This window comes from Telmatherina bonti (assembly GCF_933228915.1).
Source record: "Telmatherina bonti genome assembly, chromosome: 15".
NCBI lineage: Eukaryota > Metazoa > Chordata > Actinopteri > Atheriniformes > Telmatherinidae > Telmatherina > Telmatherina bonti.
The window spans coordinates 21,835,461-22,090,460 of NC_136613.1; the positions used below are offsets into that span (position 1 = coordinate 21,835,461).

The 255,000-nt window shown below is 38.2% G+C and overlaps 11 protein-coding genes across 20 annotated transcripts; 6 read left to right on the top strand and 5 right to left on the bottom strand.

The window, feature by feature from the left end:
- Positions 1 to 9,045: 9,045 nt before the first annotated feature.
- Positions 9,046 to 13,067, bottom strand: sumo3b (small ubiquitin like modifier 3b). The gene is made up of 4 exons (XM_079254544.1): positions 12,947 to 13,067; positions 12,312 to 12,440; positions 12,105 to 12,176; positions 9,046 to 10,094 (listed from the first exon to the last, which is right to left on the bottom strand). The coding sequence occupies exons 1-4, from the start codon at positions 12,965 to 12,967 to the stop codon at positions 10,035 to 10,037; spliced, it is 282 nt and encodes a 93-aa protein (XP_079110670.1). The 5' UTR covers positions 12,968 to 13,067; the 3' UTR covers positions 9,046 to 10,034.
- Positions 13,068 to 13,868: 801 nt separating this feature from the next.
- On the bottom strand, positions 13,869 to 16,795 carry pttg1ipb (PTTG1 interacting protein b). Of its 2 annotated transcripts, XM_079254857.1 has the most exons (8): positions 16,658 to 16,795; positions 16,303 to 16,358; positions 16,108 to 16,216; positions 15,589 to 15,691; positions 15,051 to 15,116; positions 14,738 to 14,790; positions 14,457 to 14,511; positions 13,869 to 14,179 (listed from the first exon to the last, which is right to left on the bottom strand). In XM_079254857.1, exons 1-7 carry the CDS (start codon positions 16,752 to 16,754, stop codon positions 14,465 to 14,467), a joined length of 531 nt encoding a protein of 176 aa, XP_079110983.1. In that variant the 5' UTR covers positions 16,755 to 16,795; the 3' UTR covers positions 13,869 to 14,179; positions 14,457 to 14,464. The 2 variants fall into 2 exon arrangements, with proteins under 2 accessions (XP_079110983.1, XP_079110984.1); XM_079254858.1 differs by lacking the exon at positions 14,457 to 14,511.
- A 1,936-nt stretch (positions 16,796 to 18,731) lies between these two features.
- On the bottom strand, positions 18,732 to 75,361 carry myo10l3 (myosin X, like 3). Its single transcript, XM_079254558.1, has 41 exons — positions 75,273 to 75,361; positions 62,698 to 62,796; positions 53,157 to 53,315; positions 52,089 to 52,276; positions 51,763 to 51,897; positions 50,655 to 50,779; positions 50,526 to 50,539; positions 50,339 to 50,423; positions 49,009 to 49,115; positions 48,558 to 48,687; positions 47,119 to 47,237; positions 43,545 to 43,691; positions 42,661 to 42,761; positions 42,318 to 42,384; positions 41,646 to 41,738; positions 40,437 to 40,505; positions 38,984 to 39,066; positions 38,786 to 38,894; positions 35,209 to 35,289; positions 33,285 to 33,409; positions 32,219 to 32,333; positions 29,621 to 29,727; positions 27,918 to 28,334; positions 27,804 to 27,834; positions 26,942 to 27,697; positions 26,173 to 26,296; positions 25,638 to 25,881; positions 25,455 to 25,550; positions 25,169 to 25,262; positions 24,831 to 24,886; positions 24,582 to 24,724; positions 24,274 to 24,468; positions 23,918 to 24,075; positions 23,388 to 23,511; positions 22,635 to 22,932; positions 22,338 to 22,545; positions 22,085 to 22,221; positions 21,833 to 21,956; positions 21,284 to 21,739; positions 20,592 to 20,783; positions 18,732 to 20,338 (listed from the first exon to the last, which is right to left on the bottom strand). Exons 1-41 carry the CDS (start codon positions 75,291 to 75,293, stop codon positions 20,234 to 20,236), a joined length of 6,237 nt encoding a protein of 2,078 aa, XP_079110684.1. The 5' UTR covers positions 75,294 to 75,361; the 3' UTR covers positions 18,732 to 20,233.
- Positions 75,362 to 85,324: 9,963 nt separating this feature from the next.
- Positions 85,325 to 90,108, top strand: glb1l (galactosidase, beta 1-like). The gene is made up of 16 exons (XM_079253766.1): positions 85,325 to 85,478; positions 85,718 to 85,887; positions 85,967 to 86,117; positions 87,052 to 87,112; positions 87,195 to 87,289; positions 87,361 to 87,541; positions 87,632 to 87,690; positions 87,777 to 87,898; positions 88,229 to 88,269; positions 88,390 to 88,508; positions 88,589 to 88,663; positions 88,738 to 88,827; positions 88,927 to 89,040; positions 89,213 to 89,344; positions 89,562 to 89,789; positions 89,900 to 90,108. Exons 1-16 carry the CDS (start codon positions 85,407 to 85,409, stop codon positions 90,101 to 90,103), a joined length of 1,914 nt encoding a protein of 637 aa, XP_079109892.1. The 5' UTR covers positions 85,325 to 85,406; the 3' UTR covers positions 90,104 to 90,108.
- Positions 90,109 to 90,571: 463 nt separating this feature from the next.
- On the bottom strand, positions 90,572 to 94,754 carry ankzf1 (ankyrin repeat and zinc finger peptidyl tRNA hydrolase 1). Its single transcript, XM_079253767.1, has 16 exons — positions 94,683 to 94,754; positions 94,176 to 94,311; positions 93,980 to 94,098; positions 93,780 to 93,882; positions 93,479 to 93,690; positions 93,282 to 93,391; positions 93,040 to 93,193; positions 92,573 to 92,795; positions 92,376 to 92,474; positions 92,127 to 92,291; positions 91,872 to 92,006; positions 91,478 to 91,748; positions 91,268 to 91,379; positions 91,024 to 91,191; positions 90,874 to 90,944; positions 90,572 to 90,729 (listed from the first exon to the last, which is right to left on the bottom strand). The coding sequence occupies exons 1-16, from the start codon at positions 94,683 to 94,685 to the stop codon at positions 90,603 to 90,605; spliced, it is 2,208 nt and encodes a 735-aa protein (XP_079109893.1). The 5' UTR covers positions 94,686 to 94,754; the 3' UTR covers positions 90,572 to 90,602.
- Positions 94,755 to 100,357: 5,603 nt separating this feature from the next.
- Positions 100,358 to 104,976, top strand: LOC306766863 (uncharacterized protein; the record flags this gene model as incomplete). The annotated part of the gene is made up of 18 exons (XM_079254714.1): positions 100,358 to 100,417; positions 100,496 to 100,538; positions 100,621 to 100,683; positions 100,790 to 100,945; positions 101,074 to 101,191; positions 101,330 to 101,508; positions 101,685 to 101,766; positions 101,846 to 101,970; positions 103,245 to 103,285; positions 103,417 to 103,437; positions 103,528 to 103,579; positions 103,676 to 103,735; positions 103,826 to 103,978; positions 104,073 to 104,190; positions 104,277 to 104,455; positions 104,566 to 104,647; positions 104,745 to 104,869; positions 104,963 to 104,976. 18 exons carry the CDS (start codon positions 100,358 to 100,360, stop codon positions 104,974 to 104,976), a joined length of 1,671 nt encoding a protein of 556 aa, XP_079110840.1.
- A 1,471-nt stretch (positions 104,977 to 106,447) lies between these two features.
- Positions 106,448 to 112,441, top strand: tra2b (transformer 2 beta homolog). 4 transcript variants are annotated; one of them, XM_079253781.1, is made up of 8 exons: positions 106,448 to 106,575; positions 108,935 to 109,080; positions 109,215 to 109,371; positions 109,582 to 109,770; positions 109,888 to 110,003; positions 110,256 to 110,405; positions 110,556 to 110,626; positions 110,726 to 112,441. In XM_079253781.1, exons 1-8 carry the CDS (start codon positions 106,552 to 106,554, stop codon positions 110,734 to 110,736), a joined length of 864 nt encoding a protein of 287 aa, XP_079109907.1. In that variant the 5' UTR covers positions 106,448 to 106,551; the 3' UTR covers positions 110,737 to 112,441. The 4 variants fall into 4 exon arrangements, with proteins under 4 accessions (XP_079109907.1, XP_079109908.1, XP_079109909.1 ...); XM_079253782.1 differs by having other exon boundaries at positions 106,463 to 108,605; XM_079253783.1 differs by having other exon boundaries at positions 106,463 to 108,581.
- A 2,273-nt stretch (positions 112,442 to 114,714) lies between these two features.
- On the top strand, positions 114,715 to 159,818 carry igf2bp2a (insulin-like growth factor 2 mRNA binding protein 2a; the record flags this gene model as incomplete). 6 transcript variants are annotated; one of them, XM_079254886.1, is made up of 16 exons in its annotated part: positions 114,715 to 114,889; positions 115,986 to 116,079; positions 141,458 to 141,506; positions 144,141 to 144,192; positions 146,308 to 146,371; positions 146,905 to 147,195; positions 147,329 to 147,463; positions 150,320 to 150,442; positions 151,862 to 151,997; positions 153,613 to 153,750; positions 154,105 to 154,173; positions 154,876 to 154,995; positions 155,096 to 155,170; positions 155,336 to 155,467; positions 155,916 to 156,029; positions 158,635 to 159,818. In XM_079254886.1, the coding sequence occupies 16 exons, from the start codon at positions 114,715 to 114,717 to the stop codon at positions 158,731 to 158,733; spliced, it is 1,866 nt and encodes a 621-aa protein (XP_079111012.1). In that variant the 3' UTR covers positions 158,734 to 159,818. The 6 variants fall into 6 exon arrangements, with proteins under 6 accessions (XP_079111012.1, XP_079111010.1, XP_079111009.1 ...); XM_079254884.1 differs by having other exon boundaries at positions 116,019 to 116,079; positions 151,862 to 152,021; positions 154,873 to 154,995; XM_079254883.1 differs by having other exon boundaries at positions 116,019 to 116,079; positions 154,081 to 154,173; positions 154,873 to 154,995.
- A 3,681-nt stretch (positions 159,819 to 163,499) lies between these two features.
- On the bottom strand, positions 163,500 to 169,268 carry tmem41aa (transmembrane protein 41aa). The gene is made up of 5 exons (XM_079254026.1): positions 169,060 to 169,268; positions 168,035 to 168,185; positions 167,773 to 167,934; positions 167,058 to 167,196; positions 163,500 to 166,017 (listed from the first exon to the last, which is right to left on the bottom strand). The coding sequence occupies exons 1-5, from the start codon at positions 169,224 to 169,226 to the stop codon at positions 165,797 to 165,799; spliced, it is 840 nt and encodes a 279-aa protein (XP_079110152.1). The 5' UTR covers positions 169,227 to 169,268; the 3' UTR covers positions 163,500 to 165,796.
- A 413-nt stretch (positions 169,269 to 169,681) lies between these two features.
- On the top strand, positions 169,682 to 179,088 carry ehhadh (enoyl-CoA, hydratase/3-hydroxyacyl CoA dehydrogenase; the record flags this gene model as incomplete). Its single annotated transcript, XM_079254812.1, has 7 exons — positions 169,682 to 169,755; positions 171,542 to 171,645; positions 171,993 to 172,162; positions 172,588 to 172,699; positions 173,634 to 173,738; positions 176,141 to 176,482; positions 176,820 to 179,088. The coding sequence occupies 7 exons, from the start codon at positions 169,682 to 169,684 to the stop codon at positions 178,070 to 178,072; spliced, it is 2,160 nt and encodes a 719-aa protein (XP_079110938.1). The 3' UTR covers positions 178,073 to 179,088.
- Positions 179,089 to 180,011: 923 nt separating this feature from the next.
- On the top strand, positions 180,012 to 195,869 carry LOC306766178 (UPF0524 protein C3orf70 homolog B). The gene is made up of 2 exons (XM_079253808.1): positions 180,012 to 180,418; positions 193,430 to 195,869. Exons 1-2 carry the CDS (start codon positions 180,235 to 180,237, stop codon positions 194,119 to 194,121), a joined length of 876 nt encoding a protein of 291 aa, XP_079109934.1. The 5' UTR covers positions 180,012 to 180,234; the 3' UTR covers positions 194,122 to 195,869.
- The last annotated feature ends 59,131 nt before the right edge of the window (positions 195,870 to 255,000 follow it).

The window sequence follows — 255,000 nt, forward strand, 5'->3', positions numbered from 1 at the left end:
TTGAAAAAGAACATTACAGCTTTAAGACACTTCTGTCATGTTTGTGTACAGTCATTTGGATGCTTATTATCATATAACTCAAATTCAGTGACAGCTTTTGTCAGACAGATAACCTCCCATTTGGCACCACAATAGTTTGGTATAGAGAAGAATTCTTAGTCTTGTGGCTGCCAAAAAATAAATAATTAATATCAGCCCCTCATCATCACCATGCTTGACAGTGTTTGATTTTCACCGTGCATATTGCTGTGCATTATGGCCAAGCATCTCCATTTTGGTCCGCTCTGTTCAGAGATCATTCCAGAGGTCTTATGGTTTGTTCAGATGCATCTTCACAAACCAAATCACTAATCATATTGTTGAAATTACATTTTGCAGTTTTATTTTCAGAGCTGTAATATTGTGCATGCTGCTTCAGTGACGCAATTTCGTCACGGTTACTATCACTCTAGGAATTTTCAGCTAAAAATCTAAATGTCTGAAAAAAAGTTGTTGTTGGTGATTCTGTCTTTTTGTCTCTTGCCATCTCAAAAATCTTCCTAAATACAAAGGTTTCTGGGAAAAAATTATTGAGTTGTGCAATTTTCTATTCCAAGCAGCATCTGCAGCTATCTGGAATTTTTTCAGAGGATTTGCATAACTCTAAAGATATTAATCTCTTTTTTTTCCCACTTTGGGATATTCAGAAAACATTTAGAAGAAATCTGATCTCTTCAGGGTGCAGGCTCCATCATACACAAGAGAGTGACATCACCAAGCTGAGCTCTGGAGATTATCCATAGGTTCTCCCCTTGCACAGTGGTTCATTCAGGCTGCTGGACCCGTTCCACAAGGGAGGATGCCACATCTGAGGTTAGCTGGCTGGACACACTGAGAATGCAAGTAACAGCTGACTGACCTCATTGGATCATTACGTGTACTCAGTTAACTTGATTTGTCCTGTTTGTGGACCCCTCCCCTTGTATATATTATGTGCTATATAACACATGTTTGTGCTCTTAATAAGTGTTATTTACTTAGGTTATGCTGCTTGTGGTTTTCTTAAGAACCTAAATAAACACCAAGGATCCATTAATCTATTTAAAGACACATGAGGTCAAAATATTTAGATTAAAAACATACACATAAAGCTTGAAACCAGAGAACGTTTTTACATTCACTTCCTCATTATTAGTAATAACGGGAAAAAAAGCAGATATTCATATCCTTATGAGTTCCTTATCAAATCCCTTTTTACCACAGTGACATAATTGAAATCCCACTCTAAAACTGTGCAGTATTCCTCTTCATTGCTCCAGGTTTGTTCATTCATTTTCTACACTGTTAGTCCAATTTAGGGTCATAGGGAAACTGGAGTGTATCCCAGCAATCATCAGCCGTAAGGCAGGGTTGCTTCATGTTTGTTGTGTGATAATCTGATTAACCAAAAACCAATGCAGAAACATGCCATTTTCCTCCCAGTATGACTCTCTTTAACCCGATTTTGGCACAAGTTCAGTGCAACACCCTTAGATAATATTGTAGATCATATTTCAGTTCACTCTTCTTTGTTCAATAATGTGAGGATATGTGTATTATTAAAACACATAAACCAAAGGGGTCCAGCTTCGGTCCTTGAGGAACATAATCCTGCAAGTTTTGTATCCCTGCTCCAACACACCTGGCTCAAATTTTTGAGTCATTGTGTTATGTAAGAAACATATTGTACATATAGAAGCTTAGTCTACCTATCATTTTTATAAATAAGTCATATGACTGCAGACTAATGGATGAGCCCAGCTAAACAATAACTGAACTTGAAAAAATTCAAGATAGATTGTTTTCATTTCATTTCATTTACTCTTTGTGAAACAAATAGGGTTGTGTGCTGAATCCTAAGTGTCCTCGATACAACTAACAGTGACACAGCAACAAAATAAAATACACGAATGACTAAGCTGACAGGATTCTTGTCTGTCTGTGTGTACTTATTGTCCAATTTAGCCCCATAGTGTCATTAGTCTATCTACATATATCTTTTTGGCTCAAAATGATGTATATGTTGACCCATGTATGCAAAGTGCCCTGTGACAACATTGTTGTGAAGTGGTGCTATAGAAATAAAGTTGAATTGAATTTAATTGAATTTTTCATCCCATCTAGCTACCCCAATCAAGTTATAACTAGAAGATAAAGCAAAAAAGGCCATTAAATGGTTTTTCTTCTAAATGACAGTAAGAAGCATATTAAAAAAGTTATAAAAATCCCTTAACACTAGCTATAAATGAATATAAGGGAAGTCAACAGGGGGATGTTCCAACAGTGGCCTTTCTACAAGGTGGTTTGTGGCAAAATGGGGCATCTCAAAGTACTATTTCTGACCAAAAGGGGAAATACGACTGACTTCTTTTACTGTAACGCTCATGTCTCCATGGGGACAGATTACAATGCAAATAGAAGCCATGAGTAAAAACAGCACAATCAGAGTATTGTGAGAGCCTCGCAGGGACTTCACTTGGCTGTTCTCTTCACTAACATCTGTAAAATCAAGTGCGCTTCAATAAGAATAAAAGGGGGCTTGTGAATGTTTAGCCCTCGCAGGGCTGGGACTGTAGCAACAAATGTGTGTTTCAATTCTAATTTCAGGACATGAGAATTCAGTCTCTGAGTTGGCGATTAAACACGTGCATAAACGCAGGGATTGAGTCTTTTATCTTTAGAGAAATAGGACCCTCTAGCGTTTGTAAAATACACTGCACCCTGAATTGCACCAAAAAATGAAATGGAAAAATACTTTATCCCAGAGGGAAATAACACTGTTGTAATAAGGTTTTTCTTTTCCTGAAAACAAAACAACAATAATTAAAGTAAGCTAAATGATTAGAATATTTCAGTACTTTTCTTCAGAGGGTGATGGCTGCTGGCAGGAATGATCTCCGGTGTCTTTCTGTCTTGTGCTGGACTTAAAGCCTCACACTGAACGCGCTGTTGTTTCTTCACTGTGTTGGGTAGATTATGTGAAAGATCACCCACTATTCTCAGCAGCTTCTCTCTTGGACAATCACCTTCAGCGGCTCCAGTTATGTCTATTTATTTATTTATTTTTTATCTCCGTCTCTGATCCAGTTGTGCCAACAGATGGCTGCAAAGGTGATTGCACTTCCCACAACAGACTCTTAAGAGATTTGCAACGTCTTGGTGCAGACATTGATCTAAGCATTCTTAAGTAGCAGTCCATATATATATATATGTGTATGTATGTATGTATATATATGTATGTATATGTTTGGATGAGTGCCACACTTTAAATGCCATTTTTTATTTTTTATTTTATTTTATTTTTTTAGACTATTGAGTGCTTCTTTGAAGTGGCATTGAAAAAACAAGGACCTGGACACAGTATTTATGTATTAAACCACTATAGCGCAGGGGTGATAATGAATGGGATACGAACTGAGATGCGTCGACAGAGCCTTCCAAAGGTACATTTAAATTACATTTGGATTATAGGTAGCAAATGGTTTACCGTGATGTATTGTTTATAGGCTAATGTCAGATGCTATATTATAGGTCAACTTTGAGGAATACACTTCAGTTATTAGTTTTCTAAACATCAACAACAACCACTGGAAGTTTCTGGTCAGTATTGTTACATAAATTGTAAAGATCATTGATCCAAGCATTTAAGGCAATTTTTTGTTAAGCTTAACATTTTTTCACAGTTTCTGCATGCACCAACCAGCCAGGTATTTGTTGTGGATCCTACTGGACAAAATGAAAAACTTGATTCATGCTGCAACCAGATTCAGGTAAAATTAAATATCTCTATGGTGTGGTGTAAATGAGTTTCATTAGTTTTTTAAGTAATACACCCATACATCATTTGTACTAACTGCTATGAGCTCTTGATTTTATTTAAGGCATAAATACATTTAAGACATGTCAATAACATGCAACACCAACACAATGGTCATTGTTTACAATGACAAGCTCAACATAAAAACATATGATTTATTAGGCAACATTATGTAAAAGGAAAGATTTCAAGTCAGAAAATAAACAACATGTATACAATTGTAGTTAAGGTTTAGATTTTATTTTGTATATATTTTCACATAGCAATTCTAATTGATACAGATGGTTGTACAAGCACACTATGTGACAGCTTACCATCACTTGTGTGTGAATAGGTGAAAGAATGCAAAATTGTTAACTATTTGGATAAAAGTGCTATACAAGTGTGTTCCATGTACTTTTTACCATTACGCTCATACAAACAAAAACCAATTTGTGAAAAACATATCTTGTTTATGAGGGAATACTTCAAGATGCGAAGAACCTGCCACAGCAAAAGTGACTGGGTGGATAAAAAGTGGATAGGTGGGGTCATTAACCATACCATACAACAGGACACATTCAGCTGTGGTGTATTGGTGATGCAGGTGAGTTCATACAGTAAGATGTTTATTGCATGTATAAAAATAGTCAGAAAACACATGCTCTTTCACTTCAGTCCATAATACATTTTTAATGAAAATCACAATATGTTTTGTATGTCTGAGCAGATGGCCATGAAGGTCGTGGAACACCACCCCCATATCCCCAAAGACATTAACATTGACACATCAAAACAATCAATGTCAGCCAAGCGGCAGGAGATGGCAGCTGATATTCTGGAAAGCTCAGGTGTGTAGATAAAAGAAAAAGTAAAATAGGATATTAAAATCAATGTAATTACACTGCAACCTTTGCAGTGAAAGATAATATACAGGCTTTTTGTTGCAGTTTTTGATGAAGACAGAGATTGTTCAATGTGTGCAACAGACAAGCCCCCTGGAGGTGGCTCAAAGACAATGTGGGTTAGTTATTTTGTTTTATACAACAAGGTGATTATCACCACATCTCTTTCTAAAATAGTTGTGTATATATAATGCAATGCGCATTGATCTAAATAACGCTAGACATGAACAGTATTTTGTATTTTTTGTAATATGTCGACAGTTGGCACATTAGTAAAACTGTCTGCAAGGTTTAATCTGACCTTGATCTTCAATGAACAATGCAAATCCTGCATTATCAGAGAATAGCTAAGATTTTGGATGATATTAGATTATCAGGACTGGGCCAAGTTAGTGTATGAGTAAGACTTTGTTATTCTTATTGTTTGTCAATTACCTTATAGATCCAGTGTGACTCATGCAAAAGATGGTTCCACCAACTGTGCCTTGGGATGACCACAACACTCCTCAAAAAGTTAAAGAAAGGCATTTGGAGGTGTTGTCTCTGTTGCTGATGACGTGTAAGTCTCAAAAATATATTTTATTTTAAAAGAAAAATTTGAGATTGTATTTTACTTTTCACAACTGACACATATACTTGAAATGGTCCATATGAAAATCTGAAATGTTGATCAATCCTTTTTCCTCAGAAAACCAAAGGAGTTGCAAAGCATGTGATGTTCTTGTTCCTCTTTTTGTTGTTCCATATGCTGTTTGCTGTTTTGTTTTTTTTGTTTTTTTATAATTTGTTGTTTTTTCATACGGTTGTATTTTGGTTTGTATGTTCGGAAATGCATGTACATGCTCATCAATAAAAAACTTAAACAATTTTTTTAAATAAAAAGCTATTCTCTTGTTCAATATAAAAATTCATATGAAATGACATAAGATGATAATGGAAAAAGTAATGGCTGTGCAACATGTGGAAGAACTGGATGAGAAATTAGGCAGTGTTTTGAGGTGTTTAGGTCACATGACTAAAAAGCTATTGAACTTTGAAATCTTAAAAAATTCATATAAAATACCACAGGATGAAAACAAGGAAAATAAAGGCTGTGCAACATGTGGCAGGACTAGCTGAACCATTAGGCAGTGTTTGAAGTGTGTAGGTCACATGACTAAAAGTCTATTGAACTTTGAAATCTTCAAAAAATTAACATAAAATAACCCGAGATGAAAATGGAGAAAATAAAGGCTGTGCAACATGTGGCAGGACTACCTGAACCATTAGGCAGTGTTTGAAGTGTGTAGGTCACATGACTAAAAAGCTATTGAACTTTGAAATCTTAAAAAATTCATATAAAATAACCCGAGATGAAAATGGAGAAAATAAAGGCTGTGCAACATGTAGCAGGACTACCTGAACCATTAGGCAGTGTTTGAAGTGTGTAGGTCACATGACTAAAAAGCTATTGAACTTTGAAATCTTAAAAAATTCATATAAAATAACCCGAGATGAAAATGGAGAAAATAAAGGCTGTGCAACATGTAGCAGGAATAGCTGCTCCATTAGACATTGCTTGAAGTGTGTAGGTCACATGACTAAAAAGCTATTGAACTTTGAAATCTTAAAAAATTCATATAAAATACCACAGGATGAAAACAAGGAAAATAAAGGCTGTGCAACATGTGGCAGGACTAGCTGAACCATTAGGCAGTGTTTGAAGTGTGTAGGTCACATGACTAAAAAGCTATTGAACTTTGAAATCTTAAAAAATTCATATAAAATAACCCGAGATGAAAATGGAGAAAATAAAGGCTGTGCAACATGTGGCAGGACTAGCTGAACCATTAGGCAGTGTTTGAAGTGTGTAGGTCACATGACTAAAAAGCTATTGAACTTTGAAATCTTAAAAAATTCATATAAAATACCACAGGATGAAAACAAGGAAAATAAAGGCTGTGCAAAATGTGGCAGGACTAGCTGAACCATTAGGCAGTGTTTGAAGTGTGTAGGTCACATGACTAAAAAGCTATTGAACTTTGAAATCTTAAAAAATTTATATAAAATAACCCAAGATGAAAATGGAAAAAATAAAAGCTGTGCAACATGTGGCAGGAATAGCTGCTCCATTAGACATTGCTTGAAGTGTGTAGGTCACATGACTAAAAAGCTATTGAACTTTGAAATCTTAAAAAATTCATATAAAATACCACAGGATGAAAACAAGGAAAATAAAGGCTGTGCAACATGTGGCAGGACTAGCTGAACCATTAGGCTGTGTTTGAAGTGTGTAGGTCACATGACTAAAAAGCTATTGAACTTTGAAATCTTAAAAAATTTATATAAAATAACCCAAGATGAAAATGGAAAAAATAAAAGCTGTGCAACATGTAGCAGGAATAGCTGCTCCATTAGACATTGCTTGAAGTGTGTAGGTCACATGACTAAAAAGCTATTGAACTTTGAAATCTTAAAAAATTTATATAAAATAACCCAAGATGAAAATGGAAAAAATAAAAGCTGTGCAACATGTAGCAGGAATAGCTGCTCCATTAGACATTGCTTGAAGTGTGTAGGTCACATGACTAAAAAGCTATTGAACTTTGAAATCTTAAAAAATTCATATAAAATCCCACAAGATGAAAATGAGGAAAATAAAAGGCTGTGCAATGTGTGGCAGGACTGGACTAGTAATTAGGCAGTGATTTTAGGTGTGTAAGTCACGTGAGTAAAAACCTATTGATGTTTGAATTGATTAAAAATTAATATAAAATAGGACTAGATGAAAATGGAGAAAATAAAGGCAGTGTAGCACTCACAGATAAATCGTAAACTGTTTAAAATTGTTTTGACATTCATAGCCCCAGTGGTTGCGGAGATAGTTATGTTTAAATTCTGCCATGGTTAATTTGTTGACGGTCCCTAACTATCCGCCGGTGGTGAAGACCGCTGCGGTGAAATTTGCTGTCACAACCCCACGACAAAGCAGCTTAGGGTCGGCAATTCATTACGAGGAGACTGGGTGTTCATATATAGATGGAAGGTATGAAGTTAAGAAGACCGTTGCATCGTGCATCTTAACCCCACGACGAGGTGGCTTCGGGTCGGGAGACTGGGTGTCCGAATATCTGTTGAATATCAAACATCAAACTAACTTTACCTCCACCTCTTCCCCCAGGACTGCTTTGTTTTCCCATGTTCCTCTTGCACAAAAGTAGGATTCAGACACCCAGGCCAGGATAAATAATTTAGCCGGGCTAATCCAAGCCAAGCTTAATTGGCTGCGCAAAGACCAAAGCCAGGATGAGTAGACGCGGATTCATCGAGCCAGGTGAAACTTATCCTGGATAAGTGCGCGGCCGCATCTTCCATGGCAACGAGAATAGCCGTACTTTTCTCAGTGGGAGCAAGAATTCCTATTAGAAGCGTATTAACTTGTCAAGGAGCTCATTTTAAAAGAGGGACAAATACCACAGTTATAAAACAAAAGGAGAAAGCGTAAAGTATTAAAATAGCCTGAAATGCGTTAAGTAGGGCACAAATAGACACTCGGCACTCCGCTATTAAAGCATTATCTGAGGTTGTTCACATCCATCCCTGGACAGAGGACTGCGAAATTAGAGGATTTAATAGAATTGCTGATACGAGAAATCACACATTTACAGTGTAAAACTGTGAAGTCATTGTGAGAAATTATGTTACAGGTTTCTCCAATGTCATTAGTACATTGGACTGCACCAGGGTGTTTAATGGTTTTAAGAAAACTTATGGAGATACTTGACATCAATGATGGTCGTACCTCTGATCCATCTTTCTCAACTTTTTAGAGACCCCCTTGTAATCTTATTTCCTCTTTAAATGTCAAATTAGGTCAATCATCCTTCCTAGTAGGTCTTTATGGTTTTAACCACTTCCTTATGGCTTTTCCACAAGCAGCAGTTCGTATCTGAGATAAATATAATTAAGTAAATATAATTAATATAAATAAGTAAAATTTATTGTTGGGAGAACTTCTTAGAATAAAGATAGATACATAAATGTCCATCTGGTGCTGAACGCAGACAAAGCTCCAGAAGCCTTCAAGAAAGACCTGAGCCATCTGAATACTTTCTAGAATCTCACATAATTAAATAAATTCCATTAATAACAAATGAGTAATCACAATGTTTATTTGCACATCTGTTAGACAAGATTTTTTTTTTTTTTTTTTGAGCACTGGTTGTCCTTTTAGCAGTTTCACAACCGAATGTTTACACAAGAACTGAGCATTTGAATACATCCACTCTGCTTTGTGTGAATATTCACTTCGCAGCACTCAGACAAAAATGGAAACAAACACATAACTCAAGAGGTATCAAACTATATTTATTGTATACAGAATAGAGACAAGATAATGTACAAATGAAAAAAGGGGAGAAAAAAAAAACCCAACGACACTGAAATTCTAAAAGATTACATTTTTACAATGCTGGGACATTTTTATTAAACAAAATATCTACCAAGACACAAGCAACTAATAAAAATACGTACATAATGTTTTGATAGACTTTTTACAAACTTATTCAAAATTGGCAAGACAGGAAGCACGGGGTATGTATACAGTGACTGAAATATTTTACTTCATAATGACAATGAATCAGTAAAATGATGCTTTCTTTTCTGAGATCAAGGTAAGATATGAAGTAAGTTTACACATGAAGGAAGGTCTTCTCCTTTGTGTGACAGTATGAACCGCAAATATACACAAACTTAAATCTACACTTCTATAAAAAGAACCCTTTTTGGTCCAGAAACCAGTCACTGTTTACTGTTCTGTAAAAGCTGCTTTCTGGGCAACAGCATTAATTATTTAATCTTTCCATGCACATTTTCTTCGCTTGTGGTAAATGCTCGTTTATATGAAATGGACTTCGATCTTATTTTAAAGGTTCCTAAAAAAACTCCTCCTCCTCCCCCCCAAAAAATAAAATTACGTTTTTTATTGAGGAATATTGAGCAGGGACATCGCATTGCTCAACCCCTTCCCATCTTCTAATTTTAAATGATTACAGAACATGTGATATGCGATGTGCCCCTGCCTTGGACAATTTAAAATTATCCACTTCTGTGAATAAAACTTTTTTTTTGTTTTAAAAGGACTACCCTGCATCTCAAAACCAAGATTTGGCCCTTAAGTGAGGAAAGCTGTTGTTGTCATGAACAGCTTGACATCGAATCTAGTTTAAAATAAAAAATAAAAAAATTTAAAAAAGAAAAACGTGGAGGAGGGAGAGGGAGAGAAAAAAAAAAAAAAAAAAAAAGGAGGGGCACTCTACCAAAAGTCTCCATGACACTTAGAGCCCTCCTGTTTGTTGCTGAAAAACATCAATAGTGTCCTCATCCTCCATCTCCAGCTGAAAAGAAAAGAAAAAAAAGTGCAGTAAAATGTCTTGTACATAGTTTACAATAAAGATCTACATAGGTCAGGGGTGGGGAAACTGGTCCTCAAGGGCCAGAATCCTGCAGGTTTTCCATACTTACCTGGTCCTGCAAACCCGATTCAAATCAAATGGATCAAAAAGCTTATCAATATCTGCATAGGGCATCATTCATTTAAATCTGGTGTGTTGGAACAGGGAGACATGAAAAACTTTCAGGATGAGGGCCAAGGTTCCCCAGCCATTGTATTGATCCTTACTAAAGTGTTGGTAGCAACACTTTTCCCTCCATCTGGCTAAACCAAAGAAAACCAAGACGTTTCTGGATGAACCATTTTCTCATTTCTTAAAGAAATGTAGTCAAAACTTATTGATGTGTAAAAACCATTTTACTAGTGTAAAAAATATCTTCAATCTGATCATTTAAATGAAAATGTAAAGAAAAGAAAAAAAGAAAAAAAAAATCAATCGCTGATGTCATTTTGACAGGCTAAATAGACACCACTGCTTCATATATGTGTGGAAAATTGTTTAAAATGTATGTCTTATCTGAACAGTTGTAGATGAGGATCTACTTATCCTAAACTTACTAACAGCATTTCTTTATATCAGTACTTCTCAGTCAAGGTCCCGAGGCATTCATACTGCAGCACACTCGATTCAGAATAATGAACTCTTTTAAAGTCCTTTTCAAGCCTGTTAATGAGCCAGTTTCGCTCAGGTGTGCTAAAATACAGTTACCTCTAAAACATGCAGGACATGCCAAGGATCAAAACTGAGAAACAATGCTTTATATACATCATTTCAGCATACAGTAAATGATTCTGACTATGCTAGACAGGACAGAAGTTGTAGGAAGTGCATGTTTAATTTCATTCTTGGAATCTTAATGTCAAATTGAGTGAAACTTGACAAAGAACAAGACATTTGTATATGGATGACCATTATGCATAATTGGATACATCAGTAAGGGGTACCCACATCTGGTTCTTGAGATCTATTATCCAGCAACTTTTAGACGCTACACTCCTCCAACATACCAAAATCAAATGGCTGAATTCCCTTATCTATATGTCATCAAGTTTCAGAGGCCTGATAACAAGCTATTCATTTGATTCAGGTGTGTTAAAGAGTTGCATTTTAAAGTTGCAGGACAGTAGATCGAGAGGACCAGACTTGGACACCCCCAAAATTAGGTGGCTATCAAAGATATTTTTAGTTAAAACTGTAAACATATCAGTCTCACACTCACAACAAGTTCATATAATCTTTTCACAATTCAGATATTAAGTTTCACATTGTTGGAACCATCCACTACACCTGTGTTTCTCATTCCAGACCCTAAGGACCCACTGCAGGTTTTGGATATGTTCCAACACACCAGATTCAGACTAATGAACCTCCTCATCATATTATAAGACTGTTATTGAGCAATTCATTTATTCAGGTGTGTTACAGATGAGTTACCTCTAAGAACATGCAGGACAGTTGGTCCCGACAACTATGATTGAAAAAACAGTGCTCTACACAAAGACTGCATGACTTCCCTGAGAACCAAGATTCAGAACCACAAGACCAAAGACAAAGAGCCTGAGATATTACAGCCCCCCCCCAAAAAAACAGGATTTCTAAACCACCACAGATTTGTTCTTTTTAAAATGTAAATAATCACTTTTTGTAGCATTTCTTTTTCTCATTGTTTTATCTTAAGCATTTTAATTATTTAAGGCTCTATTGTATTATTAGTTTTAGTGGACAATCATGTTTGTATAAGCCATGCATTAGGGACAATGACAAAGAACTTAACCTTGACAGATATGGCACTTAAATGTAGCCATAATACATCATTACACTTATTTAATCCAAGTTTGTTCAAGTGAAATTAAACATGACTGTCATGTCATAATTCATACTATGCAGCTCTACAAAATATTCCCATATAAGTAAACTACACTTCAGAAAGGGATGATGCATTGTTTAACCAACCTGTGCAGGTGTGTCCGTTTCATTGATTGGCTGTCCATCAAACCTAAACCTTATCTGACGAATCGACAAACCCTATACAAAACAAAAAAGTAGTGAGTGCTTAATATCACCATTAACTTTTTCATACAATAAAAAATGTTACTGACATATACATTATCACCGCTAGAAGTCAAGGCTTTGATTTTCAGTGTGTCAACATGAACTTGCCTGTCTTTCGCAGTATGCCTTCATTAGTTTGCTGAGCGGAGTGTGCCTTTTGATTTTGAACTGAACCACAGATCCATCCTGACCGGCTACCTTCAGGTTAATGTGGTCGTTCTCAGTCTTCACTCCTTCCTGCAACAAAGCCATCAGTGGCAGAAGTAACATACTGACCATCAGAAAAACATTAATCAGTCAAAAACAGCTGCTGACTTAGTTAGCTAACGATGTGCACGGCGTGGCTTCATTATGTTCCTGCAGCGGTTAGCACAGCAAGCTAATCCATTTCCAAACTGGCGCAGAGAGCCACAATGGCGCAAAGGACCGAGAAAAACACAAATCATTCATTACAATAAGTCTCCAAAATGAACGTTTCCGAATAAAGTTAGCCCAACTGGTAGCCTATAATTCACCACAAATGGGTATAAATTATGTAGGAAGACTAAATGTACCGAGCCCTGCGCCTAAAGCCAAAATATCCGCAAACCTTTGTTTTCCTCTTCTACCCGCTCAAACGGGTCGACTACAGCCTGGAAGCAGGGCTAGCTTAGCACTAAATGCTAATGTTAACATCCAGCTGACAGAAGAAGCGTTTGTTGACATCCATGAACAAGAAGCTGTTATTGAACACCAGTACTGACCTTTGGCTTTTCATCAGACATTATGGCACTTTCTCAGATATCAATCAGTAACGTGGAGTCAGGCTCTTGGTGGTAAAGCGGGTTAACTGCTCCTCCGATTCTTTCGTTTGGAGCAGGAACGCGCACCGCCCTGAAATTTAAAATGTAATTGGACCAAAAGGGTCACGTGTTGCTTAATTTCTCGGGGACGCGGATACGTAAGCGCGTATAAGCGTTTGCGCACTCCCGTCAAATAGGTGAAAACTGGAGCAAAAAAGGCACCTTTGTGTAAACCAAATCATTAGTAGAACTCTCTCTCTCTCCCTCTCTCTCTCTCTCACACACACACACACACACATACACGTTTTATTTGACAGATTTATGAACATTTGTTTCTAATGAATTAGTTTTGTGATGTAATAAATTTATTTTATTCTGATTGCCTGGTGAGATTAAAAAAAAATACAGGAATAGCAGTTAATTTTAAAATTATGGTTATGTAGTTGCTTTTGGTTTTACAAAATAAAATACAGTGTATTAAATCCTAATTTTAAAAAAATTACGATGTCCATTTATTGATCAAATTTGAGATCACAACTTCTTTTCAATGGTTGGAGGGGAGAAAGAAAAAAAAGAAGAATAACTTACAATTCAAGTGTCATTCAGCTGTTCATTCCTTTCATTTATTTCTTTCACCCAATCAAGTTTGTTAATTTACCAAAACTAAAAAAATTAAAATTACTTCAGTTACATTTTAAAATAAAACAAAAGTTGGAAAAAAAAACTTATGTGAAAAAGTAAAACAGTAATGCCAACACAGACTAAAACTGAGATTGCTTATTACAAAAGAAGCCCTGCAAATAAAATCAGCTCTGAACTTTGTTACATTCTACAATGCTGCATTTTGTGCAAAATACAACATGAATGTGTCTTCATTGTTGGTGATGACATGCTTGACATGCTTTTAAATGTTTTCAGAAAACCATGTTAGCTTAACAATAATTCAAATCCAGTCAAGTTATTAGCAGTATCACTCTTTCATCACATATAGAGCATCATGTCCTTATGAAATTTAAACATTGGGTAAATAAAGTTTTTTTTTCAAATATCGCCAAACTCAAATCAGTCCATCACAGTTGATCATGAGATACTTGTGTGCTGTTACTGGCACCAATAAGATCATCTTAAAGAGTCATCTGTAAGATTCTTCTTAATGATCATCCATACAAGAGTATGGATTCTCCTTTGCCAGACCTGAAAAGAGCAATTGAGAATTTTTTATCAAGATTGACAATGAGGAATTATTGAAATGAGTGTGCTTTGACTGTTAAATACCAGGATATGTGGGTTAAAAGCAAGAAAATGTTATAATCCAATTTTATTTATTGTGGTTTTAGCATTTGTTCAGTAGATGGCACCACTTCATCAGTTTTAGGATTTCAATCTTCTTATTCTTCTCTTTTGCTCTATGAATTTTTTTACATTGTTAGTTGTTCTGTTGTTTTACATGTTCAGATTTCATTCTCTTTACCTCATCTATCATGTCTTTGTCCTACTTTGATTTTCATTTTGTTTCTGTTTGACCACTGCATGAGTAAAAAAAAAAAGAAAAAAAGCACGATAAAATGACCCACTGATAATTTCATACACACACACACACACACACATATGTGTGTGTGTATATATATATATATATATATATATATATATATATATATATATATATAGATATATAGATATATATATATATAGACACATATACATATTTATTAACTTGCTCATTCACAAACGTCTACAAGACACAGATCTTACCATATTTCTGACGGATTTCATCATGCCTTAGCTGCATCTCTTTTCCTATTTTCCTAAGGAAAAGAAACAAAGACAAATATATGACAAACAACACTCGCAACACTCACGCCTACTAAGTTTGAATTATTGCTATAGAATCAGCACAAAGGGCTGCTTTGATATGATTTTGTATCCATGAAATCACAATTTTACATTTGAACAGAAAAAAAGGATTTGTTCTCTGTTTATTAGAATAATGTCTAACGAAGGTTGTTATGATTACAGGAACCCACTGAAAGAAGAAATGGTTAGATTTTGCCACTCAGTCATTCACCTTGCTTTCTGACGAGCTTTCCTCGCTCTTGTTTGTCGCTCCACTTGTGCATCTTCTCTCTTGTTCCTATGATATAACACTATGTATTTATATCCACATCAATCCCTTTTACACATAAATATCACATTGATATATATAGAAACAAACTGGACAATGCTCACATAGTAATCCATTTAAACCATATGTGGCATATACATAGAAGAATATATATATATATATATATATATATATATATATACATATGTATAAGCTACATCCAAACTTAAGGAATATGGCAGCTTAAAAGCACTTTGCTTACTAAAAATGTGACAAAAAATAAATAAATAAATAAAAACCATAAGAAGCAGACACATAGGAAAAAGGAAGAAAAAGTTCTTGTCAAACTGCAACTCTGGCAGGCCTTTGGGGATAGCGGTATCAGGCTAGCTCTACATAATAACAACCCATTGTGTCCTCCTGCCTCCCCCTCCATCTCCCCCTCTTGTCTCCGTGTTAAACCAGATTTCACTGTCAGTACTTCATGTGACTCAAAGCTTACCCAATTCTTTCACACTTGCAGCAGCAGATGCAACAAACAAGAACAGCAATGATGATGATACCAGCCAGAACTGACATGGTGATGATCAATACCTGGAAGTTGACTGTATATCAAATAGAGAAATGATTAAAATTCTCTAAATTATGACCAGCTTTCAGAAAAGAATTAATGAATAAGTGAATAAATTAAGAAATAAATAAACAAAGTGAGGTTTGAATGTTGGTGGACTGCTGATCTTATTTGTACATGAACAGTATGCAACACGATGAATGACTGAATTAATATTTAGTCTGCAAATCAATATATTCTTTTCTTGAAAATCTGACATTGGAGTACACATATTTTCCATTTATCCACACCCAATTGTCTGTTTTGTTTTTATTTTGTTGTTTTACAGATATCCCTGCATTATACTTTGGTCAAAGCATGTCTATACACCAACCCTTTAATATCTGAAAACACATACTGTAGAAGGTATACCTTGGTTTGTTATCAGTGATCATACTTTGGCAGTCTTACCCCAACAAACACCCCAGCGTGCATCATTCAGGGGACAAACACTGCGGGGGGGAAGGATGTTCTTCACTGGATAGTCAATGCATTGTTTAGTTGGGATGCACCACAAGCACTGAAAAGAACAGAGAACCAAAGGGTCAACTTTGATACTTATGATTCAGTAGGTAGAAACATCTGGATGAATTATGGTACACTTACAGAGACATTCTGCAGGCAGTCAGCACAGCTGGTGTTGGATTTCAGCTCACACAGAACTAAAACACATGTACAAATGCACATGAAAGTGAAATGAAATCTTTAAAAAAAAAGTTTTAATTTTATGGCAAACAATAAGGCATAGTCTACTTTAAGTAGTCTCTAAGTTTAAAGACAATATTGGAGGGGGGCGGTGAAAGTTGATTTACTGTGGAACATGAGGAATTTAAGACACAAATAAGCGAAGCGCAAATCGAGATTGATTGTCTAGGCTTCTTTGGTTGCTGCTGATGTCATGTGACAGCCTCCTGACCAGACTGTGGTCAAGAAACAAAGCAGAACAGCAAAGAAAACTTACCCAGTGATGGAGACGGACTCTGAGTCTGCGCTTGGGTTGTAATTATAAAAGAAAAGTAAAAAAATATAGCAAAAACAGTTGTGAAAAACCTTGACATGATGTTACCAACGATAACCCTCGACTGCGCTAAGAAAAGATTTGCGAGGACTCTAGTGAAGGCTGGACCTCTGCTTTACGGGGGTGACGTCATTAACTCCTGACTCTGGTGTCAGGAAAGTAGTGCGGTGTGATACATCTTACTGATAATGAAGCTTTGTGGTTAAAGAAAAATGCCTACACTCACGCAATAACAGCCTCGGATATTTTGTTCTTAGCACTAAAATCAGACATAAAATTATGACTTAGTAAACAAAAACACATTTGGATAAAAAATGAGGATTGAAACAGGGCAAAATAAAAGTTAAGTTATTTCAAGCATTATCATTGAAGTAAGTTTTAAGATCATCATAAAAACAAAAAGATTGTCAGAATTTCAGGCCAAGGTTGAATCCACAGGACTTACAATGTCTTGGTACAACTAATGTTACCACCCACTCGGCTCTGCTGAACTGCACTCTACTCAGTCAAAGTAACATCTGTCAGGATTGAACATGATGATTATACAATAAATACACAAAGGCAATATAAGTGGCACCAAGCATAGCAAATTTTTAATATTTAAAGAATAGATAAACATAAAGGTGGCCAGGTTGGGAAAAATCTAGATTTACATGAAACTTTCTTTACTTATTATTCAGACCACAAACCACTAAACTATGTGTTCATCTGGGAAATTGTGAAAAATCTGGGTTAAATTAAATGATTAATTTTTTTTAAAGTCAAAGCAGTTGAGCTTAGTTTTGGACAGGGGGCTTTCAAAGTAAGTGAGTAAGGCTAAAATCAGATAAAGCTGGGGGAAAAAAACAAACCACATTCACATTACCTTTTTTGCTAAGTTTAGCTAAATTCCTTTACACCTGTAAGATCCTTATAACATTGTTTAATTCCATTCACACCTGGAAAGTATAAGATGCCAGCTAAAACATCCAGACTCTAAAAATACACACTCCTCCATATAGTATTAGGTTCTCACTGAGGGAAAACAGTCAGAACCAATGTATAATATTTCAGCTATTCATTTTCTTCCTCTCTGAGACTCCTCTGAAACCCACCTGTCACAAATCAAGCCTCTCTTCAAGCTAATACTTTAGGAAATCTAAAAGAAAATGACCTTTTATCATATATTTAATGTTTTGCTAATTAATAATGATTATAGTTCCAAGTTATCAATGATATCTAAACAAAAGAGCATATTTATTCAACGACTTATTTGCTAGAACCTAAACAGATCAAATTTTGCATAAAGATGTAAACGGTTTTCATGCATACTGCTCTTTACAAAGTCTTACAAAGACAGGAGTGAAACGTAACTGTGGATGTATTTCTTGACATTTAAAACCAATAACCAGCAGTGAAATTGAGAAGGTAAATCCCGGATTTACTCTTAATTCATGTATGTATTTTTCTTTAAAAAATATTGCAGTTGCAGCTTTTTTGGTCTTTAGACATCATAAAACCAAAAAAGTAATAGTCACCAATGAGATGCATATTTTGCAATGAATGGTTTCTCGCAGACAAAAATAAAAGATTATACCAAGCGCCCTTTAAGACCCCTGCTACAGCACATAACCCTTGAGTGTGAAATAATTGTCTCAAGTAAAGTAATACTAAGAATTCAGACACACTTAAGCCTTCTACAAGTCTTGAGTAAGCTGAGTCAAAGCAAAGAAAATCATTGAATCAATTCCCTAATTTTTTCCCTAGAAAAAAGATGTACATATGGACACTTCGTCAAATTCCAACTTGGGTGTTTCAACAAACACTAATATAATTGCTTTATAATACATTGTGTGCCAATGTCTAACTCATCAACTGTCCCCAAATTTTTTTGTTAACAGTAGATATAATAAAGATGAGATCACAACAATGAGATTTTGAAATACAATAATTTATTAAAGCATTTTTAAATTCTGATATAAAACATTTTCAGATTTTTTTTTGTCTTCAAAACAATCAGAAATCTCATAAAGACAGTCATCATAAGTGGCAAGATCAGTCTCTGGTGTGGCCGCCGGCAGCTGACCAGAGTGACTAAATGAGAATGATTGGAGAGCGATGGAAGACAGTGTTGTAATATGAGGTAAATACTAAGCTCATTATGTTGAGATCTTATTCTAATTGTGAACTCTACTGGAAGTTGGTTGACATAGGCTCCATGTCTTCGTGTTTGTACTGACTTCATAGGAGGGAAACAATCTCCAGTCAGTGAGATGTTAACAGGAACTAAGGGCAACACACTTCAGTTGTTTTCTAACAGTCACAGAAGCTCAGAAGCACAGCACAAAATGGAGATAATCAAAAGCAAGTTATGGACATCCTGTCAATCTTTGAATCATGTTACTTTCTGTGTCACTAAATGCACAAACAAGTGAAAAAACTAACAAATCTGCATTCATGCATTTTAAGCAAAACATTCATTTCTCTGCAGTTACTCTCTCAAATCCTTTTTAAAAATAAATACCCCACCCTCACCTGGCTGCTCAGGTCACTATAAAACAACACACACATACACAAACTAAAGTCACAGATGCAGTGAAATGTTTTTGACATGCATTTTAAAACACACCAATAAACATTAGTTTTGGCTATTTCAAAAGAAACTCAGCTCAAAGTATTAGTTCTGGGACAGAAGCTCAAATATACTGATGGATTTTAATTATCAATACCTTAATGGAAACATTTAAATATGTTGAGGATTATCACATCAATTCTGCTTATTTGCTGCATTTTGTTGGTTTAGAAGAAATACTGGTATATGTCAGAGATGTGCTTTTGTGGCACATATCAAAGTAATCACATGTTAGTTATACTGTACTCCTGCAAGGCCACAGTCACTCTCCAAGTGACAATGTTTAAATAAGGCAAGATAAGGGACATTTTTATCCAATAAACCTGAGGGAATCTCCATCCAGGAGAACATTCATTACATTGGGCCACAATTTTTTTACAGACAAAAAGGAATAATAATTAAATAAAGGTGCCAACTCAGTCAGTGTGCATTTACCACTGCAAAACATTCATAAAAGTTATGTGAGATTTGAAGGGAATTTGTCAACTTTGGAAATTTAGGTGAATCCCATTTTAAATTGTGGTGACATAAAAGTTGCGCAAGTCCTCTCAGCTTTGTGCGAACATTAAAAGGAAGCGGTACCTGAATTTCTTTTCAAGTAACATGTTTGAAGCTGGTAGTTTAAGTCGGGTGAGCAAGGAGTATGTCTGGATACTGCATGGAGGGAAGCAAAACTCAGGATTCAGCTTCTTAAATGCTACCACATTTGCCAAAAGTAGTGAGGAATACACATTTCTGGCTCTGCCGAAAGTTTTCTTTCTGGATGGAGGTCATCTGAGTTGCCACATAGCTTGAGTCAAAATTTCTGTCTCACAGTCTCAGTTAAAGGAACTTGCATCTTTTCTCTCCGTGCGACTTATGGGTCAGGTGCCGAATGGCTGAGTAGATATTGTGTCCTCCCCAGTAAATCACCTGATCCAGTTGGTTCCGTAACTGGACACAGACTTCACACTGCAGCGTTTCTTCACAATCATGTTAATGTAGGCTTTCATAATCTTTGTGATCTCTCCAACCTGCCAAGATACAAATGAAAATTGCATTCAGCTGAGTTGCAGGTGTAAAAAACGAAGAAAGAAAAACGGACAGTTCTCCTTTAAAAGAAGTATTTACTCCTGTCGAGTGTCTATGACAAAAGGTTCACAACTAATTTTGTGGGTAATGTTATTACTCGGCACGAAGTAACTATTTTTTTCTATCTTATATAAAATATTACAAATGTAAAAAATATCTAAAAAACTATATATAAGACCAAAAAAACATAAGTACCTGTGGTGTCTCAAAGAACATCTCTCTCTCATCCACAGTTATCTTGTAGGTGCAAGGCTGTGGAGCACCAAAGAAGATGATGTGCTCATAAGGGAAGGTCTCCAAAGGCTTCGGCTCGCCTCTTTTGTAGACAGACACATTCTCAGCACTCACACTCAACCAAAGATCATGTGGGAATCCCCCCTCTTTGCACTGTAAACACACACATGACTTATCACAGGGTGATTCTCTACTTTTTATATGAAAACTGAAGTAGGTTGTTATTTTTGGATTCAAAACATCTTTAATAAACTGAGCATTGCCATTAAGGTAGTTTGAGAGACATGATTCTTCCAGCTGTGTTTTTTTTTTTTACTCTAAATTCAGTCTTTAGAAAAAATTAGGCTTTGACCAAATATCCTACTTTTAAGACCTGGTATGTGCTGTGGTATAAAGAGTAAAAACATGTATTTAGATCATGTATAACAGGGTTTACCAACTCTGATCCTGAAGGGTTACTGTAACTTTCATCTCATGTTCAAAATGTAGCAACATGTTTTTTAAAGTCACATTCATGAATTCAACAGTCAGAAAAAAAGGCAGGGCTTCTACTGGATTAGTGCTGGGATGAATAAATTAGTAATATATAAAAATAAGTTAGTATTGGTGACAATGAAAGCTGATTGAAATCCTGATTAAATGTGTAAATGTACCTCAACATCAAACAATGTGGATCCGTATCCAGGCCATTCCTTGATGATGGTCATGTATTTGAGCATGGCCTGGTGCTGGTCCAGACCTTTGAGGTGAGACCACTTCCCCATGATGCTTGCCCGGGTGGCAGACATCTCCTCCTTTATCCACATCTCCAGCATCTGCTCTTCCTCCATGCGCTGCTTCTTCATTGAGCCTGTCTTCAGCCCCCTGCGTAGCGTATTGTCCAAAAAGCTGGTTCGCCGACGCTCGAGGGTTTGACCTGATGCCGAGGCCCCGCCCACCTTGGTAAACTGTAGGATGCGACTGCGCAAACGGCCCACAGGATAAACGCTTTCTAGGCTCCATGTGATGCGCACTTTGTCTCCATACAGGAACTGCAGACGCAGAGCTGCAAGGTGCTGCAGGGTCTCTTCACGTGCAGGGAAGTGGCCCTGGGTCAAACTCTCATGGGCCTGACGAAAAAACAAGAAAAAAATCAAACATTAAAGCTAACTGTATTTGTGACCATAGGGTCAGTAAAACAGAACATGATCATGGAAATATACCTGCTCAAACATGAATGCAAACTCCACCCCTTCCTTTGGCATGCTTTCCACATCCAAGAAACAGTAGAGTTTAAAGTAGAGTTTCCATTGGCCTTCATCCTGAGCTTCTTCACTGCCAACCAGTCTGGTAAGGAAAGCCATAAATCTGTCATTTACATGTCTTGTTTTTGTGTTGAAATCATAACCGAGGTCAGACTTTAGAAAAATCCGACAGATAAAAATGCTATTCAGATAAGTACAATTCAAAGATACCTTTCAAACTTTGCCAGAACATCAGCCACAAGCACCCTGCTTTCCACAGCTTTGTCAACGGTATTGTTGTGCTCAAAGAGCGCAAACATGTTCCTGCTGTCCTCCATAGCCAAACCTCTGATCAATTTCTCTACCACCTGAACAAAATGAGACAGAGTTCAAACCAAATAGCTTTTACTTATTTAATAGACTTTTTGTTTTACAATACAAAAAAACTGAAAACAGATCATACATGGGAGAACAGCTCACTTACCTCTCCGGCAGTTGTGTGAGAGTTAATGGAGATCTTGCAGGAGCCCCCTCCATGGCAGTAGACTGTAGTGGTCATTTCCTGTCTGGTAAGCAGTGCCACGATTTCTTCTTGGGAAGGAACAAACTCCCTGCTTTTGGTCTTCTTAAGAGACTCTCCAATGAAATGAGCAAACATTTCAATTTCTGTTCCAGGAAATAGCTCCTTAATCCTGACAGAAACCCAGAGACGCAGCAACAGAAAATGTCAGTTTTTCAAGACTCCATTGCTGTGATGTGATGTGTCAAAACACGTACATACCTTTTCAGGTGAAACTTGAGGTAGCGCAGGATGCCTCGGCTGGGCAGGAAGGTGCAGCTCATGCAGGTCAGGAGATGCCAGTGGGCGCGATTAGCAGGACTATTCGGGCGTGGCACATGATTGGTTTGTTTGATTAGCTGACAGTACACTTCATCTCTCAGTGGCCTCAGGTCTTGACACGTCTGCAGGATTCCCTGGATTATTGGCACGGGGTCTGAGAGAGCCTCCATCTCCTGCAGTGAGTTGAAAATCTTCACAGCCTCATCCTGCAAGCTGGTATAACCCTTTTCCTTTTGCACTGAGAGACATAGACAGGGGTAAAATTCATATTAACACCATATACTCACTTGCCCCAAGAAAGTAGTTGAATTAAACTAAAGTGCTTTCCACTGATACAACTCATACAATCATGATAGAGCCACACAGCTTGTAATCACATACAGCTAGAAAGCAAGTATCTAGGATAGTAATGCATTCATCTGCATGTCTGAAGAGTTCAGATGTTAAATTTGACCGCCTGCAATCCAGACCTCTCATGCATTATCTAACACAATGTATGAAAAATAAGTTCCCTGAGTGTAGTTTTCAAAAGAAAACAACAAACTGTTCTAGCGTTGGCATTTGATGTATGCCATTAGAGTATTTCAATTAAATAGAAGAAATTAAACACTTGATTTTATCATTTTGTGCCTGCAATCAGCAAACGGATTATTAGCAATGCTTGATATGGTAGATTTATGCCAGAGTACTCACAAGGTACGCTGACATCTCCATAAGGCAGAGGTAGAAGAGGGGAGTGCAAAGGATGCTGGGTATATCGCAGAATGGGGTTCCTCCAGTATGTCTGCTCCACAGCCTCCACATTTAAACTACTTTCCTGGACACATGAGCACACACACAAAAGACAGAATTAGTATCAGAGTCTTTATTTATAGTTTGTTTCTTAAGCAAGAATATCAGGAAAGAAGAAGCAGCACAACAGCAATATTATAAAAACACTGTCTCAATGTAGTAAATCCAAAGAAATGGCTGAATGCACAGTGAAAGAAAAGAAAAAAAAAGCAATTAAGATCACAGCACGCAGTGCAAGTACCTCACTTCACTACAGTGTGTGTCCCTGCCAAAGGTTTGCATGACAAGTAAATAGTAATAATAATACAAATCAATGCCTTTATGTTAATAAAATGTTTAGTGTAATTATTTATTACACGCAGGCTTAATTAAGCTTAACAACAAACTGATGACACAAAACATTTGCAATAATAATAAATGAATATCCATACCTTGATGTCCCTGATGAGTTGCTGTGTTGGTGTCTCAATGGGAACCTTGCTGTCTATTGCTCCCTGTATGGCATTGGCCCAACGCATGGCTTCATTCAGCATTTTGGTATAAAGTCGGTAGGAATGTTTACGCCCATGCACTATGATATTCCAGTAACCTGGGCAAAAAGCAAAGAAGGCAGAAGATAAATCCCATAAACCTGAATATTCATTGAGAAATACTTCTCTCTGCAGATGTCACAGCGGATACTGCAAAGTGTGAACACATCCTACACATTAACAAGCATGTATAGATCAAGTTGACTGTGAATATTGTTAAACTTTTTTTCATGCATTTTTTTTTTTTTTAAACTGACCAGTGTCCTTGAAGATTTTCTCATCAGGCTGCACCACAGAGCAGAGGCTGTTGAGGACCAGTGTTCCCAGTTTAGTTGCGCTACGCTCTGATGACTTATAATAATCGAGGGAGTTGGTGGTGAGAACAAACCAGCGCTTCTTCAGCTTTAGAGAAGTGCTCTTGGATCCTGACTTCATCTCTTTATGTAGCCAGCCTGTGGATAAAAAGCTTGTCCTACTTAATTCATATTCAGATGTAAAAATGACACACATGCTAGTAAAATAATATATTTATAATCAACTATGCAGAGCTGAGATTGCGTGTGACCTCTGACTAGAAACTCCTGTCCATCAACCCTTGTGTCTCCCTTCGATTTTTGCAACAGGCCTATCCAGTGGTGCATCTCCTCTGGTGTGTCTGTGTTGCAGTGGATAACTCGGTTGGCCGTGATGATCACAAATGAGTTTGGTCTGGAAAAAAACAAACTATCACCTTGCTTCTTTGCTCATATGCATCATGTTAGATAACAGTGTATGTAAAAATGACAGTGCTTTGGTTTAAGGGACATTTCCTTACCTGTCTGGGTTGTCTGATGCACAAACAGAATCAATCAAGCCAACATCTAGTGTGCCCTAAGCAGTAAAGGAAAAAAAGTTAGGAATAACTGCAAGATGTGTTTAGCAGATGGTTGATGCAATTATGTGTGTTTGGTATTACGAGCTGACAGTGAGCCATAAAAGAAAAAAATGCAGTCAAGAGAGATAAAAGTCTGCACAGTTAAAAGAAGCTGGAGATTCTTAAGGTTAAATTACTTAAATTACTATAACATCCAAAACTGGACCACTTCTTCACTACTGCAGTAAAATGGAGCCGAGGCTGGGGCCAAGGCAGCAGAGAGGTAGAACCACACTAACCACTGCATTCTTTGGGTTGGCCTGTTCGTGGTGCATCTCCATGAGCTGCTCCGGGCTGGCGCTGTGGACCCGACTCAGCACATTGAACCAACCACTGAATGGGTCAGAGGCAGTTCAGAAAGTCCAAGTCAGCAAACATGTAATTGAAAATTACACCATGAAGTTCCTCTGACAACCACAAGGGGGAACTTCATTCCTACACATCACCCTTTCAGTGAGACGATGACCAAGTAAAACACTACTTGCAGGACGGGTAAATGGTACAGAATATGTGGGTATAATGTACCTGGCATCTTCGGGGGACTCGGCATAGATGTGGTAGGTCCTTTCATCTGTGACAATGTTCAGGGCATTTTCCTTCTCGTGGTTGTCCACAATCTCCCTGCAAAAAGACCCACCACAACACTGTAAATGGACCATTCAATTAAAACTTAGTTTAGTTTAATGAACAGAAGGTAAGTTGACTTACTTGGCGGCGCGAATATCGATGGTTCCTTTCAGCTTCTCTTCGCTGTCGTTCTCAAAGTACATGAGCTTTGATTCGCGTAGAACAAACCAGCGCATTTTCCAGTTGCGTCGAGACAAAGTGGACATTCCTCCTCCTTTCTTGTAAAGCCAGCCAGATTTCAGGGAATCTTGTTTTGCCCGGAACCACATGAAGGTTTCATCTTTGAGCACACACCAGCGGCGACGCCACGGGATCATCAGGCCACCTGAGATAAGTAGAGGTGTGCAGAACGAAAATAGGAAAAATGTAATTTACTTTATTTTAAAAGGGAAATTTTAAATAGGAGTGAGATATTAAAAATGGAACACCATTAAAGCCATTAATAAAGACTGCAAAATCATACATTCTCTGGTAAGAAAACAATCAAACATATGCTGTACAAAATAAGCTCAAGAACAGCAACAGAGTTTAAAAAAAGCTGAAGGTAGAAGCTGTACTCAGTTGTGCATTAATCATTTGCATGCCCGCTGGGCAGTGATTTAGTACAGCTACTCACTCTTCATGTAGAGGTAGCCATGGAAATATGGAGGCCCGCTCCCATTGAGCAGAGTCACTCTGCCATTAGAAACTTCCTCATCTGTGTCCACGTAGCAGTCATTCTCCTCGTCACTGTCAATAAACTAAAAAAAAAAAAAAAAAAAAAAAAAAAACGGCATTAAGATGATCTTAAGTTGGAAATTTTTGGTGGTGGTTTGGTTGAACAACCAGTGTAACATACCCTTACTAAAATCTGTACAATTTTGCATTTACGGTGGCCAAATCCTGTCGGATCCCATGACAAACGTCTTTAGAAGTATTCCATGCACAATAACATCAACTCATTTGCACATCTTTCCTAATATGCAGCATGAGGATTCAGAAGCTCACACGCAGAGCCAAATTAAATAAACAGCGAGTGCGACATGAAGTAAGACTTGTGATAATGCTTATTGTAACCGACTATGCAGTCGAGCACTTTCTTGAGGCAAAGTGTGGAAAGGTGGGACAGTATACAGAGGAAATTTAGTAAAGTTGTGTTTGAACAATAGATTCTTAATGTTTCTAGTGTTGATGTAGGTTGAATATTAAGAAGACAGTTTTCTAAAAGTTTTGTAAACTTTACAAAAATTTTTAGTAAACATGACTACAATTCTTCAAGGAAATTTCCTCTCGTGATAACTTCTGCTTTTCCTGGACATCAGATGCAACTCTAAAAAAAAATCCTCATTTGGACTGTATTATCAGATCAGCTTAATGAAACGACAGCATTATTTGTTATTTCTCACCGAATCTGAGCTGCCTCTGAAGGAGTCCAGGCTGTTCTGGGTGCAGGAGGATCTCCCAAGCACCTCTTCATCTGTGACATGGCCGTCATTTGTGCTAGCACCAGAGCTCCCATGAGCCTCCTCAAATTCTTCCTGGTCATAGTCAGATTCTGCATCTGGCAGGTTTGTGTGGGATGACTCCTCTGTCAAAGGCTCAAAGTCTGATGCTCTGCTGGTTCCCAGGCATGGTTGCCTTTCTCCATTAGTTACTATCGAATGAGGAGGATGATTGAGTCCATTCGGACAAGCACCTGAGGAGGAAGAGACCACAAGTCCTTCTGCAAAGGGAGGTGGAGGAGGGGGCATACTTTGAAACACTTCCTTGTCTAGAGGAACTGCTGCCGGGGGAGGTAAGTCAGGTAAAGGAATGCACTCATCATCTGCGTGGAAGCCCTCATCCACTTCCTCCTCAGCTAGCGGAGCTGTAGATTCTGATGGATCATGGAGGTTCTCCTCACTTGAAAGTGAGGGCTCTAAACCACCAAAGTCCAGCAGCTCCAGGAACTCTGTAGCCATGCGGGAAGCTTCCTTCTCCAGTCTGTAGATCTCAGCATCCCTCATCTGCCGGAGCTCTTCATGGGAGAAGTCTCCGAGGAGGGACACACCATCCTCCTGCTGCTTCTGCAGACGCTCAATCTCTCTCTCGAGCCGCAAGATCTCCTCCATCTGACGGCTCTCCTCCTCCGAAGTGTGGCTTTTTGACCGAGTGTGTGCATTCTGTTGACAGGAGAAAAAGCTAAACTTAAAGCTGCTATATTCATAGATTACGTTTTATTTAATATGAACGGCTTCTTATAGACAGCAGAAAAGTCAGGTGGGTTACCTGCTGGCAAGCGCCATTCACCAGTGAGTTCCTGAAGAAAAAGATATTGAACCATTAGAAAAGAAAGTGGGAAAAGTCATGTGACATGCAGCAAATCCCACAAGCTTAGTATACCTCATTTTGTCCCCTTCAGCAACCAGTTTCTTCTCTTCCTCTCTGTTTCTAATCAGTCTCTGCTCCTCCTCTTTTGCTCTCTTTCTCAACTCCTCATCCATTAATCTTCGTTTCTCCTCCTCCTCCTCTTCTTCCTTCTTTCTCATCTCCTCCTGTTGCTTCCTCTCCTCCATCCTCCTCCTCTCCTCCTCTACTCGCTTCCTTTCCTCCTCCTCTCTCTTCTTCCTCTCCTCTTCTTCTCGCTTCTGCTTCTCCTCCTTGAGCTGGAGGTAGAGGGATCGGGCAAGCTGGCCTCTGCGATGCTTCTGCAGGATGATGGTGGCCGAGCGCAGACGCAGGAAGACGCGTCTCCAAAAGTGAGCGCGATAGTTCTTCTGGATGGTGACAACGCTGGACAAAACCCTCCTGTATTGCTTCCTGATGGGGAAAGAATTAAACATTTACTGTCAGAGCATTTGGTGACATCAAACATATTTGTTGAGCTGCACAGCTTCATGTGGGCTCCTCATTACGAAGCCTGGCATTCTATTTAACTTAACATTGGTTTAAAAAGAAAAGTGTAGACTGTAAACTGTGCGGTGTTTAGAGTCTGATGCCGTTTCATTGTGGCGGTGTGGGCTGCAGTGTTTAGCCTTGTGACTAAGCCCCAACACCCACACACAGCAAATGCATTGAATACACACGCATATACACATGCACGGGTGCAAACACACGTGACTTTCAAGAGACCACACACATTGCTCTGACTCTCTGACCCTTCGCCCAACCTAGTCTCCACAATAATCACCGAATGGGCTTTGACTGGTCTCAGGACAGGCTCTGAACAGAGATAATGTTACATGTAATAATACAAAGGCTTTACTTGTGTCTTCAGGGAACTTCCCAAGGCTCTGTCTTCAGTATGAATGACTAGGAAGGGAAGGACACCCACAACCTGAACACTGTCATCAGGTCCATTATGGTATCCCAATGGAGCTTTACAGAGAACTGTATGTAATCTTATATACGACTGCATGCAGGTGGAGTACAGTTAGATTAAATGCCTGTGGGTGTCTCCATGTGCAGATGCTTATGGCACCACTGTGATGAATATCCTGTCTGGCAGGCAGAGGGGAGACAGAAAACTTTTTGCTTAGGCTGAAAAGACAGATTTATTCACTATGAAGCAATAAATAAAAGCCTTGTTTAAGATCTCAGATAACTGGCTCTAAAAGTACAGTAAGAACTCTAGTAGTCTCAACTACTATTTAGGTCCAAGATATTTTGAACTTGCACGAATAAACCAGAAAAATAAAATCCAACAGGAGAGTCCAAAGAGTGAAAAGTCATCTATAAAATAGTCATCAGTGACTGAATGTACCCCTTTTTGTATTCTGCTTCAGTATTTATAATTTATCACATTTGTCTACGATATTCTAGTGCGCAAGAACTTCATGATGAGGGGGACATATTTTATGTTCTCTAATTGAAAAGAATTTATGATTTGAAAAAGACTTTGCTGCACAGTATTTAAAGACTGACCCACGTGCAACTCATCCAGTCTAATGCACAAACGGGGGGAAAAGATAAACAAATGCGCGAAGGCATGCACAAATGCAGATAATCCACCGTCCTGTGTACATGCAAGCTCTTCCACAAAACAAACACTGACAACTGTCACTGCCACTCAACCAACCACCCCTCCTCCACACTCCCCCACTCACCTTGCCACATAGCTGAGGATGTGGGCGCGGATCACCATACCGGCCCTGCGCCGCACCTCTTCCCTCTCTTTCTCCAGCCTTTGCTCCAAGGCCTCCTTTAGGAACACCTGCGGGTTGAACAGCGCCACGGCCAACAAGGAGTTACACAGAAAGCACAGAGAAGGAGGTTGGGGGGGGTGGGGGGGAGACGACAGACAGGATGGGTTAGTTCCTCCTCTTGGTTTGGCTGTAAAAAAAAAGGGCCCACAGAAATGTGAAGGGTCCCTGTTGTCTGCTGGCAGCACTCTGTGCCCACTGCAGAGGAAGCAGCTGAGGCTAGCAGGCTAGTTGTTCTCCCTGACTGCAGAGCAGAAGTAAGGGGACAACTGGCACCGAAACTGCTGTGTTGCTGCTAATGCTGCTGCTGCAGAGCCTCATTGTGTCCAGGCGTTCTTCCTGAGCCTTTCCTTTCTGCTGCTGCTGCTGCTGCTGCTGCAGCATTGATAGCGCAACTAACATGCACAGGCAGAAAGGCACAGAGAGAGTGAAGGGGAAAGGCAAAGAGAGGAGTGATGAAGGGTTGAGGGGGAGGGATGGTGGCTGGTGTCCAGATAGAAAGCCACACCCCTCCTTGCTTTTATGAAGGAAAGAGAAAGAGTTTAGTTAACCCTTCCCTCGCTCCTGGAAAATTATTTCAACACTGGCAGCGTTTAAGTAGCGAACGTAACAGTCTGCAACTTCTTGTGAATTTAAATGCCTATACCAATAAATATTAAATAAAATCTAATTTAGCTTGTTTGGCAGCCAGATAGTGCACAAATCTGTTGCTCTAGCTCTTATGAAGGGTAACACCCTTGAGTATAAGAAGTGTGTGTGTTTGTGTCCCAGATGTTTCACTTATCAAAGGATCCCACAGCTGCAGCCCTGCCTGTGTCTGTAAAGTCTGTGAGAGGAGGAAGCTTCCTCTTCGTCCACATCCTTCCCTGGTCTGTAAAACAAATGGCTCAAAAACACACACAATCCATGAAACATCACCCAAGCCCATAATTCTAGGCACACACTTCCCGTGCACACAATCAGCGCGTATATAATTACACACAGATTGTTTCACCAAAGGAAATGTAGCCCCTTCTCTGAGTCTCAGCCCCCTTCCCACAACCCACACTACATTACCCAAAACCCAAAAATAATGTGCTGCCATCAAAAACATAAGTTTGTCCACAGAACAGGACATTTATGGCCTTGATGTGTGTGAAAAACTAGCCCTTCTCTTTCAGTGAACACACCAAAGATCAGGGTGCTGATCCTGGAAGCAGGTTTTACTCAAACCGTAATTCCAGATATGATTACATGTGTAAGAAATTTAATACACAATGCCATGTGCACATTAGTGGTTGTGCACCAGTTAAGCATTCGAAGTGAACTGTTAATGTCGCTCACATTAAACATTTTTGTCTTAATGTACATGTCGGCATACCATGTGTGCAGCTGACAGTGTTCACAGCATGGCAGCCAAATATATAACAACAAAACAGTGTCCAAAAGGGAACCAGTAAGTCTGAAAAGTCTCAGCCACACAGGAACCACAATTAAGAGCAGGAAGGAATAGGAAGTCAAATGTGGACTTGGCATACTTCAAAAGAACTCCTTAAAACTTATTTTATTCATATTGTCTACATCGGCTTCATAAAGGGTAAAATTATTAAAAGTTTATCATGTAGTTTAAAGGGGCCGATGATTGTAGATCATTATGAACTCGTACCTTTACATTTTCTCACAAGAGATGCGAACCTTCTCTAACTTCTACCCCACACAGACATGTCAGACGCCGCTCTCCAGGAGAGTAGTTTGTTAACTGAATAGCAAAGTGAGTGTGGAGACCCCAACACTTTTCCAGCTAAGATAAGACTGGATTACTGTAAACTCCCAACACTGTGTCACAATTACAGTAACAGTCAGGATTTTTGGAAGCCAGGCGGTTGTCAACAAGAGACCGGTAGTTTGACCGCAACCAGTCAGACCATACTTTGGGACATGACTCACAGCAACTGTGGTACACATTAACAACTTCAGGATGATGGCAGCTCAACTTCTCAAGAAATCTTTGGTCACAGAAGATTTCACATTAATTTAACTCTTTTGATGGGCCATATTTGTGAAACTGGATAAAAATTTTTTTTTTTAAAAATTAGTATTAATATTGTTACTATTATTCTTATACTTACTGTGTTTGTGGAGATTGTTGTCAAAAGCATGATAGTGACTTGCTGCTTTGCTGCTGTGTTAGTTTAAATTATAGGCATTCCCACCAATAGCTTTCAATTTTATCCTACCTAAGTGTGTGTGCTGTTCATGTAGTCACATTATGGCTACTCAGCTTTCATTCATGGCACCTAAAAGGCTAAAAATGTTAAGGTTTAGAATAATTTTCTTTGCTAAAGCAAAGGATAAGACAAAACTTTTAGCTAAAAGTTATTGCGGTACTGGGGCAGTGTTTATGGTTACTGAAAGAACCCAGGGCATGAATCAACTGCAAGTCACTCCAAAGTGACAATAACAAGCCTGGGCATGTGCATGAGAGACTTGGTGGATTTATGTATATGTGTGTGTGTGTTGCACCTTTGTCTTCCCCAGCTGCCACTCTGTCTTGGCTTTGTCGTGAAGCATAAGCAGCTCTAAACAACACTGTTTCTCATCTTCAAAGTGGATTTTGTTTTTCAGAATCATCTGGTACCTGTGAACACACGGCACAAACTGTCAGGACCACTTGGTGATTGGTTTGTTTAGATTTCTGCCACAAAAACCAACCACTCCTTGAAGTATAGGCGTGTTTATCGTAGCTGCTCAATTAGAGTAAAAAAAGCAGTATCACGTTTTATTTTAGTTAATATTAATTTAAGAATTATTTAACTAGGTTACTCACTGACAATAACACAGATAAACTTAACTTATTTTTCATTAGTTAACCATCTTGAAATAGTCCCTTTTTTGTAACTTTAAATATAATTTGATGGGGGAAAAAAAAGAAATAAAAAATTATTTAAATCTGCTACAACCTCGCAGAGGATTATTTTGACACCATTTCAGGGACAAGGTGTCCTGGATTTATAATACAAGTCAAATGAGGACCTCAATACAAAAAGGAATGCAGTAAATAATCAGTTTATATTGATTATCTTGTTTTCATTACAAATGGAGGCCAAAACAGTAACTGTTAGCACAATCTAATTTATCTATTAGGCTCCTGGCCTTTAATCCTTTTCTACCCTTCCTCTACAAGCTTCTACCTGAAAGGAAATTCATCCAGCAAACGCTCTGTCACTGTAGGACCAAACAAGAAAACTGTTGGGCTCTTTATAGAAGGTAGGTATCATCAGTCTATCGCCATGCAAGAATGAGAGTAGAAAGTCTCCCTGAAAATTTTTAAAACTCAATCTAACTAAAAAGTGAAATATAACTGGTTAAACTAAAACTAAAACTCAGCTTTTTGTCACAGAAAGTAAAGAGGAAAAGAAAACACAACCTCATGTAGAGTCACAGTTACCTTCTGCAGCCTATTCAGTGATTCAGTGTCACATAAAAACCTTAAAAAACAGCATTGTTTGAATTCTAAATTCAACAGGACATAAACAGAGAGGGGAAAATGTTATCCCCGCAGCTTTCACGTGTGGATGTATTTTCTGACCGGCCATGGAAGTCCTTGAAGGTTCTGCGTACGGGGAATCCAGCCTTGCGAATCTTCACAGTTTCCAGCATCCCAGAATATCTGAGCTGGTTCAGGACAACATCAGGATCAAACTGATTGGCCTTCTGTTGACAAATAAAAAAAACAAGCAGACATTTTTATTCCTCCCAAATAATAGCAACAATAAAAACTTAGCTTTCCTAACACCTGATAATGTCATTGTTCTTGCAGCAGCTGTGCTCTAAAGTAGCACAACTGGCATCTACAATGTGCAAGTAGGCAATATAATCATCCGTACCGCACTTAGTGGAACACAGTTAAGTACCGAAACAGTCTCAGTGCCGAGTTGAGTTAACTTAAAGTAAAAAGTAAATTACTACAGCGAGCTATATCATTTTACTCTAATAATCAGTTTGCTAAAAGGAAAACAAACACCATCGGTGAAACTTGAACAGTGTTAAGCAAGACCTTGCCAGCCTGGGCAGCCTTCATTCCAGAAAGACTCAGCTGCATTGTTCAAAGCTCTGCGTTACCAATAATCCTAAGGCCTTCTTATTGGAGACGAATTTTGTGTCTGCCGCCTCACTACACGGCGGGCTGCCTCACACAGGTCCACATGAAAGCCATTTGTCACACAGACGACACACAGAGCTGGATAAGCCTTGCACAAGACCACTGCATTCCTCTATGTGTCAATGTAATTACAGGCTAATGCTACTATGCATGGAAACTTGCACGCTTGCATGTGCTCATGTTCATGATTAAACACACACATAAATGTGCAGCGCTCTGAGCTCTGAACTCTGCTCTTTAGCAGAGGATTTAGGCAGCTAAAAAAGCAATGACATGCTGATTTGTTTGAGTGAAAAACAGGCTGACCCATCCCTCAGTGACATTCATTCCAAGAAAAGTAGGCACATGTAAATCAAACAGAATCGCTGTCTGTGTGTATTTGCATACATGTCAGATGACTGTGCATGCCATCCTGTCATACTGCAGGATTAACAGATGCACGGCCTGTTCAATCTCGACCAGCTGAAACCAGGTGAGTAAATGTGAAACAGGGCCAATGAGGGACAGATGAGAGAAGAAGGCAGAGTAGAAGGAGGTAGGTGGAGATAAAGGAAGCAATAGGACAGCAGTGAACGATAGCAAGTAAGGCAGAAGGTGTGGAATGATGCAGGGAGGTAAGGAGCTTAGAGAAAAGGACAGTTATCACGCTGTGTATGATAAATACATAACTAATGGGAATGCTGCTGCAGCCATTCACAGAAAATAAAGTAACCCTTGAACTATCATACCCTTAGCTGCTGTTGTTTATTTTTAAGGATTTGCACCGCTGTGAAAAACAGTAATAGATACCTTGTAAATAAATGTCCGCTAAATGCACCACAGCCAAAGCATGGCGGTCTCATCTCAGCATTCCACTGATGCAGCAAGATCAGTGGAGCATCGGCTGAGCCACCGCAGCTGGAGAAGCCAGCAGTGACCTTTGGCTTCTGGTAAAGCAGCCAAAGTAGTAGGAATGTGCTGGTACGCAACTTTTTCTTTTGAGAAATTACAACAGGAGCCACAGCGCTGAAGTAGGAGGTGAAGACGGGTTTATTAGTGATGCATGTTTACATTAAAACCAAACAATAGTTACTTTTCAGTGTGGGTCTTTTATATGACATTGGGGTAATGAATGTCACTCCACTGTAACTTCTAGTTGGAATCATAAGAACATGGAAATGGTACAACTAAATATTAGCTCTGAGCAGTGAGAGCCGTGAATAGCACCAAGGAGGCTTAACTTTGCAGGCGCTGACCTTGACAAGACCTGGCAGGATTTCAGACTTTTTAAAAATTTTTTTATCAGTGTGTGTGTGGGTGGGTGCGTGCGCATGCGTGTGTATGTGTGTGCAATGAAATTTGCATGACTTACCTTGTCCATGTTTGGCTTGATGCAGCGTACAAAAAAGGGGTTTGAGGCACTTAGTGTGGCCATCAGGGAATGGAGAGAATCCTAAAACACATTATCCACAAGAGGGTAAAGAACCAAACACCAGGGCAGCCAAACACATTCATTTATTTCCATGTGTTTTATCTTACTGTAATGTTTACTCTTTTTTAAGGAGCTTTGTATACATTGTGTTTCAGATTAATCTTAAGGGTTTTTTTTTCCCCAATCTACACACAGTGCTTTATTATTGTAAAGCAAAACACATTTCTTAGAGTTTTTACAACTTTGTTAAAAATAAAAGACTGAAATGTCCATTTACATAATTACTCAGACCCTTCGTGTTTTACATAATTCCTCAGCAGAAAAAAACCCCTGAACTTTTCTTGGGCAGACTCTACATGCTTGGCACACCTTTCGTTGGAACAGTCTCTCATTCTTCTTGGCAGAAAGAGCAAAGCTCAACCAGGTTGATGAGGATTATCTGTATACAGCCATCTTTTGAATGATGTTTTGGGTTCTGCATGAGTTTGGGTTTAGTCTCTTTTTAAACAAAGCTACTTCAAATGTTTTCAGGGTGGTGTGTTTCAGATGGGGTTGAAATTTAACCCTTTAAGTGTTCAACCAGAATTCCTCTATCTCATCCTGAGACACAGCAATGCATTTTTGTGCACTGTAGTACATATTTACTTCTTGCTCATATGTTTCATTCTACACATGTCACTGTGCCAAGTCCTAGTGCGTCTTAGAGAGGGGAACCATAGCTTTAAAATGACATCACACGTATGAGGTTATGGCCATGCCACCTTTCTGTTTCATGATTGGCTAGCATCTCAACAAGCCCATTTTATGGCATAAAGAAAGCATGAAATTTATAGTTAAAATGTTTTTTCAGTTTGTTATTCTGATTTTTTTTTTAAATTAACAATCAATAGGTAATGTAAGTAAGTTTTCAGTGCCAAACTTTTTTAGTTCAACAATGAAAATTGCTTAGTTATCAACGTATACTGTAGTACACATCAGGACTTTGTTCTTGTGTTTATTACACTTTATTCTAAAGGAAAGCTCGCTAACAAAGGCAAAAAGAAGTCTTAACAGAATTATTGAGGGAGATTCAGATTTAGATCTGTCAGAAGATTAAAGTCCACTGACAGGAGCGGGTGAGAACTGATGAGGAACCAGATGAGGAGGACTAAGGTGCTGAGCCAGATGTAGTGGACAAAGACACTTGGCAAGCAGAAGTGCTGTCGTCCAATCTGGGCCAAAACAGACTTGCAGGGATTTGGAATCTTTTATTTTGAACAACAAACAAAAACAAAAGAAACAAAAAACGGGTCTTCAGAAATTATTGTATTGAGACCTGATGAAATAGCACTAACCAAGTGGATTGACCACCAAAGGGGGCGCCGTACTAGTACTTAGCAAAAAGAGAGGACAAGACCTGCGTGAAGAAGAAAACTCTTCCTATTTTTTCTTATACAAGTATGCTGCAGAAATACATGGCAACAATGGACGCAGTATGAACAACAAATGAGGCAGAGGACCCGTAACGCCATCACTATGTATTTACCCACAATGCAATGCTACGCCAAATGCAGGAAGTGACTTTTCTCTAGTCTGCATCCTGTATTTGGTCCCCTTGAAACAGACCAAGACATGCGTTTGTAGGCGGACAGTCAGCTTCTTTGATCCAAATCAGAATTTGTTTGGCATATTCACATTTTCACACATGAAGCGGACTTTCCAAGCAAACGGACCAGGATGATGTGAATGTGCCCTCAGTGAGTTCTAAGTTCAGGGATCCCCCTTTATTATGTTAATCTTTTTGTGTGAATGTGTTCAATATGAATTGATATCCTGTTAACAGTCATTTTTGTGGAACTTTTACTGGTAAATATTCTAAATCAGCTCTTAAACTTTGTTAATGTTTCTTGTCTACATTAAATGAAGTCCCACTGTGCACTACAGTACACATGTTCTAAAATTTAAATAAAATGTAAAAACAAAATACTTTTTAGAATGTTTTTTTCAAATCTCAATGCTTGATTTATGTGAAAAAATTCCAAATCAAAATACCCTTTTCCTTCTGGGTCTCAGGAGGATATTGCTCTGCATCCATCTATCACACTATACTGACTAGCTTCCTAGCTCCTAATGATGATGTTGCCATTTTGGACTGCAGAGATGGTAAAATGGGGATTGTCAGTGCTGAATTTGTAAAGTAGTTCAGCTATTGTTTCAGGGTCCTTTTGAAAAGCTCAAATGAGGCGATCATGTGCCTTTTGCTGAGGAATAACTTATGTTTGGAGACTCTACCATGAAGACCCAGTTGGTTGTACTGATAGTTGTCCTCTGTACGCTTCTGCACTCTCTCCAAAGAAACTCTCTATCTCTTATGTATGTCCATGGTTATCAGTTTGCCCGTGGCCCTTAGTCCCTAATTAATTAGTTTTCCTGAACAGCCAGCTCTAACAAGTCTGTCGGTGGTTCCAAATCTTATTTTAATTAAGAGTGTTGATGGTTGCCGTGCTTTTGGGCCCCATAATTGCAAAAGAAACTTTCTTGCATGAGATTTGTACAACTGTGAAAAACCCCATGGATGGTTTTTCCCGGCAAACACCTTCAGCTTTCAGCTACGAGTCCTTGTAGAGGCATGTTTGTCCCCTCTTAATTATGTTCATTGAATTGAAAGAATTATATGATTCTGAGCATAATAAGATGGACTGCAGTGAAGTAACAGATGCATCACAAAGACCACCAAAAGAAGTAGGATGCACCACAAATCTGTCACTGTTTTGTTGCCATTATTGTTTGCAGATTAATGAAAACAATCACAAGGAGTTTGAAACACATGCAAGTTAAAACCCTGCATCTGCACAGTGTGTACTCTCATATTTTTAACAAGAAATGATCCCAACCTTTATTATTTCCAGCACAATGTCCATGTAGCTTTTCTAACTTTTACAGAATTACTCATTCCATATTTACCATATGTGATACATGTGAACCAAAGCACGCACCAGAGGACCCTTGAACTTCCCAGACATTTTCAGCCTTTCTTTCTTTCCTGTTTCAGACAGTCTGTCTCCAGCAAGACCCGGCCTGGCAGAGCTAAGCGTGATTGGCCCCTGGTTGGCCCCTCTCTGCCCAGGAATCAACCCTAATCCCCTGGCTTTTTGGAACTGTAGGCCAGGGCAGCCTGCCAAATCCTCTCCTGCTCCTTCTTTCCACACTACAGTTAGGACATGCTAAGTTCCTCCACTGCACCCCCACCTCCACCCACAGCTGAGCTTAAACCACATATCATAATGCATAGCCCATCATCCTCTACAGATCTAAAACACAGAAAGCCCTCTCCTTTCCTTCTGTGTCACCATGATTTATATCTAATAGCTCCTATTGGTGTCTCTGGCTCTCACACTCATCAATTCTAATAACAAGATTTTAAACTAAGTGATCACCATACACAAGAACACATGGGAACAATTAGCTTGTCAGTGCAGACACACAATCACACAGTCATGAGCTGAAAATGATGTTTCGCATGATGCTTCAGTTTTACCCTGAACTGAGAGCTGACAGTGGGCTTGCGCCGTGCTGTGCCCATCTTTAGAGTCTCATCTCCATTTCTGCTGCCAACACGCTCAAAGAGGTCGTAGATGAAGTCAAGCCTATAGACAACCAGTGTAGAGGAGGGCCGATGATTAAAGACATTTTACCTAAAAGATTTGCCATACTGGTGTACGAGTACACAACACACCTGCTGTCTTTCAGAATAAACAGTATGTCATCTCTGAAGGTATCTCTGTTCTTCTCCAGGATTCCACGGACGTCATAAAGCACCTAAGCAGGCCAAAACACAAAGGACACAAAGGACAGGTTACACAGATCCAGTCATGCAACTCATCCAGAAGATGAATGACGGAAGATTGAGAGTATGCTCACACACTCTAATCTTACACATATCTGCTCAGATTGTGATGTGTAACTTACAGAAGTGTGAGTGCTTGGCTGACGCTTTGATTGACTTTTGAGGGCCTTGTCGAGCAAACCTAATTTAACACGTGACTGCTTTAACATAGTCAAGTATTGATTTATGTTAGGCCTTCGTTTAAGGAACCCTGATCCATGGTTACGCATGTTTAATGTGTGTTCGCTAAAGTGTGCATCTGTGCTGAAAATATAGGTTGGCTTAGAATACTTAATTTTCCCTTTAAGAAAAATTTTACTACAACCTGGTTGTGTGCAAACACAAGCACATTTGTGTGCTCATCACCCTTCCTCGCCTCAGGCTCCATCAGATCTAAACTTGACAGCACGTGTCTCTATGAATCACAGAATAGTACTTTTGCTCTATTGCACTTTCAATGGAATATGCTAATAAATGGCTGGGATCTGTCTCTAAGTAGGTTTGAAGATTAATTAGACAGTCTAATGCGGTTTCGATACATGCAGCAGCTGATAAATCCTATGAAGCAAATAAGTCACTGTTATTGCTCTGAGACGTATATGTCACACATGAGTTATTAAGCTAAACGGATTTTGATTTCCGTTCATGTCTGACAAACGACGTGCTTATCTTGAGCTAACTGTGCTTGTCTGACATCACACTGTTAATCAAATATGTGGAAGAGGCTCTACGATTTTCCCTAATTAAAGGACAATTTCAAGTAAAAGAGAAGCTTTCATAGAAAACTACTTACAACACAGAGGCATGCTAGAAAAAGGGAACAACTGTCTAGTCTGCCTGTCCTCTCTGAACTAGGTCATTACCAGAGCTGTCCATGCCAGGCTTGTGACAAAGCTGCTGCATTCACACTAAGGAGACCTTGTCAGAGAGGAATCGTGAAACCATTCTTTATCAAGTCAAATCCTGCTAGACTTGCCCCCCCCCCCCCCCCCCCCCCTCCCCCTTGTCTCTAAACAGTCCCCCACCTCCTGCTCTAAGAGTCTTTTTGACCTTTCCTTAACCTCCACCAGGAGTGATCCCTGTCAACTCATAAGCAAAGGAAGAAGGAGATGACGGTGAATGTTTTTTCTGACTCAAGGAAAAAGGTAGAGGAGGAGGAGGGGTGAGACATCAACATCCTGCAGAAGATTCTGGCAAAGAAGACTCCTCGGCTTAACCAGCAACTACCTCACTTCCCTCAAGCTACAAATTCAAGAAGCAAAAGGATTTGTGTCTATGTGTGAGTAAAAGTGTTGTTAATCACCTCTCCTGCATAGTGCTTGATGCCAAACTGGTGGTCCGTCACTCTTGGCTTCACATAATATGGGTTATTCTGCAGGGAAAAGACAAGGAGACCATCAAATTTTTTTTTTTTTAATTTTTAAATCAGATGTCCACGTCCACCTAATTATCTGATTAACGCAGACAGTGCTCTGAGTTCTCCAAGAGTTCAGCAGACACATTAATGACATTTAGTGCCCCAGCAAATAATTACTTACAATAACTTAATCAGTTTTTCCTCCTACAAACTGATCCAAAATCAAACCAATGTTAATAAAGCAAGCAGACTGAAAAATGAATCAACATTTATAACAGCAGCAGTGCTAAAGAGCCTAAGGTTGATGACAGAAACTGGTTTGTGTAATGCATTTTTTGTACCCTTAATAAACAAATCCTTTTCTTTTTTTTTTATTTCCTTGTTTGTAATTTTCTGTTAAAAAAAGCTTAAACTTAGTATAAAAGTTTTTCTTTTTACATTTGTAGCACTTTTTCTTAAAATCAGAACAATTAATCCAAAAATAATCTACCGAACCGAATAAGAGGAGTGCCATCAGACTTTTCCACAGCAGTGAAATACAGTTAAAATCATCAGATCCTCAAATTGTGAGAACAATTTAGATGGGTCCTTTAAAAGACCCATCCTATATCAAATCATCTTTCTTTTTTTTTTTACATCAATCATCATACTGTTTCAGCAATCTTGCATGATGTGAGACAAATATTCTCTAATCCCTTCAGAACACCCTTTACATAAAACACAGATCAGCAGCGAAGGCAAACAGCTCAGGGGGAGGTCACAGTTCTTACTGTACAGTCGATATCACTCCTTTTTTTTTTTTTTTTCAGTCAGCCACAGAAAACCTTCTTAGAACCTTCTTTTTTGCTCCACACAAAGCCTATCAGACCAGAAGAATAGCTGATCACATTTCAGCATTGTTTGTGCTTGGAGGGTGCGTACAAGGTGCTGCAAATACATACACTGCAGCAGGCGATTCAGCTGGCGGTTTAACTTTTTGAGGCAGTCTGAGCTGCTGAGGGATGAAAGTATATCCTCAGCTGGGTTGAAGGAGCTTTGGTAGATAGACACAGGTCTTTTTTTCGTTTTGTTTTTACTTTGCAAGTGCCTTTCTGTCTGGGAGGGTTATGTGCTGATGCATGTGTGAGTTACTGAGGTTTTCATGTTTGGACTCACAGCATGTCGGCTGTGCAGTTTCTCCAAAAGGGTGTAGTCGGTGCCTTTGGGGAAGCGACTCTCCTCGTTGATAAGAGCCAACATGCCCAGCTTCTAAACGGGATACAGAGGACCATAGAGAGTGAAACACACCACAATCATGATGGAACTAGTTATAATCCCACATGGATACAACTAGCAGCTTGTATTATAAAAATACATCCAGGAAACTGCAAAGTTATTCATTCACTTTCTTCTGTATTTAAAAAGAGAGTTCAGGGAGAGGCACGTGGTTTGCAGATGGTTTGATTCACATTCCTACAGTAATACACTACCATAATACCAGTAATAAGAGGGATGATATAACGATGAGGCTAAAAGACGGTCGATGTCCAGGAATAACTCACTTCCACCAAAAATCTTTCTGACACAATCCCACCTTTGTGACAACTCAAAGTTATTTATAACTCTGGTGGTAAAATAACAAAATGTCATCATACTTTATCTCAACCATACCTCTAACACTGACTGGTGTACATTTCTATGAAAACAACATGAACTGAGACTATATAATGATAGACCCAGAGATGGGAGTCAGGCACAGTATGGCATCTGGGTCAGACTGCTCTGACTGGTGGTTAGCGGCCGATCATAGTGATGACTTCACTCTTTCAAGGTCTGACTGTCTGTTACCTTCTCTATAAGATCCAAACACTCTGCATTATCCATCCAGTCTATGGCTTCCCACTGGATCCCCTCCCTATGAGGACACACAAAGACAGGCATGCCATGTACAAACATAAGCAACCAGTAAGACATAATGGTTGTATTATTCAGACTGACATATGATGAGATGAACCATGTGCAGGCTGCTGGTCTATTATACTAGAAAACAACTGGCTGTGGGAAAAACTGAACCAGTATTAAATGCCTGGAAGTTTGCCTGTGTTGTCACGAGGAGCTCCCTCCACTGACATCCATATGTGACAGCGGGACAGCATAGTCTACTTTAAATGGGATGCATCTATGCGTTTACCTGTTGTACTCCAACTGCTCCAGTGAGAAGATGTGCTTGTTGAAATATTCCTGGAGTTTCTCGTTGGCATAGTTTATATTAAACTGCTCAAATCGGTTCACCTACAGAACGGAAAAAATGTGCCAAAGGCATAAGTTCAGCAACTTAAAGAAATCTCCCAGAGACAGAAAATATAATGTAAAGCTGAACTGTTTTTTTATATATGTGATGCTTTAAAAAAAATGATTTCCTTTCCACTTGGCACACAGTAATACCATAAACACAGTTGCTGTATATGATCTTTTCACTAAACAAAATATTTCTCTCCATTTGTAGTATTTAAGACAATGTTGGACACTGGGCAATGTAGTCTCATCAATCTCCATAACAGTTTCTGTCTATAGCTTTGGCAAACCAATCAGTGCTGGATGATACAGCTTGTTTATGTGGGAATATCACCACAGATAACACAGATTTTTAAATTGTGATACACTTTAAAATATATAAACACAAAGATTTAGCTGATGCTAATTGGTTTAATCATGTTTAGTTTCATTGTGCATTTGTATTTCACACATTAAAAGTATAATGTTAAAGTGAAAAAAAAAAGTGTCAAAATCAAGTAAAATTGTAATCCAATTTTTAATCATCCATTAAAAACACTTGCCAACCAAATCCATCTCATATTTTAGTTAAGAACATGATGATGAAATATTCCACTGATCAGATCCCAATTGGCACACAGGATCATAGTATATCATAAGCACAGATCAAGAGAAGAATTTTTTAAATCAATCAAAGCTATTTGGAAGGAAATCTTTGCATTGATGTAGGGCCTTTTAATTCTTAGTAAGATGCTTTTGGAACAAAGAAAAAAGAAAGAAGTGTCATGAGACTTCTTTCACCTTAAAGTTCTCAAAGCCAAAGATGTCCAGAATGCCGATGGACTTGAAGTTATCCTTTCCTTTGATCTTCTGGTTGATCCTCATTATAATCCAGGAAAAACACTGTGAATATAACGCCATTGCAACAGAGTCCCGCGAGTCAACTGCCTGCAGATGACACAGAGATCCAGGTCACCATGGATACGTAGTGATTCACAATTACAGGGAGAGAGGATATGCTGAAAAATGTATCCAAAACAACATATATGAGCCTGAGTGCTTAGACTGATTTTCTGTGTGTGTGAGGGCTCAGCGGTGCGTCCATAAAGCAAAAAGTGGTTAGTAGACAGAGGAGTGTTGTGTCAGCGTCTGTCTGCTGGCTGTTGTCATAACAGACAACGTTTTGCATCACCTACATTTCTGAAGGGTGATATACTGAAGACTCCATTTGTTATTTAAATAGAAAGAAAATCTAGAGAAAACAAAGTCATAACATAGCAATGTACATAATGCTTTCATGGTTGTATCTTGTTTTATAGCCTACAGTTTTTTTGACACCTAGCACAGACAACTTCAAAAGTAGTTCTACATGCCTATCCATGTAAAAACGGCTATATTCTTGAACACAGTGCATGATTCAAACAGCACCACTTCACCATGTATTTGAGGACGTAAGGTCATAAAACCACCAGATATAATGACTGAACAGAGTTAGATGGCAAAAAATGCTGAAAAACAATGACTAAACTTATTTGGCTCAATTTTTTTTCTTGTTATCGGTAAAGTATAAGTGTTTGTGCAACAATGACTAAAAGCTACAATGTTGGATCATCGATTGTTGCTTTTGCATTTTCTTTAATTAAATGACCACTTTAGTTGTAATAACTAATTCTTTTTTTTTGTTAGAAAAAATCCTAATCCTCTTTTTTTACTTTTTAATTTTTTTAATGTCCCTTTTGACCTGTGTCATCTAGTCTGTGAAACAACCTAGCCATTGCTTTAAAAAATCTTGTAGACTTACTCCTGACTGTCTGCAGCTGGATATCAGCTAATTCTTTTGTTCCATCCACATCTGGCACAGAATTTTGCAGTAAAACTTGTTATGGGTGATAGAAAAGACAACACAACTTCTGATGTTGCAGAACTGATTAAAAAAATTACACAGAACATTTCTGAACTTCTGTGACTGCAACTATAACTTCAGAGCATTCAGATCCTCTAACTGCTACTCCTGCCTTTCCTATTATTGAGATAAGTTGGGAAGGGAAACTGAGGTCCAAACCCTGTGAACATCTGTATAGCCTTTAAAACATGGCTGAAACCAAATTTATTCAGCTTGTCTTTTATCTGCATTTAATTCTTCTCGCATGAATGTTTATTTTAAAAAAAAACCCAAAAACACCATTCACTTGTTGATTAATCGATTAAATGACGAGCTTTGATTTGATAAACTTCTCTCTTTTTACAAGTACTTTTTAATCTCACCCTGATTTTTTTTTGTTTAGCTTTGTTATTGTTATCGCATGTTAATGTTGTGTGAACCCCTTTGGTTAACTATGTTTTCTACTGATCTGCTCTACAGATAAACTTGATCAGCTAATCTCCAAATAGCATAAAAGTAGAGAAACATTCACCTGAATATTTTTAGCACAGCAGCTCCAGAGTCTGATAAATCTTAAGAACTGTTACAGAGACCTGTCTTTGTTTTTATCACTGTAGCAGATCTTTTCCTTTTTTTCTCCCTGAACTTGCCTAAAACTGTTTTGTGCTATTTTTTTCCATTATATTATTAAATTAAATTTCTCCTGCTATGAGGATATCTGTTACTTTAGTTCTCAGTGATGAGCAGCTGGTTAGATGAGCTTATAGCTGCTGATTGCTGACATGATATGATGAGTCAGAGTATGCACAAAGCTTTAAAATCTGGATCACTTTACTCTTACTAAGATTGAGAGTGAACAAGCCCTAATACTGAATAATATTATGGTCTTAGATCTTTATAAAAATCACCAGAAAATCCCAACCTTTACAGTTATCTGAGTGCTCTACTGTACCTCACAGAGATCTGCTGAACTTTCCACAAAACTACATTCACAATACAGTTAAAGAATTAGCTAATATCATACACATTAGAAAGCCAAATATTTAGGACTTTATCATACAAAATACACATGTTTAACAGTAAAGCAAAAAAAATTTAGATCTGATGATAATAAGTCAAAAATGTAAGACAGAGTAACACACTGAAGATAAGTATTGAAGGTCTTTTCAGCAACAGCCCCAGGGGAACTGAGCGAAACCAGTTGGCTGAGGAAAACAAAGTAAAACAAAAGTTCAAAAGCAAGGTTACAACAGCATGTTAGGGCTGATGTTAGTAAAAGAAAATAAATAGAATTCAAGACATTATGGAGCCAGAGGGAGAAAGATAAACACAGGGTAAAAACTCAATGAAAAGTTTTTCCTGCAAATTTGCCCCCAATTTAAATCAAATTTGACTTTTCAGTAGACTTAAAATCACGCTTTCACAGCCAGACATCCTCCATGCAGAAATATAAAACGCTTGAACCTGCCAGCTTCACATCCTCCTCAGGTATTGTGCTTGAACTGAAATCATAACAAACGTGTGACAGTTTGTACTGTACTTTGAGCAACAATGCCCCCTTGACTTTTGAGTAATCCATCATGCCTCTTGCAGCTAGCGGGTGTGAACGAAGGGCTGGTGGCTCCAGGATCTTCGTCACAGGGTTGAGAAGAATGGCTGTTTGTCCGGGATGGGGAAGGGGGGGGGGGGGGGGGGGACTGCTGCAGGCGATGGCGAGGGGGAGTGACCCCTGCTCGTTGTGAGAAGAAGGCATTCTTGTAGACTCCAGGACTGGAATAATGAACTCTTTTAAGAGACAAGCTGCTTCAAAGGCCAGGCACAACAAGCAGCAGCAGCGTGACAGTACAAGTTCTTTGTCTGATGGTGAAAAGCTTTCTTGTGAATTTTGTGTCCCTGTGATAATAGTAAAGGTCCATGCTGCATATTTGCTGACATTTGTGAATATGAGTAGGCTAAAGAGGCTGAACTCAGCCAAGAAAGAGTGTCATGAGTCAGAATGTTCTTGTGGCATATGGCGAAAAGGATATCACTTGCAGATGAATGCTTCTGAAATATTTACATTCATTACAGACAACAGAGTGGACTTTTCAAGCAGAAATGAATTGTTACGCCAGTGTCTTGGTGCCTGGCTGGACTGCCTCCAGAAGAGAGAAGACTCACTTCACCCCCCCAGTCATTGGTTCTATTGTGCTTTTGACTCAGATCACTATCATGATGGCTTTATTGTGCCTGGAATCTGGCAGACAAAAAGCAGGAAATGGCTGGGAGTCACGCAAGGGATCTGGAGAGGCATGTGGAGCAGGGCAGCGAGGAAAGGCTGTGTGTGAGTGTGTGTCACCAAGGACAGGCAAGGAGGGAGAGGAGTGGGAATAGCAAATATGCAAAATCCCTATCAACTGCATGCTGAAATCCGGCTGTTATGGGAAGACAAATGTTAAAGGACGGTTCTTGTGATAGCTGCGGGTGAGGAAGTTGGGTTGGATGTGTTATTACCTGCTCCACTGTGAGCGGGGAGCAGATCTCTTCTCCTCTGAGGATCATAGAGCGCTGGGTCAACACCTCTGACAACTGGAAGGAGTCCAAACCAAGCAGCTCGCTGACATTATTGACCACTGAAACACATACACAGACATATTGCATTGGACTGGATGTATAAGTAGTCAAGAATGTACACAGTTTGGGTGACTTTTACTGATGTCAAACAACACATTCAATGCACAGACAGTGATCCTTTACAGTCCATAGGCAACTTTACTTTTGTCTGAGCTGCAGAGCTCTGCAGCCGCTGCAGTTTACAGGTTCTTAGGAAAAGAGGTCAGACACAGTGAACAAAAGAGCCTTGAGCTCATGTTACAGCCTGTTCAGGTCTCCGTCTGCATGTGCAATGTCAATCAAGCTCACGGGAATACTGGAAGAAATACCACAGAGTAGTTCAACATCTCTGAATGTAGGAACTTAACCGCTGAAAGATTTTATCTCAAATTTTTTCCTCTTTCATAAAATACTTTTTCACATAAATACAGCCCAGTTGTTCTGAGCAACATGTTCTCACTCACAACTTCTCCTGGTGTTTTATAAGCTTTCTTGAACATTTATCTAATTATTTGGACTTAATTGACTATGCTATTGTAAATTAACATAGTTTTCCAAGAGAAAAAAAGCATTTTTGTGACAATTTGATCCAAAAGGTTGGCAATTTGCCATGTTCAAAGTTGCCAAGTTGTTATTATAATAATAATAATAATAATAATAATAATATTGTATTGTCTTTTATCACTATTGCCTGTGTTTTTTTTAAATATTTTTGGTCTTTTTTATGGTAAAGCACTGTGGTTTATCAGAGAGAAGTGCTATATAAATAGAAGTTGCTTACTTATATTTCCTGATTTTGGAATAAATTAGTACTTGGTATACAGTAAACTGGAATTTTCCTCCAAGAACAGCTTTTTGGGAGTTTTTTTTAGTTTTAGTTTTCTTTTTAAACTTGTTTTTTGAAGAACAAGTTGAAGAAAAAACATTTGAATTAAATTATTGTTGTTTCTGTAGCTCAGGAGGAAGAGCAGTTGTCCTTCAACTGGTAAGTTGGGGGATCGATTCCAGGCTTCCCCTGAAATGCCGAAGTGTCCTAGGGCAAGACACTGCCCCGATGTGCCTATCGGGGTATGAGTGTGTTGAGTGAGTGAGTGTGTGAATGGGTGAATGTGACAAGTAGTGTAAAGCGCTTTGAGTGGTCTGTATGACTAGAAAAGCGCTATAGAAGTAAAAGTCCATTTACCATTTACCATTTATGGGTAATGCATTCATTAATCTCCATTCAGGAAACATTCATGGTAAATCATAAAATGCATGTAATGTCAGTCTGAATGAAATGCATGTAATGTCAGTCTGAATGTCGATCTGTCGTGTATTCCTGACTCAGTTGTTTCCTTTACCTCCTTTTGAAGTGATCTGAGCTCCGCCAGCTGTCATGAATTCGATGTTGCCCATCTGGAGGACGGCAGACAGCAACTTGAACACGTCCCTGATCTCTTCCTCACTAAATTCCATCACTTTTAGTGCTTCCTGTGAAAAAAAAACAAAGTTACACAAAATGCCACTGTTAGTAATTTTGAGACATTTCATTTGTTCAAGTCATGAAATTAATAGAACATGATATTATTTTTATTCACAGCTTTAACATACTTAATCTTGATCGTATTTCTAAATATTTCTGAAAAACCAACAAAACATATTCAGATAACCTGCTTTTTATAAAGTCTGTGTTCTCTAGAAATGAAGTCTGGGTCTGGTAGGCTTTTAATTAATCAAGTTGTCTTCAAAGGTTATGATGCCCTCTGGGGGTGAAACAATAAAGTACAGTAAAATAAAATCCAGTCTACTTACCATCACACTGTCAAAGAGCTGCTTATCATCAAGACTACTGTCCTGCACACAACCTGACTGACTTAGGTAGTGATATGACTCAGGACCATCAGACAAGAGGTACATGTCTGTAACACAGAGAAGGAAGGAAATAAAATGTAAGTATAAGTAATTGCAACAATTAGTTTGGTCACTCATTCATTTTTTCTACCACTCAGACCAAACAAAACTCAGTTAAAGCAATAAACTACTAAGATTTTTTTTTTTTATTAAAGAGATACTGTATAACTTTTGACCCAAACATTAGCCTAATGCAAGTAATAATGGATGCTTTCTGGGGTGAATATACAGAGCTTCACTAGTGTTGGCGCTCCAAGGGGGGCTGTCCTCTTCAGAAACCAGATATTGTAACTTTGCAGGAGTGGATCCATCTCTCATGTAACGTGGAGGGCTTTGCTTTATGGCTCCCCCCTTTAAACACAGAGGGTTCTGTTTTGTGCTACTTACTAATGAAAGTTTGTCATGGCTGAACAAAGTCAAAAGGTGAAAACGGTGTCAGAAAAAAGCCAGGAAGAGAAAGGGGATCACTCCAGAAGAAAGCAACAAGTTGACTTTGGCAAAGGTAAATTAGCTCTTTGCCTGTTGTACAAAAGTACCAAAATGTGATGTCCTTTTCCACATCTTTTAGCCAGTGTTTATTCAAAACAATGTCAGATGGTGCCTGATGAGATGCAAGCTTTAGTATAAATCATCTGTGTCTTTGTTTTGCAGTTTAGTATACTAAATGCAGCTTGTTGAAGCTAATCAGCTAAAGACCAAGCTAAGGTGACTCCCTAAACATTTTGCACAAGATGGGCTGGTTTACCTGCCATAAATAAATTTCCTGTAATTAATGTAAATATCAAAGAAGTAAGAGACTGATTATCAACTGGCCTAGTTTAGTCTTACAGTTTTTATGCCCTGTTCAACAGGAAGCATTACTTCTGTAATGTCCCAAAAGCTAAGGCCTAATGCTGACGTTTTCATAATATATTGACATGAATTGTATTAAAATGACTGTTTCATTTGATACTCAAAACAATACTTTATTGTAATGTTTTTGGGGCAGCCTTTTCTTTGTGTGAGTGTTTTACTGTTTAATTTTGCAACAGTGGCCTGTGGGAAGTTACTGGTTTATAGCTCAGAATGGCCAATAATTACACTGTATCCTTTGAAAAATTAATTAATTGGTGACTAAATGAAGAACAACAACTGAAAAATGTTATGAGTTGCTTAAAGAGCCAAGATAAAAAAAAAAACAAAAAACCCCAGCTAGCTATTTGGTCATAAGCTAAACTCCAGCAGAACAAACCTCTGTGGTCTTTATCTGCTCCTGCTAGCAGTGCATAGAAGATGTGGTAGTTTCTCTCACCAGGGTTCTGACGAACCACGCGGTTCTTTGAAAGAGAACATGGTTAGAAAGCGGATTCATATCTGAATGGGTTGTGTTGATCCTTAAAAATAACAAACTTGGTCAACAATGAATGTTTTAAAATCACCTTTTCCAGCAAATCTGTTAATTCAAAGTCAAGGAAAATATTGGAAAATATAATGGAATGAATCATTTTCACTAAACACTTCCATCATTTCTTCACACTATGAGTATTGAGTAGATTTATAAAGGATACAGTCAATGATGCAGCCTCCTTGAATGTTTCCATTCTGCGAAAAATGGAGTTGTATGAACTTCCCAAAACGACTGGAGTTATTGTTGTATACAGTCTTTGCATTCCCAAAAGCTTCCATGATGGGACTGCAAACAAAAGAAAAACACTCAGATTTAACATATATAAATGTCTTCTTCAGCCTTGATGCCATAATACACTTTGCATAATGCTAACTTAGTTAGTGATCTAGATAGTTTTGACATTAATAAAAAATTCATTCAATCAGTGCTTTCATACCACTGAAAAGTACTGTGGGATACCATAAAGATCCAATTTAAATCACATCATTCATTCCTTAAATTCAGTGGTCTTGAAAGAAGGATTATGTGGTTTAAAGGGTTATTTAGAAAATTTTATTCCTCACCAACAAATCCAATTTCACCGAAGACAGTTAATAATTGCAAAGAAATCTATTTCAATATCAATATATGACATAAGATGCTGAATTGAGATCATGATTTGATAAACAGTGTAAGAGAGATTCAAAAATCAAAATAAGATCTGGATGATGCCTTTACATTGTAATGATGAACACAAAATATTGAGAACTCAATATAAATACAAAAAGTTAAGAACAAAATACCACAAAAGAATCAAATTTAATATAAAAAAAAAGTTGGTGGGTGTCAAATATTTTTACAACCTTCCCATCATTTGCTTTGGCCATCTGTTTTCCTCATGGTTAAGTTACTGATCACACATGGAAAATTCCAAGACACACTAAGTGCATCACAACAAGCCACACCACCAGAATGTTAAAAATGTCCAACTTTGATGTGTTTGGGTTTAGAGCAAGAACGTGTTGGAGACTGATGCATGCATGTGTGAGTGGAAAACCAATGAAATGTAGCTCACTGCAATGATATTGCCATAATGTGGCTTGCAACTAAAGACACACTTTGAAACTACTACAACACTGCATATCTTGGAAAGAAGACACAGTGCTTAAGGATTTTTATGCGGTTGATTTTGTTCACACAAGACTGAAATTTCATTCAAGCATACTAAATCCTGTAGGTGTGAACACATACTTCAGAGGACTGGAGGGAGTTTGGGTATCATTCATTACCTGCTCTGAATGAGGGCCTGCTCCACCCTGGTGGTCCTTTCTGATAGAGGAGTACCAGCTGAGTTTTGACTCATCACTGAGAGAAACTTCAGGAGCAGCTTGGTGCTCTCAGTCTTGCCAGCACCACTCTCACCACTGAAGATGCAAAGACAAAAGAGAGAAGTGAATGCTTAAACCATGTGTAGATATTCCGCCTCAGGCTTAAATGATGCTAATAAATTAAACAACTGGATTCTGATGTGAATTAATGCCGTTTCCAATGGCTGTATGTGCTGTGAGGCTCGTTAAAAATTAATCCTGCATTTAATAGTGAAGACTTCACAGACCTGATGAGAACACACTGACTGTCATGTCTCTTCCACAGGCAGCGGTAGCACTCGTTGGCCACAGCGAAGATATGAGGAGGCAGCTCCCCCATCTGGTGCTTGCTGTACAGCCCGACTGCAGCGCCGTCATACAGGCCCACTATCTGCTTATAGGGATTTACGGCTGCCAGAATCGAGCCTATGTTGGTCTGAGACACATGAAAATGATTTAGTAAAAAGGAACAAATAGATAAGAAAGCACAAAAGGAATTTGAAGAGTATTATTCATAAAACAACGTAACACTCGTGGTTTGACAAAAAAAAAAAAAAAAATTCAATTAAAAAAATTTCAATATTTAGATTTTACAATTGCAATTTCAATATATTCATTAATTTTAATTTATAGCTCATAACAGTTGGCCAAGCAGAGCACTCAAGTGCAGCTAATTAGCACTATCAGTTCTGTAGATTCTCCCTTCTTTTACACCTGAAGCCAGTAAAACTTGCACTACTGCAAGGTGGCCTAGTTTGCAATAAGGCTGCTAATATTTTAGGACCACTGGTTCTCCTAGGGTAATGCGCTTTAGGGAAAAGTAAATCTCAAAAGTGTGTTTGTGGGTCATCATGCCACAATGAAACCATTCTGCGCGCTGTGCAAATATACCAGACAAACCCTCTGAGATGAGATTAGAAGATAGGATTTCTAAAAACATTGTTACCACATGATTATTTTATTAAAGCCTGGATAGATTTACAGAAGAACTCTAGGTCTCTAATCCTGAGAGGCAGAGTGGACAAAACAAATATCAAAGGAGTCCACTTCTTAATACACTCAGATATTTGCTTTGTTCAAGGTTTTAGCTGTATATAAAAGTGTTATTTTGCACGAGCACAGCACAACATTTTGCAATGTACATTGTTTCTGTTCAAGTTTTAGATAGTTTTCTAGCAAATTGCCTCTCGTTTTGTATTTGCTTTATATTTCTGCATTGCTGATGTTGGAGATTTACCCCACTTTGCTGTCAAACTTGTCACTTTTGTCCCACAGTGTGTACTATCCCATGAAAAGGGGGTGATAAAAAGACTCACATAGATGTTGTCTTTCTGGTAGCGCTGAAAGAGGTTGTGCATGATGGCAGCTTCATGGAGTTCTGCCAGTGTAGACATGTCTTCTACTCCATGGATGCTGCTGGGGTGCATTAGGTTCACTGTCTCTCTGTTTAGTTCCTCCCTCTGTAGACAGATCACCTACGCACACGTTCAAAAGCAGTGAAGGTTAATTTCAACAATCACAAATCTACATTCTTATCAAGAAATAGCCCATATACTGTGCTGATCTTGGCTTGTTTGAACAACATAGGAACACAAAACTGCTGCATATCACAACTCTGCAGAATCTTATGTGAAAATACTCCATGCCATTCCATTCAAGTAGATTTGTATGTTTATTGTTGAATGTACACTCCTACTGCAACATCTGAAGTTTTACGTTTACTGTCATCTATTTGAACTCACAGAACAAAAATAACTAAATTAAAAAAAAAAAAAAATAGATAAAACACTAATACATACATAGATACAGATTTGTTGTCAAATGCACCATGCATTGTTTGGATTTTCACTCAAGTTATCATGTTTGGCCAAGTGAAACACAAAAGAAAAAACTTTAAATACAAAAAGAAACCAAGAGGTTGTACTGTCTTTCCAGAACACACATGACATGAACAGGATTGAAACTAAGTGGTATGGTGTTTAGATTGGGATCCTATTATGAGCACTTGTATTCCTGATAATCAACGTATTGTAATGACAACAAGGTTCAAGCAAAGAAAAAATTGTCGTTTGATATGTGAAGTCTTCATTGTCTCACATTATGCCTTGAGTTTTGATTAACAAGCACAGTTTCTTCTACAATGGTGCTTCAAAGTTCATTCATCATTTCACTTCTTCTATTCCAGGATTCCAGGAAGGTTAAAACCTATCCCGTATCCTATCCCAGATATTATCATGTGAGAGGCAGGGTAGACCCTAGACAGGTTGCTCGACCTCCACCGGGCCAACCCTTCCAAATGTTAGATTTTCTACGTTGGCGAATTGCTTTGGGACATTTATGATCTATTTAAATGCTGAAACACAGTAAACACACATACTAACAACCGCCTTTCGGTATCTCCAGTCTTTAATGCAAGGATCAATGAGCAGATAAGTTCCTTCAATTCAATTCAGCTTTATTTGTATAGCACAATTTCACAACAATGTCATCTCAGGGCACTTTACAAAGTTAGATCTGAATCCCTGGCACAGCTTCAGGAGTTTGTTTCATGCACTGATGGCAGGCAGATCCACAAAATCATACGGGATTAACTGAAGTAAAAAATTATACTTATGATGCATGTCTGTGCCTGCTGCCTTTCTTCCTGGCAGTAATAAGTCTGTTTAAGTCATCTCTCAATAACTGCTTCTTTCTCATATATTAATTTTTTTTTTGTCTCAGTTCAAGTAAATAAAACTTTAATGGCCACCTTTTATCAAAATAACAGTTAATTCTTCAAACTGTAACTTTTATTTGATGTTTTTTCCCTTCAGTTTTATTTATTTTCCTTTCTATTTAAAAAGTCTTTGAAAATGCTCTCTGCACCCCGCTTTAATGTCTTTATGTAAAGCACTTTGAATTGTCTTTTACAAGAAATGTGCTACACAAAGAAACTTGCCTTGCTTAACCTTTCACCGTGCAACATTGATGCAGCATTGCAAATCAGACAGAAGAGCAATTTCCTTTGGTCTTGTCAGTGAAAGCTGATAGTAAGATGTGACAAGCGAAGGAAAGGATCATATCTAACAGCATTGTTACAGGATAACAAGCATAGAGCAAAGAAACATTTGCATTAGACTAAAGACATTCAGACTTTTTGTGGCTATCAGAGCCTTATGGCCTTAATGCACCAGAGATGAGATAAGAAAACAGACAGGCTACTGTTGTGTTGGTCTCTTGGATTGCAGATCAATACAAATGGAGGATGGGAATTGTGGCCTCCCAGTGCATTACTACTGGTTCTACAGGCAGATACAAATACGTCCCAGTTGTGGGTAGACACAAAGATTTCAGGGAACTGCTGAGTCAGCACAGGCTACCGAGGGTAGAGTGGGGATGGATGAGGGAGACCACGAGGGACAAATCTAAAGGACTAAGTTGTACCTTCACAGACCCAGTCAACAAGACTGTGCCATAAAATCCTGTCTGTAATAAGCAAATGTTAGAAACTGATTTTTTTAAAGTGCCACTTTTAAAGCTTTACCCAAAATCAAATGATTAGTAAAAAAGATTATGCCACATGGTGGCAGCATAACAAGGTTTTCAAATAAAATTTATTTAATTATTCTTTGTTTTTAGTTTTTTTTCACAAAAGAAGAAGAAAAAAAAGGAGCAAAAACAATATGGTTCAGCAGACTTAGAGCAACATGCTGTGTCTCAACACCCAATAAATGGCCAATACATGCTCTATGTGCTCTATTGTTATTCATTAGCTTGCACAGGTTAGTAAGTAACTAGCTGTCATTATGGTGTGTGCTGCCAAAACACACAATGTTTTGTTGAGTATTATTTCTTTGTCTGAGAACATTTACAGGAAAAGCAAAACAATAAGTTAAACATGCTAAAACAATACTCTGATTATATAAAACCTTCAAAGCTCTCATTAAATTTCTGCTGTACTATAATAACTGTACTCTGAGTGATATCTACTTTTCTTATGTTGTGTTCCTCACATAATACAGTATTTGTTGAAAAGCTGCATAACAAAAAAAATTTAACTGTGGAGCATATTTTATCATAAATTTTGACCATGTCAACTGAACACTCATGCATGATTTTTTCATCTTTGGCATTTTTAGGTCATTCATTTAAACATGTCTGCATAAAAAATACCTCTAAGAGAAAATGAAAAAAAATTCAAATGCTTTTTCTCTTATCCATCATGGGCGTAAGCTGAAAGAATAGCACAATAACAATGCAGTCATCATTGGGTTCTCAATATTGTTGTGGTAATAAGGTTTGTAAAAGGCAAAAGACCTGGGGGGAAAGCAGCATGTGCTGCATGTGATGTCATTCTTCCAGCAGAAGCTTAGAGATTTGCAGCCAGATGTCTCAACATTTGGTTTAACTCCACCCCCTCTTGCAGCAAATTGGTCCAAATTCATTGAAGTTCTGAGTGATGAATAAACTGAACAAGTATTTCACCCATGCATTTGATGTACCTGATTCAACTCTACGCAGTGAAATCATTGTTATACAAAAACCTTTTTTGTGTGATATTTTCCAAGATTTGACAAAAAGCATCAGGAGCAGTTCTTAAAAAAATGTGATCAAAACCTGCAAGATTTTGAATGATAAAATGAAAAGATATATCAGTTTCTCCCTGATCCAAGTTCATTTTTACTGAGTAGGTTTTGTGTGGAGCGCCAGCTCAAGCAAACTACACACCCATTGTACATTCACTGTCTGTTAAGCATTCTTTAAATTCCAGAAGTACTAATTCAAAGTGGCACAAAGGTATTTGAAAGCTAAATTAATCCAGGTTAAAAAAAAAACAACAACTACAAGTAGGAACAGGACAAGATTACACTATTTCATTTCAGATTTGAAGAGGAAAACAAATATGGCCATAGCCAAATACACAATGAACCTCATGCTTGGAAAACACCTTTAGTTTGAAGACATGAAAACATGACATAATGGAGATGGATAACCTATTTATACCTTTATGTTTGCAGCTGTAAATGTGTGTTTGTGTGTCTGTGTGTGTGTGTGTGTGTGTGTGTACATATTCTATGCATCTGCCAGCATCTATATCATCTTGTAAAACCCTTGTTTTTGATTGTCTTTAAAATGAGTCACTGTTCAGATTTCACAGGGGGAACCCTCAGGGACTTTTTCATGCATGAAACATCAGAGACGCTCATGGGAAAATTAGCCGTTTTCAGCACCTGAAAAGGTTTCATATTCTTGTTTTACCCCACTGTGATCTTATTTTCACTGCGAGTGACATTCCTCTGAGATGGGTCACTGAACTCCATGCTTGTAGCCCCAGCATTCCTCCTAATCATTTCTTCATAGCACTATAAAGTTGTTTGTAAATAATTTATTGACTCAACAGCATCCTGTTGATGAAACTAAACAGAACGTTGCATAAAGCAGATACAGACATATCTTCTGCAAGTAATACTTATGAATACACATGAGGAGCAGTAATGTCTTTCAGTCATTATTGCTATCAGTAATACATGCTAGAACCATCTTGTCCTACATGCTTAAAACATACATATGACAAACGATCAGTTAGGTTAGGAGTCAACCTAACTGTCTATAACTTCAGAAATCACATATATTTGTGACATTTTAAACTAAAAGTAAATATAATTCATAACTTTTAAAAATTCAACAGGCCTTGGATGATTACTGTAATACTTTATTCCACAGGGGGTAGCACAGCTTCATCAATGTTAATGATTGGAGTGGCGTAATGACACTGGGACTGTCTCACACCACTTACAACATGTGATTTATGATTGATTAGCGAAGTTGTTTGCTATACTAATCAATCCCCTACAAATGAAGCCCTGTGCTAACCCTGGAAAACTACGCCACTGGACACATGTCTGGACATGTGTCTGGACATGTGGCACTACTATAAAACAAACGAAAAGATTCAGGGAAAAGTTTTTATGATTTTGCAATTAAAAAATGAAAATGCTTAAGGTTTAAGCTGAAAGTGTTAATGTATTGTCTAATAAAAATAAGTACGAAATTAACTGTTCTACACTCATTTATTTTCACTATTCAGACAGACAGACAGACAGACAGACATACAGACATACAGACATACATACACAACAATTCTCTGCTTTGTTTTCTTACAAAGGCTGTATGGTGTTTCTGATTTGTTCTGCACATTCTGCTGGCCATGACGGTGAATGGGACAAAGTCAAATGACTAAATATTTCGATAGTAAATACACTTTAGATCAAACTTTTTTGCTTTAGTAATGAATGAAAAACATTTCGGTGCTGTACTACTATTGAACAATTTTCTGAAAGATATTTTTATTCCATTTTTAATTCTCAAGATAAACCAAATTAATTCCAACTGAGCAAAATAATTAAGTCTCAACAAAATGATCCAGGTTAAATGATAGAAAGGGCTCTTCCTAATAATGAAGCTACAGCAAGCAATTGAAGCAGAAACTTTTTTGTGGCTGAGACGCTCTTTCCTTTTGTTCTCTCCTCAATGAAACCACACCCTACTGCTGCGCTTTGTTCAACCAGCTCTAGTGAATATTCACATCAACTGTAGATGCAGTTAGGCTCTGCCACACAGTTTTCACTGTCAGATCTATTCAGGCCTTAAAAGATACACATGGTAAGAGACAAAACAACAGACTTTGTGGCTATAAACTGAGTTCCTCTTTGTTTACCACTGGCTGTTTTTGCCTTCACCACTTGTGTCTGGCTCCCTCTGTCTTACAGTGAATCCATCTGCTGCAGGGGGATCCCACCCAGACCCAGGAGGAAAAAAAGGAGGGGGTTGAAAGGGGAAAGGCGCATAAATGATGAAAACTGAAAACAAAAAACCTAGTGGTAGTTTTACACAGCAACCAAAAATCTGACACAATATTCACACAAAATCTCTCTAAAATGACAAATCCACACCTGACTAAATTTTTTTACTAGAACACACGTAGACAAACAGATGCCATCAGTAAGGTTTGTGAGTGTGTTGTGTCTGAGCTTACTCATGAATGCACATAAAGGACCACATAATGGCTCCATTGACTGATCGTCCAGAAAAGACTGAGGGGCCATCAATGACCTATTTTAAACCACAGAGACTTCTTGTCTACAGACTAAACAACTTTGGCATTAACATGCTAAGGGTAAAATTTAAGCACTTTGATTTTCAGAAAAAGATCATTTACATTGATAGTGAAGCAAAGCATAAGAACACATGCTTTTGATTGAAACACATCTTTTTATTTCTAAGCAAATATGAATCTCTCTGCAGTTCATCTGTGCTCAGCAGGTTTGATGCTTATCAGTGATGACTGGATGTAGTCGACTGACATAACTTATTGAAGCTGACATCAGCAGCAGGTATTTAGTTCAGGTGACAAATCAGCTTCCTATTTTCCGAACAAGCACTCCCATCTGGACATAACTCACACACTGTTAATCCAGCTGGTGCCATCTGGCCACACAAATACACACACACAATCACAGGGATACAGCTCAATAAACAAAAACCCACAAGACATGAAACTGTTTCAATGTGTCTGTATCTTACGTGTCCACTCTGGTCTACATATATGTTGTACCGCAGATGAGACAGTGATGAAGGTTGATAGTTAGTTAGTTAGTTAGTTGACAGGAGTCAGGTGAGCTGATTAACACAGGCATTGTGGATAAAAACACTATCTGGAGTCAAACACTCGGGCAGCAAGATTCAACTGAGTGCTGAAGCAATGGATGATGGCATTTCCTACCTCCCAAAAGTGGAAAATGCTGCCATGAATCATTTACCAAACTCCCAATGAAATGGGAGTTTCACCAGCTGACAAACAAGCCACACATTCATACACACACAGAATATACTGGTCTTTATCTGGAAGTTGGATTAAATACAAGATAGAGCTTTGCCAATAAACCTCAGATCAACATCCTGTGAGGAACAGAGGATCACACAAGGTCAGGCAGGGAACTAAAGGAGGAGACGGCCTGTTTCAGTCTTACATTCTTGTCATTCCAGTTGCAGAATTATAGGAATTTAAAATAGATGAGAAACCCATATATGTGTCCAGATAACCAACATCTTGAGCTCACATGTTGAGTTTATAATGTGACAGTCCAGCATCAGGTCAGGTTCAACACTTAGGTCCCACTTCCTGTCATAAAAATGCAGACACATTAATCCCATGTTATCTATATGAATCGGCAACGGAGAGAGGTGAAACACATTTAGACTGAAAGTATGACTGCACATTCTACAGTCACAATCCATTGGTCAGTCTCATCGCAACTTATTTGGCAACACATGGTTGACTTCTACCACTGAAAACATCCCGACCACTATTCTATTCTATTCTATTCTATTGTATAGTCATTTAGCAGATGCCTTTATCCAAAGTGATTTACATATGACTGAGAACACCACAAACATGAAATCCAACAGTAGACGACATCATAGGAAGGTGCTCATGGACTCTCCAGATGGACGCGTGTCCTTACCAAGGAGCAACCTCCGGTGGTTAAAAGTGAAGTCTATGCGGAAGTGCATAAAACTGCAGTTCCCCCTTCATCCACTAGGGGCTGCAAAACAGAGCAAATCCCCATAGACTCCCATGTTAAAAAGCCCAACTTCACGGCAGAAATAAACATCTTTACAGCCTGGTTCAAAAATCCATTTTTGGTTTAATAGGTCAGGTTTACAACTGACAACTGTGGGGGGAGTGAATTTTTTTCTAAAAAAGTTTAAAAGTAATTTAATCTCGAAGTTCAGCATATTTAGGGGCATGTCCTTTTGATTGACAGGTACCAATCTCCGGCTTCAAGTAAAAAGAATGTATAACAACCGCGGTTTTTAGCTGGTTAACAACGTGACTTAGTTTTAGCCCGCTTACCTCCGTTAGCTGGTTAGTTCCCGTTATCTCGGGGTTAGCTCGGTTAGCTCTTAGCTACAGAAAGCTCGGAGTTCGCCCGATGTCAATCATCCGGCATGACGCTCATGGCTCCCCTCTCAGCTCCACCTCTTTGCCCATATTTGTATTTTCCGGACGAGACGATGCGCATGACGCTGCCAAGATGGCGATGGTAGGAACTGCCCACTGAGCTTCAATTCAGCTCTTCAGAAATCTATGGGTGATGTCACAGAGGCTCCATCCATCTCTATATATACAGTCTATGGTCCTTACATGAAGTGCTACAGGCTACAGTCATAACCTCAGAGACATTATTAAACATCTTAAAAGGGCTCATGGAGGAGTGGATATTCTACATCTTAATGATGTTTTCCAACACAACAGCCTACATTCAACACACGACCCTGATCTGAGTCTCCAGGTTGCTCCACAGACACCCTCAGCTCATGCAACAGTTACAGCTACTCTAAAATTTCTTATTTCTGCCCTGCATGTGCACAGTCCCGGAGTGATATGCAGAGGTAACTGTATCTATATGCAGGCAAATGACAAATTACAGAAAGAAAAAATCTTGGAAAGGAGGGGATCAGTGGGCAAAATTTGCCAGGAAGCAGGTCTGGAGCATCAGTAATTCAACATGTTGAATTGGCATCAGATGTGGTCATTACACAAAAACATAAAGTACATGGTAAGTACTGGTAAGTGTATAATATGTAATGTAATAACACCCTGTTCACTGGTGAGTTGACCTCACAGATTATATGTCCTGGATGGCATTTAGAAGTCATCTTTGACATGTGTCCAAGTGCTAATTTGTTAGCTCAGATGATATCAGTGTGAGTAGACAGAGCCGGTGGCCTTCCGTCATCACTGCTGCATCTTGCTAGTTTGGCTTAAAAGAGCTGTCTGTAGTTGTGGGAGAGTCTTTGATTATGGTGCTTTGTTAAGGCCGGCAGGTAACCAAGTGCACAGTATGGATTTTCAACAACATGTTGTGTTTGAGCAATTGCCAAGAGAGACTCCTATGAAGTTCTTTGTTTTCAGGCTTGAATTATTGCTACTGCCAATGTGTGAAGCACTACACTTCCTTCTTATAGGCTGATTAATTATGTTGCTTATCAAATCAACCACCAGAATGCCATCTATAGATCAGTGAATGTTTAAAAGCCATCAACAAGTTTGTGTGTCTCACTTAAAACAGTGGTTTCCCTTGTTCAGTAAACAGTTGTAGAGAGAGACGATGTTGCTACGGTCCTGAAACATGATGATACTTTTAAACCGGATGAAAGAGAAGAATAGTAAATTAAAATCTATTAGCAAAGATCCTAATTTCTTGCATTTGGTGAAGTTAAGTTTGGATTGTCATTGATTTCATGAACGTATTAGACTTTATATGCACTTTCCAGTGGGTTTGCTCCATACAAAGGCTTTCCCCAACTCTACAATCTGAGGCTTTTGATCTACAATCTCTAATGCACAGCCATATGAGTGAGAAATGATTTTTTTTTCCACTGTTCACCTCCTCTTCTCCCTTTCTCCACCTCTCCGCCACTTTGACAGGATTTCCTCCAGACACAAAGACCACCATGCGCTGCCAAAATGATAAGCTCAACCCAGTGAGTTGTCACTGGGGCTCCATTCCTGTCATTCTTATTTTATTACAAAAGGTGTTGATCTCTCTGCAGAAGCCTCAAATGCAACATATGTGTGTAAAAAATTAACTTTCCCACCTATACACAATGGATCCCACTTATGCCATAAGATCGCAGATAGATTTTTCATGGACACTCAACTTTGATTTCACGAAGCAATTTGTTGGTTTTGGTGTGAATGAACAAATATCATCATTTACGTAATGAAAAGTTTGATATCCTGCATAGGTGAGAGTTTGAAACAGATTAAAATTAATCAGTGGCAACACAATGGGAACAAAATCTTCTCACCTTGCCATAGTCGGTGGTCAGAACCAGAGAAAAGTCATCACAAGAGCTGACAGTGGAGGGGAGGAGCTGCTCTTTGTGTCTCAGCCAGACACGGGCCCCCTGCAACACAATAACAGCACAACAACCTTATCATCTGGACATAAGGCACCAACTAAACTCCAGTTTGAATAAAAGTGGTGCATTGATGTTATGCTATTCCACTGTCTTTTCCCCTTTAGCCCAACATTACCTACCTCTACGTGCCTAATTCTCCTAATAAAATGTGAATAGAAAAGTTCATTTTTCTTCTTTATGTATGTATTATATGTAAGTATTTTGAAAATTTTGCAAGTATAAGGAATGCCAAAGACTCATATTCAGGAAAAATGTAAAATTGCAATCAGTCTTTGGGTGGCGGGTTTACCCCATAAAAGAGTACAAACCCTGCATGGACTTTTCTCACAAATAGCAAATCACTCAAGATGAATGCATCGCACCAAAAGACCTTTTTCTTTCTCTGTTTTACATTTCAGTCAGGTAAACTGCAGCACACTTTCTGCCAATAGTTGGATCAGATCCTGCTTCTGCTTTCAGACAGACAATAACACCCACTCATGCAACTGGTCTGGATGTCCCGTGTCCTGTGTTTGTGTATCCATGTAAAGTCACTGACCTTCTGAGACAATATATGTTAGCAGCTCAGTAATCAGACTCAAAAACAGGAATCTGAGGTTGATTGCTCAGATGAGCTGTCATTTCCTCACAGTGGTGCTATATATTTAGAATGAGTCTGAATGACTGTAGCAGACCAAAACAAATGCTTGAGCTGTCCAAAGACAAAGAGGCTGAAAAGCCATTCTGTTTTAAATAACTACAATCAAGACATTTCTCTGGCCTTAAAAAGGACTTTTTTTTATCTTGTTGCAAAAAGATAGATTAGACTGCCAATGCCAATTGTATCTGTCTGAGTGCACTTAGCATAGCATGGGCTAAAGTTATACTGGTTTTCTTTGGCTATATTCCCTGCCAAAATCCTAGGTGCATATTTTATCCAAGATGTAAAAGTAAATATTTTTCATTTTACAAGGGGTGAGAGCAAAACAATCTTCCTACCTGCAGAGGTACCAGTGTATATCCAAAATGTAACTCTTCCCCAGTCTCAAGTAAATATTTTTACATATAGGATTTTGAGAAAAAACCTAAGTCATACCATCTAACAGAGAGCTGGCATCAGAGCAACCATTCATCAACATAAGTGCCACCAATGAAGTGGTCAGGGAAGCATGGAGCATAAGCAAATTGTGTGACCAACAGAGCATAAAACTCAATAGATCGATATGCATGGATTCCACTAGGAAACCTTATACAAGGTCACCACTTCCAGACATCAATCCTCATTAACTATTAACAACAGGCTGCCACGTGTGGACACACTCTCATCCATGGAGCACAAAGGATGAGAAGAAAGAAAGGTCAGTAAAATCATCACGATGCTTCAGTTTAGTCATTTCTGCCAAAACAGAGACAGAAAGAGAGTGGTTTAATATTATTATTACATTAATTCATTAAATCAATTAGTTCCACAGCACAAAGTAAGGATTTACTCCAGATCTACTCTTTATTTTGTATAAAGCTTCTGTCATGGACAAAGTGGTACTCAGTCTATCCAGCCAGTCTAAAAAAAACACTTCCATCATCGAGGATTTTTTTTCCCCCAGCAGGCTAATGGAGCAGAGCTAAATGTGGCTCTCAAGCCGCAGGGAATGATGGGGAGTCGGATAAAGGGGGTCGTGTAAATTAGGAGATGGCTGATGGGGAGAAACCGGGGGAAAGAGGAAGGGTGTAGGCAGCTGATATTGTCCCGCCTCCTATTGTGTAGAGAGAGAGGCATGTAAACAGAAACATCAAGACACATACAGTATAACTTAAATTATCTGCAACACATGGCCACACAATAACAGTTTTCATTTCATATGAGACTATTTTACTTCTATACCAGTAAGCGGCTGTGCCTGCCTGGTACCAGCTTGGCATACATGCCTGATTTGGGGAAAAGCTGCTTCACGTGAGTTCAGTGTGGAGATTAATAGTGTTTACTCTCAAGAATTTAAGGTCAGCTGCTGTTACGTAACAGAAAATTCTGTAAAATGGACCTGAATTCAGCGGCAAAACTGCTTGTACTCTTCATCTTAAAACAGGGTTTTTGTACACATCACCTCAAATAAGAAGTTAACAAAGAGAAGAAACACTATTGTGTTGTAAGGCAAGCCATAACAGGGAAAGCACTTGGATGGCTCGTAAATGTATAATTTCCGACACCCTATCTAGTATTGCATCAATCGAAAAAAATTCAGCTAAACAGAGGAAAATTTTGCAAGACTTGAATAGTTTACTTGCTGAGTCAGAATCCCCGAGGTTTCTAAATCACATGAACAATGACCTTTCTGTAAAGAATGTCCCCTCCATCATCTACACAAAAGTCTCCACATAACATGGCTGATGCAAAAAAAACTTTAAAAGAAAATTTGAGAAAGGTCCATAGTCAAGAGCTCTCGTAACCTTCGCTTATTTAGCTGACATATTTTTAAGATTTAATATCTTTAAGATTTCAATACCAGCTTAGTTGCAGCATCCGTGACAGTGCAGCGATTTTCCATTCGACAGAAATACCTCTTCTTTTCGGACCTACACAAGACTAAATCATTCAAACTCATATTTAATCTTCTTTTTTCTGTGTAACTTTCAAAGGCACAAAAAACAGAAGCTACCAAAATCTGTTTTAGGAGGTTGAACAAAGGGGAAGCACTAAATTTTAGGATGTAGCAGCAGGGGACTCAGGCTCGAGATCACTGTGGGACCTCCTGCTTGAATCTTGTTAAAACAGAATAGAAAACAGTCACAAGGTTTCTTTTAGATAACCAGGAAAGCTACGTAAGAGGCGCCTTGGTTTCTTGATTTATGTCACAATTGATTAAGTGAGGAATGATTAATGTCTTGTGCACCCATTTCCTTACATAAACTAAGTGAAAATAATGCACAAAAAAATAAAAAAACACTCTTAGGCTTTGACCATTATAAATCCTTTACATTACAGCTCAGTTCAATATTAGCATTAATGTTGTTATTTTGTATATCCAAAATGTACTTTTTTTGCTTTTGTAACAAACTTTTTTTTAATTTTATCCAATAACATAAATAAGTACAAAAAAAAAAAAATAATAAAAAAATAAAAATAATAATCTTGTCATGGACAAAAAGATCATTAAGTAATCAGCGGTGAAACCAATGTAGTTATGGGGGAATTTTTCCAATGCTGAATAAATCTAAATAATACTTTATTAATCCTTTAAGGAAAATTATATTCTGCATAAAGAACAAATAGTTCCAGGTTTATTGTGGTGGTACCGATGTACCGATCTGTCGCTGAGCTGAAGAAGACCACAACTGAAGACACTTTTTTAAACCAGTGTTGCGTACAGGATGTGCAGTCGTTTGTCCATTTATTGATGTCTTTGTATGCAAGTGTGTGTATGTCTAAAGAGTCTGAGGCAGGAGGGTGTAAAGTCAAGATGAATGCTATCAGCAACAGCAACAGATGGTCTAAACAAAACTCCCCCCCTTCTCCTCCATCCACAGAAGTTCTGTCATCAAAGTCAGGACAAAAGCAGTCACCTCTTGACTGAAGACTCAGAAGTTAACCAGGCGGAAATATCCCAAACAAAGGCCAGCTGGGGCACAAAGGGGCACGGGTATCAGCTCGTGTTGAGTGCCCCAAGACTGGAATTACCTACTAAAGCAGAACTAACCATTCTAAACCAATGAAATGGCCACTTCTTGCATAATAATCATTGGAAAGTGCAGTGCACATTTGCTAATGAAGCACAGTCATCTCTGGGATTAATTACTTGGTATCAGTTGACTCCACTTCCAAGCTTGCAGTAACCAGATGTTTTATTAGATTCATCAAAAAGCAGAACGGACTGCTGCCATGACATTACCAGCTAAAATAAATGTCATATTCTTAATAATGCATTTCTCTGAGCATGTGTAGTACTACTGAGGTAGAACCAGCTGATAAAAGAAATTCGACCCCACAAAACCAGGCCTTATGCCGACGTCCCATCATGCTCTCTGACACAGAAACCCCTCTGGCTGAATGATGCGATCCCAGAGCTAGAGGCTCAAGTTTCGGCAACTTGTATAATGACATCCAGCTCAGAGATTTTCTAATGAATTCCACTTAAATATTTAAGGGCAAACACAGCACAAGGTGCCAGAGCTCATTCTCTGCCGCCTGCCATGGCATGAGTTCAGGCCGTATCAGGTGATCGCATAAGCCACAACTAATGAAAGCTAATTAACTCAACCTAACTTGGACATGGTCGAACAATGAGCTAAAGCTAATTTCTTGGCTGGCTCACCAAGAGTTGTTTCAGGAAGCACTTCAATGGTGCCCAGCAGATATCAGTGAAGGGCTGTTGGTGCTGCCTGATCCAAATCATTGTACCATTTCCTTATAATAATGTGTAAATTCTGGTAATGTCTCCTCAAGTCCTAAATTTGATAATATGGCTCTTCTGACCTTAAATCCCGCATATTTCCAATCTGACTGAAAGTTTTAAATCAATTAAGTAAGTTGTTTCTATTCAGCGTATTTACCTGAAAACAGTGTAGCAGGTCCTCGCTTTGTTTGGTAAAGAGAGCACATTAAAACTGTGGAATGATAATGGCATCTCTTGACTGCTGAAAGTGGAATAGGGAGGAATCTGCCAAGTAGCTACTGAGATTAACAAAACTGGCTGGATGCAATTGGGATGGAAATTTAGGCAAATGTTCCATATTGACTACAAGTTGTGCAGTAGGTCAAAAGCTGTGTCTTCTATAAAAAGAAAAACCTCAGCTGGATATAATTTAACATCAAAACAGGATGACAAATATTTATCATTACCTGCAATTCATATTGACATTAGTGAGTTTTGTGATGATTAAGACTTTTTACCTGTGGGTTATTTTATAGATTTTCTGAAGCCTTTGAATAGGTGTGTTGCTTTTGATGTCTGACATGTTCTTACTTCTTGGCTACTGTACCATCTGCCTATTGCAGACAGCACAATGAGTCCCTGCAAGCCAGCATGGGACGAGGGCAAGCAGGGTGGTGACCGAAGAGAGACATCAGATGATTAAAGGCAACCTCTTGCATCTGTGCTGGAAGTCGTATGAATTAATGATGGAGAGAGCAGCTGATCAGATATTTGCTAATGGAGGAGGAGGAGTCCCGTGGGGAACAGGGCTTCCCCTTGTCTGCAGCTGAGGAGGGAGCGGAGGGGTGGGGGGGTGTCATGAATTGTTCTTAACTCCACAGAACAGCTAACACCCCCCTCCTTTTTGCAGTGGAAGCTGAAAACATACTCAAAGGAAGGCTGCCCGGAGGCAGCGGCCTTTTTGCTTCACAGTTGATATGTGCCTCATCATTTCTATTAAAATGTTTGTTTTTTTTGTTTTTTTTTTGGGGGGGGGGGAGGCAAGGAAGTGTAAAGGATGATTAGCAGTTGTGTCACCCAGTTTATATGGAGATCAAATTCAGTGTTGTTGCAATTTTCCATCATCACTATCATTCAATGAATTTAATGCAACTGAATTGAATGAGTTAGGACATTAATCAGCTACACAGCCTGTGTTAGTGGTTCATCACACTGTGTGTTTATGACTGACGGTGCATCTGCATAAGAGTGATTGTCAGTCAACTAACATACATCGTCTGGGGAGGATGAATGAGGTTAAGGAGCTCCTCCTCATCCAACAGAGCTAATCTACTGTGTTGTTAACGAGTGTATTGAATGAAATTTGCATAACAAATTATGTCTTCCATAGCGTGACAGAAAGAAGAGGAACACTTGACTGTCTGCCACAGACCCTTGGCACTGTGTCTTGTCTACCATTCTTATCCTGTGTGAACATATTTCTATCCTGCCGTGGTTCCACACTGATCAGATAAGACTTCACCCTGAGCTTCAGGTTCTACCCTTTTTTAACAACAGAGGTTTGCAACATGGGGCCAAAAGGCCACAAATGATGTGATTACTGTGAAATTGTATTTTCAGTTAAGCTTCGTGACTTAGTGTATCTACAAAGCCATCTGGCAGACCCCCTCTAAAACGGCATCTACATATCCGACCCCGCAATACTATCCTGACTGTCAAGGGGTCACTCAGCAGGAATCCAGGAGTAATTCCAAGAATGCTGCTCAGTCAGGATTGTCAGAGACTTGGGGTGTGTTTATGTGACTGTGGGAGGCATGTGGGGGGCATAGTGGAAGGTGGAGGGATGGGGGGGGTGAACCTATCTCAAGATAACCACATGATGTTTATGTTGTCTTTGACCTTCACCAATTACTAACACATTTATTGTTTTTATTGTTACTAACTGTTAATTGTTGATTAAACGGCTGATATTGGACCACACTGGTAATGAATTAGTTATTTTGTTAGCTAGATCTTCTTAAAGTCCTTCCTAAAGAGGAGCAGCCTTCCCTCTTTTTTTTCCTTACAGGAAACATTAGAATTATGTTGAAGTGCATGCACTGCACCTATTGTTTTATGTAAATCTTAAATACAAATATCATTGTGGAGGTATACACAACTGGACATAACAATGTTTAGCTGATATGTTCACATTTCCCAAATAAACATGTGTATGTAACTGCACACATGGTATTTTCAACTAATGCAATCACAAAAGATTTGACTGAAGAATAAAAAAGAATTATGGTTCAAAGAAATTTAGTCTACTTTTGCTCATTTTCAGCAGATGGAGTAACATAAAGATCACACTGGGATTAGATGATATATATATATATATATATATATATATATATATATATATATATATATATGTATATATATAAATAAAATTTTTTTATTGAGTTATTTATTTTATTTTATTTTTTTTAAACCAAAACTTTATCACATTAGGCTGTAATTGCTGCACATAACCTACACTCATTGGACAACACAACTTAGAGACAGAGATGCTTAGTCCCATAATAAGCTGCCTCTGTACCGGGTAATCATAGCAGGTTAAAAAAAAAAAAGGAAAGTCAACATCTGGGTTGGCAGCAGTCATCACAGGCCGGCTACTATTAAGCTGCTAGACAATACCTCTGAATTTAGAGGATTTAAGCGGCACTCATAGCCAACTCCTGCTATCTGGCCAGCCAAGGTGAAGGCCAACAGATATCATTTTTCTGCTTTTGGAGCGGGTAAGAGGAAGTAAAGTTTAATTTCCCCTGAAATGAATCCCAGACAAATAGACTGCAAACCAATCTGCCAGGATATGAGTCTGCATGGGGATTAAAGTTCTTCTATACCTGCTGAAGAAACAGAACGGGATTACTGAAAATCTTTCTGAGATATGACAGCAAACCTGACACTTTAAACTGAACACAAATTCCAGTAACATGATCAGCACAAACAACCTCAGAAACATCTCTGGTGATAGAGCAGCAGCATTATGTAATAACGATGATGAGATGGAATCGGGATTGAAAACTCATCTTGCTTCGTTTCAGATGGGAGGATCATTTCCACACCCATGTATCTTAAATTTAAAACTGTAAGTATACATAAGATCATGACTTCAACATTAAATTATTGTTCTTTTAATTAAATAAGCTAAATGACAACTTTTAGAGGTACTGATGGACAATCTCGGGTATTGTCAGGTATTAAACTGTTGACCCAGTTTTGTCCTGAATGGTTTCTTTCCAGCTGGACACCCTCCCACCTGATCAAGATAAAAAAGCAAATAAATGTACTACTGTCACAGTTTTCCCAAAATTAATACAAAACTGAATGTAAAATATAAAACATTTATTCATAAAAGACCAAAAGCAAGCTGCTGTATGTCTCAGACTGATGAGGAGTTGAATGGAAGCATTTCCAAAAGGCACAATGTCGGGTCGTGATAGTTCGGGGTTAAGTGTACCACTTCACGGATATTGTTCGGTTTCTCTCCTTTTAATCTGACAGAAAATTTATGTTGGGTCAAATTTGATTAGCCACAATGTTTAGAATTGGTATTTTTATGCCGCTAGTGCTCATATTCAGATTTCATTAAGAATATAAAATGTCAATGCGTCATTTGTGATTCTTTCAAATGACCCACCCAAAAGGGCCCTGATAGACACACACAAACACAGGGCGGGAAGGAAGGATGGGTGTCGGAGAGACGGAAATGTGTTGGGGTTTTTTTTCAATGGCATCTTATAATCACTTTGTCATAAGTATTGCAAGGTTTTTTTGTTTTATTATTATTATTTTATGATTATTATTTAAAAAGTAAAGAGTCATAGCTGTACAGCTAAAAAGACTTGATAGTATTATAAATTTCCACTTATCCAGGTGGTTAAGCAGATCCAACACATTTGTCATTGATAGCTTACAGACAGGAAGACACACTTCTGCGATCCAACATTTGCTGTTTGTGAGGGATCTATTGAAAGATGAGTATATCGTTTCTTTTATGAAAAAAAGAACACAGATGGCTTTGACTGGAGAGCTTAGTGATGCAGCAGATAATACTAAAGTCAACAGCTTGGTGTCAGCAGGAGGTTATCACAGAACCAAGATGCCGTTAGCTGATAGACAGACAGGTTTCAGGTTACTGATACAGTTACATTAAATCCAAACACAACCTTGGGAGTCAAGAAGGGAAGTGTCACAATATTATCCAAAAGTTGGTGAAAGCTTCAAACTAGTTAAAATGCTAAAGAAATATTTTTCCCTGTTGAGATCGGATAAACTCCAAATCATTTCTTTAACAAGCTACTGTACATAAATCTCATGTAAGCTTCCAATCTGTGTCTTTATGAGTTGGGATAATCTGTGTTTTCAGGTGCTTGGTTAGACAATGTTGGTAATTAGCCGAGCACTCTTGTGACAGATTAAACCTCCAGACTGCACCAAAGCTGCTGGGCTTTTGCTGACGCATACACAAACCACAGTCTTAGTAATACCCTGCACTGTTTAATCATAAACAACAAGTGCTTTTAATTAAACTCAACGTTGAGACTCCAGCCCCCCACCCCCAACTCCACCCGCTTAAAAAAAAAAAAAAACAAAAAAAAAAAAACAAGAGGAATGCAAGACCCTTTGCCAATTTAAAAAAAAAAAAAAAAAAAAAAAAAAAAAAAAAAAACTTCCTTCCTTCCTCTATTCATTGCATCCTATATTCACTTCCTGGCAGTTTTCCTCACTTTAACAGCCATCTGCATGAAGTTGGGATCAGTGATCTCGGATTCCAACAGCTGTTGGAAGTGACAAAAGACCCCTGCTCTGCAGGAGAAAAATAACCCACTGACTTCAGCAGGTTTCTCATGTGATCCATTTCACCACTGAATTTTTACCAAGCGTGCCAACCCATGGCTCCAGCTCAACACGGCCTAACATAAATGGCCCATGGGGCTGTGAGGGATGTTTTAGGATGGGGATGATATGTCTGTGCATGCATGTGGGGATTCATGGGGTGATGGCGTGAAACCTAAAGCCTTGCCACTGTAGCTCTACGAAACTAGATGACAGGCGGCCATGACAGGGAATTTAAAGGGTCAGGCCCAGGAATTTGGGATTCACTTTGTTGGAGTAGGCTATATTTAAGAATAAGGAATTTGGTGTGTAATGTAAGGAAGAAGTTGTCGGGTGTGTAGCAGCTGCTGCTATAAAGACACTGATCACCAATTTTAGAAAATAACTGAGATTCTAGTTGGTCAACAGGATGTTTCACATAATATCCAAGGAGGTTTGTGTGTGTGAATGTGAGTGTGTGTGATCTTATCTTTAAAAAGAATTTAAAAAATGAGAGGAAGAGATGCATAAACAGAAACAGAAACAAAGTCCCATTAACCAATAGGCGGGGATTAGCATGTTTCCTGATATATGAAAGCAGATCCAGCAGCTTGGCAGTCATAAAATAAATCTCTGACACTCTGGTGGGTCACACCGATTCAGAGGATGGACTGGGTGTGGGGTAAAGGTGCTGAGGGTTTTATGGACTGGGGTCATCCTAAGAGGCTCCACTGATGGACAGGATGGACACTTACTGACTTGTTGAGCATGTTGCCACTCCTATCACACAGCCAAGATTTCCACCCTGTCACCATCTTCAAATGCGAGGGGGAGGTGGATTTAGATCAGCAGGGGGCAAAGTCATTGCTACACTTGACAAATTCAGTTTGAAGTAACTCAATCCACAAAACAAATCCACTTCTCAAATACAAAAGATGGGAGTCTGAGGTTGCTTAATATATCAAAGAGCCAACATAATACAAATATACTCCTGGTTGTTAGACAAAAGAGTTAGTTCATCACAAATTATACTGGCACATTCGCTTTCAGAAAGTTGTGTTTAATCCTGCTCTTAATTCAACTCCAGAACTCCTGATTAATTAAATCCACACTGTTTTGCTGTGACGTTCGAGAAGCTGGCTCCTTTCCATCGCACCAAAAAGCCCTTAAAGAACCAGAACCAGGGTAGTGCAGTGTTTTTATCGCTTACACAGTTTTAAAGGGTTGGAAACAGACTAGGAAAAACACATCTGCTCAACTTTATTTTTTTTTTATGTTTGTTGTTCGCATATTGATACATAACAGACTTTTCTACAATTACTATGAATCTAAAAGCACAACAATATCAAAAATGCACCTTAATGACCCACAACATGTTTATTAAAATCAATAATATAACAAACAGAACAACATCAAACATCACTTGTTGGGTTGTCCATTTAATTTATATTTATAAATGTGATCTGGAACATTGTTAGTATGCTTTGGTGTATTATCCTTTTTTATGTATTGGTAAATATTGTAAGATTTTGCTAGAAAGTTGTGTTGTCTTAAACAATAGTGAGTGCAGTTTTCGCTAAAATACCCTAATGGCAAAATAAGTAACTTAAAAGGATATTATTAGTTACGCTTATTAAATCAAACACAGTTGGCAATACCATATTTCAATTTAACTGTCAATAAAGTCAAAATAGGTCATCCAAGATCTTTAAAAAATGAATGGGACAGATGAACAACACACTACATCACAGTCCTGTAAAGAGAAAACAAACTGAACCAGGTTGGAGTGAATATTTGAATATTTCTCACACAAATGTGGAAAAAAAACAAAAAAACATGGGACAAATCCTGTATTAAAGTTGAGTCTAAATGATAACCTCTCCCTGCAAAGCATATCACTCTAATAAAATCAGATTATGTGCCAGAACCCAGTTCAACTCCATCTGTTCACTACACGAAAGGTTTAGAGCAATATTAAAAGCTGCAGTTTAAAAGAAAAAAAAAAGATGCAGGGGATTTTAACGCTTATGCAATATAATTTTTTCCTTTACTGAAGTAATCAAGTATTTTTCAGATAAACCTTTATCTCATAGTTTTTGTTTATTTTTTATTTTTTGGTGGTGGTGGTGGTGGTGGTGAGGGTGGGGGTGTCTTGACAAAAATTACAATAACTGTCATTTTGACAGCTTTGCACCACTGATTCGTGACACTAATTATTAATTCCGTCATAATTGTCATTTTGAACATGAATAAATGTTCGTAAAAAATGTTTAAAATGTAAGGGTACAAATAACGATAGAAATCTTTAACAAGTGACAAATGCAATTCTTCCGTAAATGTTTTGTCACATATTCTGATCAGGTGAATCTGCAGCTTTTTTTAAATGATAAATTATTTCTCTTCTACCCATTTTAATAATCAGTTCTGCATTGTCTCATTGAGCAAAAATAAATATTTGTTCAAGTAAGCAAAGAATACCTGAGCCAGTGATAGCAAGACATGTGTTAGAAACCCGGACACTAAAACCATAGGAACTGAAAGATCCTATCCTAAAGACTGAAAGATTCAAAGTATGATCCAGGATTCACTTCCCAAACCCTCAAACCCTGCAGTGAGTCACATCACTACAGGGCAACCAGAGGGGATGCTGCCATTAGAGGGTTTTAGGAGGTAAGTAAGGTGAGGAGGAGATTCTCACGAATGCACACTGGCTCTCTTTCTATTAGCTGCCCTCCTCTGAGTCACTGAGGGATGACAAATAGACCTACAGCCAGTCTTTACATAGCCTGATAGTGTCTGGGCTGCTTGGCGGATGACACATCCATGACATGTGGATACATGGTCAGCTTTTACAGTTAGAGTTGGGCTGTCTGTGACAGGCAAAATAAACAAATAAAACTATTTCATATGAGACACACATAATGGTAGTGTCTAAATATGGTCTTAAATGCGGTCCCATGTGCAGGCATCCTGCAGACAAGCCCGGTAGTCACACATACCGCAAGAAATGAGTTAGGAGAAAAACAAAAAACAAAACCAGGGAACTTAAAGTGGGGGAAAAATGTTCTTTGTGTGGCAATATTTAGCACGTTAAATAGAAGAACCAACCTGATACCAGTCTGAAGAACGGGACACGAGCGGCGTGGTGAAACAAAACAAAGACCATGAAGGTCTCGAAACCATTTAGGACTCAAACTAAAAAGTATAGTGCAAATTACTAAATTTTTAATGTGTGAAAAAGCGGAGCTATCTCACCTCTGCAAAGAAAGAATCCATCCCTAAACAGAGCCCGACCTGTCGTCTCTTTGTAGTCTGACCTCAGGGTACCACAGTTCAGCTGTATTCCCAAATAATGTCCATCCGCTTCTTTAAGATTGACGAAAAGTTCTTAATGTTTGCCCGCTTGTTCGAGACTCAGCCGGTCAGCAACAAGGCATTTTGTAGTCTTACTTTCGGACACTTCAGACTAGTTATTTTCTTAACCACGTCTTCAGTGTCCCGACTAGCGGCAGTGCTGCTGTGCTATTGCTGCTAAGTCATTTCAATGAAGCCGGCATATTATGCAGAGAGGTGGAGTCTGCAAGCGACAGACCACCCCTCAGCATACGCCCTCTTTGTTTCTACCCCACACTGCAAACGATGCGAATATTCACTCCATTTTATTCAATGTAACCCGCTTTTTACTTCAATATATAAATAAGGAAGTTTAAGTCAAGAACCCCATCTATATTAAATGTAATTGTATGTGTAGAAGAAGATACAGAATCATCTCATGACTTTATCTTATGAGAAACCAGGAGAAGACCTTTATTTGTGACTGTAGCCTAAAAGCTAACCAAAGTGTCAACGAACTGTATGTAGGTAACGTAAGTTTGGTCTAATACATACCTGGTTATCAGCTTAGTTAGCACTTTAGCTCTTTAAAACCTTTTTCTGACTTGACTAAAACATTTTGTAATTCACAACCAACATCATCTGAATGATCTTTCTTTTTAAAAATAAAGATAGAACCATGTTTTTCATTTGTATGTTAAAGAAGGCTGTGTAGCAGTTAATCAACTCATAAACAAGAGTTAAACTTGACTAATGAAAGAATGATCCCTGATCTTGTTAATATTTTCACTACACCCTGGATGGGTATTTTCTGAGTGCTTTGAGGTCTACTCCTGCATTCTCTAGAATACACACACACATGTAATATGTAAACAAATTACATTTCATATTTGTTTATATGAGTATGTGAGTATATGGACAAGCTTGTTGTGGTGACTCAGTAATTCCTGATTATGAGTTCAAAGTGGATCAGCTTTTCTAAGAACAGTTACTGTTTTGTGTTCCCGTAAAGACTTTAGGAGAATAATACCAGAACAATACTTGCAGTGCCTCAGCTAGTTTACCACTAAGAGATATTGTGACTGTCAACAATAACATATAACATCTTTTCAGAACTACTTGGTTCCCCATTTATAAAAACAATCTTGCTGCTCTGATTTTCTGTTCTGCTGTACAGGAGAATGAAATATGTGTGCGAAAAGTAATTACCAAGGAGATTCTTTCTCTCTCAATATGATTTCACTTGCAATACATTTAGCAAAGAGACAACAAAGTGGGATTTTGAATAAACACAGAATATGGTGAAACAAAATAGCAAAATTCTTAGATGTAACTATATTTTAGACATTGAACATAGTGTTCATGTTTAGAATTTAAAAACAACAACAAAAATAAAACAAAAACAAAAAAGCTTACAGTCACAGTATTTTTTCGGTTTAATCCCAACTCAGACGAGAATCTAAATGCCACCTGTGTGCTTGGAGATGCTTGTGTGATATGGGACAGTATGAGCTTTGACGAGGAAACATTCCACACCACGTTCCAGACAGGATTGACCCAAATCATATGATCAGAAAAGAAAGTGACAAAAAAGTGGCAAACATTACTTGGAGGATATTTGGTTTGGGGTTTTTGTTTGTTTATGACCAACAACACATTTGTCAAAACTAAACAGCAAAAATGACAAATAAAAATTATCTCTTTATGAGGTGATAGCTAAGTTTGGCGACACAAATCTTTCGGAAATCTGTATTTACATGTCACAAAAATATTGCAGTGACTTCAAAACAAATTACACAGTAATCCATGTCTATGAACATAGATAACAGCAGTTCTGTTTAATATAACCTTTAAAATCCAAACTTCTATGTGGCAAGAAATGGTTTATATGTTATGTGCAATAGCATCAATATAGTTTCCAGAAGCAATAGACATGAATCTTCTGCCCAACATCACGCAGTGTGATGACCCCCACCCTTCTCAATTGGTAGACCTGCAGGCAAAGTCATTGAAGTCTAGCAAAGGACCCAACTGAATGTCAAAAAACGAATAAGTCAGGACTGAGCAGATGTCATGTTCCCATTGACTGGGAGTGACTGATTATTCTTCCCATAACCTCAGTCACAACATCATGGTGATATCAATTAACTGGCAGTGGTTTGATTACATAAAAAGCCTTCATCCATGTATTGCTGTCTAAACAGAGGATGTTATTGATCCAGACTGGGTTATATCATGGTAGAAACTGCCTATTATAATTTATTCTTTAGGTCTCTTAAAAAATCTTAAATAAACCCAAATTTAGTTCAACAGCAGACAAAGCTGAAGCTACTAAAGAGTTGATAATCAGAAAAATGTATTCTCATAATGAAGAGATTTTTAATTATTAGAATATAAAATATACATGAAATATTAATGAAAAGTTGAATTTAAAAGTACAGTGTAAAACTGTGATAAATATAGGTCATACAGAAATTATGTTGAAATGTCACATTAAAAAATAAATTTATTCACTCAAATAAATGTGATCAATGTATTGATTGCTACTGAAATGAACTAATTGAATTAATTTGGTCATTGCTTATTCATGTCTCAGAATGCAGACTGCCGTGTCAGGGTAAAATGGTCTTATATATAGATGGATAATATTGTATATGGTGCAGAATTGACACATTACATGATTAGTTTATTCACTTAAATAAATGGAAGCAACAATACAGTGATCCTTATTGGAAAATTTAACTAATGAAATTGATGTGGTCATTGCTTATTCATGGCTCAGTATGCATACTGCTGTGTGAGGGGAGCAGTGGATTAGACTACTGGATACACCCAGGGAACAAAGCAAACAGCAGAAGGTGGTGAGGAGGTTAAAATTGATTGAACCTGATATAGTTCAGCTAAGATTGATGAAAAAATGAGCAGACACACAGAAATATAAATGGAATATCTAACAATATCATCAAACAAGTGATTCAATATTTATCACATCACTCCGTCGGCAGCATCACATTAAAGTGTAAATATGGTCGATAACAAATCCTGGTTCAGCATTTATTGAATTAAGTGGAGCATCACAGAGCCAACTTGTCTCCAATTGAAGGCATTATTCACACCTATGTCAACAATCCCTGTTGTTATACTAGAAAGGCTTGGCTACCATGAAGGGACATAAATAATCTGTAGGTATTAAAAAATTGATTATAGTTATCTGAAAATCCTTCATTCTACTTCATGAGGAAACTTAAGTAAGCAGAAACTCACATATCCAAGAAACCTAATTTAAACAACCCAACAAAGCCGTACAACTTTTTAGATCAAATACTGTACATCTTATGATCTTAAATATTAGAATGTACTTAAAGTCCTGATCATAACCATTGTTAATTTGTGGCCTTTAATTACATGAGCATTTCAAATGTATTATAATATGTAGCAACAGCAAATATCATGAAGTATTTATTTTAAAAAAACACAGTTTTAGGAAGACAGTTGAGTGACAGGCGAAGATACTCAAGTTTAGAACCCCAAGAACTGCAGTCTTGTTACTTTCTATTTTCTATCTTCAATTTTATTAACTTTTTCTCTCAGTTTGACCCATTGCTTCATTACCTTTTTCGCTTTAGGCCTCACTACTACTAAAATTAGGCAATCAAGTTTTCTGCTTTTTTTCCTGTCTTTTCAGCTTCCTAAAAAATAAAATCAACAGAAAAAGATGAAACAGCAACATAAACTGAGAAAAAAGATGGTGTTCTCATCAAAAACTTTCATGGTTCCAAAGTTATCATCAGTCAACAGTACATATGTAAGATTTAAAAATTTAATATTAATCAATATAATATTTCCATTTTTCAGTAGAAATCAAAGTAAATTGACTAACAGGTTTGTATAGTAAAGCTCTGGTGCTATTCCAGTAATACATCTTTTGGGATGACAATCAACATTCTTCTTGAAAAGTAGGACATTTCCATTGGATTACTTCAACATAAATGTCTTTTCTATCAGAGATGATTCATCTTTGAGTTCAGTGTAATAGTGGAAGAGGACATCCAGCTGCCAGAATGTCACAAAAAATCTCAGATATGCTTACATGCCAAATACATACCATACCATCTTAAATATGGAAGGATGAGAACTAGCTTTTACTTTTCCCATGCTCCCCCACGCGGTCAGCTTCCTGTTTGTTTATAGAGTTTCATATTTCATTACTCCCACAGAATGGATTGGTTCTCAGTTTGTTCATATGTATGATTTAGCTACTTTGATAGACCTGGAAAATTATGCGAAGGATGCAAAAAACAAGCAAGTTTTATCAGCCATACACTGCTAACATTGCAGTAGACTTTTGTCATGGAACCGGTATGTTTTTTTGTTTATTGTTTAGCTTCTCAGAACTAATTTCTCTGAGATTCCAGAGTATTAGCAAGTGAGCCTATCAATGACTCACTGGTCATTCAGAGGCTGAGAAAACATCGGAGGTACATTCCTTGCTGGATCTTGAGCTCAGCCATTATTCTAGGACTTCTGGAACCTTAAGCAGTTCTGTCTCACATTGTATGATTCAACCATGTAAATGGACATTCAGCATTTAGTTTCCTCCATCGTAGTTACATGGTATTATTTTAATCTGTGGTGGAAAAGGTAGATTTCTTTTAAGTAGTGATAAGATGTCAAGACATAAAAGTTGCTAATCATATAAGACAATCAGCATCATGATCAAAATAATAGGTTTTAAATAAGATTTAACAGGAAATACCGAAGCCAGCTAACATGAGATCATCCTGTGAACTATTTCACTGTTATAGAGCAAAGGTCAAAACTTTTATCTGTGCTTACAAAATTAATTTTGGGAATAAAATGCTGCATTACAGACGAGTTCAAGTCAGGGACATATATGGTTAAAATGATGATGTAAGACCATAGTCTCTTTTTGTGTAGAAAAGAAAATTTAAAAAAAAAATCTAAGAACTCAATCCAATCGCAAAAGGAAAACATAAAACTAAACAACAAAAACAACGGCAACAAACCCCCCAAAACATTTAGAAAAAGTAGACAGAGTCTGAAATGCAGCTCTGTTCACTTTCAGGGGGTGTGGGCTTTTTAATCAGCCCAATTTGATCAGACCAACAGCTGGCAGAAAAGTACTACATTTTAAATGTTTTAGCTTTAAAAATGAGTAATGTTTTTTTCATAATACAATTAAATCATAGAAAAATACTTTGAACAGTGGCCCTCCAGTCTGTGTCATGACTCATTCAAGTCAAGCAGGTCAAGAAAGGAGCCCGCCCATCCATCCATCCATCCATCCATCCATCCATCCATCCATTTTATGATGCTTATTCAGGGTCTGTTTGTGGGGGGAGCAGAATAAGCATCCCCTCGATGAGGAGGAGCAGCGGCTCTAATCTGAGTCCTCCTTGACGACTAAGCTTCTCACCCTGTCTCTAAGGGAGAACTCAACCACCCTCCTGAGGAAAGTCATTTCATCCAAAGTTTGTGACCATAGGTGAGGGTAGGAAGGTTGATCAACCAATAAAGCAAGAGCTTCGCCTTCTGACTCAGGTCCTTCTTCACCATGACAGACTGATGCCACGTCTGCATCACTGCAGACACATCACCAACCTGTCTGTTGATCTCACGCTCAATCCTTTCCTCAGTCGTGAACAAGACCCTGAGAACTCCACTTCAGACAGGACCCAATTCCTGATCCAGGGAGGACCCTCAATCTTTTAGGAGAGTAACATGGTCTCGGATTTGGAGGTGCTGATCTTCATCCGAACCACTACACACTCAGCTGCTAATCACTTGAGCGAGAGCTGGAGATCACGATCACATGAAGACAACAGGACAACATCATCTGCAAAAAGCAGAGACCCAGTCCTGAGGCCACCAAACTGGATCCCCTCAACACTTCAGCTGGGCCTTCTATCTATAAAAGTTATGAACAGAAGAAGTGATAAAGGGCAGCCTTGGCGGAATCCAACTCAGACTGTAACAAATCGGACTTACTGCCAGCAATGCAGATCAAACCCTGTATGGTCATACAAGGACCAGAAAGCCTGTAGAAGGGCATCCAGTACTCCATGCTCCCAGATCATCCCCCACAGGAGTGCCCACAGGATGATCGAATGCCTTCTCCAAGTCCACAAAACAAACGTAGACTGTTTGGGCAAACTTCAGTGGCCTCTCCAGGATCCTGAAGAGGGCATAGAGCTGGTCCACTGTTCAACAACCGGGACAAAAACTGCACTGCTCCTCTTCCGAGGTTTGAGTATTCGACGAACGCTCCTCTCTAGAAGCACTGAATAGACTTTACCAGGGAGGTTGAGCAATGTTATCTCCCTGTAGCTAAAGCACATCCTCAGTTTTTTGCCCCCTGGGAGGAATGCCTGGGGGTGCTTTCCTCCTAATCACACCCCTCCAGGTTTCACTGTCATTGTCCAAGTGAGCATTGAAGTCCCTCAGCAGATCGAGGGGGTCCCCAGTGGGAATGACCTCCAACACTCTCTCTGTTGACTGCAGTATGGGTGGGTACTTTGAGCTGCTGTTCAGTGCATAAGCACAAACAACAGTCAGGACCCATCCCATTGCCTGAGGGCAAAGGTAAGCTACCCTCTCGTCCAACGGAGTGAACCCCAACGTACAGGCACCAAGTTGGGGGTCAATAAGTATGGTGACATCTGCTCGGCGCCTCTCACCAAGAGCAACTCTAGACTGGTAGAAGGTCTAGCACTTCTCAAGGACACTGGTTCCATAGCCAAAACTATGTGTCAAGGTGAGTCCAACTATATCTAGCTGGAACAGCTCAACCTCACGCACCAGTTCAGGCTCCTACTCCACCAGAGAGGTGACGTTACACGTCCCTAACTAGTTTCTACAGCCGAGGATTAAACTACCAGGGTTGCTGCCTTCAGCTGCCGCTCAGCTTACACTGCGTCCGCCCCCTACAGCCCCTTCTACATGTGGTGAGCCCATAGGAGGGGAAAAAAGAGCCTAAATAATCTGAGGCTTCTGCTTTTAGAGTGAGAGGTAAAACTGACTGTAAGTAGAATGAGAGTATAACATACATTTTGAAAGTAGTGTTTTTAAGAGACTCATCTGGGACTCCATAACTAGAACCAATGATGCAGAACAGGCAATGGCAACATTTTTCTTTTATAACTTAAACAAAGAGGATTAAGATGCATACCTCTGAGACAATACACACTTCCCCAATATCCAAGAAAATGCCAAGGGCTTATCTGTAAAGTTCCCTCATTTCAATGTTAAAATACGATCAACCAATAATTATTATTACTGATGATAATAATAATAATAATAATAATAATAATAATAATAATAATAATAATAATAATAATAAACTTTTACCCCTTACAACTAAAATTAGTTTCTACTGTAAATTTAATGGAGGTCTTTAACATCAATATACAGTATTAACTGTATTTGTGGTAGGTGTGGTGTGTGGGGGCAGGGCTTGTTTGAATACACCTGCCTCCACCAGAGACAACAAAGAGAGCTAACACTGGGGGTGGTTTGATAGAAGGGAGGGTTCAATTTAATTACAGACTCTCGGGAGATGACTTCATTGAGGTGACGTCCAACCCTAGGGTGAGTGTTTCTCTGCATTTCCAGCAGAGACGGTTTTTCAGGCACCGTGGGCAGGTTGGGTTTGCCCTTATAACTCTGATAGTATTTTAAACTTAAGTGTTTACGTCAAATAAAGGCTTGTACACATGTTAGTCAGACTGCAGTATAAGAAAATTAAGCAGTCTCCAAGATGTTTGTTTCATTTTAAATCCAGTCCATTAGACTTCCACTTTTGCAATAGTGCCTCAATTCTTTTCCATGCCTTCAATGCATTAGTCACTGAAACTGTTCATTTGTTGTTTGAACACCCAGTTACCATAAATTCAGGAGGTTCAAAGATCAGACTAATCTCTATAGGCACCATCAAGCTCATAACAGCAAAATGTAGGCTGTTCCTCCTGTCATTCCTAGGACAATTAACTGTCTGTCAGTAGGCAAATGACCCACAAAGAGCATTTGTCCTAGCTCAAGATTTCTTATCATTAGCTACAGTGAAAAACCCTTCTGATTCTTTTAAGATTGAGACTAATGACCAAAGTTGCAGGAAATTGGTTTTAGAACTAAGAATCATTACTGTAAAGGGGATGGAGCTGAAAAAAAGAGTAAAAGGCATCTGTAAAAGTGCATCTGTGTGCTGCAATATGAGTGCAGTGGTGAGGAAGCAGCCATTATTAATCTTTATTACCAGGCTAAATTGTTTTCTGTTGCGTCAGATGGAGATAAAATGTTGTTCCCACTTCACATTACAGAATCAGCCACTTTGCACCCACTTAAAAGCTCTTCCTAACCCAGAATGCACCAGCAGCAAATTTGTCCTGGAAAAAGCTTTGATCTTTCTTTGATTGTCAAGACTTGAAATCAAGCTGCTTTTGAGTTAGTGACTAAAAGATAAAGAAAAAACTTCAATCTTTATCAAGAAAATTTAACTAAAGCTGTAAAACCAATCATTACTACAACTATGAAAACAAATGTAAGTGCAGATCAGAACAAAATGTACTAAAGCGCCATCTAGTGTCCTTATTAGAGTACAAAAAATTCCTTTTACACCAATTTGGGCTCTGATTGAATTTTTCAAACATAGAAAATAGTGTTATTATAATATTATTATTATAATATATGAACAATTTTATCTAAAATAACAAAGATATACGTAACAACATTTTTTTTCCTCAAATGTCATGCTCAAGACAGATCTTGATGTAGCTGGGATTTAACCTGACTGTTGTAGAGAATTCAGGGTGGTTCTATGATTTCATGGACTAGCATACAAAGGTATTTGACAGTTTCAGGGGCCTCTTTGCACAGTCTGGGCACAACAGTCCTACCTGGTGGGGTAGATCTGGGCCACCATGACCACAATACTCAAGGCTTGCCCCTGAGATGTTATTCAGTCCAGCCTCTCAAGCCATACGTACTATGTGTTTATGTACACATACATTTTATATATATATATATATATATATATATATATATATATATATATATATATATATATATATATATATATATATATATATATATATATATATATATATATATATATATATATATATACAAATACAAAACAGGTGTTCTATATATAAAGGGTTTATACTGTAGCATATGTCGACATAAAATAACAAAACATGTCAGGGTTTAGGTAACATGTAATTATCAAGTCCCATCAAAAGATGCTCAGAAAAACAAAGCGAGCCCAGTCCCAAAGCTATGTTAAAGCAAACCCTTCGTGAACTGGCTGCTTTGTTACCTTACCATACCAAACACAATGGCAATTGTTCACAGCTTACATAATACATAACATGACTGCATGTTGTGAGACCATTATATCATATGGGGACCAGGGTGAGTTGATTATCCTCTAATTTATATTTTTTTATATACATACATAAACTTATTTTAGGTTTTCTTCATTGTTATTCTGGTTTACTTTGTATGTTTACAGAATTTAGATACAGTCTACTTTGGTACAACAAAAACAGAAAGACGGAGCTTTATTTTTGTCATTTTTGCATAATTAGCTTTGACCTATCTCTTTTGTCCTTGGAAAAAAAGATACCCACACTCTACACACACATACTGATTAACTCAGATATTATTCTACCTAGAGGGAACACATTTAAATGTGCTTATTTATTTATTGCCTTTTTTCTGATTAAAAACAAACAAACAAAGAGGGGGAAAAACTATCAGAAGATAGTACTTTTAGAATGGAAATTAAATATCCCATGTCCGTACTCATCTTGCAGCAGGCCGACTTGAGATGAATTTGTCAGACTTTAGGACCCCGCTGACAACCAGTGAAAATCACATGACATTGTTTCTGAAGCGGGCAGGACGCTGACTGCAGCGCTGCTTCTTCAGTTCACACACACGCAGGAGCTAAGGGGAGTATCAAGGCTACAATAACACGTTAATAAAAGTTAGTGATGCACGTGTTTTAGATTAAGCTGTTACAGGGAGGCAGCTAACATGGCTACTGCCGCTGCTATTTTATTCCTCGTTGCAGTGTGTGTTTCCTGCTCTGCTGTCTGTGGAAATTTGGTAAGAAGGAAGTCAACTACTCTTAAAAGTCAACTTACTCATTAGTTGCCTGTTTGTACTTTTGAAAAAAAAAATTCCAGTTTCTTTCTGTCAGCTGAGAAATACACCAAGTGGCACCTTCAAATGGATATTTCACAAGCACTGATTATCATTTATCCCCACGGGTGCCAAATAGTAGACTCTTAAGAAGTGCTACATTGCTGATTTTCCTCAAAATAGTTGTCATGATTTTCTTGTAGGGCTCTACAAAAAGGACCTTCTCCATAGACTACAAGAACAACTGTTTCCTCAAAGATGAGAAGCCTTTTCAGTACATCTCAGGTAGTATTCACTACTCCAGAATTCCACGCTACTACTGGAAGGACCGTCTTGTGAAGATGTACATGACTGGACTCAATACTATCCAGGTGTAAGCTACTAAACACACTGAGCCAGATCTTTCCAGAAGAAAGCTTCCTGCATTCACATACTCCTTTCTGCTTAAATAGATATGTGCCTTGGAACTTCCATGAGGCAGTTCAGGGAGTCTACAGCTTCACAGGAGACAGAGATCTGGAGCACTTTTTGGATTTGGCCAATCAGACAGGCCTTCTGGTCATCCTGCGTCCAGGACCATACATCTGTGCAGAATGGGAAATGGTGAAAAAAATATATATGTGTATATATATTTATATATATATATATATATATATATATATATATATATATATATATATATATATATATATATATATATATATGTATATATATATATATATATATATATATATATATATATTTTTTTTTTTTTTTTTTTTTTTTTTTTTTTTACATCGTTGCTTCGTCACTGTCAGTCTATTACAAAATCACAGCCTACTGAGGAATGCAGTGACACACTTTGTAAAGAAACATAAATTTGGCTTTGCAAACACAATATTATATCCATCCTACAGTCATTAATGACAAAATTATACTTTTATAAGATGTCTTTCGAATTCAAACATGTTAATAAACATGATATATCATTGTTCCTGAAAGAACTTAAGGGATAAAGGTACATTTTAATCTTAACATTAAAGATAAAACCATTTGGTCTGTTAGCGCAGTGAAGTCCTCACCTGGAAAAGAAGTCTCTTTCTCTCTCTGTGTTACAATCAGATCTTTTTGAAACGTTATGGTAGACAGTTCACCCAAGCGTTCATAACTCCAGTCAGAGCCCATATCATGAATGTAACCATGAACTTAATCATTTTTATCAAAGAGAAGGAAAATCTTGATTTTTTTTTTAACCAAAATGTTTTAAAAGGGGCTGGGGTGTATGAGTCAGCTTTGCTCAGACTTCCTCCAAAGACTCCAGGTTTAGGATTTTGGTCCTGGATGTTGTTTTTTTCCCCATTCTGCTACTCAACTGTGACACCCAGTGGTGTCTTACATTCATATGCTGCGCCAAGAAGGGAATTGTTTATTATTACTTTTAATATTATATTATACAGTGTTATGTGTTATGCCTTTGTGTCCTTTATATCATATATTTTAAAACTTATGTTAAATCCAAACCATATTCATGTGACAACCTTCTCTGACTCTGCTCTAGGGTGGATTACCAGCATGGCTACTTCAAAAACCAAACATCATACTTCGCTCTGCAGACACAGGTAGCATATGCACCTATGTTTGTGTTTTTTTGTTTGTTTTGTTTTGTTTTTTTTCAAAAATGTCATTGTTTCTCTGCACCAGATTACTTGCAGGCGGTCAGCAACTGGCTTGCTGTCCTCCTCCCTAAAATGAAACGTTGGCTCTACAAGAATGGGGGTAACATCATCACTGTCCAGGTAGAGAGCTAAAAGGGTACATATAATGTTTTTGTGTCATTATTGGTTTTAATTAATCGTCTTAACTGCAGGTAGAGAATGAATATGGTAGTTACTACGCTTGCGATTACAACTACCTGCGTCACTTGCGAACAATGTTTCGCTTCTTTCTGGGTGAGGACGTCGTTCTGTTTACTACTGACGGAAACACAGACAAGGAACTGGCATGTGGGACCCTTGAAGGTTTATATGCAACAGTAGACTTTGGTACAGGTTGGTATTATGTTTGTGTTTAGTCTTGTGTATATATATGTGTGTGTGTGTGTGTGTGTGTGTGTTTAACCTTTTATTGTCTTTCCTCAGACACAAACATAACCGCAGCCTTCAACCGGCAGAGACGATTTGAGCCTCGAGGACCTCTGGTTTATTGCAGACCAATTTACTAATCATTATTTTAACATTCAGTAATGGTAAATGTAGCTAAAACTTGCTTTGTTTTATGTTCCAGGTAAACTCGGAGTTCTACACAGGCTGGTTGGATCACTGGGGAGATCGCCACGCCGTGGTTAACACTCAGAAGGTCAGCAGAGTGCTTGAAGAAATGCTAACCATGGGGGCCAACGTCAACATGTATGTCTCCCCACACCCTCAGTCCTCTCAAATCATCCTTGTCTTTGAAAAAATCTGGCTGGTCTGCAGCTCAAGTACAAGGATAAGTCTCACAAATGGCTTAAGTGCTTTGAAACGTGATAGGCTTTTCTGTGCCATTTAGCAGAAAGCCCAAATGGATCCTACTTTTCAGCTTGCAACATCTAGTTTGGATCACCTTTTATTTGTTGATAGTAATTTGGCAAGTAGTTTAATTCGAGTATAACACTGTGAGCTTAATCTGCCACCAATATATGAATAAAAAATTAATTCTTACTTTTATGATTGGTAAAATACCGTGCCTTCTCTTAGGTACATGTTTGAAGGAGGAACTAACTTTGGCTACTGGAATGGTAAAGTAATTACTTTCTGTTATTAGTATCTTCGTATGAGATTATTTCTCTTGAACATGATTTTGATGGAGATAAAATCTAAGTGATGTACTGCTCTTGCGTAATTTTGCTTTTCTGCAGGTGCTGATCATGACTCAAGGTTCCGCTCAGTAGTCACAAGTTATGATTATGATGCCCCGCTGACTGAGGCTGGAGACCCCACAGAGAAGCTGTTGGCCATCAGAGATGTAATAAAGCAGGTACAACTGATTTGAACACCCACCCGCTTAGAATAAGATTCTAATTAAGGTTTGATTAATTTATAAGCCTCTCTCATTAGTTTAGAGAGGTCCCCTCTGGCCCCATGCCGCCACCAACTCCTAAGTTTGCCTATGGCTTTGTCACTCTGGAAAAGGTAGCATAATGCATTTCAGGAAATTATTGCTGAGAATCATGTTTTAAGTGTCTAATATTGATGGACTTTTACAGGTTGGCAATATGAACAAACTGTTGGACATAATTTCTCCTCTGGGTCCAGTCAAATCTGAGTATCCTCTGACATTTGAAGAGTTGAAACAGGTATGGCAGGGAACAGTATTCTAGTGACGGTAAACCTCTTGAAACATGGAGAACTTCTAGACTGTTGTGTCTGCAACCTGTTATGTCTATTGTGTGCAGTACTATGGATACATGCTGTATCGTACCACACTGCCCCAGGACCTCTCAGAGCCCACACCTCTTATCTCTCCACTGAATGGGGTTCATGACCGTGCATATGTGTCCGTCAATGGGGTAAGGGCTTACGGTGAACTTTTTTTTGTCTGGCCAATCAGATCACTGGGTTAGGAAAAACATGACAGGTTAAGGCCAAGCTTGCCTGTTTGTCAGGTACTCTTATTTTTTCCCTTTTCTTTTTGCCCCCATTCCACCTATAGTGACTAAATGTGTAAATTTGTGTGAACAGGTCTTTCAGGGTTTGCTGGAGAGAGACACAGCGCTGGTGATGAATGTCACAGGAAAGCAAGGGGACACATTGGACATCCTTATTGAAAACATGGGCAGAGTTAATTTTGGCAGCAAGATCAATGACTACAAGGCAAGGAAACAATGTCAAAAATCAGAGAATCCTTTCCTGGTGTTTTAAGTCCCAAGAATAAGAAGACAAAACTAATCTATCACAATTTTATAAGGAAGTTGTAAAACTCTTTGGAAATGATCAAAGTTAATCCAACTGCTTTTTTTATAGTGTATGTGAGTGATGCAAACTTATACACAATACAAATGCTAACTGGTAAACAATATGTGCTTTCTAGGGCCTGTTGAGCAACTTAATTTTGGGTAAAGACGTACTGACTAACTGGAATATATACCCTTTGGACATTGATGGAGCTATTGCTAGAGGGTGGCCTCATTCAGGCAATACAAAGTCTGTCCCAGTCTCTAGGAGAGAACATTATGCTGGACCAGCCTTCTACATGGGGACTTTACAATCAAACGGTCTTGCATGGGACACCTTTCTCAAACTCAATGGATGGACAAAGGTAATGCAGATATATTAAGCAGCCTACTTGGCTTTAAAATATGTTTCAAAAGAATGAATTCATGTAAATTTACTGCATCTTTACTGGTGTCTATTTTTTTTATCAATCAGGGTCAGGTTTGGATTAATGGTGTGAACCTGGGACGATACTGGCCAGCCAGGGGCCCCCAGCAAACTCTGTATATCCCTGGACCCTTGCTCAGCACCACCCGTGGCAACAACATCACAATGCTGGAGCTGGAGAGTGCCCCAGCCTACCTCCGGGTTCTTTTCATGGATCGACCTCAGCTCAACGCCACAGCTGGAAAGTCATGACAGATTCACCAGTAACTTTCTAAAGCCTCTGTATCAGAATTAATTCAGGTTAAAGCAAAGCAGCTGCAACCGATGAGCAACTGACCCGACATTAAGAAACAAAGGAACAATATTTGGTTTTCCAGGATTTCTGTGCTATTGTCATCCTAAATCCCTTCACGTGTCAGTGTTACACGTTACAGACTTTCCATTCACACCCAGTGTCAGCTCCTTTAAGCACAGCAGTTAATAAATTATTTTGTCAAATAATTTGTTTTATTATTCAGTCAGCCTGTGGAAAAATATACATTGATATTTTTTAAATTGCATTTTTACTATACTGTACATTGGTTATACATTTATTTAATTAAATCAAGTATATTTGTCTAGTTTTATGCTTATTTCACATTAAAATTATGTTTGAAATGTATTTTTTTACAGTGCCGAAATCACAGGCAAGATGGAGCTTTAATCAGTCAAATTCTAAAGTCATTTTAATAAGAGAGCTTCTGCATAAGCACTAGGTTTTGCCTGGTGCAACATTTGCTTTACGATGAGCCTGAACACAACGTGGAGTACAGAATGAATACTCCAAGTAGTGAAATGGGACCTTCCCGAGCAGAGATTCTCCACACGACCAGCACCTCCTGTTGACAACAAACACATGCCGAGGGTAGAAAATTGCATAAAATTCCAGCACATGCTTTCAAAAACTAATAATTTACATTGTCTTAATGTAAATCAACACGACAATGAAGCCCAATGTGGGGATGGCTGTTTAGGAAACTTACGTGACATTAGAGAAGTTGACTTCTGTTGCACCTACTTGTTGTGCAAACCTCCTTTCTGCTGCCAGAGCTCTCTATGATCACAAAGCAAAGAATTAACATCATCATATACCCTCCCCCCAACTATAACCAATAAAATATAGATTCATCTACCTTTTCACGATCTGTTAGAGCTGTAAACTTCCTCCTTTCTTCTTCCTCTAACTCTTGTTTCCTCTTCTCCTCCTTCTGATCCTTTTCTCTTTGCTTTTTCTGAGCTCTTTGGGCCTTTTTCTTTTCCATTTTTTTGGATTCAATCGCTGCTGTCAATGGCCCGGGTACCTTGTGTTGCAAAACAGAAAACCATAAGTTCTCTACCAGCACGTTATGTCAGTCATGTCAGACAGTTAATTCTTACCTGTGCCTTACTGTAGTCATATTTTTCTGGATTCTCACCCATGTATTTACGAAAGACGTTTCTGGTGTCTTTGTCAGGAGCGACAATATATGGAGTCTGGCCTTTGCTATCCCTGTAAAGGAAGATTGCAAAAATAATGTTTAAGTCAAACTTCGATTGCTGTAAATGATCACAATAAAAATGTTGCTTATGTAACTCCTTATACTGTACCTGCAGGCTGGGTCGGCTCCTGCATCCAGGAGAAGTCTGATCACTTCCTTTTGTGCAGCTGCTGCAGCAACATGCAGCAAACTAAAACCTGATGCGTCTATCGGCTTATTCAGGAGAGTCAGTGGACTTGGAACAGAGGAAGAGTTGCTCTCTGACTGTTCACAGCTCTCAGGTGGCTGGAGAAGGCTACAGAGGGCATCCACATCTCCAACCTTGCAGGCTGTAAAAATTGCATCCCTCATGCCATACTCCAAAGATTCATCATCACCATCTTTGAGACAAGAACAGAGTAAGTGTCTTGAAAAATTTGCGTATTGGATCTTTGCAGTAAAAAAAAAATTTTTTTTTAAATTAAAACGCTGCAACAACCAGAATTATACACATCTGTACTTACCGTCCACTTTTTTCTTGCTCTGATATTTCCTCTTATTTTCCATAGACTGTATATTTTGAGTGGTCTCTTCTTCATCTGTTGGTTTAGCCCCAGGCAACTCTTCTTTTTTATCATCTGCTACTTTGTTACTTGTTTCTGCTCCACATGGATAAGGGGATTTGTTAATTTTGCAAAGCTTCTTTGTTATAAATAAGAATTTTTGGATGTGGTGGGACTTATAGCCACCAGCATCCAAATAAGCAGATCCAGACATACCCTCGTTTTGGTTTTTGGCTTCTTTCTTTTTCCTCCTCCTTCTCTTGTGTCTGGAAGGATGAATTTCAAATTCCCTGAGGTCTAGGGTTCCTAAAGTGAGCTCTACTGTCTCCAGCTGAATCTCCTCCCCCTCTTCTTCGTCTGTCCTGTCATGGTTTTCCTCTTCTGATGGTAGCAACAGATTTGCTTCCAAGTTAATTAGACCTAATATGTATGCAGTTTAAAAGGCATTTATGTCTTCAAACATACCTTTTTCCTGACCAGTGTTTGTTTCCACTGAAGGTTTGACAGATTTCTTCCACGCTGTCTTAGATGGACTAAAGACTGCAGACACGTCTGTGTCTTTCCCTGCATTGTGATAGTTCTGATTACTTCATCTTTATATATTTCATGTACAAAAAGAAGCAAACAACATGCTGTTCCTACAAACACGAACTTCAGCTTACCATACACTTGAACAGTAGAGAGCATGTTGTGCACCCTCTGTACCTCTCGAAATGTTGCTCTGCGTGTGGCGAAGGGGAGTGTGCGGATTCGAGGGTCTTTTTTGTCAAGAGAAGCTGAACGGCCACTGAAAAAGATGGTCCTGTTGTAGCTGGGGGCTCTTACAAATATTGCAGAAGCCTTGCTCAAAAGTTCAGCCCAGGTTGCCAGAAGGTCTTGAATGTCCTTCAAAAAGTTAAAAAAAAAAAAATACAAAAAAAAAACAACTTTGTGGTGTAATGTGCTGTACCTTTAGTATGATAAACTAAGACACAAACTCTCTAAAAACATAACCATAATAGTCTGAAATTATCATAAAGTTGAATTGTATGGATTATTTTCAGATTTGTTTTCAGTCTTGGCATGGCAAGTGCACTTGGCTTCAGTACTCAGTTAAAATGATGAGCTGCTAAATAGAAAGTAATCTTGCCTTAACAAGTGCTGCCTCATTGTATCTCCTCAGAGCAGCTCCTGCAGACTTTGGCGTGTGGCTGCAATTCTGCGAATCTCTGAGTCCTTGGGCAGTGCCTCTCTTTGCTCGCACTGTATACCGATGGAAGGTTTTGTGCTGAAGGACCTCTTTTCTAAAACACAAATATATTGTGAAGACTTGAATATTCCACTTTTAATTACAGCTATGAAATGTGACATGGGAAAAAAAAACCCACTTACCCTTCAAAGACTGCACCAGCAAAATGGCCTCCACCTGTCATGAGGATGACCCATATTGTCTTTTTGTTTATGACCTTCAGAGATGATACTGCATCGGGGTTGTCATCTGACTGCAATTTTTTTAAAAAATGGAATAAAAATGAAAATTTAGTGATTATGAACAAATCTCAATCTGTACTTGTCCTGCTGAACCTCACCTTTCCTTGCAGCACACAGGGGTAGACAGATAGAAATTCTCCTGCAGAGTTCTGGAAAACCACCTTGCTGGAGAACCGAGCAGTCGTTGAATGGGATTCGACTGAGTTTTCTTTATCAGTGCCAGTGACATTACTGCTTGTTCCCCTGTTTTCACTATCCAAGTCCTCCTCCTCTGAATCCGACTCGGAACCAGAGATACTTGACAAGTCTCCTGTAAAGTGACAATAGAAACTGTGACAGTGTTCCTTTCTTTTTTTTGTTAAACTTGCTGCAAGATGTGCGAAGCTCTGGTTGCCTCACCAGCTCCAGTTTTCCTCTCAAACTCTTCTGCTGTGAGGGGAGGCAATCCTGCCATCTTTTTTCTCAGGTTAAACCGATGCCAGTCAAGCTTGTAGTGCTCCCTCTGCAAAACACAATGTATATTTGTATAGCAATATTTAATCCAAAAACAACAACACATCTTTGAATGGATGCAAAAGTGTATGATGTCATGTGGTCACCTGCTCCTCACGGTTACTAAATGGACATTTGCAGGCTGAACAGACCATCTTGTCTGACACCTCTCTCAGTAAGACGCTCTCTGCCAGGCTGTCATCTTCTGGACTTTTATCTTCGAAACCTGTGTGTAAAGCATCAGAGACTAGTTATTCCGCTTAAAAACGACAACATAACATATAAACTGCAGTTCATACATACAGTGTGCAACTGGGCCAGTGTTCATAGCCTCCTGAAGGACGGACTTCACCTCTCTCAATTCAAAATCCTCTTCATTTGAGCCCAGATCAAAAATAGAGCGGCAGACGGCACAAGTCGTCATTGTTTCCCTGTTGTTCTGCCAGAAGAAGAAACGAAGAAGAACAAATGCATATTATTGCATGGGCAATCCAATCATTACCCCCGGACATATGCGCAATAATTAACTGCTCTTATTATCATCCACTGTGTCGCTCTCAGTCTGTATAGAGCATAAAAACACTACAGTAAAAAGCTGTCAACGAAGCCTGCAAACGTTAGCTTCATGATGTAAACCGTGATGATCTGTACTTTTGATGATCTGTACTTTGAACGACACGTGTAACACTGACTGATGGTGACAATATTTACTTGAAAAACACGACTTTGTTTATCTTTCAACTAGTTTTAAAGGGTAATTTAGTCATTAAAAGTAACAAAAAGGTGGATTAAAAACAAAAAACCACATACCATAAAAGGACGTACGATGAGGTAGCTAAAAATGTTGCATTTCCTAACGCAAACTACGGAAGCCCCATCGTGACAATAATACAAAGACCGAAGTGAGTGTAGTACACAACTTCTTTAAAATAAAACTTCCCTTTAACTTGTAAACATTTGTTTGAAAGAGGACTATGTTTAATTAATCACAGTCATTTTTTAAATCTCTTTTTTAATTTAGACCTTTGCGGATGTTTCTAACAATTTGTATTTTAGATTAACCTACCTTTATATTTTATATACAGTCTATGATCTATAACACTCATAAAAAATGTATACAGACACACAGTTACCCTAAACTTCCCTCCCCCCAAGAACTCAGGAATTTTTAATTAACTGACATCCACACAAAAGTATTATAAAGTCTCTGGCTGACTTAGTTATTTTAGATATTAAAATAGTTGTATTAGAGCAAAGTGCAACCCCCAAACACCCTTATTCACCTTGCATAAACCAATGTAAACCAAATAAGTGCCCATTCCTGCATTTTTATCTCACCATGTCGATGGGTGTCTTCAGATCACACCACATATCACATAATCCACTCCCAGTCTAGGTTTGTACCATAGCTACATTAACAGAAAATTATTTTTTGTTTCTTACAAACAATATCTACAGAGCATCATAAAAACTAATGGAAATCTCTCAAACACAGAGTACTTTTATCACAAAGTAAAATAAAATACTTTATTTTAGACGGTGTAGAATATATAAAATACTTGAATGTCATTTGTATTTCTAAAAGAAAACATATATCTAATTTATCTAGAAAACAGACAGTAAATTATTATTTTCTTTTGATTCGTTTTGGATTTGATGGTTAGTACATAAAGCTTCTGTTGTTGACACAGAAAGCATGCCAAATCCTGTTTCAGATAAATCTGGGATTTATTAGGAAGTACTTCATCAGACTTAATCAAAATCTATAAAGAAGTCTTTTTTAAGATATAAATACCTTGAAGGTTTTCACCTCCAGGTTTTAATCAGTAAGACTGTTCACTTTATTTGTTTTTATTTCAATCCTTTCTTGTAAATAACTGCTTTGATTTCTGAATATGCACCACAGATTTGCTTGTTCGTTAGCTTTTTCATGATGAATGCAGCTCTCCACTCAACCCATCTGTGGCAGCCTTACCATTCAGTTCTTCACAAGGATGCATTTAAGTTTGCAGAGGAATCGAATATTTGCAAACCTTTTCCTTTTTTGTTAGTAGGCTTGAACAATGACTTGGTTACTTGACTTTAGAGGCCGCAGATTACACAGGCACAAATGGTGTGGCCTTTACTACAGAAAATATTTGAATAGAATGTCCTCCAACAGAAGAAACCAATTTTACAGGTTGGTGTACACGCGATGTGTCCCTGAACAGAATGATATGAAATCTATAACCTTCCAATGCTGGTATAACAATCTGAAAGCCATAGCTCAGACAACAATTCAGTATATGCTAAATAACATCACCGCATATATAAATTGACAGAAAATGTTAAGGAGGTGATGTCTGGTGGCGTCATTGATTTGACGTTCTTACGTCATACACAAATTCAGAGCCCGGATAGCTCAGTCGGTAGAGCATCAGACTTTTAATCTGAGGGTCCAGGGTTCAAGTCCCTGTTCGGGCGTACATTTATATCTTTTTATTCCTATTTCTTTTTATGTCTTTTCAAACCATCACCTCACGAGCTCTAAAGGTTTAGCACACATTTATATATGAGAAAGGGATAAAACTTATAAACTTGTATCACCGCTAAGTAAGAGTTACTCAAACGGTCCCGGTTTATTAAGTACATAGTGTTAAACATGTCTGAAAACTATCACGATTGATTTATGAACAATTACAATGTGATCTTATGAATGATAAAAAATAAACAATAATAATATATGTGATAAAATTGCATAGAAACTCTGAGGTAAATCTTTGAAAGTGGCGATAACAAAAATTCTAGTATATAATTCGATCTCATTAAAGAATTATCTATTGTTGAATCCTGTCCAAGGATTCACGTTTTTGGTTTTTTTTTGTTTGTTTGTTTGTTTGTTTTTTTACTGCAAATAATGAAGAGAATGCTAGTGTAAAATTAAAAGATTTATTATTACAATTAGGTTACAAAAATAATTTAGTGTGCAATTGCAGACCTGTGGTCCAATACAGCGACAACATGGCGACAGTGGATGGTGGTTAACGGTGAGTTCCGGAACTATTCGTTCCACCATGTCAAAAGAAAGACGAAAAACCCTTAAATGTAACATCCTGGTCTATGTTAGAGTAAAGAGACATACAAGTATCTTTCTTCACTTGTCTTTGTAAAATATCACAGGATAAAAAAAAGACTGAAAAATACAACATGCCAAAAAGAGATGCTAAAATGAATGCCAATTACCAGTACAGGGGTGCCCAAGTTCGAACCAGTTTTAGATGCATCCAGTGTCCAACACACCTGAATCAAATGAATGTCTTTCGGTCTCTGCGGAGCTGGATGGCATGCAGAAGAGGGAGTTCAGCTATTTGAATCATGTGTGCTGGAGAAGGAATTCATCTTGTTGCAGGATGGTAGACTTTGAGGTCTGGACTTGGGCTCCCCTACACTGTACTGACAAAGAGTCCAGACCCCAAAAAGTAACGCTCAAAAAATGCAGAACAGAAGACATTTCCAATACAAATATTTTGACAGCTGTAGTTGCTGGAGCAAAACATAAAAAAAAAAACAACAACACAGAATCCATTGCCATAGGTGAGCATGTAAAAAAAAAAAAGGAATTTGAAATTAAAAATAACAGGGAGTATGTGAAAATGTTTTTGAAAAAATTGCCAGAACTGCAACAGAAAAGCAGAGATGCTGAGCGTTATTGCAGGAAATGGAATCTGAGGCTTTATGGAATGAAAGAAACAACTTCAGAAGATTTTAAAACTGAAGTACTTCCTCTGTTTGCAGCACTGGTATCCGAAGACGGGCAAAGGCTTGAATTCTTTGTTGACACAGTCACAGACTAGGTCCACTCCATGAAAGGGACACAGATCTATCATCATCCCATTCACCCAACAATCAGGAGCAAAATCTGGAGACTAAGCCGACAAGCAATGGCCACTGGTCGCAGTGAACAGGAAAGAGGGAAAAGAGTTGGCTTCGGAGGACCAGATGCTTATACTGAAGGGAAGAAGGTTTTCCAATGCATCAGGCCTTAAACTGAATATTTAAACATGTGAAATCTTGTGCTTAAATAGGGCTACAGAATCAGCTATTTTGACATTCCTCTGAAGCATTGTGTTATATATTTAGGTATTAATATTACAGATAACCAGCTTCTGAGACAGCAAACAAAAAAAATCAAGAAAACCAAATCAATATTTATTTTATGTCTTTAAATAGACCTCTCCATCTTTGGAAGTGTTGTTAAGCTGAAGCTGAAGGTTTTTCAAGGTTTCTCTACCATGCCTTATCACTCTTTGTCAGTGATAATCTCTGCAAAGAAACGAATAACTTATTTCTTAAAAAGGCTTTGCCAAAACTAGAAAGAAGTGAAGGAAGGCTTGAAACTTTAGACATCTTCTATCTCAACTGTACATTTAAAATTAGATGGCTGATAAATGTCTTTATAAACCCAGAATTGTTGTGGAATTTTATCTCAAATCACCTATTTAATAAATTAGGAGGGTTAAAGTTTCTGATGGGATCAAATTACACAGTCTCCAAGCTACTAATGAAACTATCCATATTTCATCAGCAAGCCCTAATGGCCTGGAAATTGTGCTATGTTCACAACTTTTCACCCCACAGATACAATTTGGAACAACGATGATATTCTTATGAAGAACAAAAGAAAAATTGGACTGATTGAGATATAATCACAATCAAAGATGTATTAAATGATAATAGATGCATTTATACATATGAACATTTCTTTGAAGAAAAATTCCTCTGAAATGCAAAGAAGAAAAGTAAACTTCAAAATTCTATACAACAACATTTATCCCTCTTATTCAAACATCTCCAAAATAATAAATATTAACCTTTTCATTTTGCTTATTGAGCCAGAAAATATCTTACATTTGTTTTGCTGCCGCCCTCTAAAGTTTTTTGGAAGGATGTTAAAAAATTAATCTCAAATAAAAGTGGTCACTCTATCTATCCCCCCCAAATATATTGTTTGCACATATCATTTCAGTGAAAAACTTTTAAATCACATTGGAGACATATTAATTCCAAATCAATATACAGAGGTCCGAATAAAAGAAATCCCTCCTAACATTCAAATATTTCTTACTGAACTAAATGCTTATTTATGTATCTTAGATTCTTCAACAAATTAGAAAAGCATTCATACATTTCCACCATTATCTTTAGGTGCTGTTTAATTAACCTAAACATTTCCCTTATACTTGATAATAAAATTTAACTGACAATTTTTGTTTTTATGTATTTATTCTCTCAGTTCCATGTAAGTATCTTTTATTTTATATAAGTATGTTTGTAAAAATTGTTTACCCGACTTGCTGTCATCCATGTTTACATATGTTTGTAATTTTGTTTAAAAAGAGAGAGATAAACTCAGAGAAGATGTTATACAGCAAGCTGGACATTTGGTTACATAGATAAATTAGGTGTACTTTAGGCTGATAACTATCCAGTTGTTTGAGATTTGGTTGCACCCAATGTGCAGCTGTGAAATAGCACTGTGTCTTTTAGCTAAAGTAATATGCAGCCACATAAAAGCTCTCAAACTATAATAACCATGATATTAACCCTTTAAAGTCCTGGCCTACCATTTGGTAGAGATATATTTGAAGTGACTTTGATTAATTTCTTTCAAAATTGTAGAAATAAACCTGCTTGAGCCATTTCAACCAATTGATTTGGTTATGTAAAACCCAAATTAAGTGTTTTTTTTATAACACTACTGTATCAAATTTCCATCATTTCACTGTTGTAAAATTATTATTAACTTCTTCTTTTTAACATCTCAACCATTTGCTAAAAAGCATTAATTCTGTTTATTCCTGTCCAAAACAAAATGCAAAAAACATTTTTCTCTGGCCTCTTTATTTGTGTGAAAATTAAAGGGTTAAACATAATGGATATAATCTTCAGTTCTTTACAGTATGTACCAATTATTTATGTATCAATCAGCAATCAAGTGAATACTTGTGTGCACAATTCATAACAACACTAAGTTTGGGTTTCTAAAGATTTAGAGCATGTTTATAAGCATGTGTTATAATATGAAGCTAGCTGAGCAACAGTGTGTGAACTATAGATAATCTTAGTTTTACCTAAAAGAAAACAGCACTCTTGCTAAATTTACAGCTCATCTAAAGCCTTCAATTGTAACAATCTTGTGGCAGAAATTATAACATTTAATTTAAGGCTTGTCACTGAAGTAGTGCTGTTATTATATAGACAGTGGGACCTTACATTATGTTGCTGTTTTGAAACACTGTTTTTGAAAAAAAAGGAAAGAAGGAAAAAAAATTTAACTAATTTGTGGATTAAGCTCACTCACAAATAGATAACTGCACCCCTGCAATTTAGCTGACATAATTATGGCTATTATCTCAGGACAGTGACTGGCAACACCTATAAAGCTGAGAGTTAGTGTATGTCAAATGGCAACACTGAAGCCATACAGACATACTTGGCTGGCAAAGATGGAGCAGATTATCCTCCTGTGCGTGCTTTCCACCCTTCTCTCAGCTGTGCATTCTCAGGTAAATAAATATGCATGTATGTAGTGCTAGAATAAACTATTTACATGAATAGAACTGCTGAAAAAGTTGTCATTGCAGAAATTTTTGCTGAGCCCTAAATGGATCCCCATTGGTTATAAAGGTAAATGTAACATATTTTATGCGTGTCTGCATATGTGTGACTAGAGTAATGGCACACATACTAATTCACTCTTCTTTTAAAGAACATGAAGGACACAATGATGGAACAGCAATGGATAAAATCATTAAAGCTAACGAGATCCACGGTGGGCTGCATGTGATTTACCTGAGTTTCTTTTAAGTTTCCACAGCATGATGTAAAATATTAACTTCTGTTTCTTATCCTAAATTCTTTGCACTGATTTCTGTTAGCCACCAGAATCATAGATGGCACTACCACACTCAGAGAGGGGGACATTGCTGTTTCTTCAGGAAGGCGCTCTAAAGTCTGCTTTGCTCGGAGCTGCCTTTGGTCTAAATCGGTGGATGGACATGTCTATATTGCGTACACACTGTCACCAGATTACTGTATGTTGTTTTAATATTTCATAAATTCATTATAATACAACTTAATTCTCTTTTAGATTCACTAACTTTGCATTAAAAACATTTGTAAACTGCTTGTCTCCTCTACAACTTCCCAAATAAATAAACAGCTGAACTGGACAGAAAGCTGATAAAGGACGGAATGGAAAACATAGAGGATGGCACCTGTGTACGTTTTGTTCCTCGGACTCACCAAAGAGATTATATTGACATCCAACCAAAGTCTGGGTGAGACTCATTGCTATAAAGTTTGATCCCACAATTTAGCAAAATGTGTTTATGTCTTCAAGTTATGTCTGCAATGTCCTCTTATTGTTTGTGTGTGTGTGTGTGTGTGTGTGTGTGTGTGTCTGTACATGAACCAAGGTGCTGGTCTTACCTTGGTGCTCGTGGTGGAAGACAAACTGTGTCTCTCCAGATCCCTGAGTGCTTGCAGGTTGGAGTGATTTCACATGAATTCATGCACGCCCTGGGCTTTGTGCACGAGCAGTCCCGCTTTGACCGGGACAACTATATCACCATCATGTGGCCAAACATTTGGAGAGGTATTTTCAGAGAGCTTTGTGCAATGAAATCTCCACAAACTAAACATTTTAAATGAAAAAAAAAATTCTGCACAAATTTTGATGTATTATTTTCTATGTAGTAATACAAAAAAACAAGCAATTAATATTTAAAACAAATGTTCATTGACTGTGTATTCTCTTTTTTTTCCCAACAGATCGACTGAGAAACTTTGAAAAATTCAAGACTGACAGTTTGAATCTACCGTATGACTATAGCTCAATCATGCACTTTGGGATGTAAGTAAGACTTTGCACATTGATCACTAAATATATAATAGTTTGGTTCAAAACGTAATATGAAATATTTAATGATTAGGTATGCCTACTCACTGGGTGGAGAACCAACCATCATTCCCAAGAACAACAAGAACATAAAGCTTGGCCAATCATCAAGTCTCAGTCACATTGACAAACTGAAAATCAACAGACTTTACCAATGCAGTTAGTATTAATGTAAATTTACCTTCAGCACTTCAGCACAGAGCTGTTACTCATTTTGCAAAATATGCAAATAGTATTAGACGTGTTTAGAATAAGGACTTTTTTTTTTCTCTTTTCTGTCTCTCTCTGCAGCTGTCAAGGATGATTAGAAACCACCCAGAGCTGGTGTGAATCAACAGGACCCTGAAAGCCAACTTAATCAACTACAGCTAAATCATGCAAACAAATTTAAATAAAGATTGATTCAAACTCTCTATCAGCACTTCCTTTGTGTGCACACAGTTGTGTTTATTTAAATAGTAAATTCTTGACAAACTGAGTGGAAACTATTAAACTTCTGCAGTTTCAAACTGAAAAATTTGTTGAAAACTGGAAATTGTAGTGTGAAGTAGTTACTCAAGAGTCTCAACTCAACCCTTTATAACGAAAATTACCACAAATCAGTAGATCCTGCTGCTGACATACATCTTATAAAAAGGTGTCAGATGAATTAATTATATAAAAAAAAAGGTGAAGGATAAATAAATATTTGTTTCACTTCTGGACTATAAAAGATTATGTATTTGCTCCATGTAGACATGAATATTTCCATATTTAAAACAATGTAGCCTTAACGGATACATGCACATAGTTCAGGGGTGCCCAAGTTCAGTCCTCGAGATCTATCCAGCAACTTTAAAATGCAACCCTTGTCCAGCACACCTGAATCAAATGCAAAGCTAGATGACATGCAGAAAAGGGAATTCAGCTACTTGAATTTGGATGTGTTGGTGAAGGGTTGCATCTGAAAGTTGCAGGATGGTGGATCTTGAGGACTTGACTTGGGAATACCTGACAAGGTTAACAGTGCTACTGTACCTGCAGTACCCATTAAGTGAATGTACAATTAACTGCTCAAACCTCTGTGTTTGCCCATCAAAATGATCCCCTTTATATAAATAGAAAAATATTTGGGGAAGGATCAGATAGGATTTTATATATTTCCCTATATGGCCAAACGACTGTTGTTGTCATATGATAGTATATCACAAAATCATTGGTTGCTAGCTCAGTCAAAACTCAAATTACTGGTTTGTTGGACTAGGCCAGCAGTTATTCTTGTAGAAATTGCTGAGTCGTAGCACATCAGAAAGCAAAACATCTTTAAGTGTCTAATTTCTGAAACTGCTGCGTAATGAAGGTCAGCATCAGGACCACCTGTTACGGATCAGTACTGGACTTGAGAAAATTACACCTACTGAATGATGAGAGGTCTTGACCATGCTTCATCACAGAAGAGGGACCCAATCAGTACAGAGCAGTGGAGAAGAAGAGGGTATATAGATTCGGATGAGATGGGCACTTCATTCAGATTTTGCATTTGAAGACAGTAAACGTGAAGAAATCTTAAATACAATCATGCCTGCTGCCATCGTGCTTGGTATATTTTTTGGTTTGCTTTCTCAGGTGGATCTGCTACCTATAAAGGTGAGTACCAAGAGAAATGTTACAGATAATGATGCATTTAGACATATTTTTACAGCTGAAAATACAGTAACATGCACTTTTGTAATGCAGAACTCAACTGAAGCACATGAGGGAAAAGTGAGGTTGAAGAGGAAATACTCAGGTAGACTCTAAGAAGACACATTTCTATAATAACTGTTTTGAGAAGAAAAAAATGAAACTTTAGCATTTCTTTGTTGTTTTCTTTTTTAATGTTTAGATGAAGTTACAGACCTTGATGAAATGACTGCAATGGATCAAATCCTGGCAGTCAACAGCAGTGAGTGAGCTGTAGATTGCATTACACTGTGTTGATTTTAGTTTAATCTAAAGTATCCTAAAATTTGTTACATGCTTGACTTCTCATCAGGACTGCAAGCTCCAAGAGGACTGTCCTTCAGAGAGGGAGATATTGCCTCTTCATATGTACGGAGTGCTATAAACTGCCCTGGCAACGCCTGTCTGTGGCCTAAATCAATTGATGGATTTGTTTATGTGCCTTATATCCTTTCTCCACTTTATGGTAGGAATTATCATATTTAAGGAGATGTTACAGAGATACTTACAAGGCTATATCATTCAAAATAAAGCTTTTTTTCTTATTTTTTCTTCTATAGATGACATGGACAGAATCACGATTGAAACTGGAATGCAGGACATTTCCTCTGGAACATGCGTCAAGTTTGTTCCTCGCACCCATGAGGCTAGCTTTCTTGACATTCAGCCTAGATATGGGTAAGAATGACTCCTGCTTATGTGATCTTATGATGCGCTTATGCGTTGTGATGGAATATGTACTATAATTTACTCTGTATCCCAAGTTGCTGGTCATTTTTGGGGCAGACTGGAGGAAGTCAGACCTTGTCACTGCAGTCTCCTGGGTGTATGTGGTCAGGAATTGCTGCTCATGAGTTCATGCACGCTCTCGGTTTTGTGCATGAACAGTCACGCTCAGACCGGGACCACTATGTCACAATTGTATGGAAAAACATAATGCCAGGTTAGCATAAATAACCATTTCCCAGGATGACGTTATTGTAATGATAATGTGATCAATTTGATTTTAAAAGTTTCTAAAATATAAATTTATTTTTCTCTCTATTTTGGCAGACCATATACATAACTTCAGGAAACAGGTGACAAACAATCTCAATAGCCCATATGACTACAGCTCTGTCATGCATTATGGACGGTGAGCTTCTTTTTAAGGCAACATAATCATAGGATCTTGTTGTCAACGCTGAGCCATCACCATATAATTTATGCTCCCTGTATTTGTATGTACCCAGATATGCATTTTCTGAAGATGGTGGACCAACAATTATCCCCAAACCAGATCCTTACATTCCCATTGGCCAGCGAGATGGACCAAGTGCCCTTGATCTTCATAAGATTAATGTCCTGTATGACTGTGGTAAGTAACAAAGATTAAAAAAAAGGCGATGAAAAAGCAAACATGGCTGATCAGCAATGATTTAATTTTCTTTGTTCATTTTCTTCATTTTAGGTGCCAATCAGTAAAGGAAACCAAACTACTGTCAAGTCCTGCCAGTTGTGAAAAATAGTTCATTATAACTTTTTGAGAAACTAGCATGTGCAACATTAATCTAAGCTGTTTGGTTGTTTTTTTGTTTTTTTTGCTATGTCTATATTTACACAACGTGCAGTCTTTTAAAATATTTTATTTAGATTGTGTCAATTTGTAGAGTGTGTTTCTTAATCTTGTAATGTAGAATAGTAATTTCATCTAATTATCTGACTAGTTATCAGTAAAAAGCTGCATTTATTTAACATGAATAAAATCTCAAGCATGAATGCAGAAGCATTTTTGTTTATTGCATTCAGCTACCTACTCAATGCTCCTTTCACTTTTTCTCACACACACACACAAATACAATATATCTTATAAAAAGATGAAAAAAGAAGAATAAACAGGTCAACTTGTGATCTGTTTTTCATTGTCCATACTCAGTTATCATAAATCAATTGCTGTCTCAGTTCACAAAGTTTGCTTTTGGTTGATTGATTAATTTTTCAATTGATCGAGTGATTGATTGATTTATTGATTGATTAAATTTTATTCATCTCATAGTGGACAAATTCCATTCACGTACAACCCATCGAAAATAAATTTAAAAAAAACATACATACATACATACATACATTTTCAGGGAAATTTTCAATCTTACCTAAATAACAATCTAACATCTGTTTTTATTCTTCAGGAAAAGAAAATCTCTTCTACTTAGTGTGTCCATCCAAAGGGCAGACATGTTGCAACTGTATGAGAGGATTTGAATATAACCTGTAGGCATTAAACAGTAAGTTTGCTGCAAATATATTATATATGCAGATATATATCAATGATAAAACCGTCAGCTAAGTGACTTTAGAATAGAATAGAATAGAATAGAATCTAAATCTGAAAACTTTTACAGAGTTGTGAGCAGAGGTGTGTAATCCAGGTGTCAAAAAAAAGTCCTGTCCGGCAGCTCCCGCCAGTCATCACTAAACCAGCTGAATTTAGCTAAGCTCCACGGCAAGGTAGATGAGCCTGTTAGTAAAAAACAAACAAACAAACAAACAAAAAAAAACATCTATTCTAAATGCACACGTTTATGACCCACGTTTGTAGATTGCTGTAGTATAAATTTGCTTGTTGTCTGCAAGACAAGTGTCAATGCCAGGTGACACTAGCTTTGTTTCTTTCCAATAAATTGTATATATCTATATCTATCTATCTATCTATCTATCTATCTATCTATCTATATATATATATATATATATATATATATATATATATATATATATATATATATATATATAGATATATATATATCTATATATATATCTATATATATAGATATATATAGATATATAGACTGACATTATATATATATATATATAATGTCAGTCTACCCCCCCCCCCCGGGTATGTCTGCTACCACGACGGTACGTGTCACTCACTTATCGTGGGGAATTTGAGGGAGGAGCTACCTTCAGATCCGCCACTTGTTAGCTTAGCTGGTTAGCACAAGGTTAACATATCCGCCAGTAAAGAATACTGTGTTATACTTTTACTATAGGTTAATCAAAATGAGCGATAATGACAAAGGCCGGGTACGTATTAACTTTATTGCATTTAGTTATATTTTTAATCCAGCATATAAATGATTTAGTCATGTTTCTGTAATTGTAACCTCAACGATACTCGGATTGCGTCAGCTAATGCCGATTTCTTTGATAGCATGTTTTCGTTCAAAGATGATAGTTTTTTTTTTCAAGCTACACATATTATTTATTTTTATTAGCTTTACTAACGGGATAAACATACAATAAATAACTGTGTTTGTTTATTATTTTTAGCTAGCTGAACAATGCTAGCTTCTCGGTGGTAGCTAGGCCTCAGGCCCTGAATTTTAATGACGATTGTTTTCTTCGCAATGCAAAGACATTGTTGACAAAAACATACACCGCGGACCAGCCAGCGGTCATTTAAAAGTTTTGGTTGTTGCTAATAGTAAATATTTTCAAATGGGATTGCTACGTTTACACTAACACAAGCATCTACTGATGTTACACGTTTTTACATAACTTGAACGTGGTTGTGTAATATCGGTACCATATCATCGTTTTCACCATCACAGACAGACACTATCCAAAACATGACGGATTTATCAAACTTATGTTTGTAATTTTATTTAATAAATAGCTGCAATGTGAGACTGTAGAAAACATCTCGCCTAAGCCACGTTACTCGTCGTTGAAAATGATCAGCGTCCATTGTCCACGAAGCGACACAATGGATTACAATATATTATCCGATTGAACTAAACGACCTCAAGGTTCATCCTCACTCATTTGTATTTAGTCAAACTTTCAGCCTGCGTGTGTCATTACTAGGCTGACTCCATGTTTAATCAGCAAGTTTTATGCCCCTTTCAGCTGACAACGTGATGTATTTTAGAGACCACACCTCACATGTTCAGGTCTGTGGAAGACATGAAGCTTTGAAATTTAGTTTGCATAATTTGGCTCAATCATTAGTTTATAGTACATAGAGGGTAGCTGACAAATTTGGTTTTGTGGTCTATCTTACTTAACCAATGACTGCAGGCCTATTGCACATTATCCTCTAAAACGATATGTGCATGCTTTGATTACTTGGATATATACTTAAGGTAATTTATTGCACAGACATTCGCTCTAATATTCATTATTTTCAAGGTGGTATGTTCTGATAATGAAGGTCAGTATGAATGAATGACAGATGTATCTTGAGGCCGTTTTATTTACTTTGAGTCTGAATATATTCTGTTCATTCTATTATTTGTGTCTTTGTTTCTTTATTTTCAGTGAGGACCTTTAGTTCGGGTGTAATCTAATTATGTAACTGATTTGTTCACATTCAGTGGTTTGATATACACAGAAATCATATTGAGCCTCAACAATTTCTTTGAGACAATAAATGGTGAACTAAGCATTCAGGATAATCTTTGTGTTACAGCTGATAAGATACTTGTGAATATTGTGGAGATGTACATCAGTATACACAGTTATTTTTCTGTTTGTCTGATCCAAACACCATTCTGCCTCTGTCAGGCAAAGCCAAAAATATGCCAACATTTCAGGTTGAGTGGCAGCAATTGCTGGGCCCTCCTTTGGGTTTTTGTTTATTTTGCACACTCAGCTTTTATACTTCTCAAATTTATATTTACGTTTTTATTGGGACACGAACAGTGCATATGAAACCACTAAGTGAATATGCATGAAATGGAATAATTAGAAGTATACCCATTTATGTCAAACTCATATTAACATATTTAAAATTTGAATGAGCGTGCCATTTTAATTGTAGTCATATTCTTCATCCTTTTCTTTTCCATTAAGGTTAAGGTGGTACGAAGAAAATGCAGAAGAAGTCTCATGTCCACTTTATTTTCAATAATATGAAGCTCACATGTGTGAAGCTGACTTGTTGAATGCATGCTAAAACATGAGGAGGAAAGAAGTATTGGCAGTGTGTGAGAAGGGGGAAGTCAGAAGATGTAAGAAAATTGAAGAAAGAAGAATAATGTGAAGTAATGAAGTTAACGAAATGAAGTTGAGGAAGTAATCTGGATGAGGTCACTGCGCTAAGTAATCCTCTGGTCTGTTTGTCAAATACGTGCATGTTCTATTCTTTTTCTTGACTACAACATACATTAATTTAAATCATTGCAATATTATGTCACATCTGATGATTTATGTACCTTGATAGTTATTTAATTATATTTATTAATTTAATCCTATAGATCTACTTTTTATATCAATATCAGATAGCATTAGCCTGAATTCCTTATTCTAAATGTTTCTTTTTTGTGCTCTTCACAGGATAGCCTTAATTATTTTCTGTATTAAGTTTTCTTTGTGAATTTCCCCATTTATCATTTCATCTGCTCTGATAATGTCTATCTGTTGGTGTGTGTGGTTCGTTCAGGAGTCTCGCTCTGCTTCCCGGAGCGTGAGTCCACGAGGCTCTGTGAAGTCAGAGAGCCGCTCCCCAGCTCGGTCACCTGCTCATTCAAGACATGGCTCCCACCACTCCCGTTCTAAGTCTTGGTCTCGGTCCAGGTCCAAATCAGGGTGAGCGGGGCTTCTTTTGGATCTCATGTGCCCTCTAAATGTGAAGATGCTGCTTTGTCATCAGGAGCAGTTTTAGAACAACTGGATGGAAATGGCTATTAACCCATGTAGATGTGTAAATGCTGTCTCTACAGCTCCCACCATGGCTCGCGCAGACACTACAGCCGATCTCGTTCCCGCTCTAGATCCTATCATCGCCGATCTCACAGTCGGTCCTACAGCGGAGAGCGTCGGCGCAGAAGCCACAGTCACTCGCCCATGTCTAACCGCCGCAGGCACATCGGCAACCGTGTATGTGCTCTTTATTCATCTTTGTTCTCTCTAAACACTGTCTGTATCCTCACAGGATATCTGAACACTTAAATTCAAAACATTGCTCTGCTCCTGTTCAAGTTTTTAAGTTATACATTTCATCTAAAAGAGGAACCTGTTGTGTGTGCCTGATTGTGCTGCAGAGGAACGTAATCGCCTCCAAACCTTTGTATGTTTTTAAAACTGCAGGCTAATCCAGACCCTAACGGCTGCCTGGGAGTGTTTGGCCTGAGCCTATACACAACAGAGAGGGATCTGAGGGAAGTCTTCTCTAAATATGGACCCCTGTCTGATGTCTCTATTGTGTACGACCAGCAATCAAGACGCTCACGGGGCTTTGCTTTTGTTTACTTTGAAAACAAAGATGATGCTAAAGAGGTATAAGAGTGCATGCTAATGAAAGCCCATCAGACATGTTCATAGAAAATGATTCCCTTAGTCTGCAGAGGCTTTTAATGGTTTTTTTTTGTGTTTTGTTTTTTTTTTTACTGCCAGGCAAAGGATCGAGCCAATGGGATGGAGCTGGATGGGCGCAGAATCCGGGTGGATTTTTCAATCACAAAAAGACCTCACACCCCAACGCCTGGAATCTACATGGGACGGCCCACATAGTGAGTCATCAAAAGTACAATGGCTGTTGTGCAGTGACTAGATGTTTAGAAACCTGTTCTTATGATTGTATAGTTAACAAGAGAAAGATTTGTGTTTATGATGAGTGCCTTTAATCAGAATTTCTTTTTTTAATTAGGCAAAGTAGTCTTTTTTTTTTTTTTTTAAAGATTTCCAGGTAGAAACTATTGATATAAATCCTTACTGTACATCTGATTTTGGAAATTTTAACAAAGTTTCATGGTATCTTGTAGTGGTGGTGGTGGTGGTGGTGGTGGTGGTGGTGGTGGTGGTCCCAGTGGTCCTCGACGCTACTCGCGTGACTACGATCGTGGCTATGATCGCGGATATGACAGAGATGGCTACGACCGCTATGAGGACAGGGGTTACTACAGATCATATAGGTGATGTCTTGTTTTCTTCTAATTTTGCAGTGTCTTTGGAAAATTGATCCCTGGTTTAGGCTTTTTTTTTTTTTTTTTTTTTTAAACTTTTCACTTGTGGTTGCTGAGAAAAATGCACAGAAAGGATTATTGTTTATTTTTCTGTTTCAGACGACGATCTCCATCTCCATACTACAAGACGGCATACAGATCCCGGTCAAGGTCTCGGTCCTATTCTCCCCGTAAGTCCTTTCATCGTTAAATATTGACTACTTAAGGGCATGTGCCAGTTTGTCATTTTAGATTTGTCTAATGAATGTTTTTTTTTTTTCTTTCCCCAGGGCGATATTGATCATTTTTTGGATGGCAAAAATGTCTTCACTTTTCCAAGTAGAAATAGGAAATCTGATGGACTTTGCAGGGGATCTTCATTCTTAAAGGGATACTTTGATTTCTTTGAATCAGTTGTTGAGCACTTAGTTTAAGTGACTGGAGAGCAGCAGGACTGCTGTAAACAGGACCAACAGCAACGTGTGTTTAAGCAGTTAGAAATATGTTTATGTGTACTTTGTATTTAGCTCATGATATCTGTTTTATCAGCCACTGAAGCAGTTGTCTCTCTATGTTCACTGAAAAAAACAAGATATCCTTAATAAACTTCCAATGTTCCTCTTTGGGGATTAAAACGATCAGCTCAGTGGCTCTTTCCTTTGCAGGCTCAGGTGTATCAGATGTGCATTAACCTCAACCCTGTATGTCCTGCTTGGTCAAAAGTGCTAAGAAAGAATTTCTTCTTAACATGGGTGTTGCTTCTCTGCCACTGCATAAATGTTTGTTTTCTATTGTTTTTGGTGTTTTATGGGTTAAATTTAGGTCTTCAATAACCATTTAAAACACAAAAGTTTGGTGGTGGTGAACTTTCCAACTCCTGTGTTCTGCAGGTGCAGTTACTGTCTGGTGGTTTTAAAGATTGAATACATGGACAGCATCAGTTTTCCTGGCAGTGTGCCGCCTTTAATCTGTTTATAATTAGATTGTGGTCAACAGTTGACAGCGTATCTCATACTGTGCCACTTTAAGAGAATCCGGACTATCCCTTGGAGGTGATAATTGCATTTCAGTTTGCTTATTTACGTGATTAGTAAAAGTTGACTGACTGATCAGGTGTGGATCAGTCCTGTCATGGTTTTTCATTTTTAATATCTGGGTTGAGATATGTTATATATTAATTGATGCTCTTTGGTTGTGTACAAATCCTGTGTAAAATCATTCTTGAATGGATTAAAGGGGAATTGCTTGTTTCCACCTTGACTCTTGTCCTCTGACAGCTCGTGTGCTATTAAACCCAAACCTTAAAAATGTCATTAACATTGCTTTGGTTAATTAGTAGACAGTTTTGGTCTTTTTTTTTTAGTTTTAACTTCAAGCACTGAAATGATTAACATTTGATGTGTTTATTTCCCCTGTGGGATTAAAAATAATTTTCATTTTATTTTTCTAGAAAGCACCTAGCGTCAGAGATAATGCTGGCACAATTATAAATATTCAGTGTTAAATATTGACTAAATTTTTTTATAAGTGGTTCCTGGATTGAAGGACAGCTGTTCAAAAAGTTATCTTGCACTAAAAATTCAACATAATACTAATGAAATTGCCTTCTAAACTGTTCAAATGGGTTTTAAAGCGACAATCTGTCAAGCGGTGGTTTGTTAGCGCTCTTGATGGTATTTGAAGGATAAATAAATAATGAGAAATCAGCCAAAGAACCTTGTTGAAATCAAACTAATTTAGTCATGCCTGTGTAAAGTAACACTCACCACATGCAGAGGCCTGAGCTGCATCTGTCTGCAGGGCACTGAAGTCCAACATCTACCCCTGCTGGTCACCAGTATGCAGCCTTTCTGAAAGGTTAGTTTACACATGTGGCTTGAAAAACAAAAAGGTACATTATCTGGTGAAGTCCACAGAGATAGTTTTATTTTCAAATGGCCAGACTTTATTACATCAGTCTTAGCATTCAGTAATGTGTTAACTTTTATTTGCAGTTTGGTTCTAACTCAGCAGTCATCTTCCAACTGGAAAGTTGGAAGACTGATTCCTGGCTTCCCCTGACTTTGTGTCCTTGGGCAAGACATTAAACCCCAAGTTGCCCCTAGATGTGCATATCTGGCTATGACTGTGTATGTAAGTTGCTTTGGATAAAAGTGTCTGCTAAATGACTGTAGAATAGAATAAATTAACTTTGCTTTAAAAAATTGCTGGATCTGCTGTTTTTACCTGAAAAGGAAATTATTACCTGAATGACCAATTCAATGCTGTGAGGGCAGTTAACTACAATTAATCATAGCAGAAATTACAGCAGAATAAAAGACAAAGTAGCAAAGAGGAGCAGTGAGTATTTCTTAAGACTATTTGAAAAAATTGTATTTTATGTTTTTAAATGTAGATTAATGACAGTACTCACTTCCTGTGTTTTAGTGAGTAACTGATTTCCATCAGAAGAGCACTGTAGCTTCAAATCCTAACTGATGATTAAATTGAAGCTTGCCATGAATGTAAGATACTGTTATTTTTCTGTATATATAAAGTAAATCATATTGTGACTTCTTCAAGAAAAACTCATTTAATTGAAACTGCAAAGTCGGATAATTGAAAACTGCTTTATTTTTTCCATGTTCTACCACAAGTCTACATGTATGTGCGTGCCTCCCTGTATAACAGTTTTCTTCCCACATTCCCCAAATACCACACTGCTTTCCATTTGCAGATCAGTTTCCTTTAAGAGTGGAAGTCATTTTTGGGTGGTTGTATGATTTCTCAGCATACTGACCTAATTGGGTAGAACATACCATATGTCAGGAGAGCACACAAACGCATGCTTTAAAATGTTTACATATGCAAATGAAGCAGGTTAAAGTTAAATGCAGTGATTTTATTTTATTTTTTTAATGATCAATTCCAACATGAGACTGTTAAACAAATATGCAATGACTTTCAACAGATTGACTTGCTTGGGCCACTTGTTTCATGATTGTTATGGGGCTGCAGAAAAGACAACTGTGTGTACAAGACACCAGGAAAGTAACTATATGGGCTGTTTTGTAAATAGGCCGCAGTTTGGACATTCCTCTCTTCACACACTGACGTGAGCAAGAGAGGGACTGGTCACTCCTGCTGCTGGCACTCACTGCGCTACAGTGGGGTGGCAGTAATGTTCCAAAGCTCAGGAGAGTCACATGTAGAAACCCTCAATTGCTGTAAGAGAAGGCTCCTCCCCTTTGAAACTGATGTAGGTATAAGACTATTGAGTTGACATTTTAGCTTTGTTTGGAATCCGCCTAAACTATGCCTCCCTCCCAAACACACCCAATTGCGCACACCTACGCCAACGTCACGACAAATAAATAAAAGGATGCTATAGCTATAGCTGACTAAGTAGAACTGGGGGGGGGGGGGGGGGGGGGGGGGGGCTTCCTGTAGTGAGAAAAATGCCTTACGTCTATCTTTTAGTTTCACTTTCTGTATGTAAGATCATTTTCTTTTATGTTTACTTATTTTATTTGTTTTACTGTTCAGATTTTACGTAAAATTGTAGATCAGTGTCACAAAATCCGAGATATTTCAGATGTTATTACAAGGTAATTCCTCAAACAGGTGTCCACTGCGGTGAATGGCCCCTCTGCTTGCATCTCTACATAAATCCATATTTCTGCTCCGCTCATACATTTATCAGAAGGCAAAACGAGGGGATTCGTAAAAACAGTTTGAGTCGACAAGTACGGTAACATTGACTTGATTTTTCACACAGTAGCTCTTATTCACCTCCCCACTCCCATCCTGGAGGGATTCATACAGCCATGGCCCTTATTATGATTTGATGAAATAACCCCTCTGCCTCCTTTAAGCCCATCCCTTTGCTGAATGCACCCAGTGATCATCATGCCACTTTCATACCCGGCTGCACTATCCACGCTGTGCTAGCAGCAGTGATCGCACATGCACCTCCAAACATTTTTTCTTGTTATTTTTAAGGGAGATTTTATTTAGAGGCGGCGCTTATTGGCTCCGGAGTAGCGTCGTAACGACACTTTTTTTCCCCCTCTGCTCCCAGTCCCCGGTGAAAGAGTTTGACCAGGGCCAGAGTTGGTGCTGGGGGGTGCTTATTTAGCTTAGTAATAACCTGGGGAGTGTTTGCTGCGCTTTAAAAAAAAAAAACCCAATCTTTTTTTCTATTTTTTTTATTATTATTTTTATTTTTCTACTCCTCTGAATATCGGCACTGTCTCACTCTTAAGATCTGACAGCCTTTCGAGATTTTTCCTTTCAGATCATGAACAAACTATATGTTGGGAATTTAAGTCCTTCGGTCACTGTCGAGGACTTGAAACAGCTCTTTGGAGAGAGGAAGCTTCCAGTGGCCGAGCAGGTCCTGCTGAAATCCGGCTATGCTTTTGTGGATTTCCCCGATCAGAACTCGGCCATAAAGGCTATAGAGACTCTTTCTGGTAAGTGTGTGGATTTGATAAGTGATGCTGCTGCTGACAGGAAAAATTCCCAGCGAGTTAAACTGCAAGAACACATTAGGTCAGAGTGTCCGAAATGTGAAATATTAATCATTGCTGGTGTCCCTTTTCTTTTTGCTCGGGACAGTGTTTGCGATCGTGTGCCATCAGAGTTGAGGTGAACGCTCAGTCATGCACACTCCAACATAAATTGGGTAAATTATCGATCACAGGACACACTCGGGGATTTAGTGCCCGTTTGCTTCAAGAAAACACGGGCCGTCATAACGCAATTAACGCGCACAATAACCTATGTTATGGAGATTCCGATGGTGCGGGGCGCTACTTTGCAATCACCCGCTGGAATGTATGGGATGGTCTGATGGTTCGGGTAGGCATAATTATTTTTCACTTATTTTTTATCTTGATTTTATTGAAGAGAGCAGAGCGACGCGAGCGCAGAAAACTTGTCAGATCCGTGTTCCTCTGATGTCTGGCTATGTTTTTACGAGGTGTCTTGGAGGTGGGTCACGGGGGTCCAGAGGAAAGAGCTCATAAACAGGTAGCTGAGGGGGACGGGGTGAGATGCTAATTCCGTGCTGCGCCAGGCCACTCATAATAGTAACGAAAAGCCGTGTTCAAGCCTCGCCGAGGAGCGCTTCAAATTCACTACCCGCCTTGGTCAACACCGAGAAATAAGAGGCACCTACCTACACCAGAAAGAGTACAAGTTATTCTCCTTTCAAAACCATCTCTTCTTTGATGTTGCATTCTTTACTGAGCAAAAAAGAAGAAAAAATATCCCTCATTACACTGTGTGAGAGGGTTGTGGGAGTGGAAAGCATGGCTGCCCATTTCCCCCACACTATATAGACACATCATGCTTCATTTTTGCCGCCGATAACCCCAGTTGTCACTTACAAAATGTCACACGGAGGTTGTATTAATGTAAACATGTACACCGTGCACGCAACCCGCCCGTGCAGAGTACTTTTTCAGGGGTTGTCTATTTGAATGGGGACGCACCTACTTGGTGAAGTGATTCAAAGTGTTGGTGTGTAGGCCTACCAGCGTGCATTGTTACTGTTATGACACACAGCTAACGTTACACTATCAATTTTCGCCCTTACAGGTAAAGTTGAATTACATGGAAAGGTGATAGAGGTAGACTACTCTGTTCCCAAAAAACTAAGGTAGGCCCACAATCTGACACACACACTCACACACTCATTCTATACCGCTGTACTGTGATGTGCCCCATGGCAGACTGTGTGACCTGTAGGCTTCCGCTGTGAAATATAGCAAGCAGATTTCCTTCTTTTTCTCGCTGCTGTAGGTGATTTCTGCAAGGTTATAGATTGGCGGTGAAAGTTGCAATTGTGTGGGGCCCAAACCAAAGGACGAAAGCGGCACAGAAACAGTTTAGTCCCAATATTTGTAAAATACACGGTGGCTGCTGGCATATCGCGTGATTTGCAGCGAGGCCTATCCCACTTGGGACACACACACATACACATGGCGGAGCCTATATGTATTAGCTGTTTCTCACTTGAAATCTTTGCATTGAATGAAAACCAACTTTCAAACGGAGTAATACGTATTTATGAAAACCACTTCTTCTGGAAGGTCGTCTTGGATCTGTTTTTATAGGTGATAGTTAGGTTTCTTTACTCACTGTAAACATTACAGTGCAGGGCGAGCTGCATTTCAATGTCTTATGCGTCTCAACTGGTTACTGTATAGCGCGTGTGTGTGTGGATGTCTGTGAAAGACATTGTGTTTGCAGGAAAGCGAATCTATAGATTTGACCTCATCTCCAATACCAGGACGTTGGTATGGCTTATCAGCTTGTCCCTGCAGTTTACAAACAATGCGAAATACGTTGTTGAATACTTTGTAACAGCAATAAAAAGTAGAATTTGCCAGTGAGTAATACAGTGTAAAATAAGTCGTTTGTTGCGAATTACGCCACACTCGACACATATGGATCCATTTTATTTTTCTTGCAACAGTACCTTGTCCTATAGGAACAAAGTCTATTGCGTGACAAAAAGGTAAATATTCAGACCCTTTGTGGAGGAACACGTGACCCCTACTTTATGTGCTCCCAGCATATTCCTCCCCCTCTTCTGCAGGCTACACTTTCCAGCATTATAACCCTTTCTCTGCAATCCCCCCTTTTTAACCGTTTAACTCTGTTGGGAATATTATTTACGTTTAAAACACCCAGTGACCGAGCTGCTGCGTTTTTTCCTCGTTTTACGGCTCGTTCTGGAGGTGTTTTGTAAGCTGCAAGGCGCAACATGGTGTAAAAGCCTGCGCCACTCCCCTCAGTTAATGTGCACGTAGGCCATGGAAATGCTGGAGAGCTTCATAATGGCTGCCATGATGGTCCTGCACGCTGCACGGCTATAGGCGGAATCAAGATAGAGCAAATGTCCATACAGTACATGTGACTCCCTGCATGCGTCCAATCGGCAGTGTGTGTGCAGCTGCTGGACCTGCGAGCATGGTCTGAAAAAAAGGCCTTAAAGCGAAATCTTCGCCATGTCTGCGAGGTCTATAGGCGAGCAGCGTATGAGACGTACAGGTGTTCATTTGTGAAACACAGTCACCGTAAAACTGAACAGTTACAAGTCTTACATTTATTTTGTCACGTTGAGAAAAGTAATTTAAACCAGAAACCTCCTAAAACAGGGTTTAGAGCATTAATGGCAGAAGCGTTAACACTGATTTAATCTTTTAAGACTCAAATCCATATCTTGATCCTGCACTGTGAGATTTAATTAATATAATTTATGGATGTTTGGCTCATGCTAATCTGTTAAACATATTTAATTTATTATCAGCTATACTACGGCAAACAGGATATATTTAATTATCCTGCCTCATTATATTTCCTTTATATTAAGTATTTGTAACGTCTTGTAATAAAATAAGAGCTTAAAATAGGTTTGATTTAATTTGATGTAAAAATGTAATTGTAATGAATGCATTGTTAACCAGGGTTTGAGGAGTAAACTAATCAGCAGATTGTGTTTGCTGATTTTGCAAGCAGTGTGTGCTTTTGTCATCTTCAGGCCTGTGAGGCTGTTGTAGTTTCAGCTGCTGTTTGGTGTTTGTTTATACATCTTGTTTTGCTGTGTAGTGTGTGCACAGGGTTGTATTTGCAATAACTATTAAAATATGTCTGTTTATAAATATATTAACGTTATGATGCTGTTTTGCAGTAAAACGTTGTTAAATAATGAGGGTATTTTTTGTGTGTGAAGGCCTTTGTAAATGTGGTTTTCAGGTGTTAATGGATGCAGTTTGATGTATTATTTATAATTTTAACATAATTTCTGGGGGACATATTTAATGTTGTTAGGTTCTAATTGTAAAAGAGAACCCCATTATTGTTATTGTTATTATTAGATTTTTTAACAAAACAATTAAGCTTTTTGATTTTATTAGTAAAAAGGTTTTCAATAATCTTCTACCAGAAAATACTATATAATTAATAATACATTATTAGCCTTAGACAGTTTTTTAGAATTACAAGGCTGTTTTGATTTTTTAAGGCTGATTTATTGATGAAGATTTTAAAACTAAGCTCACTGAGCAAGGACATTCAAAACTATATATAAAATTAATATTTTAATTTAAGGGTGCACCACCTTGAAATTAAGTATCTGGTGCATGTAATGTCACTGTCATAACATGAGCTTAAGTATACCTGTAGATTTATAAGTTTTGTAAATAATTGTAAATAATTATTACAACCAAAACAATGAAGAAAACAAATGCTTTTGCAGAAGTTTTATTAGAAATATTACATAAATGATTTTTTACATCATTAATATAATCTTACTTTACTTGAAATAATTACAGTGATACAAGGAAATAAATTAATTAGCCTAAATTTATAAGTATTTATTAGATTTTGCCATAAAACTTAAAAAAAAAAGTGTCTCATAGTTATAAAAGAAATCTGAGAAAATAGTATTTTCTGTGTCAGGCAAAGTTGTTTGCATGACATGAGGAAACAGTGAAACCTAATTGATATTGGTGCAACATGAATGATGTGCAGTACTGCTTGACTATCCAGTATGGGGACCAAAACCACTTTTGGTGAGCATGATCGATAGTCTGTTATCAATACTGAGCAAAACAGTGTTGATGTGGGATAAACACGATTAAAGGTGCCTGTCTGCAATGGATGAAAGTTTGTTTTCTTGCTTAACAACCAATAATGGCAGAACAAGAGTTTCTCATCATTATCTGTCTGACTTAACTTCAAGGGAAAACACAGTTAAATGAAAAAGTGATAAACTTGAAAATGAGCGCTAACTTGAGCTTTGTGCCACTAAGCTGTATGAGAACACATAGCTGTTCTCTGTTCTTTACATCCAGTGTTCAATTTACTGTGTATTTTAAGAGGAAATATTACATAAACATTACATTTAACTTCTCTGTATTTTTATTCTTACAAATGGAAACAAACCATGACACGGATGTAAATTTCTGCATTGCACCACTGTGTTGTCCATGCAGATGTGAGTGTTGGCTTGTTAGTGTGCACTGAGTCAAAACAGCGAAACACGATAGCCATCAGTTGATCCACTTTGAATCCATTAATACTCCCCAGTTGATCCTGGTTGAAGAGGAAGCTCTCCAGTTCAGGCTCTGGTTTTGTCTGGAGTGACAGCAGGAGCCACATCCGCTGCTGCCTCCGCCTCACCTGTCTTTGAGGAGGAGTCCCACAAAGTCATCTGCTTTGGTATCTCTCACCCCTTTCTGCCTTAAGGAGTTATTTTTCTGAAACTTGTGTTATCTTCTGTCTCCTACGTTTGACTCATAAGTGGTGTAAAAGAAACAATGCTAAATCTTACACACCCATTTCTATTTTAATGGGACTGTTGTGAAACTAAATAGTAAATCAGGTTGTTCTTTGTCAGCGCTGATGGAAAAAATAGCAGGTTGTCTGTGATGAATCAGCCTAAAGCTTTTGTTCTGGGTACGTTCTGGTAACTGGATTTAAATTCCAGCTTTTCCCAAACTCTGCTGAATCTATATAGCAATTATTTACTTTTTTGTGAGAGCTGAGTCTTTTCTCATGAGGTGATAACACACTTTGTTGGAGCAAGAGAGCACACAGCTTAAGGGAGATATGAGAATCAGATGTGAGAGAATTGTAAATTCATTGTTTGTCTATCAGACTTGTGAGATTGCAGTTGGAGCTCCCCAAGAGTTGGAAACACCTTTTCCTTTTTTTCCTGTTCAACACAACACTCGCATGTATATCACAGCAGCATCTGAAGAGATTCACTTCTCAGGAAGCTGTTATTCACATTCAACTGCAACCTGTCGCATGACTAATATGTTACCGTAGTATTACAATCTCTACAAGCGGGATTTAAATAATCAGTCAGACGACACTCAGCGGTGAGGAGGTGTGGCTGGAATGAGGAGGATTGCTCTGACTTTAGGACTTAGTGTCTGACTAAGCAATAAAAATTCGCTTCAAATAAGAACAGAACAGGACTGTTCACCACACGGAAAGTTTTCACCTGAAGGGAAATCACACTGTAGGAGTAGAAATAGCTGATCTGTTCTGTCGCTAATAGTCTCACCCAGATAGGAAATGAGGGCAGTGGTTCTTCTGCCATGAGTTTATTTGTGATCTACCTATTAAACATCACCTACTCCGATTTCTTATCTCTGAATGATTATACAAATGAAAAGACAGACTATGACGGAGGTAAAATAAACCGTCATTGATTGGGAACGAGAGCCATAAAACCTCTTGAGCCACTGAAGCATTTCTTTTCAAAGTGCCTGCTGGAGGATTTGTTCTTGACTTTAGATTCTCATTGGTTTGCTGAAGTCAGCTTCTGTTTGTGGAAGACAAAGGTTGTGTTTTGACTCTTTTTTTTTATCATGCTTGGAAAGTCATAACTCCAACTCACCTCGGGCTCGTTGTCACATTTGTTTATCTGGTATACAACATACATACACTGCCTGGCTGAAAATAGAAGGTACCACCTGGATTTAACTATACAAATAGGTAAAAGCTTCCTATTAGATAATTACTGCACGGCTGATTTTCTTTCAGCTGGCAACAATGACTTCATCCTAAATGATGCAATGAGTAGCTTCTCATTTCTTAAACATCCATCTCACAATTGTGGAAAAGATGTTAGTCTGTATAAGAAGGGTTAAATCATTGGCATGCATCAATCAGAAAAACATCTAATGAGACTGCAGAAACTACCAAAACTGGTTTAAGAATTCAGAGAAATCAGACATGTGCCAAGCCATTGTATTTCATTTTTACAAATGATTATGGGCATTATATTTGAGTTAGAATCTCTAATAGCAAAATTATCTCTCCTCACAGTAAAAAAAAAAAAAAAATCCTTTAAAAAATTCCTTGATCCAGACGGTAATCCAGATCACCCCAAGAATCTAATAATTTGGTCCTTATTCTATTTCTGAGACTTCCTGAAAAATTTAGCCTAACTCAATCCATTACTTTTTGAGCTGTGTTGTTAATACAGACTGACATACAAACCAATGCCACGGAATTCATGACCCCCGCCTTGGCAAAAGTAAAATAATGATAGTGGGGAATCATCATCTTTGAGGCATAAATGTGGTTAGAAAAAGTCCTAAATGAGGATGATAAGCAATCACTTAAAGGGGTGCTATTATGTTATTTCTGGTTTTCTGAGCTTTCTACAGTGTTACAGTGTTGAATCCTCATCAGACATGTGAACGACACTGTTTTTTATCACCTAAATGCATGTTTGAGTTTGAGTTCCAGCACGCTCTCCATTCGGTTTCCATGGCGACGAAAAACGCATTGTTTTAGAGAGTTTTTTCTACTTGGAAATCCTTGTAACGTCCCGGGGGATAAGGTTCGGTGATTGGTTACCTTCTACTGGTTAACAAGGGCATGTACAAATACATCAGGCGGGTGGAAAACGTCGGATAAAGTTATTTCCAACGATGGCTGGTGAGTTTACCAAAGAGAGACATCCTGCTGCATTCGTTGCTGTGGGTTGCTGTTTTCCACTTCGTTTTCAGGGTCTGATTCAGGTTCCAACATGTAGGGCTGTATGCTGTATGTGTTGACATTGTATTTAGTTTTTTTATTGAGTTCATATTAGCCTAATCCTTCTGTTTATGAGATGTTACAATGACGGCGAAAGCAGGTGCGGTGCGCGCTCCTGATGTAGTGCAGTGGTGGGAGGCGGGGCTTAATGTGGAAGAGTCTCAATCCACTCGTTTTGCCCACAGGCTGATCTGACAGCCTACGGAGAGGGACGGTCTGAAGTAAATAAAGCGATTTGTGACAATAACTCGATCAATCCCAGCCCTTCTGGTCTCAGAAATAAAAATAAATTAGCCTGAAATGCACATAATAGTTCCACTTTAAACATTTGTTAAAATCAAATCAAAGAAAAACAACAGTAGAACTCAGGACTATTTTTAATCGTAAACTAAGAGCATTTCCACAAGTATAATTCAAAGGGAACTCAGTGGATTGGGGACAGAGCAACTGTGTTGCCATAACAAAACTACAAATCAGTGAGTTTAACTAGAGAAAAAGTCTTTATCTAGTAAGGAAGCATCAATTTTGGAATCTGGAGCAATGGAGGAAGGCCATGTGGCCTGATGAGTCCAGATTTACTCTGTTCTACAGTTGTGGGTGTATCAGGGTTAAAGGAGAGGCAGAGGATGCGACAGTCATCATGCCTAGTGCTTACTGTACAAGCCAGTGTGTGCAGTGCTATGATCTTTGGCTGCTTCAGTTGGTCAAGTCTAGGTTCAGCCACATTATGTGCCCAAAGAATGAGGTCAGCTGACTACCTGAAACTACTGAATAGGCAGGTTATCCCATCAATGGATTTTTTTCTTTCCTGCTGGCACAGGCATATTCCAAAGGGACAATGCCAGGATTCATTGGGCTCAAATTGTGGAAGATTGGTTCAAGGAGCATGAGACATCATTTTCACACGTGGATTGGCCGCTACAGAACCCAGACCTGAACCCCATTAAGAATCTTTAGGATGTGCTGGAGAGAACTTGTCACAGTAGTCAGACTCTCCCATCATCAGTACAAGATCCCGGTGAAAACATAATGCGACACTGGATGTAAATAAATCTTTTGACATTGCAGTACCTTACAGAAGCAGTGCCACAGCAAATGCGTGTGTGTGTGTGTGAGACCCTTTTTCAGGCGGCGGCTCTTATTCTTTTGGTCAGGCAGTGTATTTTACTTGTTTGTCATACACAAGTATAATCACCATCATCTGCATTGTTGTAAGCAGATGTTTGAGGATGTTGTTTTGCTAAGCAGGGTTTGATGAATTACTGCAATCTTAAATGTGCTGGATGTGGATTTAATGAGTTATAAATCATAATTATGAGTCTTGCAGTTTGTGCCTAACTTCCCTTTTGGGGAAGTAATCTGAAGGTGCAACAGCTGCTCGGTCTTTCCCCTCTTTTCAGCATCCTTCTGTCGCTCAGTCTATTTTCCATGTGTGTCCATGTGCATTAGAATAGGATAGTCATGTAGAAACAAAGCTGGAGAGACTGAGAAATTGAACATTTCTCAGCCCTTAGTATGCTGGTTCTCCTAGTGGGTCGCAAGGGTGTGGTCTCCATGAAGGGGTGGACAGCTGAGGCGCACAGCAGGTGGCATTTCTCGTGCAGGCAGTCCGTCCTTGCCCATATCATCACCATAAAAAAACTGCAGAGCTGGGACAACTTAAGAGCTCTGATGGGTTTTGAACAGGTGAAAACTCCCAAGTAGCCTAGCAGGGTTTTGACACTGAGCAAGCCAGGGGCAGAAAGGCTCCGTGATGCCGGCTGGGAGCCATGTTCTGGGAACGCTGACATCCTCCACCAGGTCAAATGGACACCTTAATCTCCTCCATCAGACCTTTGCTCTTCAGATGTTTCTCTGTCTCTTATCTTGCTTTTTAAAGCAGAAATGTGGTCACAGGCTGGACTCTGCAGAGGGAACAATTCCTCCTGGGACTGACTGTCTTTTATTGGAAATGATGAGTAGTTGGCTTATGCAGAGAACTGGCAGAATGTGATTCAAGGACCTAAAGACTCAAACCTCGATACCATACATGTAATATTGAAAACTTATAAGGAACAACCACAACAAAACACAAATGCTTAAAAAAAGAAAAAAGATTTTTAAGCAACCACAAAGCCATACAAACCTTTTGCAAAGTGATGCAGAATGCCCACAATGAGATAGGAAGATGTTCCAAAAAGATGCTAGATGGCCACATCTTCATCTGTTCATTATCCTTCAGACCTGCAGACTGTGAATACACCTACATTCACTGATAGGTTTTAATCACCGTGCGAAAATTCTGTAAACATATTCCAAGAAGGAACCCACATCTGCAGCTAAACATAACTTTAGATATTGTTGACGCAGATATGGAGAAGCAACCAATTACTGGCAAACTCTATTGAGTAGATAGTATTGCTTGTGTTAACATTCGGCTTTTGTGGGCGGTGACATGAAGTAGCTTCTGTCTAAAGAGCACTGTATGCATTAGCTGATCTGCATTCATTAAACTGTACAGAATATAGTGTCACTGGTGTTGGTAAACTTAGTTTCCAACAGCTTCAGGAAACTGTGAGCACAAAACTTTAAAACTACAGAATAACAGCATGTGGTACAAGGAGAGGCAATTCCACTTCCCACAGGCTTTTGCAGTCAAAAGAAGGGTTTCCTGGCAAAGTGGAAAAAGCAAAGCAATGTGCAAATTGATCTCAGCATATCATATCGCTAAATGCCTCCTACAACATTAAAATCCAACATTCTTGTCCTAAAGATAAAATGAAAAACTTAGAAAGTGTTATTATGCATTTTAATTTGACCCAATTGATATGAATCCTGGATGTAGTTTAATATAAAGCATAGAGTGCAGAGAATCAACTCATTTGTGTCCCAGTGGGTTGCAACTTTCATAATATTCAAAGCCTTCATTTGGTTTCAGAAGCATCCAGATTTTGTGTAAAGGACAAAAAAAAACAAAACAAAACAAAACATTCACAGATCATAAAAGTGACCTGTGTGGCAGATACATCTTTTGATATCGGAGTAATTTGATGTCAGTGCTCTATGAAGCAGCAAATGTCGAAAGATAGCAAGACGGTGGTCCTCTGACATTTACAACATCCTGATATGGGAGTGTAACTGTGCCATTGTGCTCGTGAATGTGTGTGTCCATGTGTGTTTACCGGTCACACTGTATTCAGTTCCAACTGTTCCAGGTTAAATTCTCCGCGTTCCCTTGGCAACCAGTTTTGAGTGGTTTTACTGAGTTAAAGAAAGAAAGCTTGAATGATGAAGGCTGTACAGAGCTCAATGCAAGTGTACCCCCCCCCCCCCCCCCCCCCCCCCATCCACCTCAGCCCTCACATCACCCTGAGATTCACCCTGCATTGATATATCTGTCACAGTTGTATGATTATAGGTTAAGTTTGGTGTGAACTTCTGTCACTTTGTCAGTCATGTAATTTCCATCTGCTCTCAGAAGAGTGGAGTCTGTCTGCCGCTCACAGCTGCAGTCCACAGACTGCAGTCCAGCCGTATGTTGGTGGCTCCCGTTATGGGCGGTGCAGTGGTCAGAGTGCTGATTTTATATGACAGTGAATATACAACCAAGCAAGGTATCTCAATAAAAGTTATTACCTCACTGAAGCCTTCAAATGCTCATCTTCTTTCTACGAGTGCAGCAGTGGAAGGTGCTGAATGGGTTGTCCATCTATATCACAGCCTTTTGTGACCCCTCTCATTTATAAACCCCCCATTTCCATCCTTTTCCACATGTATGCAGCAAAAGTTCGGACCCTCACCACCACTAACAGAACAAGTCATCTACACAGCTGAGCCTCCATCTCAACCTGCAGCACAGTCTGACCATTGTGCTTCCTCTGTCTCTGACAAGAGAGGAGGACATGGAGAGGACTTCCGAGGTCTAGATGAACACATGCATGCTTATGCTCTCGTCTCGGGGGTGTGTGTCCGCTCGTGTGTTTCTGCTCCTGTGTGGGGAGAGATGAGCACTGCTGATAGAGGGCAGCATTTCTTCCCCATCTGGTGAGGATTGCTGGCTGTGTGAGGTTGTGAGTGTCCTGTCTCAGCAGGGTGTGAGTGGTCTGCTCACAACCAGCCTGACAAATGGTTGCTGGTCTGAAGTAGATTTTGAAATCATGGGTGTTGTCACATCAACCATGTACCATGTTCTCCTGACATGCAATTTTTCTGTCCTCTTTGCCGAGTTATTATATTTGAATAAAAGAAAAGCGTCTAATTTCATGTCGGCCCCTGTCCTTACTTAAATTTGGACATTATGAAAGATATTATAATCTACACTGAACAGGAGTCATATTTCAGATATATACCTATTAAGGATAAGGAATATTCTGCCTTCTAATCCTCCTCATGCCAGCTGAACGTAGAGTGAACACACTCTAGATCTTTTACTCAAAGCTTGAACAGGAAGTTGTCACATAAACTCTGGGTTTTTAGTTCCCTTTTTGTTTAAACAGAATCAATAAAATATCAATGGTTTAAAAAAAAGGATGAAAAAATCTGCTCAAGCATCTTCTTGAAGTATGAGGTTATTAAAAAACAGATGTTTATATTTTTACAAATTTTCCATTACATGTAATACTGCAACAAATCAGACGTCATAAAAATATTCTAAATAAAAAAAAAAAATACATAAACAAAAACGTGTAGAGAAAATATTTACTGACTCCAGTAATTTCAGCAAACAGTAGATTTATTTTCTTTATATTCGTGTTATAAAAATGTGTCTTTTTTTTTTCCCTGCAAATTTAAAAGAAAAAAACATGTTAAATGAAATGTCTGTGTTTTCCGTTTTATTGCTACATTTTGCAAGGTGTTACTTATCGTTTCTTTCATGCTTTTCTAAGTTGTGTCTTCTCTTTTGTTTCGGGACATGTCATAGTGTTCTGTTTCGTCTGTAATGTTGTTATGTTTTGCACTCAGGGCCACAATATTTGTAACATTCCTGTGTGCTCCAGCCCTGAGCTGTGGCAGTGCTCACAGGCTCCCCCAGTAGTTTCAGAAGAAGTGCTGTTTTGTATTTGGCAGTTGTGATATGCCATAAAGCCTGTTGTTTTACGCAGCTGTGCCTGATCCTGACTCTGATTTGCTGAGCCCAGAGATGAGCTCGGTAATGTGGGCCAGGCAGGTGCTGGAGAGTAGGGCGACTCCATCTGTCTTCCTGCCAAGCGACCCAGTACATGCCAATACCCAGTCAGTCGCTTTAGGAGAGAAAGACAGGGCATGTACTGTATGAGAAAGACAGTGAGAAGGCAGTGGAAAGACACAGAAGAAGAATAATAGGAAGTTGTAATGGGGTGTGAGGGATGGCGACTTAATGGGATTGTGCTCAATTTTTTTCCTCCCAGTAAACATCAGCTTGTGGACAAAGCAGCAGATGATTATCCCAGAGTTGCTGCAGGGCTGCACAAATACAGTAAAACGTGAAAAAAGTTGTCATCTTGCTGACCCATGGCAGTATTTCCCTGGAGGAGCAGAATATTTGATCATGAAGTGTTCAATCTCACTAACAGGCTCCACTCAGGATTCCCCATGGGTGCACTAGCTGCTGTGGAAGTGGTGCCATACTGTACATTGGGAGTATTGTTGTTTGTCACTTCAGAGGTTTTTTTGCTGCCATTTTCCCACATTTATAACATTGTATTAATGAGTAAAATACATTGCAAAACTGCTGAAATGTATTAGCAAGTTGCTAGGATACCACACATTTGACTGATTGGGTGTGTGTGTGTTTAGCATGAAAATCTTGATAGCCTTTGTAGCCATTCATCTTGAGCAGGTGTGAACATAATGCTTGCCCATCCAGCAATGCGACACCTCTGTCTAACACAAGCAAACAGCATTATGACACTGACTGATGAATTGCCCGTCCCTGCTAGGTTAAATAAAGCCCACACTGACAAATACGCAATTATAACTGAAGAGTGTGTCCATAACGGAGCAGGCTTGAAGAACCTAAAGGCAAAACTGCAGGCATCTTCAGCTCACCAGGTTAGTAAATATTTGATGCTGGAGCAGCCATGCATGCGTTCCTGTGAAGGGGGGAGGTTACCTTTATGCACTATGTTGCCAAGTATATTTATTTTTTTCCCTGACATGCTCACTCTGTGACGGTTCAGGTAATTTTCACTCTTTCTAAGAGTGAATTGCAGAAAATGCAGCTGCAGTTTAACCCCTTGCTCCAGAGACTGTCTGACTTGCTCCCCCCCCCCCCCCCCCCCCCCCCCCCCCCCCCCATCCAGCAACGTTCCCCCCTGGCACAGAGAGGCAGTACAGAATGAAGCCTGCTGTGTGTTAGCATATGGGGGTGTAAATAGCGTACAACTGTATGTTATGTACTGTAAGCTGAATGTGAGCTGCCCTATCAGATACTGTAACAGAGACACACAGTTTATTCTTAGTAGAGTTGTATTTATCACTATTAGGATTCTTTAACAATACAGTAGATGTTTGTGTGTATGTGTATGTGCATGTGTCAATGTCATTGCAGAAGTGTGTGTCTGCCGTTGCCTAAGTGGAGAGCAGCAGGCCATTTTAGAGATGGTAGCTGAAATGGTTTTGTTTCAAGTGGTGTGAGGAGTGACTCCAAGCGGCTCTGTTTCCGGTCCTTTGACATTGCGGGACAATAATTTACTGAGATGTAAAATGACTAGCTTCAAAAGCCATTTTGATATTGACTAGACGCAGTGGTTGAGATGTGGAGTTGCTGAAGATGATGCATCGATGTGCTGTACTTCGATACATTTTTTTTAAAAATCCGAAAGTACTTGCATTTGTTCTTTCTCTTTTCAGTGGTAATGGCTGCACCCTTTGGTGGATGCACGCCCACCTCAAGCATTTGTGGAGAATTTACAGCATTAGTGCACATTATCAAAGATGGGCATCCATCAACTCACAGCTCAAGATTCAAATAGTGCCCCCCACCCCATGCTCCCTCCTTGCTCTCTCTCTCTCTCTCTCTCTCTCACACACACACACACACACACACACACACACACACACACACACACGTACATTGGGACTAGGATTGGATCAAACATCAGAGCTTTTAGCAAAAAAGCCAGTAGGAAAAATACTGCTGTTATTTGCCTTTTTAAATCTGTTTTGCCTTTTTTTTTTTTTTTTTTTGGTCAAGTGAACCACTGCTACAGATGTTACACCTATGATGAAGTCGTTACGACTAATAACAGTGACTTTATTACCATTTTGAATTTTGAGCATGTGACATGCTCATATCAGCGGCTGTTGGGCTTTCAGGATCGCTCTAGTGCTTAATAACCTCTTCAACTTAGAGTGTTTGTTAAAGAGGCGAACCAGCCTCATGTTTTCTGTCAGGAATGATGAAAGCAGTCGGCCTGTAAATGCTTGCAGATTTGTTTTGGTGTTTCTGTGGAGGAGTGTTGCCAGCTTGAACGGGACTAGAAATACTTGTTCAGTAAGTAGAATGAATCCTTGAAGGTTGTTCCTCAAAAATCATTTTACTCTGTGATTAATCTTTTAATTGCTATTCAAGTGGTTCTGGTTAAAATGCATATACAGAGCATTTTTTCCACTTATGCTTGTCATTTGGAAAAATTGCTAAGTTGATTTGCTGTGGTAACAAGAATTTGGCTTATCAATATAAGAACTCTTGCTGTTTGCTTTTGTGTGCATTATTAACATCTGACTGCCATGTTAAGGTTTGTTGTTTGTTAATGGATTTTTTTTTTCACTTCTAGTCACATATAAAGGCTGCAAAAACAAACCTCTCTAGCTTTTCCGCAATCTCCAATAACTCTCCCTTACCTTTGATCTGTCCACATACATGCTCCCCACACAATGAGCATTTCCACCTCCTTCCTTCTGCTGAGGAGGTCAGACTCCTAACTCGAGATATCAGTCAACTCAGGATATTTACTCAGGTATTTATTGCATATTGATCAGGACTGATATCCCAGTGAGTAGCTCACATTTTTGAATTAGTCTACATTCCCACACAACACACACGCAGCCTCCATATTCCCCTCACTGACATACACACAGAGACACACACATACACACACAGAGCTTGGTACTCTGCCCATCTTCTGTCCCCTTCCTGTCCACCACAGCCCCCTGCCTCATTTCTCAGAGTAGGTCAGGATCTGGAGCCGTTTTAGCTGCGGGATTAAAGTCAGACAGGGATAATGCCACTTCAGCCACTTGCGAGTCACGTGACACAAGATGATCTAAGGGTTTTGGGAGGAGCACTATAATGTAATTAATGCATTGGAAGCTTTTATCTATTTGACCCCACCCATTTGTGGAGCTATACCCACTATGAAAAAAACCCTCTCTTACAGACAACAGTTAAGAAATCCTGGATGGCAAGGATGTGTTGCCTGTGTCCACCCATACTGATGCCACTCTGCACACAACTCCCTGTCCAGAGTTGCCTGTTAATGCCTTAAACCTGTTAGTCCTATACCCCCCCCCCCCCCCCCCCCCCCCCCCCACACACACACACACACACACACACTCTCCACACACACACACACACACACACACACACACACACACACACACACACACACACACACACACACACACACACACACACATACACAAACACCCTCCAACCCCCAACCTACATAAGTTTGTCCTATATACATAATCCCACTGCCTTCTTAATCTCTTGATGGCTTATTGGAGTTACGGCACTTTTTTCTTTTCTACACTTGTATTAAACTATTAGTCCCCCCCCCCCAACGTATCTCTTTTTATAAGATGTTTAAATTGGCTTTAGAGTAGTCCAGTCAAACTTAAGAAAATTCAGTGAGATTTTAATTTTTATTGGTATTCACATATATTATAATAAAGATGGTGGGGCAGTATTTAACATTACTGTACATTCATAATCAGCTAATTTCCAGATTTTTTTTTTTTTTAATTAAAGGTTTTGGTGATAAATTTTGAAGTAATTTATTTCAGCTCTTAAAACTTGATAATTAGTAAATGTATGTGGAATTAATAGCAACTTTTATAAAGGATTTTAAATTATTTAAAACCTTAATTTGTATTCATATCAAAGTATTTTTTTAATATTGTTTTATTTAAAAAAAATACTACAAAAATACACTACAAAAGCACAAAGAAAAATATGCAGTTAAAATGCAGAGAGACAGAAACAGGTATAAGTTCCCTAATTTCTCTGAAATGAAAGTGAAACTGAATTGTGAGCAAAGTAAACAATATGATATAGCTTCTGCACTATATGGTTGTGCTTCCTGAGAAACGCTGTGTGTGTCTCAGTGTTTCCAAATGCTTTGCTTTGCCGCTGTTTGGAGGGGCCAGGACTCCTCAGTGACAGCAGCTGTGACTGGCAGGGGTGCATTTGGAAATATGTTCCCATTGACCAGACTTGCCAGCATTTCTGTCTCTCTGAGCATGATTCGCTAGTCGCCTCCTGCTACTTACTGTACGTTATTTTCACTCTGTAAGAGGAACTCCCCTGCAGACAGTGAGAGGGGGGAAAAAAATGAGTTAGTGCGCTCTTGTGTTTGAGTGTGAACAAGTAAAACAGGCTCTCCAGAGAGGGAGCTGGAGGAAGAAGTGAGACGGGCAGAGTGAGGGGACGATGAGAGACGACAAGCAGACAGACAGAGAGAAAGGCAGGCGGGAAAACAGTTTGAAGGCCTGCATAATGTTGAATGTTGTACGTGCAGCAAGTTAACCCTGCTGGGACCTACACCTAAGGCAGACGGGTTCAGCCTTTCAAGCTACAGTATAATACCTCATGGCTGGCAGATTAAAGGATGAGACCTAAGGAGCAAGCCGCACAACTCAACATAAAGCAACAGAAGCAGCCATGAGGAGCAGCTAACAGTGGACCACTGTACCACTGCACTATGAGCCGGCATCTACCTGTCAATAGCTACGGGCACTAAGGTGTGTGAGAAACAGACGCAGAATCAACATGTGCTTGTAGAAGCCTATGCATTAAAAGTGTTGTTAGATCTGTGAGTTGTTTCCCTGTAGGTTGTCTGTGTGTTGTTTGATGAGGACTCAGCTGTCCTCAGTTTGTGAAGTAGTGGAGTAGAGGAGCAGGGAAGCTTTTGATCCACACAGACGTGAACAGCAGAGATCCACTAGAATAATCTCTCTGTGTACTTTCTTTCTTTATTTGTCAGCCACTTGTTGCTCATGGTTCTCATCACTGTCCTTATAAAATGTAAATGTTGTTATTGCATCTGATTGTATTTGCTTAATTTCTGCATGACAAGCAAAAATGAAGCAAACGTTGGTATTCTGCAACACAACTTTTCGCACTGCCTCCCACCTCCCAACTTTAACATTCCCATCTGGAGGCAGGACATATGTCTTTGAAGTCAACGTTAATCTGTTGTTAAATTTATGCTTTGTGATGTACATTTTTATTTACTCTCTTTTTTCAAATCCACCACATAAAACTGAGATACATAATTTTTCAAAGGCATAAAATAAGAATGGAAAGATATTTATTTTTACATATTTAGAATTAGACAGTAGAAATATTTCTTAAAATCTGCATGGTCAAATAGTTTTCTTTTTTGAAAAAGCAAGATAAACATTTTTAGAGTCAGTGTGCAGGCGTTTCAACCCTCTCCATTCAATTGTCTCATTGAAGGATTTTCTAGGTATATTATTAAGACACTTTCTAAAGACACAAAACAGCATTGTCATCTCTGCAGTAGTTTTCTGCTTCACTCGGCTGAAATATGTGTACATATAAATGCACATTTATGCACATATATGTGATCCATGTGCCCTCTTACCGATATGATGCCAGACAGTAGCTTCCATGTCGTGGAGAGGCAGGTTATTGGCTGGTAGTTGGATGGGACTGATCCCATGTGGGGGTCTTTCAGTATCAGGACTGTTCGTCCCTTGGTCAGCCATTCAGGGTGAGTCCCATCCCTCAGAAGTTGGTTCATTTGTGCTGCCAGGCATTCATGGAGTGAAGTCAGCCTCTTTAGCCAGTAGCCATGGATCATATCAGGGCCAGGCACTGACCAGTTCTTCATACCTGAGAGTCTACGCTGAATATCTGCCACTGTGATGGTAACTGGACCTTGTTCATGAGCTGTGGTCTGCTCTGGGGTCTTTTAACCACTGTGCTTCACTGTTATGTGATGCCTCCTTCTCCCATATGCCTTTCCAGTATTGTTCCGTCTCCATTCTTGGTGGATCAGTTTGTGTAGTATTACCCTGCCACTGGGAGTGCACTTTAGCTGGGTTAGTTGAGAAGAGCCAGTTTATTCTTCTGGCCTCAACATCTCCTGTGTATCTCTTCAGTCACACAGCCGATGCTTGTAGTCTTTGTTCGGCAGTTTCCAGGGCCTCAGGTATGACATCCGGCTGTACCTACCTCGCCTTACCTTTTCTTGGTTTTGCCCTTATGTATATATATATATATGTGTATATATATATATATATATATATATATATATATATATATATATATATACACATATATATATATATATATATATATATATACACATATATATATATATATATATATATATATATATATATATATATATATATATATATACATATACACATTTATATATATATATATATATATATATATATATATATATATATATATATAAATATATATATATGTGTATATATATATATATATATACATATATATATACACACATATATATATATATATATATATATATATATATATATATATATATATATATATATATATATATATATATATACATATATATCAGGACATATATATATATATATATATATATATATATATATATATATATATATATATATATATATATATATATATATTTCAGTCGTATTCTGAAATCTGTAGTGATCAGCTGATGTGTTAGTGCCGACAGCTTCCATTTAAATTAAAATGGATTTCGCCACTGAGATGTGCAAAGGAAACAATTTTAAAATACTCATTTTATTGAATTAGCAGGCATGAAGGAGGAAAATGTGTTTTGTGTCACCCTGTGGCATTGTGGTGCTGACTGAGAATTAATTTGTTAAGATTACACCTGAGGACTGGACAACACATTACATCTGCAACTGTATACAAATAGAAATTCAATGTAAATATTTATTTATACCTTTTTTTTTTTATGTTATTGTGTACATGTGATATACATCTGTAAGCTAGTGTGTGGTGAGAAAAGCATGTTTGGGGCTCATATTTCTCAAAGCAAATATTGCACCACCATATGCTGTTTCTCACCATGTGTACATCTAAAAGTAAATTAAACCTATCGAATCACCTTTAATAAACAATTAAATTCTTAAACTGCCCTCCAATAAATAAACCTGTCTTATTATTAAGTTTGTAGTCCAAGCAATGGATGAAGAAACATGTTTCTTTATTTACATTTTTCTTTTAACCAACTGAGTGATTGTTGACTGCAGGGAGCAGACACGTCAACAGGAAGGTTGTGGCTTCCATTCGAGTCGCATGTGTTTTCCTATTGCGGCGCCACATTGAAAACTAACATGTGAAGAGAAACAGGCAGGCAGGTAAGCCTGCTGAATTCTGATGAGTCCTCGCCCACAGAGGTCTGGAAGTGAAGACAGAAACAAGCACCTGAGCAGTACATACTGAGATGAGACAGTTAGCAACACCGCGGAGCAGCAGCTTTGTTCATTTTGCAGTATTGATATGAAAAATATGTGTTTAGGGAACAATGGAGCAGCACAGATACAATTTTTTCCAGCTTCCATTTGGGAGAGAGGTTTTTGGGTGATTACAAATTAATGCCTTGGGGAATATTGTTATTTTAATAAAACTGTACGTGAACGTGTCCCAGATACAAATTTTTGAGAAATGAGACATCTTTCTATTATCATATAGATAAATGAAAGTGTTTTTCGCTATCAAAAAATATTTGTATCACTTTGTTTTTAAGCTGTGAAGTGTTTAATAATTTAAGATTTTATATCTAATCTATATTTGTCCAGTCAGAGTTAAATGAATGTAAATAAGATGTGATGAACTATGACTTAACTTGGATTTCTTGCTCATAATTTGATCATTGTCCATCAGCCTCATTACTTGTGTTGTTTTTTACTGGAAGCAGTACCTATCTTTAAGTGCTGAAAGTACCCAACCTACAGCACCAAACTGCTTATTAACAATGTAACAGGATAAGATGCAGTAACTAGCTAGTGGGCTTAGCAAAGCATTTTGTTCAAGATACTGGGGGTGTTGTCTTTTAGCAAAGCTGGAGCTGAAAGGAGAGAAAATATTTCATATCAAGAAGAAGACTTTTAATGAATTATATTCTAATGGACCTCCAGATGTGAAAGACTATAAGAATAATAAATAATAAGCCAATAATAATATAATGATTAGGCTTATGAAATGAAGGTGCCTAAGATATTGAAAGATTCTGCAATCATCCTAAACTGTCAATGATATCTACTTGACTATTAAGAAAAAGAAAATGCAAATAAGAGTTTTATCCAAATCTTTCAGGCAGGTAGTTGTCCACTGATTTCTGCTTTGCTGCTTTATGCAATGTATTGTTCACTAAATTGTTGAATTGTGGTAAATTATATACCATAGTGCTAATTCAGAATTTCTTCTTCTGGAGGACAAATTGCAATCAATCTTTGTGGTTGATAGACAACAATGGGCACTGCTCATACAAATCCTTTTATATCTATTATATATCAAAATGTATAAGTCTTCGAAAAGTAGTTAGGAACACTGCTTAAGGTGCAGGCTATGTACTAATCCAGCAGCAGAGACAGGGAGATGCAGTGTGAGAGCTGGTAGAATCTGAAGCTGGGGGTACATCCTCCACATTGAGGGGTCTCTGCAGAATTGTTGACTTGTTGTTTCCTCTTTGCGATTTCAGAGCGTTTTATGCGCTTAAAAGCTTAAGAGCCAAAGAGCCAAAGAGCCAAACCAGAAATTGGGTTAATTCAGATTAGACAAGTGTGTTGGTGGTGTGTAAGGACCACCAGATTATTTCACTAACCCACCTGAACTGTACAGCACTGTGTTAGTTTTAGCTGCTGTGCAGGCCAGAGTGGAGCTGTAAAAGCAACAGAAGCTCACATACATGCCTTTACAGCAGTAAATGTAGCTGATCGTTGGATGATCACATTATGCTGCACTCAGCACTGCACTTTCACATGTAAAAGAAGCAGAAGTCTTTAGTTTAGCGTAGACAGTATGTAGACTGAATTGGTAATATGAGCATGTAATAGGTGCATAATCACATGCCTCCGGTGTGATTTATGACCGCAGAGGTTTTCATTACCTATTTTATCTGCATAGTATGGCTACGATAGCGACAGAATCATCTTTCATTCTGTGGAAAAAAAAGTCTTTCAATAAGCTGGCTAGATGAGAACTTACTGTGTTTGTTGTGTCATCAAGCGTGGCCTTCGAGCTTTCGCATCAAGCAGAATACAGTCAGAAATCTGGATGACAGCTGTTAAAAAATACTGATGTCTGCTTGTCTGAGAAAAATATTGCTCTTCTTCTTTTAAGGTTATTTTCTTCTTCTTAAACACAAAGCAGCAAATATTTTCCTGTATCGCTGCGAATAGTGAGGCCTTTGTAATATGAGTTGATTGCTCTGAGAACCAGCCAGTCGGAGTGTTGACAGCTAAATGGGTGCAGGACAGTAGAAGATGACAGGTAAATGGAGAAAAAAAAACAACTTTAGCATTCTGGAAAATTAGACATGAGCTTTGTTGCTGAGGCTGAGTGTGTGAGCAGACATGTTTGTGGGAGCTTTGTGTGGCTGTGCGCTTCGTACAAGCCTGGCCGAAAGAACGTCTGCAATATCTTTTTATTGGTCCACACAGAGGCTTCCCTGCTGGGCACTGGACAGTGTGCCTCATGAGCTGTCTCTGACATCTGCACGGTGCAGAGGCATGGAGTGTCAACAAAGCTTTTAAAGACCACATCAGATAGAATATTGGAAGAGGAAATAAAAGTTACATTTTTAAATTCTCTGTAAAAAAAAAAGGAGGGGTGTGGTGGTTTAAGAGACCTCAGGATGACACAAAAATATAGTGATACGCTTCAAATGACAGGAATGTCTGATTGTTGTGAGGACAGTTAAGGAGCAAAGTGCACCAAGTTTTTGATTAGTTGAATTGTTTTTTAATATTTATGGAATCATTGATAAATGTTTTTATGTATAATTATCACTTTATACACTATATATGATACCTTAGTTAATGAAATGTCATATTATAGCCACCGCACATTCAAAATGCATGTCTTCTTTAGTTCTTACAAAAGATGTGGAAAGAGTGTACTGACGTCCTTTCATGAGAGTCCAATTGCCTTTATTCACATTACCATGGTAACTTGTCAACAATACCTGTGAATACACATGACAAAGGTAACAAAGTAATGTGTTATTTTATATGAGAAAAAGTGAAGAAACAGAAGCCACATTCTTTTAATTTATAAGATTAGACCAACTTCTTACAATAGATGTCAATATTAAAAAGCAAATAAATAAATGTGGAGCTGCAACAACAAAACACTTTTTTAAAGTAGTTGATGGAATGAAACATACATCTATCACTGCAGCATGTTAACTTTAACCAAAATCAGATCAGTAAGGCAGTGTTATTGGATCAAACGAGTGAAATTGAGCTTTCACTGTTGACATGTCAAATAGATAACACAATGTGAGATAAACCAAACTTAGCTTGGATGAAACTGGTTTTAAAAGTACAACATATGATTGTCTGCTGAAAATGTTAAATGTTTGATTTGGTGATAAGCATTGTCGTTCCTTGGGGTTTCTCATCAATTTGTCATTTTAAACTCTTAATATTCAAAGATTATTGCCCCCACTTTGTACCGTTATGTTCTTTTTAAATGACCTACAATGTTCCTCATGTGCCATTTTCGATAGCTTCTTATTGTGATTTTATATAGTAATAAACTTTGTGAGACGGAATAATCATATAGTGTTGGATATTTTTACATGACAAGTAGACTTACTTACATTTCAATACATAGATATTTTAATAGGCATGCTATTTTGGTTTGTATGACCACATTTATCATTTTAAGAGACTACTGCTGCTGCACTTATGTGGTAGTTTATCCAGTCATTCATTATTTCTAGATTTAACAGATAACTGCAACCTATATTGCAACTTTTGTTGTGTTGTAAATTCAGTTTAGGCTGTTTCATTTTTTTCCCAAATTTGTGTTTTCATGTCTAAATTTTCTTTGGCTCAGATGGAGACCAGTTTTAAAGCCTGTTTTCTATAGTTTCTATACTGTGTAACTAAAAAAGCAATACCGTCTCTTATGTTGCTCTTTTGTAGGTTTATTGATCAGTTTTCCTCATTGTTAGTATTTTTTCTCTGATGACTGATGGATTAAACTGCAGCTTTGTTCCACATAGTTCTCAGAATTTACATAATTTCAGCAGTTGTAATAGCTTGGATTTTACTTGTAGATTTAGCAATAGATCTAAATGTGAAGTACTTTGTACAAAGTACAAAGTAGGTATGAAAACACTAAAAAAAAATAAAATAAATTGAAGTGTATAATTTTGCTGCAAGATTTATAAATTCATAATCAGCGCTTTATTCATAGACATTGCAAACGTCTCACCCCCCTGTACCCCTGCACAGAGGTTAAAATTCCTTAGACTGCTCCACATGCATGTGGCCATTGGTATGCAAGCCTGTGCACAGACACGGCTCCTTACCTCATACAGGTGGGTGCAGTAAATATTAGCTTTTTTGGCAGAACATGGCCACCCTCAAATATTTTTTCTTGGCAGGCTGCTCCTAGCCAGCAGCAGACAGCTTGGTTACATTTGGCAAACAATAATTAACCATCATCTTTAGTTTGTATCTTCTGCTACAATTCATTTTGGATTTGGGAAAAGTGTAAGAGCGCTGGGTTCACTGCTATTGAACATTCAAACCGGATACGGTAGCAGAGACTTGCTGCTTCGCATACTAGCACTGAGTTATAAAGCTATACATACAACCTCAGGACACACAGCTGATGCCTGTGCCTTAAACTGAATGTTGCAGACAGCTAAAAGCAAATGTGGCAGAGCGACATGCATTGTGGGCCCATCTCTTCTGTAAAGGCAAAGAAAGCACTGAACTCCTGGTTAGCCATGTGGCCACAAGCACGCTGAAAATAAGACATTTGTGGACTGTCAGCAGGCACTGTCACATTTTCCATGACATGTCCCCTCAGGAAGCTTCCTCTGCATATTTGATAATAACAGGCAAGTGAGTAGTCTTTAAGCTCAAGGTCACTGTTAAGAAATGGTCACAGACAAATAATTAAGTGACACTGAGAAAATGTTTATATATAACAGTTTGCATCAGACTCTGCAACGTCCTCTGTGAATTTACCCCACAAGAAATGTGATCTACTGTGATGCTTGTTAATATCCACAGAAGATGCTGCAGTTTGGCATCATATTGTCTTGCAAATCAAGATTACAGTGGGCATAATTAATTTGCAAAAACTCAGCAGTGTAACTGGCCTTAGAATTAGCAGGCCACTTCAGCAGACAATGCTGAATGAATGGAGCTTTTAGTTTCCACATGAGGTAGCTTAGAAAAGCCAGTATTTGGGACTGTTTTTGAGGTTTTGAGTTGGCCATAAACACTTTTAGCTATTGGTGGCTTTTGGACAGCAGGAGGTTGTTTACTATGTGGAAATAGGTGATGTACTTTAGTGGCACAGGCTTTTTTTTTTTTTTTTAAATCAGTTTACCCTTGTTTGGATCCCAGTTGCCAAAAGAGTGCTTTCATCAAGCCACTCACTTCAAATTTGCTTTACACAGAATGTTTGCAGCCCACTGTGTTGTATGATACTGTGGGAAGTTCTGGCGTTTCTGTCCACCATTGGTTTCAAGAGACATTTGGAGGATGTTATGGTTGTATTAAATGTCTTACTTTTTTATCTGATTAGCCAAAGAAAAGTATTGTACTCTAAATTTTAAATGTTTTTTTTTTTTTTAAGGTTTATTTAATTTTTTAAAAGTTTATGTTAAAGTTGAGTGACTTCTTGCACTAAAACCAGTATCAGTTGTGTGGCTTTGCCTCTTAGTGTTTCTATGGTACTGCAGAAAGTTCAAGTAGATGAGAAGCATTGAGGAGAAATCCACGTGACACTGCATTCCTCCTCTGTCTGCCCTTGAACAGCAGAATCAGAAAGAATCAATTCATTCATGACCAGCATGCTTCCATCTTATCTCTGCAGATGAGAAATTCTGACCTGCTAACATTTATGCGCAAACCTGCCGATTTGGCTGAAATAAACTTGTATTAGCATGTAGAGTCAAAGAGCGGCAAAATGGTGCGTTATGCATTTTTGTGTTTCCCTTGGAGAGTCCTCCTGAACTTAAATCCACCTCTCATTATTGCCTGTCATTCCTCCTCTGCTGCATTTCTACAGCTCCATCCTTCAGTCTCCAGTGTCATCTGAAATGCTTCTTAAATGTCTTTTTGGAATATGTTAGCTCAGCGGTCACCGCAGAGCTGGACTGGGCTCTCTCACGTTAATGTAGTTGTTAACAGCTTGTGGTCACAGGCGGTTTGTGTGGCTTTGCTGTTTGTGCTGCCATATTCACTGGAGGCTTTGTGGAGACTCAGGATCCCAAAACGAACAGGCAGAGAGGGCCTGTGTTCTCCTTGGCTGATTCATTTCAATAAAGATTTGATAAAAGCTTGTTAAAGTACTTATGCTTGAATGTTGTGGTTGAACTGAGTAAACTGGAAGAATATAAATATACATATATCTATATATCTATATATCTATATATATCTATATATATATATATCTATATATATATATATATATATATATATATATATATATGTATATATATATATGTATATATATATATACGTGTGTATGTGTGTGTGTGTGTGTGTGTGTGTGTGTGTGTATATATTCTAGTGTCTTACATAAAAATGAAACCAGAAACACATCCGCTGATTGCATCACTCAAGACTGAGGAAATCCATCAATTTTGGTCTGAGCACCATTTCACTTGTGTCACTTCCACTTCTCATAGTGAGAGTGGTAAGAAAAGCACTCGTAGGATGTTGTTACCAGGAGTCTCTAACTACTGTCTAATAAACGCCTGCCGACACACAGACGTTTCTTTTAGCTCTTCTGGAGCAGTCCTCTGATCAGTGATACAGACTACTGATGTGTGTAAATTACATGTACCGGTACATACTGTGTAAAGCAGGTCTTATTCTGCTTTTTTGCCATCTCTGCAAAACTGTTCCTGTTCCCCAAGTGCTGACATGGCTGATGTGTGTACACACATGTATATAAATTAACTCTATATATAGAGAAGTTTACTGGGCTTGCTGTGAACAGATGATTGTAAGTGTGTTTATGTGTGTGTGTCTAAGTTTGTGGTTCAGGTCCGTTAAATCCACTCCGTCTGTGTCTCTCATCTCTGCAGGAGTCGGAAGATCCAGATCCGGAACATTCCCCCTCATCTACAGTGGGAGGTCAGTTGTTTGTATGTCAGTGTGTTTTTATGTGTGTTTGCGTGTGTGTGAGGGAGTGTGATGCCCAGTTGAACAGCACCAGGAAGCACATAAACCAATTTCCTGACAATGAGTCACCTTCCTTTTAGACACAAGTGTTTGTGTGCACGTTTTTATGTCTGTGAATGTTTGTTACTGTCTGGATGACACTGTCTGATGTCAACATCTGCAACCTCGCAGGGGTCCAAGTCTGTTGTCTCTCTGTGTGTGTCCGTCTTCATGCCTACCAAGAGTCCCACCTGTGTTTAAGTTGTATAGCTGCATGCATGCCATTTGAGAACTTTTCTCCACACAAGAAATTATAGAAATGATAACATTTGGTGGAGAAAAAAGTTTGGTTGTTTGACTGAGTGAGACAATTTAAAAATTTTTTTTTTTTATTCTTCCATGTTAAGCTGGCAGGTGAAAACCAAACTAATTATTATTCTACATTTAAGCTTGTTTTTAAACCGGAGGCTACATTTATCTTCCAGCTTCACAATAAGCAAATCAGCATCATTAAAAAGATGCAGCTGAGCAAAAGATATTTAATACAGTTCTACACATTTTTTATTTTCCTTTGTGTGTGTGTTTGTGTGTAAGTGACAGTTAAATGAAGGTGAGTTTGGCTTAAACATGAGTTAAAGAAATAAGAGTTTTTGGTTGAATGAAAGTGCTTTGTGAAACGTAGCTGAGATTAAAACGTGCCATGAACGTTCAGACTTTTACTGTTTTTAAACTATCTGATTCTTGAAATTGCCAGGGTTAAAAGGGCTGTTGTTGTGATTTTAGGAGTATATTTTCTTTACAGAGCAAAGCCATCTGCTTTCCCATACGTCCAGAGAGCAACAATCCAGATGTGTGTTTTTCACAGACAGTTTATGACTCAGACCTCGGCTGCTGACACCTGATTATAAGTTTATATCAGTTTGTTTTGTTAGAAAGACACCTTAACTCTGAAGAAATCAGAAAAACCTTTGAAAAGTTTATTTTCTAAAGTTTCAAACCAAACCTTGAACCTGTCAAGCTACATTTAAGCGGAATAGCATCAAACTAATAAAAGTGATGTGTTTGTTGATTTTACTTGGTAAAGGACATTTAGTGACAGATTTTTTTCCTCTTTTTTCCATATTTCTTTAGAAGGGGTAGAAGTTGTCGCATTTACATGTTGTAGCAGTTAGCATTGTTGCCCCATGGTTGGTTCAAATCTTAGATGGGGTATTTGTGGATGGAGTTTCTATGTTCTTTTCCACGTTTCCTTGTGGATTTTCTCGGGGTACTTTCACAGGTACTTTCACAATAAAACGTTTGCGAGGTTAAGAGGGAATTCTGCATTGGACACGGGTGCAAGTTTGAATTGTGAATACTTGTTTGCTTCGTTTGTCTCTGTTATGACCTGATGCCCTGTTCGGATGGTACCCCCCTCCCTCCCTTCTTGATGACAATTGGCATAAGCTTTAGTTTTGAAACATAAGCCAGATACACTGGTTGTAAGAATTGAATTAGTAAATATAAAAGTCTGGGATGTTTTTAGCAGACTACAGATCTGGACAGCTGGAAGGCTGATTTTTCTCCTGGATTTTTAGCCAATCTGTTGTACAGTTTTTATCAATGCAATGTACTCCTCAATGCCATCGCCAATGCTGTTTTTATTTTTAAAATCAGCAGTAATTACAAGGTGAATGGTCTCACCCATGTTTTCAGTCTGAAATGAGCTTGGGCCTAAAAACAAAAATTCAATTAAGAAGTCCTGGAAGGATAAAAACATCTATGTGATTATGTTTTAATCAATACTTTCTCGAGTTTCGTTATCTAATATGTTGCCTTTGCAACATATTAGATAAATAAATTTGGGGTTTATATCATTTGAGTGTTTATTTATTTCGTTGGAAATAAAGTTCTTTTTTGGTGGCACCTTATTTATACCACCCCATAGACACTAAACCATTATATTCCCTATGTTATTTCAGTCTTTGACACTTTAAGTGGAACTATCTAATTACACAGACGACATATGCACTGTGTACCTGGCATAATTAATTCACTTGCTTTTAATGTGCAGTAAACAGACAATTCCTCTTCAAGGGTTTAAGATAGTGGGGTATTAAAGTCTACGTAATTGAACAGTTTGTTGTTCTTCCTGTTTTTCCATTATTGCAAAACTGCAGTTTGTGTCATCTATGAAAGGCACCAGTATTCATCTCTCTTAACTTTATCTGTAATCGTAGGTGGTGTTTTTACAGGCAAGTCCGCACCAGTCTCAACCTTTTGAGACTCATTATTGTGTACACAGTTGAACTTTAAGGAAATCAAAATGAATAGTCATTAAGGCTGATCGTCCAATGTGATACTATTGTGAGAGGATGTTGCCAAAAGATCAAGTAAAAAAAAGAAAGTTAAGTTAAAAGTTGTGTTTTGGATTTGGCTTCGTAGTAACGTGCTTTGATTAAAAAAAAAAAAAAAAAGTTTCACTTTGACTCTATTATTTCTGTGCAGTACATTGTCATTCAGAACATTGCCAGTAGCACCAAGCTTGTGTGTGTGTGTGTATGTGTGTGTGTGTACCACTGTGATTGGGTTCTTGTCTTTGTGCCTAAACTGTTGTGTCTCCCTCAGGTTTTGGATGGCCTTCTCGCTCAGCATGGTACTGTAGAGAACGTGGAACAAGGTATAGAACTCTTCTCCCCGTTTGCTACGTGTCGTCGTCATTTTACTCCGTGTGTAATGCTTATGTGTCTATTAAACATCACACACGCTTTTCAGTAATTCAAGTCTCCCCCTGTGATTTATCTTCCTCATTATCATCATCCCACACATCTGTTATCTAAACATAACCAATTTCTGCATATGAATCAGCCTCTATCATCTCATCAGTCTCTATGCATATAAGTTTGACCTGGAGACGAGAGCGGTTGAATTACATGCAGTCTCTGTAATGAGCAATGCCTACCACCAAGAGTCTCCTCTGCCTCAGCGTATGGATTGAAGTGGGCAGAAATGGCAGACATCCAGCAGTAATGTGCCTGTGTGTGTGTGTGTGTGTGTGTGTGTGTGTGTGTGTGTGTGTGTGTGTGTGTGTGTGTGTGTGTGTGTGTGTGTATGTGTGTGTGTGTTTATGTCTATTCATGTTTGGGTGTTGTATCTCTTTTGTGGAGCGGTATCGTCGTGAGGGGGGGACTGACACAGAAGGCGCCTGTGGTGAAACTTTTGCACTGTTTGATGAGGGTGTGTGCATGTGTGTTTGTGCAGGGAAGGCAGCAGTAGTAGACAAATACACGTGGACTAAAATTCTGGCACAAGCACACAAATTCACAGTGTGTTAAAACAACCAAGACCAACTGCCTCCTACTGTAGTCATGACAGGCGCTAAAAGAAAAACCCAGCGTAGAAATGACTCCGCTCAGATTTTCCCAGAAACTGCTGAAAAAAGCCAGCTTCATTTTCACCCAGACACCAGCGCAGCGTTTCTTCCTCTCCTCTCCAATCTTCAGTTTGGCTCCTTAAACATCACTAGTTGCTGTGAATAATCATGAGAAACCACCTCTCACTGGAGCGGTCTCTGTCCAGCTTCCTGTCTTCCGCCGTCTGTCACTTCTTCCAACCTGACTCTGCTTGCTCTGGTTTCAGGGGTGAGTTTTTGGAGAGGTCCGATATTCGTGTGTGGCATGGTGAAGGTTGCCTGTGGCGGGGCAGGGCAGGGTGGGGCGGTCCAGAGCTGGCTGTGAGCTCTGGTGTCAGGCATCATGCCAGACTCTGCCCACTCAACCTCTTTAAGCCAGCTGGGCGCTCTCGCTAGATTTAACCCTTCCAAACCAGCTGATTTTCACTTTTACTCACTTATGATTGCGTACATTTGTGATGCAAATTTTGATATGGAGAAGGCCACAATGGTATATGTTTCGCACCTATGTTACATCGCTTCTTTTTCACCAGCCTTGGAAAGTGTCGTCACATTTACAGAGCTTTGAGCGCATTGTTATGACATTTAGGAGTTTCATAGAAACCCATTGGTGCCAAAGCAGAGATGCTTTGTCTCCTTTGACAGAGACCTCATTAGACTAGCTGACCTTTCTTCAATAAGCTTCTGGAAAATATTCTTCTTTTCCCATCACCAATCACACGCTTTCTTCATTGAAAAGAAGAAAGCATGTACAATGTGTGTGTTGACTGGAATGTGAAAAGATTCCTGCAGCATATATGCTGCATTTATTTTTAATATAACAGAATGCAAGTATCAAGATTGTTTGCCATCAGTTTGCCGTTATCACAACAGCCCAGCATCAAAATGTTTTAAAATATTCACCTGATTCATCAGTCAATTGAAAGTTGCACAACAGATTCCTCGTGTACATTGCCCTACAGTTCAGCATGTTAAAGGATGATGCCAGCAGGAATCACATCCTCAGTGCTGCTCCGTGTTCGCTAAACAATGCAGAACCATAAATCTTGCCAAGGCGCATCTCATTGAGCACATTGTTGCTTTTGATAAGCAGTTGCTTTCTTTGTTTAGGCTGTTATGTCAAACTTAAATCTGTTTTTGTGCAAGTGGCAGAGAGGCTATTGTGTTCAGCAGCTCCTGTCAGCAGTGAAAGCAGCAGGATCTGGAGCGGAGCCAGTGTGATGATGGCTGTAATGGATTCACACCGACAAGTGGCTCTCAGGGTCACCACGGGAACCTGGACGCTTGTCCGACTCACCTACGGCAATGACAAAGAGCTGCTAAGAGCATTTGTAAACCTTTGTTTTCTGTATCACACGTTTTCTTTCTCTCCCTGTCTCACAGTGAACACTGACACAGAAACAGCAGTGGTGAATGTTACATACGCAACCAAGGAGGAAGCAAAAGTGTAAGCAGCACAAATAATGACACTGATTAAGTAAAACAACATATTGTGTGTTTCCCATGAAGGTCAGAACACAGGGGAGTTCATCTCTGAACAAAACGGGAATTAGCTTCTTTTAGAGCAAAAGATTTTTTTAATGTAAAGTTCTTATAATATGGTCACACTCAAGGAGATTCTTGCTTTTTTTTAAAAACATAACTTTCTGTCATCTATCTATCCTTATGGAGCTAATATTTTATTTATCTAAAGCTTATTTTTTCCAAATCTGCCTCCAACATTTTCTGTTTTTGGGTTTCTCATATTAAGTTTAAGACATTTCCATCTATGAGTAAGGTATATAACTGAGAATAAAGTGCACATCTGAATGGCTTTTATTCATTTTTGATGCAATGAATTAGTGCTCTGAAGGAATTCACAGTGCGTGTGCTGTAAACAATCAGTTGTGCTTCTCACAAAAGTTGTATCCTTTGCATCCCCTTAGTTTGATATTTCTTCTCTCCTAACACTTCCCGCTCCTCCTTTTCTTCCTCCACCAGAGCCATTGAGAAGCTAACAGGACACCAGTTTGACAACTACTCCTTCAAGGTGTCGTATATCATGGACATGGATGCTGCTCCACCCGTCCAGGGTTCCCGTACACGGCGTGGAGGTCGACCATCCCGGGACCAGGGTGCCTCTCAGCCTGGTCCGTCTGGAGGCTTTGGTTCGCCACGCCCCCGACAACACGACTTCCCCCTTCGTATGCTCGTGCCTACTCAGTTTGTGGGAGCCATCATTGGCAAGGAAGGCCTCACTATTAAGAATGTCACCAAACAAACACAGTCCAAGTAAGCTTTTATTACTAAAGTTTTTATTTCAGATTTTGTTTTGTCTTAATTTTACTGACTTCAATTTATTCTCTACTGTATTCTCTACTGTAGACTTTAATAATGCTTTACAATCTCCACATTCCTCTCTCAGGGTGGATATTCACCGGAAAGAAAATGCAGGTGCAGCAGAAAAACCTATCACCATTCACTCAACACCTGAGGGCTGCTCCTCCGCTTGTCGCATGATTCTGGACATCATGCAGAAGGAAGCCAATGAGACCAAGACGTGAGGCTTCACTTCACACACAAAGACACCTCCCCCAACTCCCACCCCCAATACACACCCTCCCCCATACCCACAAATTCTCAAACTTGCATGTAAACGTTTTCATGTGGGGCCTGAAACATATACAGTCCCACCAGGGGATTAGCTGCAATGTCTGAAAGGCTATAATCTTATCCTTTGACCTGCATACACACCTTTAAATCTCACTTTGCATTCGTTAGTTGCTAGGACCACTAACACTGTAAACATCGTGCACACTCACATAGACTGACACGTGAACACCGATTAGCATTTAAGAGATCAGGCCAAGAGATCTAATTGAGTTTGACACTTTTAACAAGACACTTTACCTTTTAAACTCGGTTTCTACTCTGTGTAAATTGGTGTTTATCTGTGTCTATTTGTTGTTGTGTTAAATGTGGGAGGCGGTTGAGCAGCTTTATGTTAAGTTCTGGATTCCTTTAAAATGTGAAAATGTTGCACAGCCTTTTAGTTTGTCTAATGTTAAAAATAATAATATATCATCCTTACCTTTTTTTTTTGTGTGTTTGCTTATTTAGTTTTTTTTTTTTTTTATCATGCTATATGTTTGTCTACCATTATGGGCCTTCAACGCCTCTCATTTGGCTTGAAAATATAATATATCAAGTCTTTCAATGTGCAAATCATACAGTATTGTGCAAATGTTGAGCTAACATTTAAGTCTTTATTGTTGCATGCAGGGAGTACAATTTTTTTTAAAGTTTTACTTCAGAAATTAGCTTCTTTTTCACTTTTTCAGTTCAGTACTTGTACATGACTATTATACCTGTACAGAGAAATTTGAGAGATTCAGGTTTCTGACACTGATCAACAAACCATTTAAATATTTTAAAAAAGCAGCTAACTAAAGTGCTGAAGTGCCTAATGCATGCATTTAGTTACAGCAGCCTGCAGAAAGCCTGTCATTCATTTCCATTTCTTTTGTTGAATCTTTTTTTTTTCCCTTTTAAAAGTAATGGATGAAATTCATACAGCACTTTCCAAGGCACCCAAACAACTGCCAACTTAAAGTCAGTGGATAATCCACCCAAGCACCTGAGCCACTGCCCCCCCCCCCCCCCCCCCCTTTTTTTTTTTGTTGTATCCAGTTGTCAGTCTTCTCGATCTCCTGTAAAGATGGTGAGGATGGAAATTGAAAGAACACATGAAAATGTGTTATGAAAAGCAGTTACACAATCATAAAATCCAACATTTGTATGAAAACCAGATTTGGTTTCCTGTCTGGCTGAATGTGCTTGCTGTAAGTGGTTTTTATAACAAGTTAAAAAAAAAAAAACTTAAAAGAACAATGAATCAGTCAGATGGTCTAATCCATTTTAATAAGTCACATCCATAATCCTGCTGTCAAAAGTTACAATAAAATCTGCACCTCTACAAGTTTGTTGACTAAACAACAATAAGCTGCTCCACCCGGGTGCCACACCTGTAGTCGTGAACCTGTTGCCCAAGTCGCCTTCTACCCTGTAATTTCACCAAGTCTTCATCCACTGAAACCCAAACCGCTGAAGTTTGGCCTCCAAACCCACACCACTGTCATCCCCTAACAGTTCATCCCGAACTAATTTCATCCTGCAGCGTAGATCTATACTTAGAGATTATAGCATGTCTTGACCTGCCGCCCCCACCCACTGCACACACACACTCCGACCACCACCATGTGTGCGACCCCGCCCAAAACAAACCCCCAGCATCTGGCAACCCTCCATCATACTCCACCACAACCTTAATCCACATTTGCAACCTGCAATTGCCAGTCAAAGCAGAAATACAGATAACGCTGAAACTGAACTCCTACTGGTTCAGTAACCATAAACAAATTATCTGGACTTTTAAGTGAAACATAGATGAATATTTATTTATTACCATGCAACTTTACATATCTGCTTTACATTTCCAATGGATTCTGTTAAAATTATAAAATGTATGATCAAAATCAAATCTCCAGGCCATGTAAAGATCTAAGTTATCAGTCATGAAACAAAATTCTGCCTCCTCATCCTCAAATTGCACACTTAATGGTTGAATCATTTTCATTTTATCAGTCCTCCATAATGCCTACTGGTTTTGTCAAAATCATGAAAAATTAACTCTATTAAACTTCACAATAGAAAATATGACTCACTTTCTTTTCATCATAACTGGACTTTATAAATAATGTTTTCTACTCCTGAATAATTTTAAACCAACCAACCTCAGCAGCAAAATAAGTGGGCTTCAATATGGACGTGCAAGGTATGAATCAGGGCTTTACTCTACCTGTCATAATGGTTTGACATTGGGGCTTGTTAATTTTTTTAGTAATTATTCAAATTATGTAACTTGAATTACTTCTAATTGACTCGGTTCTTTTTACAAATTATTCCTTTGACGTTTTAGAATAAAATTATTGAAAGTTTGCAATTTACATTTTTATTTTGGTGATGAAAAGGAAGATTATATTTGGAAAAGGTACCGTTGGAAAAAGCTGCACCACCAGCTACACACACTGAAAATGACACTTCACATCCTTTTCATGTTCACTAAATTTTTTTCTTTGTCTTCTTCAAAAAAAATCATTTTCTGAGATGTTGCCTCTACAACAGTCAGAATCAGCTCCAAAACTGTTTCAAGCTGATCTCATTTTGTGAAAATACAGAGATGAACATATATGTTATGTATTTATCACAAAGAAAAGGATTTGTGTCTTGACAGTGGACGTTTCTCTCTCCTGCAGCTGTGTACATCTCCATCTCATCATATCATTTCTCACATCAATAACACTCGGTAGAAGTTGTCCTCTATCATCCTAGCTGATTTGTGTCTGTGTGTGTGCAGGACGGAGGATATCCCTCTGAAAATCCTTGCCCACAACAGCCTTGTGGGGCGGCTGATCGGGAAAGAAGGCCGCAATCTGAAGAAGATTGAAGAGGAGACAGGGACCAAGATAACCATCTCCTCGTAAGTTGCCTGTTTTTGCTGCCTGCTTGTGCGACTGTTTCAGGATGATTCCCAATCCAAAGATACTGACTATTGCCAGTTCAACCAAATGACAAACAAGACAGTCGTTTAGATTTCTTGCTGCCACGCCCTCCCTCCTGCGTACCCGTTAACCTCTCAGCATGTGGTCTCACTTAACTGAGTTGTTAAAGAGCAAACATGAAGTGTTGATTACACCTCCTCCTTGCCAGTACATGATATCAGAGGAAAAATGATTACCCCCATTTAACTGACTGAGCTCACCAACCTTCTTTCATTTGGAGCTAATGAATTGCTCTGTCTCCGTGAGCTCTGACAATGTAATGAGCCTTGAGAAGGAGACACAGCAGTGGAGTTAGACCTAAGCAGTATGTCCAGGCAGTATATCCAGAACTATTGATAAAGGACACATTGTTTCCACTGTAAATGCCCGGTTTTATTATTATTTGTATGACACTTAGCACAAATAATTCATGAACTGATAACTTCTTTAATTTGTGCACCAGACCATATAGAGTGGTGGTCACTTGAGTCCTGGTCAGGACAACCTGCCTGTAAAGGTCAAGGTGAAAAACTGTATTTTCATGCAAGTAAATGTCACTGTTCTTGAATGTGTCACCAGCTTTTGGGACAAAACAGTCATTCCAAGGCCTTTCGACACAATTCAACTCTTTTAAAATGCCTTGTTGCAGTGATTTTTCTTTCTTTAATGGATGAATCTATTTCATATGTGTGCTCCTGCCACCATACTCGTTCCCATCCCGACCTCACTGCACTTGTTTTAAGACACTCTTCACACATTTTTACACCAAAAGGTCAGCTCTCCTGTCACGCTGAGTACTCAGCCTGTGAAGCATGGTGCAAAATGTCTTTTAGATGTGTCTCTAGAGAGTTTTGGAAAAAGAAAATAACCCTGATGATTTCACCAAGGATATCTTAGTTATAGTTACTGACCTACAATATCTCATACATGCTGCTAATATTAAGGCTTGAAATGATCAGATAATGAATGTCCTTACTCAGCTGAAGTGTGTGGTTCAAATAAAGTCAAACTTACGTTTAAGGTAGAGAAACAAATGTATAGTTTGAGTGAGATGCACAGGGTTCTTAGTGTCTACCCCAACTAACTTTAACAAGACATTTATTCTGTCTTGTGAACATGTATTAGAGGCTATAAATTCAAGTCAGCCGTCAGCCTAACATGACACTAAGGATTTGCATTATGTGAATTGTGATATATACGGTTTTAGGAACTGAACCCTGACTAGTGAATTTAAAGTAAAAGTCTAAATGTCTCAGCCTCTGTTGCTTTCAGTTTTGAAATAATATGTGTGTAGAATGTAAGTCTCCATATACAGTGCTTACCTGTGTGTGTGTGTGTGGGGGGGGCCTGCCTTTCAGGTTACAAGACTTAACCATTTACAACCCTGAGAGGACCATTACGGTGAAGGGTAGCTTGGAGGCTTGTTGTAAAGCCGAGGCAGAGATCATGAAGAAGCTGAGGGAAGCCTACGAGAACGATATTGCTGCTATAAACGTAAGGTTCTTTGTTGTCTTGCGTGTGTGTTTACGTGTGGCTATGATCGTAGGATGACTCACACAGGTGAATGACAGAGAGGAGTGATGATAAACAGTGGGATAATATTGCCTTCCCATTCAGTGTGTGTTACCAGCGGCATTAGTAAGGCCAGCTTGGTAAACGGATAACAGTAAACGATCGCTGAATAGCTCATCAGTGAGTCGAAGGTTTGAGGGCAGCGTGCCTGTGAGTGTGTGTGTGTGTGTGTGTGAGGAGCCTCTGACTCACACTCAGTTCCCCGCTGTGTGAGACTGTGTTCCTGTGGTAGCATACTGCGTTTCCCAGCATCCATCTGATATCTGTAGGCTGCTCTTTCACCCAGCTCCTCTTTCACACTGACAGATGACATCACCTGTGCTGAAGCCGCTGAGGTCAACCTCAGATGAAGAGAAGCACCGAGGATTTCACACAGTGTGTGATGCACAAATGCAAAGAAAAACACTGATAAAGTGACTGTATCACTGTAAAGTGACTGCGATAATGCTTATTGATAGGAGCAGCCTAAACTCTGGAAGAGACAAGGAAACTAGTGTCTACTCATGTTTGTCTTTTTTTCAGGGCTATTTTTAAGGGCACATTAGTTCAGTAGTTTCTCCTTCATTGATACTGGGTATTTGTGCAGAAATGGCATGTGGTTGGATTGCTTTGGCTTGCGGCAGCGTTCCTGCCACCTCCCCGGATGAGCGTTGATTCTGCAGTAGGCTGGTAGGGCCATCTAGCGTAATGCCGTGGATATTACACAAAACTTTCAGGGATCAAGGAAGTAAAAATGAGAAACGACTACACGCCTTGTAACTGCTTGATTTTTCTTTTTTCACTGCTGGTAATCTTTATTTCAGTTTTCTTTCACTTTATTTACTGGTTTTTAAGCAATATTTCATCAAATTTATGAAAATTTATGTATAAATGGTTTTGGAGTTTTAAAATTTTAACTTGACTTTACAGTAAGTAGATGAAATGTGAGTACTTGTCTGTGAGAACTGGTTGAGGATTTAAAGAAGCCAATATTTTTTTGGATGTGAACAGCTGACAAATGAAAGGATTGACTTTGACTTTGACAGATATAACACCTGTTATACTTTTACTGCTAGTGATTGTTTTCTTTCTTTCTCATTTTACTTGAGCTCATTTGTAATTCTTGCTAATGAATACATTTAGGTAAGAAAAAAAGCATGTCATAAATTTATTAATATTAGTCATTATTTTGGGTTAAATTTATTATAATGAAATTTGACATTTTCAGATGACTTGTTTACTCCAAAACACCATGTAAAATTGAAATATATCCATCAATTAGAACGTCATTACTTAAATATATAATTGGACTGCCAATAATTCAGTTTTAGAAGTTTGAAACAGACAGTATTTTTTATTTTTTTGTTTATCATCGACCGTTACAGTGGGCAACATCCTTTTGCAGCAGAATATAGTACATGGGTGTTTGTAAAATTCTGGTTAAAATTTGTTGTACAAGCAGGAAAAAAAGAGAATAAAACAAAAAGAAAAAAAGGAAATTTTTCAATAAATAAATTGATCAACTTAACTATTCCGTGTGTTCTCTTTTTTCACCTAGCAACAGGCCAACCTGATCCCAGGCTTGAACCTCAACTCTCTGGGCATTTTCTCCTCTGGTCTGCCGGTGCTGCCCTCTGCTGCTGGACCACGTGGTGCAGTTCCCCCTGTGGCAACAGCAGGATACAACCCATTCTTAGTGAGTCTTTTTCCATATGTTGACATACAAGATATATTGACAGAAAGAAATTCTGTCTCTTTCAAGCTTGTTGCACCCACTCAGCTGCATCATTACCAGAGATGAGTCAGTTTGTCTCCAAACAAAGTCTCCACTCATCACTTGGTGAGGGCAGGCCTAAGTGGTGTGAGACAGCGTGTGAGAATGCATTTGCGTGCATCATAGTCAATGAGATCAGTGTGTGATTCACTGTGAGTTTATGCCTTGAAAGTCCCCCTAAAAAGAGCTTGACTTGCGTTTGTGCATGTGTCTGTTAAATGTTTGTGTTTGTGTTTACATATCATGTGACTGGCCTGTTTGTCACTTCGCTTCCAGAGTCAATCTTCACATCTCAGTGGCCTGTATGGGGTTTCTCCAGCAAGTGCCATCCCCCACCAGCACTCAGTATGTTCCCTCTAATCTGCGCTACAGTCAGTGTTGCTTTGGGGGTTTTCAACTAATTTCTTATATGTTGTGGTTTTGGAGAAAGAAAAAAAGGTTCAGTTGTTGCCAGTTCATGTCTACAGTTTATAAATTATATTACAAAGTTGATAAAGAAACACAAAAGTATATTTTAGAGATTAAAATAGCTTCTCTGTCAGTGTCTGTGTCAGAGATTCTGGCTTTTCTGTTTCCCATCGCCCAGTCACCAGTACACCACAAATATCTCTGGACTTCTCAGCCCAAAGTTATCCCGTGACTCATAAAAATTCACTTCATAAACCTCAAGTAGAAGTGTGTTACCATGCTAAGAGAAAAAACACAGGGCAACCATCACCCCTAATAGGAAATAAACCATTCATACCTTGCCAGAAAGCAGTGTTTACAAAAGTGACAAACCTTGGCAAGTACTTAATTTAGCTTTTCTTGGATGTGATGTCTATGTTTTCAGCTGTTCCTTAAGTATCTGATGGGTTAAATCAACATTTTTGTAGCACTTCAGAGCAATTTCTGAGCATTTTGCTTTGCCACCACCACCAGACTTCATGAAGACTAGTGTGTGTGTTATGGGTTTTTTTTTGGTATGGTTTTTTTTTTTTTTTTTTTTTTTTTTTTTTTTTTTGTAATTGTGTGTGTTTGTGTGTTTGCATGTACTTTGTTCAGCAACAGGCTCCAGAACAGGAGGTTGTCTACCTCTTTATTCCAACTCAGGCAGTCGGGGCACTTATAGGCAAGAAGGGCCAGCACATCAAACAACTTGCTCACTTTGCCGGAGCTTCCATCAAGGTTGGTTTGTCCATTTCAAACTGTGTTGACTATAATGAGATGGAAGCAAGGAATAGTTAGAAAAAAGAGTGACTAAGACATTTCTCCTTATACACATCAGATTGCCCCTGCAGAAAGCCCAGATGTCACTGAGAGGATGGTCATCATTACTGGAACTCCAGAAGCTCAGTTTAAGGTATCTCCACCAACTAAATATGCAAAAAAAAAAAAAGAAAGATGAAAGTAAACCTCCCTCCCATAAAACTATTTGTGAACTATATCATAATAAACAGCAGTTGATCACTATGTGTCTCCACCTTCCCCAGTCTCTCTCTGTCTCATACCCTCCTTTGTATTCCAGGCCCAGGGCCGGATATTTGGGAAACTGAAAGAGGAGAACTTCTTTTCGGCAAAGGAGGAGGTCAAACTGGAGACGCACATCAAGGTTCCCTCAACTGCAGCTGGCAGGGTCATCGGCAAAGGTGGCAAGACGGTAAGCCGATACAATTACATTTATTTCACTTTGTAAGAGTTTTATTCTTTCCCTTTTGGAATTTTAATAACTTCTTTAAAGAAGCCCAAATGTAATAAAAGGTTATCGGATGTTTCATTTGTTTTTCTTTTTTTATTAAGTATTTCCAGAGGATTGTGGCTGAGAAAAGCCAAGAAAAATTAAAGTTTATATTTTAGAAGAAACTCATAAACTTCTTAAAAAATGAAAGAATCTATTTATATTTTCCAGAAAATGTTGCAACCCAATGAAATTATCATCAAGAGCGCCACGTTTCAGATATCTCCTTTTGTTGTGGCTTTATCAGAGTGCCTCAGTGCTGTAAACGTGATACTTTGACTGTCAATAAGTAATGCCTGTGTTTTGTAAGTGAAGCTGGAGGTGAAATCCAAGGCCAGATCTTGACCTCTCAACTTTGTCTTTGTTTCAGGTAAATGAGCTGCAGAACCTTACGAGCGCAGAGGTCATCGTACCGCGGGACCAAACTCCTGACGAGAATGACGAGGTCTTTGTGAAAATCAGTGGGCATTTCTTTGCCAGCCAGGTACACAAAGCTAAACCAGTATCGTGTTTTTTAGTTTGTTTGGTTTTTTTTGACACAGTCTGCAACTGTATGGAGGAAAAAGTAGTTGCTTTTATATTTCAGTTGCATAATCAATGTCCAACTTTAACTGCTATTCCTGCAGTTTAATCACATACATATGCTGAAAGTTTGCTTTTAGAACGTGACATTCTTCTTTTGTTGTTTTATCAGCTACAATCAACTTTGCTACCTGGATTTAGTACTCAGCACGTAACTTCTCTCTCACTTCCTTCTCACCTCAAAACTTTTTAAAATTGGTCAAATCAGCTCAAAGCTGAATGTGAGCAAGAAAGCGTGTATAAACATAATGTTTTAATAGTATAATTAATCTAATTAATGTAATTAATCCTAAAGCAGCTTTTCATAACTTAGCAAGCAGCAACAACATATAAATTAGCACTAATTAATGAATTGTTGAATAAGTCTCGAGTGACTGACTCTTTATTAACTGCACTGTAAAGTCACTGTTGAATTGTTGAATTAAAAAAAAGGCCAGTGGGACAGGTAATGAGGTTATGAGCAGCACAAAGTTTCAATTTTGGGTTGTTGACACCAAAATGTCTACAACACTGATAAAAAAAAGTTATGAGTTATACGTAACGTTTACCTTTAATTACACTATCTACAAATGCTGACTGTAGCTGTAACAATGTAAAAATCTTAAATATAACATTAACGAATTACCAGTATACTATTAAAAAAAATTAACTCAAAATAAAAAAATTGTTGGCAAACAACTATTTTCACAGCTGCAGTGGATCCACTTCAAAAGCAAGTTACATTATAGCATATCCTAGCATGTTCCCTATCAAGACAGAACAACTTATGTTTGACTGTGTTTCATTAAAACTTCTCAAGTCCTGCCCCTGAGGCAGAAAGAGAGGCAGAAAGAGACTGATTATTGCATCGTTAACAAAAAAAAAAACAATGAACTGTGAACGTTAGCAACAGCTACCAGTGGCTAATGTTAGCATGTGCTGTCAGCTCCTGGCACAAGAACACAATGCATAATGTTTTATTTCTAGCTTCTGTATACCATTTTTGGTGTAGTGCACAATGAGGTTATAGATATGGATGAAATCTTTAAGTTGAAATCTCATTTCACACAAAAAAGACCAACTCATAGTCAACTATCTGAATGGGCAATTCAAATACAGTAAAAGTTTGCATGTTCTGTGTATGTGTTGGTTCTCTCAGGGTGGTCCAGCTTCCTCCCACTATCCAAAGACATGCATGCTAGGTTAATTGATCACTCTAAATTCTCCCAAGGAATGAACATGGATGTGAATTGTTGTTTGTCTCTTTGTGTTGGTCCTGCAATGGACTGGCAACCCATCCAGGATGTACCCTGACTTTTGCCTGCTAACTTCTGGTGACAGGCTCCAGCCCCCTGACCCTGAATAGGAATAGAAGTAGTGAATCTTTAAAGGGGTCCTATGATGGCATTTTGAGTTTTCTGAGCTTTCTACAGTGTTACAGTGTTGAATCCTCATCTGACATGTGAACGGTACTGTTTTTTATCACCTAAACGCATGTTTGAGTTTGAGTTTGAGTTCCAGCACTCTCTCTGTTCGGTTTCCATGGCGACGAAAAACGCGTCGTTTTAGAGAGTTTTTTCTACTTGGAAATCCTTGTGACGTCCCGGGGGATAAGGTTCGGTGATTGGTTACCTTCTACTGGTTAACAAGGGCATGTACAAATACATCAGGCGGGTGGAAAACGTCGGATAAAGTTATTTCCAACGATGGCTGGTGAGTTTACCAAAGAGAGACATCCTGCTGCACTCGTTGCTGTGGGTTGCTGTTTTCCACTTCGTTTTCAGGGTCTGATTCAGGTTCCAACATGTAGGGCTGTATGCTATGTGTTGACATTGTATTTTGTTTTTTTTTAATGAGTTCATATTTGCCTAATCCTTCTGTTTATAAGATGTTACAATGACGGCGAAAGCAGTTTCGGTGCACGCTCCCGATGTAGTGCAGTGGCGGGAGGCGGGTCTTAATGCTGAAGAGTCTCAATCCACTCGTTTTGCCCACAGGTTGATCTGACAGCCTACGGAGAGGGTCGGTCTGAAGTAAATAAAGCGATTTGTGACAATAACTCGATCAATCCCAGCCCTTGTGGTCTCAGAAATAAAAATAAATTAGCCTGAAATGCACATAATAGTTCCACTTTAATCAAACGCAAGATACTAACTTTGAATGAAATTGGTTTCAGTAATTTTCCAAACTACTTCATATTTTTGCACAAGGTTCCTAAAAACTTTTTGACCCCAAAAATCTTTCATGTAGATCTTTGAAGATTTAGTTACACTGGAGGTGGATGGACTCACTATGAAACCAAGTACAACACAGATATTTTCTAACAGAAGATTCAGAGTCATAGAATGTAGAGAAGATGCTTAGTCCAACCCAAACCCAGCCATTGTGTAAATACTTAGATGTAATTTTCTTTTACGATGCATTTTACATTAAATCACTTAACTAAATCATTTTTGCGTGCAGAAGAATTTTATGCCATTTTAAATTTCCCTTCAGCTGCTCAACTTTCTCACTGATCCCTCTAACAGACTGCACAGAGGAGGATCCGGGAGATCATTCAGCAAGTCAAACAGCAGGAACAGAAGCACCAGCAGGGCGCCGCCGTGTCACCGCACCACTCCAAGTGACAAGCCAGGTGGCTCCGGTGGGCACCAGCCAATGAATGTAGCCCTCCCAAAAGGACAGAGACCTACCCAGTTTAAGGCCAAGGCCAAAGGGACATTGCAGGGCAGACCAGCAGCACCGGGATCAAAACCAAAGAACTTCACTAGGGGGGAAACAAGTGAGATCCAAAGGCTGAGGGCATTGTGTGCACTGCCAGCCCTGTAAGAGCAGATAGAGTGGGAGAAACCGTACTGAAACAATGAAGTAAAAAAAAAAAAAAGACATTAAAAAAAAAAAGGTTTATCATGAAAGGTGGAAATGGCAGAGAACATTTGGGAACTGTTGTCTTAATGGTTATAAAAGGTAAAACAGTAAATGTCGCCCTGCATAACGTTATCTCTTTAGTTGGACTAACATAGGCATAACAAGCAGATCGAACAGATAAAACAAGTCTTGCTTTGAGGTGCATTGAGTTTGAACAAGAACAAATGACAAGGGACACCTCTTCTCACAAGCATTTGAGATACTTAAGTTTGTGGGAATAAAATCTTTAGCAGTATTAATGCAGAGTAGAAGAATATATTGATACACACTGAGAATATGCACTGTTATTTTTCTATTAAAACAACAGTACACCTTGGTGTTTTTAATGTTGAGCTTGTTCCAGAGATTGGGCTGTGACAGCCAAATAAAGCTGTTCCCCTGGTTTGTACCATTGTAGGCCACTGAAATCAAACATAGAAAACCCCTATAAGTAAATACTGTATGGTGAATGGTTCTGAGTCTTTGTAAGAAGCCTGTGTGTGTGCCAACGCAAAAGATAACGTCCCTTTCTGATGTCTCTCACAGTTCATTTCTGCTGCTTTGCTCTTTTTATACCTTTTTTTTCCTTTTCTGCTAATTTCTGCACCCGTTCTCTTCACTCGCTCATCTGGCATTGTGAGTTTATTTTTTTTTAAAGGTTGAGAATATTTGAAGAAACACTTTTTTCATAGCCTTTTAATTACATTTAACCGACTGCCACTTTTGCTCAAGAGAGGTTAAACGCAACAGAGGGATTTTTTTTCTTTAAACTGATGTCATTATTCCGTGCTGTAGAGCAATGTCTAGACCCATGCTGTTCATGATATTTTCAGGGGAGAAGGGTGGGTGGGTGGGTGGGAGGGTCAGTAAAGGCATTCTCCTTGACAAACAGAGCAAAAATCAATGTCTTAAAAAAGCGGCGCATCTTTGCTTTTTTAAAAATGAAATGTGCGCCACCAAATGCTCTGCCTTATGAGGATGTCACGAAGCGCAACACAAGGTGTGAGCTGAGGACCCAGAAGGGGGGCAGGGTTAGGGGAAGAGATGGCACTGACCCATGGTGTTTAGGGTGAAAAGCTGTTGGGTGAGAGGGTTTGGGAGGAAGGGGTTATGGAAGGGCACTGTATGACCTGTGGTACACACACATCTGCAAATGTGACCGCAGCCGTGTTTGGCTTTAACCCTCTCTTGTCAGGGAGCTTTCTAGAAAAGGCAAGACAGCTGTGAATGTATGATATGCAGCCTTTTTTTTTTTTTTTTTTTTAAAGAAAATATCACCCCTGCAGAGTCCAGCAAGCCGGCCCAGCAGCATGCGATACACATTTGGTCATCCCCACTCTCTCTCTTTTCATTCGACACTGCTTTTTATGGTTTGATTTTTGCCAAGCTGGCCGACCACTATGTGAGCATGCTGGACACGCGGGTTCTGGTGTCCCTTTGTGCTTTACTTCGGAGACCGTGGAAGCTTGTTGCCTTATTTTGTCACCTCTAGGACATCACCCATCAGCTTCATCTTCCAGGCGCAAGGTTATTGCCAATACGCACAGCTTCCTCCGTGTGTGTTTGTGTGTGCGCGCGTGTGTCTGTATATATATATATATATATATATATGAAAAAGAGAGAATAATATTTATGAATCTATTTTTTTCCTATTTTGTGATGAGAGCTATTGATAAGAAACAAAAAGAAACAAAGTCCTTTTCTTTTTTCCTCAGTGGGACACTGCCATATTATTTAGAAGGGAAGTGTTTATTTTCTTGAAAACAAGACTATGAATAATAATAATGATAATAATATAAATAAAACCTGAAAAAATAGGAGAACAGTAAAGTGAACCACCGCATTAACTTTGGTCAGGATGTGAACAGTGCGCATGACAGTATTGTGATCTACCTCAGGCTTCAGGGTACCTCAGTCCAATCTTTCATTTCCCCTTTTTCCACATTTTGTATGCCTTGTTAACTGATAATTTTGAGCGTTTTTAATTTTCTTTTTTAATGAACAACAAAAATAAAAAAATTAAGAAAATATCTACAGTAAACTCTACACTCTTCAGGTTCAGCCGGCTAGTGAAACTTTGTAAACCATAGTCAACTCTGTTGGACTGTGTTTGCCTGGACGCCATACAACCTTTTTAATGATAGCGCAAAAAAGGATTTTCAATTTGTTAAAAAAAAAGATAGATAAAAGGAATGAAGAGCAGGATCTAAGGGGTACGTACCTGCCCGATGTGGTTCTGAATGTGGATGCTGTGTACTGATGTCACCACCTGAGAAAGTCACGAAGAAACAAATTAGTTGACAGAAAGAGAAACTAACCAACTGTACCTCCTGTTTAACCCTACTGTACCTCCAGGTTTTTCAGACTTTAAAAGAATAATGAAATCCATTCATTTGTGGGAGAAAAAAAAAGACAACTTTTATTACAACCCAAACTAATCTTACCAGCTTTGTTTGATAACAGCACACTCTGGGGTTGATTTGAAGAAAACAAAAAGCTGCAAAAATACACTGACAGGACTATTCATGTGGTGTAAAGCCCTAGTCTTCTGTGTAGAATGTAGATCAACTCTAGTTGTTGAACTGTCACTGTGTACAACAAAAAACAAAAACAAACAAAAAAAAACTGTATATCTGTAAGCATGTACAATAGAGTCACATAAATGGATTGTTTTCTGTCTCTCTATAACACCAGTCTGCCCCTGCGTTGTGAGAAATGGTGGGAGACGTTTAGAAGGTTGCAGCTTCCCTTAAACTGACCTCTAAATGATTTTTCCATCAGTCTACCCACATTTTCTTTTTTCTTTTTTTTCTTTTTTGTGCTGTATATTTCAGAATTACCTCTCTGGATCCAAGGCTGACGTTAGTTACTAAAAACATACAAACAAAAAATGTAGGACAAAGGAATTAAATAAACAAATGATGTAGTGAACGTTAGTGTTTGTCTTTTGAGTTCTTCTACAGCAGTTTTTTTTTTTTTTTTTTTAACTTTTAGAGGGCAGCCTTTTGTCATCAGTTGAGGTGGATCATTTTTGTCCCAGTGAACACAGATTAGCAGTGCTAAAACAAATTATAAAGGTCTATCAAACTCACACAATGCCTGAGGCTGTTGCAACAAGCCTCCCCGCAGCCGGTACAGTACCTCATACTGATGATGATAGTTCACCAAGCCCAGTTTAAGTCCACTGACCTTACCCACGTCAATGCAGTATGGTGCTTCTATTTGGACACATTACTCCTGTGGTGGTCTGCTTCACTTTAGTAGAGCATGTGTTGGAGAGAAAAGCATTTAACTGTAGCACTGGAAATTGTAGTTTGTCACTTAAATCTTGTCTATCTAGTGTAGTTTTTCTTTTAGAGCAGTTTGAAAGTTGAGGGTCTTTTCCTGTATTGCAGAGGACTCCTCAGACCTCTGTCTCTCGTGTTTTTGGCTCGTTGTAAACACAGGTTTCCTTCTAGCTGGTTTAGTTTTCACCACAGTGTTGTGAGAACATCCTGGTTGCTACAACAGTATGAGGCAAAACTTGTAAAGACAATAGTTTTTTTTTTTTTAAAGGATTGGTGTTTCTAGGTTTTGTGGGGTGTTGCTAGGCATTCATTTTCAGTACCAGAAAACCACAATTACACACATCACTGAGGGTGTACAGTGTTGTAAGTCATCACTTGGTGGTTGAATAGCTTAGGCTTTCTTTTGTTTTCTGTTGATCTAGTTTTCTCATCATTTACACTGATCGGATCATGTAGTCTGGAGCAGTAGTCGGGATTCCTTAATATTCATTCCTGTTAAATCACTACCAATTATTCTAGTTGTTGAAATGTGGTTGAAAATATCCTAGCTAGGACACTTGAACAGATTTGGGAATCAGAATGAGAAAATGCAAAGTACTAATGCTTGTCTGACATGTGAGAGAGTAAAATGCTGATTTAAATCAGCAGAGGGCATCACCCAGACTTCACAGATCAGGTGATGAAGGACTTGAGTCAGATTTATGCAGAACCACAGCAGTGTTTTTTTTTTTTTTTGTGTCCTATCCCATTGTTTAGTGCAAAGCATTGCAAGAGATTGATGCAGGTGATCCGGTATGTACTACACTTCATATAGCACTAGACTTTGAATCATGGTTTTTACATTGGATCCAATTCTGAACTGTATTTCAGCATTTGGGAGATTCCTTTTGTTTCCTCTGTAGGTCACAACCTTCAGGTCCTACATTTCCCACAGGCCAAAAGGTCCCACACACCTCAAGGTAATCGGTGACTGTGTGCTGGACAGACATATGATCCATTTTTTTTTTCTAAATTTGTGGATCCATGACTTTCTGGTAACAGCAAAGCTGTTGTTTTGAGTTGTGAGTGAACTGTATTGCTGAGCAACCTGGATCTGAGCAATAAAGATTATTTGAAAGAAAAAGCTGTTCCCATGTTTCATGTTTTATTATTCCAAAGTTTATTTTCAAACCTTTTCAAACAAAACAAAATGTGTTGTATATTTAACGACACCTCATAACATAAATGTAGCGTCACAGTCATACAGAAGGAACTAAGCAGACAGTTTCAGATTAAAACAGCTCGTTGCCAGGAGCAACTCTGAGGAAATCACAGTGCAAATACAGTGTTTGCCTTCAAATTTGTAATTATGTTTAAATACTGATAAATAAAGATACTCTATAAGTACATGTGTGCTGGAATTCCTGTTGCATGACTTTTTATTTGTACAATTTTTCAGCTCCAAATTGTGGCTCTGTATGAAATTACAGTCCATGGGAAAATGTGAATTACTGTACATAACATTTAAAATAATTTACAAGTCCACAGGTGAAAAAAACTAAATTAAAATACAAACAATGACCCACATAAAAAGTTGTGAATTAACACTTGAAACATTGTAAACATTTCAGGAGTAGAATACTAAAAGATACACGGACATGGTTGTATTAAAGCTTTGCGCTACCTGAATTAAGTGCACATTTTAAATTAAATAAGCAGACAAAAGAATGCCTCTACACGCCAATCAAGCTTGTATAATGAAACAATTGATTAAACAGCCCCTTCCTACAGCAGATTACTTATTTTTCAGAGACTCAGTTCTGATCTCAAAGTCACATTGTAAAAATGCTATAAAAACTGTCTCATGTTGTTCGAGCTTGTGTGTACGATGTTGACAGCACATTGACTGGATTAACCTTTGGACTGTAAAGTGGAGCCTCGATGGATCTGGACTGTTCTCATTTGCATATAGCGTGGGTTCGAGGATTAAAGCTTGGGGTCTTGGCCACGCTATTTGAACTGCTCCTTAATGTGTGGCAGGATGCTCCACTGAGGAATCTCTAGGTGGGTCATTGATGGACTCTGTTCAAACACTCTGCTTGATTGGTGCAGAACAACTCAAATTTTATTAACCAATTAAATAATTTATGTAAACCCATCAAAACAATCATCTAAACCACCTAACCTCAAGGCCATCAGGATTTATTTGAATGATTCCATGTGCCCAGGGAGGTAGAATTTAAAACCAAAACTACATGACAGGCACTTTTAAACAGTTTATTCTGAAGCATTGCTCCTAATGTTTAACATCAGCATAAGAGCAAGACTTGTTCAAATCCTTCCTCTGATCAATGATTACTTTACATTCATAATGTATCATATTCTAATGATGTGCATGACTAATACATTAGTCAACAGCTTCTTAAACAGCAGTTTTTGTTTGGATGAGAGTTGTCTCACGGCACAGACATGTTGCTGTCTACAGCAGGGATCCCCAAATCCAGTCCTCAAGGCCTGCAGACGTCTGACATTTCCCTGCTGCAATATATATGACTCAAATAATGGGTCAATAGCAGAGCTTGTCAGAAATTTATGTAATGTAGATCAGGTGTGTTGCAGCAGGGAAACATCTAAATGTTTTGAATGTTTTTGCTTCCAAGTTTTAGCAATAAACATGCTTCAGCCAAGACGTCATCTCCTCGCCTCCTGACATTTTGGAGGCGGCAGCAGGAATGCTTTACAGCTGTTTCTGTGTCAGAGTTATCAGACGGTCATTAAACCCCTCACAGAAATATTGCACTCCAGGAACAAACAGATTAGGCACAAACAAAAAAGGAAAATAACTGCTTTAGTTGTTGCTATATGCTCCTGTGGGTGCGGTGTTTAGTTCACCTGGCATAGCAGGCACCATGTAAATATAGCCAGCCCAGGTTTGATCCTGACGTCTGCCTGACGCACTTTCTCCTCTTCCTACTGCACAATAAAGGACACTAGATCCCCCACAATGTTAAAAATGTAAAAAAACAAAGCAACACCAGTGTATGGAACACACATATTGAACAAATCACATCTCACATGTTTTACAATTTCACTTTGGAGTATTATTTTAAATGTCATTATGGTCAATGATCACAACATGACGACATCAAGACTAATCAATTTAGAAAGGCCTGACAAGGCAACTTCAAAAATCGCCTAAAATGGCCATCTCTAATTCACACATTTATATACATGTAAAAAAAAAAAAAGTTTGCTTAGCCCGTTTGTTATAATAAACAAACCCCCAAAAATTGCTTTCACAAAATATTGAACTTCAAATCCACGTGAGCAACAATTCCTCTGAAAACAGCAATTCCTGTCCATTTTCACGTGGCTCTGGAAGAGCAAAGCCCCCTCCACTTCTCAACACTTCCACTCAAATATGCAGTCTTTATGAAAAGTCACAAATTGAAGGATATTCTCTCTTCAAAGCAGATGGCATCAAAAGGCCAGTGACCAGGCTCATGGACACAAATAATCACTGGACCTTCTTATCTGTGATGAGTCCATTCTGAGACGGGATGTCCAGTTTCAGACGCTTCTGGCTGAAGTGGCGAATGATGGCACCGGGCAGCAGAGCCACGCAGGCGATGGCCAGCAGCTGCAGGAGTCGCTCCCAGGAGAAAAGGTCATCTAAAGATGACACCTCAGACAACATGACGCCTGTCTGGACGCAGATGAAATTGTATGGCAGGAGGCCTAAGAAGATAGCACAAAAAGTCATCAAAACCTACGATGGTGTCTAAAACAAACTATTTTGAGCACATTCAGTGGAACAGTTGAAGGGTTTGGTATGCTGTTCCACAACAGAAACCATACTTTAGTGGCCTCTATAAGGAGAGACTAAATTCAACTGAATACTAAATAAGCAGGACTGGCGTGGAGTTGTGACGTGCGAGTTACAAGCAACAGACGACATAGCTCCAAATAATCTGTTCCCACACTGCGGGTGAACTGGTAGAAAAAACTGGCAAAGATATGTTATTAATCCAATCTGAATTTATAAACGATATAAGTAGAAATGTAGACTTCACCCACCACTAGTGTCACAGGAAAACTAAAGGCTGGGATATACTTGTTGTGTACATGTCAACGTACTGCTATGTCTGTTGCCAGCTGTTAAGGGACGAGTGTTTGTCACTGCAACGAGGAGTAAAAATCTACAGTTGTGTTTCCATTACCCCTAGAACTGTAGAAAACCTAAAAGTCACAATGGAATGCTAATGGAAACACATTTAGAAAAAACTCTTAAATCTTCCAAAAAAGTTTTAAAACTCTTATGAGGTGGTTTTTCAGAAGTATACCACAAAAGTGCATTAGAAACACTTTTATCTCATTTATCTCACCACATGTAATGTAGGGAGTCACATGACCAGTTCCTTTCAAGGAAAGGCAGCACAGTATATATGGACAGAAGAGAAGACAGAAACTGTTTTACAAGCCATTGTAAACCTGCAATTGTACTTTGTGAAATTTTAGAAATATCACTTTTATTTAGCAAATATAAATGTAATATGTCAAAAAGGTTTCCTGGAAAGATTCTGCAGTGATACTGCAAACTTAATGGTGAACCCACCTTTAGAAATTTACAATCAGGAGGACAACAAATATTTGAAATATCTTTTTTTACAGGGCTTTTACTTACAATACTAAAGTCTTTGAACAACAGAGCTGTTTTGCTTTAGAGTGCGGTCTTTCTGAGTGCACAGTGATGATTCAGACACAAGTCAGGTTCTCACCAATGAAAACTGAGCAGAAGAAGAAGGTGATGGGAATATTGACTATTGGGGAAGACATATTCAGAAACCAGTTGGGAGTCATGGGGAAGAATCTTAGGAAAAGCAGAAAGAAGAACAAGCAGTCCTGGTTGTCCTCCACCTGGAACAAAACAGATAAAATGTTGGATGCGCCAGAGATATCAGAAGGACCATGGAGAGCAGTTCTCCCCACACACACACACACACACAAACACATCCATAAAATAGGCTTAATATAAAATGGCATTTATATATATATATATATATATATATATATATATATATATATATATATATATATATATATATATATATATATATATATATATATACATACATATATGTATAAAAAGCAGAAGAATTCAATGTGGTTCAGAGCTACTTGTGTTGATGCTTCAGACATACACGTGTTAGATAGAATGTGATTACATTCTACTGAAGTCTAGATGAGCTACATATTTGTCTATTCTGTGTAAGAAGACCTAAATCTTTTTACACTTTATTTGTATGTTACACATTGACAAATGTGTGAAGATGCTTGCCTTTCATCATCACAAGCATTAATATTCAGAAAAACCTCCTATGTTGACAGTTACAGTTGCTGAAACCCTATTTAATAAGTTTTTATGCATTATCTGTCTGGTTTCTGTGTTTATAGGCTTAAACAGGTGCAGTTCAACAAATAACACAGCCATACCTTTCTCTGTAGCATGGATACTTTATCAGGGAAAAGATTTACAATGTAATGCTTTCCAAAGGCCTGTGAGAGAAGGAAGCACATGGTGGAGCCCACTGTTGTGAGCACACAGGCAAGTAACAGTCCTTCATATGGTCCAAAGATAGCTCCTGCAAGGATGTTCTGTACAATGACAAGAGGAGAGCAAAGGGATGCTGTTACCACACATTATCACTACGTGTATAGTATACTCAACACCTGTCTGTTTTTTTTTTATCCTTACCAAGAATGATGATCCTGGAATGGCAAATGACTGCTTGTAGAGATATGCACTACAGAAAAGGAGTAGGACATATCCAGTGTGCTCTGTTTTGTAAAACTGCAAGAGCTCAGCCAATTCACGCAGCTCCTCCAAGTCCGAAGGAAACTTCAACCTGTGAGATGATTTGGATTTCAGTTAAACATGTCAGTCAAATTTCTTTCATGCCTATGCTGGGTTTTGGGGAGGAAAAAAAAAAGATTTAGACTGAAAATATTTACACAAAGATGCAATACATTGCAATGAAACAAAAAAATAAAAAGCAAAATAATTATTATCTGGTAAAAAGTATGATGATATTTGGATTGTTTGTTTTTGTAATTGAGATGTATCAAGCCTGTACTCAGTTAAAATAAAGGATATCAGCATCAAAATGGCCTTTTACAGAGATTAGGGCAGAAAGAAAATGGGATGACACACAGGAAAGGTCAGTAATCCGGATCACCCCAAAATATAACCACTTGTTCCTTCTTCCAATTTTGAGATTTCTTGAGAATTTAATCAAAATTCTTTCATTACTTTTTGAAAGAAAGAAACACTGCATTCACAAAGTTTACCACCTTTTTTTTTTTTTTTTTTTTTTAGAAAAGACGACAACTTTCAGTCACTGTCGGCACTTCGCTGCACAATCTGATAGACTCAACTTGGACCCAGATAAAAACAAAGAAAATAAGTAAATAAAACGAATAAATAAGTCTACGGGTAAAGCAACTAATCAAAGTGACTATAAGCAATAGCATTATTTATTTTACATTAGTGCTTTGAGCAACCAAAATTTGACCTATTAAAACTTTCTCCAGGCTACTCTGGAAGAGTAAAGTTCCTGCTGATCACTGACTACTGTTGATAAATGCTGAACGTGTATTTAAAGTGCCAACACTGGCAAACTACTGATAGAACAAACTAAGAAAAATATGTCATTTTTTTGTTATTATACAGACTTTTACACAGGCTTTTCATGCACCCTAGCTAGCGGCTAACACCGCTACCTGCTGGGTTCTTCAGGCAGCTGCTCGGTCTCTTTCCCTTCCACATGTTCAGACACGGAACCTGCTTGAGGACGCTTTCGGGGTCCAGAAGGAAGATACAGTGACAGGGAATAAAGATAAAGAGTCGCTACAATGACTACGGTGATCAGTCCTACGAGTGACCGCATATTCCTCAGTTTCAGAGAAAGACTTGTCTCTGTTGTTGTCAATGAGAGAACAGCAGCCAGCCACCGCAGTTACGTCACATCCCCGTGACAAATCTTTTTATTGTGTGCACGAGTTTAATACACCATATTATAAACACAGTGAATAAATGTTACAATATTTATTCAAAATGAAACATAACTTTATAAATGCATCTCAGCTGTATACTAGTAAAGTATATGTTTCAAATAAATCGAGAAGTATACATATCTCCAGGAGGTGGCGGTAGCGTTTCAAAATGTTTTGTCATCGTAAACCAAATAAAAAGAATAAAAAAGAAGAAGAATGGTTTACGTACAGTATCTGTTGAGGGACAAAAATAATGGTGACTAGGGCTACTCGCAAAAGTTAAGTTTCAAAGTCCAGCTGGTACACCACAACAAAGTAAGACGACTGCTGGAAGTACTGGTTCGACATCATGGCTTTTTATACTCGCGTTTCGGGATCTGTCGGTCTCATTACTCTCCAAAATCCTCCGGTTAATGCACTGAGGTAAGCTAAAGTCAAACAACGCTGGATAAATGCTTTACCTAAAGGTAATTATCTTGGGTGAAAATATTTTGTTTAATAAAATGGATAGGCTTAAAAAAAACATTATATGTGAATATCCTTCACATGCTCAAAAAGGGGAAACGTAAAAAGAATACTTGCAGCCCTAAGATGACGAACAGCACTTTCTTAGCAGAAGATGGCATTTTTCTTTTATTCCACAGGGTGGCGCAAGAGAGAAAAGATTGGAAATAATATAGTTATTGTTGATGGTATTATTGCATCATAATGGCTCAAATAATTATATTCATTCAGATCTGCAGAGTGAAGAATATGTGCTGAATCCCACCCAAGCCAAGGCTTTAGTTAAGGTTTACACCAGTGACTTTCTTGTAAATGGAGAATATTCAGATTCAGGATCATTAACCCTGATCTGGGATGTTCAGCAAAAAAAAAATCCCTTTGAGCAAGGTGTGGTTAACTGCATGGTCATAATTCAGGATAACTAAAGTTGTCTCTTGCATAGGCTAATGTTAATCGCTCAGTCATAGAGGCACTAAATAACAATACTGTGCATGGCGAGATAGTGCTTTGCAAAGATACAGTAGTTGGGTTGCCAAGTGTTTATCAACTTGCATTACTCTTGTTGAGCCAGTAGTAGATTATGCAAAGTAAGTGGTAAATTCTGATGTGTTTAAATTTACTGTAAAGCAGATTACATATGACATGTCTCTTAAAGAGGGCCTGGCCATTACAAAATTACCCAAAAGATACAAGTAGTTCTGACATTTAAAAAGTGGTTAAGGAATAAAACAAATATTTTGGAACTGCTAAATCAAAGTATTTACCTTCAGTTCTGGAGTAAAAATTAAGAAGTGTTTACTTTCAAGTTTATGAGTAAAGAGCAGACAACAGCAATCCAGATTTAAACTTTTGTATTTGGAGGAATGGACCAAATTTAATCAAAGTGATTAAATAAACTAATGTGCAAACCACATCAGAGTTGCTTGAAATATTTGTAGCAGTTTTTGAAACACCATACTGAAATTTAAGATAGTTAAAGTAAATGGTTTATGACATGGTATGGTAGTCTTTAAAAACAAACAAATTTGTTTAAATTTACCTACTTTTTGTGTGAACAATTTAGGTCATATGCAGAAATATAGAAAACTTTTAGAGAAAGTTTTAGAGAAAAATACTTTGCCTTGTGTACTTTGAGTCCACTTTTGCTGTTGTTAGGTATTACTTTAGTTTTGTTATGTAAAGGACTGAATTCCATCCCTTCCAAAATTAGGTTGTAAAATGAACACTGTATTTCATCATTTACTAATGGCTGTTTGTGAGATATTTATTCTGTGAACAGGGTGTTTCCTGAAAGACAAAGCTTTACTCTCTGACAAACGCCTAAAACCTGTCCAGCACAAATACGTAGAAGCAGACCCATCCTAGGTTTATTCTATTTGGGTCAGAATTTTGTTATGTTGAAGAAGAATACTCAATAAACAGCATATATCATGCTTCAAATATTATAAACACTAGAATTTAAGAGATTCCATGGACTTTTTAATGTTTCAGCCTGATGTAAAGTACACAGATAGTAGCTTTTCATTCTAATGTCACCATTTTCTGGAAGTCACATTAAAATGATGCAATAACATCTGGTGCAAAAATAATACTTTGAACCCTATTTCCATACTGATTTTTAATTTAGTGAAGGCAGCTGTCCCTCTATGTCAGACTAATAACAGCTTAAAGCCTAACAAAGTAGCATGTGTTTAACTTATTGCAGTTCACCGGTGAGGCAAGGTATTGTTGACCTGATGGCCAAAGCACTCAGTGAGCCGGAGGTGAAGTCTGTGGTTATCTGCGGCCAGAATGGAAAATTCTGTGGAGGTATAAATAATCTTCTCTAACATCACAATGAAAATGCAACTCAAAATGCTTAATTGTTCATATACATCCACAAATGTAAATTATTATGCCAAGACTTGTACTCTGAAAATGTGCTGTTCAGTTCAAAATAAGTGAAACACATGAAGATTAGTTCAATTTAAATAATTAATGTTCAGTTAATCTGCCGATCATTATCTGAGTCTTCTTATAGGTTTGGATCTATAAAATACAACATATCTGTGTAAACCAGTACATTCATGAGAAAAGTCTTTTTCTTTTTTAATATCATGTCTGTGTTTTTGTGTCAACCTTCTGATTGTGTGCATCAATGTGACTTTGTAAAACAGGGGCTGACATCAAGGAGTTCAGGACAAACATGACTGGACCTCCACTGGTACCAATGATACACAGAATCGAGTCAGGAGTCAAACCAGTGGTGGCAGCCATAGAGGGGATCGCATTAGGTGGAGGCCTGGAGTTAGCACTTGGTTGTCACTATCGCATCGCTCACTCTAAAGTTAGTTCATGCTTAATATCTCTCTGTCTCTGTGAGTCAGTGTCTCTCTGAGGTTGAGGTGCATCAGTGTTCAAGTCTCAAGTTTATTCACCATGTAGTAGACTGACTATCCACTACTTTACATCATCTTTTCAAAACACTTTTACTTTTTCTCCTGGTGATTAGGAATAAAACCACTTCAGCTGTGAGTCTAGAATACTGAAGATGTATTCATTTTTATTTTTTTACTTTTCTGACAGTAACAATGCTGTTTGTTATTGTTATTATTTTTGCCAATAAAGGATTTATCTACAGGTTTTAGTCTAGTAATAATCCACAGTCTATGTACTGCATAGAAAAAGTTACCAATTTACAGCATAATCTGTCCTGTGAACTCTGTTTTGTCTGTTTCATCTGTCAAATGTTGTGCTGTTGGGTCCTTACAGGCCAAATTAGGATTTCCAGAGGTGCTTCTGGGTCTGCTGCCAGCTGCAGGGGGAACCCAGCGTCTCCCTAGGCTCATTGGTGTCCCAGCTGCTTTAGATCTCATCACTACAGGTAGAAAAATGCCTAGAAATTCTGAGAAGTGTAAGAACCCTGGAATAACTATGATGTTGATTGAATGAGACCACAAAGGAAACTATAATTTTACTTCCTAATGATGGTTTACAGTCAGACCTGTTTCGGCAGTGCTATGTTATGTGGAAATATCTTATTTAATTTTATTTAAAAAAAAAACCTGACAGATTCTTTTTTTTTTTTCTTTAAACCAATTTAATTATCCCTGAACACAATTAAGGTCATGATACTGTGATATAGCCTTGCAAAATAATGTTGGGGGAGAGCCTGTTATAGAGTAAGAAGAAACAAAACAAAGTTTCACAAATGCACAGTTTAATTAAAATATCTCAAAAGCTATAGTTTCCTTTACGGGGGGAGGATTTTTAAAAGTGAAATCAGCTTATAGTGGGGTGGAAGGAGAATGTTTGAAGAGGTATGATGTTTATTAATGGACATTAAGATAAACAGTATTTCAAAACTTTAAAAAAGCTTCACAGGAGAGTGTAAGGCCAGCAGTGTGTCTAAAAATAGACTAGATGATTTTTTGCTCACAAATTAATAAAAACAAAATGTTTGGAGCTTTACACTGAACTCAAGAAATTGAATGGACCCTGTCCTACTGACCAGCAGAGGTCAGCATATGTTAGGTTTTATATCCTCCACAAATTCCTCTCCTCTGTTTCTTCAGATTAACCAAAACATTCATAAATGTGTTAAAAAAAATGTCAAAGCTTCATCTTTTTCTTTCCTTTGACTCTGTTGGACTTACCATGGTTGAGTTTAGTGGATTTTTACCATTTAAATTCCTAAACAAATGGGATCTTGTGGCGATACATTAGGTGTCTTAGTGAAAAGGCCTCTAATACTCTTGCTGTTCATTGTTTGATAATTCAGAATATCTCTTACTAGATGAATATTTGCTGTCTTACAGGCCGCCATGTGACTGCTGCTGAGGCACTGCAACTAGGAATTGTTGATGAGGTTACTGATTACAACACCGTGGATGCAGCTGTGAAGTTTGCTTTGAGTGTTTCAGGTGAGATGCGAAAAAAAAAGAAAGAAAAAAAACGCTTAAGTTACTTAGTGGGATAACACACACTCACTCCTCTGGTTTAAAAATCAACTCAGTGGAAGGAGGAGAAATCCCTTCAAGAGCAGTTATTTTAGGCAAGTCCGACTTCAAGAGGTGTCGACGTGTAGGCTGTGGAAGTCAAAGGAAGCAGAAAACGTGGCAGGCAGATCCTCCACCACAGAAACCATGAATGTTTCATGGGTCTGTCAGATGTGCTCTGATGTCTTCACTCCTTTTGCTGTATTATTCAAAAGGGCGAAAAGGGACAAACTTTCCTAGAATATTAATAATAAGCCCTCACCGTCATTTAGGAGGATAAAGATTGCTGCATGCTTGTGAATTAGACTAATTTACACACTGAATAGATTCCTGAAGTGTGCCAGGTCCCTCCAGTTTAGGAGAAATGATTTCTGTGTGTGTATGTGATATGTGAAGAGAAGTTCATTGAGTTTAGCTTGGTAGTGATAAAACGGGGGAAGAGTCCAGACCAGAAAGCTTTGCTCAAATGACTCCTCATCCTGTACTGATGTAGGTGTTACTCGAAAAACCAAGTCAGTTGATCTTCATAAAGGATGACAGTCTATCTTTTTCCACCTGCTTCAAAACTTTACACTGAACTAAGATCAGTCGGTTCTTCACTGTAGCCTTGTCTTTAACATGGAGACATAAGAGTTATTACATTAAATTTACAGTTATAACTGGACTCATATGCATCATTTAATGGGTTTGTTTCAGGTAGTCTATTATACATGGACTACAGTCAAATGGACTGAATTGAACCATGTTTTTAAAAGAACATTGAGGGGATTTTATCATAAATTGGAGATTTACAAAAAAGCTAAACCGAACTAAATGGAGTTTGATCACTCTGCTCATCAAAAAAGGAAAGAAGAATATTTACTAAAATCACACTCTGAGCAATCCTGAGTCTTTCTTTCCTCTCTCTTACAGTGGACTAAAACACATGCCACCCACTCTGGTGTGTGGTTATGCGTGTTTGAACATATGAGGGGAAGGTGTAGTTTGCCTTAGTGGAGTCCCTGGTCGTACAAGGGCTTTCGATTCTTATGCATGAAACAAACATGAGTTGATGTTTCATGACTGCATTGCAGGCTTTGAGTTTCTTCTTCAGAGCTGTTGTCCTCATTTGGTTTTTGCTTAATTTCTTAGCAATGACAGTTAAATTGTAAGGCATTTAAATGAGAATGATGTCTGTGCTTCTAGCAAGGAATCTCATATCTTTGCAACATGTCTATGGCTAATTCTGAAGAATATGACTTAAAACAACATTTTACGGTTAAAACAAAATGGCATAAGATTTTTTTTTTATCTTCATTTCTGCCAAGGTGACTGAGTGGGTGATGAAGTGAATGCTGTTAGTAAAACTGATGCTTTAAGTTAATAAGGCAGGAAACAGAAGAGATTAGATTGTAACAGTGAGGATTTTTATGGATACTACAAGCTTGTGTTGTTTAACTGGTGAGTTAGAAATATGTATTTAAATTTGTAAAAAAAAAAAAAAAAAAAATCAACACTGTATGAGTGTTTGTGTGTCAGATCACAAGAAAAATTAGATCTGCCACATCTTGTGATGCGTTCCCACTGTATAAACGTCACACCGGCACATAGTTATTCAAAAGCAAACTGTGCACTTATACTAATGCACGTGCAGATGCACACCCCCACACACGGATGGATTCAAGTGTCTCACTTGTGACGAGATTAACTTTTTTTTACCCCGTTGGTTGCAACATCTGCCCACTACATCTGTCAGGACAACCAGGATTCCTATTTGCTGTAAATCCACAGCCCAACCATTTACAGATTAACTGCTACAATAATGCCTCCTAAATTACACTGAAATCACATTGCACGGCCTCGTAACACCTCGCTGACTTTTAACTGTGGACTGAGTATGCAGTCGTTGACCTAACGTGACCTTCATCATTTATTTATTCAAAAAATGTTGCATGACAGAAAATAGTTTGTTATTGGGGAAAAGAGGATACTATCAATCAGATATCGCTGCTGTCCCTTTAAGATTCGCCATGGTGACCCAGTTTCTTGGCCAGACCCACAGCTGAGTGTAATTCTGTGGAGCTGTGAAGGATTCTGACTACTGTCTCATGTAATCACGTCAGAGGAGACAGCACTGGGAATTAAGATGCTTTTAACAAGGTTTTAAACAGTGGCCATCTCCTTTACTGCGTTTGTTCCCAGGCTTGAATCACAGCAGACAGGAAGTTTTATGTTGTGAAGTTTTAGAATCTGACATCAAATCTTCCAGAAATGGGTTCATTTTGCATTTACTTATAACTTTTTCATGTCATTCCTTTAGAGTAACTTCCTCAATGTCTATTTTTCAGGAAAATCCCTGGATTCACGCCGTATCAGCACTTATCTGTGTCCACGTCCCCCTGATTTGGATGCTTTCTTTGAAATGGCAATGCAGCAGGTGCGTCAGAGCGCTCGTGGTGCTATAGCACCAGTTGCGTGTGTCCAGGCAGTGCATGCAGCTGCCACTTTGCCCTATGCTCAAGGTATAGAGAGGGAAAAACAACTGATGGCCACACTCTTCAGCTCAGGCCAGGCCCACGCTCTGCAGTACTATTTTTTTGCTCAGAGAGCCGTCAGCAGGTGGAGCACGCCGAGTGGAGCCCGCTGGGACACAAGCAAGCCCAGGCCAGTACAGAAAGCAGCTGTCATCGGTAAGAGTGGTTTTTTTTTTTTTTTTTTTGCTTTACTTAGTGTTCAGTTTGTACAAGCAAACTGAATCATCAAACTATGTGTGGCATCTCTAAATTCGCAGTGCCTATGGAAATTAAGCCCTCATTTACAGTTCATCTGTGTTTAATAGATGAACTCTCACTTCCCTGCAGGGAATGTTGGGTGCATGACAATCTGGATATGTGAAGCTCAGCAGCTTGTGTATTAAAATTGCAAGCTTTTAAAAGACTTCATGCTGCCTGACGAAAACTGTTTAAAGTAGATAGTATATTTTGTCAGCGATTTTAATGACTTTTAACACGATTTTTGTCCTCTAAGGTCTTGGCACCATGGGGAGAGGTATTACTGTGGCCCTTGCACAAGCAGGGTTGTCAGTGGTTGCCGTGGAGACCCATGAGAAGCAGTTGACGGAGGCAAAGCAGGCAGTGTCAGGCATGCTGGAGCGAGGAGCCAAGAGACGTAAAGTGGTTCCTGCGTATGATAAGATTAGTTACAGCTGTAACATGCAGTCTGTGGCAGACGTCGACCTGGTCATTGAAGCTGTGTTTGAGGACATGGCTCTGAAAAAGACCGTCTTTCAGCAGCTAACTAGAATTTGTAAAGAAGGCACATTGCTCTGCACAAACACCTCTGGATTAGACATAGATCTGTTGGCCGCTCAAACCCACAATCCAGAGCTGGTGGTTGGGATGCACTTTTTTGCTCCAGCCCATGTCATGAAGCTGCTAGAGGTGGTGTATGGACCACGGTCATCTGCTCAAACCGTGGCCACTGCCATGCAGCTTGGAAAGAAAATGGAAAAAGTCAGCGTGGCTGTTGGAAACTGCCGTGGTTTTGTGGGAAACCGCATGCTGAAACCGTATTTGGAACAAGCTTTATTCTTGCTGGAAGAGGGAGCCACACCTGAATTGGTTGATCAAGTGTTGGAGGAGTTTGGATTTGCCATGGGTGTGTTCAAAATGTCCGACCTCTCTGGCCTTGATGTTGGCTGGAGAGTCAGAAAGGCAGATGGGTTGGTGGGCCCTGATGCTTCAACTGGAAAGTTGGCTAGGATCCGACACGGCTTCAGGTACAGCCCACTGGGAGATCTGCTATGTGAGCAGGGACGATTTGGTCAGAAAACCGGCCAAGGATGGTATAAATATGACAAACCTGGCTCTCGGATAGCCAAGCATGACCCTTGGTTGCACCGCTTTCTCGAAGAGTACCGAACCCAGCATGGATTGGTGGCGCGGCGCATCGACCACCAGGAGGTGCTGGAGCGCTGCCTCTATGCTCTGATGAACAAAGGCTTCCGCATTCTCGAGGATGGAATCGCTGCAGGACCCGAAGACATCGATGTCATCTATGTGCTCGGCTACAGCTGGCCCCGCCACCGTGGAGGCCCCATGTTCTACGCCAGCATGGTGGGTTTGACCAAAATCCTGGAGAGGCTGGAGCACTACCACCAGGTGCACCCTGATGTTCCCAGCCTACAGCCCTGCAGCCTGCTCAGGAAGCTTGTGGCCAGTGGCAGCCCACCAGTTTACAGATGGAGGGAGTATATCAAGAAACTCCACAGCCAGCTTTAAACAACTAATTAGCTTTGAAATCTAAATATACTTTATTTGATCTTAATTAACCAAATGCTTGTAAACTTACGCTGCACGTTGTAACTCAACAGCAGGGCTTGATTTTTCATATATTGCAGTTATGTTTTATGATGTAGGAGGCTGCAGTATTTGCACAGAGGGACCGGTTTTGTACAAACGTGTACAATAAACGTACAAACCAGAAAGATCAACATCTTGGTTGTAATATCTGTAATATCTGCATCTCTTTTGAAAATTTGCTATTTCAGTTATGCAGTTTGAAATATGAGTAAACCCTAATGAACTCTGAATTTGATTATGATTATAATAACATGGTAATAATTACATAGCACATATGGTGAAAATGAAATAAACAGAAGCTAAATTAATAAAATCTGATTAAGTTAGAAGGAAATTACCAATAGTTTCTCAGCCAAGTATGGAGATGTGCAGAGCACAAGTAATAAAGTAATTGACAGTAATGTAAGTAAATTAGTTAGGTTGTTTAAAAAAATAACTTCAGCAAGAAGGAGGAAGAATTGTTGAACTGGACAGCTACAGGAAAAGAAAAGCCCTAGTGGCTTTCAGTGTGACGTGTAGTCTAGCTGAGTCTGAGCAACACTGCAAAGGATGGGAGGACTTGACCATTTCTTCTCTTTGTATCTGCATATAGAGGTTGGACAAAATGCTTGAAACAGCTTTAAATGTACCCCGACAGCAGGAAATGTGACAGCTGAAAGGAACATCTCTGTGTTACTCTCAGTCAAACATAATGGACTTTACAGGGATTTAATGCCCCACAGGACTATTGCATTCAGGCATTTTGAATTTTACATTTACAAATATTACATAATCATCAGATCAGTTATATGAGCTTACTGTGGTCATTTAAACATGTTAGTATTATAATAGAGACAAGAAGGGATAAAGAAAATTAAGTTGTTAATTGCAATTGCTAATTGTTCTGTATTAGTCTGTAACAACATATTTCCACAATGACCCAAAGTATAATCAAATACCATTGTACTGATTGCATTTTAATAATAATAATAAAAAAAAACTTTCCTACATATACTGTAAACAATTTTAACTACATGTAAAATGTGATGAAAGTGTTAATAAAATTGTGTCTTAAGTGCGTTGATTTCTTTTAAGTATATCGTTTTTTGTGTGAAATCAGCACATTCTGAACATTATTACGCACACGTGTGGCTTTTTAAATGTTAGTGGCTTTTAATGTTGTTTATTCAGGGAGGCAGCCATTCCTGGATGAGAAGCAGAAACAGTTTCTTCTTGTGGGCTCGATGCTTTCTGCAGGCTCACCCCTTTAACTGATCGATGAGAGCAGCTGTTTTAAATGACTGTAACATAAATGAATGGTTCATTCTAAAGTAAATCTCAACCTCGTCCATTATCCAAGGGTTGCCACCTAGTGGCTGGAAACTTAACGAGCAGCTGGATGAGTCTACTGTCTAATGCTCAATTTAGTCTTCAAATAAACTATACCTGAATTAGATCGATTCCTTCATTTAAAAATACATCATGGAATATGTCCGCGCGATCTCGTATGGTTTGAAATGTAGCATCCAAGCTTTAAATGGTGACTTTTAAAACCAGTACCTAAAAGGTGGATTGGAGACCATTAATTTCTGATTCAGACCTTGATCTTTGAAGTTGTTGGAGGAGCTGATGAAAGCCTGTGCGCGTGTTTGAAGTGCACACAGCAGCTGGCTTTGTGTTTGTGGGCTCCTCCCGTTGTGTGATGAAGTTGAGATGCGCGCCGTTGTACGGCACGCGCGTCACTAACCAGCGCTCAGCTGAGGATCTTCCCCCACGTCAGGGGAGGATGGAGAGATGTTTGGATCACGACCACGAGAGGCTTTGAATATGTCATTACGCGTCGCTTACTGATGCCCTTCTACTTTTGCAGGATGTATTTCCACCCTTTGTTTGAGCGCTAACCGAGCTGCTCCGGATTCAGACAAGCAGCGCCGCGTTTCTCGTCCTCCACCCAGCTGAAAAAAATCTTTCGAGACTGCGCTGGATCGGAAAAAATAAACAACATCGACTCGGTTCCCGAGCGTTTAATGTTTTAGTTTGCTCGGCGAAACCGTGTTTGCGGGTTTTGTTATTTTTCTTCCTTTAATCTAGGCAATGTTGGCATGGCCGCCCCGGGAGCACAGAAGTGTCCGAAAAGTGAGAAGTTGGACGAGGCGCAGGCTCTGGCCAAAAGCTGCGCGGGGAGACCAGACTTCCTGCCTTGTGATGGACTCTCCATCTGCGCTACGCACAGCCACGGAAAGTGCTTCAAGCTGCACTGGTGCTGCCACTTGGGCTGGTGTCACTGTAAGTTTCTTTTCTATGGCTTAATGAATACCTTTTTTTTAAAAAAAAAACAAAAAAAACAACAAAGTCTTTGTTTCAACAAATGCTGGGTATGTCTACTAATGTCTATGCTGTGAATAGAGAAACAAGTCTGTTAAAGAGGCACATGTGGCCGGTAGTATACCACTTCTTCAATTTGAATACATTTATTTGATAATAAAAAAAAAAAAAAAAGTAGCCTATACTGTGGAACAAAAATGCAGGGCGAGCAAATGATAAATCAGATTTTGATTGGATTTTGAAAGAGATTTTAAAGTTTTATATTGTTCAGTTATAGATCATGAAATTTAAGCTTCACAAGACTAAATACCTCCCGAACAACTCTTCAGAAGGGAAATCAGTGCCTTAGCTTCTGGTCTGGTGTTTCAAGACTAACAAATCAATGTTTGAGAGTCATATGACACTGACACACATCTGAATGATCACTTTCAATTCTATTTTAAAGGGCAAGTCTGGTGGTATTCAGCATTTTCTCCTTTCTTTCTTGCCTGAAAGTTCCGTGAAATGTCACCATTAACCATAAACTGATCCTTTTAATAAGTTAAATCACCCAAACACGATGAAAGCACATTGCTCTTTTATCACATGAGCACTGGCTCTACGTGATGATTTAAAACAAACACCAGCGCTGTGTTCTAATCCACGACTAAAAATAGACCTCCAACAAAATCTACCCCCAATTTAATTTTCAATAAAAATTACTCAGCTACTTTAGGAAATTGAAAAGCTTTGAAGCACATGAGCATACAGAAGTACACAATTAGGCCTTTATGACCCATTTTTAAAGATTTATGTCTTCAGTGTATGGTGGAGGATGGGGTTTGGGGCTGACCCTGCAGGGAGGCATAGAAGAGCATTACATACTTTTTCTTCCCCCTTTCTTTCAGAAGATATGACAGGGGGGGGTGGGGGGGGGGAATGTAATTTGACACAAAGCAGATTTTCTTTGCTGTGTACACCCTTCCACACTATCAGCCAGTACATTTATTCAATGCAGTGTGTTGGTTTTCCTTAGCGAGTCTATTGGCTCTAATTAATGTCTCTATAATGCACCCTAAGATGACACTATACAAATAAAGCTGAATTGAATTAAAATTGAATTTATTTTAGCTGCAGTTATTTACAGACCTTTTTTGTAGCATTTACTGAGATCAATAATGTCAGTATTCACCTCTACACACCTTTTGTCTTTGCTGTGGTGGAAGTGAGTTAAATATGGCTGCAGCTCCGATGGAACATGGACAATTGTTTTGTCACTTTGAGAGGTTTCAGTGACATTTTCCGCACTCTTGTAGCTCAGGCACTTGCTGAACCTCTCTCGACCCGACACTTCCACACCAAAGCTGAGTTCCAGGGGTTGTGTCTGAATCTGACAGAGTGTCCATCTCTGTACTGCTCCAGTTTATCCCCATCTCTCTCCGGCTGCCCTGAAAATCCTCAGATCAGTGTAAAACACAATCACCATCTCGTCTGCAGCAGTCACTCGGGGCTTACAGCGTTCAACTGCAGAAGTCACATTGTAATCTTTGCCGTGTAATCGTTGGATTTAGATGCCAGCCTCCATCCAGAACGAGCCAAGCGATTTTGAAATAATAGACGTGGCAGAAAAAGAAAAATTCTTTCCAGTGTTTATTACAACCCACATCCAGCCTTTAGGATTCTGTGCAAAGCGCATTCAGTGTTACATCATTTGTAAACACTCAAACTTGCGCCTCCTCCTCTGTTTTTGACATGTTCATCGCTGTGGCTAAAAATATGTCACAAAAAAAAGGAACCTTTCATCATTTAATTCAGTCCTTCTGTGCTGTAAGGAGAAACAACGTGGCACATCACACTGGAGCATCTCACCTTCGTATCACTTTCCACTGCCATTTGCAAGTTCTCCATGCAGGACAGTCATGCACCAGCGGTGAAAGTAAACCAGCTTAGACTGCTGAATCAGTCAGAACCACAGCTCCCACTGAGAAAAGTATACAAACCCGCTTTTGCATGCAATGCCTCCATGCTCAGTTCAGCTCGCCGCATGCACTTCTTCTTTCCCGATATGCATAATAAAGCTGGACTCAAGAGAGCAAATGTTGCAGCACCCATACCTCATCATGTTTTCATTTCGAATGTGCCTGTGACTGTCACCTGGAGTATAAACTTGTTCCAAAGCAGATAATTGTGCATTCACCACAGGGAGCCTTGCTTGACTGCCTTTTTAATTACATTTTTTAATAGGTTCCCAGGAAAGCAAACACAAAAGGTCACTATGTAGAAAGAGTTGGCTCAACATTTAAATTCTCAAACTTAAATGATATCTATTATCTCACAGCAATATGGGGCCATTACCTGTGACTTAATTCCTTGCTTCTCTCATCTTCTGTGTGCCACTGGAAACTGATTATTTCCTTAAAAGCTCTCAGTTTGACTGCTTCTCTGTAGTCTCTATTTAGATGTAGCTTATTTGGCAGAGAAAATGGAGACAAACCAGATTTGGATGTAAATGGAGGGAGCTTTCCCAGCTGGTGACGACAACATCAGTCCAAACCTCTCATTAGTAGTAATTAGCTGTGTTTAGTGTCACTGCCAATATGTCACATCTGATGAGAGCTTTTGCTCACAGCATCACTCGAACCACCTGGTCTGAATGTGTTTCCTTTCTATTGATCCTCTACTGAATTTAGTCTTTAAAAAAGGCCTACCAGAGATTATAATGAGACCTGAACTGTCTTGTCGGTCTGCTTGTTCTTTGCCAGCACTGATTTTGAATTCTGGGACTTGTCCCTCTCTTGTTGAAGGTAGAAGTGGAATCTCCCTGTCAGACTATCTCAGCGTTCTCATTTGTCTTGCCACACAGATGTAAGCTTGCAGCCCGTCCTAAACGGAAATACGGAGGGTCTACTGGTTTTTAGCTCTTCTCGGTAACAATTGATTTAGTGACTGGTTTGAAATTTACGGAACTGCTGAATCATAAAAGCTTTCACCTATAAAGAGATCGATAAGTTGTCAGCGCAGGCCTGAGGGGTGTTCTTGATTTATTGCTTATGTTTGTGAGCTGCAGATATTTGATCTCTTTAATTGCTGCTCTGTCACTGATGGTAGCAGAACTGCACCAGCAGAGAAGTTCGACAAGTCTGTCTTAAAATGACTTTTCATTCCCTTTTTGGGTCTCTCATCTCATCACATAAGAAACTAAAACACAAATACGATCTATCTTTAGATTAGACTGCTGAGGTCTGAAATATCAGAAAGGAAAATATCAGAAAAGTTCATGTATCACATGTGAATGAAATAAAACAGTTAACTTAAATGCTGCTTTAAAAGCAACAAGCAGTCTCAACTTTCATCCCTTATTCTGCCATCTGACATTTCTCACACAGTTTGATTTTGGCATTATTCATTTTGCAGCAATCAAGAGAAAGACAAGTTGAATCTTCTGTAGCAAGGTTATAAATCAGTTATGGAAATGATAAAACTAGTAATTGGCTATGTCGGCTCTTTATGGTAGTTTGCTTAATTTGCTGCTCTTACAATAGAGCTTCCATAAATCACAGCCGTACTGCAAATGGACGGACCATTATAAACCGCTTAAGGGACTGAATATTCGCCTGTACTGACAGGAAGATTGAATACAGAGTACTCTGATTTTCACTGAAAGTTAAACTAAAACTAAATTAAAGAAAAGAAACAAAACTTGTTAATGACAACACTGGAAGCTGGATAGAAACAATTTACACAGAAAAGTGTAGAATACTGGAGAATATTTTGACACTTGTAATTTATAAGTAGTTTTAATAGATTGCCTGCTTTCATGACACTTAAGCCACATTTCGAGGGCAGAGTTTTAAAGTGAGTTAATTGGACTCGTGTAGCTCACTCCTCATCTGAGCTTGTTGCCTCATTAGCTACTATAACTCGCTGGAATCTCTAATACTTTCATCTTGTAATAACATGCTTACACTTGTTTTTTTTAGTGTTTTCATACTGAGAAGTACTTCTACAAGCAGCACACTGCTAGTAAATGCATGTATAACACAAAGGTTGTGAACTAAAGTTCAAATATTGTCCTTAATAATCAGCATGATGGTGAGCCGAAATGATTTTCAGGGAAAGGGGAAGATTTTTAACAGGATAAACAAAAGGCAGCTCTTGTTTCTTAATTTCAGATGACTGCATTGTGGTTTAAAATTAAGGGCAAAGTTAGAGATGCTGATGTGGACACTTGACCTGTCCCTGTGTTCGACATGCTGCCGGAATCTTCCAGCAGCATCCATGTATGTTGTTATCACAACTGTGCTTCTTCTTACTTACAGAGAGTGGGAAAATTTGTTATCTGTGGCTTTCTGGGTAGTGGTTGTAATATTGAGATTAATTCATATTTGTTTATATGCATGCTGCATTAACAATGATTAAACAGAGACAACCAACACAAGTCAACTGAGATTACAACAAACACACACGTATGTTGTGGCTGAAGCTTAAGAACATAATTCTTCTCTAAGAGAGGCTGAACAAGTAAGCAAATTAGGGCTACTTCGAGAAAATAAAGGAAATTATCTGGCTTAATCCTCCCAGATCCTCCATGCTAGCTTAATGCAGACATTGGCTATAATCTTGCCCCCGTTTTGTTCCTCGCACTTTGGATAAGTAGTTGGTCGAGCTGCTTTTAAAAGTCACAAATGTCTCCATAGCGGTTTATTGTTGCCACAGGTCTAGTCTGCTCTAATAAAGTGTCATCTGCAGTTTGTGGCACTCTGCACAGGCAAAGGCACAGGGAGGATAAACAAAATCCCCACGTAAATGTTAAGTTGTTTTCTGACCACTTTCAATAGTTGTGATTTGCTTTTATTCACTTAAATAAAATTATTGTTGATGACTTACAGGTTGTATATGTTTAAATCTGCTTACATTTATGTTGCTTAAAAAAAATAAATAATTTGTTTTCTAAATCCTTTCTTTTTTTTTGTTGAACATGCATGCAAAAAGTCCTGCTGTTTCTGCTGCCACTGCCTTTAAATTAGGGTGGAAAACAACCATTCTTAAAGCTTTTCTATTAGAATGGTTCCAAAACAGTGTGTGTTCCTCAGTAACCATGTTCAAATGCTGGATAATCTCAAAATGCCTATAATCCCCTAATTTACTGTCCCATCACTTATTTTACTAACATACCTGCTGATTTATTTAGAAGAGGAAATTTCCCTAGAAATGTGTTTCTATAGGAGAAATAAGAAACTGTATGCCACAGGCGAGGATTGTACTGTTGTCCTCAGCCTTGATGACATTGCTCCAAGCAGGCGACGCGTACAAAAGAAAATCTTCTTGCTGAGCTACATAGCTAAATAAGAAAATGATTCACATAGAAATACTTAAATGGCAAAGATGTAGGTGTACAGTATGTTCTCTTGCCTCTTTTTCATTCTTTCACCTTTTAAGAGTGAACTTCATTCAAGACGATGCCATATTGTTTGACCATCTAATCACTAAAGTTTCAGAAGTTTGAACATTGTCAGTAAACCGTGGAGAAAGATTTGCCGACCTGTCCCTCCCTCAGCTGCAGATTTTTGAGGTCTTTATGCTTCATTCATCCAGTGAAGAATTTGTCCACATATTACGTTGTTTAACAGTTTGTGCATTTATTTGGTCTGTCTTCAGTCTGTCTTCCCATCTGTTGATGGGACAAACATAGCTGTATTAATAAGTGCTGTATTCCAATTGGAGGAAGGCCTGCTATTCTGTATATCTACTACATTTAACAAGCATTGACTGGTTCCACTTCTGCACCAGTGTAAGCTGCTTATTATAAAAGTTACTTTATTAGACTAGCTTTAGCCGTAAACTGCTGACATTTTCTACCTGGGTAATTTGTACTGTACACATTGTATCACACTGCATATTGAAGTGGAAAAAAAGCAAGTGTACAAACTAGTCAGCTGCAGTTTTTGAAACAAAAGGTGCAAAACCTGAATTCATGAAAAATTGAACTGTTCTATAGGAGTGCTAAAAAAGGGGGGGGGGGGGGGGGGGGGAGACAAGGGTATTTCATCATGGCTGCAGACTTAACATTGGTTTTTCAAGTGGGTGTAAATCTGGAAGAGCTTCTGCGCTGATGTGCATGAAACAGGAAATGACTTTCACGTGATGTTGGGTCAGGCCGTCCTCTTCACTGAAACCTGAAACTAGTGTTGCTGCCTCTGCTGCAGCCCCTTTGTTAGACGGATTTAAACACAAAGAGCAGCGGATGTGTTAGTGGGCTGTATCCACTGGCCAACTGGGTCCAGCAGCTGTTATAATGAATGGTAGCAATCTGCTAAAATAACTGGTTTTTGGCAGTGTATTTAGTCAACATGCCTTCTGTGAATGGATGTGCTGCATTTAATGTGTCGGTCTGCTCACACTGCTGGCTTCAGCTCAGACAAACGAAACATCAAACCAAAAGTCAGTCTCTATGTCTTTGATAGAAAATAATATTCCAAAAATCAATGCTGTGTGTTGTGGTCATGTGTTGAACTTGCTAGTGAACCTTCCTGTCTGCAGACAGATGTACTGCAATTTAGACAGTTATGTTGAGGCACTGATGGAGCGTGAGAGGCTAATAGGCTGCATGTAGTGTTTTCCAAAGAACTTCCCTCCTGTATTAAACCATTGTATGTAGCCCGTGGCTATTCACAAGTCCAGTAGAGAGCATAGCGGGTCTGAAAAATGGACATGGATAGAAAAAGAGGAGTACTGTAATCTCTCCTCTAGGGAAGCGCTGCCTGTCCTCCCTCCTCATTAACCTCTGAAACTCTTGAATTTTACAACAAACCATCCTGTGATGATGTAGAATATCTCCCATCATCCCCGATCTGCTTGTAAAACTAAAACCTGCTGAAATAAAAACTCAGGTTTATCTGTAGATGAAATCGTTTTTAGTAATTGGGTTTGAGAAGGTCATTGGCTTGATAATTGTTTGAATCCTGCATTAATTAGTACAGTTTTTGTTTGAAATGCCTAGTTGATTTCTCCTATGGTTAATAATCTATCATCTTCTGGAAAGCCTTTCATCAGTCCCCAGGTTGTTGCTTTTAATAGGAGTAATTGCAGTGTGATGACAGATTGTTCTATTCAAAACATCCTTCTGTTCTCCGAGCCCAGAATTTCAGCTGACGGTCAAATGAGTCCACATTCAGTATGAAACACTGTGTCTGTGTTTCTGCTGGAAAGCTGCACTAAAAAAATATCTGACATTTACTTTTTAAACTGCAAATGATTACCACAACCACTGTCTTTATTTGGAGCAGCAATAGAAATTTCTATTGACGTCAAATGAACTATGCACAATTACAAACTATAAAAAGGAAAAAAAATTTATAAGTTTTAAGACAAATGTGCAATCTAAACCTTACTTTTAAACAATAATACCAGAACTTCCTTTTGTTTTGTCAACTGCTTGCATTTTTTTTTTTTTATCAAAAGAATCAGATTTGTTCTGAACAATGTCTAATTATGAGTTATTCTTTTTACTGTTGTTAAGACATTAAGAACGACATCTTTGCACTAGGTGACATGCTTTTTCATCATTACTTTAATTGCACGCTCTTTCATTTACTGCATATGTTTTTCTGCTGATTTATGAACTGATATGAGATATACAACGTTTGAGTATTTTAGTTATCACCCTTAAGTGAAAACCTTGAATAAGTCACTTCAGTTTGCAGACTTCTTCAAATTGCTCTTTCTTTGTTAGGACATCTGATCTTTGTTAGTATGGAAATACAAACACACATGGTTAAGCAGGGGGGGTCGAGGCAGAGGCCAACTAACAGCTGTCATATGAAGTCTGCAGCACACAGGGAAGAAGACAGCTGAATGTAAATAAAGCTGCTTGAATTGAACTGTATGTTTGCTGTGGTTTCACTTCTCTGTTGCTGCAGGGAAATCACACATTTGCTATTTTTATTCATACTTTTGGGAATTATTGCATACATTCATATCAGATAGTGCTATTGTAGATTTATACATGCAAAACAAGACGTCAAGAGTTGCTCCAATCTTCGTTTTCCTTGACTTGGCTATTTATTATGAATTGACTCAAACTGATGTCTGTAAAGTGCCTTGAGATGACATTGTTGTAAAGGGGGTGCTATACAAATAAAGCTGAACTGAACTGAACACGAGAAGCTATCTGAAGAAGCCAATATTTTGACAGTGATATTTAGGGTTTCCTGAAACTGACTCTAAAAAATAAGTGCAATCATTGCTAAGTAAAATTGATTTTGTGCATAAAATAGACATTTACTTTTAAACCTTTTTCATCTCTCCTCACATTAAATAAAGAATAATATATTTAAATTAATTTCTTTTGTGGCTGTACCATATTTCTAGCTATCAGTCACCAGGCAATGAAAGCAACTTAGAGGGGAGAAATGCATTGTGGAATCATCCTGACAACTTCATTTTCTAATCTATTTTTAGTCATGACATGATGTTTTTGTGCCTAAAGCTAACCAAACACTAAAAAAAGCTAAAGTGAGTCAAGATTAACTCAGTCTGGGTCAAGAGACTAATTGCTATATTTTTTTTTTTAAATATCCCAGAGAAAAAGATTTGGTCTGTTGAATATTTCAAAGTAAATGTGAAATAAGTATTTTAAGTGCTTTAGAAAGAAAAAACAAACAAACAAAAAAAAACCATATATATATATATGTATATGTATATATATATATATATATATATATATATATATATATATATATATATATATATATATATATATATATATATATATATATATATATTTGTATATATATATATATATATATATATATGACCTTCTCAAAACCAACCAGAATCAGTACAAAGCACTTGTTCTTTAAAAATCCTAATATTCTCAAAATTAGGAGCAACCAGTGACATACATCTATGTTTTGGTATAGATTCTCACTTGGCAAATCTCTCCATTAATTTATGAAGTCGCACTTTACCAAAGTTAATGTACAAGGCTTCATCCGCGTATTTCTTTGTCATTCACTAAATAATGTAAGAGCATGTTTATGATTTTAAAGCACTTTGTCACTCAGTGCTGCCTGATGCAGGAAAAATGGGCTGATTGCACATTAGCAACATTTTAGGTGATTTTACTTAATAAAAAAAAAATACCAGATATATTTTCATATTGAAGTATTTTCTAAATACTGCATTCCTCCATTTTAAAACAAACAAAGGCTAAGTAACTATTTACTGATATTTTTCTTGTCAAAGAATGCAAACACAGATAAAAAGGAAGTTTTATCCTTTTTTCAAAATTTGTGGCCAGTTCATGAAATGCTGTAAGACTTATGTTTTATAAGAAAGAAAAGGAAAAACAAACGCTATATTTATGAATAATTACCAAACCTAGTTTTTTGCATCCTTTTGCCAAATCTATTTGCTATAAGTATTTTAAATCCTGCAGTGTTTTGTATGAATCTAATGTTCACTGTTCTGTTTAGTGTTTTTTTTAATCCCACTGTCGTTGCAGACAGTCCAGCTTTCTTAGAAACATTTTCTTTCCTTTACTTGAGGGTTCTCTTTATGTTAGCCAGACAGATGTAAGTGAAATTAATTGCCCCCACACAAACTACTTTGTCCCTCGGGTCTAGCAGACAGAGATTTTCTAAGTGTAGACACACACTTGCTGTGGTCCTCCTGCAAGGCTGCCAAAGGCAGCCAGTGTTGGTGTAACACCGGCTCCATATGTCTGCACTCGTTGCTGTCCGAATGGGCATCTGCCTTTCCCTCAGTAGCTCTTGGTATTTGAAACTCCAGATGGATGAATGCAATCAGATGTAATATGCTAAAAACTAAATGTCAACGCATCGCCTTTTACAGCTTGAGCTCTCATATGTTGCCGCTCTCTTGTCTGCCTAAACAGGCTTGTCTCATTCTGAACATGGGTCGCCGAGTTTGCCTCATTTAACAGGAGGGCTGCTGGTTCTCCCCCTTTGTCTGCATCAACATCCACTCCTGTGCTTTATGCTAACAGCATTAAGATGTAGAGCTTGAGCCATATCCTGTTTTCAATACTTCGCATGTCGCTGACACAGTTCTATGTCATTTAATTTCTGTTTAACAAACATAAGGGTGATAGGAATGAAAATTCTTCAAAGACTGTGTAGCTGATTTGGTAATCAAATCATTGTGCCCATTCTTCAAGACAAAACAGAAGCATTTCCCTATTTTGAAGACGCATTATGTTTTTGGTGTAACCTGGGGAAAAGGGTTTTGACTGAGTGGGTCCCCCTAGCTGTTGGAACAAAAGACAAGGACACAGAGTGAAAGGAAGTGATGCGTAAGCCTGTCTGTAGTTTCGTTCCTTCTCCTGGGAGCTAGTTAAACACATATCTGAGCAACACTGTTCAGGCAGCACGGCTTAGAGTTAGAGGCAGTGGGCTGCAAAGAGTGAGCAACATTTTGGAGCAGATAGTTTGCACAACAACACCAGCACATGAGTCACCACATCAGGGAGTGGAAGGTGTTAGCAAATTAAAAAAAAAAAAAAAAAATTGAGGCCTTACATTTGTTCTCTCATTGAGAATTTGCGTGGTGTTAAAAAATACAACACAGCATTCACTGTGTGAGTAATCAGTGTAAATTATCAGTGTGTATGAAACTGGAAAAAAAAATCAGCCTTCATCTTGTGTCCTATTTCTACATGTTTGACACAAGTCTTCAGTCAGTTCAAATGCTTCAGTTTCGATGCTGCCTTGTTCTGTAGGACTGATGTTGGTTGCAAGGAAACTTTTTTTTCCCTTTGCAGAAAAAAGTGCTTTGTGATATGAAAAATGCTACTGTCCCCAAGCAAGGATAGATTATTGGTTATCAAGGATAGATCATACAAAAAGTGTGTCCTTGCCAACGAGTAACTAAAAACATGTGCTTCTACTTATTTATATATGTATGGTTTATTTTGCTCTCCTCCTCCTGACCCATGAGATTTAAGGTTAAGTTTGGTTTTAGAAATTGAAAAACTTGTTTTAGAGCAACAGACCTTTTTTGTGCAACTTAGATGAAAGATTCATACAGATGCCTTTTTGATGTGCATATTTAAAAATTGAGAGATGTGTTTCTCTTTACTACATAGTCCCTGTAAGTTAATTATGGAGTTTGAGGAAACTTCCCTTTGATGCCTACAGTAAAGTTGCTCAAAGCTTTTAACTCATCCTGTGTATTGGCAGTGTGCAGCTATAGGTGGCTACCATCTCACACTCTGAAACAGTATTGTGGTTAAGACGATTTCATCAAATACAGAAGAATTAACTGCATGTTTTTTATGTTGGGAGAAGCTCCTGAAGGAATCTGGCATCGGTTTTGCAGGGTCATGTTTCAGGGTCCTCTTATTGTGATGTACTAGCCAAACCTCTAAGCAACAGCTCTGCTCGTGTGTCTTCTCTCCTTTTAACCCTTGTTTGGCGTTTACCAGCTCCTGACAAAAATATCTGCTTCATTAACTATTAGATGTCCCTTGATAGTTGTGAACTTAGCAGTTTTATGCAGGGTTGTTAGTGGGGTTGAACATACCGACCACTAAAATCTTTTATGTTTCAGCCTCTCAAAGGTCAATTTCAGCTGTTATTTAAAATGCGGAGATTTTTTTTTTTTTTTTTTTTTTTGTCATTACCTAACAAAAGGCATGGTTTCTAAATAACATCGTGTCACTTTTAAGACCATTTCACTTTTTCCTGAAAGCATTTTAGGCTTTTAATATACCTTCAGACCTGTTGAGTCTCCAAAAAGTTAAATGACAGGGCAGACTTTCAGCTTTAACTCGGTTGAGTTGATTTGACTTTCTGAGGGTCATCTTAGCAAAATTTGACATTAATCAAGTATGTTGACTGAATCACGATGTTAAGGTTTTTCAGGATCTTCCTAGTGGAATAACTTCAAAGTCTGTCATGTGATTATGTCTTGTAATCTGTTAGATGAGACTTATGGTACAACTAAAGATACAATGTCCACATCTCAACTAATGCTACCTGACATGTGCTCTAACTAATGCTGATTAATTATTATGTTATTGATGGTTGGTGTGTCTATTTTTCTGTCTCCAAAATAACGTAAAACCAGGGGTGGCCAACTCTGGTCCTTTAGAGCCACAGTTCTGCAAATGTTCGGAGCTTACCCACCGCAACACACCTGACACACATCGGACTTAATTAGCAGACTTGTGCGGCGCTTGACATCAAACTCTGCAGAAGTCTGCTAATTACCCACTGATTTAAATCAGGTGTGTTGCTGCAGGGAAGCTCCCAACACTTGCAGGACTGTGGCTCCTGAGAACTGAAGTAATTTCTTTAATAATTATGTTAAGACTATTATAGCTATTTCAGTTTTCCTGGACTGACTTGGCTTTTTATTGTAAAAACAAAACAAAAAACAGTGCTTATTATTTAACAGCATCCGTAACATTTATCGCCATGGCACCATTCAAAGCTTCCATGTCTTGTGGCAGAAGCTCCTGAAGGAAACCAAAGTTTTCCGCTGATCAGCACTACAAATCAAATTACACAAGCTAAAGAAAACTGCAGAATTCTTCAGTGCTCCATGCTCAGGGAATAACTGTGGGGTTGTCACTATGTGAAACACCTTATTGAAGTGGGCTTTTGAGATTGTGGAGAAATATGTAACTAAAACATTTGAAGATCAGTCCATAAGTACCGAGAGCAGTCCTGGAAACTTTCCTATATTGCATTGTAAATCATGAACTATTCTGGGTAACACTTTTAGATGCCTTAAACAACTGGTTGATTTAGAGATGTTCTTTCAAAGGGACAGATAACCCCCCCCCCCGTTAAATCTCAAACTGATTTGTGTATGCTTCCTCTTTCATCTGTCCTGTTTAAATATTTTATGAAAAACATATAAATACAAAGTAAAAACAATAATGTTAAATACAAAAAAAAGTTAAACTAAATTAATTTTGAGACAAAAAAAAACAACTCTAAACTTTTCTTTTTTTCTGCCTTTCAGGTAAGTACGTATACCAGCCCATGACCAATGTGTGCCAGCTGCCCAGCACCGCTGTGCCACCTTTGGGCTCAGAGTTCAGCGACACCATGGACCTGTCTGTCTCTCTGGCCGAGCGCTTCCTGAAGTTGGCCCCAAGCTTCCAGTCCCCACCACACTTGGAGTCGCCCAAGTACTGCGTCATTGCCGACCTGTTTGTGGATGACTACATCGTTAAACGGATTAATGGAAAGATGTGCTATGTGCAGCGCCCCCCACCTCCTTTACCAGAACCACCTCGTCCTCCTACTCCCCTCCCACCGACTCCAGAAATGCCACAGATGCCCCTAAATCCCACTCAGCCTCAGCAACCACTTAAGACACCAACGCCACCACCAACCCAACATACGCCTGCACCTGTGCAACCGGCCCAGCAGGTGTGCAACGATAAGAAACATCCTTCCCCTGTTGATAAGATTAAAGGCCCAAAAATGGACCACTGCTCCTCTCCATCCAGCTCTGAGGACTCCGGCATCAACGCATTGGGTCTGCACTACTTGGAGTCCTGTGAGGAGGAAAGTGAGGAGGAGGACGATGAGTTGAGCACAGATGGGAACTCCAGCCCCGGGAGTCTCTGGGACCAGGACGACTGTTCTCTTCTTTCGCCCTCCAAATCTATGATAGAGATCATAGAAAAGATCGAAACAACTGTTTAACTGACACAGTGCTGACATGGACGCCTTCTGTGAGGATGATCTAAAGAGCAGACTCTTACATCTGAGATTAACCCCCTAGGATTTATTTACACCAACAATAGGGAACAAACCCCCTCCAGTGCTTCTGCAGAGCTCTGCGGGGTTGTTTTTGGGACGCATTTATTTTTCCTTTAGGTGGCCGAGGACTGTACGCCCACAGCCTCGTGCAGCCTCTCCTCTGTCCAATTTCCCTGCATGGAGCTCATTTTTAGAAATTATTAGAATAAAGGAAGAAGCACAAGAACATCAAACACATGCACAGTGGACCAAAAAGACCTTCTCAACAGAGTTATATGGTGAAAAGGCAGAAAGAATATAGAGCATATGTAAAAGGATAGTGAGAAAAATTAGAGGGTTTTTCTTTTTGTAAGACTTCCTGGTAGGTATATTACTGTAGCCCAATCATGTTTGAGCAAAGGCAGTATGTTTCATGATAATAGTGAGCAGCTCGGTAATTCTTAATGTTCTCCCGTTGTCAGTCTGTCAGACTTTTAGTGTAATTCAGCATTCAAGTGGCAGATAAGCACACCATCCCTTGTTCTCTGGTCAGTGGCTCCACCCACGCGTATTACTAATTCTGACACTTCAGCATAATGACTACAAGGCCAGCAACCGCTCATGGGCCTAAAGCACATCAGACTTTTTTAACCCATTAAATGGCTCAGCTCAGAGCTGCTGGACTGACCTGCTCTTGTCACGTTAATGAAAAGATTTTGGATCCACAGTTTGTCTGCACTTTACTAACACGATCAGAGGTGGGAGGGGGGGAGGGCAGTCAGCAGGTTGGTATTTGACAATCAAGGATTACACGGAAGCACATTCCTATATTGTATCTGCCAGTGAGGACCAAGGCTACTTCTATTTATCAGGCTTTGACATATTATTCCTCTGACCGCCTTTTCTGATCAAGCCCACCGAGCTGCAGTGCTATTCAGGTAAAGGCAGTGTCAAACAAAACACGACTTGCACTGACCTGTTAGCAGCCAAGAAGTCGCAAGAGCATAGCACAGACTTGTCTTGGCACTGCTACAATGACTAAAGTAGAAGCGATGTCCCGCTAGAGGCTAGCAACATACATGATGTAAAGGGATTGTATCAAGTTTATTCTTTTTAACATATATTATAGCATATCGCATTGGTATTTGCTTCTAGGGTTCCTGAGTGTGGATTGTCTTCTTACTGATTAAAGAGGAGGGTGGAAAATAAGTAGATTAGATTAGTATGTCACAGATAACTTATAATATTGGGCAGAAATGATCATTTATTCCATTTTTAATGGGTGATTATAGTATGAGATGGGATGCTGAATATATGTTGTGATGATGTGATTGACACAGTAAGAAATGAGCCAAGCCATTGTCACTTAATGAAACAAACTAGGGCAGGCTCCTTTGGTTATGTTTTTTTTTGTTTTTGGTTTTTTTCTTTTTTTTTTTGTTTTGTTTTTTTCCAAGCAACTTTCTGGGGAGTTATCAGGAAAAAAAATCACCAAAAGTTTCACAATTTCAGTGTTGTTGCAATTCCTTAAGCACTAGCTCTTTAAAAAGAAGTCATTTTGCATGACAGCTTACTTTCCCTCTTGTCAACAAATCCAATTGAACAGATTTTGTGATCCAGTGTTCAAAGCTGACAAAAGAGACATCCGCTCTCTAAATATGGTGGTTTTTTGTTATTATTCAAGGACAGCCCTTAACATTACACTGAACAGTCCCTCCTGATGCGGTTTGAAGCATATGTTATGTTCTTATTATTGTTATATTATTTTCATATGAATAAATAGTAATGAAACTTCCTATCTTTCTTCCTGTCTTGGTTTGTCTGTTACAGCCAATGTTGACCATTTTTAATAGGAAAAGCACTCTTTGCATGACGCATGGATGACCAATAGTTTCCAGAGTTATGGTGGAATTGCCATTTAAAGTGTGGGATTCAGTAAAATTAAGTCACTACTTTTGCTGCAGATGTCTCTTCTAAAGTGTCTTGAGGAATGTTCTTAATTTTTACTCTCTAATTGCCTCCTTTGAAACCTTTCCTTGCTTTGCACAGCACTTGCACACAACAGTGAAGATGGGACAACATAAGAATATGACTGGTGGAGTTTTGTATAAGACAAAAAATACTGATAAGTTGAGCCCCTCCACCTGCAACTCTCAAGGTTCTACTAGGGATATAGGTGGAGTCCTGCCATGTCCTCTGGGCCTCTTTCCCAGACAATCTTCTCACAATACTTAGTCTAGAAACTGATTTTATAAGACCATGTAAGAGCCTTTCTCACCTTGACTGCAATCCGACATTGATTTCTCCATGCGTCTCCTCTCAGTTTGCATTGTGTGTATTGATTCTTTCAGTTGTGCAGAGAAAAAAATAAAGACAAGGTTGAAATGCTAATCAGTTTATAAAAATGTACATCCCCTATTCTGTGCCATGAGGTGTCATGCAAATGCCCAAGAGCAGACAACATGGAAGAAAAATGGGGAAAAAAGGGTAAAATAGGAGAGGGTGCAGGGTCAGTCAGGAGAGAGGAAGCTCAATTAAATGGATGATGATGCAAGAACATGTAAAGTCGCAGTGTGGATTCTGCATGTGCATAAGTGTGTGTACTTTGCACACAGCTGTGTGCATTTAACTTTTTTTTTTTTTAAACTTTTTTTCTGTCAGAGCTTCAAACACACTTCAGAAAGTGATCACTGCTATGTGTTCTGCCAATCCCTCCTAGCAAAGTCATTCAACTGGCAGGCACCTTGAGCAGTGAGAGCATGCAAACTCACACACGTAGGAAGACACACCATATCAAAAAATGCCCTTGTTCAAGGACTACTTCACAGTCAGGGTTGGATCAGCTCAACTGAAGATATAGAAAGATGTTGTCAGTTCCACTTTTCTTCATTTTGATGTGTGAACAAACATGTGAGCTTTCAAAGAAGGTTTTTTAATTTCATGCAATTGCCCATTTTTCTCCAGGGTATATGATAAGCAGAATCCAGAAGAGAGTGTAAGCCATAAAATGAAAAAATGGCACACCAGCAAGTACTCACCTGTGTATATTCAAATTCATTTAAATTAGACTGATTCAAATGAATTTCTTTTGCTGGGAAGTATTTTGTTAGCAAAAAAAATGCATAGTTAGCTTCCTGCAAATGTTGAGCTGTTTTATGCATGTAAGCTGCAGGTTTGTGGGGCTGTGATCAGTGTCCATTTCAGTCTTTTATGTTAAGCTGCAAATTACACAAAAGTTTTTGGCAATCTTTGTTACCTTATTAGATGATTACCTGATCTCCACTAAGAATAAAGTAAAATAATTACTATTTTGGTCAGAATTTTAGCTAATTTAGAGCAGTATTTCTAACGGATGCTGTTTAAGGGTGACATAAAGGAGAGCCTTTTGCAAATTTTTTGGATCTGCTCGTCAGAGTCTCTAATTGGACTGTTAGAGTTGTGGCTTGTTCAGATTAACTGCTGGTGATGATCATTTCAAAGAAGAAAATTTTGATTCCTCCAACTTCATCTAGGCAATCAGCTGCCATTAGCTCTCTACTGCAGCTGTGTGGCACTAAAAACAAGCATGGCTGAAGACCAAAAACAGGAAAAAGCTATAAGAAGATAGCAAAACATGCTTACACTTCTGTGTTTTTTCAGCTCATAATGTCAGAATTAATATTTATTTAAGAGCAATGGTGGAGGTCACTTTTGAGTGATGGGAGACCAAACACACTGTTTATGTAAACTGCTCATTTATAAAGAAAAACGCCATCTCCATCAAGATTGCTGTCAATGAGACTTGTGCACCTGTCTTCAGGTATTTTGAACCTCTCCTCATAAGCAAACTGTTTCAGTTAACTCCAGTTTGAATTGTGCCTTTTCCAGACTGCATGTTTCAGCTCCTTTCACAGATGTTCAATAAGATATAAGATTTACAGCAGTGCTTTTGCAAGGGCACTTCAGAATAGTCCAATATTTTACACTTAGCCATTTGTGGCTTTTTTCCAAAAAAGCAAACTATCCAAAGGACATTGTTGGAGCTTTGTGGCTTGTCAGTATAAAGTGCGGAAAAATGCACTTTAAAAAAAAAAAAAATGTTCAGGATTTGCTTTCAACAGAGGTGTCCTCCTTGGTCATCTTCTATCACACAGTGACGGAATGTATGATCTGATGTTGATGTAGATCGACCTTGAAGTTTACCTCTATAGTCTTTGAAGGTTGTTGTGGGCTCTTTGGTTCCTTTGTATTATCCATCTGTTGAATTTGTCATAATTTTTTCTCTTATGGTAAACCCAGGGAGGAAGGGTTCAGCTCTATAAACCTTAAACTTCCTCATAATATGTGCAACTGTAGTCACAGGAACAAGAAGTTATTTGCAGATGCTTGAGTATGGTTGTTTTTCTAATCTCCCACACACCTCTCTCATTTACTTTCTGTGGTCTTCTTGCCACCCTTTATATAGGCCGACTGACTGATTAAAAGGTTGAAGACATCTCTGATGCCATTAAGATCATTTGCAAAGTGAACTTACAAAGTGAACTAACACTTGTATACAAATTATACACTACTTTACTTAATAAAAACTATCTTTTGTTACCATATAAAAAACATACATTTCATGTGACTAAATTTAGTCTCAACCAGTTACACACTGCAGTGTTTAACCGCAAAAACTTTTTTCAATTCTACTTCACTGATTTCTGAGCCTTATTACATCATTGGCCAAAACCTTGTTTAGATTCCCTCTCTTGATCTGGCATCGCTCTCCCCCCTGAATTCTATGTGGAAAGAAATCCATGTAACCTGTTGTAAAACATCACAGAAACCAGCATCACCAAAGCTGCTGGTACATACTAAGTAGATTACTTTTGTAGTGAGATTTTTTTTTTTATACCTGTTCTCTCATTAAAATGTCCTGGTTACAAATGCCAATGTATATGTGCTAAGATATGGCTGAACTGAGTCCTGCCTCCCTTATAGTCAGTCCGTGGTTCACCACATGGTCAACTAATCTTACACAAATTTCATTTGAGAAATTCAGTCTTCTTCTGAGAGCATATGAGCATGTATTCCACCTTCAGCTTTTCCTCTTCCTCCTTCTTTACCTCTACCTCCACACCTCTGTCTCTGGCACAGCCTCTGCCTCCATCCTTTCATCTACCACCCCGTTCTGTTTGAACTCCTCTCATCCTGTTACTGTTACTAATGCACATAAATGTGTTTGTATATTACAAATCACTGTGTGCTTTGGTTTGCAAGAAGTTTAACGTTGAAATGGTGCTTATAGTGGTGCTAATCTAGCCTGCTGTTTTGATTCTGTGTGTAAGGTTTTGATGATTGTGTAATACTTTTAATTTTAGTGTTTTAGCAATTGAAACATATGGTATCTCCAGTTATTTCAGTGACTATTATGGGTTTTTTTTGTTAACAATTTTGTCCATGTCTGTATGTCTGCTGATATTTTACCCCCTACTCCTGTCCTTTCGATAAAACTTCAACAGCTTTTTTAGTTTTTTTTACAATGAGAAAAAAAGGGTGCACAATTTCATCAGATGTAATCGTGCACCCTTTTTTTTCTCATGGTCAAAAAATGTAGGCTATACTTGGGAAAAGTAAAGTACACAAAGAAATCTAAATAAATAGTGTAAGCAAATCCACTGTATGTAGAGGCTGAAAAATACTTTAAAAAAAATAGAATAACAATCCTGCAGCATTCTACTGTGACTGGCCTGATGCAAGCACATGCAGGTACCAGGGGAACCTGCCAGCAGTCTGCTGATAAACAATCAGACGCATGGTTTTGCCTTGTCCATGCTCCGTGGGTGATGGGCTTCTAATAAGCTCCACAAACACGGTGTCACCTGAAGTGCAGCTCTGCACTCCCTGTCTGTAAAATATTCATTACTTTTTCGTCAGTGTCTGCCCTCATCTTTGAAATGGATTTTGACCACTTTTTGCTTTTAGATACCAAGCATGACTTTTTCCCTGCGAACTGCAGACAACAGCTTTAAGCCTTAGTCTCTGTTTGCAAGTACTCCTTATTTTGTTGCTGACAGCTACTCTGTGATTCATTCTTTCGCCACTTCTGCTGAAAGCTGGTGAGTGTTATTTTTTGTGAAAGCAGAATGACTCAGTGATGTAGCTTAATGTGATCTCTGTTGCTGTAAACTGGTATGCATTTGCTGATGACTATGGTGGGAGAAGGCAAAAAGGGGGAGAAAAATTCACATAAAATTTGCAACACATTCTGTAAGTTTAATGAAGCTCCCTCCCCCACTTCGCTGAGGTAACCTCTTTCATTAATATGATCACAGACTGTGTTGAATAAATTAATTAGTTTACATTTACTCACACAGAAAAATGTGTTTTGATTTATTTTTATCCTGCAGTCATAATACTCTTGATATTGGTTATTAACTGAGCTGTGTGTTTCTCTGCAGCACTGAGGGAATGTCTGAATTAATCTTAATCACATAAAATAGTCAGAGGATGTGGAAGAAGTCTTTTAAAAGCCAGTGAAGTCAGTTTGGGTGCCCTAAATCTTTTCTCATGTTTTAAAAAATCTTTTAAACTGGACAATTTGGAAAGACTGACTTTCTTGAAGTTATCAGAAGCAGGCAGAAATATTTACTTTTTAAGGTTTAGATGAAAACAAGATTAATGAAGTTCTTCAGTGAATGAATCTTGCTTGTAGCACAGAACAACAGAAGACAAGATTTTCTCCAGTAAAAGCCAGCAGAAAGTGTTTACCTTGTACATTTGACCACTTGTCCCACATTATAATTAAAAACTGAGATATCTGTGGATCAGGCTTTAGTCTCAAAATCTTATGACAGCAATCACAATCCATTGTATGAAAATGGAAACATGTAATAATTGATCATTTATACCTTCTCCTTGCATTTTGACATCTGAACATTACCAGTGACTTCTAATATATGAGTGAAGGCAAAAATCATGCAAGACAATTCTCAAACCAACAAAATGCTGCATGACACTCTGTAAGTGAACAATTCAACTGTCTTTAAATCAGTGTTGTAATAAAGGTACCTTCTGTTTACTGCTTTTTGTGAGATTATTTGAACTACTTATTAAATATCAACATCTTATCTGCAGAAAACAGCAAATAAATCATCTTCGGTTTAGAGAATAAGGATTTGTGACAAATGTGCCTGTTGTTCAGAACATGGTCACATGATACATGGTCACATGATATATTTTCTCTTCATCTTAGGTAACTCAAGTTGCAAATATTTTAAAGCTTTTCAACGAGATGATATATTGTGCTTTTTCACTGTGTCACTTCTGTATTAGACGGACATCGTCAGCATGACACAACCTAGACCATAATGGAATCGACCTTGTTTGTGTGGACCTCTTGATCAGGAAATGATTGAGTAAAATGTAGAACTTGCGTGACTTTTGAGCTTCTTTTCAAAACCAAAAATGCAACAATTTCTTTGTGGATCATTTTAAATATTCATGTTCTGCTATTTGACTATTTACTCTTACAAAGGAACTATTAAAATGGAGGCTGATGTGGATAACAGATGTTCTTGTCTTTCCACTTTAGACACTGAACTTTTCAACACAATGTTAAAGAGGACCTGGCGTGATCTTTCACTGTAATTTAATCCTTAACCTTGGCTACTTCTACTGCAGATTAATGTTCCACTCATTAAAACTCTAAATGATTTGTCATTTTTTTCTTCCAGGGAAAGTGTCCTTCTGAAAATGAGAGGATTTGAGGAGTGTGTCTTCTGATTGGTTAACTGAGGTGCAGACAAAGAAACCAGGGCTGAATATACACTAGGGCTGAATTTGGTACTACGATGGTCACAGTTCTGCAGAACTTTGTTGTTTCCCTGCTCCAACACACCACCTGAAATTAAATGCATCCATCGGCATATCAAGCTCTTCTTAACAAATCATTGATTTCCACTGGTGAGTTGTTGGTAGAGGGATTCACTGAAAACCTGCAGGACTATGGGCCTTCATAGGACTGATTTCAGTAGCCCTGATATGTACAATTAATCTTGAAATTTCTACAGCTCATAAACACAAGGAAACTTATGACAAACATGCTACATTTTCTAGTGTGATTTCACTTCAAATCAGGCCATGTATGTTCAAGCTGCAATTGCATTCAATATACGAATATGACAAAGATTACAACATGAAGTCTTATCTTAGTAAATATGCTCATCTGAAGTGGCACAACATTGCAGCTTATGTTGTTTGTTGCTTTCTCATATTATATTTACAATATTGGCTTGTATTTTCTTGTGTTGGTGAGTGTAGATTTGAGATGCAAATCAAAGTCCCATTTATACTCAAATACAGTAGATGGGTACACCGATGGAGCGACAGTCCATCTCCTGGTTCAGTTACATGCATAATTTGGTACACTTTCAAAGGCCTGGTAGTTATCTGTTACTTGACCAACATGACATGCATCAGACATGTGGAGTCTGTTCATGCATTCATTGATTTGACTTTGTTGTGTTGCAACAGGGAACCTAACACTTGGACTGCTACTCTCAAAAACTGGAGTTGTCCACCCTAGTATATATGTAGGCTATATTTACAGTGTAAAGTGAAGGACTGCACTTTTCTCCTTACAAAATCGATTTAATGTTGAAATGATTCAAAATAATTCCAACCAACTCTATTAAAACCAACAGACTTTGAAGACTGAGGAAAATGGCATTCCTAATGATTCAAAAGTGCCTGTCAACTGGTAACCATGTCCTCCGACACAACAGACTGAGTAATACACAAGTGCACAGGGATTCCTTTGACCACAGCTCTGCAAGAGTCACAGATCTGACTGTATGTGCAATGCATTTGTTTTTGCCAAATGCATTTGCGATAAACATTTCCTGGTAGATACACATTCTGAATGCTGAATCCTAAATAATCTCACACACTGTCTAAAGAAGGACCTGAGATTAAAATATTTTCAATTGTTTGTGATCTGAATATGTTGTTTGAATTTGATAGAGGAGTCGGGTTTTATGAACATTGTCTGAATTTTTGGATTTGTATTGTTTAAAGTTTGGAGAAAGTGTGTGGCAATTTTAATAAATGTGTATTAGCTATTGTAAAAACTATAAAAAAAAAAAAAAAAAAAAAAAAAGCTGGAACCAGAGTACCTCAGGGTCTGTGAGTACTCATCATTTTTATATTAATAAAGTACCTAAAGCACCTAAAAATATCCTGAAATCAACAGTGAGCCAATGTAGTGATTGCTGTAATGTATTCCCTCCTTCTGGTCGTCATCAGAACATGTCTATCCTGAGCTGTGAAGTAGTCAGAGGTTTGAAATACACTGCAGTCATTTTTTTTATTGTGTTACATTCAAGGTGATAATACATTGTTTTAACACTACAAGAGAAACCAGAAAACAGGGAGTAAAATGTCCCATGAGCCTTTTAAACATTACAGCAGATATTTTCATTTAAATACTCGGCACTGAAACAAAGTGCACTCGCGCACACACACACACACACACACACACACACACACACACACACACACACACACACACACACACACACACACACACACACACACACACACACACACACACAAAAATAATAATAATGCTTGTTATTCAGAGTTCCCATTAGCTAAAACCTATTTAAAGATGTTGTCAACAGCACATAGCCTAAGAGTGCAGTGGAGGTTTGCAGTCATGGAAACGATGGCAATCCGCAGTGACATTTTAAATCCTGTCAATTCAGACACAAACATTCATGATGGACAACGATGGAATTACACATGTGACATTAATGTGATGCTGTAGCATCATAAAACCCTCTAATTCCTCTCTCTCTCTCTCAGGCCGCAGTTGCAGGCTGATTAGTGTCCGTCTATGTTGACATGATCGCTGAAGTCCTTTCCAGCAACACTTCGGACAGATGTGGCTCTCATCTGTGAGAGCATTTTATAAAGCTGCCCCTCATTGCATTGTTCTCTTCTTTTTAATACTTTTAAAGGGTTACCAAAAATAGTGGGACAAAACTAGGCCAACACGGGACCCAGATTGCTTCAAGCAGATATGCCTTAAAAGTATGGGAAGTGAGCTTTCTAAATCTAAAAGCCCACTGCCTATCAACCACTGAAAAAAAGAAAAAAACATTGGTTTTGGGGGAATTACTGCATTTTAAGATTTTAGCTATTATGGCGCCTGAGGATGAGCTTTGTGGATCCTTAATGTGTGCTGAGATCTTGGAGGATATTGTCCTCAAAGACACATAATCCTTGAAGTAAATTGCAAAAAGCAACAGTAAAACTTGAACTTGGTTTTATTTTGGGAACAAAAATTCAGCTGAATTTAGTATTCTACCTAATCATACACAATAATTGGGTTTTATGGCTGGTCGGTGTTATTACTCATTTGCTTCAGTCATGGCTTAGAGACTATTCTTGAGGTTTTTCTCTGGATAGCTAAGTAGCAGTACACCCACACTAACCCTGCAATTGCATCTAAATAGAAACCATTACACCTACAACTCACAGTGAGCGTGTGAAAAAGAAACAAAGGTTGCTCATATTCTAACCTTGAATCCTGCATGCAGTAACGCAACATGGAAATAAAGACAAAGATTGAATCTGCTAGTAAAGCCCACATGACATCCAAATATTTCATATGAAAATATTCATAGATGTTAACAGCATAGCTTTAAAAAGGCCAAAAAGTAAGACATTTAAAACCAGGTGTGTGTTAGAGCAACACAGGATACAGGGCAATGAAATGTGTATCTTGTTAGTACGTATGTGCATTAGAGGACGAGGAATGTCCAACAGACATGTCTTAGTAAGCAGTGTGGGTAAATGGACCTGCTGGCTGGACCAGATGAGGAAGAGCAGATGGTTTTCCTCACAGCAGGGTTGCTGCACTGTCTCACTGTGGCACCTCCAAAACAGCTTCTCAGCAACAAGCAAAACAGTGTGGTCCCCCTTCACCGGCCCCATTCGCATCATCTCCACCAACACCATTAGCATGTAAATGATAGCTGAGCCTCTTTGGCCTCAGCTGTCATAGGCTGAAGCAGATCTCCAACTTCTCGGTGCATTAACGTGATTTTTCGGCATTGTTGTGGGATTATAGAGGGGGGAGGGTGGCTGCAAGTCGCAAAGAGGTGAGACTAGTTAGGTTCTTATACGATTGCACAAGGTCGTTTAATGTAAAGTTTGTCTCAGTTTATAATGAATAAAAAGGCAAATAGAGGAATTATTCATCCAAGCACATTTCATGGCTGTGAGGCAAACAGTTACCATTCACACCTATAAGATTCTAGTTAATATCAATGTGTCAGAGTTACATGTCCGGATATATACATTTTCTTTAGTCTTCGGCTACATCTTTATTGGTGTGAAACATATGACCTTGAAAAACTCTTTACATAAAACCATATCTTGTTTTCTAATTAAACTTATCGGACTGATATTTTCCTTTTTATTTGATACAAGCAAACGAACTGGGACTGAAATTTCCAGATACACGATAACAAAGTTGTTATTCAGCACAACCCAATGAGCTTGTAAGTTTACAGTGTTAAAAATACTTCACATAAATACTGCACATTAAGAAAGGTTAATATTCATTTTTTTTTGCAAATGGTTTCAAAGAATGTATGTTTTTAGGCTTACAAATACGCTGATTCCATATGGATGAAACATCCTAACAGTAAAACCTTTAGCAGACACACCAAAACTCCTCTCCATTTGGACTGGGCTTAAGATGCTTGCTACAAATTACAAATAAACCACATGTGTACTTGATTTAATCACAACATTTTACAATGATATGTTGATTCAGTGACACCTTGAAATCTTTTAAGCATTTAAACTAATAAATATCTGCTTAGCCACGGATTTAAATTTAGGCTAAAAAGTGCTTGGTATATTTTCTATAGAGGAAGTGTTCCATCTAATATAAAACACTCTTCTTATGTGAGTGTGAGCCTGAAGAGGAAAGTCTGAGTAAACAAACACAGTATCCAATATCTCTGAGTGATGGTTTAAGTCTCAAGTTAACACAAAGAGAGCCAGGCTGTGTTGACCTTACGACAAGTACACCCTTCAGGATGCAGATGTGGAGCTGTACTTGCATACAGGTTAGTTATTTTGATAAAATAATGTAAAAGATGTGCAATGTTCTGTATTGGTATTTTATATATGGTAGTAAACAATACTGATAGAAATGTTGTACTGACATATAATCTATATCAGCTGTTTTTGAGTATCTAAACCTAATTTTAAATTAAAAAGAAAAAGGCGTATAGGACATAATAGATTTGTTTTATTATAAAGGAATGCAATATGATATGATATATGATAAGATACCAGTATAATTTGCTGCAATGCAGTACGATATATAAAATGCAACAAAATGCATTTTATATATAAAATATATAAACGATCCAACAAACAAATGTTTGTTGGATCGTCTACTGTTTCCCCAGTTTCCTTCAACATAAGGATTTATTTTTGTTGTCATTAAACTTGTTCCAGCATCCTCTGTCTCCTGTCTCTTCGTGATACAATTGGGTCCTCATATCTGCTGCACCGTGACAGTCAGTGCTCTTATAAAACTCATGCTCAGTTTGTAAATGAGAGTATTTTTCCAAATGTCACACAGATCTCTCTAACAGTGTACAAAAGCAATGCATTGACCTTCTGTGTGGTTATCAAGTATGAGTTTCTGATAGTCACTACAGACAAACAAGCTTTTAATAAATTGTCCTAGTGCTAGTTGTCCACCAACACTGCTTACATTTGTGAGGTTAATGAGAAAGTTTATGCTGTGAACGATAGTCTCACGGCATGCATCCTGAACTGCAACAGTAATAGCTGTTAAAATTACTGTAAACAACAGCTAATGTTGGTTTCTTTGCTGCTCTGTTTCCTGCTTCATTTTCTGGCCCTGTTACTCCATGTTTACTTTTCACTTTTGCACTCTGAGCCTTGTGAACACTTCAAAAATAAATTGGATTAATTGCCAACTGTTAGGCTAGCCTTTTTATACAGCATACGGCAATGCTCTCTCAGCCAAAAGAAAACTCCATGAAGCTACAACGCAAATACAGAAAAAAACGCACAATCAACATTGATAATTCCAAAACCAAGCCACCTGTGTTCCAAACAAACGCTCATTAAAACTAAATATGTAAAATGGTGAGTGGCTTATACATAGCTTTTTAAAATCAATTTTGTTTTGTCTCATTTTGCAGTCATATTCCGACTGCTGCAGTGGATGCACACCAACCGTATCCTCCTTCACTCAGATCTGCTGCCTGTTTCTAGCAATATTAGTCATGAAATAGTGCAAGTGAAATGATGAATTACTTCTGTTTAGTTTAATGCCAATATTTCTATTATAAATTGATCAGTGAAGTGCAATATTTGCAGCTTTGAGCACATAGAGATGTGTTTAACAGTGAATAAGACATAGGGGTCAGAAGACATAGCTGGATAAAATATAACCTTATAGTTTTAGCCCAGTACGTGCCTCTGTCCTTCTTTGCTCTAAGCTTGCTGTGACTGCACTGAATTATTTAAGAGACAGCAGCCATCCCTGAGGAAACCCAACAGACATTTTTCTGCCTCTCATGAGCTCAAGAAGAGGCAGACGGGGGAGCTGGGGCACTACTGCCAGAAATAATGTGCCAAAGAAATTTGGCTGTTGTAACGGAGCATATACAGCTGCTTTCTGGTTCAGAGATGCTGCCAATGAAGCATGTGTTTGCAGCCGAGGAGAGTCAAGGTTCTGAAGCAGATGTGCTGTTGCATGCAGGAACAAAGGCCTCTTCACTTTCTCTAGAGAGCATTTTGATAGTGAACGTAGCCTCCTCTAAACAAAAGGCACTTCGTCCCTGTCTTGACCTCTGTTGCCGGCTGGCTCAATGCAGAGCCCCCTTTCCATCCACAGAAAGATAACTCTGGATCATGACAGTTAATTTTCCTCTGCAGTCCATGACAAGTCGGCTCTAAGAGGATGGATGTATGATCACTGACACTTACCACTATTGAGTCTGGCATATGAAAAATTTAGTCCTTTGTTATTAACTTGAAAAATCCATAAATGTAGAATTTCACAGTGTGTTTTTTTTTCCTCTCTCCACTTGAGGAAATGCCACAGAATGTGTGTATTTCAAACTGAGAAACACACCTTCACACAAACTGGCAAGCGCTGATTCTGCATAGTGATCAATAGATTCTGAGAGTTTTTGAGACGGTAAAACAAATTACGTTTCGGGGGGCAACTAATTTTCCACTTTGAAAGTGATTTATGTTCTGCTTTTACATCAATGAATGAATGAATGAATGAATGAATGAATGCATTTCCAGAACATTTGGAACTGCATGTTGCTCACAGATGCACAGAAATGTCAAGGTTTTCAATACTATAAAAACATGCAGCAAAGCCAATCTTGTGCTATTTTATGAACTGTATAGATTTTGTAAATACCAGCTGAAGATAAGATTTAAATAAAATGTCTAAATAGTGCGCTAGTTTTCATGATATTTAGAAAGAATTACATCATGGTTAGCCCACTTGAAGTTTTTAGGCATGAAATATTCTCTCTTGTACATTAATGTTAGGACTTTTTGTCTCATGTGTTTAACGAGTTTCTGTTTTTTTTTCCTATCAGCTCTTATCTAACTCTGCTATTCTACTTTCGCATTAGCTTATGTACAGTGGGGGTGACCAACTGCGGTTCTTAAGACCCCATTTTAGAAAAGATTAAAGACCACCTCACAGGTTAATTTCTTGATTGTAACTGTGTTATTTACACCTTAGATTTTTCTTTTTTTCCAGATATGTTCTGTATATTTGCTGCTGCTCTTGGGCGAATTGTAGTTACCAAAGCATCCTTCATTTTGATCAAACTTTAGCTGTCAGATAGATAGCCTCGCATGTGACTCAAGAATACTTTGGTCAGCTTAGTGACTGCAAGGTGCTTTTGTTCTGTTGCAGCAAAAAAAGGTCAAATCATCACCCAGCCATCACTATGCTTGACAGGTGGTGTGACGTGTTTGTGTAGATATAATGTGTTTGGTTTTTACCAGATGTGGTGCTGTTTTATGGGCAAACATCTTCACAGTCTTATCTGCCTAAGGAGATTGTTCCAGATGTGGTTCCCTCCTCAGACACCTTTGGAAACCTAAGCTGTTCTCAGTGATAGCTTTGGCATCTTGCCCAACACTTTGATATGTTGGGTTTTAATAGGAAGTAATTACAGTTCAAAATAAATAATCATCTGATAAATAAGAGATGATGCTGTGCTGTCAGTTGTTCGCTATGCTGGCGAGGATCACACCTCCTCAAAGTTGGCTTACTGGTTTAATAAAAGCTACAGATGAAGTTATGGATGGGTTTCATAATGGGGTTATTGAATAGTCTTCTTCTCGGATCCTTATCTCATTTCAAATATGAATGGTTGATGGACGTTGAGGAAGTACAAAGGGACCCCTTCTGACACCACAAGTTAAAACCAAACAACACATCTGTGACTGATTGATGAACTTTTGTCCAAAATTTCCTCTCTTAATATTGACAGCAGATTACAAAATCCTGACAGGATTTTGAGAAGTGACAAAAGGCAATTATGGTTTTATTTACTATATATAAGTACATGTATATATAGTGTACATATACTGGCTTGAACCTTTAGTTTAGTAGTCACAAAAAATGGGTTACACTCAAACTGATATAGAGATCCTGGACCTTGTCACCCAGAAAGATGAGCGAAGAAGATGGAAGACCACCTGTGATGCAGCAGAGGTGAGCATCTGGAAATATGGAAGATATCACAGGAGCTGCAAAATGAGAAGGGTCTGCTCTGTAAGAGATGGAAAATATAGAGGAATGTAAGTAGACAAGAAGTAAGACAGAGGAGGAAATAAGCCAAGCCCTTCATCTCAGAGACTGTGTTTCATTGTTATTAACAAATTGCTGTAAATCAAGTAGAAAACCCTCTTATTATGACTGTTGTCTCTTTAAACATCACTGAGGAAAATGTGAAGAAAGAAAAATACCATAATAATTTTCAAATTCTCGTTTTGTGTGGGATCATTTTAATAAGTGGCAAAATAAACTTGTGGAAAGGATCTTTATTAGAGGAGAACTGGAGAGTAAAGGTTACTCTCCAAAATGACACCACAAAGAATTGACTAAAGGTATTTTCAGATTCAAGACAAAAAAACAACACACATTGAGGCAGCAGAAGAAAAAGCAGCATAACATAATTATTTTCAATTCTAGTGTGAACCTTTCTGACTGTGTAAATTTTAGTGAAGTAAAACAAATAAACGATTAAATATTAATGTAAAAAAAACAAGAAGGCCTGAACATTTATATGGCCAAAACATCCAGCCTCGAACAAAACAAATGTAGAAAACACTAAGGTCTTCAGGATATATTTCTTGAGTAATTCAGATGACAGCTTAACCTTTAGTGCCACTCGTAGGTTGAAAATTCAATTAGCTGTTGATTTATTTAGCACTTGATAAAACCCTGCAAATCTCCATTCACTGCTGTGCTCAGCAGAGAATCATTATTTTGTTGGGGAATAAGTCGCTTTTTAAAAAAAATTTTTTTTTTTGACTGAAGGATATTTTTTCTTTTAATTCAGGTGTGTATGTGGTTCACATTCTGAACCAATTTGTGAGAGAAAACATGTTTCCTACCTCATTCCATTTCTTCTGTCACAACCATCCACACAAAAAACCAACAGCACACAGCTCTGGAGGACTTTATCCTTTCAACACTTTTCCCAATTAATTTTCATAACTTCACAGGGCTTTACATTTAATTCTGCCTGACACTGTTTCACAGTTTGTCGTAGTTGAAATGCCTTCACCGTCAAAGGTATGTCTCCACTGGCATGCTCAACTTTTAGGAAGTCCTCATCTTTTAGGATAAAGCCCTTGAAATTATATATATAACTAAAGCCTAAATTTTAGGATGAAATACAGTGACTTTCTAGTTTCAAATAGGCAAAGATGGTCCTTTGTTGAGCTTAATGCAAAAGAATATCTGTTCACAAACAAATTGACGATGTCTTTACAGCTACTTTTCTATAGTGTTTGGTCCTTTATTGCTCACAAAACGTGAAGTCAAGAGGTATCTGGTGACCGCCTGGGGCCTACTGTCAAATTTCTCACCCCACATCATCAATACTTATCATCCTTTTCTCAATTTGGATCCATGCTGTCAAACCATCTATCTGTGTTTGTGCCGCCTTTATTCATGCCTTAGGCTACATTGGGCCAGGTTGCAATGGTTGCTGCAAAGCAATGACGTTAAGCAGCTGATATTAACTCAGAATTGCCTCTGGCTGGGAAAACACTTAATTAAAAAGAAATTGTTTCCGTCTGTTTTTTATCAAAACTCTCCACTTCTCATGGCCGTTGACAAAGCTACGCAGGGACAGAGAGCAGTCAGACAACAGCAAGCAAGCAAAAAATCTTCCTTATTGTTTGTTTCAATTACTCTAATTTTATTTAATAAATTCTCTAATATGTAATTTATTCAGCTGAGCATGGAGATGGAGTTTTTATTAACATATCATACCTCCCTGGGGCAAGAGTGAAGATATGTTTCCTACTAAGATGTAAGATGTCAGACTCATTTTGTTTTTGACATCATGCAGTGCCTTCCCTCTTTGTGCATTGCATACGCATGGGGCCATTGTCAGTCCTGTCTTGTCTCTGAAATCTCTTTTTTAATCCAGAAACTTGTAAGTATTACACCTCACAGCAGGATTCATGTGTTGTTGAGTTGTATTGTTGTTATTCTGACTGCATGAAGAATATTTACGCAAGTTTCCTTTTGTTTATTTACACACTCAGTTTACCAATTTGATTTTGTCTTAAACTGTCACAGTTGCGGGGTTCTGTTGTCGGGTTGTGTCTTCTTTAGTTCTGGGTTTAGCTTCCCATTTCCGGTTCATTTGTTCAATGCGTTTGCTCATTTGTTCAACCTGTATGTTAGTGTTTTTTTGTAGCAATGTCCCAATTCAGTCGGCACACTCTGAAGCCACTTACCAGTAGTAAGATGAGCAGGCTAACTAGCGTACAAGAACATAGTGCTCCAGCTGAAGAAAGGAATGAGAATTTCACATAATCGGTGGTACATCATGAAAAATCTGCAACATGTTGGCATCTATGGGGTCTTCCATAGATGCAACCTACTTGATAATATTAAAATAAATTGTAGTCATAACTATGTTCATTCTATTCTATTTCTTTTCTATTCTATTCTATTCTATTCTATTCTATTCTATTCTACAATCATTTGGCATTTATAGTTAAACTTTATAGTTAAAAAGTGTCACACTCAAATGGGTTTGCATTGCGATATTTTATTTCAAGTTGTGTAACTTGTGGACATTGTCTACATCAAAGCTCTGAAATTGTGCCAGCATATAGAAAAAAATTAACAATAGTAAATTGTGACACAAAAGTTTGGATAATTTATGTAATAATTTACATACACACGCAAAACATTAAAAGACACACAGTGAAACTGATTACTTTAGTTAATAACTATTTTGAATGATGAGCAAACACTTTTTGTGGAATAGCACAGAGTATATATTTGTGCATGTGCAAAACAGTAGAAGCGAAAAAAAAAAATAAAATAAAATAAAGATAAGTCTGCTACGGTCCAGTTAGGTCCTCCACCATTTGTAAATTTTACATGGGCTTCCGAGGATTTAAAATTTTTGAAACTGATCAGCTGTGTAGGCACTCACATCACAAACCAGGTAGACAAAGTAGTTTCTACTGTAAACCTGCAGTTGTCTGTTTATGTTTTTGCCCCATTTCTTGGTTTTAATTAAAATTTTAATTTTGTGGAGATAATTTTCTCTGGTATCGTTGGTTAGCGTGTCTGTAAATCCACTTTCCTTCATATCAACATGTTTTCCATAGCAGCACTTTGTGTGTGAACTTACTATAAACGAGTGGAATAAACAGTCATTTATGTTGCAATAGATGCCAATATGGTGCACTTGTCCCAGAATGCTTTGCAGCTCCTATTCCATATTGCAAATGCAAACATATTCAATGAAAGTGTTCCTATTCTTCCATGAAACACAGAAAAACACTTTTAAAATTTGAAAGAAAATGTAGCTAGAAATTGTTATTGATTTCTTTTCATTTACCTGAGGGTGACAAATCAAAAATATGCCAAGGAGCCGGTCCAGACAAACTCCCCTCAGGCTGTGAGCAACACTCTGTCCAGGTAACATTACCTTAAGTGAACAATAATGCTGGTGAGACCCATGTAATTAAATTGATTTGCTGTCAGCCACAAGCCAATGCTACTGCCGTCCCAGTTTGTCTGTCCTTGGTGGCAAATGTAACTGCACTTCATTTGATTGTTAAAACCTCATTTATCTCAAAGAAATCTCCCACAGTCTGGTGATTAAAGTAGACCTATGCTGCCCTGTTATGATGTTGCGGATGCAGCACATACAGCTTGCTAAAAATTCTTCTGTGTGAAGTCAAATTTAAAAATACATATATACAGTATATCACTTAAAATGTACTCTTCGGCAGTTGGCTGCTGCTCATTTCCTGCCATCTTGTGCAAAATAAAGTTGAGGAGAAAAGAGGCAGCAAAGGATTCACCTCTGGTAGCCTTTACATGCGACACAAAGTGTTTGCAGAGTGGATTCAAAGGAAACTTCCAGATGGGTGCTTGGCGCACCACTGTGGCATATGTATCTGACATATTCACACTTTGAAGGGCTTAGACACGGAATTGAGACCCAGTTTGTGCATATTTACCACCTTTGCCAGTTCATTGTTGTGGTTACTTTCAGTCTTTTCAATATGAAGTCAAGTAACTGTGTTTACCAAGTAATGTATTTAATTCCAGTTCTAAGAAGGACACCTGCCTTCTTCGCCATGTTTATGTGCTCTCATCTGTGGCTTGAAAAAAATAGGGGTATTTCAATGTTCGGCCTGAGCTGTTCTCCTTCTTGGCAAACTGTGATTATTTCTGAAATACAACTGATTGGGCTTCAGCTTTTTTTTTTTTTGCCTTCCACAGCTGCTTTGGAGTCACTCTAAAGTCAAACTGTTTGCAAATGTGAAGAGAGACTAATATATTAATGATGATTATATTATTATTATTAATACCAATAATAATAATAATAATAATAATAATAATAATAATAATAATAATAATAATAATAATATTATTATCATCATCATCATCATCATCATCATCATCATCATCATCATCATTATTATTATTATTATTATTATTATTATTATGGATTAAATGTTTGATGGATTAAATTTATATTAGGCATAATTGCTTGAAGGACTCAAAGCGCTTACATGAGATCCATTATATCTACACTTCACTTGTACTTGGTGATTGTGAGATTTAGTCATGGCTGTCCTTGGAAAGATGCTGGAAATATGGCAACCAGTGCACGCCACCGAAACAGTTATACACATTCTTACACCAGCAATGCTGACGAGAGAGGTGAGGTTTCTTGCCTAAGGACACGACTGATGAGTGGGGCAATGGGATGTATTCTGAAAGAATTAAACCTCCCTGTTGCTACACATTACAATTCAGTGTCTGTTATATTGGTAGCTCTATATCATAAAAATGCAATAATCAAAACAACATTACTAAGGTCATAGCATTGCAGAACATTTAAAAACATAAAATGTGTTTTTCATCAACAACTACATGAAACTACATGAAACAAATAAATTCTTGGGCAGAATTCCGTCAAATTGAATAAAAAATGTCAGAAAGCTAAAAGCCCAGCTGATAAAGGAAATAGTAATATTCTTTTTTCACATTATCAGATAATCTTGAATGACATGTGATCATTAACTCTTGAATTGTTTTATTTGTATGATTGAAAATATAGTTTTATTCCCTTAATATCAATTCACTGCAAACAAGAAATAGGATAATTGTACAATGCTGAACAAGCAATGAGATGCTTGCATTGAAAGAATTCAGACATTTCCCACTTGATTAAATCAACATTATGAGTGGTTCTGAGCCAATTCATATGGGACAGTGGGCCGTTATTATTTCTCCATATCACTGAATAGCAGCACTGACACAGGAAGAGTACCGATGGACCTTAAACATATTAGATTATTGAATAGAAATGCTAAAAAGTCTCAAGTCTCATGACATCGTTGCTAACGTGGTTGCTATGAATGTTGCTACATGCATGACACGTTCCAGTGTTTCATTGGGTTGTCTGCCATTAATGGGCTGAGTTTCATTTTAAATTCCCATCAGCAAGCAGTCGGATTTTTATCAGCTTGGTTTATGTCAGTTTGTTGCTTTTTGACACCCAAATAATCACTTAAGTGTTGTGTCCTGGTTTTAATGTCACAATACACACTTACCTACAGACAGATGAATATGCATGTCAAATCTTGAACTATTACTCTAAAAACATGATCGATATGGGATTTTTCAGGTCTTTATAGACCACATCCCTCATTAAATCCTGCTTCATTTTCATTTATTTAATCAAAATGGACTTAGTACATTGCATTAAAAGCCCAGCAGTGTATTATTTAATTACTTAGGCACAAGCAAATACTGAAAGGTTTTATGTCCAGTTTAAAACCTATGTGCTATTTCCTACTGCATATTATATTGCAGCTTTTCTTCAATAACATTTTGATTTGTTTTGTTTTTTTACACAATTTCTGAACATTTCTGAACAGCTGTTGATATACTTGCCCATGCATGTGTATATATCAGATAATCTGTGATGTGACCCTGACTGACCAACTCTTCACTGTGTGATGACCCTAAATCCCGCATTTCATCCCTTCTTTCAAGATGATTTGAATGGCCTATATTGTGAATAATATAATTACTCAGTTTGGAATATATTTCAGAATATTTGAAGGTGGAGTATGTAGGATTTTCAATATTTAAAAAAAAAAAAACCTAATAAAATAACTACAATCATAATTAGATAGTTTTTTTTAACATGTAGGTACATGTTTGTACTGGTAGGCAAACATTTAAGAAGGGTCTTTGTCATTAATTAAACTTGTAATTTAATAACACATCAAATATGGACAGACTGGAACCTACATGTTTTAAAAAAACTATCTAATCAGAGCCAGTCAAAGCATTTGGAACAGTTTAGCCCTTTCTGATGTCTTCCTCCATGGCCAATCTGTCCACATCAAAGATGAGCTTGTTTCTCATGACAATTGAATCCATACTTCTCAAAGGGAGAAGAACCAAGTAAGAACCCAAAGATCTTTTCTTCCTTGCTTCTGCCTGCCGCCTTGGATCAGAGGATCCAGTGTCTATGCAGTTGGGATGCACCTCCCTCCCTCCAGAAGAGAAGGAATCTTACCAGTCCAACCTCTTTCTTTATTGTGGGGCCGCTGGACACTAGATTGACCAGAGACACTGGTGAGCTCAACAGCCGTGTCAACTCATCAAAGCCAGAGACCTCTGTTCCAAGTTCGTCTCCTTCTTCCTGATGACCCCCACACCTTGTCCATTTTCATTGACTCAGGAGCAGTCGTCTGCATCATTGACTATGAGGTGGTCCTTCAACTGGGACTCGAACGGGTCCCCTTGCCTCATCGGATTCCTGCTGGAGCATTAGATGGCCAAATCTTGGGTACTGTGACACATCAGATCTCTCCTGTTTGTCTATTGATTTCTGGAAACCATCATGAAACCATCAAGTTTCTAATCCTGAGCTCTGCCGTCCTGCCACTCATCCTTGGGTATCCATGGCTTCATCTTCACAATCCTCAAATTGACTGGACCACTGGGGCCATTTTAGATTGGAGTCCCTCTTGTCACCAAAGCTGCCTCCAGCAAGCCTCATCTCCATTTCCTTGCTTCAGTTCCAGTTCTTCTGCTGACCTCACCAGAGTGCCTCCAGAGTATCATGACTTCAGAGTACCATGACTACAATGCTTAAACCACTACACTACAAACTCCACTCTCACAAGCAGACTACAAAATCTCGGTGTCTAGTTTAAAATGATGTCACCACTTGTGCCACTTCCGGTGTTTGAGTCCCTCCCTTTCCGTGTAAAGCCGCCTTTTGTTAATTTGTTTCAGGATTTCTAAAAAGTGTTCTGATAGTTGTAGTGTTTCCTGAAATATAAATTTGTTTTATCAAAAAGGAATTTGTTTTTGTTTTTTTTTCTAAAATGTATATTTGTTTTCTAAAAATGTAAAAATGTTTCTTGAAATATAAATTTTTTTTCGAAATTTTAAACTTGGTGTTTGGAATTGAAATTTGTTTTTTACATTCTGAATTGGTTTTTTAGAAAGTAATTTTGTTTTTCAATTTTGAAATGTGTTTTTTGAAATTTTAATTTGTTTTGCACTTCCCAGCCACCAGGTTTCCCAACGACTAAGAGGTTCGAAAAATGAATGACTGAATGAATATACTACAAAAAAGTATGATTCCATCTGATGGCACTAATCAATTATGGAAAAAAGCACATATCTTTCCTCCCAAATAATTCAATTCCACTAAAAGTCAAAAGTTAGAATTAAAATATTAACATTTACCTTATTTTAGCACTTCATGAATGCCCTGCCCTCCAATCACTGTTATGTTTACCAGAGGAGTAAATCTTTTGTTCTCTGAGACAGTGCATATTTAAATCTTTCATTTTGACTCTATTGATGGTTGATTATTGTGTGGGGGCAGAACATATCCTAAACTAATCTGTTAATTAAACTTTCTAACAATCCCTCTCTCATTTAGTCCTTTGTCAGCTATGACCTGTTTTGTACTTGTTGGAAACATTTTAGGGATGCAAACTTTAAAGCTGCATTACAAAATGCCTCCTAGATTTTTCATCTAGGAGTGGGATCCAAAAAGAAGCTGTTTTGCACTAAAAGAAAATTGAAATAATTAGCATCCCCAAAGCAAGAAAAGACTTTGGCAGCTTTCTCAGGCAGCTGTTTCTCCAGTTTATAATGTTATTCAAAAATGGAAAGTTAAGAGGAATAATGGAGGTCAAATTGAGTTCTGAAAGAAAAGCTCAAAGAATTGTTTGAAAACTGTTAAAAATCCTCGCTGACTGTGTAAGCCTTTCAAAAACAGTAATTAGACCCAGAAGTACTAGTTCAGTGTTCAGCTACACCTGATCAAATATAACCTTCATAAAAGAGTCATCAAAAGAAAACCAGTCCTGCATCCCAAGCACAAAATTTCAATACCACGAGTTTTCATTAATAAAAGGAAAACAACCCTTATGTAGTTTGGAAACAATGGAGGACTGGCGAGGTTGATGAAGGTTTTGACTTCAACGAAATAAAGAATTTGACATTTAATGAACAAAACATCTCTCCAGCTATATGTACAAGAGTAGAGAAACCAAACCTGAGCCTATTTCAAAGCCAGTGTCATATGCTAAAGTTCACTTTAGAGGACAAACTGAAATCAATTCAATATTTAAATCTTCAGGTTTTCATATTTATTTATTATGTAGATCTTATTTTTGTTCATACTGTGAACAAAAATCCCTTCACTGCCCCCCAAAACAGTAAAGAAAGTAAATCTTTCTCACAGCAATGACTTTATACATTTGGATCAACTGCTAATAACTCGCACGGTGTATAACATAATGTATATATGATATTTATTTAAATATTAAAGTAATGTGTTAAATCTATTTTTATTGCTGCTATAAACAATAAAAATAGGAACTACATTTTCTTTCAAATCTGAGACCTCTGAGACCAGATTTTTTTTAATTTCAGCATAATGAGGAAACCTTATTGAAACACATCTCCTCAGTCAAGGCAAGTTTATTTGTACAGCACATTTCATGCTCAAGACCAATACAAGCATTACAGATTGTAGAATCATTAAAATGTGGTAAAAGGCGGCAACAAACAGCAGAAAAATCACAATAAAATCATGTAATAAATTAAAATTTCCAATAGAAAGATAAGTTAAAAGGTACTGTGCTGATTTAATGCACTGGCACAAGAAGTGACAATATCTTTGATTGCTGACTGATATTTTTATAAACTGAATTATGACCAATGGAAACAGCAGGGACAGCAGATGAAAATTAGTTTAAATAACTTTTTTCCTCTGTGGTTAATGCTGCTTTTGTTTTTTGTGTTCAATAAACCAACTAAACTAGCGAGATGTACATATCTTAAGACTTTTCCACGCTATAAATGTTGAAAATGCAATTTTATTTGGGAATGCCAGTCAAGTTAACAAAGGGGGTCGGACTCAATAAAAACATAATCTAATAAATTATAAGCTTTGTAATTATTTAATTTTGATTAATTGCCTTTTCGATGCATTACAGCAGCAGGCATTGGTGCTAACAGAGAAAAGTAAACAGTACAGTTTTGGATTACTTACCAAAAGTCTTCAATAACACCAGAAAAAGTCACTAGACTTGTTGATAGTCACCTTTTCTTTATGGTCACTGAATAGGTCTGAAAAAATAAATATATTGCCAAAGTGCTACGTTTTTAGTAGAAGTATACAGTGTGCACTGACAAACGTTCTGTGATTACATTTTTTAATGCATCAATTTTCTGTAATTTATTAACCATAATTAGGCTAATGCATTATTGTCACACCCCTAGTTATTACATTATAAGAGGTTTAGTATAACAAATACCTTGGCCAGGTCACCCTTGTGAAAGAGATCCAGATCTTAATGTTTTGTTTTATCTGGTTAAATAAAGGCTGAAAAAAAAACTGTAAAAGAGAGCTGTCATAAGCTGCACGTGTTTCTGAAGACCCTGACTTCATGCAACCCCTTTGTCTAGCCCTAACTTAAGCCAGTTAGTAACAGGTACAGCAATCAGGCTTCTTATTTGATATGAAGCAGTGATCATGATCATGTCTACATGTAAAGTGAATGGGGAACTCAGCCATGGTTGAGAATCAGAAAGTTTGGTACTGTGAACTATGGTTAAACTGTAACTCTGGTTTAAGGATGACAGTTTTCATGCTGTAACTTTTCTAATTCCTTTCTTGGAGAGTTGTAAATTGGCATGTCGTTATGGCTTAGGTGCCAGGAAAGAAGTTCCTCGCTCTTGCTGTGGGGGTTTCAGGTGTAAAAGGCTACGTACAAAAGCAAACTGAGCTTTCCTTGGGCAGAGGAATGACAGATTTATTGCTGAACCTCTATGCCCTGCATCTTCAAAAGTTGCAGGTGAGTAATCTTCACTTGTCAAACAGGCAGACTGTCACTTTTTCACCCCCCCCCCCCCCCCCCCCCCCCCCCAAAAAAAAAAGTAACACTTTGAAGGTCTCAGCTCATTCCAGTGACTTTTTCCCTGCAGGGTTTGGATGTTGCTGATTCATTCCTGTCCCCTGTTGAGAAAATAACTGCAGTAGGACTATTGCACTTGCAAAGGAGAGCTCTGCCTGAGAGTTTCTGAGTCATGGATTAGCTCAAACCTTTGAAGAAGATCATTAGTTATTGCTGCAAACAGCATGTCAATGCAGAGCTGTCCCTTAGCATAGGCCATATAGATGGCTACCTAGGGTCCCACACACTGGTGGGGGTTGCCCCTGTGAGGTGTAAAAAAAAAAGAATAAGTAATTACGCTTACAAACACAATAAAATGTGAATAGATGCAGATGGTGGGGCTCATTCCAGGTATAGGTTGATACTTGGTCATTAACTTGACCAAGTGCTCAGAAGCAGGTTTCACAAAGCTTAGAAAAGAGGAGAAAGAAAAGAGGTTTGAGTGTAAAGGTTTGTGGCTCAGTTTAGCAATGAAATGTTTCTACATAATGATGATATCAATCATTGGTCTCAAATTCACAAGTCAATTGATGCCTGTGTGATATTTTGTGCCCCTTGACTTGACATCAAAGTTTAGTGTTACAGCGTATTTAACCAAATACATTTTTTACCAGGTCGCTGTGCTTGCCATGTTTTTACCATTCAAATGTATCAATGCAGTCACATGACCACAACGACTTAGAAGCACACACTAACACTTCACATCTGCCGGACAGGGATTGAAACACATGAAAACCAACAGAGGCAGCTGTCTGTGATAAAAAAAAAAAAAAAAAAAAAAGAGTAAAAAAAAAAATTGACAAACTACTTGGGCCTCAAAGCATCTTTAAAGGACAAAGTGGTTTTTGGTGGATGTTAAAATCACCAAGGTACCTAGATGACCAAAATCAGCTTCTCTCACTGACATAGAGATAAATTTAGATTTTTGCATGTACCATTATTAAGTTTGTTTCTGGACACCCAATGATAAAAATTATGAATGCACAGCTTGCAAAATCATCAGAATTTTCATAAATATTGAGGACAAATTGGGTTCTGTGCACTTTTGGGCTCCAGTATATTAATAAGGTTGGTGACAAGCTGACAAACCTGGACAATTTTTGCTCCCACTTTCCCTGACCTTTCCAGGATCTTCAAGTGGTCCATGTGGCTTTTTGGGAAATATGTAAAAATCTGTTGTCCAGCATGAGCTTTTAGAAGTAATGAACACAGATTCAAACTTACTGATGAACATCTTGACTGGGTCTCAACTTCCTCCCTCAAGCCAAATATGGCTCAGCTGTGTGAGCAGTAATTAATTAAACCTGAAAGGTCTTTTGTATGGCTCTTCATTAAAGTTCAGTATGGTGTGTGTGTGTGTGTGTGTGTGTGTGTGTGTGTGTGTGTGTGTGTGTGTTGTGTGTGTGTGTGTGTGTGTGTGTGTGTGTGTGTGTGTTGTGTGTGTGTGTGTGTGTGTGTGTGTGTGTGTGTGTGTGTGTGTGTGTGTGTGTGTGTTGGGGGGGGGGGATACCATAATCTCACCCAGGGCACCAAAGTTGCCAGGGCTGGCTCTGTGCCAACCAATGCAAATTAATATTACAGTATAAAATCAAGGACAAACCTTTACCTTGCAACCCTGTTATGTACAGTGTAAAGGTTTTCTAAATAAGCTTATGAGTCTTCATGTGGCTTAAAATTTCATCCATGCCTTTTGCCCTCTAAGATTCTATAAATCTTGTGCTTAGATTTCCCACATGAACCTCTTCATCCTCACCTTTCCTTCATTATATCATCCAGCAGCCCCCTCCAAAGAAAAGGCTGACACTTTTAGACTGGAGGAGGAAAGAGTGAATAACAGAAGAATGACGAATTGGCAACAGAACTAACAGCACCGAGAAACAGCAGGTCCCGGACGCCCCAGCCCCCTGAGCTGGCTTTGTTCCTGCATCTTCTTTGCAGCAATTCAAAAGCGGCTTGCACAAATTAAACCCATGGGGAGAAAGAACAGACCAACGTGCAGCAAACAACTGTCACTCAGACCCGTATCTACTGAGAAGAGAGGGGACACTGCTGCATCTGCAAGGTGCTCAAGCAGACGAATTGGCCACAAGGGGCCAGATGTTCCTCTTCTGTGTTGCCTCTGCTAATAAATGCTCTTGGCATTGCATTGCAGCAGAGCACCTACACTTTTTGTTTTGCCTCTCGTTGCTACTTCATTAATTTCAGAGCTAAGTTCTGTGACATACTGTGGTGCAAAGGAAGGATTTCCAGGCATCACATATATGTACCCTTTTCAACTTGTAGCCACTAAAGAGAGGTGACGCTGCTGCTCTCATTGTTAGCACACACACCTGGTACACAGGGTGAGACGACAAAGAAAAAGACAGACATAGAGGGAAGCAGGAGGACCTTGGCAACTTCCTCGTCTTTGTAGATCGCAGGTGTTGTGCTCACGATCATGATCGAGTTAGAAATGTCACACATCAGTGTAGACTAGCAGGATGCGCTGGCAGGTGTTTTCTATGAAGGAACGCTCCGGCAAGCACAGGATGTCACATGTGGAGAGAATTGGAGAAACACAACAAACCCTTCCTCTGTCACAGCCACCTTGTGATAGTACTCATATCGACTGAACAATGTACCTTAAAAAACGGCAGAAAACAGCTGCACCAGAGGGTTGTGTGTGCGAATCTGGGTGTACTTGTGGTATGCAGCTTTACAATTTAGTAATTCAGTGTGTCATTGCTTAAATTGGATTTTTCACACTTGTTAGTTACACGTTGTATTTCATCCAATGAAGGGAATTAAGCTTATTTAATACTCGAACAGTAAATGCATTATTATGTAGAGACCTCAAAGTAAGAAAAAGAGATAAATATAAGGTTGCTGTCCTTTTTTTTTTTTTTAGAAAAAGAAGAGGAAAAAGCTATTTGAACACAGAAAAATTCTTCACTGAACAGCTAAGTGCAACTGAAAACTGCTGTACAGCAAAGATAAAACTAATTAAACACTGCTTACTGGGGGCAAAATTAACATTCATGGTTCTTATTTAAACAACAAAGGACTTGTTTTTTGCTCTTTGCCAGACACTGGATTTCAAAAGATGTTTGGAACGAATTTCTTATCTTTCTCCCACTGCCATTGTCAAGGACGGTGTACAGTTTGTAATGGCAACCAATTACAGAGGTCTTTCATCCAGGAAGCAGCATCAAACGGTTCCACTGTCAGCTTTTGTTGCTGGGGGCAGACAGGCAGCATGGAGAGAGGCAGCAGCACTTTCTTCTACTTCCAATGTCCGTTTTTATCCAATAAAATGCCTTCCAAGGGACTGTTTTAACTTTCCAGAAATCAACCTCTGGCAAAAGAACGAAGCAAAGGGCACAGGATTGTATAAGACACAAATACTTACTGTCTGAACCATGATCAGGAGATTTAAAAAAAAAAAAAAAGCATGTTACATTGAAAGTGGTTTGTTGATTTCAGAGGTTAAGTCAACCTGTTTGTATGTCTGTTGTTTCACCCTGTTACCACCTGAGAAACATCCCCGAGCTGCCCCCCTCTTGGGATTTGACAGATACAACAGATGCAGCTTTAGAGCAATGAAAAAGCCCTCGGCTCTGTCTCACACACACACACACACACACATGTTCACAATGCATGCATACACACAGGGAGTGCACAGATGTAAAGACAGGAAGGGACAAACGGATCCTGCCTGGGAGGGGGTAAATTTAGAGTCTTGCGTAATGTGCTTTTAACACAACACAGAGTGGATGAATTTTTAATGCCTGGCCAGCAAGAGAAAGAGAGAGAGAGAGAAAGGAAAAATGAATAAAGTTAAGCATTTAATCTATGCTGTTGCTTGGGGGTGAGACAGAGATCTGAAAGCAGCCTATCAGCATCAGGCAAGGCGAACAGGCTGGCCACCGATGTAGCTGCCATGGATGAGTGCGTCTGCAAGAGAAAGGATGGAAAGCAGGAGAGAGCGAGTGAAAGATGGCAGCAAAAGAAATATTGGGCACGAGGCAGAAGAGTTAGGAGAGGAGAGGCTGCATGAATGAGTGAGCAGGAATAACTATGAGCCATGTTAGTGCTGTGCTGGTTATCCCAGAGGAAACAGGAGAGTATGCCGTGCCACAGTTTCTCTTGCAAAGCATTTACACTCGAAGAAGAATGTTTACAATGCAAGGACATATAAAAAGATGTCTACACACTGTCTGGATAAGTAGAGTGTTTCAGAATTATGGTATAAAAATGCAATCATTAGGAAAAGAAACTAAACTTCCTCTGTTCTTTTTAAAATGTTTTATGGGGTTGTTTTTATTGTGCATCAGGAGAATAAGTCAAAACCATCAATATTTGATAGAAATGCTTTGTGTGTGTGAGTGTGTGTATAAAACATAACATATTATATGAAACAAAACATTAACCAAGGGCAAACATTGTTCTGATAACCAGCTAAAACTCAGAGTATAACTGAAATTCCACAAAAATGCTTAATTTCTCTGTAACACAGTGGGCCAATTATTTTCTTTTTACATTTTGTCTTTCTGTCAGTAAAGTGACCAATTTTAGATGTGTAATCAGCTGTTGTCACACACACACGCACAGTCTCAAAGCCACATGTGAAAATGTCACAAAACTGCTGAATGTTAACGATCAGTGATTTGATTTTTGTAAGCTTACTGACTTGATAAGATCCATAACATCTTAAGAAAACATAGGTAAGGTTTGGATATAAGAGAAATTTCATTGTATAACTTACTGTGTACAATTGTGCACATTTGCACAAATGCTATGATTCTCATTTGTTTTACATTGTCTGAAACAACAGAGGATTGCCTGTCCACACATGCATAATAGAGAGGGAGAGTCTCGTTGTGAGACACATTCTCGCTGCTTGAAATATCCCATGGTGATGCCTGGGTAGCACACACAGGAGACAGGACATGATGCAAAATGAACGCTGCGGGAATCGCAGTGTTTGTTTACAGCACATTGAGGATGGAGGATGGAGACTCTCTATGTGTAGATAATGATGACTGCCTTTGTGTTGATATCTGCAACACCTAACATCTGGCATGTTGACAATCTAGTGGGAAACAAAATACTGCAAAATATAAGAATATGAAGCGACAACTATATGTAGAACAGACATCCGTGAATTCTAACATGCTAATATTAAGGCTGTATCTTGGCTTTCATACCTGAAGAGCTGACTTGGTGAAGTCTGCACAAAGTCTGTTTAGCTTGATGCTGCCTGATTTACATTCTCACAAAGCCAGATCCTCCACATAATTGGTAGGAAACAGTTTTTACATTGAAAATAAGGCAGAAGCTATTTCTAATCTCAATCTCAATCTCTTTCCTATGCTGTATATTCATTCTGCTTTCCTGTGGCCATAATCAAGCTTAGATTCAGGCCCAAAATTAGCTGCTAGCGTGCAAAACCTATGAAAAATTCTCTCTCATTTTCCAGAAATATTTGTTGCAGTGCACCAACACCTATTCTGCCAATTATGTAAATTGTGTTTGTAAAGCAGACGAATATATGGACAGGTTTTGAAATCCCTGACACCAACAGATTCAATAAAACTGGTGTCGTAAGACTCATTTAAACCCAAACTAGTGTCCCCCAATAAAATGGAAGTTCTGCCTCATTTCCTTTAACTTGTCTTTGTCTGCAGTTAGACGCTTTAGAAAACCTGCCAAATTATTAACAAGCTCTGGAGATGGAGGATGAAAGCAGAAAGTAGTGTGCCAGCGAGGGCATCGACATCAGTACCTTATTGCTTTTGGGCTGCATGATCGGCATTCTGACTCCCAAACGGACAGTGTTTATAACTTGTGCTAATAACATAGTAGCCCCACTTTTTAGTACCAATAGCTTAAAAGACAGAAAAAAAATAAAGTATATACTTAAAATCTTTTGGAAACAACTGTCTTAAATCCAGCTGGTGAGCAAAATCCATTGGGAGCTCCATTGCTTGCTGTGTGAGTCACAACATGATTTTCCTCTCAGCTTTACTGCTCTCCAAACCATAATAACTGACAGAGCTCAAGATAACAGAGAATGCAACACAAAGGTTGTTTGGCCTTTCCATGTGTTTTCCCCTAAACATTATGACAGCGAGTGTAACTGAAATTCAAGTGAAATAGTTTCAATAATTGCAGTGAGTTTAAATTGTTGAATGCTGACGGCAGCTGGAAATGACAGATGGGCAACCAGGAACTGGATATCCATCTTCTTGCTTGGCTTTACTGTACGAGGGAATCTAAAGGAGCAGAGGATTGCAAAAGGATCTGTGTGGATGATCAGCAGACATACATGTTCACTCCTGTTAATCTTGCCCGTATGCTCGGCTCTCCTGAAAAAGGCACAAAAGTGACATGACAGTGAGAGATTGTGAAATGGATCTCTTGAGGATGATAAAGCAAAAGACCTGTATGCAGGTTGCAGCAAAGACAGGAAACACACAGACTGACAGGTGAAATGCCCACAAATTCAGTCATGCTGACAACTGCATTGCCTTCTTTTCACCTCTTATTTGTGTCACATATTCAGCTGAAAGACAACATTTGAACTACACTACCTGTCAAATGTTTGGATCCATTCACTCACTGGATTTGATAGAAAAGTGATTTCCAAACAGCTGGCACTACTGGAACTGTCTTCATCTAACAATCATTTTTTTGAAAACTGAGTTCTGAATAACTAATGGAAATAGTGATTTCTGATCAAAGTTGTTAAAAGGCTCAGTAAATTGAATTTCAGCATCTGTAACAGTGTCCCACTGACCTTACCATTTCAAATGAGCACACAGCTCAGCATTTTAAAGAGAATTCAACAAGAAGTTATAGATGGATTCATTTTTCTGTTTAAGGTTATTGATTGTGATTAAAACCTTTAGAACAGCTAGTTATTTACCAGCGTCACTTTCTGTTTGAGCTACTTCCATCAGGCAGACGGCCCAGGGGAATTAAAACCAGGACCAGCAGACTGAAAAACAGCTTCTTTCCTACTACTGTCAGAGTCATAAATACCTCTTCATTGTAATCTGTGTAATACCCAATCTGTGCAACAGATGCTTGGTGCAATATACACTTAGGCCAAGACTCTTTGCAGAAATATAATTTTACTGTCACTGTAACTTTACTGTTTTTAAAGCCACCATTCCATTTGTATATATATCAGCTTTTATGTTTTTTATATATCTATATCTATCTATCTATCTATCTATCTATCTATCTATCTATCTATCTATCTATCTATCTATCTATCTATCTATCTATTTATCTATCTATCTATCTATCTATCTATCTATCTATCTATCTATCTATCTATCTATCTATCTATCTATCTATATATATATATATATATATATATATATATATATATACATATATATGTAAAGTTCGGACACACCTTCTCAGTCAGTGTTTTTTTTTTGTTTTTTTTTAAATTTTGTTATTTGCAAAATACAACTAAATACTTCCACAATACAAAGGAACAAATGTGGAAATGTGTACTAAACAAAAAAGTGTTAAATAAACCATAATATGTTTTATATTTTAGATTCTTCAAAGTAACCACCTTTTGCTTTGATGACAGCTTGGTACACTCATGACTTTCACTTAATCAACTTCATCAGGCAGTCACTTGGAATGGCTTATCAATAGTCTCAAATGAGTTCCTGGAGGTGTTGAGCACTTCACTTCGCTTTGCCTTCACTCTTTGGTCCAAAACATCCCAAACCATCTCAAGTGAGTTAAGGTCAAGTGATTGTGGAAGCCAGGTTGTCTTATGCAGCACTCCATCGTTCTGTTTCTTGGTCAACATCCCTTACACAGTCTGGAGGTGTGTTTGGGATCATTGTCCTCTTGAAATACAAATGACGGTGCCACTAAGTGCAAACCAGATGGGATGTTATGTCGCTGAAGAATGCTGTGGTAGCCATACTGGTTAAGTGTTCTTTGGATGTTGACTAATTAATCAACAGTTTCACCAGTAAAGAACCCCCATACCATCATGTCTCCTCCTGCATGCTTCACCGTGGGAACCACACATATGGGAATCATCCGCTCACCTTTTCTGCATCTCACAAAAACATGGTGAGTGGAACAAAAAATCTCAAATTTGGATTCATCAGACCAATAGCACAGATTACCACTGAGCTCATGGTCATTCCTGATGTTTCTTGGCTCAAATTAGTCTCTTATTCTTTCTAAATGAATAAATAAATAGATAGATAGATAGATAGATAGATAGATAGATAGATAGATAGATAGATAGATAGATAGATAGATAGATCGATACTGAGTGCACCAATTCTAATTCAGATCACATACGACTGGTATAGAAAAGAAAAGAATAACAACTCATTATATGCATGCAATTTGAACATTTCTCAGCCATTTGTCATCCCCACACTGTCATATTGCCGCTTTGTAGAGAATATGACAATCTAAAGGGCACTATTTTAATGTCAACTCCTCCCAAAATTTGATGAAAATAATTTTTGTGCCCAAATCTTTTAGATCTCCTTCCAAGTCCAAGTTTTATAAGCTTATAAATAAACACACACAGTGGCAATAATAACAAAATATGATTTCTCACAAGAGTCAAATATGGATCTCCCTGTTAAAGGTCAGCTTATTCAGCTGTCACCCCTCTCCAGCTCCAAGTAAAGAATTGCACCAGCCAGCTTGATCTCATTGGTAAAACTGGCATGATCTAATTATCTTTACATGGAAATGGTTTGAATTCTGTTGAAATGATATGGCGGAAACACAAAAGTTCAGCAAAAAGGTGCTTTTGCATGTGTGTTTACGTGAATAAAAAACAAAATGTTATAGTATATATTAATTTTCTTAAAAGAATACTTGTTTCTTTACCTTTCTCTTCAGCTGAAAAGTGGCTGCATTATTGTGAAGCATCTGATGTGTTTGTATACACACTCAGGGGGCACCTCTTCATGCTGACTTTGCTGATAGCAGAAATAAATTCAGAGACCCATCAGTCATCGAGGTAGGAGTGAACCTTCTTCCTCCACAGTTTCATGCTGAGGCTAAAAACTGATCTCTGTCACAAGAAGAACAAAGCAGCCTTAAGCAGACAGTACAAATGCAGCTGCAGCCTACAGGAGCAGGGTTATTACCACAATGTAGCTATCTTTTTGGATGATATTCCATCTGCACTTGAAGATGTAGCGCCAGATGTGCTTTTGTGATATCTTTTATAAATACTGCATTAGAGGAAGAAAAGAAAAGGAGAGTAGTTTAGTATTTTCAGATCACTAGAAGCAAGATTTCATGCGTGAGGAGGAAAAACTTATGTCACTAATCAATCAACCCATGGCATCTCCATGACCCCACATGTTATGTATGGAATGACGAGATGACAGTGAAAAATCAAAGGCATTGTCTGTCAGTAGTACCCCCCCAACCCTGCCTTAATTGGTGCCTCCCCCTTCTCTTGCAGATAAGTTGTGATTGATGTAGCCCAGAGATGTTGGAGTTGCCATCCAGGGCTCATCTGGCATTTGCTGGCCCTCAGGCAGCAGCTGTCACCAGCAAAGTAGACCTCCTGCTCCTTGGCTGAGGTTTTCGCAGAGCTGGGGCCAGCTAATGAGGACATTATCAGATCAGAGTCCTCACCCTGAAACAAACCAAGCCACCAGCACAACTTGTGTGACCTTTTTCCACCTGCTCACAAGATAAACGACCGGGAGTTTCTCACAATATTGTCACAGGAGATGAGAGGTCATGGATATTGTATATTATTTCCAGTACACAATAATAAAAAAAAAAAAAAAAAAAAAAAAAAAAAAAAGTTATTCATGTCTATTGCTGAATTCTGTATGATTTAGTTCAACGCATCAGAGTGATTGTATTTAGCAAAGAACCCTGATTTTAATTATATATGATTAATTTCAATAAGTTACTCCACGGGGGTTATCAAGCAAAGATAATCTTTGTAAGGAAAATGACCATACTATATCTGCTCAGTGAGGTTTGCTCATTGTTAGTCTAGTTTTGCCTGAGTCTTATATTCTCTGATATTTGTTGCAAAAATTAACCTCTGAAATATTAGTAGCTTAAGGGCCCTGATTTGGACACCCATACAAACAACAGCAGGCTCCACATTTGCATAGTTATTCTTATTATATTGTTCTATTTTTACTTTTATTACAGTAGCCATTGCAAGTTGCAAAAATTGCTGTGTATGATGAGAACTGTAGCAAGAGACAGTATTTACATTACTTGAAGTAAAACATCATTATAGGGCTATATGACCTCACAAAATGCTTTGAAATGCTCATTCAACCAAGGTCATTACATTGCACAGAATTGCAATGTGTTGTGTGCAATCTATTGTTGTGTTTGAGTCTAAACCAAATTGGTGAACTATCTCACCAGCAGTGATTACATCACAAGACCCACAATTTAATTGAGATCTATAAAGTGAGCAAATGCATCTTTAAAAAAGCTCTAAATAATGCATTGTTTTCAATTCACAAAACCATGTTGCTGCAGTCAAACTAGCACCCATGTCAATAACATGGTCTGACAATAGCATGGCCAACAATCAGCTGTTGGAAGTGGTATTAAAGCTGCTAGAACTGTGAATGTGGGGTAAAAACAGGTGTTTACCTGTAATTGTTGTGCATGCACTTGTAAACAGCAGCTGTAGAGAACAAAACTACAATATGTGAGTCCTAAAGAACAACATTACTGTTGAGATTACAGTAAGCATTTCAGTATTGATAGGTTTAGATTATGAGCAAAGACACTGAAATATTCTTATCAACTGTTATACAGCAAACACATCCACACATCCGTTGGAATTGCATTGTCAGCATCATTTTCTGATACTTGAAAGACTTAAGAGCAAATGAGTTCTGCTTACTGTCTTGTGCACAGACATCAACACAACATTGATCCTTTTGAAGTAGGAAATGTGAAATGAAGTATTTTTTCTAATTCTTTTGTCATCTCCCCAGCGCCGCTGTTCTGCCATTATAAGAAGAAGCCATTAGTATGCAAAATAAGGTGCACTTCATCTTTGCATGCAGTGAGGAAATTAACGTCAAGCCCTGCCACTGTAATGGTGTTGCATAACAAGGACTATAAGGACTGGTAGGGTAGGTGTTTTTCATGTAACATTTTCAGTTAGGGGACAGCAGAGCTGCAAACACTATGTAACATATAATTTATTAGCTGTTAGCATAAACATGGATTACGCTATCCTTAAGACATTGCATGGTAAGCATTTTAAGCCTATGAACACGTTGCCTGTAAACAATAAATATGTCTGAGGGAAAACTCAGAAAATGATGGCTTGATGTCCTTGGTGACAACTAATTTGGCTGTGTGGGAGTAAGCATGAGCTGCCAGTGTGTTTATTTCCCTCAGAAAAATCAACATATCTGATCCCTGGTGGGAAGGAAAATCATTTTCTATAACTGAATTTTTGTCCTCTGTGAGAGGAACTACTGTTTGTGCCACCTATTTTCACATTATTATGCTTTAAATTTAGATTAGTCACACAGGCTGGCTTGTTGCTAATTGTATTCATTTTACACCTTTTTGTGGAATACCTTAATGAAAATAGCAACATGGGTTGGATGTGTATGTGAAAGGAAAATACAAAGTAGAGAAAAAGCAGACAGGGGAAAGAAAAAAGGCAGAGGATGTCTCAGAGCAGCGTTGCTCGCTTTAGTTGTGATGTTAGTGACTAATTCCTCTATTAAACCAGGTACAGCAGAAAAGCATTACTCATTTTGAATTAATCAAAAGTAAAATGTCTGATAATTGCCACAAATATGTTGGAGTTTCATGCTGCAATAAAATTAAGATTTGGATTAGAGAATCCTTTTAACCCAGTTCATTTAAATAGCATGGTAGTGAGTAATCCAGTGATGACTGGATCATTTGAAAATTGGTCATTTTAATGTTGCTGCAAAGAAATTGTACAGAAAACCCAGAAAAATGTATTAAATCTGGTAATAATCCATTTTTTTTCATCTAGAATATTTACCAACACGGCTTTAGATGAAAAAAATGAAGTAATGATTGAACAGTTTCTTGAAACATTTAAAGTCAGTATATATTGTATTCTTAACAAAACGCAACCTTCCATCTGTAAAAAAAAAAAAAAAAAAAAAAGACCCACAGTTATTCCTATGAAAATGATGGCAACCTTTGATCTTATTGATGGTTGCAGTCATGGAACTATAGCCAATTTTGTGGAATACACAGACTATATAACAGATCATTTAACACAGCAAGATCTGATATATAAATACATATATATATATATATATATATACAGGTTGTTTCTTCACTGATTACCCCTGAACATATTTAATACAGACAAAATAATACTTTTGCATACATTTACACTGTCTGTAAGGAGTATGTGTCATTATCTTGTATAAACAAGTGAGGTAACACTAGTCAACATGTGGACATTTTTGTGTAGAATCCGTGTCTATTTTTTGTGTGAAATTGTGTGAAAGAGGATGTTATCATGTATCAGTAAATTTACCTGTTCTATAGCTTGTGAAACTATCTAGCTAACCACCTAGTCTGATAGAGAATACCAGCAACCCCAATTTCCATACATCAATGTTCCAGTACCACATTCTTTCCAGGACAGTCTAAGATGTTCTTTGTTCACAAACTGGCACTGTGGTGTTACTAAGTTGTAGAAACCTACTGGGAAAGGAGTTTATAACTATATGTCTTTAGACAACATATGCAAAGCATCTACCAAGGGAGACATGTCTCATATATGGCTGCCCTTGATATTCTGAATATTTTTATGCTTATTTTTATTGTGATCAATGGTCCTGATATGGCAATGCTGAACCTGGCAGGGGAGGGAAAGTTAGGAAAAGAAAAAAAAGAAAGAAAAGATAGGATAGAAAGGTACAGAATTGAAGTGTGTGAAAGTTGCCTCAGCTGCCAAAATCACAGTATATATACACACATAAACTGCTACAGTACTATGGTAGGCTACTACAGAAGGCCTAATATAGAATAATAATGATATGTAAGAACACACGTAAACATATCAGCAGGGAACCTAACAAGACATAAATATCAGCAACATTCAGTAGAAAGCAAATGGGAAATGGAGCACTTTTGTGGGTATGCACACGTGATCATGATCAATGGCTCATTTATTTTTATCTGCTTTGAGAAAAATGATCTAAAAGCACTTTAAAGACAAATAATATATAATACAATCAGTTCAGCTACAATCTTAGCTTGATAAAACAGTGATGGGAGCAAGCAGAAAATTCAAATTCATATCTAAATTTACTCATTTGCAAATCAAAAAATGTCAACAAGTGCAAAGCTTCAGTGTAATAATCAGTCTCTGTTTTAGATGAGCAGCTCTCTCAACTGAGATTATATGTCTCACATGGGTACTTTAGCCTTCCTGAGACACTCCATGCACCAAACTCCATGGCATGCTCTTCAAATGTCATTGTCAAGAACTGATTGGTCAAGAGGAAAAGCTTTTTTACTAACTAATCTGTTATCCCAGATTTCAGCATAAATAGTAAGCGTGTAATAAGAAGTGAGCCACTGTTAAACTATGAAAATCCAAGTTAAACCCAAAAATGGATCATTAATCCCAAATGCTGCTTTGTGGCACAGAAACCCAGAGAAATTCTAAACAATTCCGCATTATTGTCTGGCCATGTGTTGACTATTCACAGAGCTCATTCTATTCTCTCAGCACACATAAAGCTGGGCTGACAGCCACATTACAGCGGATGAGCTTTAAAAAATACATCACTTTATTTGAGGATTACTAAAAATACATGAAATAATGATTGAATAAATAACAAACAACAAGTTTGCAGCTGATTTCCAATATTTATTTATCTATTTCTCCAATTTTTATACTAATACAAGAAAAATGCTAATATATGAAACATCTAAAACTGCCTTCTAACAAAGTATTATCTGGTTGTGCTTTGATTGCTGGATTGATTTATTGATTCAAACTAAAAATATCAAAATGTTAAAAAATGAAGAGTTAAAATATTTTATTGAGCTCAATTTTTTCTGAGACAGTTTAGCACAATGCTAAAAAACAGAGAAAAAGAAACAGAGGAGCACTGTAAATTAATTTCAAATGAATGGAATTATTTTTAAATGAATTTCAATAGGTGCTGACAGCATCCCTTGTTTTCCAAGCTGAAGCATTGTTAACAATAATCCTGTATCATCCTGTTGATACCATCTCTAGCAAGAGTTTGTCCCTTCATCCAGAGGTAATAAGCAGGCGAAGAGCCATATTATTGCACTTGTTTGAGACATGTTGTCCTGTCAGTTTGAGAGCTTCATTTATCAACAATGCACACAGTACAGCATCACTTCAAGTGGGTTTCTCTTATGAAACCAAGTCAAAGCATCAGGGATCCTCTGAAAGACAAAACAACAATGGAAAAGGATGCCAACAGAGCAGAGAAGACATTACAGAAACACAATATACTGTGGAGTTACTTTAATAAGCACTTGTGAGAATAAAGCAACTGAGTTCTGAGAGTAGGATTTATCAGTCCTTTTGTTTGGAAAAGAAAGGTGAGTGAGGAACCCAGATGTGCATCTCTGGCTGGTTGTAAACTGGCATTTCGTTTGTGGGGGGTGGGGCTTTGTGAACTTTTTTTCTCTCTTCAAGAAAAATGGCCTCCATTGCAACAAGCATGTTTTATGGGAAGAGCAAAAGTGCATAATACTTTTCTTTGTGCTGATTTTTACTTAAAATTTTGTAGTGATATTTTCATTGAATATCTTATGAACACATTAAACCCTTTCTTAGATAAATACAACTCTATTTCACCACAATATTTAAAAGTTTAAGCAATGTCCTCTGTAGTGGACATTTGAAGTTACACATTTTTTTCCTGGTAGTCAGGAGGATATATATATATATATATATATATATATATATATATATATACATATATTGTAGCGTTATCATTACCATTAACCTGGGATCCAATGTCTGAGCGACAGTGGGTGTTTTAATTATTAATTTGCTGTGTCCTTAGACAAGCGGACGATCTCGGGGCACCACCCAGCCCTAAATTTGTTATACGGTCAGGCAGGGAATACCGTAATATGACAATGATATTTGTCTAATAACAGATAACCATAAATCTCAAAATACGCTTATTGTAAGTTTCTCGTCAGAGGGAACAAATCACTTCCTTAAAGATCGATCACGCTACCACGACTTCTTAAAATATAACACACTTTATTAAAAACCACACCGGTTAAAATCATCAGGCACAAATGAAATTAACAACGTAAACCAGAAATAGCATCAGCAAGCAATCAAATACTGAATTAGTCGAGAGAGAGAGAGAGAGAGAGAGCGCATGGAAACTTGAGCCGAGCCAGCAACCAAAATTAAAATAAAACTATTAAAGGTAAAGTTATGTAAGCAGCTTACATAACTTACATAACTAGGAAGGTTGGAAAGATGGCGAGTCTAATGAAGTTAACTAACTATGTTAGGGTAGACTATCAGGCGGATACCAGGGGAATGGATTTAAAAAGGGGCAGCTTCTGCTAAGACACCAGCTGGATCAGAGACAGTGGAATAATGGGTCGGCTTTACTTCAGTGCCTTGGTGGTCGAGAACCCGAACCTTGGGTCCAGCGGGCAAGGATTCAGTGATCGTCCTGATACTTGTCCAAAGGGGACCTCCACAGAAGTCAGGAGCTCGCCTGGAACCGCCTGGTTCGACGTCTGAAGCTGGACCCAACTCCAATTAGAATCCACGGGTCGCGGGTGCCGGCAAAGTCCTGGGATCAGCTGGAGCAGTAACGTTCGGGTCGTCCGTACGTTACTGGTCACAGTCTTTGTGGGCCAGGAGAGCAGCTTCGATGGTGTGTCAGAAGCAAAAATTGTTCTGCCAGAATTGGATGAGTTTTCTGGTGTTAAGCAGTCGAGCGAGCTTACTTAATAAAAACGAACATGACGCCAGATGGACAAAAACACGACTAAAGCAAACATCAAACGAAGAGAAAACAAAAAAAAGAACAAGAAAAAAAAACAAGAGAGACGGAAACACAAGAGCAATAAAAAAAAGAGAAGAGCGGAAAAACAAGAGGAGGAAAAACAAGACAAGAGAGAGTGAGTTCCGGGAAGACCCGCAGTTAAATTTGCCGGCACTCTGGGGCAGACTTTAGATTATCCAATCAGAGCGCAGGGGTCAGGACATGGGGTCTGAAGGTTTGGTCAAAATACTAAGTTCTTGGGGAATTAAACTTAACATTTTTCCAACCTCAAAACATGTCTCTAAAATCCATTTGTAGATGAGAATAAGTATGAATGATCCTTATAAACATGAACCTTAAAACAATTTTGCTGCTGTCAAAAGGGGAAAAGGTTTGTTAACAGGTACAAGACATTTCATCAAGACATTTCAATACACTTCAACGATGATTTTCACTTTCCACAGACCTGGTGTGTCAAGAAATCATTTCCACACAACACGTTCTTACTTTGAGTCAGAGTCGTTAATAACAACAGCATATAATGTTAATCACTTCGTATTTAATCAGCCTGAAATGCCTATCTCAACCTGTTCGAGGGTGTCTGCTAGATGGCACCATTGCTCCATCCAAGGAATCACAGAAATTAACTCACTTGCTAACTTCTGTGGATTTCACATCTGAAAAACGGTTAAAGTCTTGGATTAATTGAGAAAGGAAGAAGAGTCCATTTATCCAGGTGTGCTGAGGATACATTCAGTATTTTATACAGTTTAGAATTCAGAGCTTGAAGGTTCTGCTCTGGAATTTGGTCTTTGTGTGCCGTGGATACATAGGGACCTCCTGGGGTGATGGACAACAGGCTCTTACCAGGGTCCAACTTAAAAAGGGTGCCACAGTCTGTCTGTGTAGACATTTTCTACCAGGAACAAGATAAGACCAGCAGGGTTCCTGGTTTTTATGTGGATGTCTGTCTACCCGGATTAAGATGGATATGATTTTTAGGGCTTTCATTGAACTCTGTTTTGGAGATGTGTGGATGGACTGAGCGGCTGTAGCTCAGGAGGAAGAGCAGTTGTCCTTCAACTGGTAAGTTGGGGGATCGATTCCAGGCTTCCCCTGAAATGCCAAAGTGTCCTAGGGCAAGACACTGAACCCCAAACTGCCCCCCGATGTGCCTATCGGGGTATGAGTGTGTTGAGTGAGTGAGTGTGTGTGCGAATGGGTGAATGTGACAAGTAGTGTAAAGTGCTTTGAGTGGTCTGTATGACTAGAAAAGCGCTATAGAAGTACAAGTCCATTTACCAGTCCATTTACTTCTTTTGAAGTAAAAAAGTCCTGAGTATATATATATATATATATATATATATATATATATATATATATATAGCTGGATTGAACTAAATCTTCATCTCTTCAGGTCACTTTTTTAAATTAATATTGACTGTGATCATAAGTGCTGTTTCTTCACAAAATGAGAATCTGATTTACACATAAAAAGAATTAATGGTTGATTAAAAAAAATTCTCAAATACAATTAAAGACACCATTAATATATTCCTTTTCCACCAGCATCTTCAGTTTCTGAGACAGTCACAAAAGCACTGGCTGTCACAGCTACAAGGTCATGACTTCAAAACGTTCCCCCTCCAGGCTAAATAAGCCCATAAGGTCATGGTGAAAGTGATGGGAATATGTGATTCACCATGCTTTTCACCTCCATTACCAGATGGTGAGTTGGATGATTGCCCTTAGACTGGCTGCTATCTTTTCATCTGTGGCCTGTCTCTGCCCATCAAAAGCTGGCTGTCAGCAGTAGATGTATTGATTACAAGGAGCCCTGATGTTCAGATGGTCAAACTGAGGCACCTTGGGCAGAGTAGCAAGAGGCACCAGCAATAGGGAAACAAAGTCTTAGATATGGCATACTCAAATCAAAAGAGCAGAGAAATCACAATGCAAAAACCAGCATCCATGATTGTAATAGTATCTGGCTCTTGGATGCCATGCATAGGTGTTAATGGCTGCTGTAAATTAGCTCTAATCCTCCATTTCATTTAGCCTGGAAACCTCCACTGGCTGGGATTGGCTCCTCCGTGTCACTTTACCTTCATCTGGATTGCTGAGTGGCTGCCCTCTGAGCCAATGAAGATTCAACGCCTCTCCACACCAATATAAAAGAGTGTAAACTCCTTCATTTAGTGGCAGCTGTGTGGTAGATACAGCTTGCCCACTTTGAGATTGGTTGTTGTTGTTTTGAAGAGATTTTAAGGCCTCATGTGCATTGCTGTTGGCCTTTTTGTGACATTTGAGCTTAGCCTTTTGTTTTGATTGTTTTGTGATTTGGGTTGTTGATGGTGCTTGATCGTGTTTTTGCTTTTTAAATAGTTTGGTTTTGTATTTGATCTAAGCTGCACCACCTGTCCCCTCCTATTTGGGGTGTGTATTGTTTTTTTTCTCTTGACGCGGAACAATAAAATTCCCAATAGTTATTTTCTGTCTGGTCCACCTTTTGTTTTATGCCCTTACCCCTAGAAAACTGGGCCGTAACAATAGGTCAAATGCTGATTGGTTGAAAGCTTCCTTGAGCTAAAGGAGACTCATATCAAGTGATTTTATCACAAAGAAGATGGAACTTTAAGAATAATGAATAACCAAGACACAAAAGAGAAACTACAGCCAACAGCTCTGCAGGACTTTCCTCATTATTACAACAGCTGGTTTGACGTAATGACAGAACAGATGTGTGTTAATTATGACTTCTGTCTTTTCCACAGCAGAGAAAAATTAAAAGAACCAACAACAACACAAACAATAGTTGCTTAATCCTCATCAGATGTCACTTATTTCTGAGACTGCACCCAACATGCTATAGATGTACATTTGAAAAGCACCATCACAAAAGAGTTTCCAGAAACATGTTCAAACTTAAACTTCAGCCTTTTAAAACACTGGTCAAACAACCTGCAAATGGCTACTCACATCTGGCTCTTGAGTGCAGTGAGAAAGTTTTTAATTGGATCAAATTAAATGACATTAAGCTGATGAAGGTTTAATCATTTCTAGCTTGACTCAAGTTTAATTGAAACACAAGGCATGGGCATGCATGCTAATTTTCTCTGAAACACCTGGCTGTTGTGCAGTAGTCAAGGCTTTAATCAGCTATTTAGTCAGTGTACCTGCATATAGAAATATATAAACACTCCATTTTAAGTGTTAACATATTAGACATCTTTAAAGTCTAATTTAATCTTAAACAATGTATACAGACTTAAAGCAGTATGCACTGCATTCCACATGACAACTTTTTTTGGAGGCTGTGTTTAATTCAGATAATAGAAAATGGCACTGTTTAGCAATGATCCAGTGTAAAACTGTTCTAAACTGACCTGCTGTCTAAATCTGCCATATACTGGAAGTCGTTTTGAGTTTTATTAAAAGAAAAATATAAGAAGTCCTGGGCAGATCAATCACCCAAATTATATGTTCACCATTAAAATTACTATAAACAGCAGCAGCTTTTCTCCTTACTTCCAAAACACTTAAACATGCTGCTCAGAGCCGAGGTGATGCAAATACTGAAGTACATTATTCACTCATTTGGATAATTTTCTTTTGGCTTAAAATTCAATTGTTACCTTTTTCTGCTATTACTTATTCTTTTTTTTTATTTTTCAGTAACAGGATCCTGAAATCTTCAGAGAACAGAGCAGCAAAATAACAGCTTTATCACATATCAAGAGTTTCTGTTAATAGTGCAGAAGAAGCTAACAACATCAACACTTATACTTCCTGCCTTTGGCTTTATTAAACCCAATTTGCGAAGATGTCATACTGCCTGCTAAACAGAGAATATTGCCTGGAAGCTAACTAACAATTTTAATTAATGTCAGTGTGAATGACATGCACACCCACATAAATGTGCATCAATTAGTGACATTGTACTTCCTGATAGATGAATATGCTAGGAGTCACAATTATCTTCACAACAGGAAAGACTTAATCTACAGGTGATCAGTTTCCAACTGTCCTGTGCTGTGCTGCAAACATTGTGCTTTATCCTCATTAAAACCCAGATTTCACTTGGCGGCCTCATTACTAGGGTTTGCATCATCTTTCATGATCTTGTGATTAATTCAGAGATGTGTTTAAACCTCCTTTATTTAATCAAATATATAAAATGCATGAATCTGCTAAGATGATGGTATCACTTTTGTACTCTTTTGCACCACCATACCAACTGTTAAAAATAGCTCATATAGAGTAGGTGCATACCATGGATTACAAGTAATGTGAACTAGAGATATTGGTAAGTGACACAGGCAACAGCATGAAGCATGAAGAAACTCAAATCATTCATAGCATGCTTCTTTAAATGTTAGATGTTCTTTTAAATCAAAACAAACTAAATGTTTGGAATAGCTGAGAACAAAACTGAGTTAGGCACCAATCTTACTCTGATTTTATTAACACAGAAATTATGTTCAAGCCAAAAGAAGACAAATTCCTAATTATGTTCTTAATGAGGGCCTTTTAGAGATATCTACAAGTTATCTAACAAGTAGACCTAAAGAACTGGTTAAAAAAAAAAATACAGATAAATAAATAAATACATAAAAAAAAACATAAAGATCCATAACATCATATGTCTCATTATAAAATAAAAAGATCTATTTTGCAAAGTTTATTAAAGTGCTTTTTGTTTAAACTTGTTAATTTTTTCTTAAATAAATCATATAGCAAACAATTGAATCTGATCCAAAAGTGTTTCCCATGCAGTTGTGTGTGATGAAAGAAACCAAATCAAACTGATTGACAATATGACTGAAACAGACAATGAATGCTGCTTATGATTAAAAGATAATAACAAAACTTTAGAATAAAAAAGTTATCGTTAAATCAGCTAATGAAAATATTAAATCTAATATAAAAGTCACGGGGGAATCAAAGACTGAATCCATTGACATTTAGTTTGGAACTATTCTGGTGTATGAAATATGCTGTACAATTAAATATGTGCGCTTCCCACTGTGAGAAATGTGGGCCAAGATTTTCTGTTGTCAGTGAAACATAAATTATTTAGACCATGCACTCAGTGGACCATTGTCCCTGGACAACATTGCTAACATGTTTTGTAGACTATGTCATATGCATCATCTGATACTTACCGAGTACAAGTTAGCATGAAAAAAATGCTGCACCCTGGAGCTAGAGAGAACAATGCTTTTCAAAAGTCTGCAAAGCAACACCTCTTCTAATATGAATGGATTTTAGATTTTAAAATGTTAGTGTATGTCAAATTTCTTCATACACTTCCTTCTGAAAGAGGGCTTTTTAGCCAGACCCATTGAGAAATCCTTAACATCTGAAGGTATTTCTCAAAGGATAAAAAAATAAGCTTCAAGCCAAATGGAGCACATTAATTATTTAGTTATGGCCAGAGTCTTATGATAAGCTCTTCACCTTGTTCCCATACTTTGCTGCAATGGCAGAAAGGTCAAACATTTAAAATTAACAGACATAATCCACTTTGATCCCTACAGGTACACATCCCAATTACTCATGTTTTACTTATGGTGTTCCATTTTGTTAGAGGGAGTTAGGGAGGATGCAGAGCAGTATAAGAATATTCAAATGAGAATGACAGTGTTAACTCATTGAAACAGCATGTTACAGCATTCTCAGGAGTCTGATATTGCTGCAAAATGTCATGGTAACTACCTTGCCGAACGGGTTGCAGTCTCCCTCTGACACAGCCTCCTCCCTGACTTCCATCATTAAACTGCACACATGGACCAGAGGCTTTGAAAAGTGCTGCCACTGTTGAGCGCTCTTGAATAGAAAGCTCTTTCATTTAGTGGGCTACTGAAAATGATTTGCATTCAGGCGTTTTAATTGTGCTGTATGATGTTCAACAGGCTGAGCAGCTCAAGAGAGTTCCCTCCTCTTATTTGCATAAATGATTGATAGCAGGCTGATTTCTCCCTTGAAGTTGCAGGGATGGAAGAGTTCAGAGAGCTGGAGGCGAGTGAGATGACTTGAGAGGAAGAGGGGAAGAGGAGGGAGGGAAGAGGAAAGCATGGTGGGCTCAAGGAGGACAAGCTCTTTAGTCAGTCAGTAATCAGACAATCAGCTTGAAAAGCTTGATTGTCACTCTGAATGATATTAAATATTCCAGTAATCTTTCAAATCTGGTTTTTAGTTCTCACTGCAGGGGTTCATAATTCAAAGTGACAAAAGGCGTTATCTTACATGATTTGACAAATGTGTTGGAATAAAATACTAACATATTTTGTCAATGTATTTTTTTGCTTTATTTGTTAATGGTACAAAGCAGGGAATTATTATTATTATTATTATTATTATTATTATTATTATTATTATTATTTCAAGATATTGCAAATATGTAATAAACTACATAACATTTAGAGAAATACTGTATCAAAATTGTGTCTCTACAAGCTGATGGCATTTACTTCTGGTTCCATGCTGGGATCATTTTAACCCACCCATCCAATACATTATCCATTCATAACAAAACAGTGTAGGAAGATATTTTGTTTGTTGTTATGTTTACCTAATCAAAGATCTTAATTAATTTGGTTTGTAGTCTTTTATACAAAATAAAATCAATAGTGACAAGTGGGAAAACGTGTATACAGATATCAGCACTGTGACAGTGTGAAAATACCTACAGTTGCAGAGAATTTATCACCTGAAGCGGCAGCTCCCCTGACATTTTACAAAGCTTGGTAAAGGGTTTCAGGTTGATTAGCTATCTGGCTCACAACTTTAGTGTTTTGGTTCAGTGCTCTCATAGCGTCAGCTGTCTGCAGCAGGGAGTTGTTTGCTTAAAAAAAAACTTAAGAAAAAAAGCTGTATCTCCCTCCATTTTTCTAACACTCAGCATAGTTGCTAGCATCTCAAGAGCCAAAAGACATCCAAAAAGAAGAGCTATATTTGGCTTCATGGATGTTCAGAGATACAAGCCTAAAAGAGTAAATATGTTATTCTAATACAGCTGGGATGTTGCAGTGCATCATTTTAATATGCCATGCCTACAAATCTACACTGAGTGTCCCTTCAAGCATTGTATTTGCAATACTATTGGGTCATGCTTTGGGGTATTGATAAATGGAACTTTTACTCCAGGCTGTGTTCAAGCTGCCTTTAAACATGCTGGGCCTCTTGCCAAAAAGAAATCAGAGAACACTACATCTTTCTCAAGCTTTCCATCCCTTTATTGTTTTAAATTCGTTAGAAAATCATTCGTACATAGTTGCTTTCCTTTTAGAAGACGATGTCATTTATGAAAAGTTTCAGCTTCAGCTTTTTTTTGTTTTAAAGCAACTGTTGAAAAGTGTTGGAATCTTGAAACCATGAGCATCTCACTTGTTTTTGCAGCTTGCTGACAATCTTGAAGCACGTTCTGGGTCGGACACTTCCCACAGTGACTTTTTACTGACCTTGCTTTTAATTTTTTTCATTTATGATTTTATTGTGATGTTTGCTATTTGTTTTTGTCCTTTATGCTTCTCTACACCATCTGTAATGCTTTTAATGTTTTATGTAAAGCACTTTAAGCTGTTGTGTAAATGAAAGATGCCATACAAATAAACTTGCCTTGCCTTCCCTTGAATACCTGAGATAATAAACTTTACATCTGGGGTTTCCAGTCTAGCATCAACCTAAAGGTCACTTCATCATGAACATCTAAAGTAAAAACGAGAAACAGGATGATAGCTCGTCATAAAACTTTGGCATGTCACAAATGATTGACTTACTTAAAACTTGCATTGTGTCTCTGCTATGTTAGTAAAGTATTTGATAATTGGATATTTGAAAAAAAATATTGTCTTATTCTTACTAGGTCCCATAAGATTACTTGACATTATAGGTGGTTTCCAGTGGTGGTCTTTATTACCTTTATCATCATAACAAATCCTGAGTACGGCTGTGCGTGTGCTGGGCTGAGACAGCGGTTTGTTTTCACCATAGTAGTTTCATATTCTGTAACAATAAGGAAGACCCAAGAACAAAGAATTGCCAGACTCTCTGCTAAAACTTTGAATGACAACGCTGGGAAAGCTCTTTTAAGAGTTTTCATAATCTTTTTAAAACATGATTAAGATTAAGCAATGATCTGAACAGCAGTATACCCAGTGGTATTGTTTCACTATCTACTGAACACTTACCTTGCAAAACCTTAAACTGTATGCTCCAACTTGAGGAAAAAGGCATTTTGCTCCTGAGAGTCTCCTTGTTCAATGCTCAGCTATAGAACAAATTACCTCTGTAGTGTTTTCAGTTTAATCTCTTGTGCCCCAAAACTGTCACTGGTAGATTTAAGACTGAATAAAACATGGAAAGGAAAACCTTTTTTTAAGCAACCTTGAGTTTAGTAATCCTGTTGTGCTAACAATGCTTATGGCATATTTAATGAGCTTACTGTATAAAGTAACTTTTAACCTGGACCAGCTACTACAAAGTATTTCTACATGTTTTTGTTATTCATATAACAATTTATTCTATAAAAGAATAAATTAATTTTTAAAAAGGAGGAAGTTCAATCACTTTCTCAAGATTGTTTCGGCAAGGAGAGGGGCTGGGGGTGACATTGCCAACCATTCAGTTAGTGAAAGGCCACGCTATCATTGTAGTCATATTAGCTGCATAATCACACTCCTCATGCACAAATTTAGAGAATCATCATTTATTAGTGTAGTAGCCTTTAGGTATATCTAATGCACAATTTAAGTCTAAGTATCACAATGACATGAAATGACTGTATGTGAGAGGTTTCACTAGTAATGATGAAACCACTGAGAAATCTCATCTGACTCTGCAGTTCCCCACAGCTCTAAAGAAATGTGGAGTTTCTAAATTCAGTGGTTCATTATCACAGCATCATCTTATTTCCCACAGCATGTTGCTGCATCAGAAAAACAAGCTCTGATAAACTTGATGTGTTCTACTTGCCCAGAGTAGTCAGAACAATTACAAAGTCTTGGTGGGGGGCTTTTACCACCTAAGGAGAAAGACAGTACCCTCACACATCAGTTAAGACCAAACACGGTCTAAAAGAAAAATCATTTGCATTTACCAAGTGAACAGACACCCAGTGCAAACACGAAACTGTTAATAACTTTGTCATTTCAGCTTCAGAAGGTGAGAACTGCAGATCGATATTGCACAGACAGCTTGTTGTTGCACAATCTGTCCATTAGCTAGAGTAGACACTTTTAATCTGCAGACAAGACAGTGGCAATCACTCAATCCTCCGAGTGAAAGATTAACTTAACATGTATGTCTTTGAACTGTGGAAAGTGCATTGATTGAACAGTCAGATGGGCATAGGAAGAACCTGCAAACTCAACACAAAGAGTTTCCAGCAGGTTTGGACTCAGGTAAAAGGCATCAGCACTAATTACTGTATCATTAATTATACATCATGCACTGGTTTGTGGGGCTCCTATGGAGGCTCATCTACAGTGTGATGTTGAAGACAAAATTCTTTGATAGGCAGGCAGAAAATAGATCTTAGATGTTCAAAATGTGTCAAATGGGAATATTTCCCTTTAATATCTGTTTGAATGACTACAGCATAGACCAAAATGTGTCACTCAAATGCAATCCATTATTATACCCCTATAGATGTCTTTGTATCTATCTTTGCTACGATGGCAATTCAATGCAATTCACTTTCTGAATGTAATGTTACTTTTTGCAACAGTTTCAACATGCAACTAAAGGCTGGCTGGTGACAGGAACATAAATGCATTTTATGCTTAAATTACCAGCAGTTTTCATTATGCTTCTGTAGTATCTGTAATGCAGAATACATTCAGACAAAATCAGGATCTTTCAAGAGCCATTTGTTTCCAGATACAAATAAAAAATATGTAGCAGTGTGGGTTATTAAGGACCTAGCCAGTTTCTCCATTTCACAATGTCATATTTTAAATGAGGATCGTTACAATTGTAATACCATGGAGTGGTGGGTACCTTTCAGCACCAAAGCAAAGAAAATTAGCTCAGCCTGCAGATCCTTGGATTTCTGCTAACACTATTTGGAGATAAAAGCATATCAAGCAGAATCGAAGTGAATGTGGTAATCAATTCCAATTCACTTTACACAAGAGGCTTATTCATTTAATCTTCATTTTAAATATACAGTCTAAGTCACAGCTGACATCTACTGCTGAACACTTGAGCACCTCTTTTTCTACAGATACACAAATGAATTACTGATTTGAACTGCTGTCTATAGCAAAAATTGTTACTTTGATGCATGATTATATGGCTTTTATATTCTTTTCAGATAATATTCTGTCACTAGTGGCAGGTAAGATGAAAACTTTCCTCTTGCTGATTGAGCAGTGTTGAGTGAAACAGCTGACTACAAGAGCTTGCGGTGGCAGTCCATCCTACAGTGCAAGTCAGGCACATCATCTTCTCTGCATTCACTCTTTGAATAATGCATGCTGGCTAGCCACATGCATCAGCAGCCTCTGTGGCATTTCTTCTCCCTACAGCGAAACTGCAAGCAGCCCATCTGCACCCATGAAGAGTGGAACAGCAGCCTGCAGCACCACTGCTACAAACACATTTCCAAACAGTGCTGTTTTTGGAAAGTTTTTTGACAGCAAGGGATGCCTGGCAGGATAGAGATTTCTCATACACTGCTGACTCCCTATACGGCAGTCAAACAGAGACGTGCAGATGTGAGAACTGATGAACTGAGGCAGAGCTGGTGGTTCAGCCCCTCAGCTTTCTCAGCATTTGGATGGCAAAGATAACAGCTCCATGCTCCATTTTCACAGCTCATTTTGTGCTATCCACAGCACTCTGAGGACACAGACCTCAAGTGAGAGGCTTTACTATGAGCCTGACTGACCTCTAATAAAACCTGTGTGTGTGTTCCTATACAGTAGCTAAATGCAGACTGTCATTATCAAAAATACGGCATAGCAAACTGTCTCTGCAGTTGAACGTGTAGTGCAGGCACTGAGTGCTATCTTTCACAAATGTTTCATTCTCTTTCTTATGTCATAAATGTTGCAACCTCCCGTGGGTTCTTTGGATTATGTGGTGTGTGTTTTGAAGAGACACTTTTTTCTTTCTTTCTTTCATCTTTGCCAAGACCAGATCATTCTGGCTGTTGTATCAGCTTTTTCATGTAAGACTGGTATGCAAAAATTCAGACAGTGTGGAAGACACCCTGCAGCAGCTGAAGTCTGCACTCTCTGTTTGAATGAGCACAGTTATTTATATAAGCATTGTGCTTTCATAAGGCCACCCGTCAAACAAAAAAAAACCCTAAAAATTAAAGAAGCCCCTCTTTGGCAAGGCTGTTTTACTGACATCTGGTTATTGACAAAAAAAAGATGACAGGAGCTTTGGGGGATTCTGCTATTTTAAAAGTGCTGCAGACCATTAAAAAAGCTGAACTAAATTATACTGAAAATCAAATCTTAGCTTCAGGATGAAAAAGTGTCGAGTGCTCTCATAAGACTTGCAAACAGGAATGAAAACAGCAGACGACTTGCACGTGGATAACTCATGAAAGAACTGTAAGCTGCAACAGAAGCAGTCTATTATCTGTAATCATTTGTGGGAAGCTATCCGAAACAAGACCTTTAGACCACAGCCCAATCCTCTGAAGACTGTCTTCTCGCTAATGAACTGGCATTTCAATTAGCACCTATCTGACGTTAAAACGATAACACAAAACCAATTACATGCTGTGCTGCAGATAAATTGTAATCTACTAAGTAGGTGTTATTTGCCTTTATTTTTCCTCTCCCCTTCCACCTCAGTTGCCTGTGGGCTTTTTACTCTCCCGCCAGCACAGGTATCACTTTGAATTATCAGTATTGAGGCCACACCAGAGATAGCAGGTCAGCCAATGAAGGAAACTACAGTGTTTTTCTGTATGAGTAGGATTTGTTTTTGACAACCTTGAAGGTGAGATGAGGAAAAGGTTAATCTTTGCCTTTGGGTTTTAACAGTTACATTCACAGGTCACAGTGTTTCTGGTGCTTTTCTAAGATAATGTTGTTTTGTAACTTTTGTTTTAACCACAAGTCCTCAGAGATTTTTTTTACAGCATCTTGATTGTGCCTATTCTTTGTGAAATATCCCAAAAGAAAAAGCACATTGCAGATTTCTGTTGTTTACCTGAAGTCTTTGTGAGCTGCTGTCAGAAGCAATTAATAATCACTAACTCTTGGTCTGTAAAGCATTCAGATAGGAATGTATTGTATAGGAACTGGGAGCTCTTGAAAACATTACCATACATTTCCTTTGCAGGAACGAGAGGCTAAATTGAATTGGGCAAGAGGAATTTGCTGTGATTTACATTTCTGATTGAGCACCATGTTTCCACCTTTCTGTCTAAATCATCAAACACTGAAGCTTTACCAAATACCCTATATTATATATCATATCTCTGATCTTTCAACACAACACTGAAATTTTCAGTCACAGCATTTTCAGTCAATTTAATTAGAGAACTAACAGACTATAATAATAGCATGACCATTATATACAGTGTATACATATATATATACATATATATAGTAGAGAGTCCCTCTACTTTCTGATTAGTCTTAAAACATCTCTTTTTTTAAAATGCTCATGGCTACTGCTGACCAAGGTGACCCTGAACCATCCCCCTTGTTATCCTGTCATAAGCCCAGGCTGCTGGAAAACCTCTGATGACCTCTATGACATCTTAGAGCATGTCTTATCGACTCCTACTTTTATTTCTTTATACTTTCTCTATAGTTAATTATTTTTCTTAGTATGTCTACTGTGTATCTTTCTGCTGGAATAGATGAACTTGCATGACCTGTTGAGTGTTTGTTTGTTTTCTCTATTTATGTTCCTTAACCTCAACCACTTAAGAAACAAGGCCAGACTCCTACTATGTGGTTCAAACAATGATTTCGTCCCAGTTTCATCAAATGTTGTGCAAAGGAAAGTGTTGAATGTCAAGAAATGAATGTTTTTCTGTTGAATGTTTTTCTACAATGTAGTAAGGGGAATTTTTCTTACTAAAAATGAACATTGATGACCTATTTTTTCATTTGACACAATATTGCAGAGATAGTTACTGAATGTTTATGTTTCATGCTGATCAGTTAGTTGGTTGGGGAATGGTACTCACATAGTTCAAGTGAACTGCTGGTTTATTAATATACCTTTTTCTGGTAAGCGGAACGTTGTAGCGGGTGGCGTGTTCCAGGGAGAGGGATTTTTTTGTTGGTGTGATCACTCGCAGGCTCTGGTGTGGACATAACGTCTGTCTGCGCTGGCACTAGAGCGTTTAGCAGTCCACGATTGTTCTGCAGACTGTAATCCTCAATAAAGGAAGTTGGCGTTGCATCCCTTGCTTGGAGTGGTCTTTCGAGCTGCACCCCATCTGGACATCTCCTGTGAGCGAAGCTAACAATATGCATAATATCAAATACATCTGAATTTAATTAACAACTAAATTGTTTCCTGTCATTAATCAGCTAAGTAGTCAATCTCTCCAATTCTTTTTCTTTCTTGTTCTTTCTTATCTTTCTTGTTCTGTTTTTGTTTGAGTTTTAATTCTTTTTGTTACTTCATCCTCAATACAATAGATCAGATTGCAAGGAACAACATTTCTTTGTAAAAATATAACCCTTGTGAAGCACTTGTAGATGTGAAGGACTGTCATTTCTGCTTTCCCCTCATGCTAAACATGTTATGCAGAAGAAAGAGGGTGAATGAGTTGCAGCTCTTGGAAATGAGGCTTTCTGAAAGCAGCAAGGCTGAATAAGTAGACTGAGTGACTGCAGCTATTAACCTAGAGTTGTTTCAGCTTTGGCAGACAACAGAAACCTGCCTCTAATGATGCTGTAGAGTCAGAGAGACAATCTAGCAGTTTAATTGTGAGGAGAAATATAACAAAATTAACCACGTTCAAGCTACAACGATGGGCAATCAGCATTTTACATTTCTGTTTGTGCAAATTAACAAGAAGAGTAAATAATTATATAAAGATAAACAATAAGCATCTCATTTAGCATTCTCGCAAAGGTAATTATGGCTTTCCAAGCAGGTTTATATAACCTTAAATGATGAGGCAATCATATCATTCATCACACAATGCCCTAATCGATTATAATTTGAATTAAATTTATACTTCAGTCTAATTTTATTTCTAAAGTCTCACTATGTCTCATTCCAGTTCAGGAAAAAAAACAAAAAACATTTTAGCTTGAGGCAGATGAACAGAAAAGACAAAAAGCAATGGTGGATGCATTCATCAAATCTGGCAATTTCCTTAATGGACTCTGACAAAGCCATTGGCAGTCTTTATTTAGATGCAGATGACTTCCTTCATACTGGCTTCCTCTGTCACTATTACGCTTGCCTGTCAGGAAAAAGAGAAGGAAGCTCCCTCCTGTTTGTACAGACTGACAGTTAATCACCACCACTGTCTGTTAGTATACGAGATTGACTGGCTACAAAAACTCCCGTGGCTCAAACTATTTTCAGTTCAATTGACATAAAATCTTCATTAATGAAGCAATAAGAGAAAAACCACCTCTAAGCTCCAGTGCAGCGTACATATGAAGGCAAATAGTCTTCATATGTACTGAAAGGGTTTGTTGCAATAAATATAGACTCTAATGTAAAACTGTGTCAGACAATCAGCACTGCACTTAGAAGCACTCCTAACATAGCCTGGTGTAACAGTGAGTCAAAATACTGTTTCTAATTTTTTTTCTTGAACAGTACTTGATATTATTCACCATGACTGGAGGACAGAAAAAATGAAACTATTCTTTATTCAATTGCTGTATTGCTTATGGGAAAGTTTCAGGCCGGGGGGAGCTGATAAGGATGCAACCAGCATACTGAAGGCACTGGACTTTTTGCTATAAAAGCTCAGAGCTGCAAACTATATATATATATATATATATATATATATATATATATATATATATATATATATATATATATATATATATATATATATATATATATATATATACATATACATATGTATGTATGTATATATATATATATATATATATATATATATATATATATATATATATATATATATATATACATATATATGTATGTATATATATATATATATATATATATATATATATAGATAGATAGATAGATAGATAGATAGATAGATAGATAGATAGATAGATAGATATACACTGCTCAAAAAAATAAAGTGAACGCTAAAGTAATATGTTGTAGATCTGAATGAATGAAATATTTTTATTTAATACTTTGTTCTTTCTATAGTTGAATATGCTGACAACAAAATCACACAAAAATGATCAATGAAAATCAAATGTATCAACCCATGGAGGTCTGGATTTGTAGTTATACGCTAAAATAAAGTAGAAAAACACACTGCAGGCTGATCCAACTTTGATGTAATGTCCTTTAAACAAGTCAAAATGAGGCTCAGTAGTGTGTGTGGCCTCCGCATGCCTGTATGACCTCCCTACATAGCCTGGGCATGCTCCTGATGAGGCGGCAGATGTTGTCCTGAGGGGTCTCCTCCCAGACCTGGACTAAAGCATCCACCAACTCCTGGACAGTCTGTGGTGCAACTTGGCGTTGGTGGATGGATGGACATGATGTCCCAGATGGGCTCAACTAGATTCAGGTCTGGGGAACGGGCAGGCCACTCCATAACATCAATGCCTTCGTGTTGCAGGAACTGCTGACACACTCCAGCCACATGAGGCATTGTCTTGCATTAGGAGGAACCCAGGGCCAACCACACCAGCATATGGTCCAGCAAGGGGTCTGAGGATCTCATCTCGGTACCTAATGGCAGTCAAGCTACCTCTGTCGAGCACATGGAGGGCAGTGTGGCCCTCCAAAGAAATGCCACCCCACACCATTACTGACTCACTGCCAAACCGGTCATGCTGGAGGATGTTGCAGGCAGCAGAACGTTCTCCACGGCGTCTCCAGACTCTGTCACGTCTGTCACATGTGCTCAGTGTGAACCTGCTTTCATCTGTGAAGAGCACAGGGCGCCAGTGGCCAATTTGGCAATCTTGGTGTTTGGCAAATGCCAAACGTCCTGCACGGTGTTGCGCTGTAAGCACAACCCCCACCTGTGGATGTCGGGCCCTCATACCAGCCTCATGGAGTCTGTTTCTGACTGTTAGAGCAGACACATGCACATTTGTGGCCTGCTGGAGCTCATTTTGCAGGGCTCTGGCAGTGCTCCTCTTGTTCCTCCTTGCAAAAAGAAAGAGGTAGCGGTCCTGCTGCTGGGTTGTTGCCCTCCCACAGCCTCCTCCTCGTCTCCTGATGTACTGGCCTGTCTCCTGGTAGCGCCTCCATGCTCTGGACACTACGCTGACAGACACAGCAAACCTTCTTGCCACAGCTTGCATTGATGTGCCATCCTGGATGAGCTGCATTACCTGAGCCTCTTGTGTGGGTTGTAGACTCCGTCTCATGCTACCACTAGAGTGAAAGCACTGCCAGCATTCAGCACCACCAGCATTCATAAGGGACCAAAACATCAGCCGGAGAGCATCGGAACTGAAAAGTGGTCTGTGATCATTACCTGCAGAACCACTCCTTTATTCGGTGTGTCTTGCCAATTGGCTATAATTTCCACCTGTTATCGATTCCATTTGCACAACAGCATGTGAAATTGATTGTCAATCACTGTTTATTCCTAAGTGAACAGTTCGATTCCGCAGAAGTGTGGTTGACTTGGAGTTACATTGGGAAAACTAGTATCAGTAGAACTGCTCTGAAGGGCAGTAGATGCAAATCCCTCCTCTAATGGGTCCAACTCCTGCGCCAGCCATGGGATGATACAGTCTTACCAAATTATGTAATGGAAAATTTGTGAGAAAGTTTTACAAGTAGTACATTGTCACCTCTTTCAGGGAAAGATTTCATTTCCTGAAATCTTACATAACCTGTCATCTCTATGGTCAAAAATTGAAAAATGACAACACTTTCAAAGCTTCAAAAATATTACCTACTAACATTCTATAAACTGTAATATGTTTAATACACTTTGATATTTGAAATTTATATTACTCAACGGGTGCAAGTTTAAAGTACTGGGGTAGGATGGGTAGATGGTGGCTACTCCACCAAGAGCCGATCAAGCACCATACAATCTAATATTTTCCAACAGCTTTTCACTTTCAATGGCTTGAGGATAAAAGACACAATATTAGGTTAAAATATTAATTGATAAAAATGTATAGGTGTGAATAATGTTGCCTGAACACTTCTAATCTCACAACTTTCCTGTCTTTATTGCGACACTACTATGTTTTAGATATGTGGATCAATGTACTCTTAAGGTTTTTTTTTTTAAACTGGCTACATCCAAGTAAAACTTGGCCTGTATGATACAGAAACAAATTCGGCCCAAACAACTGAAAACCTTTCTGCTAACAAGGTGCTGGAACCCAAAGTGCATCATAGTATTTTCAGAGTGATCATGCTGACCTTTATACAATGCCAAAAGTATAAAAAACACATGAGCAGATGAGCATCATAACGGTTTATGGAAGTGGGGAGTCCATATCTTTGTATGCAGAAAGAGCTGTTTGGGCATTTGGTCTTTAATGCTGTTTCTGTTGTGCATTAAAAAGAAGACAAATATTCAACTGCTTTCAGTTGTAATTATTGAAATAAAATTTAGCACAGATTAAAATGGTTATTAGAATATTTGTTAGTCACAGTCCTGTGCAAAAACCTCAAAACAAAAACTACAAACAAAACAAAAAAACAAAACAGGAAATTAAGATATTTGCTGTTTTGAAAAAAAAAAACCCACAACACTGAAAACTGACTGGGATTTCGATTTGTTTTTCCAAGAAGTGCACATAAATCCTGTGGGCCTCAGCTTTCAGTTGGCAGGATGCATCATTTTCGCAAACATAAACACAACTAATTGAGTTCTCCTTTAATGAGGCTTAAACATGACTTCTGTGTTTAAGATTCGCTAATGGAGATTAATCTTCAGCCTCATGGTAACTACAAATCCACTGTCATGGCAAAAGCAGATTAACAACAACCCAATAGGGAAGATGATAAGTGTTTTTTTTCTTTAAAAAAAAAAAAAAAACAAGATCACAGAGGGACTTTGGTCTACTGAGATCCTGGGAAATGCCTTGTATTGTAGCACAGAACCATCTTACATCAATATGGTAACCAAAGTCAAGTTAGAACTTTAAATTCTGTCAAGCAAATAGCCTGTGGCAGAGACTATTACGTCCTGCATAAAGAGTTTCTCTGAATACAGCTGAGGTTCAGTGAAGCATTGTAGGATTCAAGATTATAAGACGTTTATAAGACACAATGTTTTGAGGCCAAGAAACACAAAAAAAAAAGTCTCATTTAAGTGGAAAAACACATAGTTTGTCAGTAACTTCATGAGGAACATAAATGAATCAGACAACATTTTGAAATAAAAGGATGCAGTAAAATTTTGAGAAAAGTTTATAGCATCAGAGCAAAACGTCAGTGTGATGACTGACATATTATTACGCACTAC

Coding starts and splice junctions, on each gene's coding strand:
- tra2b (XM_079253780.1), top strand. CDS start 108,902: ATGTCTATCTGTTGGTGTGTGTGGTTCGTTCAGGAGTCTCGCTCTGCT. Junction 109,372..109,581: donor GCAGGCACATCGGCAACCGT/GTATGTGCTCTT, acceptor TTAAAACTGCAG/GCTAATCCAGACCCTAACGG. Junction 110,004..110,255: donor TACATGGGACGGCCCACATA/GTGAGTCATCAA, acceptor GGTATCTTGTAG/TGGTGGTGGTGGTGGTGGTG.
- pttg1ipb (XM_079254857.1), bottom strand. CDS start 16,754: ATGTCAAGGTTTTTCACAACTGTTTTTGCTATATTTTTTTACTTTTCT. Junction 16,359..16,657: donor GAGTCCGTCTCCATCACTGG/GTAAGTTTTCTT, acceptor CATGTGTTTTAG/TTCTGTGTGAGCTGAAATCC. Junction 15,117..15,588: donor TGCAAGTGTGAAAGAATTGG/GTAAGCTTTGAG, acceptor GTTATATCATAG/GAACAAGAGAGAAGATGCAC.
- glb1l (XM_079253766.1), top strand. CDS start 85,407: ATGGCTACTGCCGCTGCTATTTTATTCCTCGTTGCAGTGTGTGTTTCC. Junction 86,118..87,051: donor TCTGTGCAGAATGGGAAATG/GTGAAAAAAATA, acceptor ACTCTGCTCTAG/GGTGGATTACCAGCATGGCT. Junction 88,828..88,926: donor CATTTGAAGAGTTGAAACAG/GTATGGCAGGGA, acceptor TATTGTGTGCAG/TACTATGGATACATGCTGTA.
- ankzf1 (XM_079253767.1), bottom strand. Junction 92,292..92,375: donor AAACACTGGTCAGGAAAAAG/GTATGTTTGAAG, acceptor TGCTACCATCAG/AAGAGGAAAACCATGACAGG. Junction 92,007..92,126: donor AGCCAAAAACCAAAACGAGG/GTATGTCTGGAT, acceptor CATGTGGAGCAG/AAACAAGTAACAAAGTAGCA.
- LOC306766178 (XM_079253808.1), top strand. CDS start 180,235: ATGGCCGCCCCGGGAGCACAGAAGTGTCCGAAAAGTGAGAAGTTGGAC. Junction 180,419..193,429: donor CCACTTGGGCTGGTGTCACT/GTAAGTTTCTTT, acceptor TCTGCCTTTCAG/GTAAGTACGTATACCAGCCC.
- myo10l3 (XM_079254558.1), bottom strand. CDS start 75,293: ATGGATTCTTTCTTTGCAGAG. Junction 25,882..26,172: donor TGGCTACCTCTACATGAAGA/GTGAGTAGCTGT, acceptor TACTTATCTCAG/GTGGCCTGATGATCCCGTGG. Junction 20,339..20,591: donor TGTTCTTTGAGACACCACAG/GTACTTATGTTT, acceptor GTATCTTGGCAG/GTTGGAGAGATCACAAAGAT.
- sumo3b (XM_079254544.1), bottom strand. CDS start 12,967: ATGTCTGATGAAAAGCCAAAG. Junction 12,441..12,946: donor TGTCTGATGAAAAGCCAAAG/GTCAGTACTGGT, acceptor GCTTTGTTGCAG/GAAGGAGTGAAGACTGAGAA. Junction 10,095..12,104: donor AAACGGACACACCTGCACAG/GTTGGTTAAACA, acceptor TTTTCTTTTCAG/CTGGAGATGGAGGATGAGGA.
- tmem41aa (XM_079254026.1), bottom strand. CDS start 169,226: ATGCGGTCACTCGTAGGACTGATCACCGTAGTCATTGTAGCGACTCTT. Junction 167,935..168,034: donor TTCCAGGATCATCATTCTTG/GTAAGGATAAAA, acceptor GTCATTGTACAG/AACATCCTTGCAGGAGCTAT. Junction 167,197..167,772: donor TATCCATGCTACAGAGAAAG/GTATGGCTGTGT, acceptor GTTTTGTTCCAG/GTGGAGGACAACCAGGACTG.